At 47.2% G+C, this 259,999-nt stretch overlaps 2 protein-coding genes across 4 annotated transcripts; one reads left to right on the plus strand and one right to left on the minus strand.

Moving 5' to 3' along the window:
* The first annotated feature begins 81,449 nt into the window (after positions 1-81,449).
* Positions 81,450-217,148, plus strand: MAP4 (microtubule associated protein 4). Its single transcript, XM_075706514.1, has 22 exons — positions 81,450-81,687; positions 93,100-93,165; positions 134,584-134,715; positions 145,923-146,033; positions 146,659-146,787; positions 147,311-147,385; positions 148,755-148,883; positions 150,516-150,893; positions 150,990-151,226; positions 152,347-152,490; positions 153,302-153,472; positions 185,584-185,684; positions 186,601-186,813; positions 188,288-188,465; positions 192,795-192,854; positions 193,018-193,337; positions 195,530-195,658; positions 197,198-197,290; positions 204,078-204,159; positions 206,156-206,268; positions 209,419-209,596; positions 216,919-217,148. The coding sequence occupies exons 1-22, from the start codon at positions 81,450-81,452 to the stop codon at positions 217,146-217,148; spliced, it is 3,507 nt and encodes a 1,168-aa protein (XP_075562629.1).
* A 1,113-nt stretch (positions 217,149-218,261) lies between these two features.
* Positions 218,262-254,995, minus strand: DHX30 (DExH-box helicase 30). 3 transcript variants are annotated; one of them, XM_075705130.1, is made up of 21 exons: positions 254,959-254,995; positions 250,152-250,420; positions 250,008-250,059; positions 237,858-237,988; positions 235,442-235,552; positions 233,243-233,598; positions 232,316-232,442; positions 231,406-231,555; positions 230,501-230,653; positions 228,132-228,953; positions 226,846-226,924; positions 225,939-226,043; positions 224,641-224,816; positions 222,965-223,171; positions 222,494-222,575; positions 221,249-221,442; positions 221,007-221,166; positions 220,549-220,706; positions 219,596-219,699; positions 219,283-219,422; positions 218,262-218,588 (listed from the first exon to the last, which is right to left on the minus strand). In XM_075705130.1, exons 3-21 carry the CDS (start codon positions 250,036-250,038, stop codon positions 218,353-218,355), a joined length of 3,522 nt encoding a protein of 1,173 aa, XP_075561245.1. In that variant the 5' UTR covers positions 250,039-250,059; positions 250,152-250,420; positions 254,959-254,995; the 3' UTR covers positions 218,262-218,352. The 3 variants fall into 3 exon arrangements, with proteins under 3 accessions (XP_075561245.1, XP_075561244.1, XP_075561243.1); XM_075705129.1 differs by lacking the exon at positions 254,959-254,995 and adding an exon at positions 251,269-251,464 and having other exon boundaries at positions 250,008-250,420; XM_075705128.1 differs by lacking the exons at positions 250,008-250,059; positions 250,152-250,420; positions 254,959-254,995 and adding an exon at positions 245,815-246,028.
* Positions 254,996-259,999: the final 5,004 nt, after the last annotated feature.

Here is a 259,999-nt window from a genome sequence, read left to right on the forward strand (position 1 = left end):
TCCAGGAAAGAGCCTGGCAGCGAGGAATCGCACCGATGATCCTGGGACGCTGTTCGGAAACCGCTCCTGCTGCCGTGGGTTTGGCTTCGGCCGCTTCTCCAGTAGCAGAAGCGCCTTCTGCCAGGAAAGGCAGGAACTACAATTAATTCTTGAAGGAAGAGGAACTTCCTCAGCTGGCGTTGTACCCTATAGCCGAGCCCTACCTAAAGCAGAATGCGCGGTTCCGTGACACAACGGTGCCAGTCCTAAAACTGCTTTGCGGCTAATTTTTGGTGTCGCATAAGACCCAACTAATGAACCCTACAGTAGCCCAGTGATTTCGGGGTAAGGCTGGCCGCTTGCCGCAGCGCCGCTGTGACGATTGCTATAGCTCATCTTCCTCGCACACAAACATCTTGGTGAAACAAGTGCTCCGAGGCCAGCCGTGCAGCCTGGGACCAGCTGCGTGTCCTGGAAGCTCTCGGCTCTCACTTCAGCAGAAATCCACGCTTTCCGCGGCTTGGCTTGCTAGTCTTAGGTGCTGTTGTATCTGTGTCACAAAAATACTGAAATGGAGGTGCCTTATGTGGAATTTTAACTTGATTTTTTTTAGAACTGTTTCTTTAAACCTGCTGTTAATCCTCTTGAGAACTGAGAAGATAAACTTTGAACTCTTTCTCATTTATAAAAAAAAAAAAAAAAAAAATCAGAGTTTGCTGGCTTCTCTCAAAGCTGAATGCCTTGAATGGGATGACGATGAAATGCTAAATCGGGAATGGCTGTTACCAAATCTCCCGCATCTGGCTCCCGGAGGAAGCCGGTGAGGTGCTGGGGATTGCTGCGCAGTGGGAGGAGGCTGCGTGCCGGTGAGTCAGCGGGGAAGGCCGGCCGCCTGCGAGGCGGGCAGCGACGTGAGCGACCCAAACTGCTTTTTGGCGCAAGACTAAGTGGGAAATGATCAGTTCAGTGCTGTGACTGCCAGGTGAGATGCCTTGGTGCAGCTTTGTAAACAAATAGCTGCTCTGTGTGAAAGTTTAACTTGCCAGCTGTGTTTTTAAAAAAAAAAAAAAATAAAAAAGGCAGATGGAGATTGTTGACAGAGTCGGGATGCTCTTTTCCGAGGTCACTTAGCTGGAGCAAAACCATTACAGCAATCCGTGGCTTTACAGTCGCGCTTCCTGCCAATGCCCCTAAATTGGCTCATTGGCCCAAATTTCCTGATATTCAGGAAGGCGAATGTGTTGTGGGCGTCGTGGCTCTCTGTGGCCCAGCGGTGCTGGGGGCCGTGAGCCGCAGTGTGCACTTTGAGGGATTAGCTGCACCTGTAACCCGTCGAGATGGGGACGCGGCCCCTTGCTTTATACCCCGCCTGCTTCTGCGCGCCCTGCGTTCCTTGAGTCCTGGGCGTGCGAAGGAGAAGGCTGTGCGGTGTACGCTTCTAAACGGGTTCTGTACCCTATCAGCCTGCGCCTGTGAGAGGCGTCTGCGTGCTGAGAGAATAAAGTACTCAAAATCCAAAGGGTTTGTCTCACCCGGCTTGTCTTGCAGCAGGAGGGGTGCTGGCGACCTGCTGGGCATCACACGCCCCGGCTTGAAAAGAAACCCACGTTGGCCATCGCCGTTCTTCCCGTCTTGCGTTCTTTGCTCGTTGCTTCCGGGATAACTTTTAAGTGATGAAAAGCAGCGCCCTGCTTTCCTGTAAGCCGCAGGAATTGGATCCGTTGCAGGACGGAGGGTTTTCTGGCCCGGCTGGCAGAGCTGCGTGATGTTTGCGCACCTGTAGCTGGCAAAGGCGGCTGGGGGAGAAGCACCCGCAGCCCCGCGCAGCGGCCCCGGCGGGATGCACGGAGCTGGGAGAGCCCCGTTCAGCCCCAGTCCCGCCTGGTTCCAGGCTGACGGGGGCTTGAATCCGCGGTCACCCCCATGACTTGGGAGTAGCGGTGCATTTCCATCGTACCGTCTATGCTGCGGAGAGGTGCGGATCGCTTTCGGATGAAGATCCTTGGTGCTGGCTGCTGCCCCCGTGGAGCACCTGAGGGCTGGTTTGGTGAGGCTGCTCACAGCTGCAGCAGAACAGGTGGGGATGAAGAGCAGGTGGCCCATAATGGGGTCAGCATTAAAAGCTTCACTTAAAACACAGCAATGGGACTGCAAATCCACTGGAGGCTACAGCAGAGAACTGGGTGGGTTTTTGGTTTTTTTTTTTTCTTCCTTGCCTCCATCTGTCATCCCTAAAACTGCCGCTGAAAGCAGCTTACGGCTTCATCAGCTTCTCCCCTGAGCTCCTGAACGCCGCAAAGCTTAGTGTTTTCTTTCGTATTGCTTTACCTTTTGTGGCCTAAAAGGACACTTGCGCTATCTTTTTATCTGGCGACGCTTTGTGGCTAATAGAAGGGCAAGCTGCAAAGGGCCAGCTGCCCCGGACGCGCCAGCAGCTCCTTCAGCGGGGGCCCACGGGGCCTCGGAAGCAGGCGTTGGACACCCCTTCGACGCTGCCTCGCTGCGGCTTTTCAGCTGCTGCCTTAGGAAGAAGGAAAAGGCGTTTTTTAGCTACGATTGTGATACTGGGCGATTCCCTGGTTTGAAATCCTTTTGCAACTTTTCAGACAAACCTTCTGTCTTCGCCTTTCTACCTTCGCTATTTTCTTTGCCCGGGAGGGCTGCGCCATGGCTCTTCCCTGGCCTCCCGGAGCCTGCTCCTGCATCTCCGCTCCTGCCACCGACAGCAGCTTTCCCGGCGGGCGGCTGCGCTCCCTTCCCTGCGCACGGCAGCCCGGCTGCTGGGAAACCCAACCTTGCAATTTTCTGTAGTTATTTGTCAAGTGAAAGTGCCCCCGCTGGAGGCTCTGCCAGGCCGGGAGGAATTATCTCGGCTTGCGGCAGGAGCGCAGGGCGTGTGATAACTCTGCCTGGCATGCGGCGTGGTGAAAGGGCGAAGCGGGATGCGCTGGGAGGGCCCGAGTGCTGCTGGCTGGGATTGAGGCGGAGGGCTTCAAATGATCAGCTAAAACGCGCCGATAAACCAAGCCTGCTCCCACTAGTTTGCAGGCGGCGATGCCGGGTGGGTTTCAGGGCCGTGGCTGGGAGAGCGCTGGCTCCCCAGAGCCGGGGGTTTGCTAGGGAGATTTGACGGGAGCCACCTCACGAGAATCTTGGCTGTACCTCGACATGGGCGATGCTTTTTGGAGATTCACGCGGCTTTGCTGGGCGGAAGCTGCTTTGTTAAGAAAACCATTGGCTTCTTGTCTTGGCAATGGCTTTTAGCGACAAATGTGTCAAGATGGAGAGCTGATGCATGGGCGGCAGCGCCGCGTAATTCCTGGAAACATTGGTACCAGGATTTGGCCAGGCTGCCATTTGGGTTTCCTTTGAAGCTGGGCAGCGGCTGCTCCCACGGGGCCGTCCCTGGGGCTGTGGCACAACCCAGTGCCCCGTAACCCTCTCCTGCGTGGGGTGACCCTGCTGTGTCATGCCCCACCTGCCTTCCCTTTGGTCCGCCATGGCTCCACGGGGCCATCCTGCCATTGCCCGGTCCCTTATCAAAAGCCCTGTGGTCCCCGCTTTGGGCACGGTTACACCGCGTCACCGGGGCAGGAACCAGGGAGGGCGAGGGGACAGTCCCAGCTCCTGGCTCTGCACCGCCTCTACTTCACCAGTAATGGTGATAAACAGGACGGCTCTGCCCCGGGGAGCCGCCCCGACGCCTTCCCTTCGCCAGGAGCGGAGGCTGCCAGGCGGGGCGGAAGGTGGAAGGTCCTTGTTAGAGGTCACCAAATCCAGGCAGAGCTGGAAATGAAGCTGATCTCCTGCTGTCGAGCCAAGCTTCAGGCGTGCTGGACAAAACTCCCCGTGTGGGTGCCAGCGCTTGGCCTGGCAGCGGCTGCAGCGCGGCCGTGTCCCCGTGCCGATGGGGAAGGCGTGCGGGAGGCCGGGCTGGCTCAGCACCGTGGCCCTGGGAGACGGGGCACCGGGCACGGCTGCCGCGACGCGCCAGCACTGGGGCTCTCGCCAGGTGCACCCCTGCACCTCCCCGCTGTGTCCGGCCACGTGCACAGCTCTGTGCCGTCGGGGCCGGGAGCCGCTGGTCCCTCCGTGCTTCTCGGGAGCCCATGCCGGAGCCGAGGGGCCCAGGCGGCTGCTGCCTTTTAAGGCTGCTCTGGGCTGATGGATCGGCTGCCAACCTGCGCGGCGGCGCTCAGCAGGCAGCGGCGCGCCGGGGGTCCTGGGCAGGCGGCGCAGACCGTCTGCTCAGCGTTAAGGAATGACGGGTTTTTCCTGGCAGTGCCCTCTTCTCTTCCCCGCTGGGGCTGGGGCTGCACTCGCCCAGCAGCTGCTGTCAACCCCCCACGCAGCTCTCGGTCGTCAGCCCCAGCTCTGCCCCGTGTCTTATTTTAGATGCACAGAGGTGATGCCGCGTTCTCCTGGTGCTGCCTGCTCTTGGTCAATGCCACGCGCATCCCTCCGTGCCACGGCCAGGCAGGGATGCCCCAGCTCCAGCCCTCCCCGCAGGCCACAGACCCCCGGAGTCAGGGAGCAGATGGGCGCTGGGCTCGGCCCCGTGGTGCTCGCCCGGCAGATGCTCCGGCTGACGGAGGTCCTGGCCGTGGCTCACTCGTGCCTGCAGCTCATGGCCGTCCCTGGCCGTGCGGGACCGCGGTGCCCCTGTCCTTCCCCCTGCCATGGGAATAGGCCCTGCAAGTCACACAGAAACAGATTAAACAAGATGGTGTGTCCGGGCCGGATGAGGAACGTGCATTTAGATGAAATCCGGTGCATTCGTCTGCCCGGGGAGCTCTATGGAGAGGGCAGGTTTAGGCACCGGCCGGGGCTGTCCGGCTCAGTCCAGCAGCCAGGCATCGTGTGCCCCTTGGGGCAGGGACGTCACCCAGCACCCACGGGGCACGGCTGCCCTTCGCCAGGGGCACAAGGGGAGCCCCCAGCCCGAAAGGGCCTGGTCCACCCGCACCGTGCGCAGGAGCATCCCTGCCCCCTGCAGCCTCCTCCCGCACCGCCCTGGCAGGACCGTCCTCACCGGGATGTCACAGAACCCAGAAACCCACCGGTGGGCGGGTTTGCCACAATGCTTGTGCTCCTGTTGAGTCAGGAAGGAAAAAAAACCCTCCTCCTCCCGCTGCCGAGGCAGCAGCGACAGTCAGGGCGTAATTGTCCTTGAGAAGCCGAGGCGCTGCGAGCGTGGGACGCAAATGACGCCGCTGCCAGCTGGAAAGGGCCGTGGGGCGGTGTGGGGGGACGCCGGCTGCTCCCCCGGTGCTGCGGCCGCCTCCTCCCCACCCCTCCCTCCTCCCTTGCAGGGAAATTGATTTTTGCTGCGTCGCCAGCAATGCCCAGACCATTCCTGGAAACCACCGGTGCCATCAGACCTGTCACTTGCATAAACCCCGCGCTGCCGGTGCCGGGCCCCGGGCGTTGGGCTGCCCTCGGCTGCTGCCTGAGGGGCGCGAGGCAGCAGAAGGGAGCGGGCAGGGGTCTGCACCGCCGGGGTCTTCCTCACCCGAAATGCTTCCCCCGCAGCGGGTGTGCACGGGGGGAGGCGGCCCCGGAGGCAGCTCCGTGCCCCATCCAGGCTTCGCCCCTTGGCTTCATCTCCTGCAACGGGGCCATGCTCACGAGCGTTTCGAGATGCCGCAGAGCCTCGGGCACCTTTGGAGAAGGGATGTCACCGAGACACCCACGGCTCAGCCACTCGGGCCAGTGCGGGTCTGCCTCTGGGGGTTTTATCTGCTTTCGGGGGACACAGCCCCAGTGGTCGCAGACAGGGCGTGCTGGCCCCCCGGGGCGGGGGTTTGCTGCTTTCCACCCGCAGAAGACACGTCCCTGTTTGTTTCTGTTGGATGAACTCTCCAGCGATGTTTGCTGGGGCTTAAGGCTCAAGCAAAGAGCCATAAAAAGGGAGAATAACTTCAAAAGAGGAAAGTGGAAGGAGGCCAAGAGGAACGCAGCCAAGCGCCCTTTCCTTCTTTCTCTTTTGCTCTGTGCGGGAAATCCCCGAGACTGTGGGCTGTGTCGCATCCCTGTGCCAGGCGAGACGTGGCCCCGACGCCGCACGGCCCTGGCACCACGGGGCCACGCGAGCAGGAGGGTCCCCGACGGCGGCTCAGGGGTGCCAGGGAGGGCAGGGTACCAGGGGGAGGCTCAGCCGGAGGAGATGGGCCCAGGGAAGGAGCTCCCGTCCGGAGCTGGGGGTGTTCAGCCTGGAGAAGAGGAGGCTGAGGGGAGACCTGATCGCTCTGCAGCTCCTGGCAGGAGGGGGCAGGGAGGGGGGTCGGGCTCTTCTCCCAAGGAACCAGCGACGGGATGAGAGGGAATGGGCTCAAGCTGTGCCAGGGGAGGTTTAGGTTGGATATTAGGAAAAATTTCTTCATGGAAAGGGTGGTCAAGCATTGGACCAGGCTGCCCAGAGAGGTGGGGGAGTCCCCAGCCCTGGAGGGGTTCAAAAAACGGGCAGAGGTGGCACTTTGGGCCATGGTTTAGTGGGCATGGGGGTGCTGGGTTGATGGTTGGGCTGATGATCTTAGAGATCCTTTCCAACCTTAGTGATTCCCAGTTTTTACTTTCATTAAAAAATAACCCAGCCCCCAAGCCAGGAAACATGGAATTATTCCTCTGCCGTTAATGGGTTTAGTGGTGGCCTTGGCAGCGTTGGGTCAATGGTTGGGCTGGGGGATCTTAAAGGTCTTTTCCAACCTGAACGATTCCATGATTCTATGAAACCGCACTGCAGCTTTCACTCCACCTTGGTGGACGGTGTGTGGATGACTTTTGCCATCGCATTTGGTGGGACGGGAAGGTCGGTCCCCGCTGGGACGTGTGCTGGCTGAGGAGCCCTGTGGCTGGATCCTGGGTGTCTCCACCAAAGGAATGACGCCGGGCGGGGAAGGAGACAGCAGCTATTCTGCGGTGACGAGATTAGCGCCTGCAAACACCGCCGCAGCAGTTGCACAAGCCTCTTCAAACAACTGCTGGGTGCCACGTGAAGGTGCAACCCTGGCTCTGCGGTGCTCAACCTCACCACTCCATAACCGGGTTTCCTGCGCTGGGCAGGGGCTTCCCCATGTGCCGTGGCTCAGCAAACGCCCACCCAAGCAAACCCCGGTGCTGGCGGTGGGTCGGGAAGCGCGGCTGGCGCCTTGCGGGGATGCCGGCAGCACAGCCCCACGGGGCGACCCACGCGGCGTCAGGCCTCCGCGCTGCCCGGCACGGATCAGCTGCCGTGGAGGCTCACCGAGGAGCTGCAGCGCCTTTCTGGGCACCGGCTCCGCGTGCTGGGAGACGGCCATTCCGCGGCGGGCTCGAGGGTCTCGCGCCCTGGGAGAGGGCAGCGGCGCGGTGGGAGCGTGGGGTTTGCGGGTGTGTCCTGGGAACAGCCCCGGGGCTGCACCCGAAGGAGGGATGATCCAGCAGCACTGCGGCAGCGCTGCGAGCCTGGCCGTGCGTGACACTGAGCAACGCCGTAATTAGAAGGTGCCAGTGCTGCTGCGGTTTGTCCCTGCTTCGCTTCTGCTTCCTCCTCCCCGGGGCAGGGGCAGCCCTGGTGGCACCGTGCAGGGGCAGGAGCTGGGCCCACGCCACCGCCCGCTGCAGCCCTTCTCACGCAGGTTGAAGAGCAGAGCCGCGCTTTGGGAGGCAGCGGTACGATGAAGGGTTCAAACCTTAACTCCCATCACCAAGTTAAGCGGTTCAGCGTGCAGCGAGCTCTCTGGCGGATCCCTGTGCTCACGGGAACTCTCCGGGCATCACCGCGGTCCCAGGAGATGTGGGGTCTGCCCCACGCAAGTGCGTTTGGGGCTTTGCTGGGTGCAGAGTCGGTGCTTTGGGTGCAGGGGGCTGATTTGGGTCCTGGCCCTTAGCCTGTTGCTGCAGGAGGAGCAGTCCCCCAAGCTCCACACTGGGAACAAGCGGTCACATCCCCACTAGTCCCACAGATCTGCGTCCCCCTCAGCTGCTCCTCTCCCCTCCGCTAAATCTGGTTGGAATTGGGTAAGAAGTTTGAACGTTGTTGTGCAAGGCAGACCCACGCACGCAGCCACTGCTCAGCCTCAGTTTCCCTGAGAAACCCGACCAAAAATCAAGGCAGGACTCGGAAGGAAGCCCCACATACCGCCGCGATTCAAACAGAGCTGCAACGCAGGGAGCCCTTCGGCAGCGCATACGCCACCGACCGTCGCCCACCGTGGTGCTTGCTAATGAGCTTCTGCACCAACCTGAAGATGCTGCCCTCGGGCAGGGCCTGCCCTGCAAAAACCGGAGCGGTGGGCTCGGCGGCAGTGCGGAGACGTCGTGCTACCAAGCTGCTCTTCCTCCAAAAGGTGGTCCTGGCTCCATCCATCATCGTGGCTGAGCTGGAAATGGCTGTGCTGAAATGGGCCCGTGCCTTGAAATCCACTCTCTCCCGCAGCCTGGAGGATCCCCTGAGCTCTCAAACAATTGCTGAGGAAGATAATGATCTTTTAATGGGAAGCAGTGCAGCCTCTTCAGCTTGTGCAAGCAAGCCTGGCTAGCTGGAGGAACGGGCACATTAGCTCGGCAGAGCTTCTCACTGTCCCTTTCTCCCCTGGGGCGAAACCCGTCCCTAAAGCACTGCACCGCAGTGGTTAAATCCTAAAAATGCTCAGAGGGGGTGAGAGACTGAGGCCCTGTGCCGAGTCTCCGTGCGTCTGGCACTGTGCGCCGTGCAGGTCCTGGAGTCCAGAGCTGCCCATGCCCTCCACGGCGCGGATGGGTGAAGGATCTCCCCTCCTCCCCGCCCTTGCCGGCTCTAGCACATTTAGAAATCCCCGTTTCCCAACTCCAGGCTTACTCCCAGGCCCACTGCAGACCCCCTCAGCTTTCTGCTTAGCTTCCAGACCGTCTCCGAAGACCACTGTGGTCAGACCAAGCTATTCTCGATGACAAGCTGCCTGTCCTTTCCGAAGGAGGCCTCTGGCTGCACCGTCCCCGTGTCTCCAGTTACACAAACATCCACAGCCAGTGGAGGGGCAGTGGCCCACAGTGACTTACCCCGTGCTGCAGGATTATTTTAGGAAACTTGGCGACAGCGGGGAGCTCACATCTAGCTGGCATCTCCCCTTGCCCTCCCCTGGCTGCACCGCTCCGGGGATAAGAGCGACAACGCGCCACGACGGCCTCGCGCCGGGGCTGGGGAGGCATTTGGTGAAATGCCAAGGGCACGGCCAGCATCTCCTTCCTCGAGGCTCGCCAGGCTCAACTCGAGCCGACTGGGGTCCGGCTGCAGAGGCTGGGTGCAGGGAGCCCTTCCCCAGCTTCACCTCCCGCCCTCGGAGGCTCTCCTCACTTCCATCTTCTCCCGTCGGAAACCAGCAGGACCCGCTCCTCCCTCGGCTTGGGAAGGAGAGATTGCCGGGGCAGCGCCATCATTTATAGCACCACCTGCTTAAACGATTGCCCAAAGTCACTCTGCTTAGCAGCAGAAGCATTGCTTGAGATCACAGCTTTTGTTGTGCTAGGGGCTGTACGTGCGCACGCACGCACACACACACACTACGGTTGTGCACAGATGTCTTTTGGATCCTGCTGAGGATGTTTAACGTATTACAGTTCCCAGCTGCTCACAGCTGAGCCTTTAGCTGGCTGCTGCGCTGGTGGGACCATCGGAGTCGTTCACAATCTGGTTTTTGTCAAGAGCTGCGATAGCAGCAAACCTCTGCGCCAGAGGCCGCGGGGCTACGGGGTCCTGGGGGCAGCGAGCGGGGGACTGGGGCTCTCTGCTCGCTACCACCCTGCTCCTCGCCTGGTCCGACCTCACTCTGCGGTCAGGGCCTGCTCCTAGGGGATTTCACCCCAAATCTGCATCAGGCAAGATCTGATCTGTCATTTCAACCCACTTTTTGGGCTGTGTCAGCAAGCCCCGGCGTGGGGTTCGAAGCAGAGAAGGGGCTGCTCTCAGCTCCAGGTCCACCCGCTCCACGGGGCAGCAGAAGCTGCAACAACAGCTCAGAAAGGGGACAGTGGGAGCGGGGTATTATCTTAAACTGCGGCAGCTGTTTGCAAAACGAACGTGTGTCCGTGGCCTAGGAGACGGTCTCTTGCCTGGATAGCTGACAGTTGAAATAAAGACATTCAGACCGAGGAGACAAAGGCACGATTGTTATTGCCACAGCACGGACGGGGTTCAAAGAGGCAAATGGCTGTCGCGCACGGAGGCTGCGGCGGAGCCGTCAAGTCCTGGAGGGCTCGCGCGCTGTTGTTGCGCGCTGCTAAACAGCAGCTGGAGCTCGTGGAAAACAATTCCCCAATGCCCCTCTCAACACCGGGAAACTCCTGGCAGCTGGGACCTGATCCTGAGCGTGGGGGCCGGCTGGCTGGCAGTGCCTGCACCGGCAGAGAGGACTGGGAAGGGGGAGAGCAACCCTGCAGCTGCTGGGAGAGGCAGGTTTCAGAGGGATTTTGGCTGAGGGAGAAGTGCAGCGTTTGGCTCACGGGTGCTGGGATTGGAAAAGAAACAACCAGCAGTGCCTCACAGAACAACGCTCCGGGAATTTCCGCGTGGGCTTTGCTGGATGCCAGCAGACCTGCTGACCCTGGGCTGTGCCGATGCTCAGGCCCTGTGAGATGCGGAGGAGTCGTATGTAAGCTGAAGGCTGTGTCTGCCATGCTCCCTGTCTGCGTCGCTGTCTGTCTGCGTCGCTGGCTGTCCGCTGCACTGCCGTGCAAGCTCAAAGCCTCCACGCCGGGCCTGGGATCCCGGCTGGGGAGTGCGGGATGCTCAGGTCTGCCCTTTGAGCTATCAAACAGGGCGAGGGTGGGCTGCACGGAGCCCCCGGGCGTATGCAGACCCTTCACCCTGCAGGGTGCTCCAGCGCTCAGGCGAAGACGGGCTGAGACCACGCACTGGCTCCTGAGCAGCGCTGGCACCAGACGCCCTGGGTATCGCTGTACGGCAGTCGGGATGCACCACGGTGCTCAGGTGCGTCACCGAGCCTCAGGGTCCTATTCACCTTCTCATCTGTGTTTCATTCACCTTCTCACACACGCACCTCTTGGTTGAGATAGCGTTGCTTCTGCCTGACAGAGCGTCTTTCCACGAGCCCTGCCTCTGCTCCAGCGGGCTGGTGTGGCAGAGCCGAGCGGAGCAGCACGGACCCGGTGCTGCACTGAACATGGCTGGATACAGCAGGGAATTTGCAGCAACCTGCACATTTCATATCCATGAAGCAGGCGCAGGACTTGGAGCCAGCCACTCTTGTGCTGCCTTTTTTCTTTCCCAGATGGATGCACGAGTCCTTTTTGTCAGAAGCGTGTTTTTGCAGAGTCAAGAGCAGTGAGTCTGGATTTGAGCCTGGGCTCTGGCCCAGGGCTGCTCGGCTGCAGAGGGAACATTCACAGACACAGGCAGCTGGCGGGTGGCAGGAAACGCTGGCTGCTACACGCATTCACACCCTCCTGCACATTAGTGGGGATGCAATAAGAAAGCCTGAGAAAAACAAAAAGCATTTGGTTAACAGGCCTTAAAGTAGCTTCCTCTGCCATTTCTGCAGCTAAGCCTTCACACTCTGCTTTTGGCTAAAACTGAGCAGGGCTTCCGTGCCTTGCTGAATACTTCAATGGCAAAATTGGGGTTCAGATGTTTTTTCTTCCTCCTGGAAGTGATGAGGAGCTCCCTGCACAGTAAGCTAGGCTCTCTCTCCTCCCTCACCACAGGACAGCTAGCATAGACTTTTCTTTCTCTAGAACGATGTTGCTATTGACAAAAGTATGTAGACACCCACCCACTCGTAAATAACTCGGTTATTTCCAAACAGAGCTGGTCTTTGCCATAATTTCCTGCAGTCCCCTGTGCAATCAGGCTGCCTCTGTGCTGTGGCGAGCGTTGTTCGCTCTCCAGCAGACCTGGCCTATCAAGAACTGCCTCTGCAGCAGATCTCCGGGCAGCCAGCTCATCCAGGGCTGGATTTCAGTTGAGTCACGCTATCAGGTTGCTCGAAGCATCCATTACAAGACATTTTAATCAGCCAAGGAGGAGAAGCTGTTCCAGTTGAAAGGAACAAAACACTTCATCTCTTCATGGCTCAGCTGCATGCATAGGGACTTTCAGTACATGGCTCTTGCAGGAGTCCAGGAGATACGGAGATTTAGCATGTTCTCTCGCCACCATAACCAATGCCCTGGGGCACTTTCCTGTTTCACCCAACTTCTACTGAGCAGAATTTCAATACTCAAATAACAGCAGCCAAGATTTGTACAAAATGGTTCTACTGCAGCAGTTGTACAAATGGTAGTACTCATGATCCTTAATGTTGTTTTATATGCCTGGCTGGACAAACCATGCAAAAGTTAATTTTCGGCAAACCCTGAGCCTTGCTTTCCACAGCTGTGGGATGTTCAAGGTGGGGATGACAGATGCAGGCACGAAAGCCCTGGCCTTTTTAGAAATGTGGGTTTTGGCAGCATCCTGAATCCCTTCCTGCCCCCCCTTGTTGTTCCTTTAGCTGCCTGCCTCCCCATCGCCCTCCGAGCCGTGCCGGCGGTGAGCAGCGACCTGCTGCCGGCACCCGCAGGTCTTTGTCGATGACAGAGAGCAACATCATCTACTCATTTTCAAGAATACCTTATGAGGAAACAATAGTAGCAATCCTATACTGTGCATCATTATACATACGTATATACACAAAACAGCACTTTTATGCTCTTTGTTTAGCAACTTTAAATGCTGCAAAATTAATGGCCTGTAAATATTAGAACCAGACATAATCACTGCAAGACTCAGCTGAAAGAGCTCTATTCTGGAGGCGGCGGAGCTAGCCTCTGCACAACATCAGGATGTCATTTCTGATATTTTATTAAGCTCTCCTCAGCTGTCCTGGCAGGAAAGAAGATGTTTTTTAACAAACATTAGCGTTTAAAAATATGCTGATTGTTTTCAGCTTAAGTGTATTTTCAGTAATAAATAAATGGCAACAAAACAGCTAAGCACCCCATCTGTGCGCTTTTTGGTTTTGTGCAGTAGGTCGCTGTTACACCAGCCTCCCCTTAACAATAGACTTCCTTTTTTTGAACTGTTCTTTCAGTTTTGGCCTGATTTTCCTCTCTGAACAAGAGGCTGTCTGTCGTCAACTGCTAGAAGAGAGATTATCTCTCCATTCTTTGTGCCTGAGCATTCTGGCTGGGAAGCCCCAAGGGATTACCACAGGATCATTTGGTAATAAATAGCCATATTTGTAATATTTGGTTACAAATCGCATCCTAATACTCTTTAATAACTGGGCATGTTTACCATGCAAACACAAAATTTCTCTTTCATCACAATCCCTCCGAGATTTCTTCCGACCTATCTTTTAATCTAACCCTATGAGGAACCTTAGAAACAATACTTACATCAACAGTCTTTCATCATACTGCCAAATGAAGTTGTTGGTTCTCTTCTCCCAGACTAAAGCCTGACTCTGCGGCAGCGCGCGGCGAGTTTGGTACACAGCCTTGTCAGCAAAGCCATCAGCAGAAGAAAAAAATTAATATATTTTGCTTGCAAGTTTCCTCACCGGGCAGGCACCACCAGTGCAGTGAAACGACAGGATTTTGAGGCTGCGGGGACTCGGGTGGTCCCGATTCCTCTGATCTCCCCAGCTCCAGCCCTTCCTCTTGGCTCTGGTGGCCCCCAGCCAACCAGTAACATACAGCACGGGGACCTGGGTGGCGTTTGCTGCCTGAATATGGCCCTACAGGCTTAACCAGAAGACTAGCAGAGTTTGTTTCAGTTTCTAAATAAGTCAGGGAAGTTTCTTTAGCGACCAGCTGGCCAACTTCAAGTATTCCTTTGCTTTCCCAGTGCCTAAATCTCCTATTTCATGATAAATGTTTAAAACTGCTGAGAAAGAGCAATGCCTATCTGCTTCTGTCCCAGACCAAAAAAAAAAAAAAAAAAAAAAAAGAGTAACCTCTGCTAAAATATATGAATGCATTTTTGGAGGCAGTGATTCTTTTCTTTAATTAACACAGGGCAGTGCAGCAATAATTACACTCACGTCTTTTTGCCCAGTGAAGAAGGGAAATCAGGTGCACTACAGCCCTTCCATCCACGTTCCCTTTGAGACTATGGCCTGGGTCCCATCATGCAGTACCTGGAAGAGCCAGTCCAGCAGCTTTTCCAAACAGGCCCTTTCCTTCTCTTCGGCCGTGCTGTACCCCACCCCACTTCGCTACCATGCACGCATTTTTATGTCCTCTCCTGTCTCTGTGCTCTGTGAGCTGGAGGAGTCAGAGCTGTCCCAAAGGGTTTCCTCTCCGCTGTGGCTGCTGTAGCTCGTGATTCTGCTGGAGGCGGTGGCACAAGTCCAGAATCGCCGCAGTATCCCGCCCGCTGGGTGGGAGCCCCGGAGATCCCCACATGCACGCAGGGATGCAGGCAGATGTGCCAGGCAGAGCAGACCTCACGCTTGTGGAAACGGACTCGGCTCTCCTCTGAGGGCTGCCGGACACGGAGCAGGACGGGGGAGCATCCTGGTGCTGCCGTGAGCTCGGTGGGCGCGTCAGGACGAGCGAGGGCGAAGGCGGCAGCGGTGCGAGGCCGCAGGGCTCTGCTTCTTGAGCTCTGGCGGGGACCCGCTGAGCGCAGGCTCAGCATCCACTCTGCTTTCCCCGTTCCCGCTTTTGCAAGAGACGTGACCCCGTTTTAAAACCTTTGAGCTAGTTCCCCCAATTTAACAAGCCTCTGTTACAAACGTACATTCATTCATTAAAGCTCAGGCTGTTCTTATTCTATCCCCTTTCTAATAACATCGCATTCTCACCAGTGCTTATTTGGGATGACTGTGGGAAGATTTTGAAACCAGATAGAGGCTTGGCAAAACATTCATTATGGCTGTGGCTCATCTTCTCAACTGAGAAATTGCATATTCCCCCAGTGCTCCAAATCTGCTTCCATTTGCTGAAGCAGCAATTTGACATTTAAGTCATTTGGCTCTTCTCAGTGGTTTCACATTTTACTTCTCAGGTTTCCTGACGAATTTGTTGCAGACTAATATTTAATCTTGCTCTGGTAGGGTGACAGCTCAAGTTTAGCAAAAATATTGCTAATATTCAGATCTGGAATAATTTAATTCAAAAGCAGATGCTTTCCCAAAGCAATGGATGTATTTAGATACTAATTTTAGGGAAACGCTTGGGCTGGTTACAACCAGCACTACTCCGTCAGCATGTAAAGCTCTGTGCAGTGCATTCCTGACAGTTGTGACAAACTGATTATCCCTTATTCTCTCTTCCAAAGACTCCATGGCCAAGTACAGGAGACAATAGGCATCGGAGCCTGTTCTCAGACAGAGGACAATTAATCCACTGACTTTTAAAACTGCTTTGGGGCTGACACTGACAGAAGTTGTCCATTAACAAAATATGGGAGGGATGTCCACATGGGACACAACTTCAAACAGAGAGGTCCCTTTCCAAAAGTCTCTCTACATACAGCTAGAATTCATACAGCTAAAATTAAAAGGTTCTCTGCTGGCTAAAAACAAGCACTGTGGAGGCTTCCAAGTGCTCTGTTAGCAGGATCTGAACATTGTCTCTGCTTCATCCACTTTCATTTGGGGTTTATATAAACCACAAGCACGGTCTGCAGTTCCCTAGCTAGTATTTTTTGCTAAAATCTTTAAACAGTGATTTAGTAATGATATGGGCCTCTAAGAACTGCACAGAGCAAAGGCTCCTCTCACCAGGAGAACAACTACAGTGGTTTCTTTCCTGGACTGCGGACGTTCCTCTTGGAAGGAACGGCCTGAAGGTCCCCCCTCAGGGGTGTGCTGACAACACCTTAAATACCTTGTGACATCCGTCTGGATACTACTTCAGGGCTTCTCAGACTCCCCTTTGCCTCCACAGTTTCTCCTGTTACTTCCTAAAATTTCAGGTTTAATCAACCCCATGTATCTTCAGCTGGTCTGCTGCTTGCAGATCTACTTGAGTAACTCCAGATCTTGGGCTATTTGAGGACTGGAGGATGTTATATCAAGCAGCACCAGTAGCACATATTTCATTATGATGTGTAATGACCTTTGGGGATTGTTTTTAATTTAGGAAAAAATTCTCAAGTCATTTTGGGCTTTCAAGCCAATATCTTCTTCACTTTCATATGGCATCTTTACGTTCCTAAAGGTTTGCTTGCTGGCATCTGTCGCCAACCTAGTCAACTATACTCTTAAATAAGTTAACTGCGCCACAGCTTTCTGATCTTCTGTCTTCATGACTCTCTTGTAATTTTTTTCGCTCCTTCTCTAGGATTCATTTTTCCCAAGTTCACTCTATCTGTAAGATTCTCTGTTTATTGGCTGATGCTGGCACTGAAGACTTCTATTTATAGAAGTCTTTATCACTTATTTTGTGGCATTTCATGCCCATAATTTTCCCAGCTGCTGCAAACCTTCTTCAAATCAAATAATTTGGGAGTAGTTTAGATGAGGGGGGCTTTGATTCCTTCAGAGTTTGTTTTCTTCCCCTTAAAAGGCAGTCTTTACTACAGATACCACTGCACAGTTAAGTGCTGCTAATAGTGATTCTTTCAGCTTATCAAAAACTTGAAAATAGTTGAGCTGGGCTATTTGGTTGCCAGGATCCTTGCCTGGTGAATGCTTCCTGTGTTTCCAATTACATTCGATTCACAGAGGTGTGCCTAAATTTCTCTTAATTTCTGCCTGTCTGCTGCCATGCTGTTTTCTTTGATAATTCCTCTTGACTGCAAAAATTAAATGCCAAAATAATACTTAAAATCAGTCCTCGGCAGCCCTCCTTTGCTGGGCCCTAAACACCTGCCCGCTCCCTGCAAAGCGTGTTTTACCCAGCGACTCGTGAAACGCCGTTGGGGGGCTGCCTCTGAGCCTTCTTGCTGAGTTTAACTTCTGCAATTGTTCAGACTTTCTACAGTCTTCTGTCTTTTCCCTCCCCTCCTTCCTTTTCTGAATTTCAGTGTCTGCCAAGATTTTTTTCATTGGATTATCATTATTTTCCATGCTTTGTATGAACGAGCTGTATTTCTATTCCAAGCAACTGGAGTGCCTTCCCTCCCCCCTCCCCCCCCGCTTAAAGTCTCTCATTTTTGGAAGATGAATAAGAATTTAAATGGGAATTCTCACCCATAATAATGAGAGCTGCTGTCACTTTCCCCAGCTCTCATTTCTTTTTAAAGCAAGAGCAGAAAGATATGTAGAAAAAAAAATTGCAGTTTGTGGCCTTTGAGCATAAGCTTTGGATATTGTCTGGATTTTTTTATTTTCCCTTCTACTGGCAATGATGAAATTTTGCAATCAGGTCTCCAGGTCTGTTATGGAGCCCCAAGGGACGAAATAGTCTTCTAGAAACTGTTTACTTTGTCTCTTCCAGAAAGCTTGGGTTTAACAACATTGTAATTAAATTTTTATATGACAGGTTGAGTTTCATCATTCAGCATTTTCAGGCAATTTTTAATTCTAATGTCATCCACCCTCATTTTATATATAATTCAAGTAGCTCTCTGCTACAGCCATGTCATGCAGCAGAGTGATGCACTTTCATTTTTCTCCTTTGGGCCAGTTTCTAGCAGTTACGCCCTCACCCCAGCCAGTACCTTTTTTTTCCTACTACAATTCTGGATGTGAGATAATTCCTTGGAGATCACCCCTCTAACCCTGGCCTCAGGGGTTAGCTGATTTTCTCTGGTTCATATATTCCACTCTGTTTTGGCAGCCAGGGCTTGGGAGCAGATTCAGAAAACCGCTCCAATTGCAAGCCTGAAAAACTCGTCTCGGTGAGGTAACACATTTGAATGTTCTGGAAGGTCCATCTTCCACAGCCCAGTGCTCCACATCTGCTAAGCTGGGCAGGCGTCGTTAGCTGGGAAAGGCAAGTGACCGTGCTGCCCGCTCAGGCGCTGGGCAGCCACTTCAGTCCAGCACGACTGGCCGGTGCTGAGGGGCTTGCAGGGACAGTGGACCATCTCTGGCTTGTCAAAGGACTTCTCGCGAGGCTCCCACACGATGCTGCAGTGAGCTGGGTGTTAAGCATACAAAGATCTCTGCCTTCTGCTGTACCGTATCTGAAAAATTTGTGTGTGGCATCGGGACTGTACTGCTACCTCAAGCGGCAGGGGAAAGAAGCTTTTGATCAAGAAGGGCTGAGCTCTGTCCTTGCTGCTAATGTGACACTGGCTTTAATCTACACAGAGGGCTTGCTTCTAGCCTGAAAAGATGTTTTTCATGCAATTTTCATGTGCGGCTCATATTTGAAGCTAAAGCATATAAATGAAAGCTACACACCCTTTATTTGCATGTCTGAACTGCTGAGTGTGCAAAATGGGACCAGCAGTGGCTGCACAGCTGTGGATAAGCATCATGCATACGGTCTTTCCACCCCACAAGTCCTTCCTAGGGTCCATGCAAATGGACTAGCTGCCCATACTGAAAATAAACAACAGAAAATGCCCTGGGAATTCTTCAGACAGCCAAAGTGCTCTCAGCCATTTTGATGAACCAAGGGGAATTTCACGGGAGTCTGGTTTCTGAAGTGACTGTGTCATTTCAGAAGGGGAACTTGGGCATTACTGTACTGTCCTGACTTCTGCTTAGCCTATGAGCAAAAGGAACAAGATGTTAGAGATTTAAAAGATGAAGTGTAATTAAAGTATTGGGACACAGATGACCGATGTAGGAAATGTATGTAAACAGTTACTGTCTTTCCAAGACAATACCCATAGTGCTGTCTCATCCCACCACAGCAAGGAAGTCGGAGAATTTTCAAGAGTTCACCAAAAGCAGGGAGGGCAGCCATGGAAGAGAGAAGAGCGCATGATGACACTGAGAGATCGGCCACCTCAGAAAGAAAGGAAAGCCAGAAATTACGTGATGGAACCAGAGAAAATACTGAATGGCCAAGAGAAAGTACAGCAGGAATCTTCCATTTCTTTTTTTGATGTAACACAAAACCAAAGGAATTGGAAAGCAGCACATTCCAAACCATTAATTTGCACATGTACCATTACACTGTGTAACTTGTTGCCACAAGAAAGTGTTGCCACTGGCTTATTAGGACTCAGAAAGGGAGTGGACCGTTGGGTCCCGGGAATGCCTACAATACTCATAATGAGTGCTATGGAAAGTGTGTTGGATCTCCTGTCCCAGAGCTTCACCCAGTCCAGCAATCAGAGCGCCGGATGAGATTCAGCATGAGGAGATCACCCCCATTTTGGCCTGGCAAATTGACCGCGCCTGTTACTGCGCGCCGGGCACCAGCTACCATCAGAGATGAGGTACCACGCTAAAAAGACGTGAGGTTTGGTTGCCCTTCACAGTCCCCTCATTTTGGCCAAGCAATGACAGCACATCTCTCAAAACAGTGGCATGGCAATCCTCCAGATACTCGTCTCCTTCATCTCACCGCCCTCCGATCTGCTCCTTCCAGCCTCTAGATGAGCGATCCAAACTTCCCCCTCCGCTGCTCTCTGCGCCTTATCTCGTACCTGATCATCTGAGGAAGGAAGAGAACGGTAGAATTAAAACAAACTAGGCCCTGCCCCCTGAGACACTCTTTTTGTTGGTGAGGGATCTGACTTGCCTGAAACTTCTTGCAGACCTGCAGGGTCTAATGGAGCCGGGCTCTTTCCAGATTGCTTTTCCCCAGGACAGTCGTCTTCTGTCTCATCACGCAGCTTTTGTCAGTCCTGGTTACATGCTCCATCTAGTTCAGGCTGAAAGCTCCTTGGGGCCCAAAGACCTCTCACCCTCTCTTGTCCCCCAAGTGTCCAGTGCACCAGAAGCAGGACAGAAATAGCAAATCACCATCAAAGTGATCAGGAGTAATTTGTGAGCTGCGTGTTTTGCCCAGCAAGGGAGAAAACCTCTGTGGCTTCACCAGTGTTGTGATTTAGGGATAGTTGCACAGGGTGGAGAACGCGATCAAAATCCCCTCTCTCCCCCAACTGGTAGTTTGAGGAGAATAATTTGATTGAAAGGCAAATCCTTTAATCTCCAGATATAAATCAACAGAATGGCAGAATTGCTTAGGATGGAGTATATCATATAGGGCATGTACTGTATGTCTTTTTCCTTTAAACAAACATGGGCCTGCCAGCTGTTAACCTATTTATAAAAGGTAACTCAAGGCTACACGCAAACTCCTGAGGACATTTCATTCTGTCATTACAGCACAAGCTCAATTTTTCTGCCTCAGAATAACTGGGCTTGGTTTATGAAGGCCCAGGCTAGAGAAGAGATCAGCTCTGCCAAGCTGATGCTGAAAGCCCTCTCCAGGGCAGAGGCGCAGGATTAAGCCCTCCAGAAGGCCAGGCTGCCCCGCGCTTCCCAGGAAAAGCCTCTGCTTAGATAAAGAACAATGCAAATATCAGCTACTACATCATGACAAGCCTCTGCAGGTTCTCCTCATCCCGCGTGGGACTGCCCACGCTCTGGGCCATGTGCTGTGCGTGGGAAGTGTCCCACACCCTGGGTCACTCACAGTAGGACCTACCATGCGGGGTAGCAGCTAGAGCCGGGCTTTCTGCCGGCGCTCCCGGGACTGCGGAGCCCTCGGCGGTGGTACTCACTGCCCCAGCCTCAGCGCAGCACCGCAGCCACCCTCCTCCTCCTCCTCTATGGCCCCGCACACCAGGTTACAGCTGATGGACAGATCCCAGATCAGGAGATCACGGGGTGTGCCAGCTGCAAGGCAAATCCCATGACCCGTCAGAGACTTGACAGGTCTCTGGGATGGCAGGGATCCCTGGCCAAAATTCCATGCCTTCCATTGTGCTGGAGTCAGCTTTGATGAGCATAACAGCCCTGTCTGGCTGGCAAATATCTGCCAGTGACCCACAATGCTTTTGTTGTCGCCGGAGCAGCGTCCTGCCTCACTCCGACTAGTTAGCTTCTACTTGCATGCCTAATTCACGGTAGGGAAGTGGACGTGAAGTGAAACTGCGGCATGGGAGTGAAAGTTGCAGACTAATTTTGTAAGAGTATTCAAATTCTCAAAGATGCTTACAGGCATTCACTTTCAAAAGCATTCAGAAACCCAAATTTCCCGAAAATTAGAGTCTGTTGGGTGCTGCTATAAGTGTTGAGGCAATTCTCTGCTCCACTCAAACACTTTATAGATCTGGCTCCATTTTTTTTTCTTTATAGAGGGCTCAGGTTCATTACTTACTAACTGCCACTGACGAGCACTCATTTTTGGAAATGACCCCTCCAAAGGTTCTGCTGCATGTCTGAAATGAGTGAGAGATCAGAGGAATGACAGCAAACCCCTCAGCAACAAGCAGCTATTAAAGCAGCATCCCTGCGGAGCCCGGACAAACCCCAGCAGCCCTGCCTCCCAAGCACTTCTCATGGTGAATATTCACCTTCGGCTATCATGTCACGCGCTTTGAGGAGAGAATAACAAACTCTTGATAAATGGGCAAGAAAGCTGCACAGTTCATTGCTTTTTCTCCCCAAGACTTTTGCTGTCAATGCCCTGGAATCGGCAGAGCCAAACCCTGCCACATCAGCGAGCGCCCTTAATTTGCACTGGCTCCCATCAAAGTGGCGATGAACGAGCATTTGCCAGAAGTGAGCTCTCCCTTTCCAGCTCCCTCCGTGCTCACGAGTGACTCACATGATATGTGTCAGGCCTACGCTTAGGGCAGCCGAACTGCTGGCCTGCTTTACCTGCCCTGCTGCGCTAATGGGCCTGGCCAGGGGTGACTCGTTAGGGAGATGAGCTGGTCCCCTTCCCTTTCCCCCATCCACTTTCCCTGTCTGGCTTGATGAAAGGCAGAGCCATTGCCTATTAACCTTCTCTCCCTCCACCTTCCCCCCTGCAAAAAAAGAATAATCTCCCCTCGCTATTACAAGGCCAGACACACCTGTAGCGTCTCAGAGATTTTGTCTACCATATGACCGAGGAGAGCGGTTCGTGCTGCCCTCTCTTTCAGGCCAAATGTAGCTGAGAGGACACCCAGGGAGTCTGGAAAGGCAGCTGGAAAAGCAAGCGGAGAAGTAGGTTATATTCTTTTGAGGGATAAACAAAGATAAATGAGATGCTCTGAATTTTTGCATGGGGGAAGTATGAGGGGAGGCAACAAATGGAGTCTGTCCTAAAGTTGCTCCCATAAAGCAAAGAGCAGACTTCAGATTTTGAACTAAAACAAGGCAGTTTCATATTGAGCAGTGCCCCACAAAAGGCGTGCTGAGCTTGGGTAGAATAATAAAGGAGCCATTGGTTTTTCTGGGCTTGCAAGCACCGTAACAGCTAAGAGAACATGTCAGTTGGTTGGTCACCTAGGAACAAGCCCAGCCGGGATTTCATCCTGCCTTCACATTGATCATTTCTGAAGAGTTACAGGAATTCACCTGTGTGGAGGATAGAGGTGCAGCTCGTATTATATATTGCCTTTCCTTCCTTCCTTCTAGTCAGGAACAAGTTATTCTGTTCTTCAGATGTAAGCTGAGTGATGAAAGACTCTCTTCCATCCTGCTCCTTCCAGTGCCAACGATAGAAATTCAGCTGGCTTCAGCTGAAGCGAGACAGGGTCTAAGAAAATCAGGAAGCCCAGTTCTCCATGTACAGAGAAGCTATGCATAATAGGGTAAAAAACTGTAGCAGCTTGAGATGTGCAAGGAGCATGCCACGCAGTGCGAAGGAGAAGCTGTAGCTGGGGATGAGACAACGAGGAGAATCTGTTCTCGGCTAGCAGTGTGTATGGAAGAACAGTGAGGGGAGACAGCTGCCCGGACTGCGATGCTACACGCCGTAGAAAGAGATTTACTTCATTTCAGTGGATGGAAAAACCACAGCTTTCGGGCTGACGGTAGCACACCTCCTAGGGTTTACAAATTCAGGTTTTGTAAAGCAGGAAGCCTCTTGTGCAATGACATGCAGATGTTTGGATTATGGTGGACAGCTGCCTACTGCAACATATAGTTTATAATGGACACACCTATCGCATTAAAGGGCTGTGACCTGCTCTGATTTACGATAGCTAGGTGTGCCTGGCTGGGACCAGGGCAAGTTATCAAAGCTGTTGCTTGATAGGGTGAAGTCTGGACACTTCCATCTCCTTAAAACACTGATAGTTTGCTCCTGTGTGACCACTGTGCATTGAAGGTTAGGCTTTGGACTCTTTAAGTTTTTTTTTCTTTTGGGGAATACGTTCAGGGCTCGGTGAAAAACCAGAAGTTCTTTTTGAAGGCAAAAGCAGGTCAGCCCAGTGGTCAGACATACTCCCTAACGTGGCGCCGATGTAACCTGCTATTTTTTGTGGTATTACAATGTCTGCTCCACAGACGCAGGAATTACTGTCCTGCACTAGAACCAGGGTCTACCCCATCCCGGAGAGCACCTAGCAGACAGGCTCCAGAGGAGACGAGAGGTGGATTTGCTGTGGAGAGAGAGGGATCTTTAAGCCTATGATGATCTGAAGCCCAGGGTAGGCTGGGACAGCCCTGAAATTCAAACTGTCGCCCGATCCTCCCAAAGAAAGCCATAAGGATGCTATTTTATCTTGGAGCTTAAAAATAGCACATGGTACAAGCAGTTGTTATATATACGCCTTTCATCAGGACATGGGACTTCCCCCCCATCTTCCCCGTACAAGCTGTGGCCCTGGATACGCACCCCCACTCGCAAGTTTGGGAGGAGGGGGGCTGGCAGAAGCTGCAACCTGAACTCTACATGGATAGGTGTGCTCCCTTCCACGGCCTGATGCAAAGGGTGTTTCCTCCCTCAAGTGACCAGACATAAGACACACCTATTTTTAATTTAGTCACCACACTTCCATTTTCTTATCTAGCAGGCCAACATGTCACATACTCTAATGGGATTCAGTAGCTCTGTACCTCCCTCCGGTCAGATGAGCGACACATGCACCCCTTGGGCACATGCAGGAACCTTGCTGTAACAGACGGGATGATCTCCCTTCCTCGCGGATTAACTGGCATAATAGGTTGTAATGGTTTAAACCACGCAGAACGAGGCTGAATATTCCTCCTGCGTGGTGGCTGTCGCTCTACCAATACTGGATGGTCTCACCTTTCTCTTGTCTGCACCCTAGGGAGTTTCAGCCATGTGTATCACAACTATGTTTGCTGTAAAAACCATGTCCTTTCATCATTTACTGTCCTGCTACCTACATTTCATCCCTATATCTTGTTCTCCTGTCCCTCTCCTGTCCTCCTGCATGCAAGGAGGGTTGCATTTCTGGACCAGAAGGGCCATGGTGGAATCTAAGCAAAAGCACCAGTGGTACCTGTCATTCAGCCCCTGGACGCTGTGTTTCACAGCAAGCCTCCTTCCAGCTACTTCACCACACTGATGAGTCCTCCTGTCCAACATAGGCATGCACATGCTCCCAGAAGGACCACCCTCTCCCCTGCCAAACCTAGTCCTTTCCTGCCCCACCCCACCCTCCCCAAGCCACGGGATCTCCTTCATCTGTCAGCCATCATCCACCCTGAAACTCCTCCGTCTCTGTGAACAACCATCTTGGTCCCCAAAGGTGAGATGACAAAGCTTTACTGCCAGGAACAGAAATGTGCCTGTGTGTCAGCGCTGTACGCACGCTAATGCCGGGGTTGCTCCCCCCTGCCTGGGGAGGGGAACCTGCTCTGACCACCCCCCAGAGACTGCACCAGCTCCAGAGCACTGCTGCTAAGGCACCCTCCCACCCGCGCCAGCACCCAGGGCCTCCCCAGCCGAGCTCAGGTCCCATCGGCGCCCGACAGCCCCATCTCCCCTCAGACCCACATCCCCTCACTGTACCCCCTTGGGCCCTTCCCTGTCACCTGCAAGCGCCCTCGTCGCCATCTCCCCTCACCCGCTTCCCCTCAGCCGCCATCTCCCCTCACCACTTCCCCTCAGCCCCCTCTCTGCTTCCCCTCAGCCCCATCCCCTCAGCCCCCTCTCCCCTTCCCCCCACCACTTCCCCTCAGCCCCCTCTCCCTCAGCCACATCCCCTCAGCCCCCTCTCCCCTCAGCCCCATCCCCTCAGCCCTGTTCCCTTGACCCCCTCCCTCCTCAGCCAGGTCCCCTCAACCCCCTCTCCCCTCAGCCACATCCCCTCGGCCCCCTCTCCCCTTCCCCTCAGCCACGTCCCCTCGGCCCCCTCTCCCCTTCCCCTCAGCCACGTCCCCTCGGCCCCCTCTCCCCTTCCCCTCAGCCACATCCCCTCGGCCCCCTCTCCCCTTCCCCTCAGCCACGTCCCCTCGGCCCCCTCTCCCCTTCCCCTCAGCCACGTCCCCTCAGCCCCCTCTCCCCTTCCCCTCAGCCACATCCCCTCGGCCCCCTCTCCCCTTCCCCTCAGCCACATCCCCTCGGCCCCCTCTCCCTCAGCCACATCCCCTCAGCCCCTCTCTCCCTCAGCCATGTCCCCGCAGGCCCCTATCCCCTCAGCCCAAACTCCCCCCCCGCCTCCCCACCCCTCTTCCCCTCTGCTCCCCCCACACCCTCCCCTCACCGCCATCGCCCCACAGCCCCCCTCAGCCCCCCCGTTCCCCCGGCGGGTCCCCCTCACACCGCCCCCCCCGCCGCGGCCCCGCCCCGCCCCGCCCCACCCAGCGCCATGGCCCCTACCCCGCACCCTACCCCGCTGCCCTGTCACTGCAGCGCCGCCTCAGCCCCGCCCGCCGCCCGCCCGGCCCCGCACCGCCCGCGCTCACCGCGATTGGCGGGCGGCGGGCGCGGCGCGGCGCCATTGGCGGAGCGGCCGAGAGCCCGCCCGCGGCGCTAGCAGGGTACTGCGCTCGGCGTGAGGCCAGCGGCGGCTCGGTTCCCTCCTCCTCCTCCCCCGGCCGGGCCCGCAGGGGAGAGCGGCACTCAGCAGGCGGCTCCGTCCCGGCGGCAGCCCCCCGCGCCCCCCTCCGCCCCCGGTAAGGGCCGCTGCCGCGGGGGGCCCGCGCTGCGGGCGGGGAGGGGGCGCGGGGGACACCCCGCTGCGGGCGGGGAGCGGGCGCGGCGCGCTGTGAGGCGGTGGAGGGGCGGCCCGGCCCGGCCCGGGGGCTCGGGCCTCGCCGCTGCGGGGCCTGCGGAGCGGAGCGGGGCGGGGGACCGGGGGGCCGAGCGGGGCGGCGGGCGGCGGCGGCGCGCCCGGGGCTTTTGTGAGGGGCGGCGGGAGCGAGGGCGGGCCGGGCTGCGGCGCGGTGGGTGACAGGGAGCCGGGGGAGGGGGAGGGTCCCGGGGCATCGGGAGCATCTGCCTGGCCCAGTTGGCGCCGGGGTCGTCCCGCAGGCAGCGGGAGGTGCCGGGCAGCGCCTTTGTCGCCCGGGGGGAAGAGGCTGAGGTGACCCTGGGGAGGGCTGCTCCTCTCCCGGCCTGATTTTAGGCAGAGCTTCGGAGCCGGCTGCCCCACCGCCTGGGAAATTGCGCTTTTTGGCCGAGGGCAACGCTGCGAATCAGTGCTTCTCCGTGGGACCTCTTGAAACTTTTCCTAACGTGTTCTTCCTCCCCCCCCCCCCGGTCCTTCCCTGCTATCCTTCCCTTTGGCCGCTCTCCTTCCCTGCTTTATAAGGATTGTTGTGGCGTTGCACCAGGGGATGTTTGCGCTGTAATTCGGTAACGCAGAAGGGGTGAGTATTTGCAGAGCTGCTGCTCGCTCGCAGCTTGGTGCGATGGGTGTGGCGAGCGGAGTGGATGCAGCGCTCGAGGCCTGCATGGCAGCGTTGCCCAGTCATCGGCGGATTCGGACGGCGATGCTTTTATATAGATCGGGCCCGCTTTCAAGATGAGCAAACTTGGTTTAGAAAGAACAGTTTCAGTCTGAAGTGCTAAGCAAATACTTGCTACGGTACGACGTTAGGTTGCTGCTGCTAAGTTTAAACTCGAGACAGTGAAGTTTTTGGTTCTGAAGATGCTGTTACATGTAGAAATAGCTTTTGGCAGTAGCTCTTGCCGTAGGTAGTACACTTTGTTGTAAACTCTGCACCTCTTAGAGGGGTGCATTAAATGCATGATCTGTGCAGAAAAGAAACCTGAATTTAGATGTTGGGTTTGGGTGGTTTTTTTAGGTTCTTCTTGATAACTCTTACTTGGTTGCTCCCTCTCTGACTTCTTTTCCCTGATGGGGGAATATGGATTTAACAAATACACTCATTTATTGTAGTTTTTTTGAAAGTGTGGGTTGCTCTTTTTTGTTTCTTTTTTTAAAAGCTGGAATCCTATATTCCATGAACTGTGTTCTTCCCGGCTTACAGTTTCAGCAGAGTATCTGAAAGGCTTCTTGAATAATATAATAGGCATCTAAGTACTTAGTGTTGCAGCTTGTGGAACAGCAGGCCGTGCTCGGTGCCTCCTCATGCCCTCTTTATGCAGGGCTCTGTGTGTGACGCTGCTGTAGCTTCGTTTTGTAAACTGAAAGGGCAGGGCTGTGCTGGAGTTTTACAACTGGAAAGCTTATTTCCTCTGCTAGGGCTTGGTTATTCCATCTGGTAGTGTATGTTTTACTGGTTTTATATATATATATATATATATGGTGCTGTTGTAGCTTGATTAACTCTTCCTTTATTTGAGAAACAGAAATAAATGGTAACCCAAAAATATTCAGTGTAGCAATACAATTATGGCAAAAGTGATATTGGCTGGACAGACCTGCCTGTGTTAAAATTGCTTTAATTTTTGGTTTGTTTGTTTTTCCTTACAAGAACTGGTGAAATTTTCTGATTATCCTTTCAGATGCATTTTGGAGGATTTGTGGTCGTCTTTTTTTTTAAACTTTTATCTTTTTTTGCCTTCCTCGCCTCAGAATAGATGGGCTTTTTCAATTTTAAAAAGAGCTTAACTGACTTGCTGTTGCAATAGCAGCAATATCCTGTGTCTTCTGTTTTCTTTGGTAATAATTACGTTAGTGACAAATAATAAGCTTGAAGGCAGAATAGTTGATCTGTTTGTGAATGGGATTGTTGACTCTGAAACTGAAGGACATGGATATTATTAAATCTGTATTATGTGTCTCTGCAGAAATGACATCAGGGAAATATCAAATAATACAAAGAAGTGTCAGTGGTTTGAAGATCACGGCCCTGCAAGTTCAGCTAGAGCACAGTGTTGCTATGGGTACAGTTTTGTGGGTCACCCCTCGTTCCCCCCCGAGTCCTCAGATGATACTAGGAGAGGATTAAGTCACCCTTGTCCTTAAAGAACAAATGGGAAGCCTGTTGGCGGTACGCTTATGCCAGCAGATACTCATGGAAGCTTTAATATCTGACTTTATCAGATTGTTTCTTAAAAGCTAATGACTGTCAGTCAGTTTTCATGTTGCTGGCCGGTGATCCTCAGGCAGGCTCCGAGGAGCGTTGAACACCACGGCTCAGCTCTGGGAACTGTGGAACCTCACCCTTGCAGGATATCTGGAGATCTGTTTTAACAAGTTGCCTAATTTGTCTGTGGGAAACTTTGAAGGTTATGAGTAGTGTGGTGTTGCGGGTAAGTGCATCACTTTAGCCCTTGCCCGCTGCTTTGGATGAGTTGGCTGTGGGCATCGTAGAGAGTGGAGCAAAGAGACCAGGAGGTGAATAATCACACGACAGGCTCCCTAAACTGTTGAAACCAACTTGTACTCGCTGGTATCTGTGTCTGCCAAGCCTTACAGTGCTGGTAAGTGTCATTTAAAGATGGCAATGCTACTTCTGAGGTACTTGGGTTTAGAGTGCTCCTTCGTTTCCCTTTCAGGGACACTTGACAGTTAAGTCTAGGTTTTAAATACCAAAGTATTGCTTAAACTGTTCTTTCTGTCGTGATATTAAACACCCCCACCCTCTAACAACATAAGCACAAGACAACCTGATGAACGGAAGTACCATGAAAATAGAAGCAACTTGGTTTTTTGAAGGGGCAGTAGGTAAGGCTGTGTGGAGGGTGGGACATGACTTGATTTCCAGTCTTAAGCTCGTTTTATGAAGTCTGATGAACGCTCGGTTTAAACAAACGAATTGCGTATTCTTTCTGGTGTTTGTAAAAGGGCTGACGCAGCCTTAATTTTAGCGAATGGAGCTATAATTATATTTGAGGTCCCAACCCCTGTAGTGTTTTAGTGGTTACCTCTCTTCCCTAGAAATAAATGAATCTGAGCCATTAAATCTGATTTGAATTCTTGCAGAGTTCAGGTCTAGTTTGGACCCATCACTGTTAGCACTGTTCTTGCTCTTGTGTACTGTTCTTAAGCTTACCTCCTGTTTACTAAACTCTCTATTGATATCTTCAGCTAATAACTCAGTATTTAAACTACATTTGCCTCTATGTACATAGCACTGATGTGCAGACTTCCAAATCCTGATATATATGAAACTTATGACTAAGGGAAACCACTGGTCAGACAGGGTATAAGTCTGTCAAGATGAATTCAACCTACTTGCAATTCAAATGTAAGTGATGGTTACTTAAAAGCCAAATAATGTATAACTAGACTTTGTTTTGGTCAAAAAAAAAATCCCAAATAATTTATTTTGATAGGCCAGACATAGATTGGAAGATAAAATTCCAGTCTCCCCTGAGAACGAAGATTTCAGGGCATGTTACTCATCATGGTGTTGCTAGTCTGTAGATGGCAAAATCATATTTTGTGTATGTGCTGCTGGAGATTCAAAGGCAAACTTGAAGAAGCTAACATTGCTCTGAAAGGCAGATGGTTATTTTCTGTAGCTTCATGTTTACACTTCTTGTCCCAACTAAAATAGATCAATCTCTTGTTTAGTCAAATGTCCGCATATATGACTTCCTCATGTCTTAACAGTGCAATCAAACTGATTTTCTTTGCCTTTTTTTTTTCCCCTTGAAGGCAAATTAAATTATAGTCAGCTGTAGATCAGAGAAACGCAGGGGTCTGTGATTACAGCAGACAGTGTGGTGGCAGAACAGCTTGAGTCTTGAGCCTGAGCCATCATCACTGCCGTCATCTGCTACAGAGAGTTCGTCTTCCAGAAGAGAGGGTGGATGTACTTTGGATCAGACTCTTGAGGAGGTGGCATAAAAGCTGGGTTGAACAAAGTACAGCCCGTGTGAATAATGCGTACAGGTAGGCTCGCACAGCAGGCAAAGCCGTGTTTCCCCTGTGGTGAATTTCTCCAGCCTCCTACAACTTGGAAGCCAATTTCATGGCTTAGTATTTTGCACATGTAAAAGGATCTCTTGTGGGAAGAACAGGTCAGTGAAATCAGTTGCTGTAGATGTTACGCAGATTTTAACTTGGTAACAATAAGAAGAAAATACTTCTGGCTCACACTGGTGCCCTATGTTGCTCTTGGGGAGGCTTCTTAATAAAGTTTTTGAAACTTAAATGCCAGAAATCATTAAATATTAAAGTTATGTGAAATTATTGGGACTTTTAACTCCAAAGAATTATGGATAGACATTAATGTGATGCTTAAGTAGTATTTAAGCTCTAGCACTCTTAAAAAAATATATATATGCATAGGGATAGTGCTAAGGGTTTGGCGGTGGGGGGGGCTCTGTTCCTAAACCAGATTAGTTTTAGGCTCCTCTAAATAAGTTGTTAAATATGGGCTTGTATGACAGTACCCATAATTTTGTAAGCGTTGGTATGCTTGGCAGCAGAATGTTTGCAGTTTTTCCTCTAGAAAACACAGGAGATGCTGCGTTAATGGGAAGTGTAAGTCGGAAAAATGGATGTGCATGTAAATGATAGTATATTCAAACTCCATAATACACATTCTTCCCTTGAAATGGCTGCTGGAAGGTGGGAGGACTGTGGGTTATTTATTCTGTTGCTTTACATGTGTCCTCGCCTAGAAATGGGGAAGGAGGGGTCTGATTTCTTTCCTGCCTACCCAACTTCCTCACTATTAGGAAAGGGTATTTCTCGTTGCTCTTTTAATCCTTGCCTGGCCTCTTATGAATTTTCCTCTGAGAGCACGGCAGCTGCTGAATTAGTAGTTCTCCCAAGGACTAGCAAGATACGAGCTTTGAGATAAAGCTAGCAATGTCCCTGTGATTTGGACAAAAGTAGCAAAAAAAAAAAAAAAAAAAAAAAAAAAAAAAAAAGAGTTGTAGCTGCATTATTCAGGCAGGTTTGTGTAATGCAGTAGGCCCTGTATTAGCTTTCCTTTGCAAAGGTTCGATTTCTAGTCTCTTGGAGCGGTAACTTTTTTTGTAAAGAGACTTCAGTGTAGACAAACACAGGTCTGGAGTCTCTGTACCCTGCCCAAAATGATTGCATTGGCATGGGTGGAAGATTTGATATGTAGGTGGAAATAAGGTTAAGTATTAGGTATATCCTTGCATACTGGATGACGTGACACACATGGTGTAGCTGGAGATTAAAATGGGATGAGCAGTTCACTCATGCTGCATTCTGGCTATCAAGCTACTCGTGTAGCTGCAGGAAGCTTCTAGGAGAAGTATGCAGTTAATCACATCCATTAGCATGATTAAAATCCTGATTAGCCTGTGTCACTCACTCCCATTCTCCACCTACACTTTGTCCCTTTTATTTGGAGTATTTGCAAGTATGAGCATAAGACAGACTGAGAACAATGCAGGCTCAAACCCGAGGGATGGTCGCTGGGCTTTTAAATGTATCAAATAATCCTGGGCTTTATATTGTTATAACAGGCAAGTTCTTCAGTAAGCCGTACAGCTGCTGTCTGAACATAAAATCTTAAAAATCAGCCCTTCACAGATAGAGGATCCTCAGCAAGATCGTCAGGAATCCAGCTGAACATGAAGTAGGCTTGTCTTGCTAGTCAGTCAAGTGCTCATAGCTGGCTAATGTTTCATATCTAGTGTGTACTGATGTTTTAATTTTAACGCCTCCGTCCACATTTGATGATCTCTTCACGTTGGATCAGTGCTGTCCTTGCCTCTCATGGCCAGGGCTAAAAGGGGTTGGAGAGCGAGTCGTACGTGGATGTAATTTGATGGAGGATGACCAGTTTTAGGCTGAAATTAAGGCTAGGGGAACTGCTTGCAGATAGGCTGATTGGATTTTGGCAAGGACTGATTAGAAGTGAAAAAAGCAAAAAAGGGAGGTCTGTCTGTAAATTCTGTTGTGCAAAAACTCTCCCTTTTTAAAACTTTGCTTGTTGGGGGGGATACTGTGCATATCCAAGTTAGATCTTTTCGAAAAGGCAAGCTTCTTTCTGAGTATTAGGTCATCCACTTCCAACACATTCCCGCCTGGGAGTGAGTCATTGTTCCTTTTGTAAAATTGCATTAGAGCTACATCATCCCAAAAAGCTGTTTTTCAGCTGCATTTAGGGTGTTGACACTTGCTTTAAACAAAGTAAAACTATGGGAGCATTTATCAGATGAATTTCAAAGTATGTTTACATACTCTTGAGTTACGACTCCTGAAGTGCTGGAATATGAGATCAATTCATCCTTGGTAGTGAAAACCCTCTGGTGCTGGGCACGGCTGCTTTCCGAGTGTGCTGGCTTTCGTTCCCCCCCGCCCACTGGGGTTTTGAGCCCTCAGCTCTCAAACTGAGGATTATAGCGTATATGTACATGTAACTTTATCCGTGTTTGTGAAATGCTTAAAATCCTCTGAAAGGGACAGGAAAACATGCATGTGCTTTTACTTGGTCTTATTTCCTCCTCCCCAGCTTGTCACTTGTTTCTTGCACTGTGCTATGTCTAACTGTAGCTTTTTGCTACAGATACTCTGGCAGTTTGTCCTTCTAGGAGTGTGATACTGCGAGTTTGTTTCCGTATCATGGCTTTTTTTTCTATAACAAAACTGGCTTGAGGTTCCAGCCTTCTTCACGTTACGGTTTTTTTTTATCATGCTGTTATGCCAACATAACTTATACGTGCTGTAAAATGGACAAAACTGGCTTGAGGTTCCAGCCTTCTTCACGTTACCTTTTTTTTTTATCATGCTGTTATGCCAACATAACTTATACGTGCTGTAAAACGGGTCAGTGACCAGGTGGGATTTCTAGAACTATTTTTAGGAGCTGCATCAATTCTTTTAAAGGGGAAGTAGAAACAACTAGTTGGAGAAGGGGATGCCAAGCATTTGTCAAACTGGCTTTCTGTTGGGGAAAACACGGTGGAGAAGCACCATCGGTAGCGTGACTGAATAAGAGCAGTGCAAAGCATTAAGGCTTGGGGGTGGAAAATCCAACCCCGAATTGTACGTACCTTCGACTGGAACGGCTTAAGCTGCCAGGCATGCCAGGGTGGTAATGGAAATCTGAAGGTTGTGCTTTAGGGACAGTTTTCCTTTAATCCCCTCTAGAAAGTACCATGCATTTTTTTGAGCTTCTAGCTATTAATAGTTTAAATTTGACTGGGTTTCAGGCATATTAAGAGGAAGAGGCCTGCCGTTCGGTAAAAGGCTGTTTATCATGGGTTAGGCTCAAGGTCTACCTGGTCTAGTAGGTGCCCTGGCAGTGACTAACGACGTCTGCTCAGGAAGTTCTCATGTGCTCTGTTCCCACGTGGGTAAGTGTGGCTCGATCTGCTCTTGAGTAGTCCTGTGAAATTATTAGTGATGCTAGATCTGAAACGCTGTTAGAAATATTGAGGAAAACGCTGTTGCAAACAGCAGCTTGCGGAAAGCATTTTTTCAGCGTGATTGTTAGCACTGCTGATAGCAGTTCTAAGTGCTTAATTCCTGCCTGTAACCTGATTACTGTCAACACTAAGGTTCCCTTTCTGTTGGACTGAACTGGTGTTAACAAGAAACACGAATATCGAGTTTGGAACTTTTCTTTTGGATGTTGCTGATCAGGATGTTTACCTCTCATCCTTTTCTGGTCCTCCTCTTGTGTTTGTTGTGGGGTGGGTTTTTTTTGAGTGAGTGGCATGGGGGTTTTTTGTTTTGGTTTGGTTTTTTTTAAACCTTGAGTATTCTACTTCTCTCAGTCTTCTGACTCTGTAAAGGCTATTTCTCTGTCGTGATTTTATTAAGTGTAGTGCTCTTTTTAAAGATGCTCCTATACTTATCTGCACTGGTCTGAAGGAATCTCAGAACAGTTTTTCTGCTGTCCACAGATAACTAATTAATAGTAGTGGAAGTAGTTGGAAACGTAACAACTGTGAAAGAGCAAAGACAAAAATCCACAAGCCATCTCTGGCAGAGGCTTCAAACTAGGCTTTGCAGACATGAGAGACAAAGAATGAAACAAAGAACTGAGTCACCGGCTCTTCCTTCCTTTTGACTTTTGTGGTGGGAGTGAATCGCTTTGCTTTTTGGTCATGAATCAAAGCAATTAGAAAAAGGGTTCTAGATGTTAAGAGCTAGATGATTTGGACTTCTTACTTAGCAGGAGCTGTTGATTTGAAAGCAATTTAGATATGCAGTAGTAACTTAAATATATTTATGTTAGGGATTCAATAAAAGATCATAACATAAGTTGTTGATGCACAGCTTCAGAAGTATTACTTTGATTCTAACTTGATATATGCTAATGTTTTCTTTTATCCCTGAAAAGGCAGAGAGAAAGCTCTGGAAAGAAAGGTGGGCTGTAAAAGGAAACCTTTAAAATGATCTTGAGATTCTGGAGGAAATGTTTGGTCAGGACAGCAGTTGGTATGTGTGATCCGAGTGCCTGCACTCCTGCTGAGGCTTGCAGAACGCAGCTCCTACTGTAAGTTGGTTCCACCTACACCAGCACAGTTGAACAAAATGATGGGGCATCGTCACCAGGATGTCTGTAAAACCGGTGATCATTGTTGAGGTTAAATTTCGCATTAAATGCTTTTGGGAAGATGTGCCATACCACTTGTCACCCCGTGTGTTTATCAGCTGGTACTGCTGTGACACCACGATGATGAGAACGCTGTGGGTGGCTCAAGCTATATTTTATGTAGCAAATTTGCACTTAATATATGAAGCTACAATGTACATAATCTGCAGTGTTACTTTTTTCAGGAGATCTTTATGCTTAAAGCATATATATTAATTTTTCTTGGACTGTATTTTAACCTATTTAAGCATTTACAACATGAGAATTAAAGGATATATCCATCTCCTCTTCTGAGGACTGGATTTTTTTTTTTTACTGGTCTTTTACCTAAAAATTTCCTTTTTTTTTTTTTTTTTTTTTTGCATTGGGATTTGGACAGAGCATGTAGGGCAATAGGATCAAGTGTCACATTGGGGATTAAATATTTGTCCCGGAGTGACCCTCTTAGTAGCTTGCATTGGTGTAATTGGTGAATGACTGACTGGATTTATAGGGATGTATATCTGCATTAGCACTGGTTTGATGTAACCCTAGCTTATTTACTTTTGGGCCAACCTATTTTCAGCTTGGGAATTCACTTTTAAGGAGAGACCCTACAATTTGCCTCAAACTAGCGTTTTCAGGCTTATATTTCCCCTTAAAAATAATGCTGGCTTTACGAGGAATCTACATCTGAATGTAGAAGAGTATTGCATGGCATTGTCTGGTTGCTGAAAACCAAATTTGTCCAATAAGCTATGTATTTATTTGAGACCTGTGGATGTCAATGGTGCTTAAAAAAAATTGATCAACTGTTCTTTTGTTGCATCAGTAGTTGTCATCTTGTTCTTAAAACTGTAACAACTCTTTAACTCATGGTATTCCGTGGCATTTTGATGTGTTGTATTCCTTTAAGTGGTAGCTTCTATAAGATTTCCCTCTGCTATAATGAAAAGATAGGAATTTGAAAGAGTTGGGGAACATAAAGAAACTCCTTGCAATTCCAAGCTTAGTTTTCTCCAGCTAAGATTTGTAACTTGCCAAATTACCTCTAATGGCTGGTACTGCTAAAAGACTTTCCCCGTGGGCACATCCTTCTACACTCTAAACGTAACTCTTGCAGGATCCTCTGCATCCAGTACTGGTTATTGCTGGAGATGGCAACTTCACCGGGATTTTCCCTTTCAATCTAGTCTGCAGTTCCCAGCACTAAACAAGAAAAGTTGAGTTGGTCAACTCGCAGCACACAGCAGTGTTGTACATTAAATCTCCTTATGTGTTTGACAAAGGCCTTTAGTTCTAAAGCATCGATTTAGGTTTTTCTTCCTTAATTACCATGAACTGTGTTTGTGCTACAGGTTCTACTCTGCTACCCTACTACTGCTGCGCTCCTCTCATCACTTACCTCTTCTTTGCATCCGTATCGGCTGAACTCGCATCTGACCTATGCTGCTGTTTTCCTCCCTTATTTGTGTTTCTTGCCTACCAAATCCTGTTTATAGCCCCTCTGAATGTATTGAATGTGGGATGGCTTTCTTTTTTTGCCTCAAAGACCTTTTGAAAAAGCTGTTTGAGGGTTGATTGGAGCATGTAACTTAATATAGTGCTTCTAAAAATCTTAACTCTGGCTGGCATCAGCCGATGCTGTGTCTTATTTAAACATACTGCAGACTTCTTGATGTTTTTCCCCTGGGGGATTGGCTTCCTGTGATAAAATGAGAGTCCCTTTTAAAGCAGAGGTCCGTGGTTATATAATGAGAGTAGGAAATGGTCCAAAAGTGACACTGGGAAAACAGAAAAGTTATTTTGGTAACTGACTGTTAGACAGGAGAATAGAAAATACACTCAGGAGCGTGCTAGTAACTTGAATTCTCTTTGGAAAGTGAGAGGAATACATTTAAGGAATTGAGTAAGGGAGTGACCAGGTCAGAGCAGCAGAAGGGAGGTTACATTAAGGACAAAGTTGTACAGTGCACATCTAGGATTCCTCTTAAAAGATTGAACTCTTTCCAAACTACATTCAATCTCCTCAAGCTGCTGTGTTGTTCTTAAGAATAATGTATCTTCAAGTCTGAACCTCTAAGAGCCGTGCTAGCTTTTGCCTTTTTGACTTGAAGACATGAATGTAAGATTTTTTTAATTTGTGTGTTGTGTGGTTGTAAGTTGGGTTCTTTTTTTTTCTTTTCCCCTCCCAGTAATGCCAGACCAGGGGATTCCTTTCCTCCACCTGCATCTTCTGTTCCCTCTTACCAGCATGGCAATCTTGCAGAGAATTGCAGAGTAGTCAAAACTCTCTTTTTATGCTATCCGTAGGGCAATACTGAAATTCCTAAATAGGATCACCTTTACTCAGCAGGGATTGTTAAGAGGCAGCGATACAAGCTCATGGGGAAGCCAAGTGGATTCTGGCAGGGGGTCCCTAAACTTGCTGAGCCTTCCTAGCCTGCTCTTAGGCAGAGGAGTTCAAATTCAGTGCTGCATACACGCTACGCTCCATACTGTGACCGGCTGTTCTTGCAAGTCTGAGGTTCATATGGATTTAAACTGGCACATTGGTTGTGGTTCTTTGTATAAGGCTCTTTTAAAGAAGTTTAAGATTGATTAATTCCAGATATTCACATTTTATAGCGTAATGAGATAATTTTCTATCTTCTTGCTCATTGTGTTTTTGATTTGGTTTCACTTATGCTATTCTCGTGTTTTTTATCAGTTTGTGCCTGTCCTTGCCTCAAAGGAGGAATACGGGCAGGGGGGAGAGAATGAGATTACCATTAATTTAGTTCCCAGTTCTGTTTGTTTCTCTCCTGCTTCCTCAAGTAAAATAAAGCACTGAGCTCCTCCACTAAACACTGAGCTTTAAAATGGCGCTGACATTTTAAAGTGTCATCCCCAGTAAAATAAATGGGGGAATTTACTTCTCTTGAGCCACAATTTCAGTCGGATTGCATATATGAAAATGCAATGTTGTATTGTAGGTAGTACATTTATAGCTCTTGGAGGTACGGTCTGAGGTCAACATATCTAGATTTTTGGCACAGCTCAAGTATGCTGGTAAGCTCCAGGACATGGGGTACTCTTGAACGGCGGTATAATTTTTGGCATGGTTTTCTTTCTTCCTGTATAGAAGTGAAAAGGGAGGTCTTAATTTCTGTAGGTGTAATAAATCCACGTGCAGAGTCCAGTTTCAGAATTACAATTTTTAAAGCCTGAACTCGTAGGTGTTGGCCAGCCATTCTGGAATCATTAGCTGAGACCATTCCTCCGTCTGTCTTCTAAAATCCTTTTCTTTGTCAGCTTTCTATTAATGAAATTGCATGGGGAGTGTGGGAGGAACACAGACTGTCCGAGAGAAATGTTCTTGGCGTAGCTGATCAGCTCTCTTAACGACAGCACCGTTCTCCATCCTCTGCTGATAGGACCTAAATGCCCATTGACCATCCCAGAACTCCACTTCAGATGGCGAAGCTTACCAAGACCAGATTCCTCGTGTTTTCCCTGGATCCCACAGACCAGGTGCTCTCCCCTGGAACAAAGCAAAATGTCCTAAGGGCTGCCTGTATGCAGGTTTGTTTCTGAAAGGACCCTCAACTGCTTTTCGGCTGTGATATGCCTGTAGAAACCTTGAAAATGCCCAAGATTGATCAGAATTAAACTGTTTTTCTTCCTTCGAGTCTGGGGTATGTTTATTTTCTCTAGTATGTAATTTATCTGTAGCCTTATTTTTCAGCAGCCAAATATGCTGACTGTGCCTGTTACATTTCCCAAAAGAAATTCTCTGGCAAGCTTCACATCTTCTAATATCATTTTGAGGTGCTGATGTAATCAAATGGTTGAATGTGAACTGAACAGGAAATTATATAGTGCAAAACTTGCTCTTAAAATCTGTGTGGAATTAAAACGCATGTGTTCTTTTTATGTATTTTTACAGTAAGCGTTTGTGGTATTCGGTAATTTAACTTTTGGTCATTTTTTTTTTAATCGAAGAGATGTCGATTTATTGAATGCCTAAGGGGAGTGGGGGGAATCAAGACTGACGTGTTACATATCCTTAACATATCATCAGATTTCACTGGGAGTTACTTTTGCAATTCTATTCTAATATTAAACATTGTGCTGAACTAATTTTGCAAATGTGAAGGGAGTAACATGAGTGCATGAAAATAGGTAATCTGAGTTGAAATGCATTAGAGGGTCCTGATTGTAGAACTGTAAAGACACACATTTTTCTCAACAGTTGTAGTATTAATTACAAGAAATGTCACAATTTATAAATTGAGGAATAAAATATAAACAATCCTCCGAAAGAGAAAAGTAAAATAGAGGTAGTCTCTGAGCTTTAGTATCTTATTTGGCACACACAGATAATGTTGAGTAGTATCGTTCTCCATACCGAATTTTTAACCCATACCTTTAAAGAAAGGTAACTTGGTAAGTGACTTGGAGGACCTACAATGTTTTGCCCTTAAATTATTTTAAGTTTCAAATTAAAGATGGTTGGATCTATTTATGCAACATAAGCTTTGGATTCAGCTGAAAGATGTTACTGCGTTAGAAGAAGAAGTCAAACTACAAAGGGAAGCTGTATATCCACCAGCTATGCTTCTCATTTACTGATATCAGACTTTTTCAAAGTAGTTTTCTTTCAATGCTCCTGTTAATGCTTTAGATTCAAGCCTAAACTTTCTTGTGGAGTTGGGGGGTGGTGGTGGTGGGGGAAGCTAGACCAGAGGAATAAATGGAATGTATTGGGGGGGAAATAAAAGCAAATAATTTAGCATGAACAGCAGAGGAATAGGGTGAAGTAAGATGCTATTAGTTAGTTTGATTTTTTTTTTTTTTTTTTTTGGTAAGTTGGCAAGACAGTACTCTCTCCACTTTCATAGCATATGAAAAAATTCCAAACATAAGAACTGCTACAACAGGTCAGGCAAAAAATTCATCCATGTGGGTTTCTGCAGTAGCACGTCTTCTGTTTTATCCTTCCTTCATTTTTTTTTCCATGCTTAGGTGAGGGTTAAGTGTGGGCTGTTTCCTCAGCTTTTTGTACCGGAGCCTTAGGTGTTTATCGGCAGCGTTTGTGCCGCAGCCCGCGTGTGTGTGATTCGTGTGGTGTTCAGATGCGTAATACGGCTTCTTCAGAGCCTCTTCTGCTACGCTACCAGTGCTGACCTACTGCAACAAAAAATGCCTTTTGTTCATAGAAGGCAAATAATCTCTAAACAGGCAAGCGCTGATGTTATTGAGGAAATAACCCAGCTCAAAAGTCTTTGTATCTCCGAATAAAAAAGATTATCTCTGGTTACCACTGTTACCTTTGTCCTCTCAGCACTATTTATCACACTTGTAGCTTGCAGGTCATACTAATCGCTCCCATGTCCCTGCTTATCTCTTCTGAGAGTTTTTTTCTTTTAATTGTTCAAAGTACAGGAGCCACAAGTTCTAGATGAAATGCGTTGTACTGTACTTTTCAGAAGCATAATACCAAAAAAAGGGGGTATGTGCTGAGGGGACCATTTCAGCTACTAAACAGGGATGTAGACTGTATCCTATGGAATTGACTCAAATCTTACGGGCGGTCTCCAGACTAAAAAATGTGAATTGTTCTCTCTCCTAGCTAGTTTTGACTGAATTACTTCTGTTAGCCTTCTAATTATTTTTTTTTAAATATATATTAAAAAAAAGAAAAGTTCAGTGTGTTCAGGATGCTCACCGGATTGATCTGATTAAAGGCAGTCTCTTGCTTTCACGTTTCTTTTGTGTAAACTCTAGGTTAATTAAGTGACTCATTCATTCCATCTAGCTAAAGCTGAAAGGCTGCAGAGGCGAATGAATTGCAGGCAGCAGATGCTTGGATGAAAGAAGAAACAAACCAACCACAGGGTGAAACTTTCTGAAGCATCTGTGTTTCCTTCTGAAAAGTGAGTTAAGAATAGACAGCCTGTGCCTCACCAGAGATCTGTGGAATTGATCGTTTCACAGAACATAACCAAAGCTTCTTTTGATTCCTAAATGCTACATGACTTCTAGTTTGTTCTTAATTTCTATGATCTAGCTGTTACTAAATACCACTGCATTTTGATTTGTTTCAGTTGTGTGCTATACGATGGTAAATCTTAATTCTGCATCCAGTTTTCTTTTTGCTTCTTATGGCTGCGATGAGAATTCTTGCATGACTGGAATAAAATAATGGGGAAGACCTGGAAGGAGGTTCAAAACATGGCATGGTTGGTTGCAGCAGAGTGAATAGGATGCTCAGGTGTTAGGAGCCGTGGGTTCTGGCTTATATCCGTAGGATTATTTCTGTTTTTATCCAGCAAGCCTTTTGCATGAAACACAGAAACAGTTCTTGAAATGGAAGTCAAAACCTAGAATGTTTGGTTAGGAGGGGGATAGACGGACACACGCTTGCTGGTCTTTCAGGCTTCGTAGCTTGCGCGTTAGGCTTGCCTTACGTGGAAAGGCTGACCCCCTGTGCGTGAAGCCCTCTGGCAAATGTTTGGTTGGTAACTCACTTTCCAGAAGTGGGGCAGATGGGTTTGAACGCTTTCAGGCTGAAGAGGAAATAGGATGGGGATTTCCAGCTCCCAGGGTGTGGAGCCTGCTTCACTTAAAATGGGGACACTGGAGATGCTCTGGTGTTCCTAGTTAGCAACAGGACGAGAGGAGATGGGCTCAAGCTGCACCAGGGGAGGTTTAGGTTGGAAATTAGGAAAAATGTCTTCACAGAAAGGGTAGCCAAGCACTGGACCAGGCTGCCCAGAGAGGTGGGGGAGTCCCCAGCCCTGGAAGTGTTCAAAAAACGGGCAGAGGTGGCACTTTGGGCCATGGTTTAGTCTAGTCTACCCTTGATTGGTTTAGTGTGGACTTGGTAGTGTAGGTTAATGGTTGGACTGGATGATCTTAAAGGGCTTTTCCAACCTAAATGATTCTATGATTCTGTGATTCTTCTATGATTCTTCCAGCTTGATGCTGTTTGTGCATGTTTCATGTGCTTGAGTGTGTATGTGGGATCTGTTCCTTTGGAGGCCCATGTGAGGATGCTGAACTTGGGGATCTGGAAGATGCTAAATATTTGGCTTAATCAATTGCCAGTGCCCTCAGAGAGGTACAACATCAGAACTTCAAACACTGAATGAAGTTTTGTATGGAGGACTTGGCTGTCTAGAGCCTGTCGGGCACCAGAGCAGGCCACGTAATCTTTGTTGAACCGATATTTTGAAAGTAGGTGTCTCGGCTCCTCTGAGCTGAACTTCAGGAGCTCAAGGACAGTATTTGGATTTTACTGGGGGGAAAGAAAAAAAAGTACTACGGCCACTATTTTTTTTTTTCCCTTTCTCATTCTTCAGCAAGGGTGCCTTGCGCAGTAGCAACCTTCTCCTTCCATACTGGCATATCCTTCTTTTTTTTCAGCCTGAGGCCAGGCAGTTGAGACTATCTTCTCATTGCTTTTGCAGTAAGTGCAAAGCATAACTGAAGTGGTGTTCTGGAGTGTAAAAGTTTTTTTTTTTTTTTTTTTTCCCTTGGTGTTTGAAAGAAGAAAAAACCCAAACAAAAAGCCCCTCCCAAACCCTTCTGATACTTGTCAGAAGTCATCCCCTTATGATTCTAATAATTTGGCTAAAAAACTTTAAAATGTCTTATAAGCATTCTAAATCTAGAGGTAGAAATGTAGGAGGAAAAAGAAAAGAAGCTACTGAATATTTTCTGAATAATAAAGTGAACCTTTCTGTAAAGCATCTTTCCTAATCATAAAATGAAGCTAACTTTCTGAAGTACAGCAGCATGTAACAAAAAGCTTTTTGATAAAGTTTGCTGTTGGGAATGACCTCATCCTAGTGACCAACGGGTCACTGTGCAATGCTCTAACTATTTGCTGAAACAAAAGTATGCTGCGTCGGCTGACCACCGAGTAATCTGTGTGGCCGTGCTGGAGGGAGCTGCGTGTGCGTTCGGATGCGGCCATGGCGCGGCAGCAGGTAGGAGATGCCGTCTGTGGGGCTTTTCGCTTCAGTTTAGAAACCGGAGCTAATCTTTGAGGGGGGTTAAGCAAGAACTGCTTCCTCTGAATCGGGTGTACTCATTTTTCTGTCAGTCGCATTGATTTAATTTTATTTTAGACTCTAGATGGAAGATTTTAATTAAAAATGATATAACAGTGATCCCTGGCTTCATAGATTTGTTATTTTAAAGTGTAGTACAGTGAATCAATATGCCTTCTGTATTAAATTCACCCAGCTGTGTTCTGCAGTGAACTTCTGCCTTGCCGCAGTAAGAAATGGAGAAATCTAAGTGGGTTAGAGCATTTATCTAACGTTCCCTTTAGATTAACTTTGTCACAGACTTACACAAGAGAAACTTCGAGTGACTCTTGCATCTGCTGCGTAGCGATACTCATAGTAAACCCTGATATGTTCACTACGAAATATTGGCTCTCCGTGTATTCGTGCTGCTGTGACTGAAGTTCTCTGGCCTTTTGAAATGCAACCATTGAGAGGAGGACCCTTCTCCCCCTCTCCCCACATCACGTTACTGTGTGCGTGGTCAGAGTTTGGGGATGAGACGACTGACTTTTACCGAAAGTGCTGGAAACAATGGGATTTTATTTAGTAGTGCAAGCTACGAGAAGCAGTTTGTGGTGAAATGCTGCCTGCTTTCTACCTTTTCCACTTTTAAAATTATAAAATTGCCACTTTAAAAAATGCAGTTGACTGGAAAAACTTACTGTAGTAAGAGCAAACCCCAGCTAGTCAACTTTGCGATTCTTGTGGGAGTTGTCGGTTGTATCTGTCTCGCTTGCTGAGTTAGAATTCAGTGATGTGCCAGAAACAAAGCAAGTCTGATTCATTCCAAGTCAACTTTAAAAACTGGAAGTTGTACTATTCATTGGTTTTGTCCTTTCAGTTTCTCACTCCTGTATGATTATTTGTTGTCCTTGGATGCATCGAGAGCCACATGCTGGTTCCAGTTTAAAATGCAATATCTGTGTGTAGGGGGAGCCAAAAAGTTTGGAGTCTGCTCAAACTCAAATACAACTATTTTGTTTCTGTCAATTAATGAATGCTGAGAACCGTAAAAGTAACGGAATTACGTATGAGACAATGTATTATACTTGTCTTCCTTTTAGTTGGAATTTGTCTTTAAAAATATGGAAGAATTAATCAGTAATTTTAGAGTCATAATGGCTTTTAAATCTGAACGCAGCAGGAGTGACTACATTTCACCTACATTTTGTTGACTTAGAAATCCCCAAACCCTGGGTGGCAGAGGAACAGAGCTGTTTATACAACTGGTGGTTTTGTTAGTAGCTGTCAGGCATGTTGCACGGGCCAGTTTCACTGTATTCCCACCTCCTCGTTACACTTTATTAGTGGGGAACAGGATTATTTGGGAGTAGAGCCGGTAGGTGCGGGGTTGCTATTCGCATACTGGCCTATCGAAACAGCAGACAGCGAAATGGCTTTGTTGGATCTTGCCAGTGAGCTTAAAATAAATATTAAAAAAAAAAAAAAAAACAAACCCCAAAATGCAAACAAGTCCAGTTCGTAAGTAACTCCTACAAAAGCCAGCCTCGCTTGTTTAAACAGAAGTTGGCAGCCGTGCGCGCCGTCTGCCTCGGCGCCAGCCGCTGCCAGCGCTTCGTGCGGGCAGAGCGAGCGGGCACGTCTCCGCACCTGACCGCGCCGGCGCGCTCCGCGTTGTATTTTGGGCCGGTTTAAGGGCCCGTAGCAGAACTGTACTGTTAGGTGGTTCAGCCAGGATGCAAGCAAAACTGTGGGTGGACATACAAACAGCTGTATCTTTTTTTCTTAGTGAGTCTGAGCTGACAAGTTTTAAGTTCAGATTAAGAGCAGGATGGTATAGTGATTTTTTTTTTTTTTTAATTGGTCTTCGCAGTAAGAACCTATGCATTAAACTGATAAGCTTTTCTGATTTGCCCAGTGAGTTGGGTTGGCCTGAGAAGCAGGTCACCAGCTATCGGCACAGGAGAGCGCCCGGGGCCCTGCTCCTTCTGGTTGCAGCGCAAACCTCGGCCGTTCTGGGACCACCGCCCCGAGTAACTTCTGCGCATGCTTGAGCAAGGCCAGGCACTGGATTTGAGGCCTCTGTATGGAGGAGGGGAGGATTTTTATTAGAAAATTACTTTTTTTTTTGGCACCGCAGCAGCTCTTAGGGTTGTTTTGTTGGTCAGCTGAGGCCTTGCTACGCTGAATAAAGGATGCGTCGAGGACGTGTGCGTGTTCTCCCGCCAGTGCGTAGGCTTCTTGTGCATCTTGTGGCTCTGCAGGACTTTCTTAATTCCAATAGCTGTGAGAAACAGAAATCGTATGGATTAAGTATAGTGCTGCAAACTAGTTTTATTGGTACATCTGAAGCATTTTCACAAGGGAATTTTTTTCACTCGGCTGTAGTACAATATTTACTTTATTCATGTAGCTTTTGATTTCTGAAGACACTATTTGAGATTTTTAAAGCAGTAAATCTGTGCACTAGTTTACTTGATCGTGATGTAAAGTAATGCGTGTTGTACTGCTTCCAGGCTTGATGGGAAGCTGCTGCTGATCTTACTGCACCGTCAGCGCAGATGCCGCTTTCTTTGATAAGCACAGAGCAAGCGTCTGAGAGAAGGCTTCCACTCAGCTCCCTTTGTTTAGGGTATCGTTGTGATAACACTGACAAACTAATACTGCTCTTCTGCCTTCAGCAAAATAAAATAGGGGCTGTGGGGAAGGAATCTTCTAAGATGCTGAGTGTCTCACTACTATTTTTTCCTGCCATTCTTCTCCATCTCACTTTTTATTTACTGCGATTGATTAGCGATTTTAAAAAATGCAGCAAAATAAAAGCGCTTGAGTCTCACGGCCTCTGCACCTGTGGCTGTTTTTGCCATGGCCTTAACTACTGATAGGTTAAAAAAAAAAATTTAAAACCTCATGTTTAACAATGCATCACAACGTCTTAGGGCAGGGTAGAGTGAATGTCAGATGAATGGTTTTACACCGTGGTGCTCTGCAGCCATCTTCTGCGGGGTATTATTTACGAGCCTATCTGTGTCAAATGCACCATTACGTATATCGTGTCTCGGATCTTTAAACAATTTTTTTCATCTGTTCTGGTTTAACGTAGTTGTCTGCACCTTGTTGCAACCTGTCGTCAGCTAATGTTGGGTACTAAGACTCCATCCCGCTTTTTCATGCTGAATTGAACAGATCTGGTTTTGGAGGCAGTTGCATAATGGGAAATTAGTGTTCTTCCTCTGTTCTAGATAATTTTTTGTTAGCTTTAGAAACCTTAATTACTCTTCTACAGTTGTAAATAAACATCTGAAGGATTTATCAGGTAATTTCAAGGCCAGTTACTTCTGTCTTGAATTTGCTAAGGAGTGACATTGTGTTTTAAAAACCATAAAAGCCGTAGTTTTGATGCAGAATATGTGAACATATTCCAGCTCAAACCAAATGTTTCATCTATTTGCAAACTGGCATTGAATTTTATTCTGACTGCTTTGTTTTTCAGCCCACTTGTGAAAAAGGGAAACTTGGCTTTCATAGATTGACTTTTTCTTTCTTTGTTTTTTTTTCCCCAATCTGAGTCCCAAGGACTGTTCCTCTTGGGAAGAGACAAAAATTTCCTTTGAGGCAGGACTTTTTTTTTTTTTTTTTTTTTTTAATATCACCTCAGTGTTAAGACTTACGGAAAACCCCAAAAGCTTGGCTAAGATGGGCTTCTTTATGCCTTGGAAATGTGATATGCAAGCTAAAAGGCGAATAACTAAATGTTAATGATCTTAACCATATCTGGCTACACTGTTCTGACCTTTATCTCCTCTTCTTCCCTTTCACTAGGTATGGGTATCGCTTTCTGCTTACACCTTACAGAACAAATCCACTCTCACTCGCTCTGATTTTTAGCTGGAAGTCTTAAATGTTGGTGCCTATGATAAATAATGGGAGAGTGTTTTCTTTGGTTCCCCTGCACCCTCTTAATGCCCAAGTGCTTTTGTCTGTGAGTGGTAGAGAGGTTGGTCTGCGTACTGGAGGTCACGCAGAGCTGTCCTACCTCCTTAGCTCCACCTAACCCCAGGTGCCAGCTCCAGCTTGGCCACGTCAGTCGGGTGTTGGGCACCGTCCCCGCAGAGGGGAGGTGAAATGATATTTTGAGGCTTCTCCCGAAGCAACTGGGAGAATGTGGGATGTTCTGCAGGTGACTTCTGCACGGCTGGGATCTTGATGAGGTCCTGGCAAAGTCTGTGTGTAATCAGGACTTCACTGTCTCAGTAGCTTTGGTATCTCAGGACACTGACACTGCATAATTGTGGTGAAACTGGTCTTTTCCATGTAAAGTTTTTGAGCCACAAGTCCTCTGAAAACTTCTGGAATATAGTCGTATTCTGAATGGTCTTGCTTTTAATTGATTGTAACACTTTATATTGTGTCTGTAATGATTTTGAGTGTCATTAACTTTTCTGTTAGATGATGGCCTCTAGTCTAGAAGTAAATATTTTGATGCTAGGTAAAGTTTATAGTCCCTGTGCTACTGAATAGCCATGACTCCTGGAAAGGCCTTTTAGCTTGAAGAAGAGGAGAGAGAGAGGAGGAACCTCTCCCCAGCCCCTGCCAGGGTTGTCTTACAGTGCTCATTACAGTTGAGTGGAGTATGTTTTCACATGCTATAGAACTACAGCCAGGATCTGTAATTCTTCGCTGTGCAATCCGGACTCTGAAATAGCAAGATTTAAAATATTCAGCTGTCAATGCAGCAGATCACTTAAGCTCCGAACAGTCGGAAAGGTAACCTGTCTCTGCAGTTGCACTGGTGCACAGTAAGCACCAGTTTGGTTCCCATCAACTGGTCCTCTCTGTTGTCAGCAGATCGGTGAAGATTGTCTTACAGATGTGCAAGGCAGCAGCTGGTTTATTAGTAGCAGATTCCAAAAAAGCAAATAGGGAAGCTCAGTGATTTCTAGCACTTAAATTGCAACGATCATGTGTCTGTGTGCTGAGTTTAAATGCTTTTTTTGCCTTCTCACTTCTGATCCATATTAACACTTTGGCTCTTGAGAATGCAGAGAGAAATCTATTCATGATGCAGAGACTCTAAACCTGCTACCTTTGTGCAATGCAAAATAAAGCTTACTGTGGCTTGTGTGGTGTGGGTGGTGTTTTTTTTTTCTTTTCTTTTCCCCTTAATGTATTCCTTGGTGTATTAGTTGCATTGCTGTGTGGCATCATTAAAAAAAAAAGTTGCATTCCCTCTAAGAGCTGATGATGCATCTTCTGTATCATCATTGGCTAAATAACAGTCCTGAAATGGATATGGAAAATGTAGAAGCAAAATCAGGTTCTGTCGTGTTTGTAATCTGTAACTATTGAATTTTGGCATGGACTAAACACAAGTGTTGGAGACAAGGGGAATTATCATTTCCATCTACCCTTTTTTGTACAGGAGCTCTTGTACACAGAGGAAATGCTGTTTTCCTCCTTTCATCTGTTTTAAGAAACAGAGTGTGTGTGGCTTGCCCTTGGGATGCTTTTGTTCACCTGTGACTAATGAGGAGTGTTCGGTGTTTCTAATAAGGTCTTATCTGGCTGTTGTGACACCAGGCCTGCTGTTCGTACCCTTTGGAGCCATTCTGCTTCATCTCTGATTTCTGTAACAGAGACGCAAGGTGCTGGAAACCAACCTGCGAGGCTCGTGTGTGCAAGGGTAACGGATATGAGGTGAAGGAAGACAGGATTTCCTGTGAAGCAGCATCTGTGTTCAGGAGCAGATTCCACAAAAAGCAAGCAGAAAAGCACGTTGATTTCTAGTACTTAAGTAGCAGTGTTATATGTGTGTGTGTGTTTTGGTTTATTTATTCCTGTCTCCCCGCCCTTACTCCTTCTGTTCCTCGCTGCCATTTTGCCTCTTGAGAAAGCGGAGAAATCTCTTTTATGCCCCATTATACGCAAGGGACAAGCATCTCTTGTCTCTTCAAAATGTAGCTGCCTGTTATGCCCGAAAGTGCGATGAGGACAGTAAATAGCATATGGAGCCATGGTGGAAGCTCTGCCCTGTGGTTTGTTGTGGACATGTGTGGCCTTAACTCAGAACTGCTCATGGAATTGCATCTATGAAGAGCAACTAGTTGATAAAATACATCACTGTAAACAAATGAGACACTGAATTTGCTGTTGAGTGGATTCATCTTAGTCTTGCTCACCTTCTGAGGGGATGGTGTGACTGGTTTTTAAGGGCATGGTTAATGCCTCGTTCAGTTTCTCTTAAGTGTTACTAAACATCTTAAATATTTAACATGAGATACCTGAGAGGTTATTGATTTGCTCAGGTACTGACTGGTATTTATTTAGAGTACATCTGGGCATGAGAGTTTGGTCTATATAGATGACCTTTTTTGTGGAGATATCTTATGGTTTTGGTGTGGTGTGTGGGTGTGTGTTTGGGGTGTGGGTGTTTTTTGTTTTTTTTTTTCTTTTAAAGTAAATAACATGTATTTTCAGAGCTCTTGAACCCAGGGTGCTGGTCAGGCTGCCAGCTGCTTAATTTTGGTACTTGATGGGTTTTGTTGTTGGTTGGTTGTTTTTTTTTTCCGCTCCAAAGCATTCCATGTAAAATCTACTGTCATAAGTTTCCAAACTGAAAATAAAAAAGATTAAATAAATCCTACATTTTTCTGCCTTAAAAGTACTTCTAGGTCAAGATCGGGACAGTTGCAAGTGAGGGTGAAGAACCACAGGTCAATAGCGCTGCCACATTTGGAGTCCTCAAGTCCCCATAAAGTGACCCACTCATAAGTGCCACATCAACCTCAACTTAAAGAGTACTGGCTGTTCTCTGTGTGGATGCTTTAACACAAAAACTAGGCTTCATAGGTGGCTTTTTAAGATGTGCTGAGCGCTTAAGTGCTCAGTGAAGTGAATTAACAGTATCCCTGAAAAGCGACCTGCAGCTGTGCGGCGCTCTCCCCTGCGCTCATCACTGCCGTCCATACGTACCCGCGGTATAATCCTCTCCATACTGCGCTTGCTCCTGATACGAGGGGAGGATTATGACCTCTGCAGGAAACTTGGGTGTAAGTGAGGAGATATGAACGGGCAATTCTGGCACTTTAATTATGAAAGCTGGCAGGCGTCGACCTTGAAAACATAAGTAGATTTAAGTCTCGTGAATTTTCATGCTTTCTTACAACAGTAAAATGTCAGAAATGGTTCAGAATTCTCCTCCAATAGTTGTTTTGCTTTAAAGCTGTCGCCATGGTAACATGTCATTGCTGAGGCAGTCTTCAAGGTCCCAAAGAAATGGGAAATCCAAACTCCTCTCCTGTTTGCCCATGCTACGACATCAGCTGACACTGCAGACAACATTCTTTAATCTGGGCTGGTTTTGTAAAATTGCTGTTGGTACCTGCAACTTCCTTCTTGGTTTCCCTTTTCCGAAGTCGAGGAAAAGATGACATTTGATAGTCCAAATGAGATTACGGTGTTCTCCCTTCAGGGGTGCACCAGCAGCTGGGTATATGTGTGAGAGAGAGAGAGGTATTCACGTTATATTTTTAAATGTGCATAGAATCACTGACCACTCCATTGACTCTTTGACCTGCATAGTGAGAGTTTGAAATCTGTGACAGTGGAAAGGAAACACACAGCCCTGTTCTTGAACCATCTCGGGACTTGCCAGATGAGGGCGTGGGGAAATGGTGGTGTTCTCTACATCAGTGCTCCTCTGAAGGGTGTAGTGTGGATGAAATGAGTAAGAGAAGGATGCTTCTTGTTGTGTGTGTTCAACAGCCTGTTACAACTCGGCTTCTGATAAACCTATTTCAGGCTTGTTTGCTGGGCATGGGGCCTCAGTGCCTTTTATGACTTGCAGCTAGAAGTCTTACGCTTCTTCCTTGTCCTCCTTCACCTGTGTCTGGAAATGGCGGCTGGTTGCCTCCATGGAGCAAAAATGAAGTGTTAACTATGGCTTGAATAGGATTGAGCTCAAAGAAGTTCCTTTGCAAAGTGAGAGCGAGAGTTTCCACAGTTGAGAAGTACAGCTAATGGAGCAACATATATCACTGTATGGAGAATGACAGAACAAGGATCTAGGCAGCCAGTCAGCTCGGCAGTATTTCGGGTTAAAAGAGGTGGCAGTCGTAGGTTAGACGCTGGTGAAAACTCGATCACCTCGTACTTCCAGCTGTTTGTTAAACAACCTTTTAAAAAGTATAAGAATTGAATCGGTGCGAGTGAAGAGGGAGTTGGGTTGGGAATAGCCCTCTGTTTTAGCTGAAGGCTGTTATGGGTGGGTGGCTTGCACTGTGAAGGGGTAGAGGAAGACTGCAGAGGAGAATATGCGGAGAGTTGCCGGTTGTCCATGCTAACCTCCTAATGAACAACCTGTGAAAAATGGATGTGCCAGACGTTCAGTTTAGGTAAAAGGAACAATCTAGAGCAGACAGACTTTATAAAAGACTTTTTAAAGACTAGCAAAAATGATAATTTTTTAAAAAGGCATTGAGAGATAAGACCTTGCAAACAACTCTGTTTCTTAGAGTAGTGGGCTGGGGAGACTTTTGTGGTGGTATGCTCTTTTGTAGTGGCAGATGAGGATGAGCTGGACTACCGGAGTTTCCAGGAAGCTGGGATGATGTGAATATCAAAGCAACTTACCAAGTAAAAGCTTCTCATAGTCTGGTGTCTCCGGCTATACCTGTGCTAGTGAATTACATGATGCTTGGTGACTTTGGTACCGCTGGAATACAGCGACTGTGCTGTTTGTTTTTAGAATATTTCCTGTTGCAATCTTTGGCCTAGGGCAAAAGTACTCTCCCAGACACTGGTGGATGCTATTCAAGAGCTAGCGTGGACCAAGACCGTTCTCCAGAGCCGTTTGCACGTAGCCACCATCACTTAAAGAGTAAGACTTTGCAAGGGTGAATGCAGCCTTTTCCTAGTCACCGCAATCCTGGGCACATTGAAGTCAACTCTGACAGTGAACTTCCTAGTGGGGAGGTAGCCTCCCTGTTCCTTTGTGACTGCAGGAAGCGCATTCAGTTTAGCAGCCTTTCATTAGAGGACAAGTGAAATTTGAATAATGAAAGCGTCTTTTTCTGTTTGGCCTCAAGTGATCATTAGTGTTCAGCCCCAGCTACAGCAAAATGGCCACTGGAGGAGCCTCAGTTGCATGGTTTAACCTAAGTGTGTTCCTGTTTCAGTCACAGTTCAGGACTTGACTCAGGTTCTTACTGCTCCTTTTTCTAATATGCATGCAACTGAATCTTTACTGTATGAATCTCCATAACATCTCAAATCATTAAAGATGCCTAGCTCTGGTCTACACTATCCAAAAAGACGGCAGGTTGTTGGATAATGCTCTCTAAGCGTGGGCGCGGGCGTGTGCTTTGACAAATAAAGCCTATGGCGGGAGTCACAGTGGGTCTGTATTGATTAGATAAACAGCAGGATGAATTCTTGAATTCTTAATACTGTTATTTTTAGATGTAATTTGACTAGGCTGACGGCTTACTGTTCAATGAATTGTTCCAAAAATAAATATTTCAGAAGAGGATTAAACTTGAATGTGAAAGACAGTTTTTCTTATGCATCAGTGTTCATGGAAGGAATTGGCCAGAAATCACTATTCTCCTTAAATTTGCATGCTCTGAATCCAAATTAGAACTGCTTTTACCAAAACTACGCATCCACACAGGAAGCTAGAGGTGCTGTTGGGAATGCAACTGTGATAGCTAATTTTAGCTAATCTAGTCCCGTTAGCAGCAGAGTTCTTCCACTGTGAAAAGAGATACTTTGGTCTTGCTTAAATCACTTTCTTTTTTTATTGAGCTTCTACTGAAAAGGAATGTGCTTTGTTGTTTCTCACCAAGGACATTTTCTGCCTTGGTTTTTGGTAGTTTTTTTTCTTTTTGTGGATCTGGATGTTTTTGTGTTAAGGTTTTTGGTGGTGTTTTTCTCTTTAGACACATCTGAAACATCTACAGAAAGATTCAAAGACCACTTCTGTCAAAGTATTTCATCTCAGCCTTCTCTGGGCATTTTCAGCCTCTTGTCATGGGTACTGTCTTGTAACATAGTTGACTACTTGCTCCCACCCTCCCCATGCTCTTTGGCTGTACACTAATTAACTAAAGACCACTGGCTGCTGGAGCTTACCTCTTAATTAGCCTTTCTTGCACTGTCCAGCCTTTCGGGATCATGCTGGAAGGTCCTTGGTTGGTCTTTGACACCGGTGATTTGGCAATCTGTGAGTCGCTCTTCCAGCTTTCTGGAATCGTTGCATGTTGTTTCTTTAGTCAAATGGCTCTTGACATGAAAATCCACTGTGCTATAAAAACAGCTACACTTGTGCAGCTGCTTATTTACTGTCCGATTGTATGAACCTCGCTGTTTTTTAACTTTGTCAACCTGAATTGCTACAGAAGACTATTTGTTAAAGCCTGTCCTCTTTAGTAAGGATTAAATGTGGATATTGCTGAAGAGTATCTGCTTGCTTTACAGCTGAAGACCTTTATTCTTCCATGTGCTACCTGCAGTTGGGAAGTATGATCTCTTTCTACAAGCAGTAAGAGTTGCGTGACTATTGTGAAAGTCTGACTTGCTGTTCATTAATGTTTCCCTAGAAGATTATTCACTCTAAGAGTTCCGTGGAACTCCATTTTGTGTTTTGAAGACTCTTTGAATTATTAGTCTAACTTCAGCACTTTGCTTCTCTCCTGGGAGAAGCTCTACTCAAAAGCCTAGAATCAAATCTAAAAGCAGTCTCTTTCAAATACTGTCAGCTTTATTTGAGATGCCTCATGCAAGTGTGGGAACAAGAATTGGATGCTTAACAAAAATTCATTAAATATTTGGCAATGGTAGCCACGAAGAAAAGAAGTCCACCATATATTCTAGAATACATTCTTGTTTTAGGATCTTGGCGAGTTCAGCTACGGGCAAGGAGCCAAGATAGGGGCTCGTGGCTATAAAGGTGGTTTTCCTTGTGCCAGGGTGCTGTAGTTAATTTGCTGCTAGCATTATTCCTCTAGGAAAGGACTGGGATGAAAATTTGAGATGCCTTAATCTCCGGGTTTCATGGCCACCATGTATATATAGCTCGGGGTTTACAAGACTTTGCGTTTGAACCCACGGTATTCGACAACGTGATACTGCTTTGCATGTGGAATGCTGTAGCTGCAATGTGTGCCGCCCCTCTCAGCTTTTCATATCAAGTGATCTTCGTGTACCGTGCATATTTAAGATGAGGAGCTATTTAAAGGAAGCTGTTTAGCTGGAGATTTGGAAACAAAATATGAAGGGTGAGAGACAACAGGAAACTAAAAGATTGAGTGGCTTTCTCTCCTGGGGTATGGGAAACAGTCTTCTGAATTTGGGGATGAGAAAACAGAAAGTGTTGCTTGTTTAGAGAAATTGAGGGAGGTTGTAAGGCATCTGATATGACGAATGGCACGTTCTTTCTGTTATAAACTTAATTGCACTGAAGTACATTCCATTTAGCTGGGGTAAGAGTGATAATCGTGAACATAACTGGAGGTTTGCTCTAATATATCTCTCTTTGGCAATACAGCAATATAAATGCAGATTGAGACAAGCACTGTTCATGCAGAAAGTACAAAATTATTAGTCTGTCTAATCACGATAATTTTGTGAGGTGGATGTGGGGGAATTGCTTCCTTGCTTCTGTCTTGCACCCTTTTTGGGTGGCCCGCCAAGGGAAGTTGTATGCTTTCCTCATGGACCAAGGAGAGGTGGTAGTTTACCCCATCCTCAGAAGGGCTGCTACTGGAAAGTGGCAGGGACAAGTAGTTGCTACTTAAAGCAGCAAGACCCTTCAAAATTATAAAAAAAGCTGAAATGAATTGTTAATGTTTGCCCTGAAATATGTATGTGCTTTTGGGACGTGTCAGAATAACTGTTGTATTATAGATGGGGCGGAATTGGTGAACTCTCAGGTGAGAAAGAAACAGACGGTACGAGACTGGTAGTGAGCAGAAAGTAGTCTGGTGTATTAATGGGATGCAGGCACTTCAGTTGGTGGGGGGGAGAAAGCCCTTCTATGTAGAAAACTGGATGAAGTTAGAGAAGCCACTGAAATGTTTAATAAAAGCGGAAGGAGCTTGGGAACCAGAAGAGCTGAGGAACAAGAACTACTGGTGCAGGACGTGAAACTGGATATTATAGGGATAGCAAACATGATGGGACAGTATGCATACCAGGCATTACCTGTTTTCTGATAGTGTAGGCAAGATAAAAATGAAGAGTGGGTGTGGAGTGGGATGTAAATGAAACAGACTGCTTTTCCTCTGTTGTGTCGCTTTTCAGTGTCACTTGCATAAAAATTGTGTTGGGGAGAAATAAAGTTGCGAACTTGGAATCGGGGTTGCAATGTATAGGCAGATATCTCTTAACATTAAGGTAGTTCCCAGTAATATTTCTCTAAACTGGAAAACAATTGTGGCTAATAATGGAACATGTGAGTCAGTATTTGCTGGCCAGGTGATAGATGACTCTTTTTTCCCCCTGTTGTTCACCAACACTTCTATAAGTGGTTCGAGTCTTCCTCAATTTATTATGTGAGGGGACAAGGTAAAGTCTATCTTAAGGTCCTGTAAGACCTAGCGCATAAAAATCTTTGCAGCCACACCTGCGATTTTAGCAATCTGTCAGTTTGATGGGCAGAAATGCTAAATAACCTGTCTTTCCTACCCCAATCAAGAACACCCCATACTTAAGGAAAAAAAGCAGTCTTTACAACTGTGGATAGTAAAGACCACCTTGGTAGTATAGGAATTCTTTCCTTCAGGATTTATTATTATTATTCATTATTATTATTTCGTATCAGAGCAATGAGGGATGCAGGTTTACCAAAGGAAGAAATGTTTTTGCCTAGATCAAGAAACTGCGGTAGATTTTACTGGCATCGGAATCATGGTTGATACAGCACTACCCAATTTGAGATGGAGCAGCAATGCCCAGCACTAAAAAAGCAGCTAATACTTTCCATTTTTCTTTAATGTTCTGCTGCAAAAGATAGGGCTGTGGGGTTTTTTTTCTTCTTTTTTTTTTTTTGTTTTTCCTTAACAAATAAGGTAAAGTTTGGTGTTTTCAATGCAATGAGATTGGGATATTTTGTGTGAGCGTGTCATAACCTGGTGGATCACAGCAGCGGATGTGGGATGAACTTGAATGGAGCAGACCCTCGGGCTGTGCGTTTAGGGCTTGATGCCTTTGGATGGGATCTGCATGTTCACCAGTTGGAAGTAGCTGGGGAGGAGGACCCTGATGCCTCAATTTATCACAGGGTGGCTAGACTGCAAATAATGATGTGGGAAAAGAAAATGTGGGTTTGTGATGGGTGTTAGCAGGGTTTCCTTCCATTGGAAAGGGAGCATTAGTGTTACCGCACAAGCAAGAGCTCATCCATAATACTTGTGCATCTGAATCATACACAAGATATTTCTCCATTCCTTGATTAACTTAGTAACTCTCCTTTCTACCCCTTCTGAAGGGAACGGGACTCTTTCAGAAGGTTTTTCTCACTCTTGAGTGCTTTACTGCTTATTAAAGCTGAAATGATACTCTCTTCAGTGGGCTGTGTTCTCATTTAGCTGAAAGATCTGGCATTTTACTTCCATGTAACATGAAATGTGCATCTGTAGGCAGAGGAACAAGCGTTAGTGTTTCTATATGACTTTGCATTAATAAGCAGGTACTGAGATGGTATTTTGTTGTGAGACTGGCTTGATTACTTGCTATGGCGAAGAACAAGTTGGACACTTCTCCATGTGGATTGAAAGACTTAACTGACGGCTTAGTTTATATTCTTTCCTGTGGAGCACTGCATAGAGAGTATAAGGAGTATTATTTTGATAGAATTTTTTTGTGTGTGTGTGTGTAGATATGCTTGTTTTACAATAAAGAAGCATTAATGAACGAATTGTAAAATATTGTATAGAAAACTTTGGGACACAACACCCAGTAGATGAGGAGATGGTTTCCTGGTAAAGCTGGTGGGTGTAGCTTCACTGAAATCTTGGAAAACACAGAAAATCACCTGCTGTGTTCAACTGAAATACAGCTCCTGATTTTTTTTAATCTGTATCCCCTTAAAATATTAATCCAAGTATCATTCATGTAATCCTTAAAAGAATACAGTGCATGCTTTTCTAGTTGAGTAACACATCTAGCAATACCCGTTGGTTTTGACTTGTGAATGTATTAATAACATTGCGAGAGATTCCACTCTGAAGTTTGGAAGTACAGAAAGTGGCACGGAGTGGTATAGGCTTTATTGAATGAAAAAAGCTTCATCTTTGCTTTCTCGCTTGTCTTGGACTAAGACGTGACAGTTCTGCCGTATGAAAGCCTTGAGAGTGCCCTGCACAGTGGCTCTGCATAATAATCACTGATAAATTGGGCCCCAGATGTTTTGGTGCCTCTTTAGCTTTGTTCATCTTGGTCAGATAAAAATCAGCTTGTGAATCAAACCTGGCTGTCGCAGGTGGCTGCGCAGGTGTGTGCCTACCAGGGACTTTGAGAGCTTTTAAGCCATATATGAACACCTGAAATACTGCTTAGTGGAGGGATGTCCTAATCACCCTGGATTAACTCAGCTTCAGTGGTGTGTTTGTAAAAAATCTATTAAGAGGCATGATGAGGGAGAAGCTGCTCACAATTTTCATGGTATATCCTTAATAGCTTGAGCAAGTGTTGATGTGAAATAGTAATATTATTACTAGATAGTATTCCTGTCAAGCAGCGAACATTAAAGAAAGCTGCCTGGATGACTGTGGTGGGACTGTAGCAAAATATCTCAAGATTTAGTTAATTTTGAGTAACCATAAATCATCTCCTAGCCATCCCTAATAAACTTACATCCCAGTGCTCTGCAATTGTACGGCTTCCTCTTAATTGTGCGTGCATTGTATTTTGCAGATAAGCAGTTCTGAGGACTGAAGGACCTGCTAAAGGGAACGCCTGCTTTTGAGGTATGAACTGTTTTTTCTAATGACACAACACTAAAGCTTTACTTAAAAGCAAAGGTTTCATACAGCTGTGTGTACGCATTAAAACTTCATCCGTTCTGGGAAATACAGCTACCATCTAGAGTTCTGAAATGTCAGAATCTCCAACAGAAGTTCAGTAGCAAAGCTTGGCAGAGCAGGCACGCCTGGCTATGACAAGTGGAGTGGTAAATGGGCTCTGGGAGAGTCTGCATGTCTTTAAAAGGTATTATACGGAGGGTTCTGTGGCTGGAACTTCTGCAGAATAAACATATCTGAAATGCACTTACCTTTCCAATCTTTTCTGTTAAACACTTTATTTACTACTCTTTTTTTTTTCATCCTTCTTTTTGGGTATTCATTAAAGTTTCTAACATTCCCCTGCTTCTATTCAAGATAGCAGGGCTGGTGTGTGACTCAAGGGATGTCCTTTCGGGCCAGCTGGACCTTCTTTCTTGCTTTTTCTGCTGTAAAGGGCAGACATCTTGTTTAACTTGGTCACTGAAACTTTTTTATCAGAGTAAGAGTACTACAGAAGATTAAAATGAGCAAACTAGACTAAGAAAAAAAACAAGTCTGATTCGATTCATTAGGAATTTGGAGCAGTGGATCATTTGAGTTTCTTGTCCTAGCCTTCCTTTGTGGAAGGCACCATATAGCAACGCTTTCACTGGAGTCTATCATCAGGTCTGCAGTCTGAGGGTGTTTGAGGTGCAAGCGCTCACATAACATGTTTTAGTGAAGGGATTACAATTTCCTTGTTATATTTATATGGACTGAGGGACCCAGGTGTCTTCTACATTGCAATTTGATTAGTGTGACAGTGACTGTTCTCAAATGCTGCCTATTCCTTCAAGTCCTAGGAGCAGTATCAGCCTGTTCACTAATTAATACTTCCTTCTGCCTTAACCTTAAGGTAGGCTAGAATGTAAACCAGTGAAACACAGGGCACAGACTTGTACAGAAATGACTAAGCTGTTCACGTCAGTCTGCCAGTACAGCGATACTTGGCTGTAAAGAATGCAGAGGAGTCAAATGGATGCAGTTCAATTACAGCTTGTTTTAACATCGCCAACTGTATCTACTATGATTTACTAAAACTGTCTTGAAGTGACAGCAGCCTCGCATGGCTCTTAAAACTTTGTTATAGGTATGGGGTAAAATTGTTCCTCAAATGCCTTTTTTTTAGTCTCCCATTTTTTTAAATGGCAGGCGCAGACAGAACGTGATGGGTGCAAAGTTCTGGCTCCTCGGTTGGGCTGACGCTCTTGCGTATCCATTCGTGATGTGACTGGAACCAGGCTCAGTTAGGGGCAGCCACACCACCAGCTGTTTATGCTGTGTGCTGTGGCTGCCTGCCAAACCATCTTAAGTCGTTCCCTAAAAGCTGTTTGAATAAAAGCCAAATAAGATGGCTTATCTCCCTCTGGGTGGGATGGAGGGAGGGGGCAGGAGGGTGGTGCCCAGAACGCTGTGCGTGCCTTTTGCCGAGGCCTCGATGGAGCTAAAGAGGTCATGGGAGGTGGACTGTCACCTTCCCCTGCCGGGAACGAGCGCTATGCGTAGCTGAACAAAGAAGATGACACAGGAGTGTTAGAGCACTACATTGCCCTTCCTGCATGTTCCAGTCTTGAGCTTAATATTTCTTTTTTTTCTCCCTCCTTTCCACTTCACTTAGCTTTGACCAATGTGGTCTTAATGTCTGCCAGACTCCTTGGATGTCTGGAATTGAAGTCAGATTTCAATTTACTTGGTCATGTTGCTAACTCCCAAGTTGTCTACGGGGGTGAGTTTGCTATGTTATAATTTTCCTCCTTTCTTTTCTCCGTTGTACAAAAATGAGAGTTACAATGTAAGCTGCCGCCTGGAGTCCCAGGGATACATGTGGTTGTACCTCTCAACATTTGTTGTTCCGTGGTCTCAGGACATGGAAACCAAACAGGTGTTTCCCACAGACTGTATTCAGCAGCTAAAAATGCTTCCTGAAGTAATTTATCCGGGAACACTTAATCCACGCTCATTGACTGCCTAGATGAATAAAGGCAACTTCCTCCCCAACATCCTTTGGAGGAGCCCGGGAGAGCAGGCACGACAGAGGAAGTGTTTGTGCAAGCCTGGCACTGGCTGGTTGGTTCTTGTTGGATGACCTGATTGAGGAACACCTTGGGTTCTTTACAAAACAATAACCTGTTCATCTCGGATTGTCGCTCAGAAATAAATGGGTTCTTCCTACTTATTCTGTTATGAGCTCTTTCAGCCAAGTACAGTTGTATGCATGGTCGCCTTGCTTGCTTTCTTAAAACTACAAATACTGGCTACAGCTCTTGTGGCACCTAGAACTTGATTTGGCTATTGTATTGGTTACATGCGTATAGGTAGTGAGGAAGGACTTCTAAAAACAGTTCCTCATGGATTAATTTGTATTTTTTTTTTATAACTGCTCTAGCTGGGAAGAAACATGCACAAACCCACCTCTCTAGGATCAATTTAATTGATGAAAAGTGAACTCGATTGGGGCTGCTGCTGACATAACTGTAGTAGGAGCAAGCAGCTGCTACTTGCTGTGTGATTCCCTGCTCCCCTCCTGCAGCAGAGCTCTGCCTGCGGAGGATTCTGCTCAGCTACGGCAAGCAGATAAGAAAACTTCCTCTGCCTCTGTGCTTTAGCAAACCGGGTGTGATTGCTTGTCCTCCGAGAGGATTTTTGCGGTTTGCTGGAGGAGGGGCTGGTGCATTATCACCCGCCCTTTTAAGAGGGGGCTGAGGGAGCCTGCACTGACCTTCTAGGCTGAGAATGCAGAGAACAGAACGGAGGTTTATAGCCCTTGAAGTAGGAGAGAACCCTTGGGAAGAAGGCAATGCTACCATGTCGCTTAAAGCATATGGTTTTACTTCCTTAAAGACATGTGGGCAGAACCCTTTCTTTCAATTCGAAAGAACTTAGAAAGTGGGTTTTTTAGTACCACGGTGAACAATTATCTGTTTGGTCCCCTTATCTTTCTGATTTTGGAAGGGATACTGCTTGTGTCAAAGGGCACAATACTGTGACTGGATATTGCAGCCATACCTGCAATAAGGAAGTAAATCATTCTCTAAAGAAACTAATAGACTGTACCTGATAACATCGTGGGGAGACCTAAAATTTCTTTTATTGCTCTTTCTTTCATGAAAGCTCTGCTTTTGTTTTCTAACCAATGCCTTGTTTTTCAGCCATAGCTGAATGTATCTGTTATCGAGAGTACGGAAATATAAATACAATAGTGGTTGAACTGCCGTAGTTACTCCCTTCCTCCTCTGCTGGCTTCCTGCATACATTTTGGAAGGTGGAAACTATTCTTCTGCATTAAATCACTTCAGAAATGAGCGTTCTTCCCCCTGCTGCCACCCCATCAGATTTCAAAATGCAAAGGGTATGAGCAAGGAGAAATGATTACTCTCACATATGTTCCTTGAGACTGAGAAGTAACATAAGGCCTCTTGCTGTAGCTCCTTCTGGCATTTTCCCATGCTCCAGCCTGATGCAAGCACTGGCTAACAGGACATCTTGGCTAACAGGACATCTTGGTTTTTCTCCACTTCACCTAAACCGTTAACCAGATAACCACACAGGCACCGTTCTAGTTGAACGAAGTCAGTGTTCATCTGCTTGCAACATTTGAGCACGTTTCTTAGAAAAAAACTAAAAAATTGGAGCAGTGACTTCACTGACTTGAGTATAGTTCTCCCAGACTGAAGTTTGCAGTTATTTTTGAAAGTTGTTTCATAAATGTGGTTCTACTTGTTCTAGTAACTTGGGTCACTAGTAGCTAATGTTGGTTGCTTTCTTAGTTGGGTAGGAATTTTGTCGTTAAAACCAGCTGAATATAATGGAAAGGCTCAAATGATAGAAATTGTTCTTTTGACTAGCTCAGGAGGAATTAGGTTCAGCTGTTTGATGGGTGTAAGCAGTTAAATTGACCTCAGACTATGGCTGTCATGTGTGTGTGGTGGTTTTTTTGTTGTTTTAATGAAGTCTGCCATGAACTTTGTATGGCAGTAACAACTTTCTGGGGAGAGTTATTTATCTTCAATTACCCAGATCTTTCTTGCATAACCTGCCACTTTTAATGCTATTAATATGTCTATACTGCACTAATGCTGGTCCCTGTTCAGAACTGAGGAGTTCTGTGATGCTCTTAGGGCACTTGGCCAACTGCATGACTGAACTTAGCTAAATAAAAATCCCTGGGATCCTCTCTAAGAATAAACATCACGTGAGAGCAGGAGTGTTTCCCTGCTTTGAGAGAATTAAAATGGCGTGCTGGTAGGGAATAACAGCAGCAGCTTAAGGTAGTCCTTAAGGCTGGCATCCCTCTCTGGCTAAAAGGGATAAGCTACAAGTCCAGAGGAAGCAGGAGGGTCTGGCATGTAACCTTTGCTTTCCTTGCTGTTGAGTTTGTCAGTCCGGGATGACATAGTGCTTTCAGAATGTTCTGTTGTTACAATTCAAGAATCTGATAAACACCCTTTTGAAGGAGACGTGAACATATTTGCTTAACTTCTAGTCTAGCAATGTTACATATTGGGCCTTGGCCTACAGCTTAAATACCTATTAATGTACTATTGAGCAAATTTCTGAGCACTTCTCTGTACCTGTATTTTTTTTTTCCCTCTTTTTGCCACCTTGGTAGCATGGGAGGAACTGGAACTGGTGTAGGCGTCTGGTAATGTTGCCTCAAGTGTGCCTGCATATGGCTTATGTTCTGGCACAAGCAGTAATGGATGCTGAGATAATGTTATCTCGCAGGCAGTTCCCTTGCCGAGGGAGAAAGCCGCTGCTCTGCCGGCCCGCGGTGCATTAGCACTGGTGATGGAGCAGATGAATGTGCCTTGTATTCTGTGGTCCCTCAGAAAAGTGTGTGTTCTCCCTTCTGGGAGTTACGTGGTGACTCACCAGACCTTTCCCTGCTTCACATATGATTCTGAAGCTAAATTATTGTTCTACCTTTCTTTGTTTTGAAGCTGTTACATTACCAAATAGGAGTGCCTCTTTCTCTTGGATCACAGGCAGGCAGTATTTACTTCCCAGGCTTCTAGCAAATCCTTTCATGAGCTATTGTAGCCAAAGACTTCAGCTCTGTTTGCAGACGTCCCCAAGTGTGTTCAGCATTTTTAAAGCTACATGCTTCTACCTTGGTTTAAAAGGACTTCTGATTTTTGTCTTTCTCACTTGTGTGCAGGCACAAATATCCCTACTTGGAAGTAATTCCTAGTAACACAGAATATGTTTAATCTCCATTATACCTATTGCGGAGTGGCTCCAAGATGAACAAAATCCATGCATTGAATTGCAAAAGGCGGTGCAAAGAGCCAGGCCCTCCCTAAGCATGTTCTAGTAGTGCCCCACTGCGTAAAGACAGACTTGGCTATCCCAAAGCTGTTCTTAACCGAGTAAGGAGCAGGCTCCGCAGCTCTGAGTCCCCTAGGTATATACCCTGCTTCCACCCTAAACGTGTCTAGGGACTTCAGTTCTCCATGAATTTCTGAGCACCTGAGTGGCCTCCATAGAAATACAGGGACTGAATTTTATTCCTGGCCTGAAAATCTAACACATGTGAAGCAAAGGGAAAGCTGCTAATGCTTGGTAAATGGGCACGTTCACTCTAAACTAGTTTGCCTACATGGTCGCAGAGTTCTGCTCTGGCTGATGCTCCGAAACCTTGGCTGGGCACTAACAGAGCATTTGCTTCTCCTTTTAAAAGTCTGCTTCCGTAATGCTTTGTTGTGGTTTTCAAATGGCAACCCCCTACCTCTCCAGTAGTTCAAATGTGTCTGTTCTATTTCCAGGTTCCTTTGGGGGCATATCTGTCAGCTCTCAAAAGCCTGAGGGGAGGGCATGATTCTCCAAGGCAACTGCCGAGTCCTTAAACTAACTTACTTGCTATAGCTAAGATCTTGCAGAATTTGCAAGTAGCTAAAACTCATTTCTTAGTATAGAAGCGTGGTTTGTTTCATTCTTCCCAAGTTTTTTGACCTTCCGATAGTGGAGAGCTTTAAAGTATTGTTTACTCTTTGCAAATCTACTTGAAAAAGCATTGACAGGTTTGCTGTTCCACTCGTCTGGCTCTGAAACATCAAGCTGGTGATGAGTTGTCATTGATGAAAATAGTTTACTAGTCAACTTTCTCATTTTGAAGCTACCAGTTCTGTGTCCTGATCGACAGGTTCTCATGCTGTATAATTACATTGTCAAGAGAGGTGCTTATTTTAATTAAAAGTAAAGTAGCTACTCTAATATAGTCACTGACACAACTAGAATTATTCTCTATAGGTAAAGGAGTAAAGCTTGTATGTAAACTGAGTTCCTGGAAGCAGCAACTGCGTGCACCCGGTTGCCAAACAAGGTGCTTCTGTTTTCATGGTTGTATCTGCTGTAGCTGCTACTCTCCGTAACCTGTGATGTTTTATGCTCCTTGCTCAAATTTTATCTTGCTTTTTGAGTAACACTGGCTAGCGTGTTGATCTTGGGGCAGCTCTCTAGAGAGCCAGCTTGCTTGCAGCAGATGGCATCCAGCCTTTCTCGTGGGCATCAGGATGTGTATCTGAGTAGAAGAAGCCACAAAGCTGGCCTCCAAGAGCTCTACTTGAGAAGGTCTTTCCAGTGCCACTTATGACTTGCTTCATCCTTCCTGGTAACTCTTGTGAAGTAAGGGAGCAGAGTGTGTCTTGCCCCTTTCTGCCAGACCATTTCCACAAGCTTGAATTGTTTCTTGTGTTCTACAGAAAGTTTAACTTGGAATTTTCAAGGCTTACTACAGTAAACTTCTTGATGTATGCATGAGATACCATACAGATCTAACACATTAAATGCTATTTAATGGCTGCTTATTTTACTCTTCAATGAGAGCTTGTTTTTGACTAACTTAATTTCAGAATCCATCCTCTATGGTCTTACTTTCCCTCCTACCCTCTCAGATGTGTATATATACATAAGGCAAAATGTTATGAGTTCAGGAAGGTATCGAGGGCCTGCATAGTGGTATTACAACCATAATTAAGCTGGACTGGATCTCTGAAAAATTTTTCTCGCAGCATGACTTGAGCTCTTTCTCATCTGGTTTGTAGTTTGAGTGTTCATACTGCATAGTTTTCTTCACAAGCAATAACAGAAGAAATCATCTTAGAAATGGAAGCTGAAATTCTCGCATAAGCACAAGATCCATTGTTCTGCGAGGTGCATTTATAAGACAAATGTGGAGCAGGATGAATTTAGAGGAGTTGACGTGAGGACTAAGTGACCGAGGCGAACTTTTGTAGTGAAACTTCTCCCTTTTTGTGCACTCATTAGTCTTCCTTTCCAGGCAGTGAGATGCTCTTGCCGGAAGAGGAATGAGGAGGTACAAAATACCTAATAAAAAAGAGAATTACGACTGATCTACTATATTAGAAATGCGCCATCCTTCCCTTCCTCCCGAGAGAAGGGACTCTAGCACAAGCCAGAAAGCCATTATTTTCTGGGTTTTGCTCTTCGGGAGGTAGAAGCTGCCTTCCTTTCTGATGCATGTGCTATTAAAGGAAAGCAGCTGACAGGAACAGCTGCTTGCCTTGCCTGTTTGGTTTGTGGCTTAGCAGTCAATATGCAACATAGAAAGAAAGTGCTTTGCTAACAGCCAGAGTTTTCATACCCTGCCCCCACGTTGACTGTCTTTCCCTCTGTCCTCTGCCAAGTGAAAACAGGAGACTCTTTCCCCCCCATGATTAATGAAACTCTCCTTATTTGGTGCCGCCTCTCCTGGTGTGCAGCGCAGAAAATCCTCTCCTCTGTGAGACAGCTTGAAAATCAGCAAAGAAGTATGACTCTGAGCAGTTTCTTTTTCTAAAGTAGTTAAGGAATAGGTCATTTTAGAGCTAAAACTTCCAAGTCTGTGCAGAAGGTGGGCAGACTCCTTTATTTTCCTTAGATAAGCATTTATGGTTTTTGGAGATGACATACCAGTCTTTTTTAGGTCTCTTATTTCAATGCTTGTAGGCCTGCGCGGAGCTGGACACTTGAAAGTCCCTCACAGTTATTATCTATGAACTCATCTTCCATGTGGCTTTTTTGAAGGCCAGCCAAGACCATTAATCCACACCTTCTAGAGTCCCTAATCCCTGCCGGGGCTTATAGGAAAGTTATTCTTGTACTCCCAGTGAAGCTGCTCTGATGGAGTATCTATCCTGCTGTAACTTAAGGCAAGTTTATTAATGTGACTTTTTATCAGCTTGGAAACGGTACAACTCCTAATGTAGCAATCTGACTTGGACGGTCTTACCCCATCTTGGTGAGTGGTTAACAGTGAAATTGCCCAAAGGGAGGGAATCATTCAGGAGGGTGGTGTTCTCTTATCTCATCTCGGTGTGCTTAAGTATAATTAACTATAACAAAATGCTCTTTGCAGGCACGAATACATGCCACCTATTTTCTGGGGAATGGGTACAAGTGAAGTCGAAGTCAGGGTTGGAAGTGGTCTGCTGGGGTGATTCTTTGCAGTTGTATCACTCTTCTCAGCCTGGCACTTTTAAAGCCTCCTGGCTCTGCTTCTTGTCCAGTTGTGGCTAGACTGAGGTAAGGCCCTCTTCCTATGTGAGCCTCCCCCTTTCCCACCATCCTTCCTTGACCAAAAACTTTTCTTTCGTTGAACAATTTCGTTCGTTTCGTTGAACAATTTTACCTTCAGTTCACGACTGTTCACTCTTGTCAGTGTTGGTAGCATTGATCAGCTCGGTGCTAAATCTCCTGTCTGAAGTGGTTTATTAGGCGGCTTGGGGCCCTTGCTGTCAAAGGGAACTGCGCTACCTCTCCAGTGGTACATACCATGGAGAAATTGCAAAATTCACTTCAGGCTTTTAGACAAATCCAGAGCAGTTTAAGTCTAATTCCCAGGGATGTGGTAGAGTTACTCTCCTGGGTGTCTGGAGTTTTCTGTCTCTACAAGTTCTGTGACCAGAATTAAACTCTTCAAAGCCAGATAGCAAAAGAAGTTGCTGTCTTGACTTTGTTCACTGTTAAGTGTGCTGATAAAGAGCATTGTAGGCTTCATGCCTAGAGTTCCCATGCTGTCTCCTTCTGGAGCCGTTGCATGTCGTTACTTCCCCGCATAGAAAAGGTGGCAAGTTTTGCGAAAAGTATCTCCTCGCCCTGAGCAGAGAAAGAGCCTGAATTAAGGCCAGAAGGGAGCATAACTGATGGAAAACCTGCAACTGAGCCTCTAAAATCTGAGTTGGCCACCACGGTCTCACTGCACAGTACAGCTGTCTGTGCACACCAGACTTCATACTGAGATCTCTGGAAGAAGCAAGGGCCAATCTGTGCCATGTAAATGCTGTGTTCCAGAGGAGCAATGCTTCTGAACTTTTATCATCCTCGCGTCCCATGATGATATCTTAGGGAGCCGGAACAGCAACAGGTAAGTCCAGCCTTCTTGCATTCATCGGCAACTCTGAACACTTTCAGAGTTTCAGAGCAGTCACTGGGCCTATTTCATGACCTGTCGTGTCTTCCTTAAAGCAATACTTTGGGAACAAGTTCTATAAAGGGGAATACATGAATACATAAATAAAACATGATGCAGTCATCGTTACTTTCATGAAAATCAATGTTACAAGTTAGTGTAGATGATCTTGTGTCACCCACAAAAGGACGGGTTTTTATCCTTAAGGGAAGAAGTCTAGTATTCCAAACTAGAGTTGGATAATAAATTTAATAAAACATATTATCCACAGTGCTCTGAGAATTCTGAATTATTATGTGTCTGTAGCTGCTGTTGATATACTGTCTGCCTTTTGCGGTGCTTATGAGAAGGTGCAGTAGGGCAATATTCTTGCCATATGTGAATAATAACAGGGCAACCATTCCCAACTGATGGAGAGGTGTTGTTCCCTCCCCGACATCCTAATCCTTCACTAGGAAATAACCATAGGGAGAAAAAGATCAACCCAGAGATTTAAAAACCAAACAAAATGGAGTAAGAAAAATTCCCTTTCATACAGCTCTTTCCCTCCTGTTTCACGAGGCAGAAGTTTACTTGCTGCATCCCAGCCTGTGGCCACGCGTTGCTGTGTGGGTTGGGAGCGTGGTGCTCTGGATAGGGAGAGCTCTCGCTAGGATCAGCAGCTCCTAGCCGTGTGACTGTTGTTGGGTCAGCCCCATTCGTTGGTCGTGACAGCTCTAGTGGCGGTATGCTAACAAAAGCCCAAATGCTCTTACAAGTAGCGACAACACGTGGAAGCTTTTTTAGGTGATATTTGTTCTTATCTTAAAGCTGCATTTTCATATACCTTTCCACACAGGAAGAAGAAGGTGAGGAGTAGTGAGAAACTAACTTCTTTCTTGTGTATATACATGAAATTTGGAGCTGGCCTTCCAGATTCATTCTGGTTGTCTTCACAGTTTTGCAAGTCAAGCTTTTCCTACTGTACTGACTTCTGGCCTCGCACTGTAGACAAAGTGAAGCAATTGCAGACAAGTAGTAACTTGTGGGTCTTTTGAAGCAGCAGGAGGAAGACCTTTGTGTATTAGTAAGCAGGATCGGTGGCTGCCTTTCCATTGCAGGACTAGTTAGGACTCCTAGAGCTAGCTTCATAGCACCCAAAGTAATTTTAGTTCCTAAATTAGGAGCAGGAGAGTTACCTGAAAATTTGGATGAACAAGATTGGCCGTTGTATATCAGAGATGCAAATTCTGGAATTACTCCTCAATTTTTTTACATAGCTGTGCCTCATTTCCATTCTTAGCAAAAGCCACTGCATGAATGAAATTCCGTATCTACTGCAGGACTGCACTACTGTGTGCTCTCCACACTACTTTATCCTCTCAAGAGTCTAGGACAGAAATGGAGCCTTTCCAAAACCGTATGTGTGGCCAGGGAGGTCGGGAGGGCTGTTTTGGTTTGGTTTCAAGGCTTGCCTTCAAGATGCAAAATGGAAGCGCTTTAGGACGTGTCTTGTTCTGTTTGTAGGCTTTTGATCATTGGTTTCAAAAACATGAACAGCGGTCTTCAAAGAATATTGGAATCGCAGAATGGCTGAGGTTGGCAGGAACCTCTGGAGATAATCTGGTCCAGCTCCCCTCTGCTTAAAGCAGGGTCACCTGGAGCAGGTTGCCCAGAACTGTGTACTCTTGGGTTTTGAACGTCTCCAAGAATGGAGAATCCCCAACCTCTCTGAGCAGCCTGCAGCTCTTGAACTCTTAGTCCAAAGTAGCTGTACCAATAGTGTTGGTTATATGGAAGATGATTGACTGATTTCTTTCTAATTTTATTTTATTCTTGCAACATCATCATAAGAGGTGACCCAGGAGATTCCTGACGGGTAGATATTTGCCAAGTGAGAAATGATCTCCTCTTTACTAAAATCAAAGGTGAAGACAGCTAAAGTCAGTCATGTCATGTTCTTATTGATGCCTCCTAAGTCTCCCTTTAATTAAAGAATGTTGTATATACAGGCACCTGTACACGTGTGTGTGTGTGTATATTTAGACACGCGCAAACAAGAATTGTTTCTGGTGCTCTTTCATTTGGGTATTCCTTCTGCCTTGATCTTTGACGGAGATGTAGCTCCAGCTAATTATTTTTATTTTGCATAAGTGCTGAATGTAGACTTTATTTTTAAACTGCTTTTACTTAATTGAAAATGATGATAATAAGGGGCATATAATATGCACGTTACCTGCCACTAGAATACAGAGATTCCTCAAAGTCTTGAAGTACTAGTATTTTTTTATTTCCTTCCCTCCACTAATAACAGATCTGGCTACAGCGATCAATTTGTCTAGAGGGCTTCCGTAATAACTGGGAGTAATGCAATCAGTCCTCTCCAGGCACCTTTGCTCGGGCAGAATTGCCTTTCTTCCGTGGGAGAGGTGAAGGTTAAGTTGAACATGATGGAATCTGCAGGAGAGTTCCTACCCTTGCTGGTGATCTCTCGCCAGGAGCCTGGCTGCGCGGGTGGCTAGTCTCTTTGTGTTTGGAAGCGAATGCTTTCTGGGATGCATTAAACACCAAGATGGGAAGCAGCAAATGGCACTTTGTAAAATAGCAGAGGCTTTGACTGCTGAGAGGTTTTGGCCTGTATTGTTGTGGACTGGGTCACCAGAGACCTCTCTTCTGTTGAAATCTATGACGAGATCAATTCCTATCCTAAATTACAGCCAAGTTAAATGTTGGAGTGACCTAACTTCCTCATGGACAAGAGATCACTATAAAAGCGTGTTCTTTTGGCTGGTGCAAAGCTTGTATTTTAAATGAGCAGTACAGAGCATTGAATTGGCTCTTTGAAGAGTCTGTTGTAGATGCAAGTGCAAAGGTGGAAGGGTTGCGTGATGCAATGATCCATCCTTGCTGGCATAAGGCTAAAGTTTCTTGAAAAACATCATCTTGGATCACAAGGCTTCTGTCCTGGAGAGGGTGGACCAGCCATGGAATCTTGTGGTGTTTGTTACAGCTGTAAATGTATATAGTCCTTTCATAAGGTATTTTGGTGTTCCTTCTAGCCAACGAAACTCTTATTTGCGTCTGGGAGCTTTTCGTTATCTGGTGTTGTGCTGATTGTGTAACTTCTCAAATGCACTCTGCAGATCTGCCTGATGTTGGAGACGTAACTGCCATAATGGAGATGCAAAGCTGATGGCTGATCGTTGTATGCGTTAGGTTGGGCACCATCCTCTTCAGAGAGACAAATCCTGCTGGTTTTCCTCAAGTTACAGTTTGTCTGTTTATACTTGAGAAGACTAGATTGAATTGTCCGTGTTGCCATTGCCTCCCCCGGGGTGGCCTTCTGGTCCCTGCAGCTTCTTTTGAAGTCCCTTTGCTTTGAGGAAGAATGGTTTCTTTATTGTTAAATCAAGTACAGATAATTCTAAGTGAGTGAATGTCTACATCTAAAAAGAATGGTTATAAACTGAAATGTAGCTTTAGTAAACCTGAAAAATTTTGGACTGTCAGCTTGCAGGCTGAGTTATAATTACGGCTTTTACCTTGACAGCAAGTAGGAGATCCACATGTGGAGAGAGGAGGTCATTTTACAGCTTTCCTCTGGCTAGGTCAGGATTTCTGCCCAGTTATCTCTGTAGTCTTTCTCACTTGATGAAGCTCTCCAAGCTATGAATGTCTGAAAGGCAGGAAGAAAATAGAAGTTGTCTCAAATCTCCAGAAAACTGAGAGAATATTTTGTAACATTACTGAAGAGGCACGAATACTGGGAGACTGTCTTCTGCCTTACTTTGCTAATTCACGAGCCGTCTGAATAGTTGAATATGGTGAAAGCATGCCTCATTGGCTTTATTATTGCTTTCTTAAGGGAAGTCTAGCTGATGAAAATGTTTCAAGCCTATGGAGCAGAAATGTTCATTAAAGACTCATATGCGATCTAGCTGTAGAAGTTGGGGATGTTTGCAGTACCAATTAACAGCAAAAATAAAGCTTTACTTTAAAACAGTGGAGAAATGGCTCGTATCTTAAGTAATGAAATGCTACAAATTGATGGATGCTCTTTGGAAATACTGAATAAAACCCAGAATTATGTAGACTCTTACGAGGCATCATGAAATTGAAATAACTGCACTTTTTAAAGCCATCAACTTTGAAATTCTGAAGTTGCAATTTATAGAAGTTGAAGGTATGGCACTAAAAAAAAAAATGGCCTTTGTCAGCTGGAGCTCGTTTTGTTCAAATGACTTTCCCTGTCATAGTCTATTGGCCTTGCTGTGGCGGTTTCCATTCTGCTCTGACAGTTGCTCTTTGTTTATTCAGAATATTAACATGCCTGTGAAAGTGAATGGCTAACAGCGTTAACGAAGCACAGTTGGCACGCAGGCCGTGCTCACCACCTGCGGTGCTCGCAGCCCCCCGCCTGCAGCCGTCCTGAGCATCTTCCGCGCAGTCACTTCACTTGTTTCACACTTTCCTGATTCTCCAGCACGGGTCCCGGCTGAGACCGGCACCGCTTCCCAGCTTGTCTTTGTGGCCGCTGCCTGGAAAAGTTCACAAACGCACCTGGAAGATAGCTGGGCTGTTTTCCCTCACGTCCGTGCGTAGATCAACGCGCAGCTTTCGCATTTAGAGCCGTATTGCTGAATGGGAGGCTGACTAGTAAGCGTACTGCCGTCAAGCTTCTGCTCAGTCCTCTTGTGGCTCTTGTGTTCATTTTCCTCTTTTGCCTGTCCCCTTCCACTTTCTTGGGCTTGTTTCCTCTTTTGACTTAGGCTTTTTTCCTTATCCGAAGTACATATATACATGTGCTCCACCCAAGACTTTACCTGAATCCAGTGGTTTTGCTCATATTCACGCCTGCTCACAGGTTTACTCCAACTGTCCTCTTGTCGGGGTTCAGCCCCAGGCAGCAGCTCAGCACTGCGCAGCCATCGCTCGCTGCCCCTGCCCCGGTAGGATGGGGAGAGAATCGGAGGAGTGAGAGTGAGAAACACTCCTGGGGTGAGATAAGAACAGTTTAAGAATTGAAATAAAATAAAGTAAAATAATAACAATAATATAATAGTAATAATAATACCCAAAGCAAGTGATGCCCAATGCAATTGCTCACCACCCGCCGACCGATGCCCAGCCCGTCCCCGAGCAGCGATCGCTGCTCCCCGGCCAACCCCCCCAGTTTCTATACTGCCCATGACGCCGTATGGTATGGAATGGCCCTTGGGGCAGTTGGGATCAACTCTCCTGGCTGTGCCCCCTCCCAGCTTCTTGTGCCCCTGGCAGAGCATGGGAAGCTGGAAAGTCCTTGCCTGGCATAAGCAGTGCTGAGCAACAACTAAACCATCAGCGTGTTATCAGCATTCTTCTCCTACTAAATCCAAAACACAGCACTGTGCCTGCTACTCGGAAGAAAATTAACTCTGTCCCAGCTGAAACCAGGACACCTCTCCTAAGTGAAAGACCAGCAGTGCTTGGAGCACTCATTTCGTTCTCTGCTTGAATCCGTCTCTGTGCTTGCCTGATGTGCGAGTTCAGTTACCCACAACTCAACAGGCTGCAGAGAAGCTCGAGAAGCTCCGGGACTGTTTCAGTGCCTGTGCAGTGGCACTGGGAGCTCGTTTAACCTGTTCCATTCGTTGTGTAGGCTTCTTGCTGTAGGAGAAGCTGCTCAAGTGAGACTAGCAGCCTGAGTCAAAAGCTGAGGGACGGGTTATTAGTGACCTGATAAGTGGAAGTAGTGAGATATCAGATGTGGAAGAGGAAATCACTCTGAGCATTATGAGGAAGCAGTAGTGGCTGAAGCTCTGCCTCAGCTTTGAAATTCTCTTGACAAGCTGAATCACAGCTTCGTTAAACCTATCTAAAGTAAGAAGGTAAAAAACCAAATGCGTTAACTCGCGCGTGGCCGTAAACTGATTGTGGAAGTGAACCGAGATTTGCATCAAGCCTTTGGAGCTATTTATGGTTATTAGCATGCGGTTCAGTGGCTCTGACTTCTGTATAAGAGCCCGGACTCCTTAGGACACCTTGCCCCGTCCCCAGTCCTGTGCAGTACCCTCGCCTCCATCGCCGGTTCCCAAACCCTGCCCGGTGTACTGCGGCGTGTAGTCCTGAGTGGAAATGCCTACGTTGTCCTTGTGTTTCTCTGTGGAGGCAGTAATAGGAACTTTTTTTCTCTTTACTTTCGTTGTGCACTTTTTGACTTGGTATCTATAGGAGCTTGGAGGTTCTGGGACTTATTTCATGTATTTTAAATACTTAAAATTAGGCGGAAAGGCGTTGCAGAATTTGTGCTGAGAAGGGAAACAACTCTACTAGTGCTTTCTCTGTTGTAGCAATCCAGGCGTAAAAGCAACAAATTCTCCAAATCTACCTGACGCTTCTTTTGTGCTTCATAAAGGAGGGAGGCATTTACTTAAGCCATATAAATAAGAGCTGGAAACTCTCTTGCTTTATTTATGTGTTGTCTGAAGGAGAATGTGGTTTTGTATGACATGACTCTTACTGAAATCCTGATGTTGCTGGAAGTCCAAACATGCATTTGAAATTAGTATAGAGATATATATAGTATATATTATATGTGATGCCTTACTTAAGCGGCCCCTTAGCGTGACACTGAGGTTGGCAGCACGAGCAGCGTGGCAGACTGGAGCTGGAAACTGCTCTCTGCTGTTTGCTTCAGCCCGCAGGAGTTAGGAGAAAGCTGCCAACTGCACTGCAGTTTAAACAATTTAGTTTAAAATCAGTGTTTGACACCCCCCCCCAAAAATGTAAATATCTGTAGTCTTCTACTGCACTAACTGCCGAGGCCAACTGTGTGAGGTTCAACAAGGGCAAGTGCCGGGTCCTGCACTTGGGTCACAACAACCCCATGCAGCGCTGCAGGCTTGGGGAAGAGTGGCTGGAAAGCTGCCTGGCCGAAAAGGACCTGGGGGTGTTGGTCGACAGCGGCTGAACATGAGCCAGCAGTGTGCCCAGGTGGCCAAGGCGGCCAACAGCATCCTGGCTTGTGTCAGGAATAGCGTGGCCAGCAGGAGCAGGGCAGGGATCGTCCCCCTGTGCTCGGCACTGGGGAGGCTGCACCTGGAATGCTGTGTCCAGTTTTGGTCCCCTCGGCACAAGAAGGACATTGGGGTGCTGGAGCGTGTCCAGAGAAGGGCAGCGGAGCTGGGGCAGGGTCTGGAGCACAGGGCTGGTGGGGAGCGGCTGAGGGAGCTGGGGGTGTTCAGCCTGGAGAAGAGGAGGCTGAGGGGAGACCTGATCGCTCTGCAGCTCCTGGCAGGAGGGGGCAGGGAGGGGGTGTTGGGCTCTTCTCCCAAGTAGCTAGCGATAGGACAAGAGGAAATGGGCTCAAGCTGCGCCAGGGGAGGTTTAGGTTGGAAATTAGGAAAAATTTCTTCACAGAAAGGGTGGTCAAGCATTGGACCAGGCTGCCCAGAGAGGTGGTGGAGTCCCCATCCCTGGAGGGGTTCAAAAAACGGGCAGAGGTGGCACTTCGGGATATGGTTTAGTCTGGTCTACCCTTGATTGGTTTAGGTGGGCTTGGTAGTGTAGGTCAATGGTTGGACTGGATGATCTTAAAGGTCTTTTCCAACCTAGACAATTCTATGATTCTATGATTCTATAATGGCATGATGATGGCTGCGGTATCGGGTGCGTACGCTTGTCTAGCAGGTCTTGAGTATCTGGACTGGGCAGCCTTCCCTCCACAAGGGAGCTGCTAACTCTGATGCACTCGCCGCATTGCTGAGGAACAGATTCCTGAGTATGAGCCTATCTGTAATTCAGGGCACCCACTTTGAGGCTGTTGCATTGGTTTTTCTAGCAAGTGAGCTGGGCGTGAATTTGTAAGTTTTGTTCAAAAGACTTTAATAAAGATCCCTTGACCTGCATCTCTCTACCTCTGAGAAGAAACGTCTAGTAATTTGAGTGATTTTCTGTGACTCAGAACATTCACAAAAATAAAGCAGAGATCTTTACTTTGTTTAACTTTAAAAACAAACAAACAAACAAATTAATGCCACTGATTCAGACTGTGCCAAAAAAAAAATTACAAAAAATTAAAGTAGGTCATAGATTTGTTGTGCCAGCCATGGAATGTAGGAAACATCAGCAGCTTGGCTCACTGATGTGTCCTCTCCTTTTGAAAGATAGATGCAGACATCCTTTTTATGGAAGACTCCCTTCAGGATACTGCGAAGGAAGGTGACAGCGTGTATCTGCTCCCCGCTGCCCTGTTTTCTTGTGCCTCAACAGCCACTGCTAAGTGCTCATGAGAGCCTCGTCTAAGAAAAGCAAGCTGACTTACGATGAGAGAAATGGGAATTATGACTGAGCTGTCCCTGTTTCTTCCAGTCGGGGATTTTGTTCTGTATGTAGCTAGGAGCTAATTTTAAAGGAGCAAGTGGATCTGATGAAATAACATAGATGCTTCTCGTAAATCTGTGTATCCTTTAAACAAATAAAAAAACAAGTGAGGAAATACTGCTTCATTTATTTTTCCTCTTAGATTTGCTACTTGTGTGAACAGATTTCTCTCTGCCTCTTTGGCATAAAGGTTGCTCAGACTTTGCTTTGGCAGGGGAGTACGGAGTTAATACTAGTAGAGATACTGCCGCTGACTGTCCGGATGGGTTTTGAGTGGAAGAAGAGGGGTGAGTACAGCTCGCTTGGCACAGGACGAGATGCGTATCCAGCTTAGGAGGCCAGCAGCCTTGCGGGACTCTGGAGCGGGCCGAGGTGCTGTGTCACTGCCGGGCTGGCGGGCAGCAGGCACTCTGCCGTGCGTAGCTGGCAGCGGGTGGCACCTCTCCTGTATACGCGTCTCTGGGGGAAGAATCTTCTATTCCCGCTGCCAAAAATCTGAGGGAAGTCAGTCAATGTGTCTCGTGCCAAGTAGGATTCTGCTTAAACAGTTTCCAGGTTTTCAAGTATATATATATATTTTTTTTTTTTTTTTTTTTTTGGCAGCATCCCCTGCCCCTGCTTGCCTGCCCTCCCCTTTCTCCATCTTCAGACGAGATGCACAAAATCTGGGTCAGACTGATCATAACTTTAAATTCAAAGACTGCATGCCCAGAGGCGTGTACACAACAGCGCAGTTAAGGAAGCTACAAAATGGAAATACGAAGTTCAGGAAATAAATTGCACTCTTCCCTAGATGGGAAGCTAGAGGCAGTGGCTTATGCAAGTGCGTGTTGTTTGTATTGCTTCTACTTTCAGAGGGTGGCTGGATGAGATGATGTTTCTTGAAAGTTATTCCACTAGGTCACTTAAAGTAAAACCTCTGCGAGGAAGCGCCAGTCTGACTTCTCTGGGATCTCTAGGATGTTGTAATCGGTTCGCAGAGCACAAGTTCTGCATACGTTAGCAAACCTCAACCCTGTGGATGTGGTCGAACATCAGGTAAGGTGGCGGGGAGACCCAAAAGGAGCTCGTTTTGAAAGGGAGGGACTACTGAATTGGGTAAATAGGAGCTCTATTTTATATATATATATATAAATAGGAATGAGATGCCAGGACAGGGGGTCTGTGATATGGGTAACAGATGAAAATAACTCTCCTGTATCTTTCAGGTTAGCTAACAAAAAGATGGATTGTATTTATTGAAACGAGCAGGTTACTTGCTGGGTACACAAAGATTCTGAGCATAAAAAAGAACAGATGGGGCAAATACTGGGTATAACAGATGAGCTGTTGCTGGAACATGAAGAGGTTTGAACAATCCTTTTTTTTTTTAAAAAAAAAAAAAGTGCAAATTAAGGGAGTGTGATTTATTTGCTGTGAAGTAACTTGAAGATTTCCTGGAATGGACTGAGGAAAGTCTAGCTGCAGGAAAACTCTTTTCCTCCTCTGTAGTACAGCTGTCACTGTGGGACTGATAACGCTCCGGTCTGCTCCTTTCCACACCTTTCCTCAGAGCAAAATACTCAACGTGGCATTCTTCAGGGAGGACTTGACTGTCCTCTGAGGCTCCTCCAGAGACAGAAATCTCGAGTCGTGCAGGTTGGCGTTACACCATCGCTGCTCTTAACTCCCTCTGCGATTTAACAAAGAGGAGGACCGTGGCAGCTGTCTCGCAGCTGAAGAATTATTTAATAAATTTTTAAACTGCTGCCTTCTGAAACCTTGGTTGTTCCTCAGTTGTGCCCTTTCATCTTGAAAGTTAATGTCAGAATTCGTATTCCTTGTGCTCTGTTAATATCTGATTTGCATAGCTACGTAATGCAGCGTGGTAAGGTACTCGATGAAGATTCTTGAACGCTTCCTGCACGTAGCTAACTTCGTTCCATATGAATGAAAATGGTATAGGAAGCATCTGTCTCTCTGAGCTGGTCAGCACATGAACTTACTTCAGGGTTCGCTTTCTACCCTTGGGCAGAATCTGCGCAGTATACTTATTTTCCTTTTGCCTTAGTTAACTCTATAAGCCCTAGCTCTAACTGGGAACCTGGGAAATAGTCTAGTTTGGCTGCTCTAACACCAGGGATGTAGTGGAGAAAGCGGTTCTAGGCCGATGCTAGTGCTGTTCCGGCTGTGTTCTTCCCGCAGCCGGTGCGGTGCTTTGGGTTAGGGCAGCCGGTTATTTGCCAGGCGCTTTTACGTGCCTGAGATACCAGTTCTGTATCTGCTACAAAAATGCAAAATGGCTTTATTAGTTATGCTGATTTATTTTTTTTATACATAGTTTCTGCATTCCTTATTGAGTTAAATATAGAGAAGGAAATGTCCTCCTAGGTCTGCATAACCTCGTTATTATTTTTCCCCAGAAACCAGATTGCGTTAGTGTCCTAGTTCCTATGTAGGCCTGAAATGGAGACGCTGCCAATGCTATTTTACAGTAACTATTTCAAAAAGTGCTACCGCATTAATGTGGACAAAAAAACAGCACGATGTGAATTTGTGGTGGAATATTCATGTGCCGGAGGATGATCTGGGTGGGATTAGCCTTGATTTGGGTTTAAGAATTCTTAACTGCTTCCCTAACCCCACTGAGATGGCAGCTCCTGCACCACCGGGGCTTTGGGGCATTTGCTCTGTTAATTGAAGCGCAGCTGTTTAGGTCTAGAGGAAAGGTGACTGAATATCTCGGCGGAACAAGGGCTAGATAATTTCCGGGCCGTCTAAATACTGCTTATAAGCTTGCTCTGACTACAGACCGATGATTATGGCCACACATGTGTCTGTGCGGTCTGGTGTTGGCTCTAGATGGCTACTGGGTTTGGATCGTGCAGGGGAGGGGATGCTAAATGTTAAAGGGCCTCGCTATAAAGTAGTTGGGTAAGAGTTTCCATTGGAGTGGGAGGATAGCAATGACTTGCTATTTGGACAGACCCTAAATTAAGCTGTCAAGAGGAAATGCTGCTAAAAGGCCACTCGTGTTCCTGAAACTAAAATAGCAGGAATGTTTAATCTGAAGAGAACATGTGAAAATTGTGAGCTGATAGTTGGGTTTACGGGCTATAATGAGCTAATGAGCATTTGGAGTGAGGTTAAAAAGAGAGGTTTTCCTAAATGCCATTTACATAAAGCTTCAGGTTCATGATGGGTAAACCTTGCTGCGCTGGTGAGTGTGCAGAACCAAATACGATACTGCAAACGTGAAGGACTTGTGACACCTGCAAAGTCTGATTCAGCCCGACCTGGCATGCCTGCTGTGAGGAACAGGAGTCGGATTTTTCTTTCAGCATCTGATGTATTCACTCCAGCCTTTGTTTGCTTATTCCCCGAGTTATTGGATGTTCTGTAGCTATTTTCTGACCATAGTCTTGATTCTTGCATTTCTTAGTTGAACTTGATGTTTCATGGTCAGACTCGATGACCTTAAAGGCCTCTTCCAACCTGAATGATTCTATAATTGGTAGCATCATGAAGCGGCTTGTTGAAAACTTTAAATATTGTTTTTTCTTCCTTATGCTAAATGAAATTTTCAGAAGAAAAGGATGAAATGTTCATAGCTCCAAACTTTTTTTTTCTGAGATTGACTGACCTAAAAGCCATCATTTCAAGTTGAAAACAAGGGAGGACATGGTTGAAGAGATGACTACTTAAGAGCCCCATTTCTTCCTTCAAAGAGACTGGCCAATGCAAAGATAAAACTTCTGGAAGTGACTTACTTCCCTGGTTGAAACTCAGTGAAGGGTATGCGGCCAGTTGTGTGCAGATCTGTAAACTGGGTGGGGTGAGATGGTGCGTCTTGAAAATAGCGTTGGTATGGAACTCTATCTGAAAGGAAGCCTGAATTTTTTTTAACAAGACTCTTTCACTTAAGTATAAAGATGGCTTTTTTTGATAACTGGAACTCATTCAACTGTGACCCCGCACAAAGGGTTAAGAGCGCCAAACCTTTCACCTCTGGATTTCCATTAAGTGGTAATTCTTCAGGGTCTTTATCTAAACCAACAAAAACTGCAGTTGCTGCTTGAAGTCGGATCTGGCTTGAAGTCTGACCTTTTATTGTTAAAGGAGAAAAAAAAAAAGAAAGAATAGATTTAACTGAATTAGTTTCCATAATATACTTGCATGTGATTACATAAACAGCAATATCAGTGTGATACCATTGTTTACAAAGAATGCAAAATATTGCCTTATACAGGCTTGAGCCTGTAGGTATGTGTCAGTGGCCGTATACTGCTGACGAAGAATTTCCTGTAGTTCAAGGAGTGGGAGCCTTTGTGCTTTTGGAACAAGAGGATCTGTGTTTTGCCATCACCGTGTAAGTCGGTGACCCTGGGCTGCTGCACAGTGGCCACTTGGCTCAGCCCTTCATTAACCAACGCATACAAATGCCCATTGTGTTTTCTTGTGAGTGTGTCTGTGCCTCCTGACGTGCGCAGCTCTGTGTCTTCAGCTCCGCTTTTTTCCTAATGTGGCTTGGTGGTTCTTGTCCAATATAGTGAGAATGGGTTGTAAGGTGACGACTCGCTTCACCTAAGCTCCTTCCTATCTTTTTGTTTGGATGAGTTTGTTGTTGAAACCCTAAACTTCACTTCCATGTACTTGTTCTCTACTGATTCCCAACCAGGCACTGCTGCATTGGCCCGCCGGACTCCTAAGACAGAGTAAACCTTCCATTAACAGGGAAAGTCTCCGCACATCTAATAGCCAACCTAATACAGATCAGCATCAAATTGCTTTGTGCTTCCAAACGTAGACCAAAATTAAAGGAGGCTGAGCTACTGTAGTAGGAGTTGTAACTATGCCTATTTAGATACTAATGGCCCTTTATGGTTTTTGGTTTTTACAGCTCGTACCAGCCTATTTCTGCAAATGGCTAAAATGCATGACTGGAGCTTTTGATATCTTTTGCTGTTTTGATAGCATCGTGCATACAGAACACTGACTAACACTGCTCTGAAAGAAAGTTTCAGAAATGTGCCTTTTGTCAATCAGAAGTGGTGGGTTTTGCTCCTATAAATTCACTGCAGGATTTGCTGGGTGTTGTTCCTAATAATAACTTCAAAAGGATGAAATGTGGAAAAAATAGATAATTGTTTATGGGTGTATTTGTTATGCCAACCTGAAAGCTTTAGCTGCAAAACAGATGAATCAGTTCAGGTACATCTTCTGGTTAGTGCCAGGAAGTTAAATTGAATGCTGAGATACAAATCAGGGAGAAAAGAGAAATGGTGATTCTTTCTACTTTGTTTCCCATTTACAGATTTATATATAATGCGTACGTGTGAACTTCACTATATGTTTTTCACGTAGGCATTATTAAAACTTCACCTTCCAGCACAAATCCCAGGGCTAGAGTGGGTTTGTTGGTATTAGCGAGGTTCGCTGAGGACATAAACATGCTGCAGGACCCTATCAAAGGGATCAAAAGCATCACTGCAGTATACATCAGAGATTATGTAAAACCCTAATCTCCATAGGGGAGGCTGGGTGGAGTCCAACCCAAGAACTAAACTCGCTTGCGTCATTTGCCTTTCTGCTGCTGAGGGTATGTAATTAACTCGCAGATCTGGGGCAAGGCAGAAATCGGTGTAAGATTGTACTTAATGCTGGCCAGGCACTGGCTTTTTTCTCTTTTTTAAGGTTCTGATAGAACATCACATGAAACATAGAATCATAGAATTGTTTAGGTTGGAAAAGCCCTTTAAGATCATCCAGTCCAACCATTCACCTACACTACCAAGTCCACACTAAACCAATCAAGGGTAGACCAGACTAAACCATGTCCCGAACATAATGTTCATGCAGTAAAACCCGATTTAGATGATCTAGCTGTTTGTTTCTGTACTGGCGTGGGGGTTTTGTAAACATCTGGGAATTGAGTGCTAAAGCAAATGTTTCTTATTGTGTTACGGGCACAGGAGGCACACAGTTGTCAACATCAAACTCTGAGTAAACTTAAAAGGTCTCTTATTAAACTGCTATTTTCTTTTTCTTCTTCCCCACATCACTTTTCAGGTTGCAAAGGTGCTAAAGCATGGCTGACTTGGATCACAACCTCAGTCTTGCGGATGCTCTGACAGAGCCACCTCCCGAGATTGAGGAAGAAGTGAAAAGGGACTTCATTGCCACTCTGGAAGCAGAGAAATTTGATGACGTGGTCGGAGAAACAGTAGATAAAACAGACTATGTTCCTCTGCTGGATGATGACGATGCAAAAGCTGGGAGCCAGGAACCAAAAAGCAAACCCCATGCAGACGGTATTCAGGTGGAACGTAAGTGTCTAAAGCACAAGACCAAAAAGCTGCGTCACTTAAGCATCAGAGAACACTTTTGCTTACTGTAATATTGCTAGGCCTGCTAAAACTTTTATCTGTTGCTGGTTTTAGTCTGAAGAACTTATTTTAAAGGCAGAAGTTGAGATCAAATCCCGTTTCTTGCTTCTCTACCTTCTGTTCAGTTCTTCAGCCTGTAAAATAAGCTGTCACTACTAGTCCACAGAAGATGCTATGATTTATGCTAATATTTTGTGGGCTGCCTTGGGCTTCTCGGAGAAAGCAGTGTCCAAAGCGTGCGACTGCTACGCTTCTCATATATACAGTGCTTTCCATCTCAAAATATTAGAACTGTGCAAGACTTGGTAACCACTGCTCCGGGTAATGGCAAATCCCAGGGTGTAAAGATCGATGACTCGCGATTGCTGGTGAGGTCTGCAGGTCAGCATCTTCATAAATCCACACTGTTTGTGAGCTTCAGGCTCGAACGTTTAATAGCTAAAGCTTGGTTTCTGCACTGATCCAGGGTCTACTTTGATTTCTTGCTGCGTGTATATCCTGGTTATGTGCATATATAGTAAAATGTGGTGCTGTCTCTGCTGGTTATGAACACTTACTAGCGCAGTGGATATTTATTAGTGTTAATAGCTTTATCAGAAACTACTTAGGAAAAAGGAGAAGTTTAAACAGGTACTTGCTTCCCTAGCTGAGTAGAAAGGAAAGCAGTGAGATTTGGGGGACATCCATTAGGTTTCTTTCTCAATAAGCAATTTAAATTCTTTGTATCTTTGCCTGTGTGGTGTTCCCCCCAGCCAAGTGGGGCTAGTCACCTGTGACAAATAGTGCCTTGATATTTTTTTTTTTTGGCCTTGATCAATGCTATGTAAAAGAAAAAAACATTTGCTCCTAGACAGGTAACCTGGTGACTTCTTTCAGAAGAAAGATTTTTCTTTTTTTGCCTTAATCTCGACGCTCATCAGCGTTGATGAAAGTGGGATGTGCAGAAGGACTATAATGATCGCCCATCAGAATAACCAGGACCTCCAGGACTGCAGAATGGGGAGTTACACAGTGGGGATTTCTGGTCTCTTTAAGGCACTTATTTGCATTGTTTAGAAGTGTATCGGGTGCCCTGTAATACAGAAAAAGTAATCTTGAATTTTCCATGCTAACATAGTTCATTAAATGGTTACAAACAAGTAGGAAGGATGGAAGTGGGTAAAGGAATTATAAAACTTTGAGCTTTGGTCAATTCAGATGTGTATTATTGTATTCATTTATAGCACCTCTAATGGTAGGTGCTCTAATTTTAGCATTGCAGAAGTGGGAGTAACAGAGGAACATGAAGGCTTGTTAACACTTTGCATGTGGCTTAAGGATGTTTTAAAATAGTGCTTTGTTCTAGAAGTTCCAGGTTCTAAAACATCTCAGCACCAGAATTTCTCAGTTAGTGTTAAAATGATGATATAATATTGGTTTTAAAATACAAGTTCCTTAAGTTGCATCCTCCCAGATGTGTATCCCTTGAACATTACCATCATAACTCACTATTTCAAATAACTTCAGGTTCTTGAAGCAGGTATAATGAGGCCTTTTGGGTTTGCTTAGTAATTAAAACTCGCTGAACTGCCCTGTGAGAAGACTGCCGGTCCCAGTGTGCAGAGCGGAGGCAGAGCTGTTGGGGTGCCAAGGGGCTACCTCTGGGCCAGACTCCTCATCTGCATCGCTTGGCTCTTCTAACCCCTTCCCCTCCCCAGTGCGTCCCCTGGCCGTGCAGCCAGTTGTTTGTCTGCTGAGCAGAACTCATTTCCCTCCTACGTGGCGAGGGCGGGGGGGATGCAATTTCTTGTTCTTGGTTTGGAGATTTCTTTTTCCCTTTTTTGGGATAGCTGGAGAGCAGTTACGAGCGTTATCTAAATCTTTGGCAAGATGAAGACAAGACCCTAACTGAAGAAATTGGAGAGGTTGCTTGCCTTGAGTGTCTAAGATAATGGTTTTCAGCTTTCCCACCTTGTACCAGGAGGGGAAGGGCTGTGGAGCTCCGCGGTTTAAAGCAGTGTCAATTTACTACAGGCCAGGTTTAGGATTTGATCCTTTTAGGTCTTAATTTGTCTAATCTGGTTTTGCCTGAAGCGATAAGGGTGCCTATTTGTTCCATGAGATTTATTCAATATTTAGAACTGGTTTTAAAAAAAAAAAAATACAGTAAAGCTTCCTGCAGTTGCTTTTGTTGAGGCAGTCGGTGAGCCTGGGCGCGCTGTTCCGAGGCCCCCGTGGGGTGCTGGGTGTCGTGCCAGTGCAGTGCTTGGAGCAGAATGGCAAGTTTCTGGGAAGGGGGGCACTGCTGTGTGAAAGGCAGCGAGCGTTTTACATCCCTGGCTCCAAATATGACTGCAAATAGCTTTTGTTTTCCTGAGGGAGAAGAGTAGCTTTCATGGATCAGGCTTTTCAGCCCCCGCTTGTTAATTTATTTATGTTAAAAGGCACGAATGTGTTCAGACAGCACAGTCTCTGCTACTGAGATTGCCTTTCCCCAGTCAGAAGAGGTTTAATCATATGTCCTGTCAGGCTCTAGCTATTCCATCTCTGCTCCAGGTTTTTCTTTCCCTTTTTTCCAAAACCCAGGAGCCAGATTAGACAAGTTTAACGATCAGATGGGCCCCCGTCATGGACCTGAGTGAACCATGCGAGTAGAGGGAGATGGAGAAGAGAGAGATGTGAGGAGCAGTTGTATGGTCACCTACAAATGTGTCCTAGAATAAAGCTCTAATACCAGTTAACTTTTAAAATATCATTGGAAAGGCATAGCTTAAGGAGAAAGGGTTTTACTCTTTTTAGCACCTGGCTGGACATCATAATTTGGCAAATTCTGGGGTAATCCTCTTATGACATTGTGGGCTTTACATAACGCTGAAGGATCACTTCGGGTGTGTGCTCCGCTGTTTGCAGCTAGCTTTCCTTCTCGGTTCCAAGGAATTTAGCGGGTACTGTGGAGCTTCCAGTTAAAGCCACGGAGACTGTAGCGGCAGTTTTTGTTAGGGAGCTCATGTGAAGTAAGGGATGCGCATCCTGAAGTGCGAAGGAAGAGATGTTTGGGTGGGAGCAAGTTCCAAGTGAAAGGAAAATACTGTGCTTTGACAGCTTACGGCAGGCAGCAGGGCTCCTGTGAAATGCTCTGGTTTAAGTGAGGACCAATATTGGTCCTCAAGTGTTTGTGTTATTGTTGAGGAATTGGGTACAAAGCTAGGTCTGTGACATAACTGTGGCTTTCTGCACAGTAAATGCACGTTCTGCATTCGTGCACTCACTGTTCACAAACTTGGTGATGAGTCTTAACTTTGTATACAGTTTTTTTAATAGGGAAACAAATACTGAACCTGCTCTAAGTGACAAAGTTCTTTTAATTTCCTGTGGGCAGTGGCTTTGGGGCTCTTTTCGAGCACGCGTGTCGCCACGAGATGGCTCTGCCGGCGCTGCGCGATGCTGCTGGACAGACGCCGCTGCACAGCAGTGCAGGCCATCCTCCCCTGGAACGGAAACAACACGCGGCTCCAGAGCCTGAAACCAGGGGCCGAACCACACTTCCCTTTCCTTTCGTCTCCCTTTCTGCACTAGGAGTAAGTGCCTTTCTTGCAGAAGGCAGCAGGCTTTGCTTTTGCAAAAGAAAGTTTAAACGCTTTGTCACGTGTGAAAATGAGGATGGAGAATGTTCCAGATACCCCAAAGTTTCAGAAGGATTAAAAAAAGTCAAACGATGTGAAGATACTTGCATTTTAATCTCATATGATATACTGAACACCTTCTCCCCTGAAATTCTGTCCATCCCCTTTCCAACCCTAAAGCTGTTAAAACCTCTGGTTAGTACAAATCCCCAAATTGTCTTTTTGTACATAGCCGAGCACTGAGCACGGTCTGAGCGCACAAGGTCTTTAATCTGCCCGTGTTCCTTGCAGCGGGTTTCTGTCAGGCGCTTGCTAACCAAACATTAAAAATAGTTCAGAGACCCCCAGGTGACACCAAAGGTGCGCTCCGAAGCTGGCTGTGGCGCGTGTGCTCTGCCCCAGACTTCGGCTGCTCTCCCAGCATCTCGTGGCCCAGCCGCAGGAACTGCAGGTTCATTTCAGCATAGGGCCTTGCACCAGTAAGTCTGTCGGGAGCATATTTCAGTGTGAGGGGGGTGGTGGGGGGGTTCTGGTTTTTGTTTAAAATGCAGATTATATTGTAAAGCTGCCCAGATCTTGGGTTGAGTTGCTTAACTATGTATTGTCTTGATAAACCAAAGTGTTCTTGAAACTTTTTCTATGCTTTATGAAATAAAGTGGTGAAATTAATCTAGTTGTTACAGTTCACAAAGCAAAAAACATTTTTTTTTTTTTTTTCCTAGCTCAGTTGCCTTACACTGATTTAGCTTCACTCAGGTAATATTTGTGCTCAATTAGTGAACTTCACTTGGGCTTCTCTAAGTCATCTTGGATCATCTAGTCATCTTGGATTCAATCCCATCACAGGCAGCCAGTGATCAGACAAGGCGATTAAACCTTCAAGCTTCAGCTTCCTATTTCGGAAGGAGAGGTGTGAAGGTGGGATGGGGGGAGAGGGATCTTAGTGGAAATCAGCATGGCAGGTCTCCTTTGCCTGCTCTGGGATGCCAGACCCGCCTGTGGAGCTGCACTTCTGTTAGTGCCATCTGACAGTATGTACGTGCTTCTGAAAGCCCTGGCATCCCCGAAACGCAAAGCCAAGCAAGCCTTGGCTTCCATTTAAATTCAAATTCTCTTTAATTCTCATGGTTAGAGAGAGAAGCTTGAGAATCCAAACCAAGCCTTTATGTCATCGTCCTGGTTTCGGCTGGGGTAGAGTTAATTTTCTTCCTAGTAGCAGGCATAGTGCTGTGTTTTGGATTTAGTAGGAGAAGAACGTTGATAGCAACAACTTAGACATCAGTGTGTTAAGCAGTGCTGACACCAGGCAAGGACTTTTCAGCTTCCCATGCTCTGCCAGGGGCACAAGAAGCTGGGAGGGGGCACAGCCAGGAGAGTTGATCCCAACTGCCCCAAGGGCCATTCCATACCATCCGGCGTCATGGGCAGTACAGAAACTGGGGGGGTTGGCCGGGGAGCAGCGATCACTGCTCGGGGACAGGCTGGGCATCGGTCGGCGGGTGGTGAGCAAGTGCATTGGGCATCACTTGCTTTGTATGTTCTTTTATTATTGTTATCTCTTCCTTTGCTGTCCTACCTATTAAACTGTATCTCAACCCATGGGTTGTACTACTATTTTTTTTTTTTCTTTTTTCAATACTCTCCCCATCCCACCAAGGGTGAGCGAGCGGCTGTGTGGTACTTGGTTGCCAACTGTTTTAAGCCATGACGGTCATGGCCAAAGACAAGCAAAACTCTAAGCCTTTTTTTGGTGACTCTGGGAGATGATGAGCTTGACTGCCGTTCAGAAGCCATTTTGAGACAGAATATTTGAACGTATGAATTGAAATAGCTTAAGCTGCTTGTTTAAGAGTTAGCAGCTAGTTTTGACTGTATGGCACTCTGTTTTTCAGCATTTTCGTTCCCACTCATGGGTTTTTTGTCTAAGTTCTCTGACAAAATTACGTTCAACCAAGTCTGCACACACAAATGTGTGATAGGATGATAAAACATGCAAAATGACTCTCATCCGCAACCCGTCCACCCCACCCTGGCCTGCCGAGAGCTCTTTTTTCTTTTTGCCCTCTGGAATCCCACGCCTACTATGGAGCAGGCTGCAGGTCTGATGGTGGAAACGGGCTCAGTTGTGGTTATGCTTCCATGTGCGCTACGCCAAGTCACCGCTGGAGATTAGGGGGTTTTTGTATTGGCACTGTCCGTTTGCTGGAGATTATCGGTTTAGCGAATGCTGCCTTAAATTTGTTTATATAAAAACAATCCTTTGATCCACTAGCCAGATGCAAATACTATCTTGTGATTCTGATGAGGATTATGTAGTTACAACATCTTGACATGTTTTTGTTTTTATGCAATTTAGAATATGAGGGGAGGAGACCTGGCCCTGAGGAGATTGCTGGGTACTTTCACACTCGCACATTAGCTAAAATAAGTTTGACTTGCTCCAAAGGAGCTGACCTTCAGAGACATAAAAACAAAAACTACTAATGCTGGGTGGAGTTGTTTGATTTGACCTGATTTTCTGGAAGCTTGTCTTCCAAAAAAGCTAAAACTGTAAAGGAAACCATTTTACTTGCTTTTTATCCTTCCCAAGAAGGGCAGAAGGAAAGACATGGCACTTCTGATTCTTCTGCTCATTTGGGAGCCCACTGTTGAGCCTAAAATCTTCTTTAGATTTTGCCTGGTGAAGCGTTGGATTTGGAGAGACCCTGGCTTGACTGAGCACACGATGCATGTGCAACGGTGTCCTGCTTATCCCCGCGTGTTTGCAGAGCGTTTTGAGAAGGTTTGAAAGCTGTTGCCTGTAGGAGACCTGCTTGCAGGTTCCTCTGCCGTTCTGGTGACTGGAGCTTTTTTAGATCGCTTCCCCCTCGTGGCTTCGATGGCAGAGAAGCAACCTTCCGCAGCTAGCAGGGCGCACGCAGGGAAGAGCAGCTGTTGTGGTAGCGCGCAGCACGTCGAGAGGGAGAAGAACGCTGCAACAGCTTTAACCTGTTCTTTTGCCCCAATTCCTGTGCCGTTGAAGCAAATGTAGGATTTTCAATATGTATGTCTTACCCCCTTTTTTTTTTTCTTCTTTTTCAAATGGGTGAGTCTAGGGGACTGAATAAGATGAAGCTTCTCCGAAGGAATGTGTTTGGGCTTTGTAGTCTAGAAGCTGCACAGATTTGAGCCTTATCAGCGCTATGGAAGGTTAAGCCAGAAACACAGCTGGCTTTGAGCTGTCCTTGTTTTCATCTACCATAATGTTTGGTAGGCTTGACTAATATTTTGGTAGGGTTTTTCTTGTTTTGTTTCAAGTTTGCAGAGCCCTTGGTAGGGGAGAGTGGGGTGTCCTGGCTTTTCTCTTTGCTAGAAGGCAGTTGGCTTGGATCACTTGCTACCTAGGAGATCAGTCTCTGACTTTTGTACAGATGAAGTGTTTATTTTCTGAATAGCTGAAATGCACTGAATTGCCAGAAGCACCACTGGGTGGGCCATACGCAGTGCAAAGCTGACCTCAAGTGCACACAAACTGCTCGTTCCAAGTGCCACCAGACCAGTCTGACAGACAAGCATCTTTTTGCAACCCGAAGCCAGTGCTCAAAGTACGCACGCGGACTTGCAGACCAAATCTGTAGTGTTTAGCCATCTTTGTGATCAAGTTGAGTCCTGTTTTTAATGCATGAATAATGGTGGTGGCACCAAGGCCAGACTATGAAATGTTTTAACAGCTATATTGTCTGGGCAAGGTGTAATGATGGGGTTTGAACGAAACTGAAAGCAGTATGTGATGATTTTGTCCAATTTAAAACAGAACTTGCACTCAAGTTTTCAATTACAGTTTAAATACTGAAGAATGGGAGTGAGTTTGTGGGTTGTGGTAGTGGGGTTTGCCGTTTATTTTCCCCACCACCACCAAAAGATTTTTTTTTTTTTTTTTTTTGGACACGTTTAGCATGAGTGAAAACTAGAGAAGACTTGCAAAGCCTCTGTTACAGTGGCATCGCCAGCTACCATCATTAAACCAGTGCTGCGACACCCATTTGAGCAGGACTTAAGAAAACTTGTAGCTCTTGCACTTGGGCTAAGCTTCCTTACTGTTAACTGGAAGGTTCAGCAGGGTCTGTGTAGCTCCTCTACGTAATTCCTCAGAGATTTCATTGTAAGACCCTGTTACCCCGTGAGATACCCAGCAAACCTGTCGTGGTTCAGCCCCAGGCAGCAGCTCAGCACCACGCAGCCGCTCACTCGCTGCCCCTGCCCCGCTGGGATGGGGAGAGAATCGGAGGAGTGAGAGTGAGAAACACTCCTGGTGTGAGATAAGAACAGTTTAATAGTTGAAATAAAGTAAAATAGTAATGATAATAATAACAATAATATAATAGTAATAATAATAATAATACACAAAGCAAGCGATGCCCAATGCAATTGCTCACCACCCGCCGACCGATGCCCAGCCCGTCCCCGAGCAGCGATCGCTGCTCCCCGGCCAACCCCCCCAGTTTCCATACTGCCCATGACGTCGTATGGTATGGAATGGCCCTTGGGGCAGTTGGGATCAACTCTCCTGGCTGTGCCCCCTCCCAGCTTCTTGTGCCCCTGGCAGAGCATGGGAAGCTGAAAAGTCCTTGCCTGGCATAAGCAGTGCTGAGCAACAACTAAACCATCAGCGTGTTATCAGCATTATTCTCATCCTAAATCCAAACCACAGCACTGTGCCTGCTGCTAGGAAGAAAATTAACTCTATCCCAGCCGAAACCAGGACAATACCTTTTGGCAACTGCAAAGCAGTGTTGTATAAACCATCCCAGGACCCCGATTTCTCCTTGCCTGAACTGATCAGTAAATTCGGTGACTTGCGGTAGTTCTCCCGGTTACTCGTTAGGACAGTTCTACTGTTACAGTAAATACCAGACCTTGTAAAGACTGACAGCAGGAGGAGCTGGTGTGTTTAACTGCTAAGAAACAGGTCCAGGGATCCCTGCAGTATTTTCAGCTACTTGAAGAGGATGTAGGTGTATGTTTTTCTATAAGCTGTCTGGCAAGTTCATGTTGAATTTTCATAAAACACCAGGATGAGCCTCTGAAGCAACTGGAAAGACTTTCCTTTTGCTTTATTGAGGGTTGGATTAAGCCCTAAAGTGCTGTGTCTAAAGCACACTGGTAATGTAGCTTTCTTTTAAAACTGCTTGAGCTCAGGGAAGGGACAGCAGCCACTCCAGGTAGCTGAATGTGTGTCTTTTTGGGAGTGATTTTATTTTATTTACTTGCAGGATATATATTTTTTTAAGCCATTGCCCTGTGTGTTTCTTCACAATAAGCGGAACTGCTGGCCTGAGGAGCTGAACTGTTGTTAGAGCCTGTGCTGCTTGTTATGCTTGACTGATACTACTCAGTATCGTTCTTGCCTTGACTTGTCTTCGCTATTTCACAACTGGAAAATAGGATAAATTCTTAGAAATTAAGCAGAGTTTATTTAAGAAGATATTTAAGACTTGGTGCAAGGATGATATCTTCAGTTTAGGTAAATGGCCTTGTAATATTCACCCGTCACGGTGGTGGTCGCCTACAGAAACACTGTGCTGCTGGCAGCCTGCGCCAGTATTAATGCCAGCACAATCCAGGTACTTCTGGAAGGACCATAGTCTGATCTCAAAGGCAGTAATTTAAAATAAATAAAATTCCTCTAGCAGTTTGCCTAAGCAATTACAGTAATTGACCTTCAGCGGCCCAGTGTAGAGATTATGGGGTGAATATAGAATTTCACTAGCATATTTTGATGATTAGGAAGAACTGTTTGAGTACTAGAACAAGAAGTGTGCTTTTAAAAAAAATTATATTATGTTAATTAAATTCCTTAATTATTCCCAAAGATGGGTTCCAAGCAGCATTTTCAAAACCATTACACAGCTGGAGATAGCTGCCTGTTAGCAGAGTGGCTTTCCTAAGGCGGCCCACTGCGCAGACGGCAAAGCCAAGTTTAGAGCTCAGCTCTTCGATTCCAAATGGCCTCAGGTATGACTAGGTCTTGTATTGCTGCCATGTTTTTCAAGTTCAATGTGTAAATCCTGGTGCCTGTTAAAATTTTATCTGACAATGTCAGAACAAGATAGACTAAATCTCTTGATGGCAACTAACTTGCGCTGTTTTCTGGAATCGCGGTCTTCCACCCTGAACTACCCTTCCCTAAACCTCTCCCTGATACCTGCTTTAGCAGTGTGCTGTCAAAGCTGAGATTGAGGTCTTCTGGTCCTTTTTCCTAACAGTATTAGGATAGCTTTGTCTGCAAGAAACTCGTCACGACTGAAGTGGACCAGTATTTAAGAATTCTGGAAAATTAGTTTGTGCCTGTTGGCTCTTGCTCTGTCACTGGCCTCCCCTGAAAAGAGCGTGCCCAGGCTTCTTTACAGCCTCCCTTTGGGTGCTTGTACACATCCCCCCAAGACTTCTCTTCTCCAGGGTGAACAGTCCCGGCTCTCTCAGCCTTTACGCATACAAGAGATGCTCCAGTCCCTTAATCATCGTAGTGGCCCTTCACTGACGTCTCTCCAGCAGCTCCACCTCTCTTGTGCTGGGGAGCCCAGCACTGGACCCCGCACTCCAGATGTGTCTCAGCAGTGCTGAAGAGAGGGAAAGGATCCCCCCCTTCAGCCTGCTGACAGTGCTCTGCCTAATGCAGCCCAGGATGCTGGTGACCTTCTTTGCTGCAAGGGCACATTGCTGGTTCGTGTTCAACTTGGCCACCAGGACCCCACGGGCTTTTCCTGCAGGATCCCGAGGGCTTTTCCTGCAGAACTGCCTTCCAGCAAGTTGATCCCCAGTGTATACTGGTGCCTGGGCTTATTCCTCCATTGGTGCAGGACTTTGCATTTCTCCTTGTTGAACTTCATGAGATTCTTCTCTGCTCATCTCTTCAGCCTGTCCAGATCCTTCTGGATGGCATCACAAGCCTCTGCTGTATCAGCCACTCCTCCCACTTTTGTCTCATCCTCAAACTTGCTGAGGGTGTGCTCTTCTCCATCATTCAGGTCATTAATGAAGATGTTAAACAGTATTGGCCCCAGCATCAACTGCTGGGGGACACCAGTAGTGACTGGCCTCCAGTTGACTTTCATAGAATCATCGAATCGTTTAGGTTGGAAAAGACCTTTAAGATCATCCAGTCCAACCATTAACCCACACTACCAAGTCTACTCTAAGCCAATCAAGGGTAGACTAGACTAGACTAAGGGTAGACTTTGTGCTACCCTTGGAGCCTGGCTCTTCAGCCACTTTTCCATCCGCCTCGCTCTGCAGTTATCTGACCCATGCTTTGTCAGTTTGTCTATGAGGATGTTATGGGAGACGGTGTTAAGGTCAACAGCATCAACTGCTCTTTGCCTCACATCTGCTAAGCCCATCGGAGTTTATCAGCTTGGCTAAGCGTTATTTGCTTGAAGGAAATCCGGAGTCACAGTAGTCTAGCGCTGGCCCTTAGGAAAGCTTAGTTTGCAGTGATGGTATGAACAGATAAAGCAGCTTCTAGTTGTTATGCCTTGAGTCTCCTTCATGGGAATAGATTTTCTGTGATTGAAAAGCTCTTCCTTTTGGGTTTTAAGTTGCACTGACTTGGTGCCATGTGGGTACCTTAACTTTTTTCAAAAACAATTCTGGGGAAAAAAAAAAACCCCTATCTGTGTTTGATAACGTTACAGTGTTGTCCTTACAATGTTGGTTTTAAGTTTTAAGATTAACTTCATCCAGTGCTAACATTTCCTTTGATTTCTTGCAGATACTTCAGCTTCTGGGCCAACAGTTGTCGAAAATGGTGACCATGGAATAGAAGATCACCGCACAGGTACGTGCTTAATGTCTGAAGCGAACACGTTGACTTCTTTATTTGTTATCGGACCAGTAAAACCTCACTGTGACAAAACGCATCTTCTTTTTGGGTCGTATTTCTCTATGGAGGGTTGTTTCTGGTTTTGTAATGATCTTTTTCAAAGAATTTGAAACAAAATAGAACTTTATTCTCTTTTGGGTTTGAAATTGCTTATTTGCATAAAGCCTCGATCTGAAGACATTGTATACTTCATCTGTGGTCAGCGTTGGGAAGGCAACATTGAGGGCACTGATACCTAAATGGCTTTCCAGTGACTCTGTAATATTCATAGCTGAACTATACCTTAACCTGTGAGAATGACTCCTCCTGTTCCCCGTGAGACTGACGGTGATGTTTCTTCTCCAAGTACACCATCCTTTGATGCAGTTTTTTCATTCACTAACTCTTAATGGAAAGCTACTGAAATTACACTGCTTTGTTTATCCGGCAGTTTCTCCTTCCACCCCAAACTACTCTTCTATAAATATCTCCTAATGCTTGCTTTAGCAATGTCAAAGATGAAATTGAGGTCTTCTGAACCTCTTTTCATACAGCGTTAGGATAGCTTTGTCTGCAAGACACTTCTCGTTACTTAAGTGGACCAATATTTCAGACTTGAGAGGAATCTGGAAAAGAATTATCTTTCCAAGCAGCCTAACACATGCTGAAGTTGGTCTTCTTTTAGCAGTTACATTTAATGATAAACACCAGTTCTCTTTTATGAGACTTTCTTACTGTGAATTGGGTTTCCCACCAAATTCCAACTGAAGTGTTTGGGATGAGCAGTACCAAACTCTGCAGCTGTGTGCAGGAGCCAGTGGATTGTTTCTGTTTGTGGTGAGGAGGGTGCAGACTTTGACAGGCCACACTGTAGCACCTCTGTTTTCTTGAGGATGAAATACTAAAAAGTCGATTGTCATCCTGGCCTTGGCAAGAGCTATTTATTTGGTCTCCCTTTTCATGATCTCCAGCTCAGCTTTAGTGGTACAGATCATTGCTAAGATTGTTCGGATGTTCCCAGCGCTAGCATCCCTGCTAGTCTATAGGTGTGTCCCCAAGGAAAAAAAAAAAAAAATCCAGGAGATAATGATGAATTTGTGGGAGTGGGAGACAGGGATGAATTAAAACACTTTTCTGCTATAACTCTATTTAGTGTGAGCAAGTGTTCATGTTCTTATTGAGGATACGAATATAAAAATTGATCTTTGTACTTAATTTGCCATTGTAAATCCAGTCAAAAGGAAGCTGTGCATCTTTCATAATTTAGTATAAAACTGAAATTAAGAACGCTTCTGAACCTTCCTAAGGATACTTCCTTTCTTTTTTTAATACCTATGACTAAAAGGAGATAGAAACAAAATCAGATTTATGATACTCCAGGTATGACTAATTAAATGCATTAGGACTTCTTAAATTGAACTTCTGAATTGTGTTTAGGAAAAATCTTGTCATTTACTTAATACTAGGTTTCTGGAGGTTTAACTCTTCACCCACTAAATGGTAATAACTTTGATCAAAGATACTTTTATGTGTCTGAAGCTTTTTAATTTATTAATATGTTCTGTCTTTGTGGGGTAGAGTTGGATTTTTTTTTTCCCTTGTTAAAGGCTGTCTAAAAGTGACATCAAAGTGGTAGAAACAGCATGTTGAAGGATGAAGAGTCATAGGCATCAAGTTAATTAGGCTTTTCAGAATAACAGAAGATTTATACAACACAACCATTTCATGGACTCTTTCCCCCTACCCCCTTCTCTAGGGAATACTTAAAATATCCAGACTTATACATTTGCGAGTAAGGGAGAAATGCTATTTTTCGATCAGATAATGGAGGGGTTTTTGAGGTGAAGCGCAGTTGATGCTCTGCAGAAATACAGGCAAGTTGTTCCAGACCAGGTGATGGGCTTCAGTAGTGCCTGGTTCTACATTTAATAGGTGGTGCTGCCCGGAGCCTTTTGTCCCTGGCCCTGAGCCACCTTCCTTCAGTTTTTGGCTGGCTTATTTGTTGTTTTCAGCTGGATCTATTCCCTAGTCTGTCTCTTTTTAGAGCTGAAATAATTCTTCTGGATGTGCAGTGTGGGCCCAGTGCAGAGGTGGGAAACAGAGTAACTGAGAAAGGACTAAGGAAAGTGATGCTCAAGGAAAACCAGCTTTTTGCTACAAAAAGCAGTGTTCAGCGCTACAGAGAGAGCTTTTAAAAGCAGAGCTGTGTTTGAGTTGGATTCTGAAACAGACTTCAGAGCAAGTATTGGGGAAAGATGTAGTTAAGCTATTTGAAAAGACAAATGTCTGCTTATCTCTCCGGTCTAGATTGCAGGAAGCATTGCTACATGGGTTTGGTTGGGTTTTTTTTTTTTTTTCACCTATCAAATAAAACAGGGTGATGACTTGCTAATGTTTTATCGCATGTGACATTATCTACAGACATCTGGTGTGTGTGTGTATGCGGAGGTTAGAATTAGTCAGGACTGAAATCTTAGTGCTGGTTTGGCAGCCTGTGCTGCCTCCTGACCGGCTGCCCCGCTCCGAAGTACCGTTAATGCGGTAGATGGCATAAATCCCAAACTAATGTAACGCGGGGGCAAAACCCTCTATTAACTGTTGAGTTATTTTTGTTGCAACAGCAATGCATTTAAACCATTGATGCGAGGATGTGTATAGTTCAGTATTTCAGAATGCAAAGGAAAAATGTGAATGGTTGACTTCACGTTGGCTGTTTACTTGAGGGTCCAAAACTGTGGCCGTGAGGCTGAGAACCCTCTGCACCCGTTTGCTCTCCCTGCAAGGGAGAGACTGGCACTTCCGAAGGGTTCAGTTCTTGGCAGGGCTGAGCCTTATGTGGCAATTGCTTATTTGGTTTGTGGGTTTTTGTTTTTTGAGGATGAGAGCTACAGACTGGGAGCTCTGGCTTGGGTACTCAGCACAAAGACTGAAACTCTCTCTATTAATTCTGTTCTTCCTTATAAGGAGAAATAGAAGAGCGGTCGGTGCAGCGTTTGGAGGGAAGCTGTGCACATCTGGTGCGACTCAAGTGAATCAGCGAGGGTGGGAGGGAACTGTTAGTAGTTTACAATCACTGATGGCATGCAGGTATTGAATTAGGGAACTAACTGCTAACTCTCATGATGCAGAGGTTAGAGGGTGCCTAGTAAAACTCTGCAGGTTTAAAACAGCAGCAAAAAAAGTGTAATTTTTGAACAGTGCAACGTTTGCACCTCCTTATTGCAGGATATTTGCCTAGAGTTCAAAGGAATGATGCATTTTAAAAAAGACAAATTTCTGGAAAGAAATCCATTAAGGATGATTGTATGGTTTAATCTGGATACCTCTTGTTCCAAGATCCCGTTTGTTACCTTGCTGGAAGATGAGAAGTAACCTAGGGAAGTATTGCTCTGCGGTGTTCATACTTTCCCTAGCTGGACTTTCTCTCCAACCAGCCTGCTTGTCGTTCTCTCATCTGAGATCGGGTCACAAAAATACGTTGTCACTGCTTTCAGTGCAAATTGTGCTTTTAAGCAGCATCCTGAGCTGCTGCTCTTTTGATAGCAATTTGTCACTAATCTTGATTTATCACAGCTAATTTTTGCATGTGGCACAATGTCATGCCATAGCATGACTAGCGATATATTTTCAGACCCTTCTAAAAGCAAAATTCCACGTGTCTCTAATCTGGCTTTTGGCAAATCTCCTGGCTGCACTAAATGAAATATTGCTTGTTGTGCAGTTGCTACGTGAATGTTCATGTTTACTAATGACTTGCGCTTTTTTGCCCCTTTCCCCATCCCGTTTCCCTCTCCTACTTCTTTTCCTCTCTTCTATTTTCTCCTCCTAGAAGCCTAGACTGTCTCCTAACACTGGGGCTGCCACTGATACAAGACCAGTGTACTTTTCTACCTGCCATTACACTTCTAAAATCTTCAGCATTTTACAGAGCTCTTGCTTTACGTCTTTGGACTTTACGTGTAGAAGAAACCAAAGGGTAGCTGTGCTGTCGGCCGATCAGCCCTTCTCCTCCTCCCTCTCTGCTCTGCAGTGCTTGTTGAAACCTTCCTTTCTTTGTGTAAGCACAAACAGGCATGATGGTTTTTAACTGCACTATTTCAGCACTCCCACTGTTTTTAAAACCACAACCACAGCTCCATTTTTAGTTCAACCACTTTTAAATTTAATTTATATCCTTTTTCATGGACGCTTAATAACAGAAGGTTTGATATTAAAGTTGTGCTTTCATAGCGGATGGGTCCACTATGACTGCAGCTCCTTTCCCTTCTCCCTGTACTCACCACAGCCTTTTAGAATAACGCTGAGTTATACCTGCCTCTATCCTTGCTGCTTTGAAACCTTCTTGTAGGAGGTTCTTCTCTTTTAATAATGTTGTCTTCCTCAAAACAGGTGTTTTCATGTCATAGCGCTTATTATACAGACTTGAGAAACAAATTAGGAAGAAACATGTTTACTGAGGCAAGATTGTCTCTGGTTTGTGAGGGGTGGGTTGGATTATGGGGTTCAAGCACTTGCTGTCAACTGGGACTATAAAGGCAAATGACCAGCCCCAAATTCCTGCCTCAGTAAGCTGCTTTGCTGTCGTGCCGCTTCCCGCAAGCCTTGGAAGTAAGAAAGAAAATTGCCTTTAACTTCATACCTCTAGCTTCGTTTTGGTAATGACAGCCTTGGATGAAACTTCACCTGCTGTGAAAAATAATCTGTCCCCTCTAAAACTGAGAAACAAAAGATCTAGGACTAGATTGTTAGATCTATATGGAAATAATGATGACAGTTTCCAGCAACACCAAAAGGAATGGGCCTGTTTTAACCTTAAACAGAGCTACAGTAGGTCAGCAAGCCTCTTGCAATTCCTGCTGTCTCCATAAAGGTGCAAAGCTTTCCAAATGCAAAAGTATTAGTTACCACCATTCAACAGATAAAACGCAAAAGAAGGAAATAATTTATAGAGAGACTACTTAGTATTTTACACGAGGCAAGCTCAGCCTGGGTTTTTGTAGAGTAGTGAATGTTTTGTTTGAGGCTAATGGTGTTATGTAGCTCAAGGTACTTTGCCTACAATGCCTGATAAAAGTACAGGATTTATTTGAACCCAAATCCAGTCTAAGGTAGGACATGATTCTCTAAATTGCCAAAAGCTAGCATACTTTCACTTGCCTAAAAATGCTGTTTTCTTCTTGTGAAGAGAGTAGCTTGCACCTGAACATTCCTGGTACCCTGCTAGTACCCTCGACTACACTACTATACCGGTTTACTCATGACGTACTGGAAGAATATTGCACCTTGAATGAATACTACTGTTAATGCCACCAGAAGGTTTTCTTTGAAGATCTCCTTCAATCCATCCAATCTTGATTTTTGTTTGTTTTTTTAACGTGAGACCTCATGTGCTCCCCACCCAGGGTGGCAGTGTCCCGAGCTGCCGCAATGAACTGTGCGTAATCAGCCTGTTCGGTGATGTGCACCGGGGCGCAAGGCTTTCGTTCTCTAATTTGGTGGCAGTTTATTGCTTTACCCACCATTCAAAGCCTCATTAGTAGCTGACATCCTTGTGGTGCCAGTTTCTGACCAGGTAACACCGCTGGGCTCTCCTCCGAGGCAGATAGCTGTCACTTCCGAGAAAACCCCGTTGCCTACAGGCACTCGGCTGCCAAAGCCGGGCTCTTCCCTTGCCGGCCCGCTGTGCCGACCTGGCAGAGCCACCGCGCAGTTGCCTAAGGCCAGCAGCCTTTGAGGCCAGGTGCTGAGCAAAAGTACAGAAATAAGTGTTTCCCTACGGACTGGAGCGATAATGGCGACTGGGATTCAGGATACACTGGCAAGTACGGCTGTCACGGATTGCCCTCTGTCTTTCCGGTTCTACTGGAGATAGGCCACGTGGTAGCACGTAGCCAAGTGCCTCCACCTTTCCCAAGCCACCGTGGTGCCACCGGCGCCCTTTTGGGGGTGGTGGGGGGTCCCGCTCGCCCGGCTCTGCATGCCGCCCGGCACCGTTTCTCCGGCTGTACTTCACCCATCAGGCCTGCCGCGCCGTCACACCGGGAGCTGCGACGAGGGCGGTGGTGTGTGATGCAGGGAGAGGTGTTTGGTCCTTCTCGTCATGAAGTGCTTTCTTCCAGGGGGATTTTTGGTGTCTGTTGCCATAAAAGGAGGCGGTTGTGTTCTTGGCTTTATTTTTAAAGACCTCTTTGTAGCCATTTCTTTTAATGTGGTTGATTTTGGAGCAAGACAGCATCACGGCTAGTTTGCAGGCATTTTAACTTGGTTCCACAAGTCATTCTTTCTCACCTTTTGCCTTAAGTGGGTATAACTATTTCTGCCCTAGAAATAGAGAGTAAATAATTACAGAGAGAAATTTTCAGATTGAATTAACAAAAGTTTTCAGATGAACTGAATACCTGACCTCCTTCCCCCCCAACCCCTGCACATGCTCTATTTTATTGAAATGCAATAATGAGTTAAAGTACTGGCCAGAGGGGTGTATCTAGCACTTGCAGCAGTTGGCTAGGACAGCTCGAGGTGGGGAACGGAGTTACGGAGCGATCTGCCTGGCACAGGACAGTGAAATCGGGCTGGATGGCTGTCAGCTCGCCAGGCACAGCAGTGCCTCGAGCGGACCAAAGCAAAGCTTGCTAATGCCGACGGGGGCACCCGGGGGTTCACTCATAACGTGAATAATTCATGGAATCCTAGAATTGTTTCGGTTGGAAAAGGCCTTTAAGATCTTAAAGGTGGTGAGGCACTGGCACAGGTTGCCCAGAGAGGCGGTGGGAGATGCCCCATCCCTGGCACCATCCCAGGCCAGGTTGGACGGGGCTCTGAGCACCCTGCTCTGGTTAAAGCTGTCCCTGGCACTGCAGGGGCTGGGCTGGGTGGGCTCTGAAGGTCCCTTCCAGCCTAAAGCATTCTGTGATTCTATGATCATCCAGTCCAACCATTAACCTAACACTACCAAGTCCACCACTAAACCAGTTAAGGCAAGAGTAATAATAATAAAGTTCATGTTTCATGAACTTGGGGGGTGGATTATTTTTTCATAGAATCATAGAATCGTTTAGGTTGGAAAAGACCTTGAAGATCATCCAGTCCAACCAAATTATTTTTTTAATGCAAGTAAAACTGGGAATCACTAAGGTTGGAAAGGATCTCTAAGATCATCAGCCCAACCATCAACCCAACACCCCCATGCCCACTAAACCATGGCCCCCAGTGCCACCTCTGCCCGTTTTTGAACCCCTCCAGGGATGGGGACTCCACCACCTCTCTGGGCAGCCTGGTCCAATGCTTGACCACCCTTTCTGTGAAGAAATTTCTCCCAGTATCCAATCTAAACCTCCCCTGGCGCAGCTTGAGCCCATTTCCTCTCACCTGTCGCTGTTCCTTGGGAGAAGAGCCCGACCCCCTCCCTGCCCCCTCCTGCCAGGAGCTGCAGAGCGATCAGGTCTCCCCTCAGCCTCCTCTTCTCCAGGCTGAACACCCCCAGCTCCCTCAGCCGCTCCCCACCAGCCCTGTGCTCCACACCCTTCATTCATTCCATTACCACTTCCCCCCCATATTTGTTTTTATCCCTGTTTGTTTTAAATGTCATTAGGTTTACAGACTTGAATGTAAACTTGGAGATAGAGGATGGGAGGTGGTTGTTTCTTGTCTGTGGTGGTTCTTCCTTACAGGACTCTTACCAAAAAGCTCTGCAGTGTCACACACTTGCTTTTTCTGGGGCAGAAGTGTGACGTGCCTGTGCTGGGAGCCTGACCGTTTTGGCAAGGGGGAGGTAGGGGATGTTGGAGAGTCAATGCAGAGGGTTGTATCTTTTGTCACTCCCACAAAATGTACGTGTATCTTGCTGAAAATTCAGTGCAGTAAATGAATATGCAGGAGTATATGTTTCATTTCTCAGTTTTTGTTTTCAGAAAGCCAGGTAGCTACCAAATATGTTCCTCTGTTTAAATTTCATGTTACCCATACTTTTCTCCAGTCTTTGGAGATGATATGAAATCTTCGCAGAATATACTATAACTTTCTTGTGCTTACAAGCTTGTCTGTTATCACTTCTGATTTTTTCTTAATGATTCCAGTGCTTTGTATGATGTGAAGCTGTATATCACTGTTGAATAAATCGCCCTAATAAACATCTCAAACTAACCGCTCAAGAGTTGTACTGTGGTGAGAATCTTCTTGGATTGTGCTGCTTGTTCACAGTTAATATTTACAGGTAGCTGAATGTGCTTGATTAACTGCTCTGGTGTTATTTTTAAAAGAGGTAAATGGCTTAAACTGGAATAGTTTGCTGTCTGGAGAGACGTTTGAAAACACGTCCATCAAAAAATTGGTTTAGTTAATAGAGTTAATACATTACAAAGGAAATTCTTTCAATGAGCCATGCAATTTTGTTGCTGTTGGCGGGGTGGAGGGGCAGAAATAGAAGAACTTCCCACCATGCTCAAGGAATAAAAGGTGAACTGGGGATGGAGGAGATGGAGGCTCATTTCCATGTTGGATGTAGGAGGTACTTAAAATCTACATGTGTGAACTAGCTAGTAAATAATGTCTAGTGTTTGTGGCAGCACACCTCTTGTGGCTTAAAATGCCTGATTTTTGTGAGGATTCACAGAAAAAATGCCATGTCTGTGGGAACGGTAGTCTACACTTAACAATATTTCTGAGTATATGATGTATGCAAGGGAAGCATTTAACTGCTGCCCCAGCTGAGGTTCAGTCTTTGCTGTTTGTTATCTCACCCTCTTTTGCTGTTGAATAAGTTGCTAGTGCACAAAGTCTTAAAAAAAAAAAACATCCAAACAACCAAACCAACAAAACAACCCCCAACCAAACAAGCAAAAAGCCAAAAAGCCCCCAAAACCAAACCAAAAACCCCAACAAGACCCACAAAAAACCCTGAAAAAAGTCATTCTTTAGCATTTTCTAAATAGGACACTTAAAGGTGTTCTTTTCTAATTAAAGCTATATTTCTTCTTTTAACCCATCTGCATATTCCCCGTTTGGTGCAAGTTTTTATTTATAAAGGCTTTTACACTTTCTTGACTTAAGGGAGAGCTTTTTAGGCTTTTCAGAATGAGTTTGCATCCAACCATGTTTGCTAAAAGAGAGTTCCTGTTTTCTGCTGCTGCAGTCTAAAAAAAGCAGCAAACTGAATAATTCAGAAGGCTGCTTTAGTTCTTCAGACAGGCATGACTAAGAGGGTTTTTTTTTGTGTGTGTGGCTGTTTGCTCTTTCAGGGGTGATTATTTTTAGGCCCGAGATGGACGGCGGGCGGCGTCTGGAGGCAGCCGAGCTGAGAGCCGGGGGGCAGAGGTTGGGGCTCTTGCACCCCGGCTCCCGGCGAGGGTCCTGGGTGGGAGTGGGAGGCACTGGCCAGGACGCGCCGCTTCCCCCTCGCCCCGGAGGGTGAGCGCGGAGGATGAAGGCTTGCGCTCCGCGGGGTGCCCCTCGTGCGGGGTGCCCCTTGCGTGGGCTCTGACGGAGCTGGGTGCTCTTTCGACTGACGGACCCGCGCGGCTTTGCGCGGCTGGCAGAGGAGCTGAGCAGCAGTTAGCATCATCTCAACTCATGAGCTACTCGCCAGCAGCTCAGAAAGCTGAAAGAAACTCTCCAAATGTTGAAGCACTTACAAACACTGGGAACGCAAGAGACATTGGGGTAAATTTCTTTTTTTTTTTTTTTTTTTTTTTTTTTTTTTTTTTTTTGTTCAGCACATGGCTTTGCTTAGAAAACCTGACCGGTCTGAAGAGCCCCTTCCATGCCCCGGGTTAGATCAAGGTCTGTAATTCTCAGGCCGTAGAGCGTTGTGCAGGGGCACAAAGTCACCGAGCGCCTGGATTGCAGTGCAGGATGGCTCAGGAGATCGCCAGCACACAGATCTGTCACTTCAACGCATGTTTTAGTAATACAGCTCTTCTCTGGTGTCTGACTGCGTACCAGTTTAATGTACCTGACGGATACTGGAGTTCTTCTGAGCTGGTGTATTGTGAGCTGCGGAACAATGGTTCTTTACGTATCCATAATGTTGTGCAGCACCTTGGCTTGGTTTGTGTTCAAAAAACGGGCAGAGGTGGCACTTGGGGCCATGGTTTAGTCCAGTCTACCCTTGATTGGCTTAGAGTAGACTTGGCAGTGTAGGTTAATGGTTGGACTGGATGATCTTAAAGGTCTTTTCCAACCTAAACGATTCTATGATTCTATGATTCTAAGACAGAAGCTTGTAGAACGGCACATACCTTACGCAAATTAAAATCTGAAGAACTACAATGGTCCTTTAAGAACTGTTACTTTTAAAAGGAAACCCAGAAAAATATATCCTTTACAAATCTTCCTTCCTCCTCTATGTTCAGCTTTTCACCTACCATGTAACTGACCTTTTATGCTGATACTGCTTACTCTTAACTTGTCATTCACAGGAAAATGCTCTAACTTGAAGATGAAGGCTTGGTAATGTTAGGTTAATGGTTGGACTGGATGATCTTAAAGGTCTTTTCCAACCTAAGCGATTCCATGATTCTATGATTCTATTACAGGTCTGTGCTAGAAGTATTGCATTTAAGAGCTTTCCGTCCTTGAAGCTCTCTTGCTCTTCCACATCCCGGTGAGAGGAACAGTCGCATTTCGTGTGGCAGCGATGTAGATGTATATTGATTACAGGGAAGGAGCGTGTCCTAAAGACAGTCACTTGTGCTACCAGTTTTCTAAATCCTTTTTTCTGTTACGACTTTGGATGTTTTGGTGAATCTTCAGTTCAGAACGCTGGTTGCATCTGCACCTTGAAATGACTGTAGGAATCTTTGCTACCACGGGAATAACTTCTTTGAAAAACTGTGACTTTGGAAGATTAAATAGGGGAAATGTATTTGTCTGCGTGGAGGAGGAGCCAGCTGCTACTAACACAAACTTCCTTTTTTCAGATGAAATTCTAGTGGGAAGAAGCTTAAGTGTTGCAAACCTCTGAGATTTTTGGTGTTTTGCTGACCATTTTATAAAACTAGATAGGACCACTAATGACCGCTGCCTTGACTTCTGCAACACAGGGTAGTCCTCAGTGAGTAAGTTCCATACCAGATCAATAACTTTTTTGCTGTAAATATTTGATTTCTTTCATCATCTGAAGGCTTTAAATCATCTATTTTTTGGGTGGTAAGTTCTATATAGTTCCTACCAGTATTAAAAAAAAAAAAACAAACCAAAAAAACCCCACCCAAAACATTTACTATACTTATTTCTATTTTAAATTCAGTCAACTTCAAACGAGCAATTCTTTGAGCAATTTACTTCCAGTATAAGTAGACTGATCAACTTTCCTTTCCTGTCTTTAAAGGCTATCTAAATGTGGTATTTTCAGAGGAGCAGCAGTATCTTTCCTGTCGCCAGCAAGCAGCTGTAAGTCGGTCCGTTCATGGTACCTTCGTTAGGCATTGACAGGCAGATTACTTTGATTCCAGAATAATTTCTGAATCCCGGGGCCCAGAAGTGCATCGTAATACGCATCCCTGTGCATATGTATTTGTAACAAAAACCAGGCCACTTCTGAGGACGCGTAAGCAACCTCTTTTGAAGACTCTGGGTGTGCAACTTGCTGGTCGGCCTCTTAACTGCCCGGTACACCGATGCTTTCTTTGACCAGCCAAGCAGAGGAGACTCTCGCCTGTATTACACTAAATGCACACGTGCTAACTTTGTGAAAGCCCTTGGAATGACAGCTTCTGTGTTCAGCTTCAGGAACTCATAGGAAGGCGTAACAGTGCGAGTCACCTTCTGCAGAAGTCGCCGCCTTTTCAGTGTCCTATTTAATCCGGGAATATCGAGTCCCTCTCTGGAGGGCTGCCAGCGCCGCACCTTCTGTCCTGGGGTTTTTTGTCCACAGGAGCAAAACCAAATTCAGGCAAAACGTGCCTTTTGTGGAAGGGGTTACTTGTGCCGTTTAGGCTTCGTTAAAGAATGGTCCCTGCTCCGACACCCAGAGCAAGGAACGAATGGCTGTCGGTGTCTTTGGAGGGCTTCTTGCCTCGTGGAGACAAGTTCTAAAAGCCTGTTTGGGTTTATGTGAAATAAGTTACAAATTCTTCTGAACTGCAGGCTAATGCTTATGCTGATGCCTGTGCCTTTGCTTCATGCAGTGATCCAGTAATACCTCCCACGGGCTTTTGTCAGTTTTCATAAAATACAGATATTTCTCCCTATTCCCAGGGCCTTGCTTGGGCAGCTGTAGATTTCTCACCTTTAACCTGCCTGTTATATGTCTATGTACGTGTTAAATAGAAATATCTTTTCAAGGTCAAGCTACTTACAATTCAAATTATGAGTCTGAACACACTTTGAAATTTCGGTTCGAACCCCAAACCAGCGATTATGTAGTGCCTTCAATCTAGCGAGCACGGCTGCTGGACCCTCTGCCCTCGCTGTCTGCTCGTAGAAGGGCACGAGCGCTGTGCGGGAGGTCACCGGAGCAGTCGGGCGCTTTCCTGTAGAAGCATCAGCGCAACAAGGAACTGCTTTGCGACCACAGACAACCTCTTTTACGTACGCCGTAAATAGCGCGCTTCCTCTGAAACTTCTGGCATCTAATTTAAATGTACTTGATGGCCTTGGCACTGCGATGAAAGTTGTCTTTTTGGTAATTTTAATGAACTCTATTGGGAAAAGAAATAACATAATAGCAAGGTATTCTTTGCTACGGGTTTCGTGTCTTGACATCACTCCTACCCTGACTGTGGAGAAGCAGCACAATTTTTCTTTTTTATATTATTGCCACTGCTTTTTTGGAATCTCTGCATCAGTATCTATCTTTATTTCTTCTCGCAATAGTCCTCTAATTAGCATTTCACCAAACTAAGCTTTGTGACTTTCCTAAATGCAGTAGTAAGGGAATAAATGGCTACTGCTGGCAGTGGATATTTTGGGCTGGGAAGTCGTATCTGATCAATGATGAAATACAGCTTTGGCTCAAGAAGAAGCTGGGGGGTGGTGGTGGTAACTTCAACACAGATAAAGCTGCAACGTCCACGTTACGTGAGCTGAAATATCCAGGATGCCTCATGTGTGTTGGATTATAGGAGCCTTACGTTGAGGGAGTTGGTGTTGGTGGAGACTCCCCTACCCACCTCAGTTTGCGACTGCTGCTGTGAGCTCACTTTGTGGGATTCCGAGTGGGTTTCCCGCTATCCCTGCTCCTCGCGCTGGGGAGGATCCCTCTGGCAGCACGTGAAGCCATTCAGTAAGTGTCAAAAACCAATGTCAGGAGGGTTGGGGTTTTTTTTTGGCCTGCATGATAGTACTGCATCCTCTGTGGGCTACTAGATTCAGCAAATTGCCATGTCACCAGGGAATGATTTAAATTTTTAAATCCAAACATTCCAAGTACACTCAGCATTGTACTCCAGGTTTTTTCTTCCCGTAATGCCCATTTTGGGCACTATTCAAGCACGTTGCCGGTGGGGAACAGTTAAGATATTGTGTATTTGCGATGTTACTTGGCTATTACATTTTTAAATATGCTAGTTGCCTGTTTTTATGAACTCTACTTAGGCCAAAATTCTTTAATCTCCTAAAATAAGACAGCAAGAGTCAGCCAGTTCATGTTGTTGATGTCTTACAGAGAGCAGACTGAGACTCGCAGGAGTGACGGGCTGTGTTGGGGAAGCCACTTGGCTTCACTTTTGACAGTCACAGCTTTTTCTGCAGGTTCAGGAAATATTTTTTTGATAATTCTAGTGACTCTGTCTAGTCCAGAAGAATAAGTAGTTAATTCGTAACTGAGAAGCCAGGTGAAGACTGAAAATAGCAACCCCCTGTCGGGGTTCAGCCCCAGGCAGCAGCTCAGCACCGCGCAGCCATTGCTCGCTGCCCCTGCCCTGCTGGGATGGGGAGAGAATCGGAGGAGTGAGAGTGAGAAACACTCCTGGGCTGAGATAAGAACAGTTTAATAGTTGAAATAAAGTAAAATAGTAATGATAATAGTAACAGTATAATAATAATAACAATATCCAAAGCAAGTGATGCCCAATGCAATTGCCCACCCCCCGCCGACCGATGCCCAGCCAGTTCCCAGCAGCGATCGCTGCTCCCCGGCCAACCCCCCCAGTTTCCATACTGCCCATGACGCCGTATGGTATGGAATGGCCCTTGGGGCAGTTGGGATCAGCTCTCCTGGCTGTGCCCCCTCCCAGCTTCTTGTGCCCCTGGCAGAGCATGGGAAGCTGAAAAGTCCTTGACTGGCATAAGCAGCGCTGAGCAACAACTAAACCATCAGCGTGTTATCAGTGTTATTCTCCTACTAAATCCAAACCACAGCGCTGTGCCTGCTGCTAGGAAGAAAATTAACTCTATCCCAGCCGAAACCAGGACACCGGGGAAGCGGAGCATTTCAGAAAGCAGTTCCAGCGGGCCTGCCACGCTCTACTTTCTTGCAAATAACAGAGCTCGTTACACAACTGCTTAAGCTGATTTGATACAAGCAGCAAACAAGACTACGGCCCAGGAAGAAAAGCTTCTTGAGCAGGCCATTGAACATATGGAGAAAAGGGGACTGATTTATGTCAGAGTAGACCGAACTCCAGGATCTAATCGGCATTTTGAGTCAGCCAGCCCGAGGTTTATCTTATTTACACTCCCTTTCCCTAAAGAATTAGGGAGTACGCATCGGGAGCCAACTCAAGCTAGACAGAGCATCTCCTTAAAAAAACATCCCTTGGCAGGGAAGTATTACACATCATGCACACGCGTGATTTTATAGCTATGCCATACAACCATTTAAGTGTTACGTTGTTCGTCGTACATGGGGGAAGGCTGGGGGTGGGGTTTTTTTTGGGAGGTTTTTGTTCGGGGTTGGTTGGTTGTTTTTGTGGGGGTTTTGTTGTTTTGGGTTTTTTCCCCCCCTCACCAAGCTACATTTTGGTGCAAAACTGCACACAAGAAGGCCATTTTGAATAGTCATTACAGAAAATTACTTGTTTAACATATGGCTGATAAAGCACAGGGGAAAAAAATATCAGTGTTATGAAGACAGTTTGGGTTTTTTAATCTAAAAATTAGTAAAGAGGAAAACTTTTCTATATTAACAGATTTTTTTTTTTTCTAATCTAATGTCCTGCAAGACATGAGAGCCAAAAGACCATCCCTTCATCCCTCATGTTACCAGTACTGTCATCAAGAATGGAAAAATAAGAGGGGGGTTGTCCTGGTTTCGGCTGGGACAGAGTTAATTTTCTTCCGAGTAGCAGGCACAGTGCTGTGGTTTGGATTTAGGATGAGAAGAATGTTGATAACACGCTGATGGTTTAGTTGTTGCTCAGCACTGCTTATGCCAGGCAAGGACTTTCCAGCTTCCCATGCTCTGCCAGGGGCACAAGAAGCTGGGAGGGGGCACAGCCAGGAGAGTTGATCCCAACTGCCCCAAGGGCCATTCCATACCATACGGCGTCATGGGCAGTATGGAAACTGGGGGGGTTGGCCGGGGAGCAGCGATCGCTGCTCGGGGACGGGCTGGGCATCGGTCGGCGGGTGGTGAGCAATTGCATTGGGCATCACTTGCTTTGGGTATTATTATTACTAAATAAGTATAATAATAAGCAATTATTATTATATTGTTATTATTTTACTTTATTTCAATTCTTAACCTGTTCTTATCTCAGCCCAGGAGTGTTTCTCACTCTCACTCCTCCGATTCTCTCCCATCCCAGCGGGGCAGCGTGCGGCTGCGTGGTGCTGAGCTGGGGCTGGGGCTGAACCCCGAGCCCGGGGACGACGGGGAAGCTGCCCCGTGCAGCTCCCCGCCGGGCTGAAGGCACGAGTGTGTCGTTGCAAGCGTTGACGTTGCTGGGCCGCCGCCGTGTCGCGGCGTGGGGAGACGCAGCTGTGAGAGGAGGAAGGGAGGAGGTGGGAATGAGCAAGGATGGGGGTTTTTCGGGGAGCCAGCGCTCTTTTGTGCCGACTGTCGCTCTGGGTTCCTAAGGGGCTGCTTGCTGGCGCATGAAGGACAGCGAGCGTTGGAACTTGGGCAGCGACTGGGAATGTATTGAAAGCTCCAGTGATGACTGCAAGTAAAAGGAAGGACCTTTTCTTGTTAAAAAAATGCTGTTGCCATGGCCGTGTCTCTCTCAAATGGTATTTTTCCTAGCAACCTGCTACTTTTGCTTTTCACTTTTTGCTTCTAAACTTTGATTCAAAGGTGGAATGTGTCCTGACTTGACTTGTTGAATAGGAAATAAAAAAGCTGATAATGAAGTGGTACACATGTCAAGAAGTCTATTAAAAGCTTTATGGTGAGGCTTAGTGAGATTTAAAAAATGTTAATACAAACCCTTTAGTTTTTGTAGCGTGTTTAAGAGTCATTCAAGCAAGCATCAGACTGCTGGATGAATTAATGTGGTTTTTACAAAGCTCGAATTTCCTGAGCAAGTAGCTGTTTCTTATATTCAAGCCACGAGCTCTTGAGCCTGTATCTGGAATTTAATATCTTCTTAGTGCATTTAAACCAACTGATTTGTGGAGGTATGCTCTAGAAGTATTGAAGAAGTATGCAGCCTAATATCTAATAGAAAACGTGAACCCTTTTTCTCTCTGTCCGTACTTCATCAGCCTTTACACAAAATCAACTTGATTGCCGTTTCTCAGAACTTTGTTTCTGTGTACCCAGAATATTTTTGTACATGTAATCCTGTAAATGCTTGGACATTGAGGCAGCCTTTTTAAAATAGCGTGGTATTTTCAAGAGTTTTTGAGGCAGGCAGAAGAGAGACTGAGGCTTATTGCTGCAAACAAATAGGACCGCTTACCCTCGCTGCTTTGTCATCCACAGTTGTGCTTTTATCCTACACTACGTTACCCAATTTTCCTTTAATTAGCCTGTCTTTCTGGAACTTAACTGCAGGTTAAAGATACTTTCTTTCTTTTCCCCCCCCCGTCTATTGCCTTAGACAGCATCCTGTTCCTTTTCGTGCTTATTCTCATAGTTCATACTCCAGTTTTTGCAGTGACCCTTTACAGGAATTTACATGCCACGTGTGTTTGAGAGACTTGTCAAAGGACAATAAAAACAAACAATAGTGCTGTAAAACACATCCAAATTAAGCTTCGTCTAAACACTTTATCACCTTTTTGCTAGATCTGCTTAATTATTTAGCTTGATAAGAATTTATCTTTCATGTTAGACCAGTTAGCTAAATATTTGCCTTTGAGTTAGTAACGTGGCCAAGCCCCAGGGATAAGCTACTGCGCTAACAGCAAAAAAACAAATAGGAACGCGGCTGCGGTGATTCCGCTGCCGCGATCTGCAGGCGTGGACAGGAGGGCGGCCGGCGGCGGCCGGCTCCGATACCTGCCAGGAGCTCCGGCGAAAGCCCTGCGCGGCGCAGGCTGCCGGGAGGGTGGCTTTGCGTGGAACACGGTGCGCTGCTCCGAGCTGCTTCTCCTTCTCACGGCGCACGGGCTCTCCCATTTAGAACTCTTCCTTTTTTCACCGCTTCTTCCTGTTCTAAACCTGGGGGTTCTGTTTTTGCAAACAACTGGTTTAATAGGGGTTTATCCCGCTTGCAAAAAATTTGGAAAGAATTGTGCGCTGGGATGTTGGAGGGGCTGAGAGGTTGTATGACATGGGCTAAACAGGAACCGGGGGGGGTTAGGAAACTTCCCTGATCCTGGCTCTAGTTGTAGCTCACTCGGAGGCCTTAGCGCTTTAATCTTCTTCCATTTCAGTCCCATCCCTGAAAATAGGGTAAGGCTGATTATGTTGTGCATTTTATCTCTTATAGCTATGCCGCATCTGTTATTATCGCAGCGTTCTCATTTTGGTGGTGTTGACTAGTAGCAGGGGTAATCTTGGATTAATCTGACCTTTTCTGGAAAAAGACAATCTTGTAGTTACGAAACGTATCTGGATACGGTGAGGCTCAGCAAGGGGAGATCTTTGGTGGTTGGTAGCGAGAGCAATTCTACACCTCAGAGCAAGTGTTTCTTTTAAATGGCTAAGCAAATGGAAATTCAGCTTAGACGCTAGCAAGCTGGCTGCTAGTGTTTCCTCATTAAACCCCATAAAACGACTCTCTACGGAAATGTTTTCGAACAAATTCAGCTCACTTAGTCTTGCATTAGTAATTCACTGAAAAAGAAATGATAAATATGCTCATCAGTAATCCCGCTTTTTGCTGCTATTGTGTACAGCTGTTTGTCAGCGCCAACCCATGAAATACCACGTATACCTTCAGTAGCGTTTGTGTTTCTAAAATACTCGGGCTTTTGTCCAGTATAGCATAAAAGTTACCTGAATTATTGCTGAATGAGTATCGGAAAAGAAAAGCTCTGCAACTTTCTGGAGCTATAAGACTCTGAAACGAGCATGAGGGATGCCTGGGATGCTGGTGTCCTCTCCTGGCCCAGGGAGCTCTGCCTGCTCCTCTCTGATGGGATCTCCTCACCCTTTGGGTAATGCTGCACGCGAGGCTTACCCCGCTCTTGGGGATTGTGCAAAACGCAATGTTTGGTTATTTTTTAAGCACATGCTCTCCCTTTTTTCCATTTCTGTTGATGAATACTGTGCGGTATCTCCTTTCCTTCATCAGATGTGGTAAAAGGTCACCTTGGTACGTCGGAGTTGGTCCCTCCTCACTTGAAGCCACTCTTTTCTGCGGTAACGAACAGGGTAGGGTCACGGTTTCTGTAGCACGGAGATGCTGTGGTGTTTGAACAGGAGGCTGTTCCCATAAATCTGGCAGTTCATTTTAGCAGCAGCGAATGGCAAAATAAGCTGCTTCCTGGAGATGACTGGGTAGAAATTGAAAATTCTCAACAGGCATCTGGCCGTTCGCATTTAATCAATGCCTGTTAAACTGTGCAAGATTAACAGCTTCCTTAGGAGTGAGATACGGCTTTAGGGCTGTAGATATTTCTGTAGACAATTGATGCTGTAGGCAACTATGAAATTAGAAATTAATTAGCCAGGCACAGAAGCAACATGAGAATCTAGGAAGTGAACAAAACACGATTCATCCCAAAAAAGAAATGATCTGGAAGGGATGCTTGATTTCATTTTGCCATGTAACTTACTATGTTATTTAACCTTCTTCCTTTTGACTAGAGCACACTGTATTTGACCTATCTATTCTAAAAAAAGAATTTTCTGTAGTTCTCTGCGACAAGTTAGTTCTTCCATGCCCTCAGGTTAGTCTGGCTAAACTTGCTGTGTTTCTCTGCTCTTCCTGAACTGCTGGGGATTTAGCAGTTACTTGCATTTAAGAGGGTTGGTAGTTTCCTCACAGATGACTGTAGGACTAAACAATGGCATTTTATTCTTCTGGAGTCCTCTTTTCTGTGCAGTTGAAAATTTATAATGTTAAAATGTTAAATGGCTGTTTAGCAGATTCGAGAGGAAAATGCACTGGTATTTAATGATGATGCCACATGGTGAGTTAGTGGGAAGGTTGGGAGGAGAATTTGGGTTTCCTGAGCCAACAATTACAATTGTTGCTTCCCAACCAGAAAGTTGCAGGCAGAGCATCAGGACCTGAGATGTGATGGTGTTTGCCAGCAGAAAGCTGTCATAGAATCATAGAATAGAATCATCGAATCGTTTAGGTTGGAAAAGACCTTTAAGATCATCCAGTCCAACCATTCACCTACACTACCAAGTCCACACTAAACCAATCAAGGGTAGACCAGACATGGCCCAAAGTGCCACCTCTGCCCGTTTTTTGAACCCCTCCAGGGATGGGGACTCCACCACCTCTCTGGGCAGCCTGGTCCAATGCTTGACCACCCTTTCCGTGAAGAAATTCTTCCTAATTTCCAACCTAAACCTCCCCTGGCGCAGCTTGAGCCCATTTCCTCTCGTCCTATCGCTGGTTCCTTGGGAGAAGAGCCTGACCCCCCTCCCTGCCCCCTCCTGCCAGGAGCTGCAGAGCGATCAGGTCTCCCCTCAGCCTCCTCTTCTCCAGGCTGAACACCCCCAGCTCCCTCAGCCGCTCCCCACCAGCCCTGTGCTCCACACCCTGCCCCAGCTCCGCTGCCCTTCTCTGGACACGCTCCAGCACCCCAATGTCCTCCTTGTGCCGAGGGGCCCAAAACTGGACACAGCATTCCAGGTGCGGCCTCCCCAGTGCCGAGCACAGGGGGACGATCCCTGCCCTGCTCCTGCTGGCCACGCTATTCCTGACACAAGCCAGGATGCTGTTGGCCTTCTTGGCCACCTGGGCACACTGCTGGCTCATGTTCAGCCGCTGTTGACCAACACCCCCAGGTCCTTTTCGGCCAGGCAGCTTTCCAGCCACTCTTCCCCAAGCCTGCAGCGCTGCATGGGGTTGTTGTGACCCAAGTGCAGGACCCGGCCCTTGGCCTTGTTGAACCTCACACAGCTGGCCTCGGCCCATCGCTCCAGCCTGTCCAGGTCCCTCTGCAGGGCCATCCCACCTTCGAGCAGATCAACAGTCCCACCCAGTTTGATGTTGTCTGTCGTGGGCCTCATCATCGGTCTGGAGTGGCTGTATGAACTCTTCCATGCTAATGCGACCCGGCAGAGGAGGGGGGTTGGAGGTGTCTGGGTTCTTGTTACGATGCTGCATATTCTGCCTTAGTTGGTACACAGCTTTTTGTGCTTTAAAATCTCTTTTCTTGGTACCAGTTTAAGACGTGCTGCTGTAGAATGAAATTTGTCAATAGGGTAGAAAGTCCAAGGGTGTTTCTGACAGCAGAGAACAAACATCTAAACTCTACCTCCAACACATGACGGTAATACAAATTTGGCTATTCAGTTTAGTCCAGTGTCTGAGACATGAGGTAAGAATGTTTTCTCTGTGTCTAAGAAAAGATACTTCTGCTTCTTTATTATTTAAGTATGGCAATAAAATAGGATTCTTGTTGTATTGCAATGTTGTGGTGTCACATTGTCACCTTTCTGGTTCGGGTGGGACCACTACCATTGCAGCATCCTACTTGCTGCCACTGCTCTAGCTGAGACACAAACCAAATACAAACCCAGGTAATCTGAAATTACATATTTTAGGCAAATGTTCTTGAAGGGGGAGAGTAGCAGACACGGGAGACCAGAATGACTTGCTAAAAGGATCGACCGTGGAATGTGTTGATGGGATCAACTTTTCTTAGATTAACTAAGGCAGGAGAGTCTTTGGAGGCCAACCCTGGGAGATACAGGCTACCAGCTGTAGGACTGGCTTCTTGAGACCACCTTGGCACTCTTCCACCTTCAGGTTATTTCCTTTAAACCAGCCTGGGTCAGTACATTAGAGTCGATCATGTGTTGAGTCATTTCTGTTCTGAATATATAAGCATTCTACAAACCACTGACTTTGTTTATATGCAAAGCTATATAATATTGTGGGGTTTTTTTCAAACGAATTGACTGCACAAATCTGAAACGTAATGGTGAAGAACTGAAAGACTTATTTCCATTTACTGTTTGAACCCACAGAAAAATACAGTCCAGCCAGACAGACATTTTAAAGAGAGTGTGTCATGTGGAGGCAGTTAACACAGGCAAGCATCTAACATCTTTTCATAGGATACTTTTATTTGCAGTGTGTTTAGCGTAAAATACAGTGGTAAGAGAAGCCAGCTTTTCAAATGGAATTGAGTAACGCAACCCTGCCCCTTTTGTAAAATGCGGAATTACTCCGTGTACTGATTATAGCCCAGAACTGTATGGCTAAATTCTAATAACTTAACCCAGCCTGCCCATTCGAGTTGTTGTTTATGGAAGTCATTGATCCTGCTGAGAAACTAAGGGGCAAATAATATTTTGAAAAGGCTAGCTGTGATTTTGCCCGTTTTATGGGGATGACATATAGAGTCTAGCTCTGGGGTCAGGCTCTGGGGTTATGCGATGGCGCGCCCCGTGCAGCGGCTTTGCTCGCAGGGTGTTTCCCTGAGCTGCTCACTGGTGTGTCTCAGAGCTCTCCTGTGCCACCCTACTGCTGGCGACTGAGGCACTGAAGATGCTTATTGATAAACGTGAAATATGTCTGTTTTAATTTAATAACACTACAGAGTGAGCATGAACCTGGAAAGTTGTTCTTGGGCAAGCAAACCCAGATTCTAACTACTGTAGGTAGAGGGGTGGTTAGGGGAGGTTTAGATTGGATAGTAGGAAAAATTTCTTCATGGAAAGGGTAATCAAGCATTGGACCAGGCTGCCCAGAGAGGTGGGGGAGTCCCCAGCCCTGGAAGCGTTCAAAAAATGGGTAGATGTGGCACCTGGGGACATGGTTTAGTCTAGTCTACCCTTGATTGGTTTAGTGTGGACCTGGTAGTGTAGGTTAATGGTTGGACTGGATGATCTTAAAGGGCTTTTCCAACCTAAACGATTCTGTGATTCTATGATTTAACAAACACTTTGAAAAAGATGTGTTTTCCTGTCTCTGCTCATGGGCTGTTTCACTGCTTCCACTCCTTGACGGTTACTTAGAAAGTTTCTTCTAACTTCCACACTAAAGATACTGGGGAAATGATATCAGCAGTTGTTCTGTGCAAATATTGGCTTTAAGTTTAAGGAAATGCTTCCACTTCCCTACCAAATGCCCCAGTAAAACCCATGGAGAAGAATCTGTTCCCTTTCCTTCTTTTTTGCTGAGCTAAACCGTTTGAACTCTTAATAATTTCTTCATGATACTCAAGAAAGTTTTGATATCAGTGTCCATCTTCCAGTGCCTTGGGACTGTTCTTTACTGTTTTTCCCGGGATGTTGATTAGAGCGGCATGACATGTTTTGCAGAAGAAATCTTGCTGTTGTCTTAGGAGGCATTAGTGCATCCCTCGCCTGTCGAGCTCCTGCGTTCTCTTGCCTCTTTTCATCACCCAATTCAGTCTTTCTGTATTTCATTAGTAAGCTCAGCCTGTGTTTCTGTTTGAACTCCCTGTTTATGGCATAAATCCTGTTAGTTCATTGTCTTGGTCCCTTGCATGACCTTGAATTTCATAATGTCAAACGTTGTCTCATGTCTACCATTCTGATACTCAAAATCACCGAATTCTTCCCGGATGGCATCCTAACGCTGTTTGCTGACTTGATCTGTTAATTTAATTTCATCAGAACCCTTTCTAATTCCTGAGATTCAAAATAAAAATGTTAAGCCTGACTCATTCTGGTTTCTTGATCTTCAAACTCTAATAACTAGCTATGTTCCTCGGGCAAGATAATTCCCCTTTTGACATTGCCTTGCCACTTGTCACTTAGCCAGTTCTGTAATTACCTTCATGTTGTTTCCTTGTGTCTCCAGCTTCCCTAATATTTCCCCTGGCTGCAGATAAAAATACTTTGCTTTCAGCTAAGTCAAGTCTTCCATACTTTGTCTAGAACATCTGTTACGTTACATCTCCTACATTAACACTCTCCTGTTTCTCAGTGATGCAAACAGCTTATCTTTCCAAATGTCACTCATACAAAAACAGTTTTGCAAGGTTTTAGGGAGTGATCAGTGTCTCAATCTTACAACCAAAATGGCTGACTCTGCTTAAAAAAATAGAGAAAAATCTACATTTATATGTGTATTACTTGAAGTTTCAGGCAGTTCAATGCAATACCGCGTTCTGCTAACGCCGTAGTCTCAGATTCAACGTGAATGGGAACCAACTAATCGTTAAAAGATCCAAATTAGCGTTGCCCAGTTTAGTAGCTGAGAGTTGAAGATGATTAGATTTGCCTGGCCAGACCTTCAGTTAAAAAGAAACATATATATGTAAGCTGATTATTGGTTTCAACTACCAGTTGTGGGTTTTGTGTTGATGATAGAAGAGCTAGTCTTAGGGGTCTCCATCAATTTTTGTACCTCTTATTCTTTAGGCCGTTCGTTAACGTAATTTACTTGGAAGCTAACCTTGAAAGGCATTCCTGCTTGTTGAAGGAGGAATTGCAGGAATATTCAAATTGCTGTTTGCTCTTCAGGATTATGGTTAGTTGAAGGTTGTAGGAGCATGTGTTACCTTCCTTGCTTTAGATCTGGACCATTTACCTGGGATCTCCGAGTATTACTATAGAAAATGCTGTGAGAAAGATCTTGAGTCTCATGAGTTTTAATTCTGAAGGATAGTGTATTTGATGAAATTTAAAATCTGAACATACTGAGAGATCTGATTTGCTGATTTGTAACTAAAAGGTGTGTTACGACTTCTGGAAAAGTCAAAGAATATGCAGGAAAGAAAAAGCTTACCGAGACTGTTTCCATTACAGTGATTTTTTTTTTTTTTTTTTAATTTTTATTTTTACCCCTTTCTGTGTTCTGACAGTTTTCATTTCTTGGAATTCATCCTCCTAGTTGGCCAGTTAATTCACGTTTTAAGAAGGGCTGCCACTGTATTTCCTCTACTGAATAGCTCTTCCCATCCCTGCCTGCTGTACCTACAACGATGCAGAGACTGCACCAAGTTGCACTGATGCCGTTGTTGCTGAGGCTTGTGCTGCTCTTCTGTCTCGGTAGTGTCTACAATCCTGCTAAGGTTGCTTCATAAAAATGTTTCAGCACTAAATCTCAGTGACGTGAACACCAAAGCAAGATGTTTCAATGCGCATCTTTGAACTTGGTGGTTAACTCAAATATTGCGTTTCAAGCCATACCTCCAAAAAAACTCTGGGGGATTTGAAGTTCCCCCCTCCCATTTATATACTTGGAAGTTACCTTCTGCCTAACTGTATACACCACTTCCTTACAGCCCTCTAACGCGCGTTCCGTTTGGTGCTCTGAGCGTGCTGGTTGTCAGTGCACGACGGACACCCGTTGCACCTCTGCAGAGCACGGACAGCTTCTGTAAGATGTGGCGCGATGCGGTCGCCCGGCTGTGCTTCAAGGTCAAACTTGCTGTGCCCTGTTGTATTTTTTTCCTAAAATGAAAACAAACCAGAAGACTTGTCTGCCCTGACTGCAGAAATGCCCTGCGGTGCGTTCACTGCGGTTCTCAATGCGGCTGGAGCTTCACAGGCCATGGAAGTCTTCTGACAACCCTGGAAGTGTCCAGTCTACTTACTGTCAAACACGCAGGAGCATTAGCGGTTCCGCTTTAGCTGTGCACCCAGGACCCGACTCTGTCAAATACATCTAGGTGAGACAATTCAATGTTAGACAGAGATCTGAGTAATAATTTCTTTTTTTTTTTCTTTGCACGTTGGGTCTGTGGTGTGTAGGTGGGAGCTCCCGTGCAAACACCAGCTCCGGTAGCCTTTCCTTCTAGGTGAACTGCTTCCCTCGGATGGCTGTGCTCAGTCTCGAGCAGCTTGTCCACATGAACAGAGATACTTTATTGGTTAGTTTTGCAGGGAAAAAATAGTATTGACAAGATTTATTTAGCACTGCAAAACACCAAAACCTCCTCAGTGAGGAATTCAGAAATTCCTAGAAAACTGGCTGCCTCTTTACAAGGCTGTAAATTATAATGCTTTCAAAAGAGCAGAGACAGCATGTCATTTTTCTCATTCTCTAAGCAGAAGCTTCCTGAATAAATAGCAATAGAATTGTAGATTCTTCTAGTATTATGTAAATGGCTTCATGCTTTGATGTCCCTCGTGTCATTAGTTTGACACTAGCTGGAATTAATGGCCATAGAACTATATTACAAACGTGGCAGATAGATTTCTCTTGACTGCTTCTGATTCCTCATGTGAGCTCGCCGCTTTTGCCATGGGATTTTAAAAGTGGAAAGTAGGTCACCGCAATGTGTGTGAACATGGGCTGAGAAACGGGCTATAATCTCAGCATTAAACAAACATGACTGTAATGCTGAAGGGAAATTTTCTATTTTAAGCACTTCTATTATCACTCTCTCATTCTGCAGAACAAGCATATGGGACTTCGGTGTACACGCACCCACAGATGGGATTCGGGAAGCAGTATACAAGAGAGGCAGATATATGTGTGTGTATATACATATATCTGTATATCTGTATGTACATGTTTCAAGAGTGATGATGTATATTGTCACTTCTGAATGGTTCCTCTGCATCTTGTGTGAAGCAGGCGGGGAAGGAGTGAGAGTGCCAAAATATGTAGGTCAAAAGAAAACGAAGCGTTTCGAATCTCAGCAGCAATCAAACGCTAATGGTTCTGGGGATGGAATTAGTGATACCGTGTGGTTGAGCATGAAGCAGTATTATATTAAAATCTTTCAGAGTTCCCGGACTCCATGCATATTTATAACACATTCTTAGTCCTCTGAGTGGCTTCCTCGCCAACAGCTCTGGGCGTCTGGTTTGGGGGATAAGTGTTGGCTTACGATCTAGAACTACCTGAAATAAATTGTTTGGATTTTTTTAACTGGGAGAAGGGTTAATAGGCGAGGTGGTGCTGTCTCTATTGCATGCTTTTACTTATGAGAGCTGAACGAAGATAAGGATAGAAGATAAGGTGGAAAGCAAGTAAATATGATGGAATTGGCTATTTTTAGGCAAGTAAAGGTATGAGCAGCAGGGAGAAAATGGTAGTGAATTTAAATTCATCTTGGCAGTCAGGGATCTCATGAGTTAAATCTGTTGGGAAGTTGAAGTGCTGAAAAACTAATGAAGGCAAATGATTTGTAGGTATAGGCAAGACATTCATAGGCTGCTAGTAGTGTGGCTGTGTCAGGAGTTCTTTAAAGGGTCTGGAAAAAAGGAGGAAATGAATAAAAAATGGAAGCTAGGACTTACGGCTCGAAAGATTTAAAAACTACACAGATGAAGGAACACAACGATTTACAACTACTGAAGTGCATGAGTCGAAAAGAAGGGGCTTTCTAATTTATTAGACATTAGAGAAGGCTGAAAGAAAACTATTAAACGGAGATCGAGGAGAAAATGATGCAAAAAAGGCTGCAGTATTCAGACCCTTGTCTCCTTTAGTTCTGTGTTTTATTATTTGGTTTGATAAGTCACGCTGTTTAACAGGGGTGCAGCATAGGCCTCAGCAGCAAGGCTTCGCACCCGACGGAGTACAAGCAAGGCCAGCCTCCGAACCCCCGGCGGCTGGCTGAACCCGTGGGGACACGGGCAGGAGGTGCCACGTAATGGAAGAGGGCAAGCGCCATACCTGGCTTAGAGACGTGAAGCATTACTAATTTGCAGCCTAATTTAAGTTAATGAAAAGATATTAGAAGAAGCGATGAAACAAGCAGCTTAGAACCAGCTAGAGAATAGCAGGGTAATAAAGAGGACGTGCTGCGCTCTGGAAAGTCTTTCAAGCTGCTTTTGTTGGACAAGGTAGCAGGCGCAGCGTAGGTAAGATGGGCGCAGTGAGTGGGGATGTTTCTATAACGTGACCCCAGTTTCCTAATTTCCTTCTTAAAAGTTTTGAGAAGAGACAGTCAGTTTTGTGCCTTCCTCATCTGGAGAAATTGCTCTTGAAAAGTACTTATTAGTGGATCGCTTTCAAGTAGTTGCCTGGACACTTCACATGGTGGTGTAAGGACCTTCTTCTTGTATGAGTTTGTTTGTAAATACTGGCTTTTAAAAGAATACACTTGGAGATCGTGCTCGTTCCATAGGGACCGTAAGTGCTTTTATTTATTTTTGTTTTCTTCGCTGGCCCTGATTACATTTGAAGAAAGAATTCAGCAGAAAAGCACTTGGAGGTTGTCAGGAGAAAACTTGGGAACTGTAAGAGATCGCAGCTGAGATGCGGCTCAGCGCAGAAAAGCAGCGGGCACGTCCTCGCAGGAGAGCTGCGCGCGAGGAGGTAGAGGCGCTTGTTCTGCTCCAGTTGCTTTCGATGACGACTTGGCTGGGCAGCTCTGCCCAGCGTCTGTCGAGCGGGCAAATGGAAGGCAGTCTGGGGACATGGGGAACGTGTGATGTTTAACTGACCCATGGAAAGACATCTCAAATATTTCGTATTTTTCACGAAGAGAACAGTAATTGGTTAGTCTGGTCTGGGCATGGGATAAGAAGAAATCTTATGCTATCTTAGGATCTTAAGGAGGCACTTTGTGTCTAGCTGAAGGGAAATTTGCAGGCTTGCTTTTCATGGTAGTTTGGGCAAATGTGATCTGGTCTCAGTGCAGAAGGATAAAGCTGAGAGAAGGTTGGAGTTCCTTAACACGAGTTACCAAATCATCAGATGGTATGTAGGGGATATTTTCTTTAAGAATTTTACTGGGTGTTTTGGGTTTTTTGTGTTTTTTTTTTAATACCTCAGCTAATTTTTTTTAAATCCACTCTCTGGATCTTGGATTTCCTGGGGGCGGGGGCCGCTGTGCTTTGAAAGCCCCAGTCCTACTTGCAGAATGGCAGAAGCTCGTGTCTTACCCACTTTTCCGTGTTTAGCTTTAGCCTCCATCCCGGCTGCAGCACGGGGTTCCCCGGGACACGTCACAGGAACCAGCTTGTCGTGCCGGCCGGAGCGTGGTTCTTGCTGGCCCGCGTGCTGCTGAGCAGTCCTGTGGTCCTCAGCTCCACGGAGTCACCGTGTGCCCGAGAGATGCCTTGCGGAAATGTCCCAAGGTCGGGGCTGGCACGTTACCAGCTGTTCATGCACAGCAGCTGTTAGATCCTGCTCATTTTCCAAACTTGTGGGTTGTACGTCTGGGCTCTAGCGTGTCTCTTCGCTAATGTTTTCTCATCTTTCCACACTCACATCCTCGGAGGTTTCGGGGACGCCGGCGTCCCTGTTCAGGAGACTGCTTCAGTTGCCCTGGAGGAAGAGGACTCCCAAACCTGTCTTCCTTGAACACCAAAGCCCTTGCACCCTCCAGGGTGGCAGCTCATGCCCTCATATATCCGTGTTTCAAAGGCTTGAGCGTTAAGCTCCTGTCGGGGTTCAGCCCCAGGCAGCAGCTCAGCACCACGCAGCCATCACTCGCTGCCCCTGCCCCGCTGGGATGGGGAGAGAATCGGAGGAGTGAGAGTGAGAAACACTCCTGGGCTGAGATAAGAACAGTTTAATAATTGAAATAAAGTAAAATAGTAATGATAATAGTAACAGTATAATAATGATAATAATAATGATGATATATGAAGGAAGTGATGCCCAATGCAGTTGCCCACCACCCACCGACCGATGCCCAGCCAGTTCCCAGCAGCGATCGCTGCTCCCCAGCCAACCCCCCCCAGTTTCTATACTGCCCATGACGCCGTATGGTATGGAATGGCCCTTGGGGCAGTTGGGATCAACTCTCCTGGCTGTGCCCCCTCCCAGCTTCTTGTGCCCCTGGCAGAGCATGGGAAGCTGAAAAGTCCTTGACTGGCATAAGCAGTGCTGAGCAACAACTAAACCATCAGCGTGTTATCAGCGTTATTCTCATCCCAAATCCAAACCACAGCACTGTGCCTGCTGCTAGGAAGAAAATTAACTCTATCCCAGCCGAAACCAGGACAGCTCTGCACTGGCCTTTGAACGAACCCTTGTGCTCGTTCCTTGCTGCTGCTTTCTGCTCTGAAGCGCTGCGCAGTTTTTGACCCTGGATTAACCTGGAGCGCAGTCAGTCATCTCAAAATGTGCCACTGCCGTGTCTGCGATGCTGCTCCAGCCTCTCCCCCTGCCCTGCTGGAAGAAGTTACAATCATGTGTTTCAACTGGAGCGTGCCCTGAATCGGCATAAAGCTGTTTAAATTTGGTAACAGCCCTTTCAGGGGAAATAGCTTTTTCCTGCTGGGAACAAGGAACGGCAGCAGCCTGGGTCCCAGCTCTCTGCTGTAAACTGCAGCGTCACCGGCTCGTGGTGACAGCCTAAGGGACGCGCTCTCCTGCTCGGGGTGGTGAGCGTGGAGGGGCTGCAGGTCACCCCAAAACCCTTTGGGGCTTCCTTCCTTGGGCAGCACTGGCTTCCAGATGGCTCTGTGTCCTGGTTTCGGCTGGGACAGAGTTAATTTTCTTCCTAGCAGCAGGCACAGTGCTGTGGTTTGGATTTAGCAGGAGAAGAATGCTGATAACACGCTGATGGTTTAGTTGTTGCTCAGCACTGCTTATGCCAGGCAAGGACTTTTCAGCTTCCCATGCTCTGCCAGGGGCACAAGGAGCTGGGAGGGGGCACAGCCAGGAGAGTTGATCCCAACTGCCCCAAGGGCCATTCCATACCATCCGGCGTCATGGGCAGTATAGAAACTGGGGGGGTTGGCCGGGGAGCAGCGATCGCTGCTCGGGGACGGGCTGGGCATCGGTCGGCGGGTGGTGAGCAATTGCATTGGGCATCACTTGCTTCGTATATCATTATTATTATCATTATTATACTGTTACTATTATCATTACTATTTTACTTTATTTCAATTATTAAACTGTTCTTATCTCAGCCCAGGAGTGTTTCTCACTCTCACCCCTCCGATTCTCTCCCCATCCCAGCGGGGCAGGGGCAGCGAGCGATGGCTGCGTGGTGCTGAGCTGCTGCCTGGGGCTGAGCCCCGACACTCTGGAAGTCGGGAGGCTTTTGTCGGACGCTAAAGTGACACGACTCGGCGTGAGACTTTACGGAAGGGCCTGTGACACTTAGTTTAAACAAAACTCTTCTGACGTGTGGATGTTCTCGCGTCGCTCTCGCTCACAGCCCTGTACTCGTGAGCGTGAGGTCTCTGTGCTGAGGAGCTCCGGCCAGGTTGGTAGCGTGGGGGCTGGGACCCCACCGCCTGTTCCATCTCTTGGGGTCCTCTCCGGTGCCAGCAAACTGGGTTTTGGACAGGCCTCACATGCCCACCGTAAGGAGCCGGCGGTTCCCACGCTGCGAGTCTTTTGCCTTAGAATTTTGCTTATTTCGACTTCATAAATTTTAGGCAAGGCTGCCTGCTCAAGGTGTTCAGGTAGCTTCTTGTGCGTTCCTCTCCTCAGTTACGAGGCTGGATCCAAGGCCAGGGAATGGGGGCGTGATTTAGCTGACTCAGTCTTGGCGTTATTGCTTTGGGGTTTCTGTACGTACGGATGTTCTTTTATATTGTCTGCACCTTGCGTTGGGCCTGTTGAACAGGTTTGTAGGTTTTTTGCGTGCCTTTGGATTGAAATATTTGCTACCAAGGATATGCAGAAGGCCCTCAGCTTTAGGAAGGAACCCCAAGTGAAACAGTAAAACTCTCTTAGTTGTATCACTCTCCAAAATATCAGTTAGGAAAAAAGAAACAAAAAGCCCAAGAATAGCAAAAAGTAAAAATATTCAACCATGCCTCAAGTGTCTGGTTTTAAAACGCATGGTAACATAAGCGATTTTCCTGTAATCCTCATGTTCTGCAGAAAACACAAGTGTCGTTCCCTGAATTCACCGAACAGATGCCTGCTCAGAGCAACCTTCATGGCAGAAGTAGTCTCCCAAGTAGAGCTATTTTGTTTATGTGTGCCTGTGACAACACTGCGGAAATAAGTCTTTAGAGAGCCTTTTTAGGACTTCAAGTGCCTTCGTTATTAAAAAATGTAGAGTCTGTTGAGCGTGGTTCTAGATGGGAGGAATCCAAAGAGGCGTCTGGTGGAAGCGGTCCTGCGTTGCAGTCCGGAGCGTTGTCAGCGATCTGTGAGACTTCGCCAGTAACATCTGAGATGTGATAACGAATTATTCACTTCCTGAGCATCTGATATTCCCAGCGGGAAGCAGGAGCCTGAGAACAAACATTGCTTGTAGAGCAATTAGAGCTGGGGGTGGGAGGTGTGCTTTCTGTGCATCTCTGGTTCTTGCTTTCAATTTATCATGAAGCAATCACCGCTGAAGAAATGTCTCTTTAGGAAGAATAAGTAAGGAAAAAAAGCTATACAATAAACTCTAACAATTCCATCTTTTTTTTTCCTTGCGGATTCTTTCTTTCTTTTTTAAAAAAGGCAAAATGTGAACCTTGTGTTGAACTTTAAAGTTACTGACTTTGCGTCTTTTAAGTTAGGAGATACTGGTTCTGACAGTCATACGCACTGAGCTTTTTTAGCATTCCGGATTATATAACAGCATGGAATTTCACAAGGAAAGCAATAAAATGTTTCTTGAATTGTCAGCACCGTCTGAAATGCCCTGCGGTTTCTTGAGGACCTGTACTATATTCCTGATCTTCTTTTTCCCATCTAACTCAATGGTGGATTTTAACTTGCTTCTCATTGCAGCAAATTCAAGTATTTAGAGTAATCTCAGCCAGATTTGGTTGCAGCACTAGCTCCTGGTAGTTAAGCCTTTATCTTCTGCAAGGGCAGAAGTCTTTTGCTCCAAAAGCAGCACCTGAAGTGCCTGCAAAGGTTTGGGAGGCTGGAGGGGGCCTCTGATGTCCGCAGCCCACCCCCCCCGCTCAGAGGAGGCTGCTCGGGCTCTGTCCAGCTGGGTTGGCGTCGCCTCCAAGGATGGAGACTCCACAGCCTCGCTGGGCAACCTGTCCAGTCTTCAACTTCCCTCCGATTTTTATTTAAAAAAAAAAAAAAGAAGTTTAAATGGAGCCACCTGTAGTTCAGTTTGACAAGAGGAAAGTCACTGGGCAGAAGGTAACCAGTTTGGCTCTGGTCTGGATAAATTCTTCTCCATCAAGGCTGCCAGCTTTGTGCTTTATATGTTTATTAAATGCAAAAACTTAGTTTAATCTTGAGCTCTTACCCTCTTGGATAAAAATGTACGAGCTTCCTTTGGTAAGCTGCTCAACATTCTTTTCCGTGTAGTTGTCTGTCTGTTTATCCCGTAGATTTTGGGTATTGGTGGCGCTTGCCTGTGACACTCATGTACAGTGATTAAGACCTTCACTCTGAACTGAACTCAACAATATTCTATTTTACAAAATAACGAAACCGATGACAGTAAAATATTGAGAAGGTGTTCCTGCGAGGTACTTTCCCTTTACTCTGAAGCCAGCACGCGCAAGGGGAGCGCTGAGCATCTTCGAAGAGGCACTGCGTAACCTCTAAGGTGGGAATTCTGTATCCCTTACCCGCAGTAACGCATCGGTGTCCGGAGTGAGGGAAGGAGGAGAACCCGGGACGTCTTGGCTGCCTGTAGGGGCTTTTACCTGATGTTCTGGCTGCCTGGCCGAAAAGGACCTGGGGGTGTTGGCCGACAGCAGCTGAACATGAGCCAGCCCTGTGCCCAGGTGGCCAAGGCGGCCAACAGCATCCTGGCTTGTGTCAGGAATAGCGTGGCCAGCAGGAGCAGGGCAGGGATCGTCCCCCTGTGCTCGGCACTGGGGAGGCCGCACCTGGAATGCTGTGTCCAGTTTTGGGCCCCTCAGCACAAGAAGGACATTGGGGTGCTGGAGCGTGTCCAGAGAAGGGCAGCGGAGCTGGGGCAGGGTCTGGAGCACAGGGCTGGTGGGGAGCGGCTGAGGGAGCTGGGGGTGTTCAGCCTGGAGAAGAGGAGGCTGAGGGGAGACCTGATCGCTCTGCAGCTCCTGGCAGGAGGGGGCAGGGAGGGGGGTCGGGCTCTTCTCCCAAGGAACAGCGACAGGTGAGAGGAAATGGGCTCAAGCTGCGCCAGGGGAGGTTTAGATTGGATATTGGGAGAAATTTCTTTATGGAAAGGGTGGTCAGGCATTGGACCAGGCTGCCCAGAGAGGTGGGGGTGTCCCCATCCCTGGAGGGGTTCAAAAAATGGGCAGAGGTGGCACTTGGGGCCATGGTTCAGTCTGGTCTACCCTTGATTGGTTTAGTGTGGACTTGGCAGTGTGGGTTAATGGTTGGACTGGATGATCTTAAAGGGCTTTGCCAACCTAAACGATTCCATGATTCTATGATTCCACGATTCTATGATTCCACATGTCATCCCACCCTATATAATGGTTATATATTGAAGGTCGTACCTCTATCTGTGCACATTAAAAAAAAAGAGAGAGGACATGCAGACAGATATCTCATGAATCTGTATCCTGGGAATCGGAAGTCGCTCGTGTTAGTAACTGCCCGCAGCAGCCTGCAAGGAGCCTCACACGGGAACCAAGTGCTACCAAACCAGCTCAAAATCTCACGTAGAATATAAAAATTTGCATGTTACTGAACCCTTGCCCTCTAACAATGCTTCTTAAAGTTCCTTCTTAAAGGCAGCAGCACCCCATACCCCGCAGAGGTGGGGTGGGCTTTCGTTTCCTTTGAGATTCCCGAGAATTTACTGCAGGGCACGGCTGGCTCTGCTGACTGGCAAAGCTGCCGGTCTTTGGTGGCGATTTCAGCACGGCGAACTTGGCATCCATTTGAGGTGCGGAACTGATGCAGCAACCTGGGCAAATTAGCTTTAAGATCAGCATAGGAATGAAGCTCTTAAGCTTCTCTCTGTTTGCTCGGCTTGGTGCTGGCAGGGACATCTCCTGGCTGCAGACTCATTAATTTTGCAGCTCCTTACCCTCCAGCTAGAGATCTGGTCAGTGACCTGTCCAGATTAGCATCTCCTGCAGCCAAGAGGCTTTATCATGGCAATCCTCTGCTAGGAGTGCTCCGTGCTGGAAGCTCACTGTGTGCTGTCCTGCATGTTAGCGGGTATAGGTTCTTCTTTTCCTTTTCTTTTTTTTCCTGGACGTCTGAGCACAGCAGGCTGCCCGTGTTGGGAGCGTCCGTGTTGGAGGTTGCCAGAAGTGCTGTTTTATATGGATTAGCTTCTGGATTGGCTTATGTGACCATGCTGATCTTTGCAGAGCAAACGATAAAACAAACAAATCAACGCTGCCAGCAGCCCTACTAAATGTTTTGCGCTCTTTCTCCGGAACCTGCCGTGGGATCAGTTCGGGGAAGGTGCTCCTTGCATGGGACCCATATTTTTACTTTCACAAGCAAGTTTGCTTTGTAAGTATGTCGTTAACGTTTTTTTGTTTTGGTTTTTCTTTTTTAAGCAAGACTTTGTAAGCTGTAATCCTTCATTGGTTTATATTAACACTTGTAACCGGATTTCCAACTATCGGCAAGCCTTAATACTTGCTAAAATTACTTTACAGGTTTGTGGGATCTGTCAAATTTACATTTTGCGTCGAGTACATTATCGGCTGCTAATACGTATTAATAGGCACTTTCAGGATTGATCATCCTAAGAGTTTGCTTAGTCGGTTTTGTTGGCTTTTATGTCTCTTATTTGTAGATCACACGCAGACTGTGTGTCTCGGGAGGGTCTGCAGAACCGAGAAATCCTCTTTTCTGCAGCCCTTGGTTTCTGAGACCACATTCCTCATGTTCCACGAAGCTTGCTCGAATGAGGGACCGAGTATTGGGACGGGGTGGGGACGACAGGTGAGCTGGAAGCGTCCGCGTTACAGCTGTATGGCAAGTAATGTCCAACCCCCACTTTGGGAATAGCACGGGAGTTTTTGCCGGCGCTCATTTTGATGCAGCAGTCCCTGCCCTCCGCCCGCGCTGGCACCGGCGCTCGCGCGGCGAAGAGGAGCTGCGGCAGAGGCGCGGCGCCGGCAGGGCGAGCGGCCGGCGGCTCTGGTCTGGGAGCCCTGTGCCGGCTCCTGACCCGGCTGCTGGCCTCGTGGCTGCCTCGAGCAGCTCACGGGATTGCCTCTTCCCTCTGCGCCTCTGGAAAGCAGCGCTGGGTTTGTCTGGGGCTTTTTAATTGGCATCCGTTAGGAAAACGTTGTATGAAAAATATGCAAGTCGTGGGTTTCCATTTCTAATGATTTGGCAGAGGTGATTCACAACTGCCTCTGAATCATCTCTCGCCTGGCTTTTGGGGTTTTTGCTAGAACTAAGAGTTTGCAAACACCGATACAGTTCTGTTGAACTGTTACAGGAGTTTGATTTCAGCTGCGCTCTTGTGTAAATGTTTCCCTCTATACTTCTTTTTGGCTGCTGCCTTACTGTCCTGCCCTTTCCTTTTCCAGCAAGGCGTGCGGTTGAGGGAGGTTCCTCCTCTTTATTTAAAGGCAGGAATGCAACCTGTCTACTTAATAAATAAAAAAAAAAATTAAAAAGTGGAGGTTTTGCTTCCGGTTTACCTGTTGTGATCCTAATTTTATGTTCTTCCGCTGTGAGATCCGTGAATAATAGCAATATGCCAGTGTGTATTTGTGCTCTAACAGATTTAGTTAAAACATTTTGGAGTTCAATCGCTGTGCTCTACAGTTGATCAGATTAGCGTGGGTCCAATCTAAAAATCGGTTGAAGGCATTTTTAAGAAAGTTCATGTCAAATTTTCTTAACTGCTCCCAGGCCTCTTCCTCACGCTGACAAGGACACTTAGTCTCCTGGGTTTTGTGTTTTTTTTGCTTTAAATGGAGTTTTACGGACAAATGAATGACAGGTTCCTGTCCAGAGGAATTTACAGTGGAATGTAATTAAATCCCTTGCTGTTCTGCACCACAAAGAGTCGTAAATAATAACATCTCTTGACACATGTAGCGACACTTTATCTTCAAAGTACTTTGCAGCTCGGAATGATCGTTGTCTCCCTCAAGAACACGTTTCCTGCTTAAATTGTCAGCCTCTAGGCTCCCCTCGGACTTGGCGGTGGGCCGGCGTTGCCTGGGCTGATCTTCCCGCTGAACGCGCGGCGGGTGTTGCCTTCACCGGGTGTTGCCTTCACGCGTCGCCTCTCCTGCCGGCTGCTCGCGCAGAGCTACACCTTGCCGTAAAGCTGCGCCTGGGAGGCTTCTCCGTCCTCTCTGCCGTGCCGGCCGTGTCAAATGTAGGCATTTAGCAGAATAATGGCTAAAAGCCGCTGGCAGAAAAGCAGCACCCGCTTGCCAAACCAGCGTTGCTTTAGGATGCTTGTAGCATCTGTGGGGTTGTAGCACGAGAGGTAGGAGTAACTCCACCGATGGTCAGAAATTGAATTTATTCAAAAGCAGCTCTTCAGTGCTTTCTTTTGGTGGTGTTTACGCAGAAGTGAAGTAGTAGAAGATTTTGTGTTTACTACAATTACACTTTGAATTCCCATTCTCTGCCCCTCCGAGTGCGTATAAGGGTACAAATTAAATGCATTTTATTTCTATTTAGTTGCGTCAGAATCTGAATAGGAACTCTTCTACAATCGCGAGCTTCTGTTCAAGCGTAACATCGCTTCCTGTAGTTGGTGCCCGTGTTGCGGTGTGTCCGTACCCAACCTACGGCTGGTAGGCAGCGTTCTGTCTTTTGAATTTCAGCGGGGACAAAAGCGTGTTGCCAGCGCGTTACTGCTTCGCTTGTTCCTTGTGGGACTCCCAAGTTCAAACGCTGGTGCCACGAGAGGTCTCGTGAATAGTCTGTCTCGTTGCCCTTTGGAGATCCGGTTCCTTTTTGCTCGCTGCATCCGCAGCGTGGCCCGTCTGGTGCAACGTTGCTCAGCGCCCGTGGAAGCGGAGCACACCCGGGGCGTCCCCGTTCAGGTCAGCTGGGGAGATGGAAGCGTCTCCGCTTGCCCAGGGCTGGGGACGGAGCAGGAGCACGAGCCGGTGGCCGTGCAGGGAGAGCCGCTGGGCTCCGAGAGCCCGCGTCCGAGCGCCCGCGTCCGAGAGCCCGCGTCTGAGAGCCCGCGTCCGAGAGCCCGCGTCCGAGAGCCCGCGTCCCGCCTCTCGCCGAGGGAACTGAGCTGCTGTGGATTGAAACCCGGTGCCGCCATCGCCGCCTCCCTCTGAATTTAGGTAGAGAAGCGCTCGCCTCGTCCCCTGTCCTATCTGCTGCGCCGCAGTTCGCGTAACGCCTCAAAGGGAGTTAAAGCTCATTAATTCTTCTGCTTTTCCTGGGGATTATCTGTGTGAAGTCCCAGCTAAAGTGTATTGCTGTTAATGACTCAAAATAGGAACATGCAGACCGTCGTACGCCTCTGACCTTGCAAAGTTTTAGACCCCGGGGACGCTGTATGGCATTGAGCTCCAGAGTTGAATTATGAGAAGTAGTATTTATGTGCTAATCTGAGATTTGGACGTGTTTCTAACTCCATTCAGTCGCCTCCTGTTCTTGTAAAAACAAAATCTCTCATCGCATTGCTGTAACCACTGATTGATTTGTACTGGTGACGTTTCATTATTTTGTGATGTCAACCAACCAACCAACCAACCCCACAAAAGCCCTCTTTCATCTCACTCTTTCTCAATCACTTTTTTATTAGAATCATTACAACCTTTCTGTGAATCTTTGTTCCACCTTGCTACGAATTCTCTGTTTGCGGCTGCCTGCTACCTCAGCCTCCTGGAAGAGGCAGCGGTTGTTGCTTTTATGTACCAGCGTCGTGGTTTTAATTATTTCTTCCTTTCTGTTCCTCCTGTGCGTTAACCTTGGGTTTGCTTTTATTAACTGCACTTTTGCACTGAATTAAGGGTCGTCTTCAGGGATATCTTTTGAGGCAGACTATCAATTTCCTTTCCTGAGCAAGGAAAGTTTTGCAAGTAGTATTGTTAGCCTAAGTGAAGGTAAAAATATTAAAAGCATAAAGAGCTGTATTGGCAAGAGAGCGTAGACTATTGCATTAGGGGCTGAGAGAAGGAGTTTGTGTAAATTTTTTGTGTTTCTTTCCAGAAGAAACTGGAAATGCGTTTGAAAGTCTAATGTTGTTGATAGAAGAGCTGACAAATTCATGTCTCCTTAAGATGAAAATTTGCCTGAAAAGTTGTGAGCCTGGGTATTTGTTTTACAACCCAGCTGAGGCTTCAGTGACACAATGTGACTCAGCAGAGTGTTTTGAGCCTTTCCATTGCATTTGTCTTATTTGAAAACTCTAGGATATATGGTTTTGTTTCTTTTGTACAACTACAGGATCTGGAAATGTCTTTGAAAGCTGAAAGGACCGGGCTTTTTACAGTAACAGCTGAGGAGACTCCAAGGGAGCTCCAGTAGAGTAGCCAGCTTTGACACAATGGAAGTTCAGGATGTTTTTTGTGTGTTAATTTTACATGTAAATCAAATGTCGCAGGCGTTAGCTCATTTATAGCTAGCTTTCATATGCTGTACGTATTAACGCATCTCTTGTTTACAAGGAGAATTTCATTTCTGCCTCAGTGCTGTTTCCCATCCCATTACCACTAGCTCCTGCTTCTGTTTCTCTGGTGAGCGATTGGAAGTTGAAGTGTTACAGACAGGGATCGGCGGAGACGCACGTGCGGTTCCCTCCGTGTCCAAAGCTTCCCCCCAGTATGTAGGGCTGGACCACCCTCCCCGAGAGGCCTGCAGCACTCTCGGGGGCCTCTAAATCCCAGCTTCCCAGGACAGAGGCAAAATCCTCTCGTTCGTGACCATGTTGGTGCGGCTGGGGCTGCTGTCAGCGCTTCATACACCTGCGTGTCGTGGCACGGCGCGGGGATGCTGCCGGCTCTTGCTTGTCCGCTGGTTCATCCCGGGGTGCTGCAGTGGGAGAAGTGAATAGGCTGGAGCAGAGGGGAGATGTTATTAAAGGGGGGAAAAAAACCCAAACAGGCACAGAAGGTGAGGAAGAGGAGAGCCCACGGCGTGTCTTGGTGCTGCTCAGTTCACAGCTGAGCTTTCTTGCTTTGGTTTTCTAAACATCTTCCAACTGCTTGTAAGGACTTCAGGAAAAGGCTGATCTGCGTATTTTTAATACTCCTCGTGACAAACCTTACTGAAATAGTTTTTTGTAGTCTAACTTCTTTGTTTCCATCCTTTTTTCCTGTGGGGCATTTGTAGGCTGTGAAAGGTACCCACCAAGGCTTCAGGAGTAAAATACTTGACTCTGACATCTCGAATTGCTGAAGGCTGTTAGTCTCAGCGCAGTTGTGTTTAACACAGGCTGGCAAAGCAAGATTAACATTTTCCTTGGTCAGATATAGAGTCATAGAATCGTTCAGGTTGGAAAAGACCTTTAAGATCATCCAGTCCAACCATTCACCTACACTGCCAAGTCCACACTAAACCAATCAAGGGTAGACCAGACTAAACCATGTCCCCAAGTGCCACCTCTGCCCGTTTTTTGAACCCCTCCAGGGATGGGGACTCCACCACCTCTCTGGGCAGCCTGGTCCAGTGCTTGACCACCCTTTCCATAAAGAAATTTTTCCTAATATCCAACCTAAACCTCCCCTGGCGCAGCTTGAGCCCATTTCCTCTCGTCCCATCGCTGGTTCCTTGGGAGAAGAGCCCGACCCCCCTCCCTGCCCCCTCCTGCCAGGAGCTGCAGAGCGATCAGGTCTCCCCTCAGCCTCCTCTTCTCCAGGCTGAACACCCCCAGCTCCCTCAGCCGCTCCCCACCAGCCCTGTGCTCCACACCCTGCCCCAGCTCCGCTGCCCTTCTCTGGACACGCTCCAGCACCCCAATGTCCTCCTTGTGCCGAGGGGCCCAAAACTGGACACAGCATTCCAGGTGCGGCCTCACCAGTGCTGAGCACAGGGGGACGATCCCTGCCCTGCTCCTGCTGGCCACACTATCCTTGACACAAGCCAGGATGCTGTTGGCCGCCTTGGCCACCTGGGCACACTGCTGGCTCATGTTCAGCTGCTGTCGACCAACACCCCCAGGTCCTTTTCGGCCAGGCAGCTTCCAGCCACTCTTCCCCCAGCCTGCAGCGCTGCATGGGGTTGTTGTGACTGAAGTGCAGGACCCGGCACTTGCCCTTGTTGAACCTCACACGGCTGGCCTCGGCCCATCGGCCCAGCCTGGCCAGGTCCCTCTGCTTGGCCATCCCACCCTCCAGCAGATCGACACTCCCACCCAGTTTGGTGCCATCTGCACACTTACTGAGGGTGCACTCAGTCCCCTCATCCAGATCATCAGTAAAGATATTAAACAAGGCTGGCCCCAAAACAGAGCCCTGGGGAACACCACTCATGACCGGCCACCAACTGGACTTAACTCCATTCACCACAACTCTCTGGGCTCGGCCACCCAACCAGTTTTTTACCCAGCGAAGACTACGCCCGGCCAAGCCATGAGCTGCCAGCTTCCCAAGGAGAATTTGTGGGAGCCGGTGTCAAAAGCTTTGCTAAAGTCCATCAGGCTTCGATGTGTTGATGTGTTCAGAGAACTGTCTTTACTGTAAACTGGGGGAAGATTAGGCTTAGGTGTGAAGTATAAAGATATACAAATAAAGGCCTTGGAGGTATTCAGGGAAAAGTTATTCACTTAAATGATTTGGAGTTTGTCTTCCTAGTAAAACAGAGCAAAACCATCCTATGGGTGGTACTGTGTGTCTGTGGTGGTACTAACATTTTTGTAAATACGGTCAGATTTGGCGCAAAGAGGCGATGCCTGGGCAGGAGAGGAAGGGGCTGGTTTCCCCTCCTCTCCGCTGTGGCCTGATGAGCAGGTTGTGTTCAGCATTTCTGTATTGACAGACTTGAAAGCTTTGCTCAGCCTCACAAGTTCAGGGTCTCAGGGTTGTTCCAGCTCGTATGTTAATGAAAAATCTCCTTAAAGATGAGTGTGAGGAGCTAACATGAATTGTCCAACATTTGAAAACAGGACAGCACTCTGGAGTGCGAGTCCATTCTTGATCTTACATGCGTATCATGATGCAGAAATTCCCATTATTCTGTTTCTTATATTGGAAGAGTTGGATCAAAGCAGTAAAAAATGAATATTCATGGTCTCTGGTTTGGCTAACAGTTCATGTTACCTGTTCGTCTCTGAATGTCATATCATGCAATAATCTATTTTAGCTTAATGTTTCACTTTTGACTCTGTCGTTTTCTTCTCTAATTTCAGTATTCCCAGGAGAAATCATGGATGAAAAGCTGTCTTACAAAGAATTTCTCGACCGCAATGACTCCTGGACGATGGACGACAGAGACCTGTGCTTTGAGTCACAGCCCATGTTCAAACCCATGGAGATGGCTGGTATGACTGTATTACTCTTAAAACTGTAGCATCGGTTATTTTATCAGTTGTGTAACATGATAGAGTCCTAGCCTCCACCCCGAAGGGTGGTTTTGTTCTCTTGCCTTGTACGCACGCCTGCGTTCTTTAGGATGTGTTGCTCTGTTTTCGTAAAATGTGTAACATCTTGGCAGGAGAGTTACCGTAGCACATCGAGCCCCTAACTTGCCCTAGAGCATAGTTCTTAGAAATGGAGTTGCTAGCCCGGCGTGCTGGAGCACACAGCGTGTGGGTGAGCAGATTTCCCCCTGACTTGGCTCACACGGCGATAGCAGTTTTTGGTTGACTTCCACAGCTTAACCACTCTCGAGTACTGTGGCTTGCAGCGCAGACCTCGCCAAAGGTTTGCGTTCAAAAAACGGGTAGATGTGGCATTTCGGGACATGGTTTATTCTAGTCTACCCTTGATCGGCTTAGAGTAGACTTGGTAGTGTAGGTTAATGGTTGGACTGGATGATCTTAAAGGTCTTTTCCAACCTAAACGATTCTATGATTCTATGATTCTAAAGTTGTTGACGGCTGAAAGCCAGTCTTCCCTGGCTCTCGGAAATGCCGGTTCCAGCTGTCACGTCGCTGTGTCTGCAATGCAGGTCGGTCTGTTCCAGAGGCAGCCTGTGTCGCTGCTGACTCTCTTGAAAATTAGATGAACTTTGTGTAACTTGCCCCTGCAAAAAGATATGCTTACACCCAACAACTTTCACCCAATCTCCTCTCATTTTTGAGAAAGCTTATGGGGAAATCACTTGCTAGCTCTTGGAGGGTATGAGAAATGTATGTGCTGCTCAGATTGTAACAGGCAGTAAACCTGGGAGAGATACTGGCTGAAACAGGATGAAACTTTTAATTGAGACCTGCTTACTAAATTATTTTCTTGCTATCTGAATCTCATATTGACTAAGACTCTGTGAAGAAATTACATATTGTTACAAGGGTAAGAAATGATTCGTGGCACAACTGGAACGAAAGAGCCACTAGTTTCTAAAACAGAGTTGTTGGGTTTTTCCCCCCCATTGCTTTGTTAGATGAAAGAATGGGATGTTGATGTAGTTAATGCTCAACAGCCAGATGACAAACTTGTTGATTAGGAGCAATTCATATACCTAGCCCATCACCCAGTATTCTTTTGGCCTGAATAATGTGAATCTGTGGGTTATCTATTGCATGAAACCACATTTCCATAGGTTTCATGTCCTTAGAGTATCTTGGAGACCTGTACATGCCTAAGGTACCACGTATGCTTCAGTATGAAAGTATTCCTGCTTACTGCTCTTCCTGGGACTGTGTAGACAAGAGGTGCTGCTTAGAGGTTAGTCGATTCTCATAACTGAGCAGAGGGATCAAAGAGGATAGGCAAACTTTAAGGACTTGTCAGCAGAAGGAGAAAAATGTGAACAGCAGACTCATAAAAGTCTATGGGTTTATTAAATATTTTTCTGCACGCTCTTTGGAAAACAGTAGGATGATTTCCCTCCCAAGGAGAGAATTCTCTGGTTAGTGGTGTAACAGGTCTCTGTCGTGGTTTAGCCCCAGCCAGCAACTCAGCACCACGCAGCCGCTCGCTCACTCCCCCTACCCCGATGGGACGGGGGAGAGAATCGGAGGAGTAAGAGTGAGAAACACTCCTGGGGTGAGATAAGAACAGTTTAATAATTGAAATAAAGTAAAATAGTAATGCTAATAGTAACAGTATAATAATGATAGTAATAATAATGATACACGAAGCAAGTGATGCACAATGCAATTGCTCACCACCCGCCGACCGATACCCAGACAGTTCCCGAGCAGCGATCGCTGCTCCCTGGCCAACCCCCCCCAGTTTATATACTGAGCATGACGTCATATGGTATGGAATAGCCCTTTGGTCAGTTTGGATCAACTATTCTGGCTGTGCCCCCTCCCAGTTTCTTGTGCGCCTGGCAGAGCATGGGAAGCTGAAAAAGTCCTTGACTAGCATAAGCAGTACTCAGCAACAACTAAACCATCAGCGTGTTATCAACATTCTTCTCCTACTAAATCCAAAACACAGCACTATGCCTGCTGCTAGGAAGAAAATTAACTCTATCCCAGCCGAAACCAGGACAGTATCCACCCCTTATTCTATACCATCTACGTCATGCACAGGCCCTCCCCTTTCCAATGTGTTCCAATTAATCACCACCGCTTTCCCTATCTTGATATACACACAGATATCATTCCCTTCGTCTATGGCCCATCCCTCTAAAATGTCCATTGAGTTCATTTAGCCCATGACTTTGGGTTCCATCTGTCATCACAGTCTTTCAGAGCAGGAGAGGTGGTGTGCAGTGTTGGACTGTTGCATGCTGAAGTCAGTTCTCATTCCAACATGGTTTCATCAAAGTTCATTTTCATTAAGCTGGGCAATTCTTACTGCAATACCATTGATGCGGCATATAGCAATCATAATATATAGTATTATATACTTAATATTAACCTACTATATTATTATATTAACATGCAGTTAAGAGATAACATACAGTTAAGAGATAACATACAGTATTATAAAGCAATTAATATCATACAATTCAGTTCATTGGCTATTTTCACCCAAAATCAAATTCCCTTGAGGTACACATTGGGCTTCCCCATCCTTTCGCATCACCCACCAAGTGCACCCAGGTCCTTGAGCAAAAGCAATCCCACGAATGGGTTTGCCTTTGCCAGAGGGGGAAGTAACCCAGACTGTCTTCCCCAGCATATTTTTTATGTGCACTACAGGAACTTTATCTCCTTCTACAGTACGTAAAAGTTTTGATTGGGCAGGGCCAGCTCGATTGGCAGATCCCCTGGTGTTGACTAACCAGGTGGCTTTTGCTAAATGCGTATCCCAATGTTTAAACGTCCCACCACCCATTGCTCTCAGGGTAGTCTTTAACAATCCATTGTATCGCTCAATCTTCCCAGAGGCTGGTGCATGGTAAGGGATGTGATACACCCACTCAATGCCGTGCTCTTTGGCCCAGGTGTCTATGAGGTTGTTTCAGAAATGAGTCCCGTTGTCTGACTCAATTCTTTCTGGGGTGCCATGTCGCCACAGGACTTGCTTTTCAAGGCCCAGGATGGTGTTCCGGGCGGTGGCATGGGGCACGGGATATGTTTCCAGCCATCCAGTGGTTGCTTCCACCATGGTGAGCACATAGCGCTTGCCTTGTCGGGTCTGTGGGAGCGTGATGTAATCAATCTGCCAGGCCTCCCCATATTTATATTTCAGCCATCGTTCACTATACCCAAGGGGCTTGAACTGCTTGGCTTGCTTGATTGCAGCGCATGTTTCACACTCATGAATAACCTGTGCAATACTGTCCATAGTTAAGTCCACCCCTCGATCACGAGCCCATTTATACGTTGCATCCCTTCCTTGATGGCCTGAGGCGTCATGGGCCCACCAAGCTATAAATAATTCACCCCCTTATGTTGCCAGTCCAAATCCACCTGAGCCACTTCAATCTTAGCAGCCTGATCTACTTGCTGGTTGTTTTGATGTTCTTCAGTGGCCCGACTCTTAGGTACATGAGCATCTACGTGACGAACTTTTACAACCAGGTTCTCTACCCGGGCAGCAATATCTTGCCACAATGCGGCAGCCCGGATTGGTTTGCCTCTGCGCTGCCAGTTGCTCTGCTTCCATTGCTGCAGCCACCCCCACAGGCCATTTGCCACCATCCATGAGTCAGTATAGAGATAAAGGACTGGCCACTTTTCTCTTTCAGCAATATCTAAAGCCAGCTGGATGGCTTTCACCTCTGCAAACTGACTCGACTCCCCTTCTCCTTCAGCAGTTTCTGCGACTTGTCGTATAGGACTCCATACAGCAGCTTTCCACCTCCGATGCTTTCCCACAAGACGACAGGACCCATCAGTGAACAGGGCATATTGCTTTTCATTTTCTGGCAATTTATTATACAGTGGGGCCTCTTCAGCACGTGTCACCTCCTCCTCTGGTGATATTCTAAGGTTTTTTCCTTCTGGCCAGTCCATGATCACTTCCAAGATTCCTGGGCGACTGGGGTTTCCTATTCGAGCCCGTTGTGTGATCAATGCAACCCACTTACTCCATGTAGCATCAGTTGCATGATGAGTAGAGGGGACCCTCCCTTTGAACATCCAGCCCAACACCGGCAGTCGGGGTGCCAGGAGGAGCTGGGCTTCAGTACCTACCACTTCTGAAGCAGCTCGAACCCCTTCATATGCTGCCAGTATCTCTTTCTCAGTTGGAGAATAGCGGGCTTCGGATCCTCTGTATCCCCGACTCCAAAACCCTAGGGGTCGACCTCGAGTCTCCCCTGGTGCTTTCTGCCAGAGGCTCCAGGTAGGGCCATTCTCCCCGGCTGCGGTGTAGAGCACATTTTTAATATCCTGCCCTGCCCGGACTGGCCCAAGGGCTACTGCATGAACTATCTCCCGTTTAATTTGTTCAAAGGCTTGTTGTTGCTCAGGGCCCCATTTGAATTCGTTCTTCTTCCGGGTCACTTGATAGAGAGGGCTTACGATCTGGCTGTAATTTGGAATATGCATTCTCCAAAACCCCACAACGCCTAAGAAAGCTTGTGTTTCCTTTTTGCTAGTTGGTGGGGACATAGCTGTTATTTTGTTGATCACATCCATTGGGATCTGACGACGTCCATCTTGCCATTTTATTCCTAAAAACTGGATCTCCTGTGCAGGCCCCTTGACCTTACTCTGTTTTATGGCAAAACCAGCCTTCAGAAGGATTTGGACTATTTTCTTTCCCTTCTCAAAAACTTCTTCTGCTGTATTGCCCCACACAATGATGTCATCAATGTACTGCAGATGTTCTGGAGCTTCACCCTGTTCCAGTGCTGTCTGGATCAGTCCATGGCAAATGGTGGGGCTGTGCTTCCACCCCTGGGGCAGTCGGTTCCAGCTGTACTGAACACCCCTCCAGGTAAAAGCAAACTGGGGTCTGCACTCTGCTGCCAAAGGGATGGAGAAAAACGCATTAGCAGTATCAATTGTGGCATACCACTTAGCTGCCTTTGACTCCAGTTCATATTGAAGTTCTAGCATGTCTGGCACAGCAGCACTCAGCGGCGGTGTAACTTCGTTCAGGCCACGATAGTCCACTGTTAGTCTCCACTCCCCATTAGACTTTCGCACCGGCCATGTGGGACTGTTAAAGGGTGAGCGAGTCTTGCTGATCACTCCCTGGCTCTCCAGTCGACGAATCAGGTTATGGATGGGAATCAGGGAGTCTCGGTTGGTGCGATATTGCCGCCTGTGCACAGTTGTGGTAGCGATCGGCACCTGTTGTTCCTCAACCTTCAGCAACCCTACAATCGAAGGGTCCTCTGAGAGACCGGGCAAGGTGGACAACTGTTTAATTTCCTCTGTCTCCAAAGCAGCTATACCAAAAGCCCACCGGTACCCTTTTGGGTCCTTGAAATACCCTCTCCTGAGGTAGTCTATGCCAAGGATGCACGGAGCGTCTGGGCCAGTCACAATGGGGTGCTTTTGCCACTCATTCCCAGTTAGGCTCACTTCAGCTTCCAGTACAGTGAGCTGTTGGGATCCCCCTGCCACTCCAGAAATACAAAGGGGTTCTGCCCCTCTATAGTTTGATGGCATTAGGGTACACTGTGCACCAGTGTCCACTGGAGCCTTATACTCCTGTGGGTCTGACGTTCCAGGCCATCGAATCCACACAGTCCAGTAAACCCGGTTGTCCCTTTCCTCCACCTGGCTGGAGGCAGGGCCCTCTAACACTGGTCATAGTATTCGCTGTTCACTTCCTGTAAATGTGAATCAAAAGTCCCCTGATCAAGGTCGGAAGTAAAATTAGCCCTCTTACTCTGTCTGGGGAACTGCTCACTGGAAACTGGAGCTGCAATTTTCCTGGGAGAACCGCCTTTTCTAATAGTTTTTCCTTGCAACTCACGCACCCGTGCCTCTAAGGTTGAGGTGGGTTTTCCATCCCACTTTCTCATGTCCTCTCCATAATCACGCAGGCAAAACCACAGGGTGCCCCGTGGTGTGTATCCTCTATATCCTCTCTCTTGAGCATAGGGACGTTGACTCCTAATGGCTGAGACACTGGTCCGTGCAGGTGGGGAGTAGGACAGATCCTCTCTGAGTTGTTGGAACTCTTGGCACAGTTTTTCCACAGCTGAGACACAGGCCTGTAGGGAGGAAGAGAGCTTTTCTTCGTAGTCCCGGAGTTGTCTAGCCACTTCATCCACCGTTGGTGCCTCGTCGTCTTTCCAGGCTAGTATTGCCAACGAGTTGGAATACGATGCTGGTGCGCTCCGTACCACCTTCCGCCACATGGATTGTGTGCACCTGACTTCATCTGGGTCTTTGGTTAACCGCTCATCATTCAGGTCACTGTAAATCACCTCCAGCACGCCTAATTCCCTCAGGTACTGGATACCTTTCTCTACGGTGGTCCATTTGCTTGGGCGGTATAAAACATCCTCCTTGAAGGGATACCTTTCCTTCACGCTTGACAGAAGTCGCCTCCAGAGGCTGAGCGGTTTTGCCCCTTTTCCAATTGCTTTGTCAATGCCCCCTTCCCTGGAAAGGGATCCCAGCTGCTTGGCTTCCCTACCCTCTAAATCCAGGCTACTGGCCCCGTTATCCCAGCATCGGAGCAGCCAGGTGATGATGTGCTCGCCTGGATGACGACCGAAATCTTTTCGCATATCTCGCAGCTCACTCAGGGATAGGGATCGGGTGGTCACCATCTCATTTATGGGTTCTTCCTCCTCTGGTTCTCATGATGGCCCTGGTTCATCTTCATCCCTTACTAAACGAACTGATTTCCTCGTGTATTTTTTCTTCTGTATAGGGGCAACTGATACCGGCGCAGGTTGGTTCTCTGGTTTAGCCACAGTGTCTGTCACTGGGGTTTGAGTAGCCGCAGTGCTCATGGCTGTGGCTGGAGTAGCCACAGTGCCTGGGGCAGGGGTTTGAGTAGCTGCAAGGCCTGTAGTGGGGGTTGGAGTAGCCGCAGGGCCTGTAGTGGGGGTTTGAGTAGCCACAGTGCTTGTTGTTTTGTCATCAGATCCAGAGACCTTCTCTTTCTTTTGAGGGTACTGATTAGCGTTGACCACGGCTCGATAGGCATGGGCCAGTCCCCAGCATGTTGCAATGATTTGTGTCTCTCTGGAGCTACCAGGGTGACAACATACTTCTTCCAAATACTTTACTAATTCTTCAGGATTCTGCACTTGTTCAGGGGTGAAGTTCCAAAACACTGGAGGTCCCCACTGCCCTAGGTACTTGCGCATACGATCCCACACACCCTGCCACTCATAACTATCCAGCCTTGGGGTAGATCTCTGGATGGTATTTTTAAACTGCTTACTGACCTTTATCAAAACGGAAACAACATTCCCAAGAATTATCAATAGAAGTATCTTAACTGCCCAGGGGTGTTCAAGATACAGGAAAGTTGTTGTAATGAAGGAGGAAACATCATAGAAGAAAGCAGCAAAGGTGCCATTCTGTATTTCCTCCACAACAAGCCTCTCAGAGTAAGAAGTATAATTGCTAACTCTCTCTATGAGGTAGTACCCGAAGTACAGTAGTGACTTCTGTATGAAACCCAAATACCAAAGAATGCTCAAGGTCAGGGTTTTGATAAGGAGCCTCCCAAGCAAAAGATCATGAATCACTGCAGAGCATAGCACACTACACAAACTGACAGCAAGCTTTAACCTGTGCTGCAAAAAAAAGAACATGGTGCAGATCAGATGAACTAATATCGTGACCGGCAACTGTTAACAGACTCCTTAATACACTCTGGTTAATCTGTTGTTATCTCAAACCCTTCGAGTCCCTGTTCGGGCACCAAAAAGGACTGTCGTGGTTCAGCCCCAGCCAGCAGCTCAGCACCACGCAGCCGCTCGCTCACTGCCCCTGCCCCGATGGGATGGGGGAGAGAATCGGAGGAGTAAGAGTGAGAAACACTCCTGGGCTGAGATAAGAACAGTTTAATAATTGAAATAAAGTAAAATAGTAATGCTAATAGTAACAGTATAATAATGATAATAATAATAATGATACACGAAGCAAGTGATGCACAATGCAATTGCTCACCACCCGCTGACTGATACCCAGCCAGTTCCCGAGCAGCGATCGCTGCTCCCCGGCCACCCCCCCCCAGTTTATATACTGAGCATGACGTCATATGGTATGGAATAGCCCTTTGGTCAGTTTGGATCAACTATTCTGGCTGTGCCCCCTCCCAGTTTCTTGTGCGCCTGGCAGAGCATGGGAAGCTGAAAAAGTCCTTGACTAGCATAAGCAGTACTCAGCAACAACTAAAAACATCAGCGTGTTAGCAACATTCTTCTCCTACTAAATCCAAAACACAGCACTATGCCTGCTGCTAGGAAGAAAATTAACTCTGTCCCAGCCAAAACCAGGACAATCTCCCGATCAGCAGTGTTGGAATTCCTCGTTCCTTGGTGAGAAGAAACGTGGGAAATGGCAGCTCTGCCACTTCCGTGAGCAGCTGGAAGGTGCGTTTGAGTCTGCTCTGGACTTTGCTGCTACATATTATAAATGCTGCGTTGGGATCTGGCAGTGGGACCCAACCCTATGAAAGTAACAGTTATGAGCCAAACCACACATACATATTTTACACACTACCTGTAATAAAAAGACTTGTTTTAAAAAAATGTTATCATCATGTAGAATCAATAAAACTCAAACGTTATCTAATTGCTTGCAAGCTTTGAAAGTGCTGCAAGGCCATTAATCACAAGTGTGTCATGATTTATTACTGTAACTACAAGTAAATATCTAAACATGAAGAGCTCCTATTTCAATGATCTACAGTAGCATGCTTTTATTCGTCCACAGTCATTGGCAAATTGGAACTGTGTCTCTGAACAGCGAAGGATACGAGTGTCTACGGAAGGGAGCTGAAATGTTTTGTTGATCTTACCTCCAGCTGTCTAGAAGCAGTGCTCTCAGATTCTTAACATTTCTCTGGCTTCGTAATATTCTAAACAAGCTGCAAATTTTGAGCAAGTCAAGAATTATTTTCAGGGCTCATTTAAGGCAAGAACTGATAATTTCCTGAACTGGCTGTATCCCATCCGTAGAGTTCATCCTTAGTTTTCAGCTGCATTGCACTTCGCTGAAAGCGTCACCTTGTCATCAGCAGAGCGGCATCGCTCACCAGTCACAAAAATGCTAAAACTTGAGTGGGGCACAGGCCCACTATGAGTCTGTGGAGGATCTTTAGAGATGGGAAACACAAGTTCAGCCCTAACTCCTTCAGCTTCTCCCCTTTTTCCCTCTGGAGCAGAGGCAGAGTTTAATCCGAGTCGCCCATTTTTGCCACGTCGTCTAACTGCTGGACAAAGAGGGGAGATCATCAGCATCTCCTTTAGTTTTTAAACTGGTTTCAGTCATGATGCTTTTTTGTGGGTTTGGGGTTTTTTTTGTTGTTGTTGTTTGTTGGGTTTTGGTTTTTGTTTTTTTTTTTTTAATTGGAAAAAGGGCAGTTACTTAGTCTTGGTAATACTGTTTTAAACAGCTTGAAATTAAAATTTTCTACAGTTTCCTCTGAAGCAAGACATTGTCTTGGCATCTCAAATAGCCTGATAGATTTATAAAAGAATTCATTGAGCTCACCTGATCTTGATATCTGGAGCACCATGGGCACATGAACATTTGAACTTTGGCTGTCATCCCCGCAGATAGCATGCCTGACATAAAAATGAGTCACAGCCTTCAACTGAATCCCTTTTAATTGTGCCTAACCAGAAAAAATCTGTGCAGTGTCTGAAAATCGGTGTGTGACAGCCTTTTTGGGAACAGAGAGTTCTTCGGCTCCTGGGCAATGCAACGTGCGAGAGAGGCGTGAGAAATGTCACTTGTTCGCAAGAGGCCACTTGAGTCGAAACGTCTCGTTGCTCAGCTGTGCCTCTCCAGAGAGAAATGCGACGTACAGCTGGCGCAAGCCAGCCAGATGCGTGAGGAGTCATTGGTCATAAAACACACCTGGGTGTTTGTAAACTATAGAATAATTTGTTTGGAGAGGAATGCCGTGTTTCCTTCCCTTTGCAGTGTCTTGCCCTTGACTGTGTTACAGTGACCAACTCATGGAAGGGTAGTATTTTCTTCGTTTCATTCTGTCAGTGAGGTCATCTGTCTACTCTCTGATTCACAGCATTTCAGTTAAGTAATCCATCTCATAAAACCCAGCATGGTGGTTCTCTCTGTCCTGTCTGGTTCGAAAGCCCATGCTGATTACTTGAGGGGAAAGGAGATGCGTACACACAAAAAATAAAAGTTGCAGAAAAGGAATCTCGCTGAATCCTCAGCTGCTGGAGGACCATCTTTTGCAGATGGCATTGATATATCCACTTAAAACACGGACCAAAAGCAGAACAAAGCTAATGCACGTTCGACCAACCAAAGCTGACACCAGACAACTTGCAAACGTGGACTAAAGATCCTGACAGTCTCACCGGTGCGTCTGGTCTGGAACTAAGGGCGAAGGCTGCTCATCTGCCTGGAGCACTGGGAAATGTGTTATTTTCCTCTCTGGCTTGCAACTTGGTTGAAATACTGGCCCATCAGTCAGTTTATACTGGTGTACTGTTCTTGGGGAGGGGAGCACGAAGCTTACACAGGCTTTCCTTGGTCTGCTGTGGAGTTGACTGATCTGGAGCTCAGCTGTTGTTCCGTCTCAGGTTAGCCGTATGTGTCCTTCAGGTCAGAAACAGATGCTTCTTCTGTGAGGAGACAGGTTCTCCATGCAACAGTCGTAATCTAAATTTTAGTCAGTTTTCCCTAGGAAGCCCTGTGAGCAACCATGTTTTGCTGTTGGATGTAAATTTGAATTATAGAATCACAGAATCATTTAGGTTGGAAAAGCCCTTTAAGATCATCCAGTCCAACCATTAACCCAACACTGCCAAGTCCACACTAAACCAATTAAAGGTAGACTAAACCATGTCCCAAAGTGCCACGTCTACCCTTTTTTTGAACACTTCCAGGGATGGTGGCTTATGAAGGTGTTTGCCCCTGGTAAATAATCTTGAAAGCAGCTTTCCCTCAGAAGTCCAGTGGTGGTGTCAGGTGCATCTTCATCTTGTTTTTTAAATAATCTTACGCTGCATCATGTCTTCCCCTTGTGTGGTGACACTGGCCTTGTTCTTCTCTCCTGCCAGACCCCTTCAGGATGCACAGAGGGGAGAATCTGCCTGATTTATCATTTCCGACTGACATGAAGAATGTGCCGCTGTTCACAGACCATGTTGATGCTTCCAGAGACATTCATGGTGAGTTCGTCCTCGGCATTTGCCCCTGATGGTCAGGTTTTGGTGTTTTCTCTATTGATTTTCATGTACTGAAAACTATTAAGCTGGTAAGTGTACAGACTATATAATCTCTTCACATGTTTCTTAAAAAAAATTTTTGCATGTGCCTAAAGCCATTCCAATAGCTACTTCCAGGAAGGTTTTTTTTGAAGTATATTTAGGCAGGAGGAGATAGGACATCTAGACAAGTTGAGTTGAAGCAGGAGTTACCAACGGCTCTTGCCTTCATGGCTAGAAACCAAATACGCATGAACTTTTTCCACAAAGTGGTCTTCAGTGTTTGGACTATTGGAGTTTAAGCAGATACTAACAAGAATTCATGGGAGCAGAAGCAGAAAGCGAAAGGGAAATAATTTGCCTGTGTCTACTGTCTTATACCTTGTTAAAAAATTATATATGCGCACATAATTTACAATGCAGTTTGTAAGGGTGAGCTAATTGAGAGAGTTGCTTACAAACTTTATCTAAACTGCTCATGAGCAGAACAGGATAGTTTATTTTCCAAGCATTGTATAGACTTTAAATTTTGGAGGGGAGTCATCAGGGTTAGCATAGTGGTTAACAAATGGTCTTTTTGTTTCATTAGCACCACATGGATCTATGATGATACCTGAACAACCTTTCTTGGGGCCCCTGTATTCTCCTGCAGAGGCTCTAGACCCATCAGCCTTCATTGGCCTGGATTCAACTGCAGAATTTCTACAAGACAAAGCAGGTGAGAAACAGATGTTTGTCTTGCTAGCTGGGCTTGAAGGATATGCAGCTGGAAGATTTTTGTGTATTAGTCCTAAAGAATCTTGGTGGGGGAGTTGATAAGTAACGTGAGTCAAGATTAGAAAGCATCCTACTGGCAATGCCAGCTCTTGGTTCAGTGTGGATGTTCTGAATATGTTAGATCACAGAATCACAGGATGGTTGAGGTTGGAAGGGGCCTCTGGAGGTCGTCTTGTCCAACCCCCCTGCTCAGGCAGGGCCACCTAGAGCCCGTTGCCCAGCAGAATTGAGCGAAGAACCTGCTCTGTCAGGTCCTGAAGTCTGTGCTGGTTATAACTCTTTCCTGATGCAAGCTTTCACTAACAATAATCACAGAAGAACATGGTGGTGTGGTACCATTCTTAAAGGGAACTGAAAAGTTACCCAAGAGTGAGCTTGCAAAACAGCTGGGTCAGTACCTTCAGCTGAAAAAATAAAGCAGTGCTAGTGTCAGTGGCAGGACTAAATGTGTTTGTTTTCCGTAGTGCCTGAAGAACATTGGATGGGAGCTCAGCATGATGCGAAGGGACCAGATGCCTCTTTCTTTGTTGAGCCACCAGGTAAAAATAGTTTTGACTTGATCTGCAGGAACCGTCTATAGACAGTTTCTGAACAGCAGAAGCAGAGCTTCTCTCCTTGTCTGCCTTTTCAAGAAACACGAGGCTGTAATGGAGTGAAGTGGGATCTGACCAAGAAAAGCACTGTTTCTGGTTCTCAAATCAATTGAGAATAGAAACATGTGTTTTAGAGAGATGTTACTTAACATGCATTTTTCTGGTTTACTGCTGTAAGGGGTGGGGAGGACCCTGCATTTTATAGACTTTACTATACAGTTATAGACTTTACTATAGTTGTATTTTTTAGGTTTATTTCTAATTTAGGGTAGCAAACTTAATATAGGCAATTCCAAGCCCAACCAACAGTAGATATTAGTGGCATGCCCTTTTGGGGGCATATCATGCAGCAGGGCTTTCGCCCGCTGAAAGCATGCCCTTTCATGGGTTTTGGGGAATAAAGTTAGCAGATGTAGATGTGTGCAAAAAAATATGTTCAGCAGCAAGTTCTGTGGATTCCAGACTCTGTCTCCATTCTGTGAGTCTCCATTACAGTGGAAGGTACTGTAAATTCCAGTTGGGATCTGTGTTCAAGCATTACTTGACACTAAAATAATAAATGGCGTGAATAAAATTTACCCTTGAGAGGAAACTCTAAGACTGTTTACTAAGTTTACTGCTGTCAAGGATTCCAGTCTTTGTACACACTAAGAGTCAAATCTGCCGACTTGAGTGCTAAGTCAGAGCACTTATGTTTACTGCTTCTAAAGGTCGGTGCAGCTGAGGGCACCAACATAGTTTTGGCTCATGCATAATCAACAGAATTTTAACTAAATTCTAATTGCAAACCTATGTACTCTGTCCAATTATCCTTAGATTATGGTTACAGTTCAATCTTTGAAGCTCCCTTGAGTAAATAATTCCATTGCGGTTGCATGTATATTATGATATTTGATCCATAATGGGATCTTTATTGCTGATTTTGGTGAGCAAGTGAAGAGGAGAGTAGTTTAACACTGGTTCTAGGTAGAAAGTATTTCTGGAGCTGGTGGCCCTACCTAGGGCTCAGGGTAGAACTGGGATGCTTTGTAACTGAACTTGCTCAACTTCGTCACAGCAATTGCTTCTCTCAAGATACAAGTGTTTGCCTAAGTATTGCACAAACTAATCTTCTGAAAATTGATGATAAAAACCAATTCTGTTTTTGTCCGACCCGACTGGGACGCTGAAGCGGGGGAGCTCGCTCATCAGGGCTGCTGCAGGCAGCACAGACCAGGCAGCACCTTGAGAGGTGATTCACGTCCTGGCAACTCCAGAAGAGACGGCTGTTTGCTAGGATCTGAGCGCTTAATCAAAATTCATTTTGTATGCCCAGTGCCCCCCACAGTGACTGAAGCAATAAAGCCGAATTTGCCGGAAAGCCCTGCAGCGGTGGCTCCTGGTTTCGTTCCTGCTGCGGTAACCGCATCCCCAGGAGAGGCTGACGCTACCGATGGACCAAAAGGTGCGGCATCAGGTAAAGCTGCCCAGCCTAAAGATTGGGGCTGGGTTTAGGCCCTCCATGAGCACGCTGTAATGGTGGAAAAAGACGTGGGCCTGCCTCTTCGGAGGGAAGTGCAGCAAGGTATTAACAAATTCCGTTGTGACAGAAGGTTTAGGTTACCTGAGTTGTGTTGGTGAGAAAGAGCGAGTCTACTCGACTTTTCAACTCTCGTGTCACAGTCCAGGAACTGATTTAATGACACTTTACTTTCTCAAAATATTAGCTCCAGAAAAATGGTAAGGTGTGTCAAGAAAGTGGTTATACCACGAGTCTGATGCTATATACGAATACCTTGAAAACTCTCGGTTTTAAAGTCCCTTTAAAGCAGAGTTTTTAAGGTATTTCTGTACAGCATCAAACTCGCGCTACATTTTGCAGCGGTCTTCAAAAAAAAAAGGGGAGGGGGCAAAACCAAATGAAAGCTAGTGCCTAATGGATCTTTTTGTTTGGTTCACTGGAATATTGGCTTTAAATGGATCCTGAAGTACTATTTTAAAACAGACTTTTTCCATTTTTCTAATTTATTTCCTTTTGCAGCTTAAGTATCTAATTTAAGATTTAATATGTTTTCCATTGTTTGGGGAGGATATTTTTAGATGTGACTCAAACAATCAGTAGAAATTTTTTTTTTTAACATCTGCTCAGCAGTATATCTGACATGTTCAGGTCACCATGCTGCATTAGAGAGTATGGGTAGTGCTTGGGGCTGTTGAAATTAATAGCTACAGAGGAGAAATCTAGTGCTTCTGGCTTTTGATAATTTGTGAAAACTTGCCTCTAGACAGCTGAAATGCTAAACTAGAACTGACCGAAAAAATCCTTTAAGGGGATCTTACGAAAATGCTAACTTAAATGCAGAGTTCGATTGTGCTGTGAACTGCCAAATGTTATTTTGAAACTAACAGCTCAGTGTTTAGTAGATATGATGTGAAAAATGAATGAGGCCAAGTTGGGCGTGAAAGAATAAAGGGCAGTTTGTGATTCACTGGATGGCAGTGTCTTTTGTGTCAAGAGTGCCAATGCTTCTGCTCAAGTTGCAGCACCATACCACCCGTGAACAGCATAAATGATATTTAAAATGAAGTGCATGTGGCTCTGGAACATTTCAGGACTCTTTCCGCTGTTGGAATACACAGCTGGGCTCATAAAGGTGACACCAAAAGTTTCTGTGTCCTGCTATATAGGAAAACCCCCCTCGTTACGATTCCTGTATATATTCTGTTGGAATGTGTTGCTCGCAGTGGATCCAGCAGCCCTGGTCTCTTGCCAGCTACGTAGCATCAGGTAGTTTTTAAGTGAAAACAAGGCATCTTTTGGCTGATGTATGTTGGGAGCAGACGGATGTCCTAACGCTGTAGTCGAGGATAGAAAACAAGGCACATGAGGCTGTAGTAGGAAAAGCATTGGGTGCATTGAGGAGCGTCAAAGACTGGTACAACTTGAGTGCGCTGGCGTAAGGGGGGGAGTAAGTGATGCTGAAAGACAAGAAGAAAGACAGGGAGCGAAAGCCCTGTCTTCTCTAGTCATAAAACCACACTGTCGGGTATTTCCATTCTGTATTTTTGTTGATTTCTGTGATCTGTGTTCCTGTAGCAGATGCAGCGTGTGTTCCTGCCTCAGATGTCATGTCCGTTTCTGCAGAACAAGCTGGGTCCGTTCTTGCAGGAGACACCAAGCCTCCTCAAGCTCTGGATGCTGGATTTCCACCTACAGCAGAAGCCAGCCCTCTTCAGGCTGTGGATGTTGGGTTTGCCTCTGCACCAGTAGCCGAGCCTCCTAACGCTGTCAGTGCTGCATCCGCCCCAGTGGCGGATACTGGCTTCACCCCAGCAGCAGATGCCGCGGCCCATTATGCTATGGATTTGGAGTTTGCCCCAGCAGAAGATGCAGGGTTTGCCCCAGCAGCAGATGCGGAATCTCACCATGCTATGGATTTGGTGTTTGCTCCAGCAGCAGATGTGGAATCTCACCATGCTATGGATTTGGTGTTTGCCCCAGCAGAAGATGCAGGGTTTGCCCCAGCAGCAGATACTAAATCTCATCAAGCTATGGATTATGAGTTTGCACCAGCAGCCGATGCAGAGTTTGCCCCTGCAGCAGAAGTCAACCATCATCATGCTATGGATTCTGGGTTTGCTCCTGTAGCAGAAGCCAAGCCTCTTCCTGACATGGATTCTGGGTTTGCCTCTGCAGAAGCTAAACCTGTCTCTGCAGCTGACACCAAGGCTGCTGCACCTGAAGAGCTGATGACATCCGAGTCTTCTGTTGAGCAAGACAAGTCACCCTTCGACAAGTCTCCCGCAGGTGAGCGCGTATGCCTGAAAGCTTCCTTCAGGCTTGAAATAGCTTGGCAAGCGGTGGGAGAAGGCCACACTAAGCTGGCCACAATAAGCTGGCACCAGCACTCTTGGTAGCGCATCGTGATGGCTACGCAGATGCACAATTGTCTAAGACTGTCAAGTAAAAAGCGTATTTTTTTAGTAGTTAAGATTATGATATGCCTTGCACAACCTTGCGCTAAACATCTTAAGCAGAGCTCAGTTCTGCTGTCAAGATACAGACAGAGGAAGTGCTTCGCCAGGATTTTTTGCTTCTAAAATGTAAAAGTAGAATAGCTTAATGATGGTTTTCTTTCTTTTTTTTACTTGGCATTCTTAGCAGTGATGTATGTTTTTTAGGACAGCCATAGAGACATTCAGTTCATCCCTGTTAGTATGTACTTTCGTATCACTGTCATCCTCAGCATACACCGAAATCTCTGCGGATCCTGTAGGACGCAGTGGTTTTGAACAAAGCTTCTTATCGTGAAAATAGTTTCTGAATAGACTGACAGGGTTTGTTGATAATTTGGTGACATTTCTTTGGAATGACTATAGGCGTTGAAATGGCGAGGCAGGAATTTTGGCTTTTTCCATGTGGGGGACAATGGATGTTCTGTGCTGCACAGATTTCTCAAAGGACACTATCCTTTCAGAGAGAAAATGACCATCAAAATGTAACAAATAGTACTGGGCAGAGGCAGTATATGTGGATTGATTGCAGAAAGAGTTGGAGCGAGATATTTTGTTCCTTACTTTCTAATAATCTTTAGTTTAATGATAAGAATACATTTCAAAAGAGAGAAGTTTAATAAAAAAATCCCTGCTAGAATGTAGTAACTGAGGCATAGGTGCGTGAAAGAAAGAGTAAATACCGGGCAATACAGGAAGATTTGCTTTAGCAGAACTCTTAGGCTTTCAGGAGTGGAGAGCTGCTAGAAAGTGCCTAAAAAGCAGGTGGGGTTTTGGGGTTTTTTTTGAAAGTGAGGAAAACCTTAAGTTTCTTGCGGAAGATAAGAATTAGGTGAGGAAGTGGTTTTTATCTTGCTTAATCTGATCTAAATTAAAAATAATACAAATTTTTATTCTTTGTGTTCTGTTTGCAGAAGCAACTGCAAATGTGGAACAAGAATTGAAAGTCCCAGAAGCTTGTGTTGATCTTTTGGAGAAAGCTGAAGACAGCAGACCACCTCCCAGCCACCATGAGGAGCATCTTCCAGAACAGACGAACCATCTTTCAGAACCAACAGGTGAGAAATGCAAACCAGGGTATGAAACTGGAGCCAGCACTTCACTATCAGCTAATTCTGCCCCACCACCTACGTTCTTTCTCACAGACACCGGTCTCCTGCCTTTATGAAGGAAAACGCAACAAAGGTTTAATTTCGAGAAGGTTATTAGTGTGTGCTAGCATGGGGACTGTTATAAATAGAAGACAGTCTTAACATTTCAAATTACCATCATATAACTTGTTTTTTTCTTCCTCATTCATAGTTGTTGTACCAATGTCTGTCATAATTCTTTTTTCTAATTTAAATTTAAATAACATTAATTACATATAGAACTGTTCTCCAATGTAATTATGTCTTCCAAATTAAAACTTGTTATAATTATGTGTAGCTAGGAATTTTGTAGCATCTGCATGAATATGTTCTAAGGTATATATGAATACTAGATGATTAGCATTAGATAGGGACTCCAGACTGATAATGGAGTATGTTCTGGATTTGAGTTCCAGTGGGAAGCTAGTATAGTCTGAATTTGGTTGATACAAAGGGGGGGACACCCCAAAACCCCAAACCCTCACCGTGTGCTTAAGCCCCAAGACAGTCTTTGCTTCCTGTTTTACCTCCACCTTGGCATGTCTGCCAAAATATAAAATTGCTGCTTAGAACGGGGTTGTGAGGAGATAATACATAGTAGACTACCGTGTCTTATAAAACTTCATTCCTATTAAAAATAAAATAAACCCTATACCCTTTCCAAGGGCTTGCATTTAAACTGCAGGTTGCCTGTCTCCGTAAGAACTGAAGCATTCTGTTCATATTTTTCATATTTCAGTTCCAGTGGAAGCAAAAGAAGCTGTTGCACTAGAAAATAAAGACCTCCTTCCAGAAAAATCTGTTACTCCTGTGGATGTTACCATTACAGAGAAACAAAAGGAGGAGGCTGAACACAACCATGTCCAACATGCAGAACCTCAGCAAGAAAAAACTCTGCAAGAGCCCACAGGTAGAATATAAATAATAATTCAATTTTAGAATGGAAATGTCCTCTGTGAACTATTCACCTTTTACTGACTGCATTGCCACTTGAGCAAGCAGAAATCTTTTTTGCACCAAGCAGCTGTGCGGTGCTTTGCATTCATCGGTGATTCTGCTTGCACTTTGCCTCTAATCCCTGCCCTCTTAAATACTCTTTTCCCCTCCTTGTTCACTGGACTAGAGGCCCAAATATGGGTGCTGCTAGTACTTTATCACTGGGACTGCCTTATCTTTTCTGCTGTAGAATTGAAAAGCTCACCATCTTTTTGCCGTTACCGCTAGCTCTTTATTTTGGTATTAAAAAGGACCATTAATTCTTATTACACTATTCCTAGTGAAGACCTCCTTCCAAATTGAGTTTTGTAATTACCAAAGAAAAATGTAATTTTTTTTTTTTTCCTGCTCCACTAACCCAGCCTCTCCGATGAGCTGTTATTGCTTACACTTGTGACTGGAGGCTGATTTGTGGGCCAGGGCTGACTGACAAACGACTGATGCTCTCCTTAAAAATCGGTGCCTTGTAGCTAAGGAAACCTAGCGCTGCCTGTAACGGCGTACAGCAAGTGACTCCTGTTGCAGAGGTTCTGCCTTCCGCTGCTTCCACCGTGGGTGCTGTGGGAAGCTCGGCTCTCTTGCTCCCCCTTCCCCGTTACGCCCCTTCCCTAGTCTCATCTTTCCACTGATCTTCTATTTTCACGTTTTGGAAGGATGCCAGTTAGGGATATAAAAAGTGTATCTGTTTTCTTGTCTTGCTAAGACAAAATGGATCCTTAATGCATTTGTAAAAAGAGATAGCATGTCCTTACAAGAACTGTTGCTTTTCGGTGGGGTAAGAGCATGTATCGGGAATTCTGTCTTTTTAAATAGCATTGACGTACTTATCAGTAGTAGTTTAAATAGGTTTTGTGTGTAAATGTCTATCCCAGCCCTACTGAGGTGGATTTAGAATTAGCGTGGTATCAGTGCTGGAAAATTCTGCATATATGACTGTATGGACTGTTTTAGATGGGTAAAATCACATATATAGTATATTTATTTTTTTAAAAAAAAAGCAAATAGTTGCTTCGATGTTTGAGGAGGCTTCCTGTATTCCAGGTCTACCTACTGCACAAATAAGGCAAGCTAACAAATCAAGTGAACGCAGGTTTGGCAGAGCAAAACCTGCACCAGTGCCTATTGCAGATGTGCCAGAGGAACGTCTGATAGGTCTCCCACAACAGAAGAGTACTGCCCCAAAAGTAGACCCCTATTCTGTAGCGGAACTTGGATGTGTGGCTGGAACATCCCCTCGCACTAGGGTTTCACATAAAAAGGCAACTGAGCAGCCGTCCAGTGTGCTGTCGGAGTTTGTGGAGAGCTGCAGAGATGTACCAAGGGAGAGCTGGGATTTGGAAGGTTCCCTGGCCATTGTGAAGAAAAAGAAAAAGAAACCAAAACAAAAGAGAAACCAGCTGCCAAGAGCAATGGAGTTCTGGGATGAAAACGTAACAGTCTCAAAAGCTCCTAGAAACTCTCCATTTGCTGCTGAATTGCAAAAACCAGATGTCCGTCCCGTAACGCCTGCTGAAGCTCGCAAAGAGCAGTCGGTTGCCTCAGGAAGCAGAGCTTCAGATATGCCAACCGATGCTAAAATAATAACTGCAAGTCATATCCTGGAGGAGCAAAATGCCTTCTCAGTGCCAGCACCAGCACAGCGGGCCCCAAAACCCAGCATGCCGCTAGAATCTGTGTTGGATGCAAAAAATGGGGCCGTCAGGAAAACAGAAGAAATGAGAGGTGACGGTTTGATGCTGCAGTCTGAAGGCAAAAGAAAAGAGGTTCCCGCGCAGCAAGTAGGCAAGACTAAGGTGGGGGAATCTGTTACAGCAAAGGTGCCAACCGAGCCTATGGAAAGAGATTTTCTTGATAAAAATGAGAAGAGGGAGTATAAAGAGTCAAAATGTGCTGACCTGACGCCATCTCTTTCGGGAGCGAACAATCTAAGCAAAGTAGAAACTCCTTTAGAGACCAAACCTTCAGAATTGCTCCTTTCTGATAAAGGTAAGGAGGCGAAATGCACATCTCCCGGGCGTGAAGCACGCAGCGACAGCGTCCACCGCGAGCTTCAGCCTTCCAGTGGGTCGCTGGAAGCAGCAGCAAAGAAAAGAGGCAGTTGTGAAAAAAGCAAAGGGCTTGAAATGGAATCCCTCAAACAGCCCGCTCTTCTAGAGCCCGCGGCCCCGTCGGACAAGCCTCCGCACGAGCCAGAGGCAGCTGGCGAAACTAAACCAGCGTCCTCCGATAAATGCGCGCCCGTTAGCGCGGAGGGAGTAACGAAGACTCCAACAGATACTGCTAAAACGCCTGCTACACCATCAGTTTTACCAAAACCTGCGGAAGTCACTGCTTTGCGAAACAGAAAGGCTGACAATTTTTCAGAGCAGCCATTTCTTCTGTCGGCTCAGGCTGATGCAACCAACCATCCCGCCTCTGCAGAGGCGGTGGACAGAGCGATGGTAGCAGATTCCCCTGACAGAAACAAAGGGAAAGGATTTGCTGCGTTAGAGCAGCAGACTGGAAAAGATCCCAATATTGCACATGGGATGGACAGACCTAAAAAAAAGCGTGGTGAAGGGAAGGTAAAAAAAATCAAAAGCTTCTCTGAGCAGACGATGCTTGCGGAGGATGTAAGCAGATTTACTGACGGAGTGAGGACAGCTGAGGCTGTAAAAGAAAGGACTTTCCCTGATAAAGGCAGAGGTTTTGCTGCACGAGGACCTCCGTCAGTAAGCATTACACACGCTCATCCTGCAGACAAGCCAAAAAAAAGAGGTAGTGATGGAAGAAGTAAAAAAGGCGACAGAAGTTTTTTCCAGCAGCCTTTTCTTGAGAGTAAGATGGACCCAAGCAGTTTTCCTGATGTAATCGATAAAACTAAGGAAGTTAGTGTTAGTGATAAAGGCAGAGAGAGAGGCTGTATTACTGCTGAGTGTTTTCAGGAGAACACATCAGACGTAACTAAAATGCAAAGGTCAATTGAACTGGTAACAGAGAAGCCTAAAGAAAGCGTTGGGAAGAATGAAATGGCTGATTTGGGTGCTGTAGACCAACCCTTCCTGCTGGAGGGTAGGAGAGAGGAAGCAAAGCATCTTGCTGTGGCTGACACGATCAGCAAAACAGAAGAGGTAAATTTGGTTAGTAAAGGCAAAGAGGCTGGAATCACTGCTGCAGGTGAATCAGTTGTGATAAGTTCTGATGCCGCACTGGTGGCAGACAAACCTAGAAAGAGGTGTAGTGATGGGAAAAGAAAAAAAACTGAAAAAAGTCCTTCGGGGCAGGCAGCTGTTCTGGATGCTGGGGTGGAAACAAGCAGTCTTCCAAGCAAAGAGAAAGTGGCTGGAAGCACAAAAGAAATGACCTCTGATAAAGATACGGTGTCTGGTTTTGAAAGAGAGCTTTTGCTGGAGAATCTGACAGGTATAACCAAAGAGGTGCTGGAAAAGCCTGAAATACAGGCTGGCAGTAGAAGTTGTTTCTCTAATCAGCCAGTTCTTTCAGGTCATAAAATAGAGACAGCAGAGCCAGAAATAGTCAACACTAAAGAAACTTGGCCCGTGAATAAAGGTAAGGAACCAGATAGATCTGAGCCTCTCCCAGAGCACAGGGCAGATGCGGCCGTGGCACACAGTCCCGCCACGGAACTGGTGATGGACAAGCCTAAGAAAAAAAGTAGAGAAGTGAAAGGCAAAAAGGCTGAAAACAGTCTTGAGCCCTCTGTTGCACTGCGTCCAGGCAACATCCCTGCAGTAGGTGAAGAGGTGGGAAATACTAAACACGCTCAGTCATTTGATAAAGGCAGAGAGACTAATTCCAGTACTTCAGGGAGTCTGCTAGGTGACCTAACTGATACTGCTAAAGTACCAGCTCCTGCTCTACACCCAAGTAGTAAAGAGAAAGGCAAAAAGGTGGAGGCTAACCTGCAGCAGCCATGTCTTCTGGAGCATAAAGGAGGTGCAGAGATGTTTCCTCCTCGGCACATGGAGACAAGTGACAAACCTGAAGCAGAAAGTCCCGCTCCTTGCAGCACGGGGGGTGGACTTCCTATCCTAGAGCATCCAGCAGTGGCAGATCACACTTTGGCCACAGTTACTGATAGATCTAAAAAGAGGGGTTATGATGGAAGTAGTAAAAAGGCTAAAAATGCCTCTGAGCAGCCTGGTTTTCTAGAGCCAAGAACAAACAGGAGAGAAGTACAGCCTCCCGTAGGATCGGAGATGGAATACGGAATGGAAGACATGGATTTGGTAGATGAAAACAGAAATATTAAAAACTTTCCCATTGGCCCTCAAATGGTTTGGGATAATAAAGGAAGCGGCTTTGAGTCCTTTGCTCAGACTGCAGTAAGCGGCTCTGCTAACACTGGCAATGTTTCTTCTGGCTTCCCAAAGCAGGCGGATGAGGGTGCGAGAAGGAAGGGGCTTCCTCCTCCCGAAGCGGTGGCAGAGAGCAGCAGCAGCAGCAAAGAGCCTGCATCGGGTGCTGAGGAGGAGACACGGGCGCAGAAGTCGTGCAAGCGACCCGTCGGTGTGGGAGACGAAGAGCCTGGAAAAGACGTTTCAAAGGAAGGTGGTAGAACCACAGAGGCTGGTTCCCAGGATGGGGGCGAGGCAGGTCAACCACTTCCTTTGGACCATTCAGTTAAACAGGACGTTAAGTCAAAGAAAGACGGAGTTCACCTTTCTCCCGTTGCAAAGGTGGATGATAAAGAAATAAGAACCACTGATAAAAACCGAAACGCTGACGGCGCTTCCTCAGACCTCCCTCAGAAGGTGGCAGGTTCAAAAAATAGGCCAGCTCTTGTAGATGCCAACGGGACGGAGAGACGCGAAGCAGCCATCTCCAAAGGGACGGAGAGACGCGAAGCAGCCATCTCTCCTGGCGAGCCGGACGCTGGGTGCGCTTCCCCAGAGCTCGCGGCGGCACCCGAGAGCGGGGCAGGAGCTGCCGTGTCGCAGGCTGCGGCAGAAGCGCTGGCGGAGGGTAAAGCTGGAGAGGCTGAGCTGGGTGGAGGCAAGAAGAGCGCGCAGAGCTCGCTGAAGTACCCGGGCAGTCTGGACAATAAAGCGGTTGAAGCAGAGCATGCTGGTGTAGATCTGACAGCTGCCCAACCAACCAAAGCAAGTCCCAAAGATGAGGAGAGAGGTCATTCCCAGCCTGCAGAAGAGGGTGCTGCTCGCGGTGGGGAAGCTCACCTGAAGGATGCTCCGGCGTTGAAGCCTGAAGGAGATAAACCTGAAGCCGCCACTAAAGAGAAAGACGAGGAATGTGAACAAAAAGCTGTGAAGGAGGCGAAGAAAGAGCGCGTTAAAGCAGCAGAACAGATCAAAGGCTACATGAGACCCACCAAGTCAAGAGGGGTGCCACCTCTGCCAGCCAGGTCTGCTGCTCCAGAGCGAGAGAAGCAAAGGCAGCCGAAACCCGCTGGTATGAGCCGGCAGCGGCAAGAACAAGGTGTGTGCGTGTGACTTGAGCTAGCAGCAGTAATCCAGGCAGCTTGCGTGCAAGGCCCTGCTATCTGTCAGTGCGTTGGCATGAATCCGTGGTCGTTAATCCTGTGTGGCACAAGCGAGTGTGGCATGACTGGGTTTTTGGCTGATCTTAAAAGGCTGTTAGTTCTGCTTGCCTGTCTCACAGTGCTAATTCCCAAAGTTTGCAGGATTGACAGCTTGGTCTAAGTTCCAGAACTCTTGATTATTGTTTTTTTATTATTATTATCCATTCAGAGTTAATTTTACATACACATTGTAGAACACTTAAGTAAAGGTGCACTTTTTGGTGTTAAGTTCCATTAGCTTCTTGTCAGCCGAGGCTGAAAGTGACCCTCGGCTGCGGCGCAGCGGTGAGCATCGCGGTCGCTGCATGGCACCGTGTGCCACTGGCGGGCGGGGAGCGGGGTGTTCCCGTGGGAGATCGCTCTCACCTTGCAGGGTTTGGCGTTAATCCTGCCTCAGGCTAACTGCAACCATCTACTTTTCCTCCTGCAATTGGTTAAGGACTTTATCTCAAGCTACCTTGAACTGCTGCATCTGTAAAATGTGTTTCCTTCTAGAATAATCAGCTTTACTAAAGCAGAGTTGTAACAAAACGAGAGTGGGACTGATAGAGATTTTAAGACTTTATGTCTCTGTTGAGACTATGGATGGGCTGGTGAGCGTTTTGGACTGTTTACCCTGGCTGTTGTTCAGCGAACAAAATCCCTGTACTCATAGGAAATGAGATGGAATTAATTTCGTAGAGTTTAATGAAGTTCATAGGAATTTTGAAATGGAGAATATAGTATGGATAGAGATGAAATTAAAAAAAATATTCTTCTGCTTATTCTAAACCTTCCTCAGAAAGAATTGGCATCTTCTCTGTGAATCCCAGCTTGCGTAGATGGGCTAGGGAAGTTTATCCATGCCCTTAGGTGCTCTTAGTTTTTGCTTTGTCATCAGGCATGAAAGTTTGTTCCTGTTTCTGTTTCTGCGGAGTTCCTTGCTGCCAGTTTGCATGATGCAGCCGCTAACTTAACCAACCTAGAGCTCAAGTGTGCCTTAACATGCTGGTCAGGTTTTTGAGAGGTTTTGTAATTTTAATGAGTGTTGCATAACCTGAAGTAGTTCTATTTTAGTGAAAGTGGTGTTCTCTGCATGAACTTGTGCCTGCAGAAGTAATGTTCTTTGGTGCATGATGCTACAAAATAAAGGGAAAGCTAAAGGCAGCATCTTTTTAAAAAAAAAAAAAAATCTTTAAAGCCTTTCCATTGTCTGCTAGAAGTCTTTATTTTCCTTTGCTAACTGCTGTATTCAAGGGAGCAGAATTTTAGTAGCAGATCCGTGCAAAAACGAGAAGCTCCTCCTGCATGTTTTGCACAGGTAAAGCGTGTCTGGAGTTGAAGGGTTCCTGGTTCAGAGTAGCACATCAGCGTGTAAGTTGGCACATACTTTGCATCTATAAGTTGGCCCGACCTAAGTTTGCACAGGACTTTAATAATATTCAGTTGCTTCCCTCCTTTTCAGCACTCCATAGACTCACGGTTGGTTGTTTTTAAGAGAAGCTCTGAGTGACTGAGCTTGTTTTGGAAATGCTGGTTGACGTGTTCCTATGGCAGCTTCAATGCGAACGCTGTCGGGGCGGGGCTGCCGAGGAGCGCGGGCGGCAGAGCCGGCCCCTGGCACAGCTCCGGGCAGTCTCGTGGTGACCGTGCAACGCCTGGGCCGAGTGACAAAGCGTAAGCTGCGGTCGAGCTCGTAGCCGGGGGGGAGCAGGGAAGCAGATTTGCTTCGCCATCCAGATACGTTGCCGAGCCTTGTCTCTCTTTCCATCCTCTGCCCAACTCATAATGCAGCAGCCGTTCAGCGAGTTGCAAAATGCCAGCAAAACCCGGCCGGAATCCCTAAGTTAGCACAACTGGTGTGGAAGTGCCTTCGGCTGGATCTGAGGATGCAACTGTGAGTTCATGCAGCAGCTGAACACAAGTTAAAACCAGAAATCAGTGAAGGGAAGGTGTTGAGATTTCAAGGCCGTGAATGTGAGTGTGCTTGTTTACTGCACAGAGAAGAGCTAAAGGGATCCAGGAGATCGTTATTATAGTGCGGATTTTCATAGCATCATAGAATGGTTTGGGTTGGAAGGGACCTTTAAAGGTCCTCTAGTCCAACAATTCCTATTTTCACTAAGTTGATGGGGCCATGGACTGTTACGTACCTCCTACGTGCCAGTTCAGCCTCCTGTTAAGGTAACAATTCACTGCTATAGGTTTTATATTTTCACCTATCACCAGAACTTGGCCAACACTTCATCTGTATTTGTCAGGCAGGACTGTGAAGCTCACACTTTGCAGCATCTAATATCCGCCCATGTAAGCTATTTTTCTTTGTGACGGGCAGTCGGTGATCTACTATCAGAATAATGCACGTCGGTATTTTGGAGGATCTTCTGCTGAAGTTTAGTAACTGCAGTCTCTTCAGCCAGGCTCCCATGTCTTACACCGTGTGTTCTAGAATAACAGGACGGCTTTCCTAAATGCATCAGCTCCTGTATGTACTACTAAAATAGGTATGAGCTTTGTGATACAGCTCCCTTCGGAGTCATGGCAACTGTGATGCTGCAGATTTCTCTCACTGACGGAAGTTGTATGTATCTTTTATAAACTAGGCCTGCAAACTTCTGGTTTTTTTTTTTTTTTTTCTAATTTTGACTTTGCAGCTTAAAGTTAAGAAACGTTGGATGTAAGGCTGTTCATGTAATTTGAATTTAATCCCTTATCCATCTCTTGGATTTATTTCAGCTTCTCATTTTTGTTGTTGTCATTGTAAGAACTGCCCTAGATTCTTCTGGAAAACTGTTTTATGCCTTTTAATGTCAGGAGGCAGCTGAGATGATAACCAAAACATGTCAGACATTATCAGCCTTTAAAATGTGACTGAACCTTCATGCTACCTCTTGTGTGGAATTAAAACTAAAATTGGGAATTTTATATAAAAAGCAGGGTCCTAAAATCTGTAGTGCCCTGGCTGATGTAGGGCTGGGGATCTGATGTTGAGGAATGGTTAATGGAGAAACGATGGAAGATTTTCATTCATCCAGTGTTGAGCCATTTGATTCAGATTTACTGCTAGCATCCCTCTTCCCTTTACTCCCCAAGCTGTATTTCAACATTGAGACTTTGAAAAGATTTTTTTTTTTCCCCCTCCAATCTCTCCTTAGAGAGTAGTCTATTAAAACAAATAAATTGCTTTGTTTTGGGGTGTTGGGTTTTGTGTCTTATGTTTTTGATTTGCGTAAGCTCTCCAGGAAAGGGCTGTCTTCATGTGTGTCTCTTAGAGCAATGCTCCAGTACTCAGTGCTGTGGGCTTCGGTGCCGGCAGAGGAGAGCGCTGATTGCGGAACGACGTCGCGGTCTGGGCACTTAACGCTTCTGATTTACTCTCCCGCACATGGGTTGGAGGGGCCTGCTGAAGTGCTCATCTGATGCTTAGTTTCCCTCTTTCCTCAAAAGCTTCCATCGCAACCTCTGTCGCTGCCTCCCGTGGGCACCCGCCCAGCGCCCGTCCTTTCAGCGGCGCTGATGACAAGCTGTCTTTGCAGCCCGCTGGCGCAATTGCTGCGTGTGATACGGTGCATATTTCTCAATATGACAGCTCTAAATCCCTTGTCTGTAAATAAGATACGTTTAAAAGCAAGAAATGCTGTCCCTGCTTAATTGCAGGATTTGCTTTTCTCCTACAGCCACAATGAAGCCCTTTCTCTAAATATTTCCTTTTCCTGACCGGTTTCCACTATACTGGTGTCATTATAATGTTAAGTCAGTTTAGCATTTCTACGATAACCTTTCATTCATATAACGTCTGTAATTCTGCGGGACCCCAAACTGTAATTGGGTTTGTCTTAACGTGAGCTGATGCGCTATGTGAATGCGTGAAATTAATTATTCCTCTCCCCTGAATTGGTTTAGTGGTGGCCTTGGCAGTGTTACGCTAATGGTTGGGCTGGGTGATCTTGAAGGGCTTTGCCAACATGAACGACTCTGTGATGTGTAACTCACTGCATCCATCCTGCCTGAAATCATCATCGCAAATGCCGTCGTGGACAGGTGCCTCGCAATAACAGTGGTAATTTAATAATGCTTTTGAAATGGTCGGAATAGCATCATATTGCAGCCTGTTCGTTAATTAAGACCGGTTATTTATCCCAGGTAGGTATATGAGAGAAATGGAACCCAAACAATGGCACCGGCCAGTTCTCATGCCAGGACTAAACGTATTTACGAAGCAGCAAGAGGACTTTGCTATTATCTGCTTTTCCCATAAATTTTTGTACTTGTGTGTTTGTGTTTGCTTGTGCTTTAACAGAAGGTTTTGTTGAGGTAGGGGTTCTGTCCGTAATGAAGAGGTGAGTCGAGCTTAGAGGACATTTTTGCAGATCTGTAGCTGGCAGATGCCGGGTGTTTAGAGGCCTGTTTGTCTCCTGTCGAATCAGAACAGCTCTGAACATGTTCTTTTAAGGGTTGCTCAAAACAGTTATAACTGCATATACCTTTTTTTTTTTTCCCCTGGTTGGTTTTGTGCCGTGGGTTACATTGATGCTGGCTTTTTCTCCAGCTGGACGGTCTCCTGCAGTAGCTCTCATTGAAGCTGGCACCCCATAGTCTTTGGCTAGGACTTCCCAAGTTTTGTTTTCTTCCTTTATTTTATATTCCCAAGTTTTGTTTTCTTCCTTTATTTTATATTCCTGCTCATCCTTGACACTGATTTTCGAGAAAAGCTGAGAACGAAACAAATATACTTCTGATTCTAAATTCTGCCAGATTAAGAACATTGAACATATTTCCCGAGTGATGTTGTTTAACTTCCAGGGGGATATCTGAATTTCAAGCCTCATCTTTTTGCTCACTGATGTTGCTGGTTCATTGCTTGTGTGTCATTCAGTTGACTTTGCTTTGTCACTTTTCAGTTTCCACTAGCAAATACTCCTACAATAACCAAATACTGGTAATATTTTGAGTTGGAAACATTCTTGAGTGCGTTTGAATTCTGGTTTTGGTCAATCACTAGGATTTTTAATGTATTATATGTAAATTCTGAAGTAAATGGGATTTGATCTGTAAATGTCCTGTCCTATAAAACGTGAGACTGCGTTTGAGTATTGTACGGCTCCGCACCTTTTAAATATTAAGCTTGTAGTGCAAAATTACAGCGGGCGGAACACTTAAATATTCTGGTTCACCTTTTTTTATCCTTTAGCCTGGCTTCTTCCAGACTGCGAGATGAAATGAAGCGTGCGAGTTCAGCGGGTAGTGTCAGACCTCAGGCTTCGTGTGTTGCTGCTTGTTTTACACGCAGCGCGTGTTTGGCTGAGCAGCATGACACGCGTGTGTATACGAACATACAGACGAGCGAGCGTACAAATTGCAGTTTTACGGTCTTGGCTTTTATAGACAGAGAGTATCCTTGACGGTTCCGGTCAGTCCGATCATTGTCTGTGATTGGTAATAACACTTAATTAGAGATCGCATTAATTGGAAATGCTGGCAAGGAGTAGCTCATCCTGGAAAGTGATGTTGCCTTAGAAACCGGTGCAAAGGATTGCACAGAAATGATTGTGTTAGATAAAAAAAAAAAAAAAAAAAAAAGCCAAACACCAAAAAAACCCAGCAAAGGCATTAGAAGGGATAAGCAATAGCTTCGGGAGTGAAGCAAAAATAGAAACACTAGGCTGATTCATCTGCTGAGGCTGGAAGCCTGCAGATTGGGCATTAAGTGGTGACGTGTTGATGTCGTGATCTTTGGCTGCTCTGGTTGCTGGCACTGGCTGGGCCTGGGCAGCCGTGGTTTACCTGCTAAAGCCCACTGAAGTAGGTAGGGATTTTTTTTGCAGTTTCTTCAGCACGTGGGTATGTCTTCCCTCGGAAAATGCTCGTGTTGAGAGGTACAATGTAAGCATCAAAATGTATCTAAGCAGCTCGGATAAATGACCACAGATGTGTTTAATGTTGGTGTGCTCCATGTGCTCAGCTTCCCTGACAGGCTCATTGGTGTCAGCCGTACCTGTAAGAAAAGAAAGGATTTAGTGATGGTAAGAGGAGGTGAACAGGCAAAGCACAACCTTCCTCCTTGTGAAACAGGCTGCTGCCTCACCACCGAAAGGTTGAGAGGGGCTCCAGGCAGTGGGCGAATCTCTACGTCCAGAAGCTGGACCAGGGTCTGACTTATAGAATCATAGAATCATGGAATCGTTTAGGTTGGAAAAGACCTTAGAGATCACCCAGTCCAACCATTAACCTACACTACCAAGTCCACACTAAACCAATCAAGGGTAGACCAGACTAAACCATGTCCCCAAGTGCCACCTCTGCCCGTTTTTTGAACCCCTCCAGGGATGGGGACTCCCCCACCTCTCTGGGCAGCCTGTTCCAATTCTTGACCACCCTTTCCGTAAAGAAATTTTTCCTAATTTCCAACCTAAACCTCCCCTGGTGCAGCTTAAGCCCATTTCCTCTCGTCCTAAGCCCATTTCCTCTCGTCGACTTGCAAGAGCTTATAATGTTTCACTGCCATTATCTGACACATTCTTAAAAAGAAGGGTGGCAGAGAGCCAAAAGGATTGTGAAACCCCAGATTTGATACTTGAGGAGTACGAAATCTTCCTCAAAGTTGAACTAAGGGTAAGAGCAGTGGATGGGCTTCCTTTCACTGAGTCTCGAACCCTTCTAGCCCAGCTCCTCTTCAGCATGGGCCCTTTCTCATTTGAGTTGTTTTTCAAAATCTGTCCAAGTCCTCTTGTTTTCTGAGCACCCTCCCACGCTTTCCTGGATATCTTTCATTGACTAGTACTGCTTCTCTTCTAATTCTGCAGAAAATTTAAGCTTTGTCAGAATCTGAAGGAAGAAGCGGGACCGAAGCTCCGGTGTCAGGACTGCTGGTTGTGTGTTGTGAGCGTTGGTGACTTCTGGTCTTGCTGAAGGCTTAGCACAACAACCGTGGTGTATCTTCAGAAGCAGAATATTAATAAATTTAAAGGAAAAAAAAAATGTGTTTGGTAGAAGGTAGAGGCACTGGAACTGAGAAGGGGTATCTGGAAACAACATGCTGTAGGCAGGGTGAAGCTGTTGGAAAGCTCTCAGTGTATGAACTCTACGTTACCTCCATTAATGTCCTGAGCGATTAAATATTAGATGACTTTAGAGATTTTTTTCACAGCTAAGCATTCTCCTGCTTGAGTATCCCAGGTATTGAATATGGTTCATTTCCTACATTAAAAAAAAAAAAAACCACCTAGCAATGGTGGTTGTTACTGGCTGTATATTGACATTATGGCATAGTCAGGCTTTTCTTTCCAGTGATGCAAATCTCTTCTGTGATACCGGTCTCTGAAGTACAAACCCCCAAATCAATGTGGGTTTTCTCCTCTGTCTATTGTAAGTGGTAGCTGGGTTTTGGGTTTTTTTTTGGTTGGCTGGGTTTTTTTTTAAAAAAAAACCAAATAAAAATCTCCCAGGTGGTTTCAGGTAGCTTTACCAACTTGTTCTCGCTCCTGGTGAAGTGCGTTAAGTGGTCTCTAATGGCTTGAGATTTGCTACAAAAATCTTGGTTTGGAATTGACCAAGCGATGGAGGAGTAGCGGTAATTACATGGCACTGGATGACCTCAAGGTCTGCCGTTTTGGGGCGCAGGCTCAATGCTTTCAGAGGGAGCACGCGCGTGCAAACCTTAGTCCTACAGCAGTTAGGAGGGAGAATGCGCGCCTTGAGCTAGGGTCCCATTTTCCACTAGCAAGACACCTGTGAATATTTGAAAGTACAGAGAAATTGTTGAGGCCTTCTGAGAAGTGAAGTTTGTGGGTGGAACTATTCTGGTTAATTAGAGGGTGTCATGAAAGATTCATATAACTTACAGTTCCTTAGTCATTGTTTTTAAATATAGCAGCGTCTTAAATCCAGAGCTTAAATACAAGTAGATAAATGTGTGGATTGTAGGATTTCTCAGCAGCAGGTTAAATTCAGGGGGCGTAGTGTAGCTTGCAGTCTCCGGGTGTAAAAATACATTTATTCTCAGTTAAACTATAGGAGGGAGTCCTTTTACTGCATCAGCTCTAAGGACAAAATTTCCTCCTGGACTGGAGTATACTGATGTCTGTAAAGTATTGTAACCCTGCTTCAAAGAAGATGGTTTGCCTTAGTCGAGGATTAATCTGTACCAGGCACTTAAGAAAAAGGCAGCTCTGCAGTTTGGTGCTAATGCAATAGTAGCGATCCGGATACCGGTGGCTGCGAGGCTGAAAGCAGTCTCCAGCGCTCTTGGGTAGGCTCCCAGTTTAACCAGGGGAACAATGTCCAAATCAAGAACCGCAGTTAGAAAAGCCTCGTCGAGGATGCTGGATGTAGAGGCTTCGCAGGGTGGCCGAGTGGTGCACTTAATAGGTGTTGAGACTGGTTTGGAATAGATCAACACAAAATGTGAAATGCTGGGTGTAAATTAAGTGCAATAGAAAAAAATGCAGCCCAAAAATATTGTAAAACATGCTCACATTTAAAAAAAAAATTATTTAAAAATCAAGTTTACACTATTTAAGACTGCAAAACCTCTCCTAACCTGTCCCATTTCATCCTTTCCAGCTTTGTCCGCTTGCTTATATGAGTGATGTGGTTTGTGGATTGTGAAATCCTCATTACAGCAACACTTGTGATCACTGTTGACTCCAAAAGAATATATTAAAATTCACTGAAAACAAAGCCCTTGCGCTGAAAGAGGTCATTCTGTGCCGTAGTGTTTGGGGTTGGGCTTGGTTTGGTTTTGTTTAAGGGGAGGAAAATTGCTCACCTTAGTTCCTAAGTATTCTTAAGAGTTGGTTCATCGGCAGGAATTAATACTTACAAATGCACTGATCATAGAAGGGTTTGACGGAGAAAAAGGAGACGGCAGTATTTCCCAAAATGTGTAACAGCCCAAGAAATGCTGCTCGCAGAAAAATGGTTTCACTGAGATGATTAAAGCCCCCACTAGCATCTCGCCGGGGACGGGTATTTCTGTTACGGAAGCGTATTATTCCTCTTGATTTTTACAAAAGGATAAAACCTGACGCTTTCGTTTGAACTAGTGGCTGGATCCAGTAAATGCCGGCGTGCGGCAGGCAGGGGGTGGGGAGGAAGGAGTTTTGTCATGAATACAGGGGCACGGTGTGTCGTCACCGGCGCTGCCGGCTCGGCTCGCTCCGAGCTGGTGTCACAGCCGCGGGAGGGAGCGAAGCGGTCGGAGATGTCTCTCTCGAACAAGCAGCCCGCATCGCTCTCCGAATACAGCCAGCTGTGCAAAAGCAAGAACGCGGAGAGCTTCTCGGAAACCTTCCACTGCATGGAGTCCCCGAAAGACTTCGGCAAAACTGAATTCGAATGGCAGAGGACTGAGGGGAAGCTGAATGAGATTGGCTTGAATGTAAACTCGGGGGGACCGATTAAGGATGGGCTCGTTAAGAATGCCGGTTTCACGGATGAGGACAAGCTCTGCTTCTTTGAAGGAAAACTAGACAAAGAGCTAAAAATAGCTCAGAAAGACAAAAGAGAAATTGAGGTGCAAGGCAAAAAATACCAGGCAGCTGCAGGTCACCTTGAGAGCTGGTCTTTGATTTCTGAAACGTTTCCTTCTGCAGAAGGGAACTTTGCAAACCCTAAAACTACAGATTTTCATGTGGGACAGGCAGGAGCTGAAAAATCTGGTCCTGGGCTGGGTAAAAATGAAGCCATCACCGATCAGGAGAAAGCAGCCGGTAAGGCTGGAATGGAGACCAAATGCCAGCCAGACCCAAACCTGCCCCATCTGTCTGTGTCGGAGAGCGATCCCGGCAAATACGTGAAGGAACAGGAAATCAGTGTCTGGAACCCAAATTTCCACCCTATCCTGCCTAACAATTCGGGGTCGAAAGAAGCAACCGTGAAAAAAGATGGAGCCCCCAGCTATTGTGTAATTGGGGTGGTTAATGACAACTATGTGCAGAGCGGATTTTCTTCTTCCTCAACGGCATCTAAGCCAGAACCCCCAACTACCACCGTAGAGCTTGCACAAGATGACTCCAAAAGTAGTTACTTTAATAATACCGCTGAGATGGAGGAGGAGATGGAGGACAAGCTGAGCAGTGCAGATGACGGCAATTTTCTGAACAGGGCTGCCCACCAAAGGAAGGCAATGAGGCGTGCAATGTCAGAGTGCTCTCACTTGTCGGTGCCCCTAACCCTTAACCTGGCTGATAAATACCCCGAGCCCGTGCTTCGAGAAGACGTCGCCACTGGTCTGCTCTCTCCTAATAGCAGCCTGACCCAGTGCTCGAGCCCCACGGCCAGAAAGCCGGGCGCTCCGATGAAGAGGTCAATGACTGTGTCGGAAGAGCAAACATCTGTCTGCAGCTCGGGTCCCGAGCAGAGCCGTGCGGGGCTGCCCAGCCTGGTGGTGAAGGAGCATCCGTGCCTCCCGGCAGAGGAGCCGGCTGCCAAGAAGAGAGAGGAGTGGAACGGCGGCAGCAGCTCGGTCAAGAAAGAGCTGGGCAGCCCGGGTTTGTATCACAGCAAGCTGGAGCAAATCCCTGAAATCAGCGGCCAAGACAAAGAGAGGGAGGAGGTGGCAGCGAAGAGGGAGAAGAGAAATGCCACCGATGGAGCTGCTGGGTTTGATTCTCCGAAAAGCAAATGCACCGAGATGGAACCCAGCAAAACTGTTCCCCTGGAAAGAAAAGAAATTGAGGTCAGCGATGTGCAGAGCTCTCTGTCTCCCAAGCAAGGAGATCCACCACGTGATGGTATGTTGCTAATTTTTACCTCCCTGGGGAGCGAGCGGACGGTAGCTAGGAAGCGACTGACTGACTTCGCAGACTGCGGGGAGGGTGGGTGGCTCAGTGCACCTGAAAAGGCCGGCACGGTTCAGGTTCCGGTAGGTAGAACAAAGGATGTATTTTTGGATAGGTGAAAATGGAGGGAAAATGTAAAAAAAAAAAAAAAAATAATAATTTGCCTGGCTGGTTCCACAGCATTTGTTGCAGCAGCAGCCGTGAATTGCTTGCTGGGATCCTAAACCTGATGGGTCTCTCTCCAGTACCCTCCTGCCACCCCCTCTTGCGAGCGTAGGTACCCCTCTGATTTGCAAGCTGTATTGTTAGCGTGAGGGCGTTATCGAAGTTAAAACCTTTCAACCTGCGTCAAAAAGATCTGAGGATTGGGCTTTTCCCTTAAGCTTTTAGCACCTTTTGGTGTTTCTCTTGGAGGGGGCCAGCAAGAGTAAATGGGTAGAATGATTCACGTAGTTAAGCTCTTCCTAGCTGTTCCAGTGCTGACATTCAAAGTGGAATTTCCCCGTTCCTTTCTGTAACCCCTTTCCCAAAACCCCAGTTACAATGCAGCCTTTCCCGTTGCTGAGTGTCAATAGCAGCTTGTTTTATTTTGTAGTGTTGTGTTGTTTCAATAGCGCTGTGATGTATGAGCTCAGTCTTCCCGGATTTAAAATCTGTGAGAAGAGTGGGTAATCTTTGTTCTCAGTCCTGGAACAACATCTATGGCCCTCTTGCCAGTTCAGCCAGCAATAAACCTGCTTTTTTTTTCCCAGATTTTGGGTGCGGGGATGGTCTGTGTGCTTTGTCTGTCACCCGTATTAGCAAGAGCTTTGCATGGGAAGAGGAAAGAAAATGTGTCAGGGAATAAAGACAAAAGACTTGCGTGAGAATTTTTGCATCCGAGGACTCTTGTAGCCATCCAATGATTTTTGCTAAACCTTCAGAGGATGAATATAAAACTTGAAAGTGTAATACCCCGGTGTGAGAGAGTAACACGCGGGTGGGTAGAGGGATGCGCTGTTGAGGTGTAGCTCCAAAATGCTTCGTCTGGGTTGATCAGCTGAGCTCTCCGCAGCGGTGAGTGTGGAAAGGCAGGCTCTGGGTAAGGTGGGGTGCTGCGAGAACTGCACACCGGCGTTACCTCCTCCGGATTTGCGGTGTGTTAGTGACACCCAATGGTCAGTCTGTCGGCTCCCGGCTGCCTGCGCGAGGCTCTCATCATCCATCCTTCTCCCAGCTGTCAGCAAGCGCTTTCAACAGAACCCCACGCTGTAGCTAATTAGAGTTTTACTTTTCTCTCATCATTTCTCTAAGACGCTTCAATCTGCAAGTCTCACGGTCGGAGATGGGTAGAACGAGGTTTTGGCGATACGAACCTCCCCGCTCCGACGTGCCGGCATGTCTTATCTTCTCCCCTTCCCATTTTCTCGGCGTTACCTTGTTCCTTACGGTCTGCTCGGTGCGCAGATTTTCAAGAGCGCTGGCAGTCGTGAGATGAAGCGGTGTCAGTTTTGGTGGCAGCGCCTCCCGGATTGCAGGCGTCGGTCCTTCGGAGCCCGAACAGAGGCGTCGAGTCCTTTCAGGCAGGCAGGAGCCGTCGGCTCTCCCGTTGGTAGTCGCCAGAGCTTGATATCCCTTCTAAGACGGCTTCAGTTGATGCTGTGGGTTTGCTGGCATTTTTAGTTTGACTGGGAGGTGTGCTTGTCTCTCTCACTTGGGTTTCTCAGGGGCATTGAGAGAAAATAGAGCTTTTTGTTGGCTTTGTGAACTCCTGGCCGCAAGCCGCGGTTGGAGGGGCTGCCTGCAGTCGTGTTTGCTTGGGCGCAAGTAGGAGCTGCGCAGCCGTACGCTTACCCGCGCCCAGTTTTGTGCTTAAACACCAAAGGGGCAGCGGTCTTCTTGACAGCTTAAACATGACATGAGCAAAAGCAATGTTGGCAACAAATGTGGAACACGGTGGGGGGGGGGGGGGGGGAAGTACTGTATTGGTGCACACCTTTCATGTCAGAATTTCTGGTGCACACCTTTCATGTCAGAATTTCTGGGGTGGTGGGGTTTGCTGTCATCCCCTCTGCAACTGAAGTTTATTTGCAACAAGGCGAATTAGCAGGGAGGCTCGTATTTTGGACGACGAGGAAACCAGGTTTGGGTAGACTGGCAAATTCTGTCGAGCTGAAAAGGCAAGCATTTCAAAACACAGATACGTGGGATTTTTAAATCAGAAAAACGTTTAAAACATAATCTAAGTGGATTGACATGTTTTCCCCAGAGGGTCTGAGCGTCAGCGCTGTAAAGGTCACCGAGATAGGAACACTCCGAGTCTTCTGGTTGGGCTGCTTTTTGCAGGTGGCTGGTTTGTATTACCAAGGGGTTTTTTAAGCATCTAGGTTTAAAATTTCGTGTTCTCGCAATCTTTGCTTTAACAGCGAGTTTATCATCCTTACAACCATCGGTCTGAGCGTGAAGTGATACGGTAATAACTGAGTTGGCAGACAGCTCACAGGCTTCCCTGGGCAAGAATACGATAGAATTGTAACTTCTTTTTTACTCTTTTCTGCAAAATTAACAGCTGGTTAGGTTAGGTTTGGTTTGTTCTGTTGTGTACAATGCATCAGTAAGAAATAAACTCTGGATTTCTTCTCTCCAGGAAGAAAACATAGCAGTAGAAGCAATAAAATGTTTTCCTTGTTTTATATATGCGTAGTTTAGAAATAATTTTCAGAATGCAAGAGAAAACGGGCAGAAATTCCTTGGGTGTTTCTGAAATGCTTTCAGACTTTCTATGATGAGATTTTCTTCCTCTCCCCTGTTAATAAGCAGAGAGGCGGTTATGCTAAAAATAACTCAACCAAGCAAGCGGTCTCGGCTGTAAGTATGGAACTGATTCTAAATCTGTCCTTTGCATTTTATTCACGGCTAAATTACCCGTTCATATCCTTATCAACTTCCCCTCCTTCAGCCTCAGTTTTCTCCTTGCAGGTCTCCTTCCAGTCACAAGGCAACGTGCCCAAAATGGCCAGCGTCTCTCTTTTATCTGACAGAAATATGTTTTTCCTTCTCCTTGTTAATTCTTCTATTTTTCTGCCTGTCCTATCTGTTCATTCTGAACTTAGCGCTTACATTCAGGGTAACAACTTTTATCACTTGCACCTTTTTTCATCCTAAAAATTCTTGAAAGAATTGTCCAACCTGATTCTAATCATTTCAGTGGCATCCCTCAGCACTTCTGCCAAAGGTAGATTTCCTTGGTCCTTCCCGGCCAGGGTTTGTCTGGTTTGGTGTTTTTGCTAAACCTCTGCTACTCCTGTTTTTTGCGGTGACCTAGAATTGTACATAAAGTACTTCTTTCTTGCAGATAGTTGGGTGTTAGTATGATGACACGTTTAGTTTAATTTCTTTCTAAAAATTGTCAAAAAGGCGTACCCGTTCAAATCTCTCACACACCCGCCGCAGGTATTCGAAGCAAGGAGATCCTGGCTGCAGGTTAGTCCTGATCGGAGCTGAGCCGCAGAACTTGTTCCAGTCCCTTAGTAAATCAGCGGTCACTGCAGATTCTCACCAAAACAAGCGGTCGCATTGTTTCCTGCACTGAACAATAGATCTGATTCACGTTCACATTGTGTGTACGCTGTCGTGTGATTTATTGCACGTACCTAATATGTCACCTCCAATGGTATCACCTAGATAAGCGGTGTCGTTCACCACTGCCTTCACCTTCTGCCTCTTCTCATTTTCTTTGAATTTCCTCCAACTTGAAATATTTCCTGCTCTGAAATACCAGAAATTCCAGGCCCCGCTGGACCACGCTGAGCTGGGACTGTCACCTCTGACACTCAGCAGCTCAGCGTATGCATCAGAAAAATTGTCCTGGTTTTCTGACTCTTGTTTCTTTATAAATCCATAAACAAGGGCTGCAATACAGTGTAACTTCTGAATCTCCTGGAGGGTTGTTTTGGTTGGGTTTTTTTTTTTTTTTCAGAACACTTTGTGGTTTGAATAAACACAGAATCCGAGACTTCCAACATGACTGAGTTAGGCTGTGATAGCCTGTCGCCTCAGGTTTACACAGATTAAAGTTAATTATGGGATTAGGAAATATCAGCCCAGCTACCTTGTAATGAACTAATGATACTTGTTCAAGTAATGTTAGTGGTGTGGATGGTGGCTTGCTAACAGGGCTCCTTGCCAGATGAAATCATGCTTTTAATGAGAAAGAAAAGAAAGAAAGGATCGCAGGCTGCGGGAAGGAGGCGATGAAGGCACCGGTGATAAACAACAGTGCCTGATACGGGCTGTGGATAGTTCAGTGAAAACTCTTACTTGGTGTATGCACGTTCAGCCTTAAGTATAAAATAAACAGTGGCATCTCTCAGGGACCGAGCTGAAAATCGATGCTGGAAGTCTTGTCATCATTGTGTAGATCAGGTGGGTTCCCCATTCTCTAACACCTGCTGTGCTTTCTCAAAAATGGCAAAAACTACCGGGCATTCGAGGGAGACTGCCTTCGAAGCAGTGGTTTACAGCAGACACGTGAGCTCTCCTCTTTCCCCTTCCTCCGGGGCAGAGACGGGAAGGGCAAGGAGAGGTTCAGTAGCACAAGACGGGTTGAGGGCAGCGCGTGCCGGTCTCGTGCAGGGATCGTGTTTGTGGCGGTGCAGTGCTCATCCCTGGAAATCCCTGCTGCAAGCTTGAGGTGACAAGCGTGGCAGGACTTAAAGAATGGGTACGTCAATGGATGGATCTTCAAGGTATGCTGGATAGGATAAAAGTATATAAAATGTCATGCTTCAAGCCCAAGGCCAGGGATGTATCAGCTGATAGAAGCATTAGAAAGACCCCTGGGACCGGCTTCTCTGTGGCACGTTGTTGATATCAGATGACACGCAAGAAGTTGAAGTTGGACGAGTTGGATCATTGATAACATCTTATCTTTGTGCTTAAGTGTTCAGAGACAGGATCGTGCTTGTAATTGTTTTGCATTTTGAACAGTACGGAATTGCAGTTTTACGCCTTCAGGTACTGAAAGTGCCGCCGGTGTCCCCTAGCCCAAGCTCGAGCAGCCACCTGGAGATGCTCTGAGGTTTCGTCAGCGCTCAGACCAGCCTTAGGGACAGACCGAAATACGAATTCAGGCGGCGTTTCTTCCCTCCTCCCCGCTTGATATCCCTTCTAAGGCAGCTTCAGTTGATGTTGTGGGTTTGCTGGTATTTTTAGTTTGACTGGGAGGTGTGCTTGTCTCTCTCACTTGGGTTTCTCAGGGGCATTGACAGAAAATAGAGCTTTTGTTGGCTTTGTGAATGCGCTTCCACTTTTGTCAATGAAAAGGGAAAAAGTTTGTGATTTTGTTAGCTTGCTTTATATCCAGCATCAAATTTTTAGCACAGTATTACAGTCAAACAGAGTATTTTAATTACTCTAAGTAGCTGTTTGATTTCAGTTCATGCCGTGTTAGGTAAAGATGGCAAATAGTTTAGGTTGTTCTAGAAGAACAAGTTCTGATTTAGGGTTTCCCTTCCTGGGTAAAAAGTAGAGTCCTAACAAATCAACCTAGGTTTACAAGATGCAGGCAAAGAGCACATCTGGTTTATTCCTCAATTCTTGATTCTTGATAACAAGTGAAAATGTACACATTGAGTCGCATTTGGTGCCAAATAAAATGCTTAGCTATTCTGTGTTTGGGTCAAGCGGGAGACATTTTATTTAGCCTTTTCTGGAGAGGAGAAAGCAGATAAGGGTTGTATTTCTGCTTAAACTGAGATTTGTTAAATTTGTAGATACTTTTGTCTTAAGAGCCTTAAACAAAAAGGCTTTATTTGATGGTGATTTTTCTGATGAAGCCGCTCCTGGGTGGTGATGGATAAGCAAGAGCGAGCTCCTGCCTCTGCAGCATTTCTGGCAAAAGCAGTGTTTAACATGCTCTGGTTTTGTTTCTAAGGTTGCTTACGTTTAAGAGGGAGAGTAAAGACGGCCATTGCCTTACTGCTTAATCTATTTCTCTTAATGGATTTTCAGTTGATGACTCTAATCCCTATGAGAATTATGGAGCCGTTTCATTGAATGATGTTTTCGTTCAGCTTAGCCTGCTAAATATCCCTTGCTGGGGATATGGAAGATGAGCGCCTGGCCTTGTTCACAAGAAGCACGTTTGAACGCAGCTGCGAGTCCCCTTCCATTTTGAAGCACGTAAATGAGCCAGCCTGGATGAGTGACCAGGGGCAAGGCAGGGGACGTGCAGACCCCATAAAATGGGAGCCAATACCTTACCAAGCGCGACAGGTAGGAGATGAGAGCATTTAAGTGATGGAGGCTCAAGTACCCACTGAAATGCTCGCTTAGCTAGTCTATAAAGGGGAGAAAGAAAGACAAGACGTCAAGTTTTTTAAATCTTCCAGATGCACAGTATGTAGTTACTGCTGTCCTTTATCTTCACTTTAGCTTTTGTTTACCACAGTACCAGCAAATAGAAATACTTGCTTTTGGCCTTTTGAGATGAGCCTGGTATGTTATACCGGGGTCTTCACCTGTTGCTTTTGATGTGGAGATTGAATTTTTGGGAATGCTTGTTCTTGAGTAAGTTGCTGCATGATGTTTGAGAAATACATGCACATAGGCTTTTACTCTGAGATTCTGAGTTCCATGATTTATAAAACAATGCAGTAACATGGTTTAACTTTAAAAAGATACTCATGGGTATGTTTCTATAAGTACTTTTTCCTAATTTTACTTCTTTGGGGAAGGAAACACAAACAGTAAAGCTTTTCAGATTTAGTGCCTCCTTTTTTTTTTCCCCACACACAGTAACAGCTTTCATGAGAGAGCTGTTACTGCAAAACTGATGGTGAAGGGATCTGAAAGACTGAAGGTCTGTGTTTGCTCTCCTCTTGGGTTCCAGCTCAGTGTCACCTCGCATGAGCTGTAACCCTGATGGTTTTGTTTCTGTATTTGTAGAGGAGAAGCAATAATGCTACTGTTGTAAGGATTTTAGAGATGTCATAAGGATGCTTTTGTGTGGCTTTCCTTCACCAAATGGAGTTCTAGGAATTCAGAAAGAAGAGAGAACAAACTAGAAAAAATTATATCAATTTATAAATCCATTATGCACTTGTGTTCGGAATACGATGTATAAATCCGCATGTTGTCCTCTGCCTCAAAAAGGTTGTAATAGAATTAGAAGTATGATAAATAAAGGCATTATATTAGAGAAGTTCATGTGGGGAATGGCCAAATAAACTGAGACTCTTTAGCCTGGAAGAGAGAAGACTTGGAGAGGGAGGTGGTTGTGATTGCTGTCTGTAAAGTCATCAATGACATGAAAGTTGTGAACAAGAGAAGACTGTTCAGTTTTTCCAGTATAAGAATATGGGTCATCAAACGAAAATAGCAGCAGCAGATGAAAGCAAATGATGCTGGGTGACTTGTGAGCAATTTGCAGTGAAGCTGTAAAACATCTTGCGCCAGGAATTTGTGAATTGTGATTTTTTTTTTTTTTTTTTTTTTTTAACCATGAGGCTAGTCAAGTATTGGAGGAGAAGCCCCAAGATGTGGAATCTCTATCCTTGGAGATGCTCAGAATAGCATTGAAAAACCCCCGAGCAATCTGGTATAATTTTTAAGTGGGGAATTGGGCTAAATGACCTCCAGATATCCCTTCCAACCTACGTTGTTCTGCTGTTCTAATGTTGAATGATTACATGGGCTCAAAGGCTGTTGGACAAGCAGGTAGTCTCTAGACTGCAAGTCACAGGATGGTGAGAGATTTTTTTTTTGAGGAGGAGGAGGAGAGTGGGGTGGTTTTTTTCTCCTTATGGTTAGGAAAACTATGTATAGTTATTCATGATCAGGACTTGGCTTCAAGAAGGCAAATGATTAATTGCATACAACGTGGGCATCCTCCACTATGTAGCTGTAATACAGAGTCACTTAGACTGGAACAGGTTTAACCCCCGACTCAAAACCACGTGTAAGTAGATCAGGTTGCTCCAGGGCCATGTGTGTCCCTTCCAGGTCTGAATGTCTCCAAGGATGGAGATCTCGCAGTCTCTTTGGGCCTCTTCCAGTGTTTGCCCTCCCTCACATTGAAGAAGTTTTTCCTTATATTTGGAAATTATGCTGGCCATGACTGTAAGCAACCTGATCTGCTGAGACCTGCTTTGAGTGATGGGTTGGGCTGCTGACCTCTGAGGTCCCTTCCAACCCTTCATTGCTCTGTGGTCCTATCTTGCTTGACCACTTTGGTATATCCATGCAGGCAGATTGCTGAATTCTCACAATAACACTGTGCAATAGGTACAATTGCATTTTGAGTAATGAGTTCAAGGTTAAAATCACAAAGCATGGAATACTGTGTCCAGTTTTGGGCCCCTCAGCACAAGAAGGACATTGGGGTGCTGGAGCGTGTCCAGAGAAGGGCAGCGGAGCTGGGGCAGGGTCTGGAGCACAGGGCTGGTGGGGAGCGGCTGAGGGAGCTGGGGGTGTTCAGCCTGGAGAAGAGGAGGCTGAGGGGAGACCTCATCGCTCTCTACAACTCCCTGAAAGGAGGTTGTACTGAGGTGGGTGTTGGTCTCTTCTCCCAAGTAGTTAACGATAGGACAAGAGGAAATGGGCTCAAGTTGCACCAGGGAGGTTCAGATTGGATATTGGGAGAAATTTCTTTACGGAAAGAGTGGCCAAGCACTGGACCAGGCTGCCCAGAGAGGTGGGGGAGTCCCCATCCCTGGAAGTGTTCAAAAAAAGGGCAGAGGTGGCACTTGGGGCCATGGTTTAGTGGGCATGGGGGTGTTGGGTTGATGGTTGGACCGATGATCTTAGAGATCCTTTCCAACCTTAGTGATTCCCAGTTTTTACTTTCATTAAAAATGATCCAGCCACCAAGCCAGGAGGCGTGGGGTTGCTACTCTCTCCTTAATTGGTTTAGTGGTGGACTTGGTAGTGTAGGTTAATGGTTGGACTGGATGATCTTAAAGGTCTCTTCCAACCTAAATGATTCCATGATTCTATGATTCTATACGCATTGTCTTAGCTCTCACTATGTGGGTTTGCAATCTTCCTTTTTATGTTAGGCTAGTACAGCTCGAAGGAGCGGCGTGGCAGTTGGTGTCACCCTGCCCTTCCTTACTGCGTTACTCTGCTGCTTCATTCAGAAGTGTGAAGGGGAACGCCACCTCTGCTGTTGTTTTCTGATTGCCCAGCTCTTCTCTTTTCAGGCTTCAGCAGCTTTTGCCCCCACTTTGTTGCTGCTTTTGAGGAAGAGCCCCTCTTAGCATCTGCAAAACTCCATCAAAACACTGAGTTTGGTTTGTCTTGTTCCTTGGTCTTTTTCAAAAGACACCTGTGTGGTTTTCAGACAAAAAATCAACCAAAAAAAAAATCAGCCAAGCTCTCCATCATCATGCCTTTTTTATTATTATTATTCATTTGGAGGGAGGTTCCGTACATCCTTGTGATACGAAGGGGAAATGCTCCATTCCTTAACCTTCTAATGAGAGAAAGTCTCCCTAGAGGAAAGATAACCAGAGGAAAAGCTTTGACATTAGAATCTTGTGGTGGTTTTCTGTGGATGTAGTGGAATGGGTTGGGTCTGAATGACTAGCTGTAACGTTGTGCTTGAAGGCTCCTTGGAAAGTTGTTCTCTTGAGCTGTGTTAGTGCTATGTAGGAAGCTTTGGAGAGAGACTCACTGTTCAAACAGGGAAGTTTTTTTGAAGAAATAATAGGCAGTCTATTTAAACATTAACATTGAGCCTTGGAGGACAGCTTTGGTCTTTTATACGGCTGATAAGGTAGCTGTTCTGCAGTTTGTTCTTTTGGGGGGAAAAAGATATCATTCCATTGCATCATGCAACCATTGCATCATCTACTTGGATTACTTTATAACACGTTACGTTTCTTCTAATGGTAATTCATCTGCTGCTAGTAACCACAGAGAGAGTGGCAGTATGTATAGAAGTAAGAGGTTAAGGATAAAATGTTAAGAGTCTCCTCAGACACTAAGGGTCTTGTGTAAACAACTTGTTACGAGTGGCTGCTGATACCTCAAAATCAGGATGAATTGCCTTTCAGGACACCGTGCCTACTCCACGGCTGCGTGGATGGCCCCACAGGCTTTATTTGCGTCACAGTATTTAAACTTGGCTGTGGGAGGCAGAATTATAAATTTTCTCATTAGTGGCTTTTTAATGGCTCACTCTGCTTGTATGTGACGAACATAATGATTCATGTTTTCCATAATTTTTAAGATCTATAGGAAGAGTATTGCCCCCTTTTACAACAAGGAGCTGAAGCTTTGGGGTTTTTTTTGTGTCAGTTTTGGCACAGATCATCTAATTTTTACTATTTATGCTGAAAAATCACCACTGCTTATTTGCTAAGAGTTTTGTTCCCTCTGACTTCAGTTTTATCTGAACGCCATGTGGTCTTGTTTGCTGGGTCCTTCATCCAGCAATGGCAAATACCTGGTTTCTGGTGACAAATTTATTTTAAAAATACGCTTTTTAAATTGTTGGCCTTAGGCTGCCTTTTGCCAAACACAGTTTCAGCGCTACAGCTTCTGCCTGTGGTCTTGCCTGTGTGTTACGACAGCTCGGGGACTGCCTTTGGGTAAGGTGTGGTCGACCAACCTGGCGCTACAGCGGTGAGTGCTCTGGCAAGGCTGGGGCAGGGTCAGTAGGGGAGAAGTCTGGTTTCTGCCACCTACGAGTTGTGTAGGTCTTGTTTTGCTGGGCTCCATCCTCCCAGGAACCTGGAAGAGGTGGCTTGTACGCCGCGGACGTGGGGTTGGTGTGGATGCAGCCTGGGAATCCCCGGGAGATGGGCTGCTGGGCATGGCTAACACGGGGAGTCACCGGAGGCTCCAGCCAGCAAGAGGGTTTAAACTACGGGGCGGGCTTTTTTCCAGTGAATTATAACGTCACTGAATTTGAGCAGATTTTTTGTATGAGATTTTATGTATCATTTTTTGTGTTCAAGAAACGGGTGGATGTAGCACTCTGGGACGTGGTATAGTGGGCATGGGGGTGTTGGGTTGATGGTTGGACTGATGATCTTGAGTTCCTTTCCAACCTTAATGATTTCTAGTTTTACTTGCATTAAAAAATAATTCAGCCCCCAAGCCATTAACACATTAAATTAGTTATTCCTCTACTCTTAATTGGTTGAGTGGTGGCCTTGGCAGCATTAGGTTAATGGTTGGACTGGATGATCTTGAAGGGCTTTTCCAACCTGAACGATTTGATGGTTCTATATGAAAGACGTCTGACAGCAAGGCTGCATCTGCCAGTGTCAGGCTCCTGCAGCAGCTGAGAGCGAAACCTTGTCAAGGAAGACATGGCAATTATCTTTGATACGCAGGATGGCCGTCTTCAGCGTTCTTCTCAGAACTGGCCTGTTTTGTCTACAGTCATCTTGAGGCAGACAGGTGCTATAAATAGGAGGTAACCAGAGCACAGTGTCCGTGTAAGAAGTGCCGGGCCACCCGGGGGTCCCTCCTCCACGCAGCGCGTCAGGAATCCCGACCATCCCTCCTTCCGCCGGCTGGAGCGTGTCTGAAGGACGCATGGTATCGCTGTTGAGGGAGACATAAGCACCACTTATCACGTTCGCTCTTTCATAACTGACGTCTGTAAAACCTCAGACGAAATTCTGGCGTTCGCGATTTGTGGGTTTAGTCGTTATTGTGGAGTCATTTGTTCCCTCCGGCGCGCTTAGATGTGAATAACTTCTTCCAGCGTCACTCTCGGAAACTGTGAAGCGGTGGTGCCTCGCAGTACTGTGAACGGACGCGTACAAAAAAGCTTGGCTTCCACTATTAAAAACAGCTCAGCGAGTAGCAAATGGTGCAGCTTGCCATTGCAGTGAGTAGCAGCAGGGAGAGAGTAACCCTGACGGCAGGATTATGCCTTTGAGTTCAGCGGTGGAAGGTGCCAGATTGGAATGTCCTTCCCTTTCTCCTTCAAGCCCCCGTCTCCCTTTCCCCCAGGAGTAATTCCGTTCTGGGCGCTGACTCAGCTGAGCCGAATTTTCTCTGTCGGTGAACGCCACGGGGAGCAGGAGCTGCGGCGGCTGGAGGAGCCCTGCTCTGGGCAGAGCAGCAAGCCCTGCTACAGCTCCCAGCAAAATGTCTTTGAAATACCTTTCAGAGGTGTGTTGCCATGCTTGGAGGAACAAGCAAACTGAAAAGTCTCTTAAATAGTTCTTGCAGACTAATGAACAAATTTCATTAAGATTTGTTAATGTTGAACATGAGCTCATGTTGAACATGAGCCAGCAGCGTGCCCAGGTGGCCAAGGCGGCCAACAGCATCCTGGCTTGTGTCAGGGATAGCGTGGCCAGCAGGAGCAGGGCAGGGATCGTCCCCCTGTGCTCGGCACTGGGGAGGCCGCACCTGGAATGCTGTGTCCAGTTTTGGGCCCCTCAGCACAAGAAGGACATTGGGGTGCTGGAGCGTGTCCAGAGAAGGGCAGCGGAGCTGGGGCAGGGTGTGGAGCACAGGGCTGGTGGGGAGCGGCTGAGGGAGCTGGGGGTGTTCAGCCTGGAGAAGAGGAGGCTGAGGGGAGACCTGATTGCTCTGCAGCTCCTGGCAGGAGGGGGCAGGGAGGGGGGTCGGGCTCTGCTCCCAAGGAACCAGCGATGGGATGAGAGGGAATGGGCTCAAGCTGCACCAGGGGAGGTTTAGGTTGGAAATTAGGAAAAATTTCTTTACGGAAAGGGTGGTCAAGCATTGGACCAGGCTGCCCAGAGAGGTGGGGGAGTCCCCATCCCTGGAAGTGTTCAAAAAACGGGCAGAGGTGGCACCTGGGGACATGGTTTAGTCTGGTCTACCCTTGATTGGTTTAGTGTGGACTTGGCAGTGTAGGTTAATGGTTGGACTGGATGATCTTAAAGGTCTTTTCCAACCTAAACGATTCCATGATTCTAAGATTTGGCAGCTTTTCCTTATATTCCCCATAACCAGGAAATCTTCCCAGGCAGCTCTGCTCTGTGTAGGAGAGAGTGCCCTCATAATTGAACGATGAATGAAAGCAGATGTGCTGGTGAGCACATGGGGTTGTTACCCAAATTGAAGCAGCACAAACCAAAACTGTCCTTCTGTAATCCCTTGGGCTTGTACACCCCGCTGGATCGGAGGCCACGAGATGGAACCTGCATAATGGTCCTGTGGCCCCCGAAACAGGAGAGTTCCCTACCCCGCTCTCCGGGGTTCATCGTTGCTGTTGGAGGTGTTTAAAAGACGCGTAGATGTGGCGCTTAGGGACATGGTTTAGTGGTGGACTCGGCAGTGCGAGGTCAATGGTTGGACCTGATGATCTTAAGGGTCTTTTCCAACCTGAACGATTCCGCGATTCTGTTATTTATAGATGCGAGTTGCCTAACCTGTTTGTGTGCTGTCCTGCAGCCTAGCTCCATCAGCTTGGTGATGCTACATTTATGGTTTACAATTAAAAAAAAAAAAAAAAAAAAGTCCTATTTGTTTCGTAGAGCCTTAACGTACTCTCTGATAATTTTGGGTGTTGAAGTTACTCACTCCAAATTTCTTGCGTAGTAGCCCGTATTTGATGAAGTGACATGAAATAACATGAAATTCATGTTGTCGTTAGTTCAGAAGCACGGAAGCTGCTAGAGTTTAAATCCTGAAACGTTGGAAGTCGCGGGGTTTTGAGGAGCTGCATTAGGCTCCCTGAGCAGACGAATTCGCGTTGCTGCGTGGATGCTGTGGTACTGCCATCAAGCGAGAGGTTTACTGTTCCTGCTAAACGTGCCGAAATAATACAGGACAGGTAACTTCCAACGGGCGGAAAGTGCCCTTGACGTTGGAGATATTTGAGACTGGTGGGATTCAAAATAAAGCCATCCCCAGGCGGGGGTCCCGGGAGCAGAGAGCAGTGGATGGACAGAAGGTTGTTATTCCGAACCGGGAACCGTCGACAACGCTTGCTCTTTCTGGTGTTGCTGTAGATAAAACTGACAAATTAAATGAGGGAGAATATAAAGGTTTACTGAAATGCAGTGGAGAAAACCAGTATAGAGGAACCATTATAGATTAGCTACAAAAAAAATGGGCTTTCTAGGTGAACGTGAACGATTCTTCAGAATTTTGCATTAAGACCAGTGTCCAGCCTGTACATCTTGGTGCTTGTTTTCCGTCACAAGTCTTTTTTGTATGCCTAAGATGCTAAACCCAGTGCTGCAAAACATTTAGTGTGTCTTGGAAGCTAAATGGCTAGGAAGAGGTGAATGCAATGCAAGGAAAAAAGCCTTCTAAACTTGTCCTGGACTCAGAAAAATAGATAACAATGAGAAAACCATCCCGCTGTTGAGCGTCGCCGGGGCAGGCAGAAGGCACGATTTTGTTTTATGTTGCTTGTTTCAACAGTGGTGTTTGTACCAGAACTGAACCGTCCTCTGAGACGCTCCCTTCAAGACTGACAAGCAAGAAAATGGGAAATAGAAATAGTAATTGTCAAAAGATGGGGAAAACAACCTTTTTACTGTTGAATTGTTACACTATTGTCTGGTGGGCCCTTAGCACGCGCCGCAGCATCACAAGCTGCCGCGTTGTTATAAAAAGAAACATCCAACACAGATGCGCTTTATTTTAATCCCTGGATGACGAGGGAAGATGCATAAGTTTGTGATGGGTTGTTTGCGCCGTATCCTTCGTAAAATTGAAACGCCAGAGGAATTGCAGCGGAAGACAGCTCGTAGCAGTGCAGTTGTACAGCTGAGAATTAGCGTTGTAGACGCTGCTTGTAGGGAAGTTGCCTCTTGCGCGTCTCGTGGTGCAAAGCAGCGTGGCAGTTCTGCTGTAGGATTTCTAAGGTTCAGGGAGAAAACTGGGTGAAGCTGCTGCAAAATTAATGTCTGGTTATATTGTTTGCTTTGGAGGGCAGCAGGTGGCCTTCTCCTGGGGGCTGGACCATGCTTTAGAGCCTGGATTTTAAAAGGAGGTGAGGTGGCCGCTCTGCTGCTGTCAGGAGAGCGTGTGTGTTCGCTGTCCCCACCCAGCGCCACAACCTCGGGCGGCAATGGCAAAAAAATGAGCAATCACGGAGCAAAACCGGCAGCCCTTGTATCCGAATCTAAGCTTTGCGCTGTGGAACGCCGCGTGCAGTGGCGTGACTCGACGGTTGCCGCACTAACAGGGGTCGGTGTGATCCACGCGTGTTAGAAAGAGATTTCCGTGTTCCTGCTTCCCTGTGCGACCCTTCCCGTTAGCAGTCCGGCTCCCTTCGGCTGCCGGGAATCCTCCCTGCTTGCGGAGAGCTGCAGCGGGGGGATGCGGGCAGAAGAGCGGTCAAGAAGAAGAAACAGCCCTAATGAGAGGGAGGGATTTTAATGGTGCCCTACTTCAGGATAAGTCAGAGTATAGAACCTGGAAGAGGTCAGAACTTCACCATTAACATTCCAACAACTCATTTTAATAACTTGAAAGATGGGAAGGTTTGCTATTTTAATTAAACCAGAGGTTTCCTTCATCTGCTGTCTGTCTTTTCCCACTGGAATAATAGGAAAAATTGGATGCTAATGGCATCTGGATGAACCTGTCCTGTTACAAGGAAAATTTTTTTTTCCTGTAGGTGTTCTGATTTGGGGGAAATTTTCCAGAAACAGCCAATCTGTAACTGTCTCACTTCTGTCTCCTTCTGCTACTGTGTTGAATAATAGTAAACTAAAAAAAAATTTACATATATCTATAAAAAAAAAAAAAAAGCTCAAACTTACGAAGTCTCCCTTCCTTTTTTTTTTCTCCCAGCAAAACCAGAAGAGACCAAACCAGCTGAAGCTGTGACAGGGAACGATATCACAGCACCTCCCAACAAGGAGCTTCCTCCCAGCCCTGAGAAGAAGACAAAGGTAGGCGTCGCTTCACCTTCAGCGTCTTCGCTTCCGTGGCTTTTATTTGCCGGCTTTTCTGCTTCTTAAGCTGCGGCAACACCAGTCCTGTTTTCTGAGCTGCCGTTTGTGACCCGTTGTACTGAAACAAAGACGTCCGGTGACGAAGTTGCAAACAACTCGGCCTGTAGCAGTGTGACTGAAAGTGGATTTAATAAATAGGTGGCAAGCTTTATTTAAATTCATTCTCTGGTGGGTATCGGTGGTGTAGAAGTAGTGAACATGTATGACAACACTTCTGCTACGCTGATCCTCTCCTAGTTGTTTACAGCACATTTATTTGCATTACAATTAGCACTCCGAGCTCCTGCTCAGGATCTGATATTCTCTTATTTTAGGGCTGTTTATGACACATGAGAGATACCTGCTGTCAGGAGCTTGCAGCATTCAGCAAAATCCAACCCCAAATTCGTAGAGCAGTGGTAAGGGCAGGGGGTTCTCAGCAGACGGATGACCACCAGAGCTGATGGGATGAGGATTTAGAGCTTGCAGTCCGTTGTGTGCCTGTAATTGGAAAGCAGCGTCCTGCCTATTGCACACAGGACTAGATGCCAGGAACACCCAATTACTAATCCCAGCTTTACCAGCGATTCCTTCTGTTGCTTTAGATGTTGCTGGAATAAATCCTGTTCCCTTTGAATTGAATGGCAAAACTCCACTGGGCTCCGAAGGCAGCCCTCTTCTGCTGCTTCATTTTGGTCTTTTTGTTACGCTCAGAAAACAGAAAGCTAATTTCTTTTGTTGTTGTTGTTTCATTTAAAATATCATTTTTATGTTCTTGCAGCTCAATGTTTTGGTTTACAATGCGCTTTTTTTTGTTGTTGTTGTATTTTTTTTGTTTTGATACTGGATTTTGCTTTTTGAAAAAAACATAAAGCCTGCCGCATCCACACCATCTACAAAGCCTGCAGCAACGAAAGCCAGGCCCCTGTCCGCTACCAGCCCCAAACGGCCAGCCTCTGCCACGCCTGGCCCAAACAAAAAACCCACGAGCCCTACTGCAGGTCCTACTTCAGCCACTACTCCTAAACGCCCAGCCACCAGTACTACACGTCCCTCCACCTTAACTCCAAAAGAGACCAAACCAAAGGTAAGAAACAATTTACTTTTGCGTGGGAGCTCCCAGAACTTCTGTACATGTCAACTTACCAGCTGTCTTGCCCAAGAGTCAAAACATAATTCTAGTGCTAATCATGGGAGAGTAAGACCAGGAATGTGATTCACTGCGTTGCGAGAGCTGCACGTTATGCCTATCAGCTTCCTCTAACCCACTTACGGCGTCGAGTCCCAAGCATTCAGTTGTGTCATCGCAGAGGAGAAAATTGTGCTTGGCTGTATTACCACAATTTCCCTTGTGAACTGTTGTGAAGTACACAAGATAATTCTTTCTTTCTTTCTGTTACTAAAGGAGGAGGGGTTTTTAAATATAGATACACTACAAACATAAGATAACTCTTAAATCCAGACAAGAGCATGGCAAAACTGAATGGAGAGCTTCGATATTAATATTGGGGGGGGGGAAAATCAGTTTAAACACTTCAGTATTTCCCCCCGATTGTCTCTTTATGATGTCTGGTCATTATAAAAACTGTACAAAGATAATTGATAATACACTTATGTGCTTAGGAAATATTGGAGATTTGTAATTCTCCAATAAGAGAAGATTTGCGGCCAGTTCTTGGTGTTGCATCTTAAAGCTGAAGTAGGGTATCTGTGTGTAACGTCAAGAATGGGAAATGTCCCTTGAATCTTCCCGACGTTAACTTGTGGTACGATATAGTAGAAGAATTCAAATTTGAAAGGGAATGTTGAAACCTATTTCAGAAGCTTTCAGTTGGTGTCTAAATGCTAGCGTTTCTACTACACATTTAAGCTTAAATAATGGCATTTGTGTGTCTCTTAAAAGTAACTAACTAAAAATGTCAAAAAGAGCATGAAAGCACAGGCATAAATCTGGACTTTTTCTGTGAACCAGTGTCTTCAGTTTGGGGTTTTTTGCACGATTCTGAATCCCATTTTGATGAAATCGAAATCTCGTCTCATTTGTTCCCATGCATTAAGTCACTATTTAATATTTAAGAGGTCAGTCAGTTGACAAACAAGTGGCTTACCAGGGGCAGACGTGAAATAGTTTTCCAAGTGAGGAATGAGCCATGGACACCTAATTCTTATGTCCACAGTGTTTTAATGAATGCCGCCTTAGCTTAGGAAGCATTTCTGCTCACGAAGGAAAGAAATCTCTCCCAGAAGTATTGCTAGTGGACTGACATTTTCCATTTTGCTCAGAAATCAAAACTCTGTCCGCATCTGTAAATGGCCTCCACACATTAATGCTGAAACAGATCTGGATGAGTTCTGATATTCAGCAGGGTCTGTGCACTGAATACAGTCAGTTGCTTCTGCATGCCTTAATTACGTTTCTCATCTTCTGCATTATGATGTTTCAGCAGTGCCTAGCTTTAAGAATTTAAACAACTTCCATTTATTTCAGGCTTTTTGTTGGCCAACGCTTTGAAGAGACTGTCAGTGAAATACTGGCTTTAATGTGGCCTGTTCATTTTCAGGTTGCAGATGCGAAGACCACAGAGAAGCGGACCTCGCTTTCGAAGCCTCCGTCATCTGCCACTCCTAGAACTACTGTCAAGAGCACCCCTACTACTCCTAGGACAACGGCAGCGTCGCCAGTCACTGCAGCTGCTGCTGCGAAAAATACTGCTACTTCTCCACCGAAGAGGCCAACATGTAAGTGGTCTCTTGTTTTTCTTCAGACCTCTCTGACCAGCTGCCAGTTTCTGTTTGAGTAGCACCGTTGGTTCACGCTGTGATGTCTTTCTCACGTATTCCGGTACGCTGGTGGCTTTTTCCTGTATGTAGGTTATCCTGTGGCCTCACCAGTTTCGTCTCCTAATAAACAAGCTTGTGATCTTCAGGTTCAAAAGGAGGGGGGAAAAAAAAAAGCCAACCCTTGAAATGTAGTCACTTAGGAGAAGCCGTAGCTGCTGTTAACCGGTACTTCTGAGAGGTGTGAACTGGCCTACCTGTCAGTCGGGAGTCGACGAAGCTTAGCGATAGCTGAAATCTCAACCCTTTTAATACAACACAAGATCAGACCCTGTGCTAAGGCACAGAGACCGTAGGTCACACTTTTTTTCCTCTCCAGGGTTTCCTCTTCCAAAAACAAATCTGAATGACCTTCAAGGCCAACTTGGATCAGCTCTGTGCAGTTCAAGCTCAATACAATTACTGAACATGCTTGATTTAAGAAAGGAGGTGCTATTACCTCTTCATTTTGCCATAGTAACAGTTAGAATAAACACTAAAACCAATTTAAAACTTGGGAAAAGCAAATCTCCAGAAAAGGACTTGAAGCACTCAAACTAGTGCATCTGAAAACCAAAAAAGGTTGAACAGAAGTGGAGGGTTTTTTACTAGTGCAGGAAGAATTTGGAACTGAAATCACATCAGGTTCATCAGAAAACTGTATCCCACTCCTCTTGCCAAAGAGGGAACTTCCCATGAGTTTAACACAGTCAGCATGAAACACGAGCAGCTATTAGCATCTTGAAAACAGTGTTTTCACTCATTTTAATGGAGCTTGAGAGATTTAATGTCAGGTAAAAATATAGTTAAATGTTCTCAAGTCTTTTCAAATGACTAGACCTCATTGGCAAAATATGCCAATAAACATGTAAAACTAATAATACGTATTTGTTGCTTTGTTTTATGAGTCCCAAAGCATGAATTCATAACCCATCTTTCCAAAAAGAATAGTAGTGTTTTATATGTTGAAATATATTAGGCTAGATGTACATTCCATACTTTATGCTCGAGGGGAAAATATAGTTAATCCTGTGCAGAGGTAGGTGTTGCGCTTTCCAAGAGCCACGTATCTTAACTGATCCTGTGGACATCCTTGTAAAATTCATTTTGTGTGGTCTTTTATGCAAACTGTAGCCCAGAATGCCTAATACGTTTTAATGAGTTCAGTTAATTTCTCCTTCCAAAATTGAGACACAAAGAAAGACGTGTTTTCTGATGACATTTGAAAAGAGATGGAGTCAACGATGCAGAGACGCAGGAAGGTTGTTCCAGGCGGCAAGATGTACAGAGGAAGAGGCTTCTGCACCAGCGAGGGTGGTGGGACATTGCCAAAGTACAGTGAGAACCGGGTGGGCGAGGGAGAGATGAGGTCAGCTGGAGAAACTCCATCAGGAGTGAAAGCTGTTTTGTCTGGATCTGGAAATGCACAGAGGAGCCGTGAATGGTAAGAGAAGGGAGTCGTGTTTTGGAAGAGGAGAAAGCAAGGGTGTGATAGAGCACGAACAGCGCTGCGGGGCCCGAAGGGGAGTCGCAGCGAGCCAAACGCTAACGATTCAGGTTAGGCAGAGCACGTGCGGCTTCAGCTAGATCCATAGATGTAGGCGATGGAGAGACGCGGATCTCTGCTGATCACAATAGTTGCTCATCACGTAGCGTTGAGACAGGTAATAAGTTCCTGGCTAAAGACGGTATTTCAGAAGGACATCTGCTCGTGCTTTTCAGGTTCAAAAGGCAGAGACTCTCACTTCCTTGTGGCTCGCTCAAATGTTTAGTCATTCTCACTGTTGAAAAATGTGTGTATAGTGGCTTGTTTTGAAATTGTGTGGTTTCACTTTTGCAGGTGTTAAGCATCAGTCACTTTCTCAAGCAAATGAGAGCCACTGGCCATGTGGTGCTTGGGTTTTGGGGTTTTTTTTTTTTGTATTTTTTCCCAGTTTACCCCCCACCCCCTGTAAAAATGACTTTTACGTTTGTACAAGACCACCTCTCTGTCTTTCAGACCAGGAAAAAAAAAAATCAAAGTCTCGGACTGTCATTATAGACCATTTTCCCAGTAGCGTTATCATTCTCCACGTTTTCAACATTGCATGCTAGCAACACAGACAAAAGTGTTCCAGCATTTGGCTCCCCACTCACACGAGTAGCAGTAACATCTCTTTATATATTAAAGTAACATATTAGTCCTCTTGTCTTTATACAAAACTTAAGTCTGTTCTGTCCATACAGTTTTCCCAATTAAAGCTGTGGTCTCAAGGAATGAGAGTAGGTTGGTTTGGCTGGACCTCTTTTGAAGTGTTCTTGTGCACCCGGCACAGCGTGGGGAGCTGAAAACGTCCTTGCTTAGTGTCAGCACTGCTCAGCAACAGCTAAACCATCAGGGTGTAATCAGCGTTATTTTCATACCAAATCCAAAACACAGCACTATACCAGCGACTAGGAAGAAAATGAACTCTATCCCAGCCGAAACCAGGACAATTATATATCTGTCCTTTAGGCCTTATTAAATTATCCAAAAGTGTTTCATCTCATTAGCTAGTGTCTTATCTGTGGTGTTTAATTGAGTGCTTTTAGGAAAGTCTGGATGGAATGATCCAGACTAACTTGGCCTGTAGTTATCTGCCTCTTTTCCTTGTTCTTTTCTATATTGGCATTCCATAAAATACCCTGCCAGCTGCTTGAGTTTATCTAAAAATCTAAGACTGTTAATAGAAATTGAATATTAGAAGATGGGGGTTTTCATAATTTCTAACTTAGCGCTTTTTCTTATTATTTTTTTGATACTGCCTTCCTTTGGCTATTGAAGCCAATTTTAGCCAAAGTTGTCCATTATTGATAGTAAAAAAGCTAGAATTTCATTATCAAAGAGCTCTTTAAAATAAGGTTCTGTTTATATTTTTCAGTCTGCTATTTTTCCTTGATCAACTTTGTGTATGGCTTTATTCTGCTTTGAGAAATACAGATGCGTTCCCGGTTCAGACTGTCCTCTGTCTACGTGGAAAGTAATCAGGTCATGATCATTGGTGTTTGCCCAAAGGCGTAGTTCAGTTTAGCAATTGATTTTTTTCGTTTTAAACAGTTACAGTAGGGACCAAAATATGTGCAATAACTTCTATGCAAGAAAATTGGCATTGGTTAGAACTGATCTAGCAATAATACCAAGGTTATAGATGGACAAATGTGGTTTTGCTTTTGCTACTTAGTAAAGAAAGGAGCTTTGTTGGTTTTGTTTGTTTGGGGTTTTTTTAAGAAATGAAATTGGGAAGGGATTAAAATAATGTTAGTGAGTGCTGTCAGATTCAGAAAGTTATTTTAAGAAAAAAACAAAATGCAAACCTGTCGTGGTTTAGCCCCAGCCAACAGCTCAGCACCACGCAGCCGCTCGCTCACTGCCCCTACCCCGGTGGGATGGGGGAGAGAATCGGAGGAGTAAGAGTGAGAAACACTCCTGGGGTGAGATAAGAACAGTTTAATAATTGAAACAAAATAAAGTGCAATGGTAGTAGTAAAAATAACAATATAATAATAATAATAATAATAATAATAATACCCAAAGCAAGTGATGCCCAATGCAATTGCTCACCACCCGCCGACCAATGCCCAGCCCGTCCCCGAGCAGCGATCGCTGCTCCCCGGCCAACCCCCCCCAGTTTCTATACTGCCCATGACGCCGTATGGTATGGAATGGCCCTTGGGGCAGTTGGGATCAACTCTTCTGGCTGTGCCCCCTCCCAGCTTCTTGTGCCCCTGGCAGAGCATGGGAAGCTGGAAAGTCCTTGACTGGTGTCAGCACTGCTCAGCAACAACTACACCATCAGTGTGTTATCAGTGTTATTCTCATCCTAAATCCAAACCACAGCACTACACCAGCTGCTAGGAAGAAAATTAACTCTATCCCAGCCGAAACCAGGACAAATCCATACCTCAGGTGTGTTGCATCCTTGAATGGTGAATTGATCCTTTTGCTGGAAAACATGAATGAGTTTTGCTGATACGATGAGCGCCTCAGCCAGGTGTTCAAATGGAGATGCTTTCTTGAGCTTAATTGAGCTTTCTTGAGGTTAATTCTTGAGATGCTTTATTTCAAGCGGCGTGCTAGCAATAGGGACTGTGGGTAAAGAGGACCATTGGTATGTGAGGAGCTGCAGAGAGCCCCGGAGCTCCAGGGGAAGCTGTGCTGGGATCCCAGGCTTCTCATCTCTGCGGACTGGCTCCCACTCTGAAATACTTAGCAGTGTGTTTTGTGTTGGGCAGCTATCAAGACTGATACAAAGCCCGCAGATGCCAAGAAGACCTCTGCAAAGTCGCCATCAGGTAACGTTGTTCAGTTTCCATCTAAATCAAATCCTCCTCGTTCGGGGCTGTGTTAATTAAGCGGGACACTGTACGTCTTTGGGACTCTGAGGAAGTTTGTATAAATGGCCTCTGACGCATCTTTCTCCCCCCTTCCCTCCAACTATCGCTGTGATAATTGTAGCAGACTTGAGCCGCCCTAAGAGCGCTACTGGAAACGCAGTAAAAAGTAGTGCCACCACTCCTACCACCACCTCCAGCGCGCCTGCTTTAGCTGGAGTAGCCACCGGTCGTCCCAAAGCCAAGCCTGCCGCAAGCAAACCCACCACAACCTCAACTGCAACAGCAGATGCTAAAAAAACAACCGCAAAGGCTCCGACTAAACCCAGCGCTGTTTCCAAGCCACCTCGCCCGACCAGCAGTGTTTCTGCTCCAGATCTGAAAAACGTACGTTCCAAAATCGGATCAACAGATAATATTAAACATCAGCCTGGTGGAGGAAAGGTAAGTTTCTTCAAATTTGATAACAATATGCGCTTTGGAACAGTAGCTCTTAAGCATCATGGGTGCTCTTTGCTAATTTTGGTGGCTGTATCCTCACTGCTCTTCTCATTTATGCTCTGCAGAGCTCCTCTTTGGGTTCTTGGTTTATGCACAAGGCATTAACAAGGCAGCGATAGTAGCGTACAGAAGGAATCCGCCTTAAGAGCCTTCATTGCTTACTGGCATACGTGCAGGAATTCAGAACTCTGCGGTTCTGTTTTTCTGTCGTACGCCTTGACATAGAAACTAGCTGCTATTGAAAGCTCAAAACCTTGTCTATATTCCAAAACTTTGCCTTTGAATAGAGGAATTGAGTCTGCTGAATGGTGCAGAAGGTGGAATAATGCACTACGATGCAGGAAATCTGGATTCAGGAGCAAGCTCCACAGGACCTTTCCCAGGTCTAGGAACGGGGACTCAGTTCAACTTGTCAGGCCTGAAGCTGGTATGAAATGGGTCTGTGTATGCTGCTCTTCGGATAACTTCTGGTGGCCACGAGGAAAGAGGAGGGTAGTTTTGAATGAGCTGTAGGGAAAAGCGTGTACACAGATATAACTTGAGGCTCTCAGTCAGTAATGGTCTTAAATTACACTTTCACTGTGAATGTCTACCTGACCAAATGTGTTAGCAGCTTGCCCATAGTCAGAGGGCTTTAATTTCCACAAAGTGGAAGAAATTTGCCCACTTATCTTTGCTGCAGGTCTACAGTAATGAATAACTCAGCATCTAACTCTAATCTGATGCCAAGAGAGCACGTTTCATGCTGGGAGCCTTAATCTCCTCTCAGCACGCTCAAGTCAAGGGCATTCTTGGGCTGTGGTGGTGTGTGTCACAGGCAGCATCGGTACAGCACGGATTTATCCTTCGGAGTGCAGAGTATCTCAGTTGTACAATATCATAGTACAGACCTCAGGGCTTAGAGGTCTAGAGGACAGGAACTGCCACTCCCCGAATCGGAGTTTCTGGAAATGACAAACCAAGTCAGCTGAAAAACTGGGAGGCAAGCAGGAGGGTGACCCTTTCATGTCCTGTATATTGGAGCCTGAAACCAAAGAGAAGTTCAGAAAGCCGCCTGCCATCTGGTCAGAAGGAGCACATGAGATTGTGCCGTTATTTTACACTGTGCTAGGGTTCTCAGGATTGCAGAGCTTTTTTAGCTTACAGGGTTATTGTGTCAGTTTAAGGGAATTTATTTTTACATTTAATTGTACTGTCCTTTATTTTCTAAATATTTTCATAGAATTGTTAAATCCTAACAATTGTACTTTGAAGAAGATTGTCCTTTTCATAGTCTTATTTACGCTGGGATGTTTTTAGAGAATGAGAATGCCTTAGGAGCGCTGGGGGTTTTTTGTTTACCGTTCTGTTGCTGGTAGGCTAGTGAAATACAGGATTTATGCTGACCCCCCCAAAAAGTGCAAGTTCTGCTGCACTTACCTGGATTTAGAGTAGCAGACGAATGGATATTCTCAGGCAGTTGCTGATTTTTTTTTTCTAAAAACCTGTAAATTTTCATTCAGTTTTCTGCTTAGCTGGATTAGCTAGGTCCACCTGCATTTGATTAGTTAAAAACTAAATCAGCTGTTGATCTCAACGCCTGAGTCAAACCAGGGCGCGGGTGCCAAATCAGAGATGGAAGCACAGTGCATGTGTATCCAACAGAGCTCTTAGAGCTCGAAGGCAAAGAAAATCAGCCAGTGGATGTGTTTGCCCCTACGATCTGTATCATGGCCCCCGTGTGAAGGAGGTGGTACCGCACTGCTGTTGGGTTACTGAAAGATTGGGTTTCATTTTTTGGCAGAATGTAATGTACTGGGCTCACCTGGAGACCTGCCCTCGTGACTGTTGGGGAAATGATGAGATACCGATGAAGGGCACCCACGAGCTTTTTGAGAAATGGAGAACTTGATTAGTGCTTTATGGCCGCGGGGTGCCTGTTTCATCCCATGTCTGAGTGATGTTGCTTCCCCTCCACCCCCTTAGTTTTATTGTTCCTGGGCATGGGATTGTACTTTGCCTGAGAATTACAGCATGTGAGAAGTTCTCCTGGGTCATCTGTGCCACTGAGTTTATCTGGGTAGCTTGTGTTCCCGTACTCTCCTGCCCACACTTTTGCTTTTGCTGGTTGAAATCATCCATTTGTCTCCATCTAGGGGAAAATAGAGAAAAAGCCAGAATCAGCTGCTGCTGCACGAAAGTCTGAACCCAGTGCGGTCTCTAAAATGGCTACTACTAAAACAACCGTATCAAAAGAGGGTGCCCCAAAACAGCCCAATGGGAAAGTGAGTTTATTTCAGACTTTTCTCTGTGGGAGATGAAGGAAAACATTTCCATTTTGAGTCACTTTCCCTTCTCTTCAACTCTTCTGCTTTCTCCTGTCAGTGTCACTGTTCCTTGCACAGACACTCCTCCGATTCTTTCTTGTAGACCCTGAGATGTTTTCAGATGAACACGTTCAGAGATCACTGTCATAGGTATCTTTTCCGTGCCTGCTGTAAATGTTTTCAGAGCAGAGTCCTCCATTTTCGCTTTTAGGGAGACAGGCCTAACTTTGAGGCGGAGGTTTCCCTTAAGACCGCTTCTTCATACACAGCACTAGTTTGTAACGAGGAGGAGAGAGCGTTAGTTCATTAAGACATTAAGGACTCGGTCTTTCCTGCAATATTCCCGACCCGGACGTACCAAAACCCTTTAATTCCACGCATGAGGCGGTCAGCGTTTGACGGGTTACTCCGAAGCTGTCGTGACGTGGTGTTTCGGCACGAGTGGGTGGGGAGTGCGGCAGGAGGGCCTGCAGTGCTGGCTTAATTCAGATGTTGTCAGGCAGAGCCTGTTAACGAATGGATGGGATTTGTACCTCTAGAGAAGTCAGTAAATTATAAGTCAGTCATTATAAACTGCCACGGCACGAGTACGTTTTCAGAGCTGCTGTTGCACTGAATCCAGTCTTTCTGAACTGGCTAAGGAGCTTTCGGAAACCTGCTAAAGTGAGAATGTTCTGGTGATTCCTTTTGCGCTTCGAATTTATCACCTCTTTCTAGAGAGTACTCTAGATACAGCTTCTGCCACGTTTCGTGCTGTTAAATAACTCCTAGACTAAACACGTGTCGTAACTAACCTTTGTGAACACGGGCCTCTTACTCTAACTCAGTTACTACGTTCGTGAGTAAAAGCTCACTTGGCATTACTCCTTCTGTATGTTGAAAAAGTCCAAGTCATTTTAGTTTAAAGGAGAAACAATTTAGTTAACATCAGACGCGTCTGATTACAATTTAACTGAAGGTTTGACGACCTTCATCAGAAGAATTGTTTCTCAGACCGGGCTTTACTGCCCCGCGCTTTCGAAAGACGTTACCCGAGCCTGGAGTCAATCCAGGCAAACGGCAGTGAAGCGCAGACACCGAGCAGTTCGTAGCGGCGTTGGAAGTGGTGACCCCATGGCTTTGATCCGGGGGGGGAAGGAGGCAGCTGAGCTGGCTCTCCCTGCTCCCGGGAAGCTTCCCAGGGGACGTAGATGAACCCGGCCCTTCGGGCAGGCAGGCGCCCACCCAGCGATGCTAACCCGTAGAGTACATGGAGAAGCTGTCTTCACGGTAGCACCTACGCTCTCGCACTAACACTGTCTGTGCAGCCTCTTGTTTCGTTCACTTTTTTTCCTCACTCTCCTCCTCAGTTGCTTTCACACCTAATACTAAAGTTGGATTGAGTTTAACACAACTCCTTGTTTATCCACCGTGTTAGAGCGTCCACTCCAGCCTGCCGTATGACAACTCTAACCAGTCCTCTTCCCTTGTGTTGTTTTCCATTCTGTAACATTCCAGGTCCAGATAGTCTCCAAAAAAGCGAACTACAGCCATGTTCAGTCCAAGTGTGGTTCCAAGGACAATATTAAGCATGTCCCTGGAGGTGGGAATGTAAGTATGGGCTCTGGGCAAGCTGTCTTTCTACTAACTCCTTCTCTTGTACTATGTTTTTATATGTCAGTCACATATACATATACACATATACAACACAATGCTGTGTTTCAGGCAGAAAGGTGTGGCAGAGTTTCAGGGCTTCTGGAAATAACGTAGGCTGGAGAAATTTTTTTTTTTTTTCCCCCCATGGGATGCTAGGTTGAATGTATGTGTCTTGTTTCATAGTACTACAAATACACCTGACCTATTTCTTGCATGGTTTACGTGGTGTTCATGACCAAATGTAGGACGTGCGCGTTGTTGACCCCCAGGAGTTAGTGCACCATGGGTTCCCTCTGCAGTCAATGGAGGCACCTCATCAGTCCTCTGACCTATTTTAGATGTCTGATTTTTTTAGATGAAATGAACTGTGGCCTAGAAGTGCCTGTTACTCTTCACTGGCTAATAGAGCAAGCCTGAATCAGATTAATTTCATTTCTTGTTTCACAAAAAGGGAGACTTCAAAAAAGGAGGAGGAAGAGACTCTGGGACTTAATCTTTGAGCTGTTCTAAATTTGAAGGCTACTGGTATCTCTGGCAGCAGAGTTGAGCTTACTAAAATAGAAGGCTAATCTTGTAATGTCTGTGTACTTGGTTTGGAGTATTATATCCTGAAAGCATCTGGCAAAAACCCCAAGTTAACTATCTATGTGCTAAAGCTTTTGAAAACATGACTATAGTTTGGCAGGCTTGTTTCCTTGTGGGCAAATCTGTGCTACCTTAACAAAGCTATGCCAGGCTGTTTGTACTAGGGATAGTTTACAGAAATACAAAGATTGGACGGTTTCAAAAAGAAGCTGACGTACTTAAGCCCAAGGAAGTTTTTTCCATTGGCGTTTAAATATGCCAGGCTCCTGAGGAGAGATGTCCAGCTATCGCATCTTGTGACACTTTCTCTGGGACCAGCATCAGTGAAACTCTCTGCATCCTTGCTTTGTGTAGTGTTCAAGGCGCAAATATTCAATTTCTGGGGCCAGACTTGCTGTTGCTGTATAGAACACATATGTATGTGTTCTGTTTGATGTCTGGTTCAGCAGATACAAATGCTACATGGGCCTGACTGTGGTGCAAACTGCTGTGGCCACTTTTTTGGGGAAATATATGTGTATTTGTGTTACATATATGTGTAAACCACAAATATGTTGTGGTTTAACCCCAGCCGGCAACTCAGCCCCACCCAGCCGCTCACTCACTCCCCCCCAGCGGGATCGGGGAGAGAATCGGAAGGGTAAAAGTGAGAAAACTCGTGGGTTGAGATAACGACAGTTTAATAGATAAAGCAAAAGCCGCACACGCAAGCAAAGCAAAACAAGGAATTCATTCACTCCTTCTCATCAGTAGGCAGGTGTTCAGCCATCCCCAGGAAAGCCGGGTTCTGCCGTTCTTAACGGTGATTTGGGAAGACAAACATCATCACTCCAAACATCCCCACCTTCCTCCTTCTTCCCCCAGCTCTGTGTGCTGAGCACGACGCCATACGGTGCGGGACATCCCTTGGGTCAGTTGGGGTCAGCTGTCCCGGCCGTGTCCCCTCCCAAACGCTCGTGCCCCCCAGCCTGCTCGCTGGTGGGGTGAGGAGCAGAAAAGGCCTTGGCTGTGTGTCAGCACTGCTCAGCGATATCTAAACCATCCCTGCGTTAGCAACACTGCTTCCAGCACAAATCCCAACCACAGCCCCATATGAAGAAAAGAAGAAAATGAACTCTACCCCAGCCAAAGCCAGCACAATTTGACTAGTTGGCTGAACCTTTACTCTACATGACCGATTCTTCCTTAAATCTTTGCAAGAGGCAACCAAATCTGGGTTCTTAGCAAACTTGTTCCCTACAGGGGGTTGCCAGGATGGTAAGAGACACGCGCGCGTTGAAGTCACGCGCGCAGCGTTCACTTACCTAACCTTGAGTTGCTGGGCACGCATCTCTGCTGCCCTCCTTGCCTTCCCGTTTGCAGATTCTCACCGGTGGTGGGATTTGCCATTCTCACTTGATGTTTCCGTGACTTAACCAACATTTATAGGAGCGCATGCATGTGCGTATGGAGCTTCCCATAGAAATGCTCATGCAGGCAAGTTCTCTGTGCCATAGGAAGAAAAACTGATGTTGAGACCATCAGGTCAGCTAGGTGCCCTCATATAATATTTTTTTAGCTGTGCACATTTGTGTTCCTACTGCATATTTCGTCTGGTTTTGTCACCCACGTTTGGAAGAGACTGCTTGTACATAGCCAGTGTTCCATGGCAGAAGTCCCTTTGGCTATGCTGTTAAAGACCAGCTGTTGTAACTTAACCGTTCATGCTCTCGAAGGAGCTGTGTTTTATAAACCACTTTAATTTTGCTACTCTTACCTTGTACAGCCTTTTAGTGGACAACAAGTCTCGCGCATACTTCTCCTTTTTTTGAGGTCAACAGAAATGTGCTTTAAATGTGAGGGATCTTTTTCTTGCTTGATTAATTACATTAGTGAACTATTCTTTCTTCTAATAAATCACCAAATCTGTCCTTTCCTCTTTACATCTGCTCTCCTGTCCTGGGGACGTTCCCAACTCTAGGGGACAAGCGTGTGCCTGCTTTCTTTTTCTCTTACTCCAAATTCTCCTTTTACCGCTGCACTTTTTCTCCTTGCTCAGCTACTTGAGCGTTTTGCTTTGAGAACAGAGAATAAAGTGCTGCTTATTCCCAGGTTCCAAATGCCCCCAAAGCAGCCTCAGGCAGTCGTTCCCACCATCCAACACCCCCAAACCCAGCACTGCCTGTACCAATGTGAGTAGGCGAGGTGCAGCAGCCGGTCTGGCTTCCTAGAAAAGTGTTTCCTTTTTGTTCATTTTTATATCTGCTCACTCCCTTTGGGGCACTGTAATATTAGCGTCCAAGATGTTTTCTTGTTCATCTAGTTACGGTGATCACTTCTGATAGAAGACTTCCCGATGTTTAATTCCTGAACTGCACTGCTGATGGGGGATGTCTGGAAAATCTGTTGTTCTAGTCTGTGGCTTCAGTTAAAGCTTTTAGGAATCCTGTGGACGAGAGCTGTGGTTAGTAGCAAATTATGATTCAGCTTTAGGGTTGCTCTGGTAGGAGTGATGGACATCCTACCTAAGTGGTTCCTAGCTGGTGCGCTCTGTTTGGGTACCCATTTTGCCTTCTATACACAGAGCTAATGTCTTCTCCCCTCCAGGATACCCAAGAAGACATGTTCAAAAGCAGTAGATATTGTTCCTACTCACGTTGTATTTGCCAGAAGTATCTTGACACAAGGTCAGGTTTCCTGGGTAAAAGCTTTTATTGCGCTTTAGTATTTCCCCCCTCTCTTTTTAAAGAAAGCAACAGTAAAGAGGTAGATCTTACAAAGTGCGGGTAGCGTACATGTTGTTGAAGTTTTAACAAGGTGATTTGGAATGTTCATATGTTTCTCTGCCCTTTGGTTTGACCTGTTTAGCTGGATTGGGAAATGGTCAGAGATAGAAAATCTAAGAAGAAATGAGGATGACACTTCCCATCTGAGCCTCTGTATCAAGATTAGATTGGATATTAGGAAAAATTTCTTCACGGAAAGGGTAGTCAAGCACTGGAACAGGCTGCCCAGAGAGGTGGGGGAGTCCCCATCCCTGGAGGGGTTCAAAGAACGGGCAGAGGTGGCACTTTGGGCCATGGTTTAGTGGGCATGGGGGTGCTGGGTTGATGATTGGACTGATGATCTTCGAGACCCTTTCCAATCTTAGTGATTCCCAGTTTTTACTCTCATTATGAATGATCCAGCCACCAAGCCAGGAGGCGTGGGGTTGCTACTCTCCCCTTAATTGGTTTAGTGGTGGCCTTGGCAGTGTGAGGTTACTGGTTGGACTGGATGATCTTAAAGGGCTTTTCCAACCTAAACGATTCTATGATTCTGAGATTCCAAGCTTTCAGATCTAAGGTTTATTTCTGGCACCAGAGTCTGAGTGTTTGGCTCTGTAAATGCAAGCCTAAGCTTTTAAATGTGTCTCCCTTTGCAAACTCAAAACAACTGATGTTAGAAATCTTACCAGAAATACACTTCCATTTAGGTATAATTGTTTGGATCCCCAGGTGAAATCATGAGGAGTCATAGCTGGGTATGTCTGGCCTAGCTGATAACAAACATTATTATTTTAAAATGCATTCTGTGAAATAAATTTAGTTTTATTCCAGTTCCAAGCAAACAAGTACTCATTATAAAAGCTGTAGTAACTTTACTAGCAACCCCCAAGAAAATCAAATTCAGTAGTCGTAATCTCACCTTTTCGGAGTGTCTGGTGTCACTGAGTCAGGGTACATGAACATGGAACAGCGTAGCAGGAGGCTGAACTGTGCTGTGCTACTGATTCTGAGCAAACAAGACATCAGGGCTTTGACTCATCCCTCCTCACAAGTACCAGGAGGATTCATGCTTCCTGAGAAAGACGTGTTGCAAATTATCATGGTAATTCTCAATAAGCTTGTAGAGTAGCTTGTAAGTGAACGAATTCTTGAGATGTTCAAAAAGAAAGATTCTGATTTTGTCTGCGAGATTATCTATAGCAGAGCTTTCTGTGCACGTAGGTGCCAGCTGGTGGTTGCTGACACGATTGGGAGAGGTGATCCTTTTAACGTTACTGCCAAAAAAACCCAGATTTTTCCCATGGAAAGTTATAATGTCAACTTAGTAGGGGGTTAGACCAGATGACCATAAGCTCCTTCCAGTATAAATTATCCTATGTCTGTATGAAATGAAAGATCTCCAAGTAGTTAGACAAGAAGTTAATTCTGGAATAGAGGAATTTTTCATCCACCTGGAGCTGGAGAAGGAATTTTAAAGATGTCAGAAATGGGGCTCTGTACATAGCACTTGGTCCAGGTGTCGGAAATCAAATATTTTTTGAGCAAAAAGACATAAAACCTGTGACATTTTGACTCCACCTTTGTCCTACCCCAGAGAAGACACTTCTCCCCAAACTCAAACTGATGTCCACAAATACCATGCTGGAATATTTGGCTCATTGACTTGGAAGAAGGTCATTTACTGAGTCACGAATACCTCATCATTGCATCACCGAACACTTTTCTCGCTGAAGGCTTTCTATGCCAGCACCAAGTCACTGGTAGAATGAGGTTAAAGGAAATAATACTGGAAAGGAAACAGCTTCCCCACTCCCAGTGTTTTGTCTTTGAGAATGATAGCTTCTTCGAGCAGTTTGTTCCAGCTGTCTGAGGTTCAACAAGGCTCAGTGCCAGGTCCTGCACTTGGGTCGCAACAACCCCATGCAGCGCTCCAGGCTTGGGGAAGAGTGGCTGGAAGCTGCCTGGCAGAAAAGGACCTGGGGGTGTTGGTCGGCAGCGGCTGAACATGAGCCAGCAGCGTGCCCAGGTGGCCAAGGCGGCCAACAGCATCCTGGCTTGTGTCAGGAATAGCGTGGCCAGCGGGAGCAGGGCAGGGATCGTCCCCCTGTGCTCGGCGCTGGGGAGGCCGCACCTGGAATGCTGTGTCCAGTTGTGGGCCCCTCAGCACAAGGAGGACATTGGGGTGCTGGAGCGTGTCCAGAGAAGGGCAGCGGAGCTGGGGAAGGGTCTGGAGCACAGGGCTGGTGGGGAGCGGCTGAGGGAGCTGGGGGTGTTCAGCCTGGAGAAGAGGAGGCTGAGGGGAGACCTGATCGCTCTGCAGCTCCTGGCAGGAGGGGGCAGGGAGGGGGGTCGGGCTCTGCTCCCAAGGAACCAGCGATAGGACGAGAGGAAATGGGCTCAAGCTGCGCCAGGGGAGGTTTAGATTGGATATTGGGAGAAATTTCTTCATGGAAAAAGCACTGGACCAGGCTGCCCAGAGAGGTGGGGGAGTCCCCATCCCTGGAGGGGCTCAAAAAACGGGCAGAGGTGGCACTTGGGGCCATGGTTTAGTGGGCATGGGGGTGTTGGGTTGATGGTTGGGCTGATGATCTTAGACCTCCTTTCCAACCTTAGTGATTCCCAGTTTTACTTTCATTAAAAACTAATCCAGCCCCCAAGCCAGGAAACATGAGATTATGACTCTGCCCTTAATGGGTTTAGTGGTGGAGTTGGCAGTGTTGGGTCAATGGTTGGACTGGATGATCTTAAAGGTCTTTTCCAACCTAAACGATTCTATGATTCTGTGATCCTTCCAGGTGTCCTGCTCTCAGCAGGGAGGGAAGGCCGCTGTGGGGAGGCTGCAGACAAAGCCTGACATTAGATGTGGGTCAGTCTGCACGCTGAACGTGGTCGAGAGAAAAAGTTGCAGCTGGTGGCATGTCTGTGGCCCTGCAGCAAGAGAGTGGCTGAGTAGAACCATGAGATGCCATCTGCCCGAGTGACCGTCTGGAGCTGCCCAGGCAATGGCCCGTGTCTTCAGAGGCAGAGCCAGCGCTGGGCAGAAACAGTCTGGGGAACGTGGCAATGGGATCAGCTTTTTTTGGTCCCTCTCCCAGGTGCTGTTGCATTCCATGAATGTGCCACGAACTCAAGACTCCCATTTCTGGTTGCTGTCCCTCTGTTAGTTTTATCTGGTCTCAATTTCTGTCTGCTCACATTAACCACTTCTGGCTGGTGCAGGCCTTTAAATAATGCTAAAGCTGACTGTAGCGTTTGGCATACAGTGGCTGGGAAATCACCAGGAGAAAATAATGCGCTAGAAAAGGGGTGCAGGGTCCTTAAGTGTGACCTGACGTTTGAGATGGCCCGTTGGCCTCCAGATTCACGGGAAATGTTTCTTTGTGTTGAGTTGTTTCTTTTTGCCTCTTCAGGTGCAGATCCAGAACAAGAAAGTTGACCTTTCCAAAGTGTCCTCCAAGTGTGGCTCTAAAGCAAATATCAAGCATAAGCCAGGTAGAAATTTTACCATTTCCTCGTGATTTGTCTGCAGATACCGAAAGGCATTTAAATGTAGTCCTGGATTGCGACTGAGATGGTTCAAGGGGTTTGTTGCTTTCAGGGAGTATTTCTAGAAGTACTGTCAAGCTTCTTAGCAATTCCGGGTGGTTTCATCAGCGGAGAAGGGGATTAGATGTGGGATTTCATCTTGCCTGTGGAGATAATCTACTGCTTCCACTCAGTTCTCTCCCCCCCCCCCTCCCCATTTAGGGGGGGAGTGTGGATACTTACCACGACTGTTCCAGAGTCTAGAAGCTTCCTCCGTGCTTACAGAGGGCTTTGGGGCTCTCGGAGCGCGTGTGCTAGGGAAGGATAAAGTAACTTCCCTCCAGTTCTTCAAAGCAGACACAAGGGTCGTCTTAGCCTTCAGTTCAGTAGCAGTTCTTGTCTTATGTAAAACACTTTTGGCTCTTTAATGCCATATTATGGGATGAGTGTGCAGGAATCATTTGCTCCCCGCTGAGAACACAGCAATTATTCTGCGTGAATTCCTGTGAATCTCGGGTTCCCTAACCAAGCAATGATCAGCCCACTGCTCAGCTGCAGCATAGGCAAGTCCCGAGTTCAGGGTCCTGTGGCTGCAGGCAGATTCTTTGAACTGTACCTTTGTGGCACCCTGAAGTGCGGTCAGTTCACTGACCTTTGCTGGTTTGTCTGTATCTGAGGGCAGTTACCTGCACAGGAAAGCTCCTGCCCATCAAACATCCGTGCATGAGGACAAGTTCACTGACCAAAGCTGAAAACAAATAGGACAAGCTTGTCTTTGTCCGCTCCTGGGAGCTTCCTGTGCCCTTTCTGCCAGGCTGCTAGGTTGAAAGCAGTTAGACCTTATACACTGAGCACCACGGTTCAGTGCCTCAAAACGTGTTCCCGCTTTGAGAACGTGGTGCCACAAACATGACCTCTGTTTGTTCAGTGCTCTGTAATAACAAGCTGTGCGTGACAATAACTGCTCTTGTCCGGGGCTGATTAAAGCAGAATAATCCATCCAGAATTATCTCGTCAGATGTTTTAACTGAGTTTGTTAGACTGAGTCAGTTGGCTTCCATCGTTGGCCATGCCAAGCTTCCAAAGTGCTGAGGACTGAGTATTTAATGATGTTGCTGGGAAGCAAAGTTGTGCTTAGCAATACTTAAAATTTTTTTTTGAGAAACCTACTGGAATACGGACTGCACGTACAGCCATATATTAATGGGAACTGCAGTATTCTAAATCTAGGAAAACGCTGCTAGAAATCTACAGCTGTTTTCCTGACCTTCATGTTCTCCTGAACCTGAAGCGCTCATCCCGTCCCACGCTTGGCTTCTCCCTGCCTGCGTGGCTGCCTCCCGAGTAGTTCAAGCCGTGGCACACGGGTCTGTGTCAGGGAGGAGCTGTCGGTCCAGGCAGTCCCACAACTGCCAGTGATGGAGTAGAAGTGGGAACGGGTAACGAGCAGAGGAATGCAGTTAACGAAAAGGAGCAGAACTTGTCCCGGCACCGACGACTACGCAGATGGGCTGAGCTGGTGGACCTTGGCAAGGGACACAGAGAGTGGGCAGCTGGTATTAGCCATCAGAAACGCACCCACGTGGGGTCGGGTGGAAGTGGCATTTCACACCTCAAACGGATCGATGAGCAGATCTGCCGAGGCAGTTGGCATGCAGATATCGCCCAGCCTGCCTGTCCGGACGCGTGGAGTTCCCCACCTGAGGGCATCTCCAGAGCTTTGCCATGCAGCCCTGCTTACTTGCTTGGCCTGCGCAGGTGGAGATCCCCAACTTTTGAGCTTAGTTTTTTAAACTGAACCTTACTGGAGAGAGACTGAGACACTAGACGTCTTAGTTGGTCATGTCCCTCCTCCAAAGTACGTTGGGTCCCCAGTGGTTCCTCGGTGGGGCTGGGAAGGGGACAGATCTCAGGTGGGACTCTTCTGGAGGCGTTAATAAACTCCTACACAATCTTCTTCTAGGGGGAGGCGATGTCAAAATTGAGAACCAGAAGCTGAACTTCAAGGAGAAGGCCCAAGCCAAAGTGGGTTCTCTGGACAACGTGGGACACTTACCGGCAGGAGGAACCGTGAAGGTGGGTGCAGCAAGCTCTGGCACATCAGGGTAGGGATTAAATCTGGTTGTTCTCCTTGTCCTGCTGTTGATGTAGTGCAGCTTCTCCACCCCCAGCCTTTCATAGCCATCTGCTTATTTCTGTGGCCTCTGCTGTCAACCCCAGGAGTCAGTATGAGTCAAAAAGGAGAGCGCTACGGACCAGCTCTGTGGCCTGCCTGAATGCGCTCCCCGCTAGGCGCTACCGGGAGGGCTCGTGCTGCGCGTCTGCACCCTTCCTCTGAGAACCCGAGCGCCGGGATTGCTGTGTGAGCTACGAGCCCATCGGAGGAGCTGCCTGCGGCCCTTCCTGCTTTCTTTACCCCCAGTAAAGCTGGTGAGAGCAAGGTGCTCTGTGCTGGGAGACAGCACCCTGCAGCTCTTGGGAGCAGTTTTCAGCCCCTACCGCAGTCCAAAGACCCTTTGTGTGAGGATAAGAAAAGATCGTTGGGCTCTCCTTGCTGTGATTCAGCGCTTCTCCCCCGGAGAACGTAAACCGTCCCCAGCCTCAGCTCTGCAAATCGCAGGTCTCGCTGCAGCAACGCGACATCTGTGCTTAGGGGAGGGAAATCAGCCCCGCTTGAATGACCAAGTGTTGGGTGTGTGGGCTTGACCTGTCACGCCACGTAATGATTAGAGCAGTGCTGGGGATTATGTTTTGGTAGTCACTAGTGCTGGGGCTTTCAGGTAAACCACTTCTGAATTGGCTGGTAGCGCTGGAAGCAGAGAAAACAATCCTGTGCTCCGGCACCAGAACTGTTAAAATATGACTTAGTCTTTGCCCCCAGCAGGACAGACAGACAGAGGAGAAGAAACCCCTTCCAAACACTGAGTGCCCTTGGTTGTCCCAGCATTGTTTTCTTTGAGCACTTTTGTGTTGTGGAAGGGTTTCGAGTTCAGCCTGGTTGAGCTATTGTGTTAAATGCCGTGTGAATTTGAAAGAAATAATCCCTGTCCCAAAGAGCAGATCATGCAGCAGAATTCACAAGTATATTTAGTATGTGCTTAATCATCCCCATTAAAACAAGGCAGGAGGTGACTGCCAGAATATTTGCTGGGGACACATCGGGCCTCTCCTGTCTCCAGTCCTTTATGTAAACTTCAGCCCGTCAAATCGGGGCTCGGTGAAAAGCCGAAAGGAGCTAGAGAAGCTGCTGGTGTGTTGGTAGGGATCGGGAACCTTCTGTAACGGTGCCTGGCTGTTCCGGTTTACTGGAGTGTCTAGTCCATATACCGGCGCTGTTTGCTGGGTACTAGGGTTTTTGTTGAAGTTCTAAAATCTTACCTGTTCAGAATTAGTCTGATCTTTTTTTTTTTAATATTTTTCCCCCATCTTCATGGGTGCAAAGAGTCTCTGTTGATGACACTCTCATCCAGTTTTTTTGGGGGTGGCTCTAGTGTTAGCCTTGTGATAGAGAGACTAAATCATTTCCCTGTTGCGTCCCACAGATCTCAGCCAGTGCTGGCATCGGAGCAGGGGCGGGTGGCACTTCGGGGCTGGCACACACGTCCGAGGGGGCCGGCAGCTCTTGCTCAGCTACCCGCTGCGCCTCTCCTGGAGGCATGGCATTCATCCGAGTCCTGTAGTTCCTGCAGAAGCACCTAGATATCGGTGTTGCACCTAGATACCAGTGTTGCACCTAGATATCGGTGTTGCACCTAGATATCGGTGTTGCACCTAGGTCGGTGTTGCACCTAGATATTGGTGTTGCACCTAGATATCGGTGTTGCACCTAGGTCAGTGTTGCACCTAGATATCGGTGTTGCACCTAGGTCGGTGTTGCACCTAGGTCAGTGTTGCACCTAGATATTGGTGTTGCACCTAGGTCGGTGTTGCACCTAGATACTGGTGTTGCACCTAGATACCGGTGTTGTACCTAGATACCAGTGTTGCACCTAGGTCGGTGTTGCACCTAGATATCGGTGTTGCACCTAGGCCGGTGTTGCACCTAGGTATCGGTGTTGCACCTAGGCCGGTGTTGCACCTAGGTATCGGTGTTGCACCTAGGTATCGGTGTTGCGGTCAGTTCATGGGTGGGCACTTGGAGCCCAGAAGGAAGGCCCGGTGGTTTTGCCACTTGTTGAGTGAGCAGGTACAGAGCCGGTCCGTGGCTGGCATTGCTGCCTGGGCGAGGGCCTGACGTAGTCTTGAGAAGAGCGCAGCAGCTTTATTCCCCACGGATAAGACTTTGTAGGGCAAGGGCATGGGGTAAGAGCAGAGCTGCTTTGGGCTGGAGGGTGCCATGCTCTCCCCGTCCTCCTCCCTGCTGAACGTGGCAGCAAGGGGATGTCCTGGCTGGGTGAGTTGCTCCTTCCCGGAGCTGGGCTGGTCCAGCGTGTCATCTTCTCTGCTTGCCGTGCTGGTGGTCACCGAATGGCTTTCCAAGCAACTCTGCATCGCTCTCAGCAGGCTCCCACCAGCGTGTTGGTCTCTCCTCTAACGGCAGTAGGACTTAGCTCTTCTCTAAGGCTGGTAGAAGTTGGTGACTCCAGGTGGGACGACCAGCCATGGTAGGAGAGCAGACCAGGACAGAGTCTTCTCCGAAGACCGCACTCCCAGTTCATAGTCCAGCATCAGCACCAAGTGAGGATGAGGTCCTTTGTGCAAACTTGGCCTTCCTGTTTTGGGATCCGCTGTGTACCCTTTGGGTCTGGTATATAAAGGTGTCCCCGGATGACGGGGACTGCTTCGCTGCCACGTACCCACACCACCTGCTTGCTTTTGAGCCCGCAGCGCTCTGCTTCAGCCCTGTCAACGTTGGTCTGCTTTTGCCTCGGCCGTCTTCCGTCACCGGGCCGTTACAGGCGTGCGTTTGGGGAGCGGGTGCTGAGCTCTGGACCCCGTGGTCAGGGACACGGCAGCCACGCTCGGATGAGCTGGCAGGGAGCAGCCGATGAGTCTGCGGGGACTGGAGCGCTGTGGGAAGCTGGAAAGCTGGTCAGGACGGCGGCTTCCCGGGGAGCGGAGGGGCCGCTTCCCGCTTCCAAACACCCCCTCGTCCCTGCGTGTGTCTCGGCAGCTGGGGAGGGCGGAGGGGGCTCCGGGAACCCGCACTTCACCCCCCCACCCCTGCACCCCCATTTTCTACTGACTCGTCCCTGTCGTCCTCCCCACCCCGTTGTCTCATTGTAGGCTGAGGGGAGCGCGGAGCCGGGGCAGCTCCCGCCAGCCCCTCAGAACGGAGAGGTGACAGCGGCCCAGGCGGGCACTGAGATGCGGGAGAATGGCATAGGGCCGGCAGTGCCCGCTGCCCTGAGCAGTGGTGACCAAAGGGAAATTCAGAGCTTCGAGACTCAGATACAAGAAACAAGTAAGTGCCCGCGCCTTCTCACCGCGCACGCTGCCGGGTGGGGTGGGGAGAGGACTGCAGCAGGGCAGAGCAGCCGCCCCCGGGCACTGGTCACACCGCTGTAATCTGAACGTTGAACTGTTTGTATCGATGTCTGTAGGGGTGTTTTCTGCCTTTTTTTTAATTCAGAAAATTGCCTTTTATTTTCCAGGCATCTAATGATGACATTATGGTATCGTCTTCCATTCCCCTCCTGCCCCCCCCCCCTCCTCTTTCCTCCTCCCACCCTTCCCCTTCTCACCTGCCCTTGTGTCGCTGCAGATTGAATCTCACAAGCTGACGTTCCGTGAGAAGGCCAAGGCTCGAACAGACCACGGAGCGGAAATCGTCGTCTCCAAACCCCCCAACCTTTCCAGCAGCACTTCCCCCTGACGTAGCACATCCGTCAGCGACAGCCTGGGCTCAGTCGCCTCCTTGTCACCGCTGCAACAGCCGGCTCCCCTTGCAGCGCTTTCTCAGCAAGGCTTGTGACCCCTCCCAGCCCCGTCTCCCACGTGCTCCCCACAGGAACGCAGCTTGGCTCTCTTAACCCGGCGTCTGGCTTTAGGTGGGAAGGGGACAGCGTTTAGCAGGGCTAGCGTCCCTTTCGGCCGCGCTGGCTCCTCGAAGCGTCCTGGAAGCTCGCCCCTGCCCGAGCGTGCCGGGCTCCAGTGCTCCCTTTTTTGGCTGGAAAGGGCTTCCTTCCCTCTCCGCGCCTCGTCCCTTTTGCTTTGGAAGGGGATGCTGGAGTGAGCATGAGCGTCGTGTGTCGGGGACGGGCATCTGGCGACTTCCAGGCTGCGTCTCGACGCACCCCGAGCCTGGGCGGCGGGTGGCCGGCTCGGAGCACGCCTGCGCTGCTGGTGGCTGAAGCCAGGCCAGAGTTAACAGGGATAAGCTGGGATCTTTCTTTCTGTCTTTTTTTTTTTTTTTTTAAAGAAAAAAAAAAAAGCCAACCTTTTCCTCCTTGCCGCTTCAGTTTCTGCTGATCCTGTTTGATGATGATATATATTATACACACACGTTAGGCTGTTTTAACTGTTGACTTTAACCTTTTATTCTTTGTGACGACGTGTTGATGATTTATCGTGCTACAAACCCATGCTAAGTTTCCTTTTCTCTTTCCTTCTTTTCCTAACCGTAGGAGAGTAGAGACATTAACCGCTGCTGCAGTGCTGGCTTCTTATTGACATATCCAGCAATTGTAACATTTTTGTTGTTGTTTGTTTTCTTTTTTTTTTTTTTTTTTTTTTTTAAACTATTTTAAAACGATGGAGCAAATTCATGGGATTAAGCCATGTCTGAAATGAAAGGCACAGGACTGTGTTAAAGGAAAACTTGCTGTAACAGATCAGATGAAGCCTGTGTTGACTGCAACAAGGCGTGTTGAATCGATGCTCGTAAAAAAAAAAACCGAAACCAAACCTCCCGTAGGGCCAAGCCGCCAGCCCCGGAGGGTGCCTGGGACCTTCTGCGCATTAGCAAGGCAGAGGCGGTTTATTTATTAACTCGCGCAGCCAAAGCCCTGGGATTTATCGGTTTTTTCGGCCAGGGCCTGAGGTCTGGAGGAAAGGCAGGAGGCTGCTTTGGCGGTGGAGTTGCAGGTTAACGCAGGCCGTGAGTTGCGAGGCAAAAGCAGGTCTGTGGTGTGCGTGCGTGCGTGGTGTTTTAGCAGAGGCTGGTGGAGGGGTGACCGCGGCGGCGGGCTGAGCAGGTCTGGTGGGAGGCCGAGGCGGGGAAGCAGGGAAAGGGGCTGCCTCTCGCCTGCGGCGCGAGGCCGGGCAGCGGAACGCTGGCGCAGGGCTGGGAGGCCGAGCCCTCGGCCGCGGCAGGGCAGGCTTCTGGTGCCAGGGAGTTGCAGCTCTGACTGGGAAGGAGATTTCCCTGCTCTTCTGAGGTGTGAGCTCCTCGTTTCGTGTTGCAAATGACACTAAAGAAATGAAATGTAAATAAATTAAAACGAAAACAAAAGCATTCTTGGGTCGTCGAACTAATTTAAAGCAAAAAAAAAAAAAAAAAAAGAAAAAAAAAAGGCGGAATAACAAAACACTGGGATCAAAGCGAACTGAACCAGGCGTGTGCTAAGGGGGGGCTGTTCGAGGAGGGGGCGGAGGGAAGCCTGCAGCTTCTCATGCTTGTGGGAATATTTCTTTGGGAAGCCGACAATGACACGATAACCCGGAATCTGTATTTACACACAAAGATTCTTATTGCACTTGTATTTTTTATATTAAAGTTTGCATGATTTCTAATAAAATGGCATTAAAACGTACTAGTTTGCATCAAAGTCGTCTGCTAGTTTCATAAGTGCTTTTTCCTCTGAATACAAATTTAAATAAGCAATGCAGATTTGCACCTGAAAGGGGCGGTTATATATACCCGAGAAAACTCCCAGCGCTTCCCTTCCTCTTCCTCCTCCTCCTCCTCTTCCTCCTCCTCCTTCCCGCCTCTCCCCTCCATGCCACATCCCTCTAATCCCAAGCCAGCGCCCGCGCCCGAGCGGGTCCTTCCCTGCCCTCGTGCTGCGTGGCCCCGGCCTCCGCCGCTGCGGCCGCCAGCCCCGAGGCCAGCGCTAACAGCCCGCGCGCTCCGGGCTGCAGCTGGGGAAGGGGCCGAAGCCGCCCTCCTGCCCCGCACCAGGCAGATGAGGGTCGGAAACCTCGTTTGGCAAGAGAGCGGCGCCGCGCTGCGATGCTTTGAAACCCCCCGGGGCCGGGCCGGTGCTGCCTCCACCCCCCCCGTTCACCTGCATGCCCCCCGGTATATATCACTGCCCCTTGGCTGATGCTTCCTTCTTTCTCTTACCGCTAAATTCTAAACACCAGCTTGATCTTGTCAGTCTTAGGCTTTTATTTTTCTCCCCCGGCGCTTGAATTGAGGGGAAGTTTGGAGGCGAGGGAGCGAGAGGAGAGCAGAAGGCAGGGGCTGCGCTTCCCCGAGCAATAACGTCCGCCTGCCCGGGGTAGGGCAGGCGCTGGCGCGAGGGTGCTGTGCCCGCAGCGTGGGCGCGCGGCCCCGCTTGCCCGCCTGCCGAAGGCTGGAGCCGACCGCCGGGCTCGCCGGCCCGGCGGAGGAGCTGGGACGTTGGTGGCGGTGAGCCGCGGCCGGGGACCAGGCGCGAGGTTGGGCCGGCGAGGGCCGGCGGTGCTGGCGGCTCACCAAAGGGGAGGTGGAAGCGGAAATGTCGCGGTCCTCTTGCTGCTCTGCCCCGCGCGGCGGGAGGCAGCCGGGGCCTGGCCTTGGTGCAGGTGCCGCAGGAGGAAGGGAAGTGGCAACGTTGCACTTTATCTTCTGAGATTGCAGGGAAAAAAAAAACCCACAAGCAAACCCCTAACACCCTGCACAGGGACAGTAACGCCACCTTCTCCCCCTGCATTGCTTTTATCTGATTTATTGCCCGCTCAGCAGTCTTGGCCAAGGCTTTCATGTCTGCGATGGTCGCGGCAGCCTTCAGCCCTGTCTCCGAACGTGCACAGACCTTCCCCGACGCTCAGTTCAGCTGAACGCTAACGACCGACCTGTGCTTCTGTGCCACTTTCTCTAACACTTGTTGTGCCTGCGGTTAGCTGACAAACTAAATCCAGATACACTAGTTTGGTGTGGTTTTTCTAGGACAGCTTCAGTTTTAATACAGATTTTTCGGGGTTGGTTTTTTTTTTTTTTTAAATTTTATTTTATTTTAAGGAAACGGCTGTACATATTGCTAGCCTGGGAAGCGATCCATGTGTGGTGAAAAGTAATGACTTTAGTTTCCTGTTTGGAGAGGTGGGAGTGAGCTGGTTTAGTGCTGAGAGCTTTTAAATGAAGCGAGCGGAGAAGCTGCAGGCTGGCGGAGCAGGGGAAGGAGCCGTGTTTGCTGGTGGCGTGAGCGAGGGCTGGAGAGAGCACGTTCTCCTGGGGGAGGGGGAATAAGAAGAGTTGTGGGCTGAATTAGATGCGACCTGAACGTAGACATACGCCGCGCGTGGGTCCTGGCTTTCCTTGGCAGCTGCGCTCGGCAGCGTGGAGTGCCGCTGCTCTTGGGGCGGCGCTGGGGAGAGGGGAGGGCTGGGGTGGCCGGAGCAGCCTGGGGGCTTCGGGCGCTGGCTGGGGCGCAGAGGCGTCGTGCGCAGGGCTGCGTGGGCAGCGCTCGAGCGCCAGGCGTGCCAGAGCCTGCTCCTGCAAGCGGCTCGGCAAAGCCCGCGCCTAAGCTCACGGGCAGGGTCAGCGTTGGCTTGGAGGCGTCCGAGCTGCCGAAGCCATGAGAAAGCAGCGCAGGCTGCGGGCAGGGGCTGCGGGGCCGCAGGAAGGGCTGGGTGGGAGCTCCTCGGCGGCGGGCGCGGGGGTCCCTGCCCTGGGCTCCGGCAGGCAGGAGGCTGCCCGCGACCCTGGCTGCCGTCCTGCCCGCCGGAGCCCGGAGTCTCCCTGCATGTCAGTGGCATCTACAGTAACGGTGGGGCGTTTTATGCTGTTCAAGTACGTTCACGTAACCGCGTCCGTGGGCTTGAGGCCACTGGAGGCCGGGAGCTGCGGCAGCTTTGCTGCTGCCCCCCGAGCGTGCCTGCCCGTGAGCCGGCGTCCTGGCCGCAAACTGAATGTAGGTTTCTACGCTGACCCTCGCTGTTGTCCCCCGCGTAGTAGCAGTGTGTGAGCGGGGCTCTAGGACCCTCGTGTTTTGTGGTGTTTAGGCAGAATTTCTAGTTTTCTTGGGACGTGGCAGGAGCGCGGTATCAGTGGCCTCTTTGGGGTGATGGGGGCTCCTGTGTCCTCCCCGCAGGTGGAAGGAGGGGACGGCTGAGCCCCCCTGCGCCGGTCATGGCTGTTCAACGCTGTCCCTGCCAAAAGCCCGAGCAGCTGCAGCAGCCCTCCTGGCCCGGGGCAGCCTGCGGGTGGGAAATGGCTACCACAGGCAGCAGCGGAAAGCGGGCTCCGTCTCCTCCTTCCTCCTCACCACCTGAATTCCAGCTAGAGTAAGCGTTTGCCTTCCTCGCACACGAGTCTCGCTGGCCAGCAGCTGGTGTCTAAAGCGATCAGACACGAGACTCCGCTCCTGCACCCCTTGTGCTCGTCCCACCCCAGCCTTCAGCGGCGCCTGCAGCTTCCGTTACCCCGTAACATAGGTACAACGAGTAATGACGTAGTGGGGGAAATGACCACGTGGAGAGGGGATGGCGGGGACGGCGTGGCTGGAGCCGAGGGCTCAGGGCGCAGGACCCGGCAGGGCTGAGCCGGGCGCTTGGCTCCCTCGGTCTCGGGAAGTCACTTAACCTCTCTGCCTCAGTTTCCCCATCTGCAAGCTGGGGACGCTACTACTTACCTCACCAGGCTGTTGTGAGGAGCGAGCAGTATGTCAAGTGTTCTCTAAATGTGACGTATTATTATTATTTTGTGTCATAGGATTATTCTGCAGCGGCGCCGTCTCCTCCGCGGCGCTGGGTGCACCGTGCTGCCCGAGGAGGGGGTGCAGCCGGCGCCGGGGCGGGTGACGGCGCCGTACCCGTGCTGGAGCGGGGGGTCCCGGGGCCGGGGGAGGTCGGTGCGTGGCTGTAAGGCAACAGCTCTGCGGGCGGGGGGCCGGGCAGAGCCCCTCCTGCCTGGAACGGCTTCATCCCCCTTTGCTTCTGCCAGTCTGTCTCGCCCTCCTGCGAGGGGCTGTAAGACTTGTCGTCTCCTTAGCAACATTTCCTGATTTGATGTTGTGATTCTTACTATTGTAAAGGGTTGAAATAAAGCTTCTAGATGTTCCTCCGCAGCCTGGGTGTGAGTTTGTGGTGGGGGGGGTTTGGGAAGGCCGGGCGGGGGTGTGGGCACAGCCGGGGACCACCCCACGTCCTACCGGGGGGCAGAGGAAGGCGTGAAGAACGGGGTGCAACAATTTTGTTGTCTCCAATGGCTTCAACCACTGGAATTCCCCCAAGGCGTTGCTTCTCCAGCCTAGGCAGGGAGGGGGGTGCTGGGCCCACGCCAGGCACCGGCCGGCCACCGCCCCATGGCCAACGCGAGCCCGTGGTGGCTGCTGGCGGGGGCCCACGTGTAGAGCAGCTCGGCCAGTACAGCCAGCACCGCAGGCACGCACGCCCTCAGCATTGGCACCGGCCCCGGGGGTTGCTTCCTTCCGCCCATCCCAGCCAGCAGCGGCCAAGGCCAGCTCCCGGAGAAGCGTGAGGGCCTGTGGGGGGCTGTGACTAACGGGGGGCCCCGAGGGGCCACCACCGACTCGCAGCAGGACCCCCTGCCGCTCTTCAAAAATAAAAAGCAAGGTTTTCTACCTTGGCTCGGCACGCAGGATGGACATGGCCCAGGATGGTTTTGCCCAGTCCCTGCGCCCAGAGCATCCCCGGCCCCGCTGCGGCAATCGCCCACCCTGGCAGCCGCGGTTTCCCCCCCGGCAGCACCAGGACGTGCTCCGGCGCTCCCAGGTGCCTTGATGGCTGCCAGGGCTGTCTGTGACCCCCAAGGCCCCCAGTTTGCCGCTCGCTGCCGCAGGCTCAAGGGCAGCAGGTCCCCGCGCTGCCGTGTGCGTCCTGCAGCGCTCCCAGCACCCTGAGGCTTCGCCGCTGCTGCTGCACCCCGAGTGCCGGACCCCGACGCAACCAGGGAGCTCGCAGGAGCTGGGGCGCGGGCAGCGTCAGCGCCTCAAACAACGCTGCGGGGGTGCCCACGCACCAATCCCACCGGAGCTCTCGCAGGAAAAAGGAGCGACAAGGTTCAGACTTGACTCAGCTACTGAAAAAAAAAAAATCGATAGAAAAAAAAAAAAAGAATGAAGAGGACAGAGGCGGTTACTACTCTATCCCTTTTTATTGTCTTTAATCTATGTTGTAAAAAGATCCAGTATCACATAACAGCCACTGAAGTATCCCAATATCACACTAGTTCTGAACCATTTAGACAATAGCTTAGTCTTTTTTTTTTTTTCTTTTTTTTCTTTTTCTCTTTTTTTTTTTTAAACCTGCTGGAAGGGAAAACCATACTGCCCATTATACAGGCCAAAAGAAACAAACACTGGTCAAATAATAGTGACAACCTCAAGCAAGTGAAATGAAGATGAAAAGTTTTGAGTGAACACAGGCGGCGGGCGGCCGAGGGCCCCGCGCTGGCGCATCCAGCGCAGCCGCGCCAGGAGGCTCCAGGGAACGGGAATGGCCCCGGCTCCCGCTGCTGGAGCTGCTGCAAGCCCCCCTGGCCCCCCACCCTTGTGCTTTTTGCCCACGGCCGCCAGAGCCGTGGGGCTCCCGCACGCACCCCGCTACAGTACATCAGCTCAGATGGCAGAGGCCACAGCTCCGTTAATTAAAGCCCATGACGAGTAAATTAAATCTTAGCAGAGAACAACCGGGAGAAGCGAACGGCGGCCCCCGAGGAAGGCAGCTCCCGTCCCGAGCGCGGGGCGGACGCTGCCGGCGCAGGAACGCCTTCGCCATCCTGGAGAACCGGCCTCAGCCGCGCTCAGCCGACGGCTTTCCGCCGCTTCCATTCCCCAGCAGAGCACCGGGCGGCTGGCGCCGTCAAGCCTCGCGTTGATTTCAGATACAAAGAGCATAAGAAACGGTGAATAAAAACAAACGATCCCAGGCCCTGCAACTGCCTTTCGCTCGGCTGCTGGGGAAAGCGGCAGCTGCCCCTCGCTCCAGCACCGCTGGCAGCCCCGCGAGGGCACGAGCCTTTAGCCGTGTCCCACCGCCGGCAAAGCGAGTGTGAAGTACTCGTTCCTCTCCCGCACCGCCCAGCCCGAGGGCTCGCACGCGTTACAAACATGAGTGAAGCCTCACAACAGCCCTGTGAGGTAGGTCACTGTCTTCATTTGACAGGGAATCCAAGGCAAAGCTGGGATTAGACTCCAGATTTCTCATTTAATGCTGCGCCTGTCACAATCCTCCTTCCACAGAAATATGGTCCCTGTTCATAGAAAACAAAGAATTTTGTGCCTATGCTCCTGGCTTCCTGCAGGAGAAAGCGCTCACAGGCAGACCGGCATCTACAATCATGTCCTGTGTTGCACAAGTTACAGGGATCCGGCCTCCTTGACGTAGGGAGAACGAGAAAGTAATAATAATAATAAAAAAAAATAGGAACAACGCAAGAGGACAAAAAGTACAGGCAGATTAGGAACGACAAGTCACATCTCACACTCATAACGCCACGACTGCGCTCGCGCTGTGGGGTGGCAGGGCCCCGCTGCGAGGCTCGGAGGTCCCGCGCGGAACGTCAGGTCCGTCCGGCGCCTTCGGGGCTTCCTCCCCTCCGACGTCCTCGGGGCACGCGGCGCCGGGAGAGCGAAGACAACAATGATTGCCACCCTGCACCGGAGCTGCTGGATCCACGCTCTGCCCGGCCCCGGCCCCCGGAGCAGGCACAGCCGCAAGCCAAGACGTCCGTCCTCCTCTTGAGCCCGGAGTAGCTCTCGCACCAGAGCCGCTCCAGCCCGGCCCCGTGGGGATGGGGCGGAGGACGGTCCGCAGCAGCTGCGTCCTCGCTTTCCAGTTCAGGGACTGACGCTGTTAAGAGCGGAGGAGGTGGGTGTCCACGAAGCTCGCGTCAGGGTCCATCGGCACTCCCAGTCCGTTCCAGGCGGTGCTGCGCTGGTTCTTCCTACGCGGTGACCATGCACGGAGCCGACAGCAGGAGATTCAGACAACATTAATCTTCTAGGATGGAGAGAGATGACTTCACAAGGGATAAATAGAACTTTATTTAAATAAACATTTGTGAACATCTTTATACAAATTACAAGTCCCCACACAATCCTCCAGCTCTGCCTAAGCGCCAAAGCTGCCAGGAGGGCCTTTGAGCAGATCCACCAGGATGTCGAGCAGCTGGCTGTGCTGGTGGTGCAGGTCCCCGGGGATGGCTGCCATCTCATAGCACAGGCACGTCTCCACCATCTTGGAGAGCGACACACGGAAATCACGCAGGAGGCGGATGGTGTAGGAGTCTCCCTCCAGCACCAGGAGATCACTGTCTGTCAGGGAGACCGTCGCTCGCCAGCCATCATCTTAGTGGGAAGAAGAGAGGAGGTGAGGAGGAGGAATGGCGCTGAGCTGCTCCAGCCCGTGCTGGCCACTCGGCGCTCTCCACCGCCGTTACCAGGTTCCTCCCCACGCGCGTTTTAGCCCCAACTCCAGGGACTCAACTAGGCCAAGCAGTTCCCGTCACACTGGGATCCTCCCGCAGGAGGTGACCGACTGCACAGCCCATCTGAGCTCGAGGGCTAGAGACCAACTGCAGCGCTGCCAAAACCGCACCGCTAAAGCAACAAATCCACAAGGAGAGGGGCTCACTCCTCCCCACACAGCAGCCACAGCTGAAGACCGGCTCAACTCCTCATTCCCCAGGGATGAGCCTCCAGGCACAAGCCTGCTTGCTCAGCCCACCTGCGGCTTGGTTTCCTCATCTCCCTGGAGAGCCGCAGCTGAGAACAGCTCACAAATCATCACCTTTCTGGCCCCATTACAGCAACACCCAGTCTGAAGCAAGAGGCTTAGAAAGCAGGGGAAGATAGTTGGCCAGGGGAAGAAGCAGAGCTGCTCAGAGTAGAGATGAGGGGTAGGCACCCTGCGGCCCCTCGGACTGGGGTACAGCTGCAGAAGCGGGGTGCCTGGGGTGCCGGGCGCGGCAGGAGGGGCCTGCGGCGGCACAAGAGAACGTGCAGGTGGACGCGTCAGCCCTGCGGCTGCTGCAGCACTCACCTCGGACATGGATATCTGTATCGGTCATGAGCAGCACGGCCAGCGGGTGGACCTGCGAGGAGTCCCGCACGAACACCCCACCATTGGACTTCACCGCCATGAAGTACGTTAGCCAGCGGCTGTACAGCTTGGATGCCTCCCTGCACAGGGGAACAGCTTCGTCAGCCGCAGGCGGAGACGTGTTGTACTCCGGTAGCAGCACGCGTGTCGGGAGGCAGCGCCGGGGTCCTCGGCACAGCCAGCTGGTGCCATGAAGCGCAATTGTGCGGGGTGCCCACCCTCCCACGGTCACAGTCACAGATAGATCACCCACCTGTTGATCGTTGACTTGTGGAGCAGAACGGTGCCAGCCTTTGTCCGATACGCGTAGCTGTTGGGTTTGAACTTCCCCTGACGCGTCACTTTGCCTTGTCTCACCTGAAACAAGAAGCGCATCTCAAATACCTGCACAACCGGCAGCCAGCCTGGCTTTCCCCACAACTGTCTCTCCTACTGCATGTAGGGGCAAGCACGTTCCTCCACTTAGAATAGAAGAGAATCGTTCAGGTTGGAAAAGCCCTTTAAGATCATCCAGTCCAACCTTTCACCTACATTACCAAGTCCACACTAAACCAATCAAGGGTAGACCAGACTAAACCATGTCCCCAAGTGCCACATCTACCCATTTTTTGAACACTTCCAGGGATGGGGACTCCCCCCACCTCTCTGGGCAGCCTGTTCCAATGCTTGACTACCCTTTCCGTGAAGAAATTTTTCCTAATTTCCAACCTAAACCTCCCCTGGCGCAGCTTGAGCCCATTTCCTCTCATCCTATCGCTAACTACATGGGAGAAGAGCCCAACACCCACCTCACTACAACCTCCTTTCAGGTAGTTGTGGAGAGCAATAAGGTCTCCCCTCAGCCTCCTCTTCTCCAGACTAAACAATCCCAGAAGCCCCGCTGCGTTAGCAGAGTATGTACGTGGGTGTGACGTACTACGCCATGCAAGGGGCAGCAAAGAGGAGGAGGAAGATGCCACCTCAATGCCTCCCAGACCAAGCTACAAGAACCCAAGCATGGACCTGTGCAGGCCGGGGGGGGCCGCTCCTTATGAGGAGGGATCCAGAGGCAGTACTGGAGCAGCAGGCAGAAATACAAGCAGGCAGCCTGCCTAGGGTACACGCTCCCAGGAGAGCGCAAGCGTCCCCGGCACCTCCGCGCTTCCCTGTGCCACCCGCACTGACCAGCGAGCCCAGGAAAGCGCTAGCAGGGCAGTAAGCCAGCACCTGGATGAGGTTGGGGTAGAGCCCAGCCATGAGGACTCCCTTGACGAGTTCCTCCTCTTCACTGTACTGGTTACATACGGATGAGGGCATGGTACAGTCAGATGGGGACGACACCAGGAAGGCTTCGTAGAGGTTCTCGGAGAACTGCTTGACAAGGCCTGCAGGGAGGAGACAGCCCCAGGGAATGAGATTCACCCTCTCCTTCGCCCCACTGTGAATGCAATAACCCTGGCAGGGCAGCAGCTGCCCCGGCCTCGGAGGCTCAGCCTCAGCACTAGGACAGGAGAGCTGTCCTGCCCGCAGCCTCCCTGGCACCCAGGGCTACGCCTGCACTCACGAGGGCCAAAGCCAGAACCTGCGCCCAGTCCAGCAGTCACTGGCCCAGTCTATCCCATTTCTGCACCAGTGCTTCAGCCTTTTCAGGGGACAGAGGGCAGAAGCAGGCCTCTGGGACTCACCATTTATGAAGCGAAGGCTGGGGCCGTACAGGTAATAGTCCTGCAGGTAGTTATCCCTGGCACGACTGTCTCTGCGTCTCAGCACCTCCTCCCAGCCTGCCACAGCTCTGACAAACGCGAGGTGATCGCTCCCACTCTCCCGGCTCAGAACAGCCTTGGCCTGGGAGACAGACACACGCGTCAGCCAAGCGGCAGCCCCTTCCCTACCTGCCTTCTACCTTCCTCGAGGAGCGGCTCCTCACCTTGTCCACCTCTGCACGGTTTTGCAGGCTGCTGCTGAAGGGGTCCCGGGTGAGGCAGGAAACGATGACGAGCAGAGGGTGGAGGCAACGGTAGATGGATGCCAAGACGATGGCCTTTGCCAGTCGAGGATCCGTGGAGATCTGAGCAAGGCGTTTGCCCAAAGTGGTGAGGGCTTCTCGCTGGTCCAGCACACCTGCAACAGAGCCGCCCGCAAGGGCGCATCCATCAGCTCCGAGTGGGGCCAAAGCAGTGGCCAGTGGCTTCGGGGAGCTGCCAGGAGAACCCGCCTACTGGGCTTGGAAGATTTGGTGTAACCTCCAGAAGCGGCACAGCATAGGTGCCTGCAGTAAGCACCCAGAACCTCCCAGGTCTAACTGACCTGAGGCCAAAGAAAAGGCTGTAGCAGCCAGATGACAATGCACAAGACCCCAGCTATGAACCCCAGATCACAACGTTCCTTCTTTAGCCTGGAAAGAGGAGGCTGAGGGGAGACCCAATGGCTCTGCAGCTCCTGACAGGAGGGGGCAGGGAGGGGGGTCGGGCTCTTCTCCCAAGGAACCAGTGATAGGACGAGAGGAAATGGGCTCAAGCTGTGCCAGGGGAGGTTTAGATTGGATATTGGGAGAAATTTCTTCATGGAAAGAGTGTCCAAGCTTTGGAACAGGCTGCCCAGAGAGGTGGTGGAGTCCCCAGCCCTGGAGGGGTTCAACAAACAGGCAGAGGTGGCACTTTGGGCCATGGTTTAGTGGGCATGGGGGTGTTGGGGTGATGGTTGGGCTGATGATCTTAGAGATCCTTTCCAACCTTAGTGATTCCCAGTTTTACTTGCATTAAAAACTAATCCATCCCCCAAGCCAGGAAACATGAAATTAATTATTATTCTTCCCTTAATTGGTTTAGTGGTGGACTTGGCAGTGTTAGGTTAATGGTTGGACTGGATGATCTTAAAGGTCTTTTCCAACCTAAATGATTCAATGATTCTTTCTCTGCCCACCCCCCCCTTTTTTTTTATATTTTTAAAAAACACCTTGGGAAGTCCTCCCTACTTCTTGAGCAAAGCAGCGTGGGAAATAAAATAGCACTGCAACGTGTGTTTTTTGGGAAGTCCCTATCAGCAACCATCCCTATCTAGGAACAATCCTGCCCAGTCTGTCTCACAGGATCCTGGGCCAACTCCCACTTCCCATGTTTAGACAGCAAACATGTTTCCATCACACCCACACCAGGACACAGCATTAGCTCACCAATCTCCTGCAGTAAGATCACTGCTTCATCCACAGCTTTGATGTCAGGGCTGTCCAGAGCCTTGGAGAGGAATTCAACTGCCTGCAACACAGCGGGGGGGAGAGAAGGGGGAGGGAAAAGAGGGGGGGGGGGGGGGGGAAAAAAAAAAAGGGCATGTTTCCCATACAGGAGCGTGGGAGAGCCCTGGGGAGCCACTGGCCCGCCCCAGGGCCCCAGACTGCAACACGGTTCCCTCTTTGTTTGCCTACAGGGATATGAGCTCAGCCCTCTCCATTCCTTTAGACATACTCTGTAATCTAAGTAATCTATACATTTCCTGGTCTTAACTTCCCTAGACAGCACTGCATTTAGGAAAGCCAGAACTAAAGTCATCAGCATCTTAGGTTTTTCCTGCTCATGTTTGCGGTCAAATCACGCCGCATCCTGCTGGTTCAGTTGGCTGCAGTGCTGCAGGCAGGTACTGTGCTTACCGTTTTCTCTGGCATGTGGATCTTGGCCTGAACCACCAGGTTCTCCAGTGGGGTGCGTAGGATCTCTGGAACCTGGTAAGTTGGCATTTTGTCCAGGCGGCTGCGAGGGAAGAGGTGATAGGCAAATCCCGACTGACAGCGGCCAGCACGCCCTCGCCTCTGCACCACGTTTGACTTGGACACCCACACCGTTTCCAGGCAGGACACCTAGGAGAAGAAGGATTAGGCACGAATGCTCTCACGGCTCTCCGTCCTGTTTAAATGCAGCCTGCCATCCGGTCCACAGACCTCAGAAACTCCTCACGACTCATCAACCATCCCACTAAAGGGCAAGGGAAGCCTTTCCCACCCTCGCGCATCTTGCGGTGCCTGTCTCTAGCAAGCAGCAGCGTGAAGGCTGAGCGGCTTGGCGCACGGGTGAGACCCTGATGCCATCTGCTGGGCACCTGCCCTGGCTCCACGTCACCACGCTCCCCAGGGGCTGCCAGCGAAGCGCGGTCCCCGCCTCCCCCATGCCAGTCCTGCTGCGTGCTGGCACAGGCAGGGTCCGCACTGCGAGATGAACTGCGTTAAAACTGGGCAAATATAAAAGGGTTGGTTTGAAACGAGAACGGTTCCAAGGTGTGAATCGCCACCTGGCCCCGTAAGGCCATTCTAGCACAGGGAGGGGAAGGGGCAGCAGTGTATAGCCAGAATCCCTTCTTCCAAGAGCAACAGTGACACAGCTGCCTTCACGTTGTTACAAAAATGCGTTACAAGAGCCTCTGCAGGGCCCGACACCACCAGAAACGTGGCCCGAGAGCAGCATAAACCCGCCCGCCCTTAAAGCTGACTAACAAGCGAAGGCAGTGGGGTCAGGACAGCTTCAAACAAGAGCAGCTTATGATTAAATCATAGGTGTCTCCTCCCAAGGAACCAGCAACAGGAGGAGAGGAAATGGCCTCAAGCTGCGCCAGGGGAGGTTTAGGTTGGATATTGGGAGAAATTTCTTCAGGGAAAGAGTGGCCAAGCATTGGAACAGGCTGCCCAGAGAGGTGGGGGAGTCCCCAGCCCTGGAGGGGTTCAACAAACGGGCAGAGGTGGCACTTTGGGCCATGGTTTAGTGGGCATGGGGGTGTTGGGGTGATGGTTGGACTGATGATCTTAGAGGGCCTTTCCAACCTTAATGATTCCCAGTTTTACTTGCATTAAAAAATAATCCAGCCACTCAGCCAGGAAACATGAAATTAATTATTACTCTACCCTTAATGGGTTTAATGGTGGACTTGGTAGTGTGAGGTTAACGGTTGGACTGGATGATCTTAAAGGTCTTTTCCAACCTAAACAATTCTATGATTAAAAAGGCAGAAAGCAAATGGAAAAGCTACAGATGTTAGACGGTGTAAGAGAGATGGGAAGGGAGCAGGATTTGCCTTAAACTTCTTTGAAGACATCAGATTTTTGCCTGTTCAGCAGAAGTCGATGGGGAGCCTGGCAGGGAGCTGGGCAAAGGCAAACTCTCTCTGACTGACGAGTCGAACACTCTGTCCCCAAACAGGGACACAGTGCCAGTGCCCCAAGGGCCAAATGGGAAGCAGCTCTATCATCCCGTTAATGGCATCTCAAATGGTGCTCCGAAAGCATCCATTAGCTCCAGTACATCCCAAATGCACTTAGAGGCGAGAAAGCATCAGTACCTTGGTCTTTAGATCGTAGCGTTCCTCCTTGTGCGTGCCACTGTCCACCACGTGGACGATGTCATTGATGGTGATGGAGGTCTCAGCGATGTTGGTGGCCAGGACGATCTTCCTGACGCCGGGTGGAGGCCGCTGGAAGATGTTTTGCTGGTCCATCATGGGGATGTTGGAGTGCACTAGGAGATAAAGAACAATCAGTCCTGCCCTGCTGAGCTGCTTTGCAGTACAAGGCCAGGGTGGGCAGAGATTCTCAGCCCTCTTATACCATCACCTCTCGCTTCCAGAAATAAGGGACAGGGATGGGGACACCACCTGTAATACTGATGGTCATTGTCAGCAGTTTCCTGCCAGCCAGACCCCAAGAAAAATCTTCCACATATCATTAGGAAAGGCCTCATTTCAGTTGCTTCAACCTGTGGCTCATCACCAGCAGGAGCTCCGATCACCCCCCATCCCAGAGAGCCTAGTGGCACCACCAGAATATCCCTGGGCCCCAAGCAGAAGTCCCACACCCTCCCACCGTCCAGTTCTGCAGCTCCCCCTTTCCGAAGACCTATGGGGCAGGGGAATGGGGTATCCTTGCTGTCACTTGGTTTCACTTGGTCAAAAATGGTTATCAGCAAGGGCCTGTAACTCTTCTGTATCACCTATTTGCCCTATTACAGATCAGTGATGCAGAGAAATTCCCAGCAACCGTGCAGAACAGCAGGGGAGCACAAGAACATGCAGTTTTCACAAAACACCACCTGCATTTATTAGCAACTGAGCTGCTCAAAGTTGGGCTCCTGGCCGGCCTTATTTGACACTGAGTAGGGAGGACCATTAAAAAACAAACAAAAAACCCCAAACAAACCAACCCCCCAAATCTTGCAGCCTTGCAGAGTAATACCAGCTTTTGTAATAGATTACCCTGCTGGGATAGAGAACGTTACATTCACTGATCAAAGCTGAGCTACAGCGTTCATCGCCATCCCACAGAACAGGGCTTGAAGATCTTTTCTACGTAGGCTCAGCATGCAGCTACAGCAATGCAGAGTGTAGCCATTTCCTCCTTGCCTAATTCTGAATCGCTGAAGGCAAACAGGAAGCCAGTTTCTTTGATCACACACAGGTTTGGATGGCCTCTGCTAGGAGGAGTTATTCGTGTTTAACACGCACAATTACACAACAGGTACGTACATCAGAGCGTACAAGCTTGCTCTGTACCAGAGCGCAACAGCTGAAGGGGCCCATCAAGTCAATTGGCCTGTCCGTTCTCCCGAATCCTGGGGAGAAAAGGTCTGGCACTGCCATCTCACCTGGTAAGACGAGGTACCGGCTGTTCTGAGATCCCAGCATCTCTAGCAGGCGCTGCTGCACTCCTTTGATTTCCTGCCAACCAGGGAGGAAGCAGAGGATCCCGCCTGAAATAGAGCAAGAGTTAAGAACAAGTGACCTAGAAATCCAAGCACTTTTGCCCCACTGGAGACACAGAAGCTGCTTCTGCTGCACAGAAAGAAGAGCCGTTATTTCCCCAAGTCCACAGCAACCTTTAGCCCAAGAAACCCAAACAAAAGCAGGGCCCTGGTCTGTGATGCCCCCTGCCAGCCGATTGCTAAGGAAACCTGCATCACACTTATCATGAACAAATGACAGATACAGCCATTATGGGAAGTCAGACCCAGGGGAACGTTCGTCTAGACTTCATATGCTGTATCTGCTTCCGTGAGCTCGTTACGGCAAGGTTTTAAAGCCAGAAAGAAACCAGGCTGCCTGTAGTTTGAGAGCAAATACCTTCTACTAGCTCTGAAGCACTTAAAACTCTTAGAATTCATCCGACAGTCTTGCCTTCTTCACAAAAACATCATGTCCCAGGCAAAGATACTTAACAGGGATGGGGCTCCAATACAGAAAAATAATTAAATTGTGCAGCACAAGGTTGCAAATGCTGGAGCACAGACAAGTCTTGCCCTTCACCCCAGGAGCAGCCGTATCACAGGACACCGAGACTGAGACACTGAGGACTCTGACGTTGTCCTAGCCAAAGACTCAGAATTAGCTCATGCCACACTGCTCGAGACCGCTCAATTCCACAGGAATTCAAGGTGGCCCTGCAGAAGTCAGCTCAGCATCATGTTTTCTTTGCAAGGAGTCTGGACTCTGCAGGGTTCACTTTTCCCCCCGCCCCAGCAAAAGGAAAGAGCAAGGCGGCAAGGCAGACCCTACCTGGTTCTCCGTGGGCATCAATCTGGAGTACGAGGTCGGTGATCAGATCAAGATCAAGGACGCATTCATCATCTGATTGCTGGATAAAACAGGAGGACACAATGCAGATAAATGAGCGGCAATCTAAAAGGCAGCAGAAAGGCACACAGCCTCCCAGAACATCTTCTGGAGAGCAAATGCCTGTATTTGGATGGCCTGCCCAGGACTAGGAGCCAGGAACCTCAGGAGCCTGGTTTTGGCTCCATCTGGAACCTGCTCTGGTCACAACTGCTGCCAGTTTCCTCTGCTGTGCAGTGAGAATATACAGTCTCTTTCCCATTCTCCAGACTTGGAAGCTAACTGAGTTTTGTGTACCTCCACTGAACAGCACCTAACAAGTAACAAAAATTATCATGAAATTTTTGGGGACAAAACTGTGCCATATCCACCTGGGACTTCAAATCCACCAGGCACAGAGCAGCAGCTTTTGTTATCTCTCAGTAATCTGGAACATACCTATCAGGCCAGCCTAAAAAGCGCAAGTAAAAATCCCAGCCACAACAGAAAGAGGAAGATTGCCCTGAAGGCAATGGGACACCCTCAGCAAGTCTGCTGGTGATGGAAAACTGGGAGAAGTGGCTGATACAGCAGATGGTTGCTCAGCCACAGGGAGGGACCTCTACAGCCTGGAGAAATGGGCTGACAGCTTCTAGTCCAGCAGGCTGGACTAGAAAACATCTAGAGGTCCCGGCCAACCTCAATGATTCTGTGACTCCATGACCCACAACTGAAGTTAAGATTACCCACAGGAAAGAGTATGTGCCTGGAGGGCATTCTCCAGAAAAACAGTAAGACTAGTTGCAAAAAGCAACAATCAGGGAATTCAGTCATGCAGGACGGTGAGCACTTAGGTAACAGACTGCTGTAGGCCATAACCATCCTAGTCTTGGACCAGGCTTGCACAGAGAATGCAAACATTCAAGTCTGCATCTACAAATATACATACACAATTACAGTGAGCTGTTAGCTGACTCAAACATAAACAAACTTCACATTGAAGAGGGACAAAAGTAACTTAGACCCAAATCTGAAGTAATTTTTATCCATAATTTAATCAAAATACTCCAGGATTCTACTAAGATGACTTTACCTCACAAGGGTTGACGTGGAATTAAAGCTAAGGAAAGGCTGTCCAACAACCACAGGAAAGAAGGACCAGTTCCAGGCCCAAACTCTCCCTGGCTGATCTGCCAGAAGCCACTGCCTCAGCCAAAGCAAACAGCTTCACCACCACGCTGCATACCCACCTTGATCTCGTAGTGCCGGTGTCGGTGCCGGCCCAGCTTGGCCAAGATCTCCTCCAGATAGTACTCCTTCACTGGGTACATGAAACCCGGCACCTTGACCACAGGGCAATCCCCAAAGTAATGCGAGAAACGCTGATTGTCTCCTGTGGCGCTCATTAAGACCAGGCGCAGGTCAGGGTTGAGCTTCTGGATGCCCTTCAGCAGGATGAGCAGGAAATCAGTGTTGACGTCTCGCTCGTGGACCTCATCGACCACGACGTGGCTGACACCCTCCAGGCTGGGGTTCCCCTGCAGCTTCCGCAGCAGGATGCCCACGGTGCAGAAGAGCAGGGCTCCTCCCCGGGCGGGCGGCTTGCTCTCCAGCCGCACCTGGTAGCCCACATTCTTCCTCATGTTGGGACCTAACTCTTGTGCCACGCGCTGGGCGACCGAGATGGCGCTGATCCTCCTCGGCTGGGTGATCACTACGTTGCAGCGGGCGCCACGTCCCTCCAGGATGTAGTGTTCCAGCAGGAGCTGAGGGATCCTCGTGGTTTTCCCACAGCCTGTATCTCCTGCTATTACCACTACAGGGTTCTGCTCAATGGCTGATAGGATGGTGTCCTTGTGGGGATCCACTGGCAGTGGGTGGCTCTCCTGCCACGACGATCCCCTCCTTTTCCAGAGGGCCAGGAGATTCTGGCTAAGGCGCACTTCCTCCGCTTCCAACATGGGTATATATGTCTTCCCCGTGATTGCATCACTTATCGCACCAGATTCCTTGCTCAGGTTCATCATGTCATCGGCAATCCGTGGCCTGGATTCCCTGATGTCCACTGGATACTGGGAGAGACGGAGAAAGATGGCAGGACAGAAAGATTAGTACCAGTCCTGAGAAGGACAGAAAGAAACAAGTGCCTGGAACAGACTCAGCCAGTCTGGCTTTGCAGTGACCATGAAGCTCCACCAAAGTCTCGTCAGATTTTATGTCGCTTGGCTGCTTATATTCTGAATCGAGGTTATTTAAAGTGACAATTAACTTGGGCAGCTCCCTGTGTTTTCCTCATTGCATCCCCTATTTTAAGAGAGGTATTAGTGTTGATGCCTGAACTGACAGGCACAAAACAGTAACTTAAGCTCCCCAAGTCAGCGGCTACACCGCATGCAAGTGATGCAACGGCCCCTCAAAGACAACTTTCGGAAACTATCAAGTTACACCACCACCCTTCTCTCCCTCAGGAGGCCCAGAGACGTAACTTGCACAAAACATACACGTTCAGCTAAGCCAGAAACATTCTATGTTGGCAAAAGAAAAAACAGAAGTCCCATCTCCCACAGGAAGAACTAAAAGGAGCAACAATATGTCAGCAATTGCCTAGAACACAAATCGAAGCATTGGCCCAGATGTTCGCAGGATTAAAAGTTCAGCTACAAATCAGTACTTTTGGATTTGGCCTTATTCAGAGTCGCAAAGCCGTCCCTTCCACGCATGGTGTGACAGCTCGTGTTCGTGGAAGCAGGGGAGGCAGACCAAGTTCCTTCAAGATGCTGCTGTTTTTCTAACTTTTCTAGCCCTTCGTTCAGTCACATTCAGCAGGCCATTCAGAAGCGGCCGCTGTCTTAGGCACAGTCTTGGCTTTCTAGGACATTCACTACTGCTTCATTTACTTTGCAGTATCTCTAAGATACCGTAAAGATCGCCCGAGATCTTTATTGCTCAGGCCCAAGAGCGCTGCATCAGTGACGTGCCAACTTCCAAACACGGGCATTATTTTCAATGACTGCAATAAGCTACATGTATTTGTACCCAAGCTATGCTCAACCTCATCTTACCTCAGCACTAACTCCTGCTTTGACAGTGAATGCTCCTAAGCAACCCTGTCTCGGCACCGCTTCAGCTCCCGTGGGTGTCTGTTCACCACTGGTCCTCCAGGAAACGGGATTTCCTGGGTGAAACCGGGTGCCTGGGGACCTGCACCCACCACTAAGGTACAACACCGCAAGAGACACTACCAAGGGAAATGTGCAAGCACCGGCACCTGGTCCTTGCAAAGCTACGAGGCACAACCAGAGTTTAACGGAACCAACCTGCACGAGGCAGCATTCGTAAGCCTGCAAACAAGACTATAAGCAAGCCAAAACTGCACTCCATAACATCCCAAAAGCCAAATAACGCAGACAAATGTCACAGGTGCATACAGAGAAGGCCCGCATCTCAGAAAGGGTCTCCCTTCCCCAAAGGTCAGCAGAGACTGATCAGTTTTTGGTGGCAAACTATCAAGCTATGAATTCCCTCAACATTTTGACATGAAGCTCTCAACCCCCGTGCAATTCCTGAAGCTAAACGGGATCAGCCAAAGGTGGTTCTCAGACAGCTGAGCAAGCCTTACATGATTCAGATAGTTCTCAATCTTCCGCAGGGTTGCTTCAGGGACTTTGATGTGGCAGGGTTTCCTCTGGTTCTCACCAAGCTCCCGGAGTGAAGTCATGTTGTACATAGCGTGGCTGAGGGGGTTGTTGTTCTTGTCCACCAAGCCAAGGCTCTGCAAAGGAAGAGGCAAGCACCACCATCAGACACAAGACTGCTGCATACGAAGTGCCGGAACACAGGGCACGTGGGGCCAACTCCTTACCCCACATCCCAAATCCACCACTTTCTGCTTTTGCCACAAGAAGAAACAAGGCATGATGCCATCCTAACTCTGGTAAAACGGACGCACTGGAGCCAACTGCTACCTGCCCCCAACACAACGCTCGCAAGAAGGCCTTAAACAGACCCATCAAAGAAATAGCAGCCACAACTGCCTCTGCCAAACCCCCTTGCAAGTGCCAGTAACTCTCTCGCTACGGTTCTGGTATGTTGTGATAATTCAATAATAAGTCCTGCACTTCCCCTCTGCTGACGACTCGAGAGTCTGCAGCAGAACTATTGCAGCAATGTGTTTGGATTAGTCCAGCTACAAGAACAGGAAGACAGTCTGTCTTAGCAGACAGCAGCACGGTAGCCAAGAGAACAGGCTAACGCTTCCGGCGCGATCCCTACACATCACTTTGTTGAGGGCTCAAAAGAAACACAACGGCCTTCGAGGGGTCACCACAGATTAGACACTAGAGGGGTACAACAGCAGTTTGGACCAAATCCTAAGGTTCAGAAATACATGTTTATTAAGCATTAAGTCAAAGATCAGAAAGTTTCAGGCATCACCCCATCAGGCTCAAATACGGTAAGTCAGGTGCAAGGAGCCTCTATTCACAGAGGCATTAGACACGGGACGTAGGAGCCACGTGCGCTTACCTTCAGCTTCTGACATGCCAGTGCCGCTGCTTTGTTTTCTGCCTCCACCTTGCGACGGCCCTTGGCAGCAAAAGTCATCGGGCAGGGCCAGCGGAGCGTGAGCTTGCAGATCTTGGTCTTGGTGCCCACTGTACGGAACTGCATGTATTCCTAAAAGGCACATAAACACCACCAGATTGGGGGAGATGTTAAGAGCATATATGACTAGGCAGGCATTTTCAAACACACACCAATATTTCTAAGTAGAGCTTAAATTGTTGGGGTTTTTTTGTTTGTTTTTTTGTGGGTTTTTGGGGGGTTTTGTGGGGTTTTTTGTTGAGGGTTTTTTGTTGGTATTTTGTAACAGTGCACTAGAACAGGTTTACTGCACTGAATTCCGCCCCCCTGCTCACAAGGCACTGGCTAAGCAGAAGTGAGAGCAGACAGCTCTGTGAAGAACGTCACCGAGAGCCCACGGGGTTGGAGCACAGCTACTGTTTGCTAAGCACATGGGGACTGGAAGGAGGTGGGTGACACATACCAAGGAGGAGGATCACCGGATGCTGGCAAGAATTAAGTTGTGGAAAGATTCCATCAGCACAGAAATTACACATTGCTCCGAGTAACACAAACTTGTGTTTGTTGCAGATAGATGGGGAAATGCAAACCTATCACCTTAGTAAATACCCTCCTTCATTCAGACAGCAGCTCCTCTATTGCCCTGGCCTCAGGTAACAACATTACTCGTGTTTCTATTAAGACATATCCTCATTTCTCAAAGTCTTGTCCTTGCTCTTCAGGCTGACTTTTCTAGGCCTAGTTTTAACTTCCCTTCTCTCCCCAGTTCTCAGCTGCCCAAAAAAGGCATCCGAAGCGATTCCAGTTGGAGTCTTTGAGCTTCGTCCCTGGCAGGGGTTGTACAGCACCTTACCTTGACTGTAGAGGAAGAGGTTGCAATCTGAATCACTTGGGCCAGGAGATTTTTGGGAAGTGGGAACTGCGTCAGGGCACGGATGGCAGTGTTGTCATCTGTCATTTCAATGGAACTCCCTCCTCGGCTAGATGGAAGATGAGAACAGTTTGAAACACAAATATCCGCTCTGTGCTCAGACCCACCTCACTTCAGGTCTGCTACTGAGGTCTGAAACTGAGTAGTTAAAGGCACGGATAATTTTAGTCATCTGAAAAGTCAAGCTGTATCTTGCTGCTAAAATCTGTCAGTCACAGAACAATCACCCAGCCCAGTAAAGCCACCTGCTAAAAAGCAATCAAACCTTTACACTAGCACTACAAACCAGATAGCATCAACAGATTTTTAACAGATTTAATAAGTAAGTAATTCTGAATCCAAAGAACGTCCCTAAAAACAACCACCACCATCAGGTCCTTACAGATCTTACTCCTGCTGACTATTAAAAATCCAAAATTCGTGCTCATAAAATATGAAGGGAAGCAAGCAACTATGGTGATGAAAAGGAGCAGATTTAATATTGCCCTCAAAACCAGGGTGGTCAAAAAAGGTCTAAGCGCACATGCACAACTTCTGGAAATGGAAATCTCTTTAGGCACAGAAGAATAAGCAAGGCAGGCAACAAGGAGGCAGCAGCCTATCCGAAGGGCAAGACTCCAGAGCAGGTGCCTGCGCGTTCCCTTGCGATGACAGCCAGGTACAAGACCAGGCTGCCCCGCTACTGCTCGCATAGAGAGTTTGCAGCAGTCAGTGTTTGGCCCACCTACAGGCCACACCAGCAACGTGGGAAGCCGCAGCTCAACTGTGAGGAACTGCAGGGGTGCATCAGCTACAAAGAAAATTCTCCGCTTTACCGCCCTGTATTAGCAGCTATCAGGGCAGACGTACCTTGCGTCTCTGCCTGGGGTTCGAGCATCCTGATGTGCCATAGGCAGATAATCAGAAACGTCGATTGCTTCTTCTTCCAGCTCTCCCTCCTCCAGTTCCCCTTCCTCTAGCTCCCCTTCCTCCAGCTCCTCTCTCCTCATTGCTTTAGGCATCCTGCCCTGTTCCATGGGCTGGATGGAATCGTCCGGCTCCATCCGTCGCCAGCAGGTTGACAAGTCGGCGAGAGAAGGTCCGGACTTGGAGCGCCACTTGCCCTCCGAGCACCACCTCTCGTCGGGACAGCCAAGCTGGTCAGCGAGAAGCCGGTACTTTGCAGCATCAAAGAGCTCATTTCTGGGCCCCAGCAAACCCCAGCCCTACGAGAGAAAAATGTGTTGTTGGCTGCAATAGAGACAGATATGGGTAACTCTGCAGGAAACCAAAACACATCTGGTAAAGGACAGAAACGCAGGAGCAATTTCTTCATATCCCACAGAAAAGGAGAGACAGAGAAGAGACTTTCAGAAACGTAAAGCTTTCCTCCTGCCATTATTTAAGGAAGGGAATCTGTTCGCTAACATCACTTGCCAGAACGCTATCGCTTAGCATCATATAGCTTGTTAGAAAGGGTGGGCCAAGACTTATTGGTATTTTACAAACTGTTAACTCTGTTTAGCATTCTGAAATTTTGAAACCTACCTCAGAGCATGAAACGCATCTTTTTGGAAAGGCTAGTCTAAACAAGTATAATCTGGAATAACACAAGATGAGAATTCAGGGAATGGTTCATCTCCTTTCTTTTCACAGGAACAGTTATTTGCATAAGCAGTACTAAGACCTCCCTAACCCAGTTTTTGAAACAGAAGAGTTCCTAGTTACTGCTGGCCTACCACCTACATTTAGGACTGAACCTTACATGAAGCTCCAGACATACCTAGGCTGCAACACACGCCGTGTCTTACCAGACTGCTGCAATAAATTAAAAGTTACATCTGCAGGCCTCTCAATGGCCCCGTATCAGACAAGGCTGTCTTATTTGGTGCTGTAGGAGTGCCTAAGACAGCAAGAATTCACTTTGCTAGCTGCTGTACTCAAAGTCACTATATTCAGACACTCTCTGCGCCGATTAGACGCCGCTACTTTTCTTGAACTGACAACTATTTATTTCAAGCAGCATTTGTAGCTATTTCTATAGCTACGATTGCACAAGGCCTCCCATCATGAGGGACTTCTGCTGGGTTACAGGCTTAGCTGGCAAAGCACCAGAGTTAAAGCTCTGCATGCTGAATCTATGGTTTCAGGGTGGTGCGGTTTGGGGCTGGGGTTGGGTTGGGGGTTTTTTTTCAGTTCTAAAGTACAGTTAGCCATTTCCAAAATTTGGTGAAAAATATCTTGTAAGTGTAGGTAGGAATTTTTTTCCTTTGAAAATTTCCAGGCTCTCAAAGAAAGGAGGAAACAATGCTTCCGTTGCACACTGACTAGTGAGGGTAAAACAAGACTGTATTTCCAGTGAATGCGAACTGAATGAGCACCAACCATGCTTCAGGTGGAATGAAGTCAGTCAGTGAAACAAGTTTTGCTAATCACAGGATTAAAGAAACTAGCCTAAGCACAGAGGCCAGCTGAAGAAACTGCTAGTTTTGATGCTGCAATTCTCAACTTCTGAAGGCTTAATTTAAAACCTAAATAGTTATTTCTTAATGTAGCTTTCTTGATCTACAAGCAAATCAAAAAGCTCTCTTATTGTCAGAGCACCTGCAGCACCTTTTCTAGGCTCCTTAGTAGGAAGATATCATTGTTCCTACTCCACAGATGAAAGGGGAACTCCAAAAGCAAACTCACTTGCTCAAGGTTACAGACAACAGTCAGTGGCAGAGCTGAAGACAAAACTGCATCTTTTTCTCAGACAGCTGATATGTAATGCCATATCTTAAATAGTGACCTTTATAACTTTACTGTACTTGCATGGCTTACATGAAGAGGAAACATGAGCCTCAGAACAATTCAGTGCATTCATGCCTGGCTGAAGCAAGTGGGCTTTTAAGCTCAAATGCATTAAGGCAGCTCAAGACTTCACCCTCCAACCTTGATTAACAGATAGGCCAACTAAGAAAGGGAACAGGCAGAGAAAGATAAATTCAGAAATCATATCACCAAAACGGATAAGGCTTGCGCACTCAAAGGCTTGTTTCTTCAAGCTAAGGAGGAGCATAAGCTCACCTTGAAGAGCTGACATGCCGCAGCTGCTGCCTGCCTCTCGGCATCAATCTTCTTGGTCCCATAGCCTTCCACTTCCACGTTCTTAGGCCACTTTATATGCAGAGTGACTTTCTGAAAAGCAAAGATAACCAGTAAAGTGTGACAGCACAGAACAATCTCCCTTCTCCACCAGGAGCGCAGCTACTTCAAACATCTCTGACCTCCAGGCATGGAGGGAACTACAAATGAAAATCCCAAACAAACTCCTTGTTCGGTCCCTTTATGGGAAGCTCCATTCCAGTAACTTAGAAAGAAAAGCCTGAAAAAGGGATACGAGGTACCCAGAGTCACACAGAAGCTGCGCAGCTGAGCCAGGCCCAGAAGCCAGGCTGACTTCCAGCACAGTGCCACGTACTCTGGGCCGGAGCGTCACAGGCTGCAGTGTGTCAGCTCAGAGGAATCAAATGCCAAGAGCTCATTACAAGAACAATTCCGTTTCAGAGTAACTGTTCCTATGTATGCTGCAGCATACCAGATCAGGCCCGAGAAGCAACACGCACTCTGACACCCTTCCAGTTGCAACGGCAAGCAAATCTTCCTAACTGCTTCCTTGCTGTAATTTGAATTAGCAGCATATTTCATCAGTTACACAGGCAGCTACTGTACTCATCAGGCACATGAGAACCCAGCCTTCAGTAAGTGCTGCCCGACACACGCTATTAAGAGAAGTAACAATGCCACCAGAGCTCCTCTTCTACCAGTGCAGCTGGATGAGAGCAGCTGAAAAACCTGCAAAGGCAAAGAATGCTGAAAGCTGAACCCTGCCCTTTTTAAAAACACTGCTCCAAATCAAGAACTCATTCTACTCCTGGCCCTGCAGATGCTGCAGCTGAGTTTCTGCAAGCCTCAAAGGAGGGAAATGCCTAAGGAATTCTCCCGTTTCTGCAGCAAAGATGAAAGGTGGCATTTAGGTCCGCTGGGAAAACCCCACCTATAAGGCTAGAGAAAAGGCTCCCGACTTTTCAACAGTCTACATCTGGCTGGCTGCCTGCCTGCCATCTGAGTCTCATCTTACCGTAGGAAATTGCTACGTATTTTGCCTAGGGGCTCTGCATGAAAAGGCACAGACCTGTGAGAAAAAAGTTGTCTCACGAAGGCCAAGTTACTTGGCGCTCACAAAAAAAACCCTGCCCTCTTCCAGCCGAGACTTCTCCAGTTTGTCTCACCTGTCCTTCTGCCCCCAGACACTTTCTGGGTTGGCGTTTTGGTTTTTTGGTATCCAACCCTCATTTTCTCCAACAGCTCCTCTATTGTTTTGGGGGGATTTTTGGTGTTTGTTTGGTTTTTTGGTTTGGTGTTTTTTTAATCTGAAGTTACACTCAATGTTAATCTATTTAAGTGCTAGCAAGAATGTGAACTGATTACGCAAACTAAAACGATGAGGCATTGGTTATGGCATTCCAAAATTTAAGTCAGGAAACTGCACTACTGCTTGAGGAAAAGCAAGAAACACAAACCCACAAATAATAAAGGAACTCTAAAGTAACCATTACTAATGTATTGCCTAAAATGCAGGGATGCTTAAAAAGGATGCGGTAATAAAAACTATCTGGGAAATTTTAGACAATGTTATTGGAAAATGTTAATCCATCAGAACTGAATCTTTTCCTGGAATGTACGTTACAGTTAAACTTCAGCTGGAAAGGGCTTTCTGCTCAGGAATGAGAGCTGCTGTGGTAAGAGGAGGCAAACCCTTGAACACAGAGCACCCATCAGTTACTAACTTCTGCTCAGTTTATAGCACAGATTTGGATCTAGGCCTCTCGCATCCCAGTCAGTGCTCAAACTACTTGGCAAACTGCTTGCTTGGAATTCCTCTGCTTCATTTAACAAAAAAAAGAGTCTGTATTTCAGTTTGCCCGTAAGTCGTACTACAAGCCTCCCTCCATCGCAAATGAATTCTTTTCTGTTTGCAACTGGACATTTTAGGCTTAGGCATTTGCTCTATTAGAATCTACAAGAAAATCTAGGCCTACTAAGGCCTAAAATACAGCATTTAAATTTTAATGTTCTAAAGTAGTGGGGTACATAGCCCAACACATTTGAGCACAGACTACGAGTCTTTCTGCTGAGAAAAGCAGGTTACAGCAAGCTACTTAAAAAGAAAAAAAAAATCCATCCTTCCACACACAAAAGGAGAGGGACAGGACCGACACTTCTACACCCATTAAAGTATGTGAAAATAAAGAGGAAGAAGTGAGAATATTTCTTGTTTGAAAGATTATCACGCACGCAACTTTTATGCGGAATTAAAACGTTTCTATAATTTTCTCTATTAAAGCGTTACTTCCAAGATTAGCAGTGTTCTTGGCTCACTTCCCACTCTATGTGCAACCTACCTACCCGCCACCCATCCCCAGCACAACAACAGGATTACCTTTTTTCTTGGCCCATTAGTATGGATGTACACCAGCTTGTCCCTTGCATGAGAAATGCCCAGGGCTCGTCCAATCACGCTGTTGAGCAAGTTTTTAGGCTGTGGAAATTCCTTTAATAAGTCTCTGGAATCTGTGAGGGGGGAGAAAAGAAAAAAAAAAATCAACAGAGGAACTAAACATCTTATAATTCTTGTGTGGTCCTGTTCAAAGGCATGTTATAACACCTGCTTCACTGCAGCTCTGTGAGCATTAATGTCTCTAAGGTTACAGATAGAAAAGTAAGCAGAGGTATTAAGTGGTTCACCTACAATGTCTCCAGGCATCAGCAAAGTGGTACACAGGAGCGCAAAGTCTCCTGAGCTTCAAATGCGAGATGACACTGCAAATCCAAAGTGGGCAACGATAAATACTGTATGTCCCCAGCGTGGTTTAACCCAGCCGGCAGCTCAGCCCCATCCAGCCGCTCGCTCACTCCCCGCCCCAGCAGGATGGGGGGGAAGAGAATTGGAAGGGTAAAAGTCAGAAAACTTGCAGGTTGAGATAAGAACAGTTAATAAGGAAAATAACAAAGAGAGAGAAATAAAACCCAAGGAAGACAAGTGATGCGAATGAAACAACTGCTCACCACCAACTGACCGATGCCCCGCCAGTCCCCGAGCAGCAGCCCCCCCAGCCAAGCCCCCCAGGTCTATACGCTGAGCACGACGCCATACGGTGTGGGACATCCCTTGGGTCAGTTGGGGTCAGCTGTCCTGGCCGTGTCCCCTCCCAAACGCTCGTGCCCCCCAGCCTGCTCGCTGCTGGGGTGAGGAGCAGAAAAGGCTTTGGCTGTGTGTCAGCACTGCTCAGCAGCAACTGAAACACCCCTGCGTTATCAGCACTGCTTCCGGCACAAATCCCAACCGCAGCCACTAGCTACTGCGAAGAAAATTAACTGTACGCCAGCCAAAGCCAGCACAGTCCCATACTTCTCCTGAAGCACACGGATTGTTTCCCCCTCTTTTATAAGCACGAATATCTTCTAGTTAGAGCTGCAGCACTGACAGTCTGACGCCATGATTCAGTGACGCTAACAATCACGTAACAGTTTGGAAAGACTTTAAGACTTTTTTTCCCCTCAAAAGTATACAGTGTCAACAGAAAAACCGACAGACTACATATACCTGTTGAATCCGAATACAAGTGTCCTAGCACAGCATTCCAAGCCCAGATTAAGGCATGGAGTTGGTGCTGTTTCCTCACTATGGAGGCAAAAGCAACTTCGTTTGTCATTCTTCTATATCGAAAACAAACCGAGCAATAACGATTTTGAACAGACTTTGGTATTTGCATCCCCCTCCTGAACCACACATATCACCTCACGGTTAAATGAGGGGTTTTGACAACACACGAGTTACACATTAGATCCAGCCGGTGGTAGTAACGTGAAATAACGCCTGGGGACTTCTCCCTGAATTTATTGAGATGGCTCGGTTAGAGGCTGGGAATATGGTTTTGTACTAAATTGCTCACAGAACCCCCCGGAAAGAAGTTTGCCAGCACAGTCTTTAGAGATAAACCAGCCCAAGCAGGAAGGTGAGAAGCAGCGCCCGAGGCAGCAGGTAGCGGTGGCAGGTAGGACCAGCTAGCTGAGCACAGGTCCCCTGCGCCAACGGGTGAGAAATGCTGCTCAGGCTACGGCACTTGCAGGAAGGGGGTATTAATGATCAGTTCAAATCGCTCATTAAAAAAAAAAGAACCAAACCCAACAATAATAAAAATCCCACTGCCCCCAGACAGAGGAACGTCACGCCCACCTCACGTTGCAGCCTCCTTCCCCATGCCGGCACCAGCGGTTTCACCTGGCGAGGAAGCTGCTCTAGCTCACCTCTCGCATGCATCGTGGTCGTATCCAGCACTGCAGGGGAAAGCCTTTATTTTGAGCAACAGCCCAAGCAAGATCAAGTTAAATTTAATGCGGTAACAATTCCAGACATAGTTACTCTACACGAACGGGGAGATCTAACAGCCCGCTGATGTGGTGAGGGGCAGGTGCCACTTCTCTCGGGCTCTAACACCGCCACTGCTCCAGCTCTGGCCCAAACCCGAACGTACAGGGAGACGATTTGCACCCCTAATCTGACAGAAAGCTAAACCAGAAAAATGGAGTACACTGGTTTTTGCTGGGCTCAGAAATAAATCGGCCAACTGCACAATCCTGCAAGAACCCAAAACCAGTGCAAGGGAAGAGGAGGGAGGAATGGGATCTCCCACTCTGGCAGCAGCAAGCACAGCAGCAAGCACAGCTAAGCCCCTCTGACCCCCATCACAAACTCACGCTTTCCAGGCAGTCACAACTTCATTAATCTTCTTGCAGACCATCAATGGGTTTGGGCGCTACTTTTTAGAAGGCTTCTAATTCTCTACATGTAGTCAGGGGAAGTTTCAGCAATGAATCAGAAGTCAGCAACACACGATCAACGGTACTGCCAGAATCTGGAATTTCCAATTGAGCTACCAAATCCAAAGAGAAATGACCCAACGGTCATGCTCATTAGAGCATCACCAAGATCCACCACCATGTTTTGCTGAAAGCTCTGACTGCAGAGCTGCTGTAATGAAGATATACAGCAACTGGCTCCAGAAAAGCAAGCAAGCATTTAAGAGAAAGGCTCTGTAATACGGCCACGTGGAAGAGATTCTCCAAGAAGCTGCTCAGCGAGAGAAAACTGAAGTTACGAGGACGTATTATGAGGGCTCACCTGAAAGCTGGCCAGCGGTGAAACCATAGAGGTTTTAGGGAAGGCAAAAGAGTTGTGTTGTACTATGGCAGACCCAACACTTGTCTGACTGGGGATACTCAGGTAAGGAAGAGCAAAAAAACCAGGTTGCTGATCCTATCTCCCTCTCCAGCAAAAGTAACAGCATGCTCATGCAGAGCACAGGAAAAAAAAAAAGGTAAGAATAATTATTAGTGACACTTATTTTTGAAACTTCTTCCTCCAAACCACAGAAGAAACAGCTGAACCTCAGTGAAACCTCTTTCAGAAGCCAAACGGACCAGACACAGAACGAATTTGGGTTCCGTAACACATACAGGGAAATACTGAAACACAACCTCCATGGCCTGCGGTAAGGATGTCGAGAGCCAGGTATCGTTTGAAGACAGGTCGCATCGTAATTCGCCAGTTGCCTAATTCTGACTCGCAGCTGGAACTGGCTCAGGTTGGTGTTACTTTTCAACCTGGTACGTAGAGGACAAGCTGGTATTTAGAGGGCAGCGTCAAAATGAACAGATTACAACTGCTGCCTGCTCAATCTCCTTCGACTGTACCAATGCGGAAAGGACCGTGCAATGCACAACGGGCTTTCTGCCACTCTCATCTGCATGACGGTCAGCCACGGTATCTTCCACTATAAAGAATAATAAAAAAGGCCCGCAGGCTGCTGTTTCTCACACACACTTGGGCAAAACTCTTTGACAACTGCAGGGGAATATGGAAGAAGTACTCTCATTTATGAACACTCTTTGTCCATGAATTACCTTCTGCGTATGGGCCAGGAGAGCATGAAAACGGTCTCAGCCTAACAAAGAACTCCAAGCCAATTTTCTGTAATTATACAGCAAATGTGACATTTCTACCTACTCATACAGCAAGCACCACTATATTCAGCCTTTGACCTGTTCAAGAAAACTGGAAAAATGACTAAGATTTTGGCACTCTGCAGTTCCATTCTGTATCGCTGGGATGCACGGAGGGAGGAGTAGTAACACAATTCCCAAATGTCCTATTAAATTCACTTAATAAATGAGAAATAAAAAAAAAAACCAAAACCCCAAACAAACCATCTAACACCAGCCTGTATTATTTGGCCTCTAGTTGCTTCCCTTTTCAAAAACAATACCCTGAGAAATTTTGTGATAAGTAACAGGCGGAGGTAAGAAGTACATTCTTCTTAAATGCCCGGAAAAAAAAAAAAAAATGCAATTACCTAACGACAGAGCCAATTTCCCATATTCCGAGGTGACTCCTCAGTCAGGACTAAATATTTAATCCATTCTAGAGCAAAGAAGAATAGGATCTCTAAATAACAAAGCCCAGTTCTGGCTTGCAGATCAGACTATGCATTACCAACCGAGACACAATGTATTCTTCACAGCTGACAATGCCATATTCAGCAGTACCATCTGACGTATCAATGGCGACTCTAAGGCTTGATGGATTACCCTCAGCCCATTCTTATCCCAAATTCAAGAGCTGAAAGGATCTTATCTGGCATGAAGCCGTGCCTCACTCCTAGTTTTTAAAGAAACAACCCGAAATTGCAGAACTAGATTTGCAGAATGTTTCCTTCCCTGCCAGATTGGATTTCTTGGCATCTTCCTCCAAAGAGCGTCTTAGTTCTCTCACTGCTGAGAATGGGTATTTGGGTAGGAATCATATCAGCGGTAGTTACAGCCCTGCGGAGGCAAGGAGTATAACCTAATACTCCCCCCCAAAAATAAGAGTTGATTTTCATACCTGGTTCCTATCAAGCCAGAACCACATACGATGTCCATACCGCAGCTCCGAGATCACAAAGGAATATTAAAAGCCTGTCTTGGATAGCAGACAATTCAGGGTGGGGTTATCAAAGCAGCCAATTAACTAATTTAAGTTCCTCAAAGCCAGTAAGTGCTTTAGCTTAACTTGATTGTGAAAGTCAATGATAATTTCAAGCAACGCGGAAAGAAAAACAAAAAAAAGCTGCTAGCTGTAGTGGCTAAGCCTTCTATTAACCCCAACAAATCTGACAAGTAAAGACACTGTCAGGTACAACAAGAGCACACATAAAATGGCCCAGTCTTGTTCAAGACAGACAGAGGAGCGTTAGATCGATTTCAACAGTTTCCATCTTCCCTCAAATTCTCCTCCCTGGAGAAGCAACAAGCAAGTATCCCTGGAGAAGCAACAAATGCACAGCAAGGACAAACTATCAAATCCAGCACTCATCAAGATACAAGCCCCCACAGTAATAAATTCAAGTCAGTGAAGAATGCTCCAAACGCATCAAAAATTCACGGGAGATGAAGAAGAAAGCCCTGTGGCTCCATAATATCCATTTCATAAGGAATTAGCCTAGACATGTTTTACTAGGGAGAGATGGAGAGAGACAGAGAAGGTTCCACCTGGCCGTTTAGTTTGGAGTACACTAAAACAATATTACTTTTTTGTGCTTTTGGGGCTTTTTTTAACTATCATCTAGCAACCCTGACTTTCAAGTACACACAGTAATAAAAAACACAGGCAGTTCTTGCCTAAACACGAACAAACTTAAAAATTGGTAAAACTGACAAGGCTTATTCAAAAGCAAGCGAGAGCACCAGAGAACGCGAAGGACCGATGGCCAACCTCTGCCCTTGGAGACGCTCGGCACTCAGCTGGACACAGCCCTGATCGACCCGCTCCAGTCGGGCCCTGCTCCGAAAAGGGGATCAGGCCACACGGCATCCAGAGCTTCCGTCCAACCTAAATTCTTCTGTGATACTACGAGACGGCAAATTTAATTAGTCTCAGAGAAAGAGTGTTTCTTAGAGCAAAAGAGAGGTCAAGATCACGTAAGTCTCAGTACAGAGGGAGAAGTGCCACCGACCTGACTGAGCAGGCAGAGCAGCTCTCTTCTTCATAGATTCTGCTCCAAAACCCCACCATCTAGGCCACCAAACGAAGCCTTACATATTAATACCAATATAACACTGCCATTTTTTAAGCTGGCCTCAGATCAGAGTTAATTTTTCTGTATTTGTAGCCAAGGCTAGTAACAAAAGCAGTCAAATAAGGACAGCTAACAGGACACCAGTTTACAAGTTGAAGGCTTAGAACGTGCCCTCGTAAACAGTTTGTTAAAATAACTTTTATGATCTCTATATGTTCAAGTAGCAGCTGTACAGGTAGGGCAGACTTATGACGAGACCCTGAGGAATTTTTATTTCCTTGTCTGAAGTGAATCTTCCACTCCCACCAAACTCTCACCAGAAGGGCCTTCCATGGTCAATCCACCACACAAATTGGAAGGATGAGGCCGATCCCAGCAAGCTCTCCCCACATGGCCCTGGCACGGCTGCCAGGCATCGCTCGCTGTCCACGGCTGCATCCCCACCGGCATCCCCGAGCTCCAGGTGACCTTACAGGGAGAGCCACGGCACGGAACTGTGCCGGCAAGCCACCAATGGCAACGGGCACTCCAGGAAAGGGAACTGAAGCCCAAAGATATAGTATGCACATACTCTCTGAAAATGCACATTAGAAAAAGTGCTGAGGAATGAAGTACAAAAGAGTGAAGGAAAAAAAAAAAATCAGTTTACTACTTTTCTCATGAAACACCTGAATCAGCTCATTAAACAATAATTTGGGGTGGTTTAGCAGTTACTTTAGAAGTAAGTTAATTTGCTCTGCTGAACAGCTTGAATGCAACAATTAAGACTATCTGAACTAAGACCCAAAGAATTCAGAAACTACAGAGAGAAAACAATAATAAAAAAAAAAAGTGCTGGAGGGTGGGAAGGAAGCATAGAACATAGAAGGATGGGGGGGGGGTGTGGAAGAAAAAAGAGTAGTTGTTTTTATGTAATAATAAACCAAATTTCCAAAGTGGAAGATTACAGCCTAAGAAATAAAACTCAAACCAAACCAGTGATTTTAAAAGGGAAAATGTAGTAGTTCCAAGTCACAGCCTGGAAGCGGTAACCTCCGGCACAAAGCTGCTCGTATCTTTCTAAACTGGAAGCGTTCTTCACACTTCATAGCATAACAAAAAGCAATTGTCAAAACACGACATCAAAACACACTTTCAAATATTCTTTTAAAAAAGTAGCGATCCCTTCTGAACAGCAGGAAAGCCTTTACCCTTCAAACGCCTGAACCCCGCGTCCTCTCGCGCACGACTCTGCTGTAGGCTGAAGGGCTGACATCCAAAAGAGAAAAGAAATCTTCCAAGCTTGTGACAGAGACATCACCCCTAACCAGATTCATGGACGTCGCAAATATCAGGATTTGTGTTAACAAGAGCTGTCCACCTCTCGATCGGTGTTTCGGTCAGCTCGGGCAGGACGACTACCTGGTGGAAGGCCAGAGCAAAGCCCTTTGTACACGGAACGCGGATAAAGCAACGCTCTGGACCGCCCGCAGCCTGCTCCGGCTCTGACCTAACGGAACTTGCTGCACGGCGACGGCAGAGCAGTTTTCCTGGCGGATGCTCGATGGGCGTGCTCAATCCATCAGGATTTCTAGCGAAAGACCCATTTATGATTTTTCCCTCGCATCAGGCCACAGCGGGCGACGGGAAGCGGCGAGGACTTTCGGCCCGGCTTCAAACCGGCGACCTTGAGCCGAAGGGCTCCGCACCCCTTTTCTGTTTTCGGGAGGAACCCGGCTCTCCCCCCTCCGCACGCCGCCAACAAAGAGCCGCCGCACACCCGCGCAGCGCGGCGGGGGCCGCCACAAAGGCCTCGGCCCTCGGCGGCTGCCGGGGCTCCCGGCGCTGCCCGCACCGACCGCGACCGGCCCGTTACCTGCGGCGGCGGCGGCGCAGCCGTGCGTGCAGACCCCGCCGCAGCTGGCCGGCTCCTCTCCCTTGCCGCGCATCCCGGCGAGGAGCCCTTTCGCCCGGGGGCAGGGCTGCTCAAGGCCGCGCCGCTCTCCCGCGATGGCCGCCCCTGCCCGGCCGCCCGCAGCGAGGGGAGGCCGGCGGCCCGGCCCGGCCCAGCCGCCCGCAGCGAGGGGAGGCCGGCGGGGCCCGGCTGCAGGCGCGGGGGGAGGGATGTGCGGCGCGCCGAGGCTCCCTCCTCCCAGCACCGGACAGCGGGGCTCGCTCCTCCCTTCCGCTGCGTGCGGGGCCGGCGCGGCGCGGCTTCCCCGGCCGCCGGGCCGCGCACACCGGGGGCGCCGCCGGTTCCTCCTCCTCCCCCCGCCCCGCCTGGCCTCGCCCCCGGCTCACCCTTCACCATGGCGGCGTCCTCCTCGGCGCCCGGCGGCGGCTGCTGCTCCTCCTCCTCCTCCTCCTGCCTCACCTCCTCGGGGCTCCGGGGCGCCGGCAGCCGGGTGCAGAGCCCGCGCGGCCCCGGCGCCGCCCGGTAGCAGCGGCAGAGGCGCAGCGGCCCGGCCGAGCCGCAGGCCGCCGCCGCCTGCAGCAGCAGCCCCAGCGCCGCCATCTTGAGGCCGCCCGGCCGCCGGCTTCAGGCAGGGCGCGGACAGCGAGGCGGCCGGGCGGGAAGGCACCGTCCGCGCCGCAGCGCCCCCCGGCGGGGGGGAGGACCCGGCGCAGGCGGGCCCTCCCGCGCCCCGCGGATGGGAGCCGGTGGGTGCCGGGCCCACGGGTGGGAGGGCCCCGGGCGGCGGGGCCGGGACTGCCCCGGCACGGCCGAGAGAGGGGAAAGGAAAAGAAAAAGAACCTGCCTTCGCCTCCCTGCCACAACACGCGGAGGCAGAGAGCGGCCGGAGTTTACCGAGGTGCCGGCCGCCACGGGAAGGCATTGGACTCGTTGAACCCGAGCCTTAAACCAGCAGAAACCCATTTTCTTCCTCTTTTAAAGAAAAAAAATCAACGCTACTTGCATCATCCAGCCCTACCAGCCCTGCCTGGAGCCGTTCGCCCTCCTGACGCGCGCGCATCTGACAGAAACAACGCGGCGAGGCGTGCGCTGGTACGCCGCCGGTGCGTCACGCCACGCGGCCGCGGGTCGTCTCGAAGGGTTTTGTGAATATTTTGTAGGCGTCGCAAACCTGCCCTCCCCCAAAATAGGATGTCTTCACGCGCGTTCAAAGAAACGTCACCACAAAGGGAGGAGGCCTTTGCTCCAGGACGCGAGCGACCTGGTGATGAGCCTGCGAACGCAACCCACGGGCCAGTCCCCCAGACCGGGGTTATTTTAGAATCGTTACAACCTTCCCTAATTAGAGGGGGGGAAAAAACCACACACGCGATTTTTACTCTGCTCTCAACAGCGTTTGGCTAGCCCGGGTTTCGCTCCTGCACGCGTTTCTCGCGACCCTTGCGCGTTTACAGGCAAAGCGGCCTTTCCGATTGTTTGAATACAAGCGACCGCAAGAATTCAGAAACTGCCCTGGAAGCCATTTCGGGTTTCTCGTCTTCAGCTACACGCGCGCCCCGCCTGCGCCCTGACGCACACATGCGGATAGGTAATTCGTGTTTAAGCGTATGGTACTAGAACTAAAGTCCGCTTGCAGCCTATTGTTTGCTAACATTTGAGGTAAACGCTAAAAAATTCCAAGTCAGTTTGGTAGCAAGACAGCGCTTTCCCCTTCTCACCCATTCCTCCCTACCTGAAGTCGGCTCCCCTGTCATTTGGTTCTATACGAACGACTTCGCGTCTCAGGCATAAAGTTCTCAATGCTGTAGTGCTGGCTGAAATTCAAACACTACAGGATTTTCTTTTTAATTTTTTTTTAAAAGCCTGAATTATTATTCTAAGCAATTTCTATACATTTTATTATCTCCAGCAGCAACATATACCTGGGACTACCATGAAGTTGTGCGTTTCTTTAAACCAGGGTGTCATTTTTATGTCAAATACCTTATTACTCAGTGAATATTTTGTCTGTAAACCAAAAATTTATGTGAATGGTTGTTTAAGCATCATGATGAAAAAAGAGGGGTTTTGGTTGGTTTGGGAGGGGGCAGCATTTGTTTGTTTTTAAATGAGAAAGAGAAATCTTCGATAAGCCACAAAAGGATTAACCAACATAACTGCACACTTAAGTTTTACAAAGCCTGTATTCCACAAGAAAAGGTTCAAGAAGTGGAAAGTTACCAAACAAAACCCTGTATAAAAAAAAAAAACAAAACACCCACAACTTCTGGAACGCATACATGAACACTGAAAAAAACCCCTTACTACACCAAATTTGCCTTTTCCAATACGCACACTTTTTAGAACCTCTGTGAATTAGCTAGCGATTTGTCTGTGTAGTTATTTTTCTTACTAAAAAACCCAAAAGCAAACAAAAAAAGCCAGATCTTGAAGCAGCACCAGAAGATACAAAAAAGGTGCTTTTTTTTTTTTTTTGAAAGACATGGAAGTTATTCTGGCACTCTAACTATAGAGGCTTAGATTACAAATTTTAAGAGCATTGGTCCACAAAAAGGAAAACAGTCTTGCTAGACAAGTCACTCAATGAATTATATGTAAATCTTTTGGTAGCACGTTGCATGAACTCTTACTTTCTGAAATAAAACTTCAGTTGGTTTGGAAACAAAAGCTTCAAGGAGGAGTAGAAAGAAAGGGAGGCTGGAAATAGTATGTAAACATCAGTACATCCTTCTGGGAAGATGAATCTACTGGGAAACTACTTAACTTGATACCGTTGCTGGTTTATTTAGCATTTTTCCCAAGATTTAGATAAGGCAATAAGCAGTGAAGAAAAAAAAAAAATAATCACAGCTACTAAGCTGTTTCAAGTTGTGAACATCAGTGAAGAAACTCAAAAGGTAACAAGAGCCCTAAGGAGATGAAAACCATGGCTGGAGACCACAATGATTAAAAGCAAAACAAACAAAAGAAAGCAGATAAATAAAGTACATGTCTGGGGAACATCTTGGAAACACACAGTCAGTGGGAAGGAGAAATCTGGGAGAAGATGCTGGAAGACAGTGTGCTGGTGCACGGAAAGGTAGACATGAGTAGGGCTAGTGGTTTGTCACCGCAAGTGATATAAAAATTGTCTTAGGAGCACAGAAAAAATATTTAAGACTCAATTTATTAAAAAATTCCAGAAGTCACAGATTCCACATATTCAATCCAAAGATCTTTATTTTGCAGAGATGAGCGTTAAACAGCATGTAAATAATCGTTTAAAGCCATCTTCCCAGGCTTTGCCAGTTCAGGCTCACTTCGATGAGCTGTGGTTAATTCATCTTCTCTAGCCAAGCCTTTGTAGAGGCAGCAGCGCTATGCAGAAGCTCCTTAACAAGCCACGTTACGTTAAAGACTTCCCTTTGCCCCGGAGCGCGAGTGGTACAGCACCCAGAGTCCCAAACCCGGCCTGGCCATGACAAACCACTAGCCCTCACAGGAAAAGTTCCTTCTCTCGCTCTCAGACTCCAACCCAGGTCACACTCTTTGACAGATGAGAGGGTTTTTATTCCCAACTGAAATTATTTTGTACGTAATTAATGCCCTGGACATATAAAGCATCCTGGGGATTTTTGTTTTAAATACGGAACCCACAATATTGGTGACTCACTAGCACGCCAGCATTACGAGAATGGCTGGTCCACTGTTACCTTCCCCAAGTGCTAAAGCAGAAGCGTGGCTTCCCCGAGACAGGAGGTAGTGATCCGTCACTGGTTCAGCCATATCTGGAATAATTTATTCCATTCCATGCACCGTATTTTAAGACCAAGTAATGGAGTTCAGAAAAGAACAACAAAAGGAAACAAAAACCAGCCAGTGACTGGAGGGATTTCTTAAGAAAAACTACAATCTAAAGAAAGAGGTTGGCAAAGCAATGATGGGGAAAAAAAAGGACGTGACAGCAGTTGACAGATATTTAAAGTATGCAAACACCAAGGAGAAAGCACTTACTGAATTGGTACAAAAGGATGCAGGTATGTTTAGGAGGGTAAAATAAAAAGGCAAAAAAAAAAGCCTTTACTTTACGCTAAATAGCAAACGAGTCTACACTGTCATCGATCGGATAACACAGCAGGTCTTCTCCCCTTCCAAATTCTGTTGTTTCCCCAAAATACTCTCTCGTACTTACTGTGAGCAAGCTTACGTGCAACACTTAACTCGTGCTACACCAGCCAAGACAGAACGGAGCGACCCTGGTTACAGCAACCACCCTCGCTTTATACTTAAAGCACAAGTTTTGCACGCTGGGCTCCGCTCAGAAATAAAGCGTGTCTCCAACATAAAAATTGGCATCGTACATTGCATAGCTATCGCTAGTTCAGGTATAGTCATCTCAACTTCCTTTTTTGTCCCCAATGCGTTGAGAAGGAAGTCTGACAAAGACATTTGTAGGACAAACCTCTCATTTGTCCAGCATAGAGAAGGACAGTACCGTTTCTCACAAATTAATTTTCTTCATCAATCTGCTATAGTATGAAATCTCTGAACAAAGGAAAAAAAAAAGAGAGTCAAATTGAAGATTGTCTCGGGTCCTTACCTTTAAGGGAATTCAGCGAGAACATCTCCATCACAGTGAAAAGTGTTGATTCCTAGGAAAGCAAGAGGTAGCAAAAATAAACAGGAAGTTAGAATGAATATTTCCTTTGAGCTGTTTCAAGAGCTTAGCACTTCTGAAACTAACTGTCTTTAGCACAAGACAAAGCCAACAGTCCTCAGCAAATTTCAGCTTGGTGTTTCTATTCCGCCTGTTTCGTCTCAATCGCGTGCGCACTATCTGCTATCCCGATACAGCTGGCTGCTCTACACCCAAAGGGAGGAAGCGTCTTCTCAACCAGCGGCTTGCAGGTTTTGGAAGTGCTTTGTTTCTGTGCTGATATTGATCTGGGGATATTTTGAAAACCTTTTTAAGTCAGAATGTCACAGGTAGGTAGACTGCTGCCATTATTCCCCCTTTTTAAAGCAAAACAAGAGAAGAAAGAGATGTATACTTTTGATAATGTTCTTTGCTGAAATGACGTTAAACATCCTATTTTAATTTCTTATTAAAATAGCTTTCAAATCAGAAAAAAAAAAAAACCAACTTTGTTTTGGGGTGCTTTATCTGTCATGCCAAATATTAAATACATTTCAGGCATTCTTGATAACAGACTAACAAGGATTTTCTAACAAACTTGGATCAGATGAATGAGGGTCCTCGATTACACAAAGCTGACAGTAACTATCCATATTAATGGCTATTCCCACACAATTAATATCCTACAATTATTATGCTTTCAAATTATTCACTTTTGCTTTCAGTGAAACTAATGACAAAATTACTGTTTACTTCAGCAACAAGGCCTAAAATAACACAACTTTCAGAACAGAACTCTGTGGACATGACACCTTGTTCAGCAAGTCGCCTCCCTACGGGCACATAAAAACAACCCTGCTGTTGCTGACAAGTCTACACTTTGTCCTTTTCAGTGATTAAATAAATAAAAACACAGTTATTTGACTTGTTTAAAAAGGAAAAACCATACAAGCTGTAGCAATTATTCAAGACGGCAGAGGAAAACATTCTTGGTATAACTGACTCAACTGCACTGACCAAAGTTAGAGAACGCTTTTGTGGTAGTCGAGCAAGATTCTTAAGGCTGAAGCATTCAACCGTGGAGCTAAGTCACGGGAGGAATGCAAATTGAAAGTGCAAAGGGCGGACCACATAGCAGTCTTGTGCCCCCTTCACGTAGGGATCGTCTTAGTCGAGGTACAAAAGCCAAGAGTATTTCTGATAAATTGTACGAGTCCAACATTACTCTGACATAAAAGAGCAAGTTCTTGAAGACTCTGAAGTCATTGGAGAGAGACAGCCAGGCGTATGACAGGGAACGTTGCAATATATTCTTAAACCTAAGTCACGGAGGTATCAGCTGCGTCTTCTTCCCAAATTTTTAAGCATGAAGAAAACGGGGAAGCTGTTTGCTTGCAGACAGCCTAAGCGTATCCCAGAGAATACAGGGAAGTTAGCCTACAACAGCTTTCTGGGGCAATGTACCGTTCAGGCAGATAAACTGCAAGGCTTACCTGCAGAGCACAAATTGGTATAAAAGAGAACAAAGAACATCTCGCCTACGCTGGGCTGGGCAGAAGGGCACTTCCAAAAATAAGTGCAAGACGAAGTTGAAGAAAATGGTCTTTTCTGCTCAAGACCAAGGGAAATAAAGAAAATTGAAAACCCTGCATGGATGAGCTTACAAGATTAACAACTGAGAGCCCCATTGCAAGCAAGATTCTAACAAAGTTGTTATTTGTAATGATGCTTGTAGGTCCCCAGCTGAGACGGGGACGCTTACTGTGCGACCAACAGCAGCCCCGAGTCCGAAAGAGCCAGAGTCAGGCTGGGTGGGAGCAGGGACAGGACAGGGAAGAGAATACAGGCATAGAGAGATGAATAAAGGCATAGAGAGATGAATAAAGGCATAGAGAGATGAAACAATCCAGGCGAGGTCCATGAACAGCATCCAGCTCTTGCTGTCCCACTGATGGGGGATCCCTTTTAAATGACAGGGAGGAATTCCGAGCACTTCAAGCTTGAGCATGCAGTAGGAACATGGTCAAAGCAGAGAGAAGAGCTTGGCTAGATAAGCTCAGGTTTAAGGTACAGGTCATTAAGAGATCAGCCCCTGCAGCATCATCACTGGATTACTCAGGACCAGATCTGGTGGATCTGACCACAGAGGATCCTGAACTGGGAATCATCAGTTTTAGCATGGCCAGCAACCTGGTGGAAGTCCCAGGTTTTTGTTGGTGAAGATCCCAATACAAAAAAAAAAAAAAAAAAAAAAAAAGTGTCCAACTATGGCAGCTGCTTCACCATTCACAGAAATTAACGGGATGCATGAACATCATTGAAAGAGGGACAAGCTGGAAGAGTCAAAATATAATTTGTCAGGCTCTGATGACAGGAGAGAGATGTGGAGCCTCACAGGACACTGGATTGATGGAGAAGTGGAATACGACGACGCAGGACTCTTACAGACAAGGCAATGGTACATTTGGAATAAGAATCAACCCTGCATGACGATGCCATCAGACCACAGAGCGCCTGATGCCTCACGCTCAACAAAGTACTAGAATCCCAGATGGCAAGAGAGACACTGAAAGTTTGTGAGCAACAGACTTCACGCCCCTACTGTAATGGCAAAGAGTAAAACCGGTGAACACGGCACTGGAATCTGTTAGATAAAATCTCAAAGGCCTGGGAATTGGGTCTTTGTTGGGTTTCTCAATCCACTTGAAAACAGCTACACGCAGGTATGAGGAGAAACCACATCGCCAAGAAGACAGTACATCAAGATGCAGTGAACATCACAGAATTTCTGATCATTGCCTACTGTGATATTCCAGCAGCGTACAAAGAGGTACAGCCCCAAATGCTTTGTCGTGAGAACAAAGGAAAAATTGTTTTGCCTTACACATCATTCACCCTCAAGGATCACCTACACGGGGTTCCGTGCCAAGCGAAACAGTTTGGCTTTCAGTGATTTGGACCAAAGAAGGGGCAGATCTGTGCAAGAAACCTTTCTTTACCAATCCTAATTGTGCGGGATTCCCGTTGCTGAACTGTGACAGGCTGGAAGGGGGGACAATAAAGTGCTGAAGGTAGGACTGGGCGTTGGATGCTCTTGGGCACCCACTGCTCGCGAGACCGGGCGTTGTGGACTAAATGGGTGACCCAGCACCACGGTTCCGATGACCACGGAGGAAAAAATGGTGCCGCTAGTGAGAACAGAGTAAGTTACAGGAAGGCAAGGGAGAGTCAAAACTAAGAAAAGGGCTGCGAGCCATGCCGGAGAGCAGGTCTGCAAGAGGAGCAAAGGCTTCCCCACGGCACCGATGAGAAACCCAGGGGGGAGCCCCGCTCCCCGGGCCGTCTCCGGGTCGCCCCGAGCCGTTTCCCGACGCGGGGCTCAGCTCCCCCTCCAGCCGGGGCTCTCCCCGCCGGCCACTCGCCCAAGACCCGAGGGGAGAGGCGCCCGGGAGCTCGGCCGCCCCGCTCCGCGCCCCCGCCGCCTGCGCTCCCCGGCCCCCCGCGGCGGCGGCGGCGGGCAGGAGCCCGCGCCCCCGCCCCGCACACGCCCGGCGCCCCATCCGCGGGGCGGCCCCGCCCGCCCCGCCCGGCCGCACAGGCCCAGGCCCCCGCACGGCCCCTTCCCGCGGGCCGGGGCTCCCCTCGGGCCGAGGCTCCCGCCCCCCTGGGCGGGCACCGCGCCTGGGCTTGGCCGCCGCCGCCCCGGCCCCGCGGCTCCGCGCCGCTCGGCCCCGCCGCCGCCCCCCGGCCCCATCGCCTCAGCCCCGCCGGTCCCCCCGCCGCCGCCGCCACCCGCCCGGCTCCGTCTCGGAGCCATCCTTCCCCCTCCTTCCCCTTCCTCCCGCCGCCCTTCCTCAGGCCGCGGCCCCCCCGCGCCGGGCCTCCACCGCGGGTTCCGGGCCGCGGTCCCGCCACGCACCGCGCGGCCCAAGCCCCCCCCCGGGCGGAGCGGCGCCGGTCCCGCTCCCCGACACCTACCGCCTCACAACCAACTCTCTGGCGCCGGTCCGCCGCCGCTCGGACTACAACTCCCAAGAGCCCCCGCGATCCGCTTCCGGGGCGCCGCGCGCTCCCGCCGCAGGCTCTTCCGCCCGCTCCCCCGGATGTGAAACCGCCTCAGCGGCGGGGGGCGCCAGAGTGCGAGGCCGCGCGTGGGCGCGGGGCGGGGCCGGTCCCCATGGTAACGAAGGCGCCAATGGGCGGGGCGGACCGCGGGGCCCCGTGGGCCCCGGTCCCGGTCGGCCTCGACCGCTCGCTGGTTCCCGGCCCCGGTCCCCGCCGTCGCTTCAGCGCCCCGGGCCGCGGCCCTTTGTGCCGGCCGTGCCCGAGGGGAGCGGTGGGGCCTGGCTCCCCAGGCGGGCGTAGGCCGCAGGCCGGGCCCGGTTCCCCACTCGGCTTCCCGGAGCTCGAGGCTTGCGGGGGGACGCGGGTGTCCGTGGGGCAGCAGGGCCGGGCCGCGCCGTGCATGTTTCGCCCTCCCCGGTGAGAGCGGCTGCGGTGCTGCTTGAGGCCCGCAGGCAGCCGGTGCTGGGTTTACCGGCCGGGGGCATGGCCGGGGACTGGGCGCTCTCCTGCGGGGCCGTGGAGCAGCGAGGGGAGCTGCCCGAGCAGGGGCGGCCGGCACGCGTGGGCTCGGAAGCCGTGAAGCCATTCAGGCCCGAAGCTCGGCCTCGGTCCCTGGGTGAGGCCGTTGCCTGTGCCGGGAGCAGAACGCGGAGCTCTCCCGCGGGCAGTCCGCCAGCCAGCCCCAGAAACGCTGCCTGTAGCGTTGCCTGACTCGGGGCAAGCCACCTGCATCAGGAGTACATCAACGTACTTGGCAGCCACCGGCCTCGACCACCGTGTTAACATTTAACCGACTTGCTGTGTGTATCCATAGGTAGAAACTTACTCCTGATCTTAAATATTCACTTACTGGTTCGAGTCGGATCCTCTGAATCCACACAGCGCAGGTGCCCGCTGTCCTTCCGGAGCAGGCTCACTCCAGGCCGGAGCTGGACCGCGCTAGTTCCTCCTCCGTCGCAGCACGAGGCTCATCGCTGCTTCTCGCTGGAGTAATCCTAACATGAGCAAAGAGAAGCGGCGTTTGTACCCTGCGTTACTAAAGCCCTGCTTTGTAGTAATCGCCTAATTAAACGCTTGTGTGCAGTTCCAGGCGCTGCCCAAAGACACCGAGCAGCAACCCATAAAATAGCGTGGAAGTCTTACGGCGTTTCCTCACTTCTCCCGGCCGTTAGAAGCCGGTACAGCAGGAGCGTGCAGGGACTTGTCACACTCAGGTTCTCAACAGCAATGAGCCAAAACGCGTCTTTGCTTTTCACAAAACACTGAAATTGCGTGGGTGCGATGGCGAGCTTCGTGAACGGTTAGCAGAAAACGTGACACGAGGGGAACTTAATTGATGAGGGAAAAATAGTGGTAGTCTGGGTGTGCCGATTTGTCGTCGTAGTACTGATTATCTGGCAACGCGACCTTGTACAGCAAGGCAAACGTGGGAAAAGGTAGACTTAAAATTACGGAAAAATTGAAAGTCTTAAGTTCTGTGTGGTAATTTAACACTAAACGTGGCTTTGATACAGGTTTTAGCAATTACTACCTAACCGCTTATTTGCATGCTGAGTTCTTTGCTTGGTTTTCTGGCCTTTTCTACTCAACTGTGATTTTTCATAACATCCACATATTTATGAAATAAACCTTTCAGAGTACCAATCCCAAGAAGCAGCTTTGTTTCGGTGAGACTGAAATGACATTTGGAAACATTCTTACTACTTAAAAGCTTTCTTCGCTGAGACGCCTCGGATGATTTAAGCTTTCTGAATTTCTTGGTTTCTTACTGTGGTCTGCAGGCCACAGCTATCCTCATGCCAGTTGTACAAAGGACATGAGCCAAAACACGAGGGAAAGGAAGTCATCTAAGGGCAAGAGTGTGTCAAACTGGAATTACCCTAAAATTTATCCATGGGAGGAAAGGGCAAAGAATATGGAAAATCTGCATCTATAGCAGGTGCTTCGGGGTCTCCGGCTACTGCACCTTTATTCAGAAGACGGAGCGTCAAGTCCAGTTATTTCTGTATACTCTGAAGGTTAGTGGGTAATCTTCATCCCCCTTAGCGCTTACAGTTAAGAACAAGGACAACAAAAGAAAGTGTTAAGATAAGGGGAGTAATTTACGCCGTTATTCCCGGCTTAGCTTAAAAAGCCTGCGTAAATTCCCAGCTTAGCTTAAAAAGCCTGCGTAATGGTTCAAAAGTCAGCGGTTAAGTAACAAGGAAAGCAATTCGGTTCTGGGGACTTAGAATGGAAAATCGCTGTGATGCAATGACTTTGTCAAAAATATGTCAAGCCATCTAAAGCATGATAATTTAATTATAGTTCTCTACCTGCTGCCTGCTGATTACAATACTTTTGCTAGTATTACTTTGTAGTCTCTTTTCCAAGTAACCTAAGGACGCTGTAAAGGCTGTTTTTAGACGAGAGGTAAATACAGTTTGTCACTCCTTGTAACTGCAAAATGAAGATAAAACCACAGACGGTATTTTGAGTTTTCTTTTTTTTTTTTGTTCCGAAGCTTTGTTTATCTAATAATCTATTTCTGTTCTGGAAAAAAACTTTAAAATAACACATCCAGCAGAACTAACAGAAGTCAGCTGTGTGTTGCCCTCTAGTTAATCAAATTGCTGTAGGAGCATTGCAGGTCCTCTCTGTATTCCTGCCCCATCCGCCACCCGGCATACCTTAGATCTTCATCTAGACACCTAAAAATCCACGTATTTTCCCCAGCCATATCCCCTAAACTGCCGCTCCTCCCTTAACCTCTCTTCTGTCCACATCCCTTCACTGTCAGCTGTACAACAGACAGCAAGCAGTGCAAAACCCATGAAAATCGCTTGAGCCTACACCGCCGCATGTGGGAAGGGGGCTGATTTTACTGCTCATTGCCACAGGAAAACTCGGTATCTCTCAGTTTTTTAAAATGCCTCCGTTGAGTTTATTTGGAACTAGTTAGCAGGTTTAAAAGTTATTGGAAAAGGTGCCAAGGGGTCAGCACCATCTGAGGGACAGCGTTGCTTTAGGAAAAAAGACATTCCCATAGCCTATCCTTAAATAAGAAGAGATGTAACTGGTTGATATGTCTCTTTCCCAAATCACGTTCCTAACAAATTATGAAAATACTGTATTAAAAAAAACACACACACACACAAAAAAAGATTCTGGTTTTTGAGACTGAAAACTGTTCAGTTTTCAATGAGTACAAGCAATGAAGTCTTGTTGTAATTCTGGCAGAACACCCTTTTTAATTTGATTTTCCTTTACTGCCTTTTATTGCAACCCAGACATTGTAGCTCTCATTCAGTGAATTAAACAAGCAACTGATCTTCTTTTTAGACCTTTCAAGATCTAGCGCCTTTACAATCCAGTTACGTGAGACTATCTGGCAGGCTTGCTCATACAGTTCTGCGTGTCGTCATACTTGACTATTTTTTTTTCTCATGGCAGTCCTAAAGACAAAGGGCCTAATACTATGTTAATGTCGTTTTATAGAAACGTATTGTCAGAAGAGCTCAGACAGATTGCTGCTCTTTCTGTCACAATACCTGGAGGACATTGAAAAATAGGGTAGCATAAAGGAAAGTGTTTCTGGTTTAGTTCAAGCTTTCTTAGGCTTTTTCTATATTAAAAGGTTAATACAGGTTTTGGAAAAGCTGTGAGGATTAACTTGAAAAGTTACTGTGAGTATTTGCTTAGAAGATCAGCTGTCATTAATGCTCAGTTGTCATTAATGCAATTGTTGAGCTCATCATTGTTTGCTAGAAAGTCAGGAATCTTTCCTGGTTTTCTTTTTCGCCATGGAATGCTACCAACAGCTGCTGCAGTGATGTGGAATCTTAAAGGCAAACTGCTGTAGCTTAGTGAAAGTCCAATAGGAAATCACTGAATTTAGCTTAGGGATGACTTATAGAAACCAAATTGTGAGAAAGTGAGCGTAACTACCCAAAGAAGAGGCAGAGAAGCAAGTAAACCCATCCAGCTAAATAGCAGGCCTCAAGAGCTCTTTTGACTCAGACCGAATTATTTCATAATTGGAAAGGCTGGATTCCACTGAAGCCAACAAGCCTAGGCTAACAAGCAACGTGCAAGAAAAATTCAACTTCTGAGATGGAATTTGATGAACAAATCACTGAAGTTGTTAGAAACAAAAACAACAACAAAAGTATTTTAAAGACACTAGAAGCAAGAAGCTGGTTTAAAAATCAGTCACAAACCCAAAAAAGGAAAATCTGTCTGGCTGCGTACACTAGTAGTAATCAACAGAACAACTAAGAAAGATCATTTCCTGATCCCCTCTGTTGCAAAGGAGGATGTTAAAATTCCCTGCTGTACCTTTGAAGGCTGCTGGTACTCTGGATAACGTAGTAAACGTCAGAAAAGTAGATAGTGGAGCAAACTGATAAATTGCTTTTTAAATTAAGTCCAAGAATTGTGAAAGAAAATTGTGCAGTCAAGCTGCTAAAAGAATATAAAAAGTGCCTCTAATGGAAGTTTTTAGACTGCACTGTCAGCAGATAATACATCATGTCTTAATTTTTTTATATGAAACTCCATGCTTTCATTTCTAATATCTATGGCTCTCATGATGAGACATGACAGGATGCAGGTAATTCTGCAATAGTAAAAAAGTTCCATGGGCTAAGTTCTGCTCTGGTCAAGAAAAAAATGTATGGATTTCCCCCCAGCCCCCAATATGAAATAGTTATAAAACGCCCAGTGAGATGTCACTGTATGAAGTAACTTTATAATCTTAGAAAACTCTTAATTCCTTGGAAGTGGACTGGCTCATGAAGGACCTTGGAAAAAACCACCTCCTCTTTACCTTCTTACATGCTCTTTTTCTTCCTTCTTTTTCCATTTTTTGCCTTGTCTCAGGCAGCTTTTTGTGGTCTCATATTTGTTATAAAGGATACAATTTTCTTCTGAATTACATTGGCCTGAAAATATGACCAGCAGTGACACCATCTCTTCAGCTGCACCTGTACTGTAAAGTAAACCTTCGGGAAAGGGTTTTGTATGGGTAAATGATACAATTGTGAACATTAAATTCTTAAATGTTGCTTTTGGCTTTTTGCTTTGGCAAAAAATATTTAATCAGATAATAAACAACATTTTTAGAAACCACATTGTCCATCTGCTACATCAATAAATGAAGCTGCTACAAACCCCTAATAAAATGCTGTAGGGTACGATAGCTAATTCTGTGACCTTTTTCGGTAAAACATCAAATAAAAGTGTTACTGTGCCTTCTTTAAGTAACAGAAACCATCCCACCTTCTGATGAGCACGTGTGGAAGCATTGCTTCTTTGGTCTGAACGTTTCTTCTAGCGGTCTGTGTGCTTTGGAAGCTGCAACTTCTTTATGTGGTTTTCAGGTGTTCCTCTCCAGAGAAGATTCCTCTCCCAGGACTGTCATGCTAACCCTGCTTCATTGGTATCCTCCTGCCTCGCAGTGTGCTTCTACGGGAAGCCAGGGAAGGATAATTTGGGAAGATGTTGGCTAGAAAAGACTAGAGGCAGTAGCCCGCGATGTATTCCTGAGACACTGACTTTGGTCCTGGCTGCTCTCAATTTCCCGCACAGCCTCTGCCAATGGAGGCTTTCCCTGACTCGACGGCGTATTTCTGGGATACCACGGATGTACAGGATTACAGTCTTAGCTTTTTTTGCTTAAGCGCGCGAGTTGAGTTTTTCCAGTTTTGCCCACTGAGTGACCAATACCGAGAATTCCTCTCTGGAGAGATGGCGGTTTGCCAGCTACCTGCCGCAGAGACCCGGTTCCTCCCTCCCGCGACCCTCGGAGCTGCCAGCCTGGAGCGCCTCCCTCCCTCACGCCCAGACAAGATGGAAACCCCTCAGGGAGCTAGCTAAACGCTGACTTTCCATTATTTGGGCTGGATTAATCA

This window comes from Pelecanus crispus, chromosome 2 (genome assembly GCF_030463565.1).
Source record: "Pelecanus crispus isolate bPelCri1 chromosome 2, bPelCri1.pri, whole genome shotgun sequence".
In the NCBI taxonomy this organism is placed as follows: Eukaryota; Metazoa; Chordata; class Aves; order Pelecaniformes; family Pelecanidae; genus Pelecanus; species Pelecanus crispus.

Excerpts from the sequence above, each read along its gene's own strand:
- MAP4 (XM_075706514.1), top strand. The coding sequence starts at position 81,450 with ATGGCTGACTTGGATCACAACCTCAGTCTTGCGGATGCTCTGACAGAG. Across the intron at positions 147,386-148,754 it reads TTTCTTTGTTGAGCCACCAG|TGCCCCCCACAGTGACTGAA; the intron begins GTAAAAATAGTT and ends TTGTATGCCCAG. Across the intron at positions 186,814-188,287 it reads CAAAAGAGACCAAACCAAAG|GTTGCAGATGCGAAGACCAC; the intron begins GTAAGAAACAAT and ends GTTCATTTTCAG.
- DHX30 (XM_075705128.1), bottom strand. The coding sequence starts at position 246,028 with ATGGCGGCGCTGGGGCTGCTGCTGCAGGCGGCGGCGGCCTGCGGCTCG. Across the intron at positions 220,707-221,006 it reads CAGCCTTCGCTTCATAAATG|GCCTTGTCAAGCAGTTCTCC; the intron begins GTGAGTCCCAGA and ends TCCTCCCTGCAG. Across the intron at positions 218,589-219,282 it reads TACAGATATCCATGTCCGAG|ATGATGGCTGGCGAGCGACG; the intron begins GTGAGTGCTGCA and ends CTTCCCACTAAG.